The sequence below is a fragment of the Mobula hypostoma genome, chromosome 4 (genome assembly GCF_963921235.1).
Source record: "Mobula hypostoma chromosome 4, sMobHyp1.1, whole genome shotgun sequence".
Taxonomy (NCBI): domain Eukaryota; kingdom Metazoa; phylum Chordata; class Chondrichthyes; order Myliobatiformes; family Myliobatidae; genus Mobula; species Mobula hypostoma.
Genome location: NC_086100.1, coordinates 54991720 through 55244847, shown reverse-complemented (window position 1 = coordinate 55244847; position 253128 = coordinate 54991720). Strand labels below are relative to the sequence as shown.

General features: G+C 40.0%; 3 protein-coding genes across 7 annotated transcripts; all 3 read right to left on the bottom strand.

Annotated features, from left to right (window-relative positions):
• Positions 1 to 17785: 17785 nt before the first annotated feature.
• LOC134345941 (transient receptor potential cation channel subfamily V member 6-like) lies at positions 17786 to 52867 on the bottom strand. Its single transcript, XM_063047291.1, has 16 exons — positions 52851 to 52867; positions 52044 to 52138; positions 49618 to 49740; positions 48509 to 48649; positions 40957 to 41055; positions 39262 to 39434; positions 35161 to 35307; positions 34527 to 34733; positions 33776 to 33862; positions 29899 to 29975; positions 27315 to 27480; positions 21353 to 21370; positions 20549 to 20615; positions 19048 to 19316; positions 18035 to 18144; positions 17786 to 17942 (listed from the first exon to the last, which is right to left on the bottom strand). The coding sequence occupies exons 1-16, from the start codon at positions 52865 to 52867 to the stop codon at positions 17786 to 17788; spliced, it is 1953 nt and encodes a 650-aa protein (XP_062903361.1).
• A 52170-nt stretch (positions 52868 to 105037) lies between these two features.
• On the bottom strand, positions 105038 to 142366 carry LOC134344786 (transient receptor potential cation channel subfamily V member 6-like). 4 transcript variants are annotated; one of them, XM_063044877.1, is made up of 18 exons: positions 142097 to 142366; positions 141444 to 141531; positions 140572 to 140607; positions 139844 to 139938; positions 133674 to 133748; positions 133314 to 133436; positions 132484 to 132624; positions 131525 to 131623; positions 127750 to 127922; positions 127196 to 127342; positions 125276 to 125482; positions 123520 to 123606; positions 123329 to 123405; positions 119598 to 119763; positions 117077 to 117143; positions 116169 to 116437; positions 107226 to 107335; positions 105038 to 107136 (listed from the first exon to the last, which is right to left on the bottom strand). In XM_063044877.1, the coding sequence occupies exons 5-18, from the start codon at positions 133681 to 133683 to the stop codon at positions 106995 to 106997; spliced, it is 1818 nt and encodes a 605-aa protein (XP_062900947.1). In that variant the 5' UTR covers positions 133684 to 133748; positions 139844 to 139938; positions 140572 to 140607; positions 141444 to 141531; positions 142097 to 142366; the 3' UTR covers positions 105038 to 106994. The 4 variants fall into 4 exon arrangements, with proteins under 4 accessions (XP_062900947.1, XP_062900943.1, XP_062900945.1 ...); XM_063044873.1 differs by lacking the exon at positions 133674 to 133748 and having other exon boundaries at positions 140572 to 140610; XM_063044875.1 differs by lacking the exon at positions 133674 to 133748.
• Positions 142367 to 143934: 1568 nt separating this feature from the next.
• On the bottom strand, positions 143935 to 252699 carry golim4a (golgi integral membrane protein 4a). Of its 2 annotated transcripts, none has more exons than XM_063045825.1 (14): positions 252088 to 252699; positions 231816 to 231890; positions 216920 to 216969; positions 214709 to 214762; positions 210665 to 210815; positions 206210 to 206292; positions 203933 to 204016; positions 199395 to 199553; positions 191822 to 192166; positions 185805 to 186001; positions 181146 to 181222; positions 175550 to 175647; positions 155567 to 155635; positions 143935 to 147817 (listed from the first exon to the last, which is right to left on the bottom strand). In XM_063045825.1, exons 1-14 carry the CDS (start codon positions 252272 to 252274, stop codon positions 147653 to 147655), a joined length of 1794 nt encoding a protein of 597 aa, XP_062901895.1. In that variant the 5' UTR covers positions 252275 to 252699; the 3' UTR covers positions 143935 to 147652. The 2 variants fall into 2 exon arrangements, with proteins under 2 accessions (XP_062901895.1, XP_062901896.1); XM_063045826.1 differs by having other exon boundaries at positions 214709 to 214759.
• Between the last annotated feature and the right edge of the window lie 429 nt (positions 252700 to 253128).

Here is a 253128-nt window from a genome sequence, read left to right as displayed (position 1 = left end):
TCCCATTACACCACTGGTGTTTAGGGTAGCAATGAAGGTCCTCCACCTCTGGCGGTGTTTTGGGCTTCTTTCATTGTAGCAGGAGCTCGGTTTTCACTACTATTAGTCATATCAAGTCCAGGAGGGGATTCAAAAATGCCATTGCATTCTGATGTAGAAGGATTCCCTGATGCTGTTTCTGTAACAGTTTTGTTTTACCAGTCAGGGTTGTGAGCCCTGAGCTGAACCTCCAAACCTGGAGGCCTGGTGGACCCACTCAATCTGGCCTCTACCCTTTGACCTGTTGACTCAGATGACCCTACCAAGAGTCAAAGCATAAAGCCCTGCCTCCAGCCAGCATAACTCTCCAGGTCATTGAGGCACACAAGGCTCCAAATCATGACAAGGTTGTGGTTCTCTGGGAGATTAACCTCCGTATAGCTCTCGATTTTCCTTCCACCTGTGTGCCTAGGAGTCTCTTAACTGTCCCTAATGTATCTGCCTCTACCACCACCCCTAGCAGCACAATCCACATACCCACTCTCTTTGTAAAAAATCTACCTTTGACCCTCTCCCCATACTTTCCTCTAATCACCTTAAAGGTAGAGAAAACCACACCAGGAACACCGAATGCAGTGGCTGAGGTTGAAGGAGGTACATGTGAATCTTTACCTCATCTCAAAGGGTTGTTTAGCTTCCTAGGTGCTGGTGAGATAAAAGTGTAAAAAATATTCATGGCCCATTGATGCAAGTCAAAGTCTGGCATTCAGAGCCGAGTGGGTGCAGATAGGTGATCCTCCTTATGGATGTTTCCAAAAGGGGTAGAACCTTCAACATCCATGGCCCCAATGGCGCCCATGGTAACGGAGAGAGTTCAGGAGACACCAAAGTCTTTTGCATCGTTTGTGACACGAAATTTGACCCCTTTTGTGGTGGCTCACACATGAAGCTGCCAAGCAAGTTAAGAGCCCATGGTATTACAGGAAAAATAAAAGCATGGATAAAGCTTAGACTGATTGGCAGGAGGCAAAGAATGGGAATAAAAGCAGCCTTTTCTGATTGGCTGCCAGTGACCGGTAGTGTTCCAAACAAGTCAGTATTGGAAACTCTTCTTTTTATGTTATGAGTCAGTGACTTGGATGAGGGAATTGATGGCTCTATGGCAAAGTTTGTGAACATTACGAGGGTAGATGGAGGGGCAGATAGTTTTCAGGCCATTGAGAAGATACAGAAAGACAGTCAGATTGGGAGTTTGGGCAAAGAAGTGGCAGATGGAATACATTGGCGGGAAGTGTATGGTTATGCACCTTAGTAGAAAAAAAATAAAAGAGTAGACTCTGATGTGCATTAGGGACCTGGGAGTTCATGTGCAGGATTCCCTAAAGTTTAATTTGCAGGTTGAGTTGGTAGTGAGGTAGGCAAACGAGACTTGGTATGTCACCAAAAATGCTCACAAATTTCTACAGATGTACCGTTGAGTGCGTTCTATCTAGTTGCATCTAACTAGTATGGCGGGGGGGGGGGCACACTGCACAGGATCAAAATAAGCTTCAGAGAACTGTAAACTCAGCCAGCTCCGTTATGGACAATAGCCTGCCCAGCATCCACACCATCTTTAAGGAGTGATGCCTCAAAAATGCGACATCCATCGTCCAGGACTGTCATCACCCATGGTATGTCCTCCTTTCATTGCTGCCATCACGGAGGAGGTAAAGGAGCCTGAAGGCACACACTCAGCGATTTGGGAATGGCTTCTTCCCCTCTGCCATCCGATTTCTGAATGGACCTTGAACCCATGAACACTACCTCACAACTTTTTTTCCACATTTTTCCAGTTTTATTATTATGTATTGTAGTGTAAAGATGCTGCATAACAACAAATTTCACAACATATTCTGATTATATTAAACTGATTTGTTTAGATTAGATCTTTTTTTGCTACTCTCTCTTCCAGGTCTACTTTGTATTTCTTAAAGACAGCAAGCACAATAATGCAGAATTAACTGTAGTGTCAGTCCTGATTAAAGAGTTGCACTTCTGAAGCAAGCCTAGAATTCACTCTCCTCTCGTGAGGTCACTTTCCCCAAACAAAGCCAACATGGTAAAATAATCATGTTCTGTCTGAGGGTAGCAATGTCTGATGCACATTGGAGATAAACTCAATGGGAAGAAATATTGTTTCAGAACAAGGACGCATTTCAATGGCAAATCTGAAATGAGCTTGAGCACAAATTTTGGATTTAGAAGTGTAAGTTAACAGTTAAGGGTCAAACTGCCAATCCTCACCAAGTAGATTGTTTATCATGATCAAAAATTATTTCCAGGTGTTCAAAGAAATAATAAAATTCAAGGTCTTATTAAAATCTTAAAAATTCACAGTCTTTCTTTCATTTTATAAATTAGAGTTTATGGATATGTTAATGTTATATTTAATATATTTGTAAAGAAAATAGTCACAACATTACATTTGACAAAAGTTTAGATCAAGGATGAACTTTATTCACCACATACATTTACATTTATTAGGAATTTGATGTGGTGTGTTGATGCTACATGTAACAAAAATGAAACCATTCAACAATTACACATGATAAACAATTATATAAAAATAAAGTTAGAAGTACAGATAGGGAATAAAATATGCATAAATACATAAATAACATGTATTTACAAATTAAACAGCATTATAAAAAGTGGTTTTAAGTGTTTACAGTGCAGAGCAGTGATGCGGGTAATAGATAGAGGGAGGTGGGTACTGGCTAACTAGAATGGCTGATCAGATTAACTGCCTGGGGGAAGAAGCTTTTACGATGGTGTGAAGTTTTTGTTTTAATAGCCCTATAGTGCTTTTCAGAAGGAAGCTTTCGGGAAAGGCAGTTTGCTGGGTTGGTAGTGTCTGCAAGGGATTTTCCTGCCCGTTTCTTTGTCCTGGACATGTACAAATTGTGCAGAGATGGTAGACTGCAGCCAATGACCTTTCCTGCTGACCCAACAGTTCACTGTAGTTTTTGTACATTGTGAAAAGACGTTGCACCAAACCTGGAGGTAATGACTGTTGTAAGCTTGCTTTCTGTGATGGCAGTGTAGAATTGCATCAGTATGTTCCGCGGAAGATGGAATTTTACCAACTGCCACCAGAAGTAAATTCTCTACCAATCTCACTGTTACAGCAAATTTATATTGTTTTTCCTACCTGGTTCAGAAATTGAATAGTGTGTTAAATTGTCAATGCACTGTAAGACTATTGAAAGTTGTATTGAAGTACCTGTTTTCACAAATCCTTTCTCACAAACAAAGTCCAAGGTATTGGATGTTCCCAGAAGTGTTTTCCATCACTTAGCATGAGAAAGAAAATAGGTTAGTTCTGGAAAAGCATCTGGATTACAGACGGGGGTCCAGTCTTGGTGGGAGATAAAATCCCCTATATTGAGTTGGGTTTTTGGTTTTGTGGCAAGGGAGCTATGGGGATATGAATGACATCTATTGCAAAGGGAAAGCATTTGAGTTACAGAAGACATATCTGATGTCATGGCCTGGCAGTTGGTTAAGTTGTAGGGTAATGTAATTGGTGGAAATGTACATAATTGACAAACCATTGCCATTGAGTTGGAGTTTCATATTAAGAGGCTAACCTGACATGATGAAGTAATGATGTGAAGGGATTTTAGTGGGCTTTTGTGTTCAGGCTTTGGAGTTCAATAAAATGTGTTATGGTTTTCTAGCGATTCTCTTACTAGCTCTTCTTTCAGTTAGTCCTGACGAAGGGTCTCGGCCTGAAGCGTTGACTGTACCTCTTCCTAGAGATGCTGCCTGGCCTGTTGCGTTCACCAGCAACTTCTATGTGTGTTGTTTGAAATTCCAGCATCTGCAGGTTTCCTCGTGTTTGCGTCCTTACCATGGTGGCTCATATCACCAGGTGGCCAGAGGTCAACCCCCTGGCATCAACATCGGCCGCTGATGTGGATCAGGCATTCATCAGCACCTGGGTTGCTCGGTTTGGCACCCCATCTGATACTTTCTCTGATCGTATTCCCCAGATCATATCAGACCTGTAGGCTGCGATGGCCCAGATCCTCGACGTTGGGCTACGTCACACCATGGCATATCACCCGCAGTGCAATGGCCTATGCAAGTGCTTTCACCGCTCCTTAAAAGCCTCTTTGAGGGCTTCCCTGACCAATGAGAGTTGTCACGATCGTCTCCTGTGGGTCCAGCTGGGGCTTAGAACTGCTCTAAGAGAGGACCTGTAGTTGTCTGTGGCTGAGTTGGTATATGGACAGCTGTAACGTGTGCCAGGTGATTTCAGTTCTGACGTCATGACGGTCTGGTCAGCTTCTCAACGGCGTTTCACCATCCTCAGCAAATTCAATTCCTTTTCACCGATTCCTAACTCCCATCATGGCATATAACACCCTTGGGTTACTGTTGACCTGCATACCACCTCCTCTGTTTTTGTCCACCATGATGCACACCGTCATCCCCTTCGGGCCCCCCTTATGATGGCTCGTTCTGAGCAAACAAACGTATCTTGGTAGATCACCTTAAATTGACACATCAAGATTTAGAGCATTCCACTACCCTGCCCCTGCCATCACGACATGACCACGGGCATGTTAAGCCAGAGGCACCTGCTGTTCCTCCACCTGAACATAGCACCTGAGGCGGGCAGCTTGTCCAAGCTCTGGACAAGCTCACAACGCTAGTTTTAGTGAATTCTGGGGTGGGGGGTGTACCGTGTAGGTAATGTACCTAATTCACAACTACCGACATTGAGTTGGAGTTTCATTGTAAGAGGCTGGTCTGATGTGATGACGTAATGACATAAAGGGCATTTAGTGGGATTTTGTGTTCAGGTTTTGTGGTTCAATAAAATGTGTTATGGTTTTTCTTAAACATAAAACACCCTAGTACATTTTATTTGCAAAAACCTACAAATGAACAATGAGGTAGTAGGTCTCAGAAGAGGTGTAAAAATTTGCAACTGTACACAGGGCCAATAGCAAACATCATTCCTTCCAAATTCCAGAAGCAGCATCCAGGGATGTCTGGCAGGCCATCTGATGCCTGCATGCTTTTCTGGGCTGCCCTTATGAATATGTTGGGTAGATGCAGATCGAAGGGTCTCGGCCTGAAACGTCGACTGCACCTCTTCCTAGAGATGCTGCCTGGCCTGCTGCATTCACCAGCTACTTTTATGCGTGTTGCTTGTAAGTCATAATGTTGCTGATTTCCTTACATCGTTCATTTTTAAATTGTAATGTGCTGCCCAAGTTCTTGACATTATAGGTTCTGATTTCTAAGCCTAATTCTCTTGTAGTGGATCCTGTAAAGACCCATCTCTCACTACCTCCTTGTTTAAAATATACACTTAGTGACCACTTTATTAGGTACTTCCTGTACCCTTGCTCATTAATGGATATATCTAATCAACCAGTCATGTGGCAGCAACTCAATGCATAAAGGCATGTAGAAATGATTAAGAGGTTCAGTTGCTTTTCAGACCAAACATCAGAATGGGGAAGAAATGTGATCTAAGTGACTTTGACCATGGAATGATTGATGGTGCCAGACAGGGTGGTTTGACTATCTCAGAAACTGCTCATCTCCTGGGATTTCCACACACAACAGTCTCTCGACTTTACAGAGAATGGTGCGAGAAACAAAAAACATCCAGTGAGATGCTCTTCTGCCGTGGTGTGCAGAAGATTGAGAAGTTTCCAGAACCTGGGCCTCTGTACCTCCCTCTGCAATTGGATCCACGATTTCCTATCCAGAAGACCACAATCTGTGCAGATTGGTGATAACATTTCCTCCTCACTGACGATCAACACTGGTGCACCTCAGAGGTGTGCTTAGCCCACTGCTCTACTCTCTCTATACTCATGACTGTCTGGCTCGGCACAACTCAAATACCATCTATAAATTTGCTGATGATATAACTGTTGTTGGTAGAATCTCAGGTGGTGATGAGAGGGCGTACAGGAGTGAGATATGCCAACTAGTGGAGTGGTGTCACAGCAACAACCTGGCACTCAACGTCAGTAAGACGAAATGTCTGATTGTGGACTTCAGGAAGTGTAAGATGAAGGAACACATACCAATCCTCATAGAGGGATCAGAAGTGGAGAGAGTGAGCAGTTTCAAGTTCCTGGATGTCAAGATTTCTGAGGACCTAACCTGTTCCCAACATATTGATGCAGCTATAAAGAAGGCTAGATAGGAGTTCGAAGAGATTTGGCACGTCAACAAATACACTCAAAGACTTCTATGGATGTACCATGGAGAGCATTCTGACAGGGTGCATCACTGTCTGGTATGGGGCGGGGAGGCTACTGCACAGGACTGGAAAAAGCTGCAGTGGGTTGTAAAGTTGGATCCATCTTGGGTACTAGCCTACAAAGTACCCAGGATATCTTCAAGGAGCAGTGTCTCAGAAAGGCAGCATCCATTATTAAGGACCTCCAGCACCCAGGGCATGCCCTTTCGTCACTGTTACCATCAGGTAGGAGGTACAGAAGCCTGAAGGCACACACTCAGCGATTCAGAAACAGTTTCTTCCCCTCTGCCATCCGATTCCTAAATGGACGCTGAACCCTTGGACACTACCTCACTTTTTAAATATATAGTATTTCTGTTTTTTTGCACAATTTTTAATCTATTCAATATACATGTACTGTAATTGATTTACTTATTTATTTATGAATGTATTTTGTTTTTTTCTCTTCTTTATTATGTATTGCATTGAACTGCTGCTGCCAAGTTAACAAATTTCACATCACATGATGGTAATAATAAACCTGATTCTGATTCTGAAGAGCATCTCTGCACTCACAACACATTGAATCTTGAAGTAGATGATAAAGTGGCCATTGAGGGTATGGTGCAGAGCACTGAAACTAGGTATTCCTTTTAGATGTCTTACAAGTTGGCAATGTAAAAAAATGGGTTATTTTCTGATTGAGGATCTGGGTTTGTAATATTGATCCCTGTCTTAATATTCTCCATGCACTCCATCTATGTGCCTCCATAATACTCACAACCTATTTCTTGCCCTCTATATAGCTTCTGAAGGCCCCTTCATCATCATTTATGTAAATAAAATAATTATACTTATTTGAGGCCAAGATATTTTACTTACAAATTAGCATAAAAGAAGATAAAAATAGTAAGCCTCAATCAATGAAATATGAACCATATTAAGATCGGGCTATTATCTCAGCTCAGAATGGTTATTAGGGTAAGTGTAAAAGAAAAATAACAAAATAAATAACATTAAAAAATGTTCTAGATATAATACTCATAAAACAGCATTATTTAGTTCTTAAGTTTCCTATTTCCTTTAACTGCTTAGGTATTCCAGGGAAGCACAGTAACTTCTGTGAAGTCTCTGCATGCTTTCACCTGGTTTAAACTGCAGAAACCAATAAACGTAAGAATGAGGGACCGGAAGGTGCTGAAAAGCACCTTAAAATATAAGGTGAAAAATCTAATTTTAGAATTTTAACAAAAAAAATTAAAGAACAAATCTGTGATATTAGAGACACCCGTAACAATATTCAAGAAAAGGAAAATGTGGTATTGCTGTATTTTATATTGCAATTTATTTCTTACTTCTGGTTTCAAAGTTGGCCATGGACTGAAGAAATCCAATGGTGAGTGACTCTCTTTGGTGACCAGATCACCTACTGATTAGAAACTTCTCAAATTGAATGAATTTAGATAATTTCAAAATTATTTGTAGTAGGTATACCTTATTTGACATGAACTGCACTAAATATGCACATAATCAGATGTTTCTTCTGAAATATCAGTTACTTGGTGGTCATAAGAAGTACTCTGCTGAGATTACATGATGGAGCAAAATTACAGAAACTGAATTTAACATCATATAACAATAGCCTGGGATTGAAACCTTTGTGTTGAATCTGGGTTCTTAAAATGAACTTATTTATTAATGTATGATCTGTTAAGTTGAACAATGCTTCCAAATTACAACAATCTTAAAAAGTTTAGTATTTAAATGAGTTAATAACTGTTTTCTGGTAAACTGAAATAATAAACAAAAAGAACAACAAACATGCTAAAAGAACAACAAACACTTCTGACTTTATAATCTATTGTCTTTTGTACAACATCAAATTAACAAATCAATTGCTCATTATATACAATACCTTTAAACATGAACACAATTGAAACACATGACATAATTACCACAATAAACAGAAAATAAATCATCCAATGTTGGTTAAATAATATTAGGAAAATGTTACTTTGGGGATTGTCTGCCGACCAGCAGGAAAATTAATGCTTTCAGCCAATTTGAAAATTGTAAATTTAAGGGCTGCATTAATGCTCTCACATTGAGCCAGAAAATATCCCCATTGAGCTTGCAAAGGATCCTCTTCAATGATTCAGAATAGTGTGGCTTAAAGTAGGCAAGAACTTGGACCTGCAAAACAATGGACAACCAATGCCAACCCATTATTTCTGACTATGTGTAACTCTACTGATGAGAGAAGTAGGATAGTCATTTAAATATGTTAATCATACATTTAGAATGGCCCAAACTGCTGGTTTTGAATTTAACTCCTGGCTTGCATTTTTCCAGATTTCTGTGAAATTCAACAGTGAAGCTACATTGGAGCTTAGAAATAGACAGACTAATTTGACAATAAATATTGCAGCTTCACACCTTCTGTTTTGAAAGGCCTTCCTTAAAGAATCTTTGTTAATTACTTTTATAAAGCATCGGAGAATAGCTTAAGAAAGTTAATTTTAAACGTGTCAACCTTTTACAATTTCAACATGTATAAACATGAAAAGCAGATTGCTTTGGGCATTAAATGACTGCACACACTTCAAAATGGAGCTCCTTGTGCTGAAATACTGTGGAATCCAGAGGAAAGACATAGACAATATAGAAGGCCCAGACACAGCTGTTCCTGATGTGCCTACAGGTGCACTCAAGAGAGAGGCTCATAGTTGAGGTCCTGCTCGGCGAAGGACACACCCTGCAAACAGGAATAGGCTGTTTCCTGGATATGGTGGGATGTCAGTAACACAAAGGGTCAGACTATCCCACAAGTGCTGGCAGAACATCGCAACATCTTTGACAAAGAGCTGCTGCCCATTGGACCTGGTGGGAACGTTCTGATGATGATGATGGCATTGCAATCTCCTACATGCTGCAATCCTTCCAGAACTTTACCACAAACAAGTGCAGAAATTTCAAGTCAACCATTCATTAAATTTATTTGGCTGGCCTTTGAGGGCTGCCAGACAGGTGTAGGAGGTTATTAACAGCACCCATCAATATTCAAGGGTTCCACATCAGCCTGGACATACTAAATTTCAGCAACACAAGCAGAACTTTTCCCATGGTACTCAGATAGCTAGCATATTACATTCAAACTGTGGTGTGTTTTTGAAAACATGGCTGATGAGCCTAGGCAAGGGTTGCTCACTGAGCCACAACAGCACACAACCAAAGCCACCAGAAATATTTATAGCACCACAGAGCATAGAAGCAGGCTCATTTATTCTGATCATCAAATGCCTGTCTATATGCCACCAAACAGCCACTGGAGAGCTGAAAAGTACGTTGTAAGGAGTGTAAGCACTCCAGGAAAGCACTGCCACATGCACCGTCTTGGGTATCAAGAATATGTCAGTCAACATTCCTAAACGTTCTGCTAAGACACACAAACTGGGAAGGAGGAGAAGAAGGATTAGGATCAGAGTTAATGTGATTGCCTCAGCCTCCTATGACATGTTCAGAAAAGTGAGCCTACACTATCATATCCTCATGCGGAAACTTCCCTCAACAGTGTGAAGCTGGATGGAAAATAATGCATTCACAGGTTAGGGCCCAAGTTACCTCATCAGCTGAAATGTTATTAGACAAAATCTATGGGCATCTTTCCTTGCCTTACACATTGACACAAATCACTCACATCCTTCATCCAATTCCACTGCAAGGAGTCAATTTAGTCACCTCATTCCAAACACCTTTCAAATTGAGAACCAGAAAGGGCTGTTTTTTTAAAAAAAAGAATGTAAGCATTCTCATTTAACTGTTCCAAATAATCCGTATAGGGAGGAAGTTATTTTATTGGGAAATACATTATCTAAGATGCCTATAACATCATACCGTTATGCAAAATACTTACCAATATTTCTGCAGGAATGTGATGCGATTGGATGCCTGGCTGCACTTTACAGGTTCCAAGCTCCTGGTCCATATGCACCTTGTTGCTGAAAGGCCCATCAGGTGCAGCAACTGAGCAAAGCCTGGAAGCTCCGACACCCTTTGACGTTGACTTACTACTGAATCTCTGTGCATCATCTGCTTGTGGTCACAAGTCACAGGTGAGACTGTTTGCATACTTGCCCAGCTGTCAACTATCCCCAATGAAGTGCGAGATTCTTTGCTAGAGCAAGCTAGGCTGGAGTCCTATGACAATGTACTCTCAGAGTGATTAACCTCCTCTGAAATGGATCAATAGCTTCATTGAACATCTTGTTGAATGGGGGAAGACCCATTGGGAGATTAAGGGTATGATTAGAACTCAAAGGTAATCAAGTATTATGCTATTAGGGACAAAATCATCTTTCACTAATTGTTAACATTGAGTCTGAATGAATGAGTGTCATTTACAATTTGCTTAAATGAGTTAAAGTACCACCTCCAGGTAGCTGTGAGATTACCATCTCCTTGTATACAACCGTAATATGTTCAGGCATTCTGATACTTCCTGTGATGCCTTCACAGCAATTGTTAGCAATTGTTGGGGTGTATGGGGTGTCAGGGAGGGGTAGTACCTCTGGTGGGCGAACATGTCGCATCCTTTTCAGGGCGGTTAGTCCACTTTTGGACACCACCTGGCATTCAGCTCTCACCTGTGGCTCCTCATAGCTATTTACGTGCAACAGCAGCCACATCCCGGGCAACGGCTTCGACAAGCCGGCTAAACCAGGTGAGGGTAGCCGATGGGTATCAAACCAGCATGTGAAGACAGACTCCTGAGCATTGAGCAGATGAGACCAACGGAAGGTCCAACGGTCAAGAAGGCGGTCTCTGCAAGCGTCGTGGAATATGTAGAGCACGACAAGACACAGAAGGCGTCCTGGTCATCCACTGCGCCTAGTCCCATCTCTAGCCGTCTCAACTCTTGTCTTGCCACTGGATCCAGATGGGAATTGGGAAGAGAGAGTGAGGCTGATGCTGCGCAAATCTCTCTCACTTAAGTCCAAATCGAGCGCTAGTCTCAACACCATCAAAGCCAGCTGGTGGCGCAGTGACATTAGCGCTGAACTTCAGGGAGAGAGGTCCCGAGTTCAAATCCGGCTGACACCCGTGCACACTCTCCATCCTTGTTGGGTTGAGTGTCGAGCTAGCAACTCGACCTCATAAAAAGTACTAATGGTGTCGAGGTCTTCGTCGATGAGGATGGACGAACCTTAACTTGCTAATGTCTAGAAAGCCACTTACAATTCTTGCCAGAGTTCTCTTCTTTCATGAGAAGATACTTAGAGTAACAGTAATGGGAACTGTGAAGTGGACATATGGAGCACTTCGGACAATAGTAACATCAAGGAAGAGGCAAAACGGCAGAGTAAATTATTGCTGGTGCAAAGACAGGTGCAGGTAATTCTCAGAGAGAAATGGATGCTTCTGTAAGGTGAACAGGGTGTGATGAGTGATGGTGTTGCTTTAGCCTTAATTAGAGAGTGAAGTGATTACTACATCCGCCAAATATAGGTGAATATGTCTCTCTCTGTTCACTTTCTTTGGTTTAATGAGATCATTCAATGATTGCATCATGGAATTCAGGCTACAGAATACTGTTATTGATGTCTGGAATTACCTTCCACCATGCATTACTCAGGTCAGCATCAGTTTCTCACCCCATCATCAGGGAATGTCATCTCCCTGCACACAATTACTGAATGAATCTCAGGGCAGTCTGGTACTTTACTTTAGAAGGTTAAGGAGGTTCAGCATTTCTAATGAAATTCTATAGATGTACTGTTAAAAGTATCTTGACATGTTGCATCATGATCTGATATGGGAATTTCACTATGCAGGAATGTAAAACACTGCAAATAGTGGTGGACTCAATCCAATACATCATGGTTTCATCCTTCCCCTCCAATGAAAATATCTACATGAGGCACTGCCTCATATAGCCAACATCAATCAAATATTCCTGTTGTGCATTTAATATTTCAGTATTATTCGAGTAATATTGTAAATATATTGTTTGATGACCCATTCTTTGTTGTTTAAATAATTCATTACCTTATATGTAAAAGTATGTGAATGACATACATCATTACACCACTGCATCATATGTGCATGACTCACTAAAAGTAAAAACAAAGTTAACACAAATCATCTCTTGCTTTTCTTTTGATGTGTTTTATGTTTTAGATTTACAAAACATAACAGTGGTGATGAGGAACTGTTAAATGAACCCAAGACAACTACCTACCTGTTGCAGTGCTGCGAGCCATTTGAGTATATAAAAAGCATAGTGAGAAATGGTCAAGTAAAACAACAGAGCAGCTCGTCCTTCTTCAGTTAAAAAAAGGATAGAATATGCGTCAATTCATGGGTTCTGGACAGTGTGTGCCATGGGATAATAATCATAAATTGTTAAAAAAGCAGAAATTGCTGGCTATATAGAAAAGATAGATGTGTTTTTATTCTACAGGAGATAACTGGCTGATGTATACTGAGTGAATTGAGCAATATTTTTAAAGCAAATGGAACAGCTGATGAGAACCAAGTGGCAGTTTTGCTGAGTGCATTGGATGGAAAAGCATACAACTTGCTTAGAAGCTTGACTGCTCCAAACAAACTAGGGGAAATGAGCTTTGCTGATATCATGAAAGTAATGCAGGAACATTTAGAAATGAAGCCATTGTTATTTGCAGAATACGTTAGGATTCATAAGTAGAATCAAAAGGAAGGAGAGTTCATTTCAGCATACGTGGCTACATAGAAGAGATTGTCTGAGCATTATCAGTTCAGTGATGGGTTTAATGATGAACTGAGAGATTGATTAGTTTCTGGAATCTTATAAGAAAGCATTCAAAAACTGACCCTAACTGAAGCACAGTTCACATTTAAAAGAACCATTGAAATCACAACAAGACACAATTGAGTTACAGTTAGGGATGAATGTGAGTATGAACAAAGTTGCAACACCTAAGCACAAACATACCTGGCTGAACAAATTGTGTTATTGTTGCGGCAGAGGTTCACATACACCAGACCAATGCACATTTAAAGGCAAAAATTTCAGAAAATGCAACAACGTACAACACATAAAATGAGCACTTGGGCTGACAAAAATAAATAGGGTGCACAGGGTGAGAAAAAGTTAAAGTCAGGTTGCATTTTCAAAAAGAGCACTAATCTGCATGCTGTTGATGATAAATCTGATAATGATGAGAGTGACATAGAACTGAATAGCCTTGAGATTTACAATATGAAAACTAACAAAAGTCAAGCAATATGATTTACACTAGAAGTAAAATGCAAATTACTTAAAATGGAATTGGACACTGGCTTAGTTATTTCAGTCACTCCACAAAATGAGTTTGAACAGCATTTCAAAGATATTGATCTGAAGCTTGCAGATTCAGCCTGAAGCCCAAGAACTTCAATTGGAGAAAAAATAATTCCTGTGGGAATACAACAACCAACAAGCAACATTGGGCCTGTATGTGGTAAAAACAGGAGGACCAGCATTGTGGGGACCAGGATTGGCTGAGACAACTGCAACTTGATTGGAGATCCATCCGCCATTTACAATTTGTATGCACATTCCTTGCAATAGAGTCAACTGAAAGCAAATTAAGGAAGGTACTGGCTTATGTCACAGCAGTATTCAAGGATGGCATTAGAAAACTGAGACATATCAAGGATAAAGTAGTGTTAAATGAAAATGCCACACCCACATTTTACAAAGCTCATACGGTTCTTTACACCAACTTTAATAAAGTAGCCTGTGAGCTAGATCACATAGAGGCTGAAGGAGTTCTTTCCAAGGTCAAGTGGAGCCCATGAGTAATGCCAATGGTCTCAGTAGCCAAGAAGGATGGGTCTGTCAGGTTCTGTGGTGATTTTAAGGTCACCATCAACCCAGTACTGAAAGTAGATCAATACCCTCTGCCCAGGATAGAAGATATCCTTGCAAACCTTTCTGGAGAGAAACACTTCAGCAAAGTGGTCTTAGCTGAGGCCTACCTACAGATGGAGATGGAAGAGGGGTCCAAAGTGTTTCTCACCAAAAACACTCACACAGTGCTTTATTGCTATAATGGACTTAATTTTGGAGTTGCACGTGCATCTGCGCTCTGGCAAAAAGCTATGGACCAGGTGCTGAAAGTCTGCCCCGCATTCAATGGTACCTGAATGATGTCATTGTTATCAGTAAGGATGACAAGAAACATCTCCAAAAATCTCCAAAGTGTTAAAAAGATTAGAAGATTATGGGCTCAGAGCACAATATTACAAGTGTGAATTCTTTAAACCAAGCATCACTTACTGCGGTCACATCTTGATGTACAAGTATTACCCAAGTGTCCTGAGAAAATTTAGGCAGTGGTGAAAGCACCAAGGCCAAAATATATGTCACAGTTGTGGTTCTTTTTTATGATTTGTCAATTACTATAACAGGTTTCTGCCAAACCTGGCTATTGTACTCCACTCCTGGAACTCCTTACTGCAGATTGGGAAGAAATGGCAATGGACGAAGCAGTGTGAGGTGGCTTTCCAAAAGGCAAATAAAATGGTGCCATCAGACACTGTACTCACACATTATGATCTACAATGTCCATTGAAGCTTGCCTGAGATGACTTGCCTTATAGTATAGGTGTTGTCATGTCACATGTTATGAATGATGAAGCAAACATCCCCATAGCCTTTGCATCACGTTCCATTGCCACTCCAGAGAAAAATTACACACAGATTGACAGAGAGGGTTTCAGTCTGGTTTCAGGTGTAAAACGTTTCAACCAGTGCTTTTATGGGAGAGAGTTTACCCTCATTACTGATCATCCATCACCAGAGTCCATTTTCAGTCCTCAGAAGGGTGTTTCACCAACAGCAGCAGCAAAAATACGGAGATGGGCCCTGTTTCTTGGAAGACACAATTACAAGATTGAATTCAAGAGGAAAACTAATCATGGAAATGCTGATTGCCTGTTTACCCTTCGAAAAGGAAATACGTGGAACATTTGCAAAAGAGGACACTCCTCTTGATGTATTCTCCCTAATGCAAATCAAAGGTCTCCCTCTTACGGCACAGATGATCCAAAGGGAAAGCAGAAACGACCCCACACTGTCTCAGGTCTATATGGCCACCCAAAATGGCTGGCAAGTGCAGCAGAAATTCCAGTTCCCCTATATTTATTACTGTCGGGATGAACTTGTGCTTGACGTGCGTTGCCTTATATGGGGATTGAGAGTTACATCATTCAAGCTGAGAGCTAAAGTGTTGGAGGAGCTACATACTGGTCATCTAGGCATGTTCAAAATGAAGGCATAGGCTTGAAGCTTTGTATGGTGGCCTGGGTTAGATCAGCAGATCGAGCAAATTGCCAACACATCCGGAAGGAAGGAGTCCAGAGCTATTAGAAGCACTTCCTGCAGTCCCAGAGTTACCTCCTACATCCACAATGGAAGAAGCCCCAGAACCTGAGATTGTTTCACAGCCACAAGTCTCACCTGCCCCCTTTGTCAGGAAAGATGTTCTCCCACAAGAGTAAGAAATACTTCAGAGCAATTAAATCTCGAGGCCTGAATGGAACAATTTAAAATTTACTCTGGAGTGGATATCTATATAGTAGGTGTATTATATAGTATACTGTATATATGTGTGTGTGTGTGCGTGTGTGTGTGTGTGTGTGTGTGTGTGTGTGTGTGTGTGTGTGTGCATGTGTGTGTATAGTTGTGATGTTGTGATGCATTTATATTGAGCTGGAGTTCATAGCTAAGCAGGGAAGAGTGTTGTGTATTTAATATTTGAGTAATATTGTAAATGTTTTGTTTGATTAAGCATTCTTTGTTGTTTACATAATTCATTCCAGGTTATGTGTAAAAGTACATGAATGACATACAACATTACGCAATTGTGTCATAGGTGCTAAAATTAAAATTGAAGTTTACCTGCATCTCTCGGGCCCTTTTGTTTTTCTTTCAATTAGTTTTATGTTTTGAAGTCACAAAACATAACAATCCCACCATCTGGGCAATGCCATCTTCACAATTGCATTTCCATGTTATATTGACTGTCTTGTACATACTATTTATCACAAATTACTATAAATTGCACATTGCACATTTAGTTAGAGGCGTAACATAGATTTTTACTCCTCACGCATATGAAGGATTTGTAATAAAGTCAATTCAATACAACTACCATACAAAAGCCTGAAGTCCCACACCACCAGGTTCAAGAAGAGCTACTTTCCTTTAACCATTCAGTTCCTGAACCAACCTGCACAATCCTAATATCCACCTCAATAGAGCAACACTATGTCCACTTTGACCACTTTGCACTACACCGGACTTCATTTTTGTTCGAATTGTTTTCTTGCTTTTATAATTTTGTGTAAGTTATGCTTGAATTATGATTTTCTTAGGACTTTTTTTGACGAAGGGTCTCGGCCTGAAACGTCGACTGCGCCTCTTCCTATAGATGCTGCCTGGCCTGCTGCGTTCACCAGCAACTTTGATGTGTGTTGCTTTCTTAAGACTTCCTTTTTTTGGCTTAATTGTTCTAACTGGAATGCGTCTGATGGCACTGCGAAGTTTTCATTGAAGCTGTACATACCTGTACTTGTGCATAGGAAAGTAAACTCAAAACTTGTTTGTTTTCCTCTCCTTCTTCAGACAACTCCAAAACCTATTAAAGTGGCTGACAACATACCTTTAAAAACCCAAGCTGATGTTGGTCAGGAAACCCAGGTCTATTATGTTAAATAAACCAGCTCCAATAAATATGTCACTGAAACATTGTCAGGTCATCTCTTTGACTCTTTTTGCTACAAGAGCATCACAAATTGAAAATTCGGTTCGGTTCCTTGTCTCAGTTGGAATGTGGATGAAAAATCAGAAACAATTTGATCTTTGATTATCAACCACAGGTCATCGGCAAGAGAAATGGAACTTCTCTACAATACAATTGTCTATAATACTTCAATTCAAAGACAAACAATGAGTGATACGTTTAAGTGGATGTTCACAGCATTAATGTAACACAAGAACTTTAGTGTTTACAGCAAAAAACTAGAGTTAAAAGGGATTCCCCCCCCCCCCGCAGTTTAACCTTTCATCTCTATTACATTTAAAGGGAATTTTCATTCATCTAGGAGTGTTGTTTGGAATGCAAAATCTGGGTCTCCACAAACCTACTGCAGGAGCCAAAGGAACCTCTGCAGAAATATTGCTACTTGAGTAAAGAAGCAATTTCTGATACCGAAATCTATTAAACCATATTTTAAAAGAACATTTCAATTTGTAGTTTTTAAATAGGGATTACTGTCAGCAACTTTTAACACATTTGCAAAAATCTTTTCTTTCTTTCATTCTAAAACAGCTTTTTGAAGTATGTTATTGTCACTGTTGAATAAGTAAGATTAATTTGAAACAGCTATGGTGACTAACACTAAATTACAGATTTGTAGTAACAATACATTCTCATTTGAAATGTATTGAATAGTGCAGTTAAAAAATAAACTAAGGAGATATTTTGGGCTCATTTGTAGTGATCCATTTGAAGAAAATGCTCTCTAAAATGCCGTAGACTCAGATGAATCTCTCATGCTTATGATTTTTGCTAGATTTTTTCGAATTGCATCCCAGCCTAGATGGTGTGAATATTTCTGTGCATCCAGTGCTGGGACTTGTGCCTTTGTCCCTACTGCTTCACTAAGAATTTCTTCAACCCTGAAATAAAAAAATAAGTTTCAAATAAATAAAATTTGCATTTGAAATTCAAAGTGATTAAGCTAAATGCTGCAATGAGATTTTTGGATTACCCGATATACCACTTGTCATCATCAAAACCCAGTGATCTTCCAGGAACTCCTGAGCGGATTCTTAGAAATACTGGAACTCTTCGCTCCAGAAGCAGGATTGTAGCTGCAATCTGAAAGAGATGAATTAACAATTTAAAATCAAATTTATGCAATTGCCATTTTACATTTTAAAACAAATAAAATCAGATGATGGCATTGCACATCTGTCTGTGTTGATTTAATCCTGTTACTACACTACCACATCATCTCCCAAATACTGAGCATCAATGGAGCATATACTGTAGCACAATAACAGTCACTGCGAAGTATCTTAAAGGTTCATTTGTTTGGAAAGTGTGGCACTGAGAAGCAAAAGCCATAGAAAGTCAGAAAGGGCATTGGCTGTGTCTTGGTTCAGTAAAAGTCGCCTGGTTGTCTACTGGAGGAATGAATGTCTGCAAGGATACACTGTAGGAACGTGAGAAAGAAGTGAACAGGAAACACTGAGAAGTCAGGGTGAGACATAGTGACAAAAGTTCAGTAGCGCTAGGGTGCTTCCACTATTCTGCTTAACATTAACAAAGTGGTTCTACGGCCTAAGAAAGGTGGGAAAGGAGAGAGCTATGCCGCACACTGCTGCACCTTAGTGTATAATCACACCCAGAGCCTCGCGTGCTCTTCTCACTTCCTCCATTACAGAGGAGCTACAGGAGCCCGAAAACACACACTCAATGATTCAGAAATAGCTTCCTTGCCTTTGGCATCAGATCACTCAACAGTCCATGAACCTTGTGAGCACCATCTCAGTATTCCTTTTTTTCTTATAGTCTATGCTGATTTTATATAATTGAACATTACTGCTGACTAATTTCTAACCTTTTGTCAGTGATAATAAATCTGATTCTCTAAGAAGAATCTTAGAGTAGTGTTAGTAATCCTGTTGAATTATCTCACTTCCTGCGGAGCTCTCTTTTCCACTTCCTAATTAATTGATGTATACATTTCAGAATCAAATTTCAAAAAGCAAAGCTTACTTGTACTTTCCACAGTTCTTCTCTTTCATATGCAATTCTCCAGTATGTGTCGTCCATCATTGCAATCAACAGATTTAATAGCAGAAGGTACACAAAGATCATGTATAATACATAGCCAACATATATGATGCTGGGTGTTGGTTTGTTGTATGGGACTGGAAGGTCAATCAAGCCCATCATCAGCTCAACTGTGGTGTACATGGTCATTGAAAAGTCCCTGAAATATGGATAATTTCTCAAATCCAGAGTCTGAAACATAACATAGAATGCTGCAAAATGAAGGGAAAGAGAACCATAAGAGATTTGAATGTTAATTGTAAATAGTGCTACGTTTCCCATTGGTAGGGTAAATAGAGAAGATTACTGGTGTTGCAAGAAGATGGGTGCTCTCAGTATCTCAGTATCTTCAGTAAAAGAAACTTCTCATTAGTCATTCAATGTCAAGGATTCTCTTAAAATTATGAACAAAACAAAGACCTAGAATTTGATCTTGTTAAGAAAGCACAGCTGCTGGTGTTGTTCAGTGGAACTCCAGCAATTTCTGCCATCTGCACTTGCAAATTTAAATATAACATCTGGATATAGGTCCAACTCCACTTATAGCGGTGTTCCTTTGCTGGGAACTACTTTTAACCTGACTAGTTCACAAGTTAGATCTGTGGCCAGGAACCACGTTCCTATGTGGCAAAAGATGTTGGAGGTCCTGCAGCAGCTGGCAAATCTATACTGCCTGTCTCCCAGGTGCACGTTCATATGTGGGGGCTGTACATTCGTCGAGCATTGGTAAGATAGGGAGGACATGTAACATCATGTCCACTCTATCTTACCAGCAATACCTTGCTTTTCCACAATGTGCACTGCTAAATACATCCAAGACAGAATCAGAAGTTTGACCTGCACTTCAATATTTTAATACGGAAATAAGGTGGAAGTGAGTTTTTAACATGATGCTGAGGCACAATTACTGTGATTGTCCTCATGGCCTTGAAGACGAAAAATATAGAGCTTTGGTTTATTCCAGTTGGTTTATAAAATTTCAGATTTACTTATAGTTCCATATATAAGTCCAAATTTTTACTTTGGTTTCTGAAATACATTTACAATGTTGCTGTATATTACCATTGCCTGTGTTTAACTGATAAGCAATTTTGATAACATTCCTCCTGCTGGACATCAAAAACTGGTATCAAGTGACAGATCCAGCCCATTGGACTCTAACCATTCACTCACTGACATAATTCTGTGAACTGGCTTCCAATAAGAAAGGAATTGGTGTTTAGAGTATTGTTTTAGTTTTGCATTCTATGGCCCCAGATCGCTGTGGAAACTGCTAACTAAAACTATAAATGAAACAAAATTATAGAAGGTTGATATGGGGTAGGCCGTTGTCAGACTCTTTTTGCTACATCATATCTATGTTACTTTTCAAAAGATTCTAATTCATTTATAATCAATGTATCATAAACTTAATGTTTTAATTAATTATAAAACAAGCACATACCGGAGGTAAATCCAGTGATACAGATAAGCACCAGGCAGCACCATTGCATAAAATCACCAAAAATAATCTGCAAAAAAATAACAGAGCACCAGTGAAATAGTTGGAAATGGTCACATTGTATTACAAGTTAATCTGGTTGTAATTATTAAACAACTCATCTAACATGTTTAAGCACGACATTTGAAAAACATATTAATTGACTTTTAATAAATTTTAACCAATATTTTCTATAGTATGCATCCATAGATTAAATGCCTCAAATCCATATGCTACAAGGGCCTGGACAGGGCGCCATGGTGGTGTATCTGACAGCTCAATGTTATTACAGCTCAGGATATCGGAATTTGGAGTTCAGTTCCGGTGTCCTCCAAAAGCAAGGTTGCACGTTCCTTCCTTGGCGGCATGTGTTTCCTTCAGGTGCTCTGGATTCCTCTCACAGTCCAAAGATAGACTGATTAGTAGGTTAATTCAAAATTGCAAATTGTCCCGTAATTAGGTTAGGGTTAAATGGGGGGGGGGGGCAGTTGCTTGGTGGTGCAGTTCAAAGGGCCAGAAGGGCCTGCTGCATGCTGCAACTGTAAATAATAAAATAAAGCAAATAAATTCCATGCACAGGAGAATGGGAGCAAAGATGAAGGCTGAACTGAGGGCTTCATTTCATATGGTTCCATTCATCACATGAAATTTATGCTGGGGTTCCTGCTCTTGATAGTTTGGGTAAACATATCCTGAACTTGCTTATTCTACTTTAGAAAAGCACATATACAGGTGTCCCCCACTTATTGAATGTTCGCTTTACGAAACCTCACTCTTACGAAAGATCTACATTAGTACCCTGTCTTCGCTTTCAGAAGGTGTTTTCACTGTTACAAAGAAAGGCAGGGCGCGAAAAAATCAGCACGCGATAAAAGGCAGCGCGCACCCCGAGCAGCCGCTCTGCCCCGGATTCTCGCTGGCATTGCTTAAACACGTTGCATTGAGCAGCCGTTAGCAAGATGAGTTCTAAGGTGTCGGAAAAGCCTGAAAGAGTTCGTAAGGGTGTTACACTTAGCGTAAAACTAGACATAATTAAGCGTTTCGAACGTGGTGAACGAAGCAAGGACAAAGTGAGTTTGACTTGTGGAAGCTGACGAAGATGATGTTGAAGAGGTTTTGGCATCCCATGACCAAGAACTGATAGATGAAGAGCTGATGCAATTGGAAGAGGAAAGGATAACAATCGAAACTGAATGCAATAGTGAAAGTGAAGTCGTCCAGGAACTGAACATGAAGCAACTACGTGAGATTTTTGCTGCAATGATAAAGTACGACTTTAATTTTGAAAGGATATGTAGGTTTAGGGGATATTTGCAGCATGGTTTGAGTCCTTACAAAGAACTGTGTGATAGAAAAATGCGCGAGGCTCAGCAGTCAAGCAAGCCTTCCACATCAGCCACAACAGACATAGAAACATAGAAACATAGAAAATAGGTGCAGGAGTATGCCATTCAGCCCTTCGAGCCTGCACCGCCATTCAGTATGATCATAGCTGATCATCCAACTCAGAACCCTGCACCAGCCTTCCCTCCATACCCCCTGATCCCCGTAGCCACAAGGGCCATATCTAACTCCCTCTTAAATATAGCCAATGAACTGGCCTCAACTGTTTCCTGTGGCAGAGAATTCCACAGATTCACCACTCTCTGTGTGAAGAAGTTTTTCCTAATCTCGGTCCTAAAAGGCTTCCCCTTTATCCTCAAACTGTGACCCCTCGTTCTGGACTTCCCCAACATCGGGAACAATCTTCCTTCATCTAGCCTGTCCAATCCCTTTAGGATTTTATACGTTTCAATCAGATCCCCCCTCAATCTTCTAAATTCCAACGAGTACAAGCCCAGTTCATCCAGTCTTTCTTCATATGAAAGTCCTGCCATCCCAGGAATCAATCTGGTGAACCTTCTTTGTACTCCCTCTATGGCAAGGATGTCTTTCCTCAGATTAGGGGACCAAAACTGCACACAATACTCTAGGTGTGGTCTCACCAAGGCCTTGTACAACTGCAGTAGTACCTCCCTGCTCCTGTACTCGAATTCTCTCGCTATAAATGCCAGCATACCATTCGCCTTTTTCACCGCCTGCTGTACCTGCATGCCCACTTTCAATGACTGGTGTATAATGACACCCAGGTCTCGTTGCACCTCCCCTTTTCCTAATCGGCCACCATTCAGATAATAATCTGTTTTCCTATTTTTGCCACCAAAGTGGATAACTTCACACTTATCCACATTAAATTGCATCTGCCATAAATTTGCCCACTCACCCAACCTACCCAAGTTACTCTGCATCCTCTTAGCATCCTCCTCACAGCTAACACTGCCACCCAGCTTCGTGTCATCCGCAAACTTGGAGATGCTGCATTTAATTCCCTCATCCAAGTCATTAATATATATTGTAAACAACTGGGGTCCCAGCACTGAGCCTTGCGGTACCCCAATAGTCACTGCCTGCCATTCTGAAAAGGTCCCGTTTATTCCCACTCTTTGCTTCCTGTCTGCTAACCAACTCTCTATCCACATCAATACCTTACCCCCGATACCGTGTGCTTTAAGTTTGCACACTAATCTCCTGTGTGGGACCTTGTCAAAAGCCTTTTGAAAATCCAAATATACCACATCCACTAGTTCTCCCCTATCCACTCTACTAGTGGATAGACGACAAACCTCGACCTTCGACATCGAGGCGGGCAGTCATAGGAGAAGATGAGCTGCCTGCTCTAATGGAAATAGATGACGAGATGACATCCCGGTGTCCCACCACACCAACACCCAGGATGCGGACAGATACTGTACCGATTTGCGGAGAATGCAGCAGTAGCCGGGAGGCACACAGCATATCTTTAAGAAAAAAGCCGAAATAAACATGCTAATTAATTAGGTGCCGCCCCACACTTAAATGTGGGCCCAGATCAAAGGCGATGCAATCGGCAATCGGCACTGATCTGGGCCAACAATTACGTGCCAGGCAGTACCTAATTAATTAGCATGTTTATTTCGGCTTTTTTCTTAAAGATGTGCTGGATGCCTCCCAGCTACCGTTGGACCCCTGCATGCTTCGCGGTTCGGTATCTGTCGGTGGCCTGGAGGGTGGGGGCCACTGCACCAGCCAATCTGCGACGACTCAGTCTAACACACCAACATCAGTGTGCTCGGTGCTGTCCCGATTCCGGTAAGTGATACTACACTGTACATACATTATTTCTACTTTATATCGGCTGTGTATTTTTACGTGTTGTTTGGTATGATTTGACAACTTCATAGCTTAGAGGTTACTGGAGAGCGCTTGCGCCAGGTTTTTGCCAACAGCGCTTGCGTGAGATTTTCGCTACGGAGAACAGTTCAGTAATGATTGTAGAAAAGTATTTCTACTTTATATAGGCTGTGTATTTATCATATCATTCCTGCTTTTACTATATGTTACTGTTATTTTAGGTTTTATGTGTTATTTGGCATGATTTGGTAGGTTATTTCTGGGTCTGTGAATGCTCACAAAATTTTCCCATATAAATAAATGGTAATTGCTTCTTCGCTTTACGACATTTCGGCTTACGAACAGTTTCATAGGAACGCTCTACCTTCGGATGGCGGGGGAAACGTGTATCTAGAGGCGAGGCTATCAATGGCAAAATTCAAATCTACTTGTGTGCCCTTTCCGTCAAAGAAGAATTGGTCCTTGAGAGGGGCAATGTCCTGGCAAATGACAACACTAGAAAAGGCACTGTGCCAGGCTCCACCACATATTTTTCACTTCTAGTCTCTGTTCCAACTTACAGTGACAGTATTTCAAACGGTAAATGATGTCACGTTTTCATCCCTCTGTTTCACACAAAATGCTTGACACAACTTACTTCAGATGTTCCATGTGTAAAGCTAACACTGATGCTCAAGAGCAGATGGCCAAGGGGGATTCAACTGGAACAATCACTGAGTCTGCTTCCACATGTACCTGGGTGACTGTCAGGAGTTGGAATGGGGATGGGCGGCCATTGAAGAGGATCCCTGTGGCTCTTCCCCTCAACAGCAGATATACTGTTTTGGATACTGTTAGAGTCTGGCTCTGTGGCTCAGAAATTAAGGAGGTGAGCTAGCGTGTTAGTGGATTCATTGCTTAGGAGAACAGAAAGGAGGTTCTGTGGACGAGAAAGATTCCTGGATGGGATGCTGCCCCCCAGTTGCTGGGATCAGGGGCACCTTGGATTGAGTCCATAGCATTCTTAAGTGGGAGGGGGAGCAGCCAGAGGTTACAGTTCACATCAGTACCAATGACATGGGTAGGAGGGATGACGATGTCCTGCATTCAGGGAGTTAGGAGCTAACTGAAGGACAGGACCTCCAAGGTTGTGATCTCAGGATTGCTACTCATGCCAAGTGCTAGTAAGGCCAGAAATAGGAAGATTATAAAGTTTAACTGATGGCTAAGGAGCTGAGGCAGGAGGGAGGGCATCAGATTTTTTGGATCACTGGGCTTTTTTCCAGTGAAGGTGGGGCCTGATCAGAAAGTTTCCTAGTGCTGCACAGGGGAGAGGGGGAATAACTAGAAATGTAAGGGAACAGAAACCAGAACATTAGAACAGATAGTGAGTGGTTGTGGAGATAGATGTTGTCAAACCTGTGTACAAAGTCAGAAATCAAAAAGTGTACCATGGGGGATTAATGTTCTCAGCTGCAAGGAGTATGGTAGGAAAGGTGGATGAGCTTAGGCATGGGTCAACACGTGGAATTATGACATTGTAGACATCGGTTCGACGGTTGCAGGAGGGGCAGGACTGGCAGCTCAGTATTCTGGGGTTCTGCTGTTTTAGACATGATAGAGTGGGAAGGATTAAATGGGGAGAAGTGGCATTACTAGTCAAGGAAGATATTACGGCAGTGCTCAGACAGGGTAGACTGGAGAGCTTGTCTAGTGAGATTTTATGGGTAGAAATGAGGAATAAGAAAGATATGACCAGGTTGATGGGATTGTATTATAGACTACTCAACAGTCTGTGGGATTTAGAGGAGCAAGTTTGTAAAGATCGCAGACTTTTGCAAGAAACATAAGGTTGACAGTAGGTGATTATAACTTTCCACATGTTGACTGGGATTTCTGTACAGAGTTTGTTAAATGTGTTCAGGAAAGTTTCCTTTTATCAGTACATAGAAATCCCAACTACAGAGAGTTCGGTACTAGATCTCCTATTAGGGAATGAGACAGGGCAGATGACAGAAACTTGTGAAGAGGAACACTTCTAGTGATCATAATGCTATTAATTTCAAGGTAATCATCGAAAAAGATTCATCTAGCCCTCGGGTTGAGATTCTAAATTAGGGGTGTCAGGCCTCCAAAAGTGAAATTTCGAGAGTTTGTATGTTCCTGTCAAAATAAAAGGTAAAGATAACAGGTTTGGGGATCCTTGGTTTTCAAGAGATATTAAGAAAAAAGAAGAGATGCATTTCAGGTATGAGCAGCTGGAACAAGTGAGGTACTTGAGTAGAAGAAATGCAAGAAAACACTTCAGAAAGAAATCAGGAGGGCTAAAAGAAGGCATGAGGTTTCTCTAGCTGACAAGGTGAAACAGAATCCTAAAGGCTTCTTCAGATATATTAAGAGCAAAAGATAGCAAGGGACAAAATTGGTCCTCTGGAAGATCAGAGTGGCAATCTGTATGTAGAGGTGAAAGAAATGGGGAAGATCTTAAATGATTTTTTTGCATCTGTATTTGCTTGGGAGATGGACACAGAGACTATAGATGTGAGGCAAAGCAGTGGCAATTTCATGGACTCTATAACAGCTTACAGAGGAGGAGGCATTTGCTGTCTTGAAGCAAATTAGTGTGGTTAAATCCTCCAGGGCCTGACAAGATGTTCCTTCAGACCCTTTGGGAGGCTAGAGCAGAAATTGGAGGGGACCTAGCAGAGAAATTAAAATATCCTTAGCCACAGGTGAGGTGCCAGAGGGTTGGAGGATAGCCAATGTTGTTCCGTTGTTTAAGAAAGGCTTTAAGAATACACCAGGAAACTATAGTCTGGTGAGCCTAATATCAGTACTGGTAAAGTTATTGGAAGGTATTCTAAGGAACCCAATATCGAAGTATTTGGATAGACATGGACTAATTAGATATTGTCAACATGACTTTGTATGTGGTAGGTCATGTCTAACCAATCTTACAGAGTTTTGTAAGGAGGTTGAATGGACAAGGGAATCACTAACGAGTGATCCCTGCAGAAAGCAGAGACTGGAGATGGGGGTAGGGAGCTAAAAGTATGTTCGGTAGTAGGATCCCATTGAAGATGGTGAAAGTTGTAGAGAATAATGCACCTCTCAGCTTCTTACTTCAACCCCCTCCCCCATTCCCCCAATCACCTTCTACTCTTTCCCATCCTTCCATTTTCTTATGCTGGCTTCTTCCCCCTTCCTTTGCAGTCCTGATGAAGGGCCTCAGCCCGAAACATTGACAGTTTATTAATTTCCATAGATGCTGCCAGACCTGCTGAGTTCCTCCAGCATTTTGTGTGTGTAATCCTCTCTGCTAGCCTTCTCATTCTAATGGCATATCTGAACTTGATAATTAGGGATTTAAGAAAAGTTGGAAAACATGATTGAAAATGAATTGGGAAAGGAGTTTACAGAGAAGCCATGAATGGAAAATCACAAGTAAAATGACAATTCAGTAGAAACAAAGGAGACCAATTATTCTTAATATAATCCAATTTTTTCATCATTGCTAAATCATTTTATTTGATTTTCCTACCTTTTGGATCATAATAGAAAATTGCCCAAGCATTTTAAATCCTCGGGCAAAATAGATGGTATTGCACCAGCCAATGATCAGAGCCAAAGAAATGGGAACTGCTTCTTCAACATTACCAAGGATTCTCATGATTACTGCCACAGCAATCAAAAGGGAGTAACAGACCCTAGAACAAAAGAAACACTCATCATTGCCTATAAAAGAAAACAAGTCATGCAGCTGTTTTATAGAAACATTTATTTTACTCAATATAATAGTTGTCATGCAACATATGTTGTACTTTCAGGGTCGTTAATACCTAAGCCTTGATTTTGCCAAAATAATACCTCACATTTTTAGAGGAGGTATGTCCTTAAGAGGCTGTGCGAATATCTGAGCTGTGTAAGCCTCCTCCAAATATTCTTCCAATTCATTGTCCTGTGGCTTTAGCATTAAGGTTTTCTATCACCATGATTTTCTATAAAGATTTTTGGTTATTTGTAAGTTACTTTCTGTGTTGGAAAAGCCATGAAATATGTTTGACATGAAAATGAATGGCATGCTCTATTTTGATTAAAAAATATCCTTGTATGACCTGTTAGGAATAAGGACTTAATGTTCTGAAGATCACTTTCACCCTTTAAGAAAAGCTGCTTTTGTGTCCTGGTGACTGCTGTCAAAACAGTTCAGTTCTTAAAAAGATTGTTTATTTTTCAATTTTGTTACAGTTAAGTCTTTGTTTTGTTTGATCATTCTGATTAGTACCACTTAGAACTTGCATTAAACCACCTTTCAATTTGGTCTCTAAGCTTTTGTCAAGTAAGAGTAATCTGGAATATAAACTGAATTATGAGCAACAATTAGTCTGTGATCAAATAACATAAGGACAGACAGAGAGGTGAGAGAATTGCTAGTCTTGCTGAGGGTGGCATGTTTTAAAATTAACTACCTGCTCCATCCCTACAATTAAGTACAAACTTTGAATCTCAAGGTGAAAGATGGTAGTCAAAATACATCAAAAATGGATAGCGTAAGTTGTATTTCCCCAAAGCCTGCATCACAGAATAGAAAACTTGGTGACAACAGTGTGACATTGTCTCCTGTGTTTTGTTGACTGAGTTGCCTTATGAAACATGAGGACAGTTCTCACTCTGTGACTGGCAGTTGAGACAACCACCATGAAAAACTGTAACTTCTAACTGCAACTAATCATGCTCTGACCTATCTCTAGATTAGAATCCTGCTATGTACTCTGGGCAGAGCCCAAATACTCATTATTTATGATGGTGACTGAGGCCTATCACCATGCCAAAAATGGAGATGGAGAAGTTTAACAGGGTTCATTGCAAAGATGATAACCAATGATAAAGTGTTTGCTCAGTCCCACTGAAGACTGATTCTGCTCAAAGTTTAAGCTGAGCAAGAACAGCAGAGGCTGGATTAGAGGAGATGGATTCAGTCACTGGAGGGTAGATTGCTGAAGTCAGGCTTCCAGCAAGAGTGGATTTAATTAAACCAACGGTAAAGGACTGCATTGTAAAAGTTTACACACACAAAAAAAAGAGTTCAACATCCTAGCATGTTATGAGGAACCAAGGGTTATGCCATAAATGCCTAAAAAAAGCACGATATGTATTTGCTGAGAGTTAATTACCTGTTTCTTTCTGCCTAATTGTGGATTCATCCCCAAAAAACCATTGGAAATGCTAATACTCAGATCATTGCTGAATTGAAACCCATTTTAGCTCCTTAAGAGCCTACAAAAAGACAGAACTTCTCCAGAAATAACTTTGGCATGATTATGGGAAAAGTGCGCGCGCGCGTTTGTGTGTTTGTGCTTGTGTGAAGAAGGATGCACAGAATTATTCAATTCACTTTATAACATGCAGTGCAAATTAATTGTAGGTTGATGATTTTTGTCCTATGTGCAAAGTCAAATCTGAGGATATTGCAGACAAGAACTCTTAGCTCAAGTTGTCATTTTGTGTATTCAGTGCCAGGTGGTCCTGAAAGTCTATGGCTAATGTGCAGTGATATGAACTATAGCTTGGGGTGGAGAAGAAAAAGAAGTTGAGATGGGTGATAATGCCCATCTGATTATGGCATTGAAAAATCAGTTGTTCAGCTCTGAGGCACTGCAGGCAGAAAGGGATAACTAGAATGGTCACCGGAAGAGTGAGTTAACTTCATTACATGAGAGAGAGATGGTGTCAGAGGTTGAACTGTCAGCCATTATGTTGTTATTGTAATCTCTCAATTTAAATAAAAGTATGTTGAGGCAGAGTGAGAAATTCTGGTTTAATTTGTGATGATGTCTGTGATAGTTCAGTCCCTGTCTGTGTTAATTTGGGTTTTATTTGTGGAGATGCAAGTCCTACAATATGCAAAACATGCATCTAAAACTTGAATAACAACAGCAAAGCATGGGATAAATGTATACTGTAACTTATAATAGAGATGCCCAAATTATAATTGTGACATCGAGTGATAGCGTGATTGCTTTTTTACTTGTGATTTCTAAACTGCAACTTTAATCACTATCATTTAGAATTAGATTCCAATATGCTGCTGCATAGGTGCATTTAACATATAATTTTAGACTTACAAGAGTAATGGAAATGGCCCTCCTATGGAAGTATTCCCTAAATAATTTCTTGGACCAATCCTGTACAAATAAGGGATCTGCAAAGAAAAGAAGTTTTGAGGAACATTTGTTTCTGAAGGAAAGAAGATTCAGCAAAAGCTATTCAAACCATCAATGGGCCCTTCAGAGTACAATTATGCTACATTCCATCCATCGATTTAAAAAATCTAGAAATAACATGCATCTTTTTTAACCTTTTTTCTCTATAAGTAGAAGAATAGCAGCTCTACTAGTGGCATAGTGCATAGCAGGTAGAGCTGCTGTCTCAGATCACCAGAAATTCAGCTTCAGTGCCATGGACCATGCATGGAACTGCCCACTCCCTTTGTGACAGTTTCTTACCACATCCTGAGGATGTGCAGATTGGTAAGCTAATGACCCACTGTCAATGACTCTTAGTGCATAGGGAGTAGAACGTGGGGTGAGTTGATGGGAATACACACAGAACAAAATGTGATTTTGATGGTTGGCAAAGATTTGGAGGCTTAAGGTCCTGTTTCCATTATCTATGACTCTTTGGTTCTATTTATACCTAGAATAAGATTGGCACTATGAAAACCACATAAGAACCTGAATGTTGTAGACAATGACTGACCCTTTACATATAGACATAACGGAGGAACTCAGGTAGATTTCGGGGAGTACGTCAAGTGCTGAGTGTGAGGTAGAGTGGCAGCTGTGAAAAGGCCGGCTGGTGGCGCAATGGCATCAGTGCTGGACTCTAGAAGGCCCCCGAGTTCGAATCCAAGTTAGGCCACCCCCCGAGCATGCTTTCCATCCGTGCCGGGTTGAGCGTCGAGCTATCCACTCGGTCTCATAATAAAAAAAAAGGGTCGAGTCAGGAACGTTCATATTGTGACCCGGTTAATCTGAAAGGAGACCAATCCTGACACCACACGCCAGACAAGAACTGACTGTCTGGTGTGACACACTAAAAAAAAAGCTGTGAAAAATCCAGTGGGGGTGTTTCAGAGTGCTGGACCTTCTTTCAGTTGGGGCAGTGGAGAAATAAGGTTGTGTTGTGAATAGTAACTGTTTTAGAGTTGGGGAGGTGTGCTGAGCATTGCTGCTAAGGACTGAATGAGGGATAGGGGAGCTGATAAGTTACAATCTAGCTTAGGCCTGGGTTCTGACTCTATGAACAGTGCCTTGTAAATGTATTCAGCCCCCACCTCTTTGTTCACATAAATAAATATTACAACCAAGGGTTTTGATCAATTTAACTGAGTTTTTTTATTTGTGAATCACATGATCCTGTTTTATAAAACAGTGAAGTCCAGAAAACAGGGAAAATTGTAAAGCATGAAAAACTAAAAATTCAAAACCTGAAGTGTCAGTAGTTCAGAAGTATTCATCCTCTTTGCTCAGTACTCAGTTGAACCACTTCTGGCAGCGACTGCAGCCAGTAATCTTTTTTGGACAAGTCCCTATTAGCTTTGCACAATGTTATGGAGCAAAATTTGCCCATTCCTCCTTGCAAAACTGCTCAAGCTGTGCTAGGTTAATTGGGGAGCAGCAGTGGACAGTTATCTTGAGGTCTTGCCAGAGATGTTCGATCGGGTTAAGGTCTGGACTCTGAGTGGTCCAGTGAAGGACATCAATTTTCTTCATTTGAAGCCACTCCATGGCTGCTCTGGCAGTGTGCTCTGGGTAGTTGTTCTGCTGCAAAACAAACTCCCTCCCCAGTTTAAGCTTTCTGGCAGAGGCTAGCAGGTTTTAATCCAGGATCTCTCTGTATTTAACAGCATTCATCTTCTCATCAATCCTGACCTGATTTCCAATCACTGCTGCTGAAAAGCATCCCCACTTCATGATGCTACCCCGCCATTCTTTATAGTCAGAATGGTGTTATCTGTCTGAAGTGTAGTATTATACTTACGCCATAAGTACCATTCAATGTTGAGCCCTAAATGTTCTACAAGATCTTCTTGCACATCTCTACAATATCTCCTAAGTGAAACTTTGCAACATCTTTACGGGCAGGGCATGCTTTTTTTTCTCGCTATGGTTTCTTCCTTACCACTGTTTGATAAATACCCTTTATGCCAGAGCGGGGAATAGCAGAAGAGGGGAGGGGGAAGGGAAAATAGTTTCACCAGGAGAAATCAGTGTTCATGCCATCCTGTTGGAGGCTGCCCAGATGGAATATAAGGTGTTGCTCTTCCACCTTGAGAGTGGCCTTACCTTGGTACAAGAGGAGGCCATAGACTGACGTCTGAATGGCGTTACATAGCCTCTCTTACAAGTGCCATTCTTCTTGGGTGACTTTTTATTGACCTTTTTCTGATGAACTATACTGAACTCTGAGATATGTTCACTGCCTTTGAGATGGGCTTGTCCTTCTCCATTATCATTTCCTTGATTTGTCTTGAATGCTCTTTTATTTTCATTTTGGCTTGGTCTGTTGAAAATCTATCATACTGTTGGACCTTACAGTGAGAGGGGTATCTATTCTTATGAGTTCATTGAAAACAGATGATCCTCTATTTCTCTACATCAACAAAATAGGTGAGTTGGTCAGAAAGTACAAACAGTAAATTGCACCTAAGGAATTTTAGCATAGTAATTTCAAAGGGTATGAATACTTCTTTCTGCCTCACAATTTTGGTTTTAATTTTTCAGTGAATTATTTACAGGCCTTGGAATTTTTCTTTTAATTTGACGTGATGCACAATAGATTAGCTCAAAAATCCTATTTCAATATACCTTAAATTTAGAAAATGAGACAGTAAAATGTGAAAATAGTTGTGGGGGATGAATACTTTTTCAAAGCACAGTAAATGTACACAGTCATTGTGTGCAACAAAGCAGTCCGACTGACTAACAGCGCTTGAAAGGTCTTGGGTTTCTGTCAAAGAACACTAGGATGCTACATTGCCTTAAAATGAATATGACATGAAAACTCCCTGGAAAGTAATCAATCACTTGTATGAGGTGGAAGATCTTGTCAGATTTGTGCTGAATGAGCAGAATGTGAAACCTTTGGCTGTTAGCAGAACCAATAGGTCACAGCAGTGTGCATGTTAGCAATAATTATTAGTACTTTGGGGAATCTTGACTATTTATAAAATTACCACCCCAGACTTGCTATCAGCATATGACTTTGAGGACATAAATAAAACAGCTTGTTCTACTGACAATGCATATGATGCCTGTGCCTAGCTGAATTAGTTATTGTTACTGGTGAGATCATCTGGATTATTTTCGTGACTTTTGAAGGCACCGAGATTGAGACATTTGTACTGGGAATTGGCAAGAAGCAATAAGCAGCAAACTCCTTATTGGATTCTTTGATCAATCACAGTCATGGCAAGTTTTGCTCTTGGACTAACCAGGATTGAGAGTCTATGAGGCTGTACAGAGGATAGGTGCCAAACAATCGTGTCTGTGGTTGTGTTATATCTATCACAGACATACTTGCTGTTGGGAATGGATAACTCAAATTATTACTGGGCCAATATTCTTGTTAATAACCCATTGTAAATTTTATTATAACAGCACATCTGAAGAGGAGAAATGATCAATAACTAATTCACTGCTGTGCCCCTGCATCCTATCGTTCTACTGCATTGCATGCCAGAACTCTGAGGTAGTTCTTAACTTATGACAGAGAGATTCTGTCATTAAATAAAATTCTTTTTAAACTAATTGAATCTTAGTCCTTGTGCAGATTCTGTCACTCTCAATTACTGATCGTTTGCTGCTCTGCATTATCTGTATGTTCTCTTCCCAAGAGATGGGACAGCTGAGCAGTCAAAGAATGTTTCTCACCTGACTCAGCTTTCAGCAGACAACAAAGTTACTTTCAAATTTGGAGTAACAAAGGCCTGTGACATACCTCACTAATAAGTATCACCAATGCTCCAATGATGGTAATTAATTCACCAACAAGTCTCAGGTAGTCTTCTTTTGTTTGATAAGATTCCTGAAATAATTTTTAAAAGGATTACTGTTATTACAAAGGGAAGTGGTAATTGCATACTAAAGTAAAAACAGCTCTTGACTCTGTACAATGTTTAGTACTATACACATTGCTGAAATTAGATTTGCATCTGAAGTTCAAATGAAGAACAATGTAGTGTCAAAAAGCACATCTACTTGAACAGAAATCTGTTGTAAATTAATCATTTTAGCATTAAAAGCAACAATTTGAACCTTGTCTTTTCATGAGTTGATATAAGTTTTAAATGTATTCATTGTTATGAATGCTCCAGGAAAATCTTGTAGATCTTTATATCATTCACTGAAATGTTACAGAACTAGTTATCCCATTACCCTTTTTGTTTCACTTTAAGGTCTTCCTGTTAGAAATGCTTAATTAAACTGGAGTACATTATTTTAGTGCAAAATACTTGTTTCCAAGTGATAAAGTGTGAAGATTCCTTTGAAAATAATGATTTTAAGGTTACTAAAACCTTTGGTAAAAGGCTAACAAATGAGTAATGTCATCTGTCCTTTTATTCCAGAGATGATGCTCAACCCACTGAGTTTTTCCAGCAATTTGCTTTTTGCTTCAGATTCCAACATCTGTCGTCTCTTGTGTTTCCAGATATCAGGGTAAGTCTAAAGCACAAAATGTTTGCTCTTACCGCTAAAGTCTTCTGTGTTCTGATGGTGAGGTTGTCAGATAATCCCGGTGGGATTGGCTTCAGAGGCCGATAGAGGCTGGAGACTGTGAATATAATGATGTATATAATATAGGAGAACATCCATATGAGGAAATACTTATAGCCAAATGAATTCCATTTTTGATGTAATAGCTCTTTCACTGGCTTAGCATCAACAAGTTTGCGAACCTATGAAAATAAGGCTAATTAATGCCTGTTCATTTGTTTCTTTCTGTTTCACAACTTTAATCTGTTTTCCTACAGCTGAGATGAGGTGAATTTACACATTATTATTTCCATAATTTCAACTTTAACAATGTCTTTACTGGTTCTTGGGCACAAAAAGCATTAAAAATGCAGTAAAGTAAAATGCTAGAAAAAATCCATTAGCAAATCTAAAAATATTTGTGAATCCCCTCATTTTGCTGCCACTTTTGTGATTTGCTAAATATAGAATTCAACTGATGACAAACTTTACTAAATCCATATGCTTGAACTATTTAAGAATATATTTTAAAGTGGAAGATATGATGCAATATGAAAAACTCACCCAAAGAAATGAATTGCATCACTAACCAATGCCGCAAATTTCTGTCTGCTCAGGTCCCACACTTACTTCACTATTCCTGCTCGTTGTTATGATGTCCAGAACTGATTTTTGATCGCCCCATGTATCAATGTTAGTGAGGTCATAAACACAGTAAGAAATTGTTCCCATTGTCCAGTATATTTTCTTTTGCTTTTGAACCAAATAGTTGAACATCTGCAGAAGGAAAAGGAATTAAACTATTACACTAAATCTGCACAAAAAATTTCCTTAAATGAAGAAATGTTCTGCAGGGGTCGGTGTTGGGACTGATTCTTTTCACGTTTTACTTATGTCAATGATTTGGATGACGGAATTGATGGCTTTGTGGCCAAGTTTGTGAAGATGTGAATGAAGATAAGTGGAGGGACAGGTAGTGTTGAGGAAGGCAGGAGACTGCAGGACTTAGACAGAATAGGAAAATGGTCAAAGAAGTGACGGGTGGGATAGAGTATAGGACAGTGTATGGTCAAGCATTTTAGTAGAAAGAATAAAGGTGTAGACTAGTTTCTGAAAGGGGAGAAAATTCAAAAACCAGAAGTGCAAAGGGACTTGAAAGTCTTTTTGCAGGATTCCCTAAAGGTTAACTTGCAGGTTGAGGAGGCGGAAAGGAAGGCAAATGAAACGTTAACACTAATTTCAAGAGGACTAGGATATAAAAGCAAAGGTGTAATACTGAGGCTTTATAAGGCATTGGACAGACCACACTTGGAGTATTGTGAGCAGTTTTGGGCCCCTGGTCTAAGAAAAGATATGCTGGCATTGGAGAAGGTCCAGAGGAGGTTCACAAGAATCATTTGAGGAGCGTTTGATAGCTCTGGGCATTTGATGAACTCGCTAGAGTTTAGAAGATTGAAGGAGGATCTCAATGAAACTATTGGATATTGAAAGACCTACGTAGAGTGGATGTGGAAAAAAAATGTTTCCTACAGTGAGTGGGTTCAGACCCAGAAGGCACAGCCTCAGAACAGAAGGACATCCATTTTGAACAGAGATGAGGAGGAATTCCTTTAGTCAGAGAATGGTGAATATGCGGAATAAAATACCACATATGGTCATGAAGGCCAAGTGATTGGGTATATTTAAAGCAGAGATTAAGTTATTCATTGGGCATAGCACCAGAAATTATGGGGATAAAGCAGAATGGTGTTGAGAAGGATAATAAATCAGCCATTATGGAATGGCAAAGCAGACTTAAATGGCCTGATTCTGCTCCTATATCTTATGTCTTATAGTCTAAGATTTAGACTACTGACACATTCTACCTTACTGAAACATTTCATTGTTCTTAAAATTTGTGTTAAGTGATCCTTATGTTCCTCATGGTCTGAGTGAAAAGCTAATTATGCACTAATGCAGAACTTCTGTTTCATATTAACCTGAAACCAACCATGTGGGAAGAAAATCAAGGAAAGATTTGGTAATAACATTTGAAGATATTGAGCGTGTAATATTTTGAATGTGAATGGTGCAGCAAAGGAAATGTGTTTTACCAATCTTTGTATGCAACTAAACCCAAAGTTCAAACTAAAAGAAGAATATTTGTAGGAAATATCGAGTAATGGTGGGAGAATGAGGGAGAGAGAAAGAAGAAAGAGAAAATGATGCAGAGCCAAAGGGTCAGAAAACTTCCCTAGAAGAAAATTAAACAATGTGGAATTGGAAAAAACAGGTTATCAAGCAAAAATGATAAATGCAAAATTGGTAAGCAAAATTATTACTACTTAGTTATGAAATGCTGATAGATTCACATTTGCCCAGATAGATTGAGAACTACTGACTTCAATTATTTTGTTCAGTGTTATTTTCCAGGGAGGTAATTAGGTTACAAAAGCTTTACATTAAATGAAAGCTATATAGAAAAGCTGTTCTATTCCTATGATTATTCTATGGGTATTTATTTCTGTCTTTTGTTACAAATATTGTGCCACTGGGACCAAATCAACAACATCTCATGCAAGTGATCCAAATCAGGCCAGAAATTAGAAAATCTGAAAATGAATATGATGAAGATATCAATGAAGATGAAATATTACAGTTGCCATTTAATGATACTACATAAGAGACATTCAGCATAAATGGGGTGGGTGAAGTGTCTGTTTCTATGCTGTACAACTCTATGATTCTAATAATGCATTCTTTTCAATGCTTGGAAGTTGTCTACAAGGTTAGATAGAGATATATTTTGAAAGCAATGCATTAAACTAACTGATTTTCTGATTTGAAGTTACACCTTGTGTTGCATTTTCAATGGATATGCAGTGGCAATTTTTTTACACAGCAAGATCCAGTTGATTCTAAAAATTATTTGGGTAGGGAGAGACCGAGTTCCAGGCCTTTGGCGCAGCCACTCTGATGTTAGTGCACACCGTGCATTCTCCAAATTTCAGCCCTGGCGTAGTTGCAAATCGCATCCCAAAGCTGCCCAGTCACACAAGCGGGTGTTTTACTTCATAAAAGGATGGGAAAGAACCCCCAAAGTGTCTTTTAGATGGCGGGGAAGAGCTTAAATGGCAACCCAAGAGCCCTAGACCGCACTGGGCCTGCCTGTTAGCAGGGCTGGATTTTGGCAGGACTACGGGAGGAGGAAGAAAGGGGACTCAGGGTGGAATAAATTCCTGAGCATTGAATGGGCTTTAGAGCAGGAACAGGTTTCTCATCCTATGGTGTGGGCCCCAAATACAATCAAAACTGCAGTGTAGATATTTATTTTGTAAAATGATTTTGACTTCCAGGATCCATTCCTGTGGTTCCCAAACTGCTAAGTATTTCTATTCAAGATGGGTCCCAGGGCAGAGTTTTTAAACAGTCATGTATTTCAAGGTTTACAGAGTAATCACTAAACTGCTGTGCGTCAAAAATCAATAACAGATCGTGCAGATTGACATGGAATTGTAAGATTATTGAGATACGTGCATTGCATAACCAAGCAAGAGAAAAATCCCTCAACTTTGCGATGAATTTGCTTCTAGTTTGTTTATTGGGGTAGAGCTGTAGGTCTTGCCATTGTTCATTTTAAAAGTTTAAGTTTTGGTAAAACAAATTGTGCTTTTATGTAAGGTGGTTGGGGAGAATGACATTTTTTTTAATCCAAATACTCATACTAACCTATAGTTGAAAATCAACTGGGTGGCGAGACTTTGTTAAAAATAAGGGCCTCTGAGTCAGCCTAAGTGAATTGGGGTTTAAAAATCAGGTTTAATACTGAATGATTTGGGTAGGTGAAGAATCTTAGAAGAGAAGCTTGAGATTTTTATCATATGTAGTACCCTTCATCTAAATTTTGGAAATTAACTTCTGTCACATGCACAGTCAATTTCTGTGATAAACAAACTTTATAAGAGTGAAACAGAAAATAATTAGAAAAATATTAGGAGAGGAGCAATAAGTGAGATGGGGGAGTCCACTACTAATAGAAAAATTGTTTTTGGACCTACCAAGAATGTGATTTACTTTAAATGGGGAGTTAAGAGATTACAACAGTCCTTCATCTTTAAGTACTGTTTGAGCAAGAGTAAGATCACCAGACACGTATGGGAAGGTACTACTAATAAACCGAATAGTTTAAAAATTGTAATGGAAAGCATATAAAGTTTTTTAATAGACAATACTGAAAGCTTTTGGAAGTAACTATTTCAAGTTTTGCTAAGCACAGGATTGTAATTCAATGAACTTATTGTCAATAATAAAAAAAAATTTGGCTAGGTACTTGGTCAGGAAATGCATTGAAGCTTCTAGACCTAATGTGAGCAAACACGATTAGTGCAGAAAGGCATCACAGTTGGCATCGATGAAGTGAGCCAAAAGAATCTAATTCTGCACTGTATGGTTTTATGATCTAAGTCATTGAGAGATAAGTATTGGCGAGAATGAACTTTATCACTCCTCAAAATACTTGTATTTTGCATTGATCTGAAAGGGAAAACTTGGCCTTTGTACTTCGCCATTACTGCATTGATCCAAGAACTCAAGAACTTGGAAGGGGATGCAGCCAAGAGTATCTGACTCAGAGAAGGGAACGTTACCAATTGCACCAAGGTCAACAAGATCTGTGGTCCTCAAATATTTTTCCAATTAGTGTTTGATATACAGGTCAGTCTACTTTTTTTGGAAATGATGTAGTTTACCTACCACAAAGTCCCCCTCAGCTGCTGCAAGCTTCAGTGGTGTGTAGCCATCATTATTCACAATGTTCTCAACAAATTGATAATGCTTCTCAGATACGAGAGAGGTGATGAGATCATACATGGAATATGCCTGCTCTTTTTCTGGTTGTAGGACTAATACATGAAGCACTGTGTTACCTGTACAAAAGAATTCTCAGTTTTAACCATAATCAAAGATATTTACCTCAAGCACCCAGATAAATCGTGTAAAATAATATTGATATGGTTTCTAATGATCTAAAGCCTCCAGTATTCCTTCAGTAAGTACAAGTTGCTGGACGTTTTAATAATAACCTGAAGAAAGTGTGCATATGTGTATAGATTTACCATGAGGTCAATGGAAGAGGGTGAATTAATTGGTATTTTACAAATACAATGAAACAGCTATGTTCTTGAATTTTTTATGTTTGTATGTTTGCATTCAGAAAAGTGATGTAGGGATTGTGATGGTTTTCATCAAGTGGTTATGGTAAAGGGTCCAGTTCCAAAAGGTTATGTCACAAGGAGCTCTTACTTAAACCAAGAGAAAGCTGGGGCATATTTCTTGACATTTCCTATCTCCTTTGTGGGAAATTGTAATCAATGTGCACTCAACCATTCCTACAGAACTGCACTATGTATTATGAGGGTAGTCTGGAAATCTGAGGTCAGATTAGGGAAGGCAAATGGAGATAAAATGAAGTACGCACAAGCATGAAGGATGTTATTGATGCCTTATTCCTCAATTTCTTGCTCAAGCAAATCAATTGTCATAGTTTTAATGAATGGCATCCTAGTCTTAATGTATATTAAGTTACAGATGATTAGAGTAACATTATGCTGTGGTTCATTGTGTTTCTATTCTGATTTATTTGTTCCAACTTACAAAAGAATTTTTCTAATGACATGACACTATACATTTGAAACCTTTTAAAAATGTTAATTTTTCTCAATACAAATGGCAGCCGTGTTGCTACATCACAGCTCCAGAGACTTAAGTTTGATCCTGATCTTGGTTATTGGCTGTGTGGAGTTTGCAAGTTCTCTTAGTGACTCTGCATGTTTCATAGATCATAGAACAGTACAGCACTGAACAGGCCTTTTGGCTCACAATATTGTGACTGGCAGAGTGCAACATGCAGCCACCACTCTGTGTGTGACAAACCTGCTTTTGACATCCCCCTATACTCTCCCGCAATAGCCCTAAAATTATGCTCTCTTGTATTCGCCATTTCCGCACTAGGGAAAAAAAAAACACTGGCTTTCCACTCCATCTTATCATCTTATACCCTTTTATCAAGTCACGTCTCATCCTCCTTCGTTCCAAACAGAAAAGCTCCAGCTTGATCAGCCTACCCTCATTAGACACGCATCCTGGTTTCATTTCAGTTGACTGCTTTCCTTCTGCATCTCAAAGATGACTGTAAATTGCCTCTCACATAATTGGGTGACAGAAGAAATAGGGTAGGGGAGATGCAGTGATGGGGGGGGGGTTCATGGGGATACAAAATTAAAAAATGGGACTGGTTCGTTGGCATGGACACAATGGACTGAAAAGCCCGTTTCCAAGGTGTTTATGACAAAATACAACCAGTGCAGATACTAAAGGCTTTTTTATGTAAATTAGACATAATTTGGTGGTTGTATGAAAAAACTATTGGCATATTGATGAAATACTCACCTAAAGAGTCCTGGGCTTCCAGTGGAGCACAATGTTTAATAAGAGTTCGGACAATTTCTTCATTGCCAATGCATGCAGCAAATGACAGCAAGTATTCACCTACACGTAAAAATATGATGGAAAAGTGACTGAACATTTAGTGTGAAAATGAATCATAAGCTAATCTTAACCAAATAAAACAATTGCTTCAAACAGAATGTATACACAAATAAATCCTTCTGAAAGAGTTTCCATAATTCCTGCAGAAATTTCAGTATTATTGAAATAAATAAATAAAGGATTATTCCATATCATCTTTGATTGTTAAGTACCTTTACATCTGTAACTGTGCTTCTTTATGCCTTAAAACCTCTCAGGCCAGTCTGCAAGAATACCACTGATCAGTAGTATCACAATAAAGCTAATTCCATCTTTAATCTCGGAGTTAGACATAGAAACAGATTCCACAAATATTAAGAGACTAAATTTCTGTGTGGAATTTCCCTATTACCTGTCTTACCATGGTCATGGTCTGCATGATTGGTTTTGTCTTTATTTTTTCTCTTTCTCTGTGGGCGCTGGGAGTTGGTCTTATTTTTTTTTAATTAGGCTCTTTCAGGTTCCTTGCTTTGTGACTGTCTGTAAGCAAACAAGTCTCAAGGTTGTATAATTTATACATTCTTTGATAATAAATGCATTTTGAATCTTTGAATCTTACCTTTGGTGAGAAAGCAGCAGTTGGGAGATGCCAATATTCACTAATTACCTCTCATGTACTTTTCATGTAACTTACGACCTTGTGAGCTGTGGTTGCTATTATAATACAGTAGAATGCTGCCATGGTTGGTTGGATAAATTATGTTTTAGATAGGCTTCTGAGAGGAAGATTGGCCTGGGCATTGGGAGCATCTGCAATGTACTTCAAAAGGAAGTAGTGGTATACTTTGCCAGTCAGTTGTCAGTAAAGTCGTTAAAGAGTCAAGTGTAATATCACCAAAGGTTAGCAATTGTAACAAAGCAATATTCCTTCGGTTCTACACTGCAGTGTCCATCTTGAATTTTTGTATGCAGGAAGGATTCATGAATGCATAAGCTTTTAACTGAAAGCTAAAGATGCTTGAGTGTAAGCAATAGAGCCATCACAGTCAACATAACACTACATTAACACCACTGGCACTGTTCCTCTAAAGATATTACTGGTTATCAAAGGGAAGAACCTTTGTGAGAACGGACCTTCATCGTGAAAGCCATATACCTTCTGATTCTACAGCCTCTTGTATTTCTAGCACAATTCATCTGTCCATTCTGTGCACCATAGTTTCTGAGAAGACATTGGATTGCATAGAAGCAGAGAGTTTAAAAGAAGCAAATGGGGGAAGTCAGCACATTTTGTGTGCCATAGTTTCCAAGCAAGCTTTTCTCGGTGGTGCAGTCACAGTCAAATCAGTGGAGGAGTCCTCACATGGGTCTGGGACCCCAGGATTTTGTGCGTTTTTTTCAACGGCACAGTTGTGAATCATTAGCAAGGAGAAATAAAAAGACAAGTAGAGTGGCCATTTTCGGTGTGGTTATTGTGTGAGTGGACCAGGGCTAGAGTGTGGAGGCTTTGGCTCATCAGGTTTCAGTGAGAACAGGTTTGGGAGAGCTAAGTATCTGGTGAGTTTCTTCTTCTTCATCTTCATTCTTCCTTCTTCACCTGTTAGCGCATAATTAGAGCAATGAGAATGGCTCCAGGGGATGTGTTCTGTTTTTTTGTGTGAGATGTAGGGAGTCCGGGGGGGGGCGGGACCTCCAGCCTCCCAGATAACCACACCTGCATCAGGTGCACCGAGCTGCAGCTCCTCAGAGAACGTGTTAATGCACTGGAGCTGCAGATCAATGACCCTTGGCCCGTACAGGAAACTGAGGAGGAAATAGAGGGAAGCTGGAGGGAGGTAGTCACCCCTAAGCTGCAGGAGACATGTAAATGTTTGACTCTTTGGAGAGGGAAGTGAAATGGGCAGCCAATACAGACTACCCCTGTGGTCGTTCTCCTCAATTATAAGTATACCATTTTGGATACTGTTGAGGAGTTGAATTACTTGGGGGGGGGGTGCAGTGGAAAATGAAGCAACCAGATCTCTGACACCAAGTCTGGTGGTGTGGCTCAGAAGGGAAGGGGCGAGAAGAGGACTGCGGTAGTGATAAGGGATTCCATGGTTAGAGGAGTAGGCATGAGATTTTGTGGACGTGATAGAGACATCCAAATGGTATGTTGCCACCCAGGTGCCAGGTACAGGGATGTCCCAGATCAGGTCCACGACATTCTAAATGGGGAGGGAGAGCAGCCTGAGTCAGCACCAATGACATACAGTAGGTAGAAAAAGCGAGAAGGTCCTGAAGAGAGAGTTTAGCGAGCTAGGTAGAAAGCTGAAAAGCAGGACCTCCAGGGTAGTAGTCTCCGGATTTCTGCCTGTGCCACACACCAGAGAGGGTAATAATAGAATGATTTGGCAGATCAATGCATGACTGAAAAACTGGTGCAGGGAGCAGTGATTCAGATATCTTGATCATTGGGATCTCTTCTGGGGAAGATATGACCTGTACAAAAAAGACGTGTTACACCTGAACTTGAGGAGGACCAACAACCTTGCAGGCTAGTTTGCTAGAGCTGTTGGGGAGGGGGGATTAAACTAATTTGGCAGGGGGATGTGAACTGGAGTGATAGGATAGAGGAGAGGGCTCTTGGTTTACAAGCTGAGTCAGTGTGTAGTGAGATTGTCAAGAAGGACAGGCAGATGATAGGGCAAAATTTCAGTCAGTGGGTTGAAATGTAGAGTAACAGGGGGGACAAAATTGAAAACGATGATAGATACAGGACTGAAGGTGTTATACTTGAATGCATGCAGTAGAGCTTGGCAGGTATGACATTGTGGGCATCGCAGAGTTGTGGCTGAAAGAAGATTATAGTTGGGATTATAGTTATCCAAAGATACACATTGTATCAAAAGGACAGGCAGGTAGGCAGAAGGGTAAGCATGGCTCTGTGGATAAAAAAATGAAATCAAATCTTTAGAAAGAGGTGACATAGGATTGGAAAATATAGAATCCTTGTGGGCAGAGTTAAGACACTGCAAAGGTAAAATGACCCAATGGGAGTTATATACAGGCCTCTGAACAGTAGCCAGGATGTGGAAGTGCTTCTTTTGACATTGTATGTCAGAGATTTGGATGATGGAATTGATGGCTTTGTGGGAAAGTCTGCAGATGATACAAAGATAAGTGAAGGGGCAAGTAGTGTTGAGGAAGCAGGGAGACTGTAAAAGGATTGAGACAGGTTAGGAGAATGTGGAAGGAAGTGGCAAATGGAACATAGTGTAGGGAAGTGTATCGTCATGCATTTTGGTAGAAGGAATAAAACATAGGCTGTTTTCTAACTGGGGAGAAAATTCAAGAAACTGGGGTAAAAGGGGACTTGGGAGTCCTTGTGTAGTCCTTGTGTCCCAAAGGCTCATTACAGCTTGACTGAGTGGTGAGGAAAGCATTCATTATGAGAAGACTAGAATATAAAAGCAAGGATGTAATGCTGAGGGTTTAAAAGGCAATGGTGAAGCCTCACTTGGAGAATTGTGAGCAGTTTTAAGCCCCTTGTTTAAGAAAGGATTGCTGATACTGGAGAGGGTTCACAAGAACAATCCCCAGACTGAAAGGTTTTTTGTATTTTTTAAATTCGTTTTCGGGATGTGGGCATCGCCAGCTAAGCCAGCATTTATTGCCCATCCCTAGTTGCCCTTGAGAAGGTGGTGATGAGCTGCCTTCTTGAACCGCTTCAGTCCCTGAGGTATAGATACACCCACAGTGCTGTTAGGAAGGGAATTCCATGATTCTGACCCAGCGACAATGTAGGAATGGTGGTATGTTTCCAAGACAGGATGGTGAGTGACTTGGAGGAGAATTTCTAAGTGGTGGTGTTCCCAGGTATCTGCTGTTCTCGTCCTTCTAGATGATAGTGGTCGTGGGTCTGGAAGGGGCTGCCTTGGGATCTTTGGTGTGTTGTTGCAGTGCATCTTGTAGATAGTACACACTGCTGCAATGTCCATTGATGGTGGAGGGATTGGATGCTTGTGGAAGGGGTACCAATCAAGTGGGCTGCCTTGTACTGGATGGTGTCAAGTGTCTTGATCTATGATGGAGCTGCACTCATCCAAGCCAGTGGCGAGTATTCCATTACACTCCTGACCTGAGCCTTGTAGATGGTGGACAGGATATGGGGAGTCAGGAGGTGAGTTACATGCTGCAGGTTTCCTAGCCTTTGACCTGTTCTGGTAGCCATGGTGTTTATTTGGCTAGATCAGTTCAGTTTCTTGTCAATGGTAACCCCCAGGATGTTGATAGTAGGGGATTCAGTGACGGTGATGCCACCGAATTTCAAGGAACGATGGTTAGGGACTCTCTCGTTGGAGATGGTCACTTGCGAGGCTCGAATGCTACTTGCCACTTGTCAGCCCAAGCCTGGATATTGTCCAGGTCCTGCTGCATTTGGGTATGAACTGCTTCACTATCTGAGGAGTCATGAATGGTGTGAACATCCCCCTCTGATCTTATGATGGAAGGAAAGTTATTGATGAAGCAGCTGAAGGTGGTTGGTCCCAGGACACTCCCCTGAGTATCTCCTGCAGTGATGTCCTGAGGATGAGATGATTAACCTCCAATGACCCCAACCATCTTCCTTTGTGTTAGGTATGATTCCAACCAGCAGAGGGTTTCCCCTAATTCCCATTGATTCCATTTTAGCTAGGGCACCTTGATTCCATACTCGGTCAAATGCTGCCTTGATGTCGAGGGCTATCACTCCTCACCTCTGGTATTTATCTCTTTGGTCCATGTTTAGACCAAGGAAGTGATGAGGTCAGGGGCTGAGTGGCCTTGACGGAACCCAAACTCAGCGTCCGTAAGCAGGTAATTGCCGAGTAGGTGCTGCATGATAGCACTGTTGGTGATCCCTTCCATTACTTGGCTGATGTTTGAGAGTAGGCTTAAAAGGCGGTAATTGGCTGGGTTGGTCTTGTCCAGTTTCTTGTGTAAAGGACATACCTGGGCAATTTTCCACTTTACTGGGTAGATGCCAGTGTTGGAGATGTATTGAAACTGCTTGGCTAGTGATGTGGCAAGTTCTTCAGGACTGTTGGCGGGATTTTGTCTGGGTCCATAGCTTTTGCAGTATCCAGTGCTTTCAGCTGTTTCTTGATATCATGTGGACTGAATCGGATTGGCTACATACTGACATCTGGGTTGCTGGGGACTTCTGGAGAGAGCAAACTACATCATCTACTCGGCACTCCTGGCTGAAGTTTGTTGTAAATGCCTCAGCCTTATCTTTTGCACAGGTGTGCTGGGCTCCTCTGTCATTGAGGATGGGGATATTTGTGGAGCCTCCTCCTCCAGTGAGTTCTTTGATTGTCCACCACTATTCACGGCTGGATGTGGCAGGACTGCAGAGCTTAGATATGATTCATTAGTTACAGAACCGCTTAGCTCTGTCTATTTCTTGCAGCTTGTGGTGTTTATCATGCAGGTAGTCCTGTATTGTGATGTCTCATATTGAGATATGCCTGGTGTTCTTGGCATGCCCTCCTGCACTCTTCATTGAACCAGGGTTGATCGCCTTGCCTGGTGGTAATGTTAGAGTGGGGGGTATGCCGGGCCATGAGGTTACAGATTGTAGTTGAGTACAATTCTGCTGCTGATGGCCCACAGTGCCTCATAGATGCCCAGTCTTAGGTTGCTAGATCTGTTCGAAGTCTATCCCATTTAGCACGCTGGTAGTGCCACACAATGTGATGGAGGGTTTCTTCAATGTGGAGATGGGATTTAGTCTCCCAAATATGGTACGGTGGTCACTTCTACCAATGCTGTCATGGATAGATGCTTCTGTGGCAGGTATGTTGGTGAGAATGAGGTCAAGGGTGTTTTTCCCTCTCATTGGTTCCCTCACTGCCTGCTGTAGTCCCAGTCCCGAGGCCATGTCCAGTAGGACCTGACCAGCTTGGTCTGTGGTGGTACTACTGAGCCACTCTTGGTGATGGACATTGAAGTGTACATTCTGTGTCCTTGTCACCCTCAGTGCCTCCTTCCTCCAAGTGCGGCTCAACATGGAGAAGTACTAATTTATCAGCTGATGGAGAGCAGTACATGGTAATCAGCAGGAGGCTTCCTTGCCTATGTTTAATCTGGTGCCATGGAACTTCATGGGGTCCAGAGTCGATGTTGAGGGTTGCCAGGGCAACTCTCTCTATACTGTATACAACTGTACCACCACCTCTGATAGGTTTGTCCTGCCAGTGAGACAGTACATACCCAGGAATGGTGACAGTGGAGTCCGGAATGTTAACTGTAGCATATGATTCTGTCAATACAACTATGTCAGGCTGTTGCTTGACTAGTCTGTGAGACAGCTCTCCCAACTTTGGCACAAGTTCTCAGATGGTATTAAGGAGAACTTTGCAAGGTCGACAGTGCTGGTTTTGCAGTTGTCATTTCCAGTGCCTAGGTTGATGCCGGATTGTCCATCCAGGGTTCTTTTCCTATTATTTTCTTTTTAGCAGAAGGAGTGATGGCTCTAGGCCTTTACTCACTGGAGTTGAGAAGAATGAGGGGAGAATCTCATTGAAATGATGAAAGGCCTAGGTAGAGTGGATGTGGACAGAATGTTTTCTATCATAGGGCAGTCAAGGACCAGAGGGCAAAGCCTCAGAATAGAGGGAAGTCCATTTAGAATGGAGATGATGGGGAATTTCTTTAGCTAAAGGGTGGTGAATCTGTGGAATCCATTGCCAGAAGCGGCTGTGGAGGCCAGGTCATTGGGTGCATTTATGGTGGTGGCTGATAGGTTCTTGATTAGTCAGGATGTGGAAGGTTAAGGAAAGAAGTCAGGAGAATGGAGTTGAGAGGGAAATGGATTAGCCATGATGAAATGACAGAGCAGAGTCGATGGGCCAACTGGCCTAATTCTGCTCCTTTTTCTTATGGTCTTATGGACTATGTTGCTTCAGGCCATACTTCACCTTTTCCAAACTTGGTTATGCAGCCAAAATTTTTTTTTCTATCAATTAACTGTCCAGTAGAGTTTTATTAATGTATAAAAACAAGTGCACTACCTCCCAAAGAATAGCACAAAGTCTTGAGAAGATGAATAGTCTAATATTCTGCAAAACCCTCATAATGGATCTATTAGGCATATTCATTGGTTAATCCACCTACTCACTGCCTCATTCTCTGATTATTAATTGATATCAGAGTAGATTGTTCTGATGAAGGCTCCTTGACCTGAATCTCTAATCTGCATTTTGCACAATACACGCTGTCTCACTTCCAGTGTGATTCGAGCATTTTCTGGTTATGTTTTGGACTTCCAGCAGATCTTTGATCCAATTAAATTTTTCAACTAGTAATTGTGATATCACTAATGGATCAATGCAGCCCTTAAAATTAGCAGGATCATTCAACAAAATTACACCAGAGGTCCAGAGTGTTTAGTGCCTATTGGAGATCATGACAAAAATATCCACCTTCACTCACAAAAATTAGGTCCTACCGTAGTAACACTGACATTCCTCTCCTGGGACAAAGCAGGAACCAGTAGCACGTGCATTCATCACATCAGCTCCTCGTTTCAACAGTTCCTTAACCATTTCCACATCTTGTTTCAGAACAGCTATGTGCATCGGCGTTTCACCTGCAGATTGAGAAAATGACTGGAAACTACAGATATTTGCTTCATGTAAACAATGCAAGAAATGACCATGAAAGTGCTGCTCAGTTTAATTCAGTTTCTTGGTACTTTTTGACTTTGCTAGGTTTATTGAATCTTCCCCATATCTGATAATGATATTGTCTGCCTTGAAGGGAAAGTTCTTCATTCCAACAGAAAATAAACTGTTGGCTGACCGAGAGTGAAAATAAAAACACTTAAAAGAATGTTCTGGTTTTTTTTTTAACTGAACTTTTATGTGTCATGAGGACAGAAGTTGGTTGGAAAGAGTTCAGAAGGCCCAGCCATTCACTAACATCCGGACACTGGTTCTTTCAGCACTTTAAAAGCCATCTGCGGTTTGTGTCCCAAGGCCCACCCAACTGTGGGTCAGGAACATGGGCCATCTCATCAGGGATGGAGAGGGAATCATTGCCTGCTGGAAGGATGACCTCCATTAAACCTACGATACTAGAATGGAAATACAGTAAGTCAACCTCCTTCCAGAGAGACTGCTTCAGAAGCAGAGGCCATGAGGCTCAACCTAAGTTTAAAGAACCACATCTCAACTTCCACCTAGGCATGTTGAAGCCTTTAAGACTCAGTATCCAATTTAGCAATATCATTTAACTTACATTCTCTGTTTCTCCTCCCATACATGCTTCCTGACCTGATGAGTGTTTCTAGTAATTCTGTTACACATTGCAATTATATAGTTTGTTACCTGTTCTTTACAGGTTCAGGGTTATATCAATAAGGTACTTTTGAAATGTGGTCAATGAATATGTTAAAATGATCATTAAATATATCATTGTGTTTGCTTACATAAATACTGCACATATAAACTAAGATGTGAATTTCTAAATCTGAGAAACAATCTTGGAATAAAATCAATTATATTTGTGTAGAGGCCTTAATGAAGTCAAAGCTACCTGAACCATGAGAATTATTACCTCTATACATGTCAGACGTCATTGGCTCATTGATCAATGATGGCACCATATCCAGAATGAACTCTGCAATTTCCTTATTGCCATTTAACAATGCAGTATGTAGTATTGTTTCTTCTAAGTTCCCTTTAAATAACATTTTTAAAATTTCAATTTAAGCATTAGTGCACAACTCAGCACAAAATCTGTTACAATATTATTTGGAAATGTGAACATGTCAGTAGTTTAAGAAAATATATTATGATCTAACCAGCCATAAAAGGAATATGACTTAACATTTTTGTGACATAGACACTGGGATAGAGATCAATATTCATAATCTGGTAGATCATTAATGTCCAACATTACAAAGTTTATTTATTATCATGGATTAGAATTTCTTTCCTATATTCCTTACACTTCTTGAAACCTTGATTGTAACATGAATGGAATGATATGAAAAGGAAGACTGCTTTCTATCGTCATTCCATCGCAAAATATATTAGGCTCATGGGTGTATATTTGTCAAATTTGTAACTACAGAAATCAACAGGTTAAAATGTATAGCTTACTTTCACCAACAGTATCTTGCATTGTGCAGTGCCTGCTCACTACTGCTCTGGTATCCCACTTCAGATTTTAGGCTTGAGTGGGACAAAATCTCACATGCAGCCAATTGACCATGGCTCACCGAAGAGTAAAGTTCAGAGAATCAGGATTAATTGGGTGATTTTACCAAAAAGTAGTAGAAGATGAACTATCAGAAATCTTCCACTCTGCAATATTACTCTATGATCCTACAAAATGCTTCCAGCCAAGACTTTCAGCATTAGTGTGAATAATATTGCAGTTTATACTTTCTGGTCAGTGGGGATGTTTCTGTCACCTTGGAGCACTGAAGAAATTGAACCTTTTGTGTACCTTCTCCTGGAAACCTTCAATTAGACTTTGTTGTCAGTTCTTTATCAACAGCATTCTTCAACCAATGACCTCTTACCCAGAAAGTGAAGTGCAACTACAAGAATTGAGACCACAGGAGTCTGTTGATGTTTAATTTTAAAGCAACAAAGAATCTGCTGGAGGAACTCAATGAGTTGAGCAGCATCTGTGGGGGGGGGAAAGGAACTGTCACGATTTCAGGTTGAAATCCTGCGTTCGGATAGAGAGTGGAGAGGAGAGATAACCAGTATAAAGTGAGGGGGTCTGGTGAGAGGAATGGATTGCTCGACCTGCTGAGTTCCTCCAGCAGGTAATTTGTTGCTGTTGGACCATGGAAATGTCATCTCCTAATTTCCCTTCAGTCATTTAAAATGACAAAATGTTATCGAGTAAGGATATGGAAATGGAAATTGGAGCAGATTAAAGAAAACTAGTGACTCCAGGGTACAAATTCAATTATTTCTGATCATTGATTGAGAATGCTCCCACAGAGTTCAAATCTTCAGTGAAATCAACAGTACTTAATAGCACAATACCACTGATTTCGCAGTCTATCATTCAGGGGCATGCTGAGCAGTAGGTGCTTTGGGGGATGTTGGACAGAATGCAGCAAACAAGTAGGAATCTGCAGATGCTGGAAAAGGTATTACTCCATGCAGAGACGGGCAGTTACAATTTCTTAGGATTTGTAAAAGCAATTGCCTAATGCATTCATCAGCAAACATTTCTATATTTGATCATTTAATGAAGGGAAGGATATGTATGAAACATTCTGGCTGAGGGCATTGCTTCAAGCAACTGCTGTAGCATTTTTCTGGAGCTGTGTAATTAACTTCCAGCAACTACCATCAACTTCATTTATGCAAGTGATGTTTTCTACTATTGGAATGTCTTTTGCAATTAATTGTCCATCCTTTCAACTATAATTTATTAATTTAATAGTAATATGCAGTTTCCATGCAATATTTAATTGACGTTTTTTGCTCATGTAGCTGGATTTTCCACATCAATTGATGTACATCATTTACAATAAGCTCCTCATAGTTGAATTCAAACAACAACAAATTGTTTCCAAAGTAAGTTTTTTAAGAGAGAATATTGAAGTATAAACTTTCAGTTTTCAATTTCTATTAAGTGATGTCCTTGACATTCAAAGGAAAGCAGTTAAGGAGAAGATTATGGAAGAATTAACCTGAATTGCATTCTAGATGTTGCTAACTAGCAGCTATAAATTGCTCCTATTAAGTAAATTCTATTTCTGTGCTTCATTTATACAGTGTCAATTTTATAAATATTAATAGACATTTAAAAGTGAGGAGATGAAAAGTAAAATGCAGAAAATAATGGAAGACTTTAAATGAACACAAAAGGGACTGCAGATTCTGGAACCTGGAACAGAAAACAGACCACTGGAAGAACTCAATGTGTCAAATAGTATCTATAGAGGCTGAAGATGGAAGTTAAGGTTTTACGTCAAGGCACTGCAACTTATTCAGATATGATGCACCTACCTCGAATCGCAGGATCAAAATCTTTACTCGTCAATAAGGACTTCATACTGACAGTGTCATTTATGTGAGCTGCTTTAAAAAACTCACTTCCATGTCTGTAGAAGAAAATTATCCAGTAATTCAAATCATGAATCATTGGAATTCTACCAAATCTTTTTTGAAATGTATTTAAAATTAAATTATTTCCTGTAGATCCAAACAATTATTCTCCCATTTAAGTAAATGACTTACTCTGAGGATCAATTCCAAGCATTTGATGCTGGAAGATTAACCAAAAATAGAAATAAAATTCAATTAACTAGAGTGAGGATTGAAAAGACTGTTACAGTATTTTAAACTGTTCAAATTTAACTAAAAAAAAAATAAAATTCTGTTACCTTACCTATAAAGGGCATGAATAAGATGAATGGTCACCTTATCTATGGGTGGGGAGATCTAAGACGAGAGAGCTAGGTTTAACGTGAGAGAGGTGTGTTAAGAGAGATATGAGGGGCAACATTTTCCCACAAAGTGGGGTGAGTATAAGAAATAAGCTGCCAGAGGAAATGATAGACATGGGTACAATTACAATGGCTAAAAGATATTAAAACAGGGGGAATAGAATAGTAAAGGATTAGAGGGATATGGCCCAAATACAGGGAAATGGGATTAGCTCAGGTAGACAACTTGGTTGTCATCGATGAGTCAGGCCTAGGGGCCTGTTTCTATGTTATGTAAGTCTATGACTACATGACTTTAAATTTTAAGTGATTGGCCCTGGATATTGTTTTATTTTTGGTTTTAACGTTTTGCTTTTGAAATGGTTACCTTGCTGTATCATTCATGTTCACTGTGATATACATATGGATATTTTTTGAATACTTTGAGCACCTTCGGCTCTGCTTGATTCCTTTAAAAAAGAAAAGGCATCTTATAAGTATTGCTTTAAGAATGATAGCATAATACAGGTTTATTCTTCATATGCGCTCTGTGTATCAGACCAAAATTATTGGTAATAATTGCTGGAAAATCCAGATTCGCTCCTCTTAGTCCGTGAGCCAGGACCCCAAATTTGGGCCACTGGTACCATCTGAGGGGAATAATTATTATAGCAATTTTTGGCAAGGTATGCACCCCCAGTGCTAGAAAATATGTGATAGCATTGTGGTAGCTTTCAGTGTGCAGATGGCTGCCTACTTCTCCATGATGCCCATGCCACAAGAGAGGGATACCAATCTGTAGTGATCTGCTCAGAAGACACAGATGTCTTTATCATGTCTTTAGCATTTTGTGACAAGATTAAGGCCCCATTGTTCCAGAAGCGTGGCACTAGAACCTGCACAAGGCTTGTAGACATCAGGAAGGTTGCTGCCACTGTTGGCATAGAGGTTTGTAGGGCTCTCATCCGGTTGCACACATATACAGGATATGACACTGTAAGCGCTTTTGCAGGCAAAGGGAAGACAAGTGCCCTAAAACTTTTGACCAGCAACAGGAACATTCTTAGAGTTGGGTCAGGAACGAGACCTCTCCCCAGAACTGATGGACAAACTGTAGGCATTTACATGTCTCCTGTATGCCCCAAAAGCATCAACCACCAAGGTCAATGAACTCAAGTATCACCTTTTCTGTGCCAAAAAAGGTGAAATCGAAACTAATCAACTCCCACCATGCAAGGACTGCTTAACAAAACATGCACAGCGACCCAACTACCAGGCTGGTATATGGAGAAGGTGTTTGGAGAAGGACCCACAAGTGCCAAGCCCTGTTGGCAGAGGATGAAAGATGGAGAGAGAAGAGGAAGCTGAACAGTTGGTGGTGCACTGGATGGAAGGCCAGCCAGCACTCGATGCCATCCTGGATCTACTGGCCTGTAATTGTCCAAAAAAATGTTCACTCCCAAGATGTATGTGTGTTGCAAATGGCCTCAGGTGTACTGACATGTGTAGACTGGCAGACTGTGAGAACCAGGCATCCACCTCAGAGAGTGTGAAAAGTTCAGGTGAAGATGTGGAAGATGCGGAAGATTTGGAAAATTATTATGATTTATCACCAGGTTATGAAAGTATGGAAAACAAAGTATGGAAATCAATCTTTGATTAAATATATTCATTTTACAACCAAATGGGGCCCAGGTTAGGGCCGTGTGGAACCTTACATTTGAATTATTGTACTGTAATTCTATATGCTATGACAAAAGCTTAAGATGGTTTTGATTTGATACGACAATATGGAAAATATCATGACATTGATAAAACTCCAGAAATCTCTCCAAATGAGGTTTTTATCTTTTGGGGCGGGGTGGGGGGTAACATTTTCTGCTGTACTGATGTTAATATGGAATATATACAAAAAGTGATTACTTATTTGAATTCCTGAATAAATTCTCTACAAATCCATGTGATTATATGTGTCCCAGGGTTTTTATTGACTTTTCCAAAATAAACAGACAAATATTTTTCTAAAAATGAAATGATTCACTTTACTGAAATTGGGCACTGTACTGCGAGTGCCACCAATGACAGTTTTCAAAGTAGAATTTTATAATAAAATTTGATGAAAAGTGCTTGAACTCAGCTATCATTGTGACAAATTTCAATGTTGAATATATACGTTGTACTTTATATTGGCCACTTTTCAGAAATGCTTATTTTATGGTAGTATCATAAAATGCATGACAGCACACATAAAGCTACCACTGGTAAAATGCTATCACATATTTTCCAACTCTAGAGATGTATGCCTTGCCAAAAATCGCTATGAGCATTATTCCCCTGAGATGGTACTGACCAACCCTACTGGCTCACAGACTATCTCAAAATTAATGAACCAAACATCAAGGTGGGTGTATCCAGGAAAATCTATTTAAGCTGGCTATGGGTGTGACTATGTATTGGGAGCACGTATTATAATGATTCATCTTAAGAGAATAATCAATTAACTAAATTTACAGTGTAACAACTTTCTAAGAGTTAATATCAGTGAATATAGAGTGAAATTTTTACAGGATAATATCATACGATAGATTAATACAATAATATAATCTTTTAATCATGGAATATAACCAGAAAATTATAATCTTTTGATCATCTTCATTTTCAAAAACCTCGTGAATCTAGGGATATAATTTATTGGATAAATGAAAAAAAATTGAAATGTTCAACATTTTTAACGTCACGTCAGTATTTCATTAAAATGTAATAAGTCATACACTTTCAATCAATTGGATTTATTCAAACAAATGCTTTAAAATTATTCTTCACAATAATAATTCTATAGGTATTTTCTATGCAAATTCTCCGATAATACCATAATCCAGGGATATGAAGTTACAGCAGACATTGTTGATTAGTATATTAATTAAAATGAATACTGATGTTTTTTATTTCTCTTATAATCTGAAGGTACAAACTCAAAGCTATCACAGTTGCGCTGCTTTGCTACAATATAGAAACATAGAAAACCTACAGCACAATACAGGCCCTTCAGCCCACAATGCTGTGCCTGACATGTACTTCCTTTAGAAATTACCTAGGGTTACCCATAGCCCTCTATTTTTCTAAACTTCTATATTTTAACGTCACTTGCATATTCATTAAGCATTAAAATCTTGTTTTGTTATATTGCATGAATTTTCTACTGTGCCAAAGAGTGATAAAGGAAATGAGAAATAAGTATAATAAAGAGCATTAGTAGATAAATATGCATATCTGTTGGTATCACTGGATGATTCTATTTATTACAACTCAAAATTATGTATCGAATTATTGCAACGCCTATAAGTAATGCAAAAACAAATAAAGTTCAAAATAATTCTGCTTTACAATGGGCTTTTTTATTTCCCTATTCATTATGTATTTCATTATCTGAATTGAATTTCAAGGCAAACTGTTGCTGTTAAATCCAAGTGTTAATTTGATTTTAAAAATCCAAATAAAATTTTATCAACTTAACAAAAATAATTTTTTAACTTTTCACTTATATATATGTCCAGATGTTGTACATTATCTGCTTCTTTTTACAGAAATATAAATTAGAATTCATGTTTTGTTCACAAGACTTAATATACGATACCAAATTTAACAGTTTGGTTTCTGGATAATTTGTTTATTGAATTAAAGTACATTTTCTTGGTTTATAAAGTTAGGTTTAACATTCTTACCTTAGATAATATGCTTGATCATGCTTGTATAAAATCTTGCAATCCAAAGTGATATTGACTACAGAAACAATCCTTGAAGAAGGGATTTTATCTGCCTAATTGTTTTGGAAACAATCAGGTCAACTACCTGACACGCTTTAAATGTATTGAGAAAGCATATTTGTAGTTGCAGTAACTAACAATAAACAGGAGGACTGACCTGTAGAAAGGATATTTAAATAGACTTAACATTACTGCTCACATTAGCTTTGATGGAGTCAGAATCAGGTTTAATATCACTGACATAATGTATATCATGAAATTTGTTGCTTTGCAGTAGCAAAGGTAGTGCTCAGGGGTTGGCTTGTTGTCTGTTCAGGAACCTAATGGTGGAGTGGAAGAAACTGTTCCTAAAAAGTTGAGTGTGTGTCTTCAGACTCCTGTATCTTCTCTCTGATGGTGGTAATAAGAAGAGAGCATGTTCTGTGTGATGGGGGTCCTTAAAGATCAATGACACCTTTTTGAGGCATTGCCTTCTGAACATGCCCTTGATGCTAGGGCGGCTAGTGCCCATTATGGAGCAGGCTGTGGTCACAACATTCTGCAAATTTTTCCAATTCTCTGCAATTGCCCTTCTGTACCAGACATTGATGCAACCAGTTAGAAAGCTCTCCACGGTACATCTGTAAGAATTGGTTAGAGCTTTTGGTGACATACCAAATCTCCTTAAAATCCTAATAAAATATAGCTGATGATGTTCTTTTGTTGTAATTGCATCAATATATTGAGCCCAGGAACCTGAAACTGTTAAAGGGTGAACAGTTTCAGGTTCCTGGGCTCAATATATTGATGCAATATATTGGACCCTTTCCACCGCTGACCCCTCAATGAGGACTGATGTGTATTCCTTTGACTTTCCCTTTCTGAAGTCCACAATCAACTCCTCGGTCTTAGGTATGTTCAGTGCAAGGTTGTTGTTATGACACCACTTAACCAGCTGATCTATCTCACTTCCTGTACGGGTCCTCATCACCATCTGAGATTCTGCCAAGAACAGTTGTGTCATCGGCAGATTTTTAGATGGTGTTTGAGCCGTGCATAGCCACACAGTTGTGGGTGTAAAGAGGGTAGAGCAATAAACTAAGCACGCATTCTTGAGGTGCACTGCTGTTCATCTGCTTAATCATGATAATTTAAAACATACCTGTTTCAGGAAAATGCGGCAAAAATTGGAAACGACATTATGGAATCATGAGTTTCGTAAACAAGTGTCGAGAAATTGCATCAATTAGTGTCTGTTTTCCGTGCTCAAACTGATTTAGCCTGGAGTAGATCAGCTTCATGATCAATCCCAAGTGAAATCATGGCGTTGTGAAATTGGACCAGGCATTTTTGTGTGACATTCACATTAGCACATCTGACAATTTTCTGGCATCAGGTGTGTACCTAATCATTCCTTGCACAATACCATCTTGAATTAGAGTTTGAAGGAGCAATCTAAAAAAGAATAATTTGTCATCGTGCATCTAAGCTTCTCAGAAAAGGATATTCTACTGACATTGGAAACTTGACTAGACAATTTAAGACCTACTGCACTCTGCTCAAACTCTTCCCAAAGTCTACAATTTTCCTTGAATAACATGAGTGCTTTCTCTGGCAGAGTGCCTTATTCGTAAGACTGCTCAATCCAGCTTTTTGAGGATTTGATAAAGCAATAACTGCTCATTCAAGATAGTTAGAGCCACGGCGTTGGAGGCAGAGAAAATTGCATCTGCACTTGCAGACTCAGGTTTACGAAGCTGATGTCATCTTCTGAATCTGATTCTGCCTGGAATGTATCCCAGGGAACAAGGGTTAACCCTTTCTCTGCAGCTCCTCACACAACTGAACTCTCCAATCACAACAGCTGAGAACAAAAGCCTTGCATGTAGAAGGAGAGCAGTAGAGAACTTCCTTGGTTTCTAAATAATTAGATTCTAATGTCTTCATCAGTCCAGATGCATAGGGCATTCATTATATGTCAAGTTGGTACCGAGACTTCATACTGATGAACCACACATGCATATTCTACTGCAATTTGTGACTACAGAGGAGCCCCAAGGAGACATGTAGTCTGGAGGATCAGCTGTGCAGGCTGAAAATCAGCAGAAGCAAGAGGAGGGGGATGACAAATAACAAAACTAGGAGTGAACAGCATAAAACCCTGGCACCAGTCTTGTCTGTCAGCTGAGTGAAGAAAGAAAGCATTGACATGACAGGCTACAGAACATTCCACTTTGGCACCAATTTTCTTAAGGCATCTTCTGAATCACACTCAGCAATACATACCAAGACTCCCTCACCATGCCACATCCTCGAAGGAAGCACAGTTCACCCATAATCAGCCAAGGTAACACATGATGTTCCCTCGGACCCTGCGGGAAGCATGCAGAAATTGCCGGGGCCCAAGCAGAGATATTTAAATCAGAGGATTGGAGGATAGCCAATGTTGTTTTGCTGTTCAAGAAAGGTTCTAAAAATAAACCAGGAAACTACAAGCTGGTGAGCATTGAGCTTGGCATCAGTAGTGGGAAAGTTATTGGAAGGTATTCTGAGGGACCAGTTATATAAGTATTTGGATAGACATGGACTGATTACAGATAGTCAGCATGGCTTTGTGCATGGCAGGTCATGTCTAACCAATCTTAGAGATATTTTTGAGGAAATTACCAGGAAAGATGATGAAGACAAGGCAGTAGACGTTGTCTACATAGTCTTTAGTAAGGCATTTGACAAGGTCCCACATGGGAGTTTGATCAAGAAGGTTCAGTCACTCAGCATTCAAAATGAGGTAGTATATTGGATTACAGATTGGCTTTGTGGGAGAAGCCAGAAAGTGGTAGTAGACGGTTGCCTCTCTGATTGGAGGCCTGTGACTAGCAGAGTGGTGCAGAGATCAGCGCGAGTCTGGTGTTTATCATCTATATCAACAATCTGGATGATAATGGGGTTAACTGGATCAGCAAAATTGCAGATGACACCAAGATTAAGGGTGCAGTGGAGAGTGAGAAAGACTATCAAAGTTTGCAGCAGGATTTGGACCAGCTGGAAAAATGGGCAGATAAATGGCAGATGGAATTTAATATAGACAAGTACAAGATGTTGCACTTTGGTAGGACCATCCAGGGTAGGTCTTACCCAGTAAACAGTAGGGCACTGAGAGGTGCAGTAGAACAAGGGGATCTGGGAATACAAGAACATAATTTGTTGAATGTGGCTTCACAGGTGGATAGGGTAATTAAGAAAGCTTTCGGCACATTGGCCTTCATAAATCAAGTTCTGACTACTGGAGATGGGAAGTTTTGTTGAAGTTGTATAAGACGTTAGTGAGACCTAAACTGGAGTATTGTGTGTAGTTTTGGTCACTTACTTACAGGAAAGATGTAAATAAGTTTGAAAGAGTACAAGAAAAAAATTACAAGGATGTTGCCAGGTCTGGAGGACCTGAGTTATAAGGAAAGATTGAGTAGATTAAGACTTTATTCCTTGAAACGTAGAAGATTGAGAAGAAATTTGATGGAGTTATACAAAATTATGAGGGATATTGATAGGGTAAATGCAAGCAGGTTTTTCCACTGAGGTTGGGTGGAACTACAACTGGAGGTCATGGGTTAAGGGTGAAAAATGAAAAATTTAAGGGGAACATAAGGGGAGTCCTTTTTCAGTCACAGGTTATGAGAGTGTGAAGTGAACTGTAAGCACAAGTGGTGCATGCAGGCTTGATTTCAAAGTTTAAGAGAGGTTTGGATTGGGACATGGATATAGGTGTAAGGAGGGCTCTTGTCCCAGTGCAGGTCGATAGGTGTAGGCAGTTTAAATTGTTTGGCACAGACTGGATGGGCTGAAGGGCTTGTTTCAGAGCTGTACTTTTCTGTGACTCTAGATTCAATAATCGTCCTTCACATTCACCTTTGTAGGATCAGCTGAACTGACCATTAAACATGAACGAATGAATCTCTGATCTAATTATTGAAGTATCCACAACAGTTGCTTTAACTGGTATGCAGCTCACTCTAAAACCTCTTGTGAAGACGGGAAATTTAATTATGCACCCCTCAAATGAAAAGTAGTTATCATACCCAGAGAAGACACAATGACAGTTTATGACTTCAAAAAAAGAGGTGAAATCCAATCTTGAATAGTTCATTTTGTTGTTTAAATACTGCCAAGTAGTGGAGCACATAAATAAAAATCTTCCTTACATGGACAATATCTATCTTCTGCTTAAATCCATGGTCAGTTTGCAAATTGTTCAGCATCTCCAAACATTTTGAGGTGGCATCTGGGGCCAGAGTCAACCACAGAAAGAGCAAGGCTATACTCTTTGGTAACTGGACTGACTGGTGCCACAGCAACAACCTGGCACTCAACATCAGTAAAACGAAAGAGCTGATTGTGGATTTCAGAAAGGGTAAGATGAAGGAACACATACCAATCCTCATAGAGGGATCAGAAGTGGAGAGAGTAGGCAGGTTCAAGTTCCTGGGTGTCAAGATCTGTGAGGATCTAACCTTGTCCCAACATACCGATGCAGTTATAAGGAAGGCAAGACAGTGGCAATACTTCATTTTGAGTTTGAAGAGATTTGGCATGTCAACAATTACACTCAAAAACTTCTATAGTAGTACTGTGGAGAGCATGCTGGCAGGCTGCATCACTGTCTGGTACCGGGGCGGGGGGGGGGGGGGGGAGGACTACTGCACAGGACCGAAAGAAGCTGCAGAGGGCTGTAAATTTAGTCAGCTCCATCTTAGGTACTAGCCTACAAAGTACCCAGGACATCTTCGAGGAGTGGTGTCTCAGAAAGGTTGTGTCCATTATTAAGGACCTCCAGCACCCACGGCATGCCCTTTTCTCATTGTTACCGTCAGGAAGGAGGTACAGAAGTCTGAAGGCACACACTCAGCGATTCAGGAACAGCTTCTTCCCCTCTGCCATCCGATTCCTAAAGGGACATTGAACCCTTGGACATTACCTCATCTTTTTTTTTAATACATATATATATTTCTGTCTTTTGCAAGATCTTTAATCTATTCAATATACATGTACTGTATAAAGTATACTGAATAGAATTTACTTACTTATTTTTATTATTATGTATTGGATTGAACTGCTGCTGCTAAGTTAACAAATTTCACGTCACATGCCGGTGATAATAAGCCTGATTCTGATGCTAATTCTGACATATCCTCTTCTATCAGGCCTCACCAGTCAGAATCAGGTTCATTATCACCAGCATGTGTCATGAAATTTGTTGACTTAGCAGCAGCAGTTCAATACAATACATAATCTAGCAGAGAAAAAAGCAAAATAGAATAATAATAAATAAATAAATTACAGTATAAATATATTGAAAATCGTGCAAAAACCAGAGTTAATATATATTAAATAAAGTAGGTAGTGTACAAGGGTTCAGTGTCCATTTAGGAATCAGATGGCAGAGAAGAATGTTCCTGAATCACTGAGTGTGTGCCTTCAGGCTTCTGTACCTCCTACCTGATGGTAACAGTGAGAAAAGGGCATGCCCTGGATGCTGGAGGTCCTTAATAATGGACGCTGCCTTTCTGAGACACCACTCCTTGAAGATGTCCTGGGTACTCAATAGGCTAGTACCCAAGATGGAGTTTCTTTGGTCCTGTGAAGTAGTCCCTCCATATCAGACAGTGAAGCAGCCTGGCAGAATGCTCCCCAAGGTACATCTATAGAAATTTTTGAGTTTATTTGTTGACATACCAAATCTCTTCAAACTCCTAATAAAGTATAGCCACCGTCTTGCCTTCTTTATAACTGCATCGATATGTTGGGACCAGGTTAGATCCTCAGAGATCTTGACACCCAGGAACTTGAAACTGCTCACTCTCTCCACTTCTGATCTCTCTATGAGGATTGGGCACCCACTGAAGATGCTGGGGATTTGGTTCAGAGTGGCAGAGGTGTGCAAAGAGAATTCACTGGAACATATTGGGATGATCAAACAAAAACTGGTTTGGTGCAAATGGGGTTCTCTCTCAGTAACTGGGAAGCACCTGGTTACAGGTGCAATATGCTCTCAGGGATACTGTATTTTGTGCTGGTATGGCTTGTTCCCTTCTCTATCTTGGGATCACCGAGGACATCTTCCAGTTTATCTGGGGGTGCAAGAAGGAGTGAGTCTGATGGATCACAAAGGATTTTCCAATTCCAAATGAGGGGAAACTAAAGCAGCTGCTCAATCGGAATGTCTGGATGTCACAAAGAAATGTATTGGAACTGTTGTCACTCATGACTTGCTGCAAAATTGGATACCAGAAAGACAGGACTGACAGATCTTGGTGTAAGGGGGTTTTGTCTTTATGTTACTGCGTAGGCTAATTAAAATGGCTTCTTTGTTATGTTATACTTGGGAATACTTCTTTGCTATGTTAAACGCTGAGAAAGTTTTGTGCTAGCAGCTTGTTTTGGGTTAGGCGGCGATATGAAGATGTTATGAACCAATTAGGATAGTTGTTATGATTTTAGACCATAAGACCATAAGACAAAGGAGCAGAAGTAGGCCATTCGGCCCATCGAGTCTGCTCTGCCATTTTATCATGAGCTGATTTTGGTGTATTTGAAGATACTGTATGCACGGGGTTTTGGGACAGAAGGCTGGAGAGAGAGACAGAGGATGGACCAGGTGCTGTGAGTCCGCTAATGGGGTTGGACCCCGAGGAGGGCGTTCGGTGAGGCGAGGAGACGGACTCGTGTGGAGCGTCTGGTCGACCACCGTTGTTGGTCCCAGGTGGCTGGTCGAGGTGGTCCAAAGGATCGCAGGGCGAAGAAGAAGGGTCCTGAGCTCCAACTGTTTGTGCACGAAGAGATTGAACTTCGATAAGTGTGGCGCCTTTTATTTTCCTTTTATATTTTATTCTCTATTAATTATATAGTTCCAGTAATATCTATAAACTGTAAATCATCTAATCGTATCTGGTGTATGGTCTGTTATTTGGGCGGGGTGGGGTACATCACACAACATCCACACAAACTAATTACCCAGTTTGGCGGGGCCAAGGGCTGTTTCCCTAGACAACAGCGAGCCAAGCGACCCTGAGGCTGGCCGGAGGGCTACATTGGCAATACTTGCTACATGAACACTGTCATTCAGGTCCTTTTCATGGCTCCTGACTTCAGCCATGCTGTTATGCTACTCAAGGAGAGGGACTCACAGTAATGATGAAACTTCAGTGGTTAATTGCTTTCCTGGAACATAGCCAGAGACCTGCCATCTCTCCAAGTGGATTCTGAAAGCTTTATCTACTCTGTGGTTTAATCAAGGGGCACAATAAGATTTTGGAAAGAATGTTGAAGATATCTATTGTTCAGGCTACATGAAGAAGAGAAGACTAGTAAAGGAAATTCTCATGGACAGAGACATTCAAGCAGTGAACCTTGCATAGAAGCTCAAGATTAGGAGAAAACATTAATTGAAAGAATGTTTGGCGGGAAGATGAGGACCAGGATTCTGTGTCATTGCTGTTGCAATGTTTCCTTCTGAGAGGCATCTTCTATGGATCTTCTCCACTGCCTAACAAGATTCTACAAAGGCGTGATCATTCAAGAGACCCTAATATTTCAATGAGATCACTAGTGCAGATAATTTGGCATCACAAGAGGTGCAACAACACATGATTGTCAAGTCTTCAAATAAACACACACAACCAAAATATAAGGAGCATTCAGTGTGAGTGGTACCATTTGAAGTAATTGTTTCCCATGGAAAAGCAAAAGAGGAGAGTTCAACATCTAGAATTAGCTCCTTGCCACAGAATGATTTTGCAGTGGCCTCTGGGGAAGAAATGTGTAACTCAGCAAATTGTAGGTCAGTATCTGACCTCCTTAACTATTTTCTTTCACCAGAAATGCTGTCGTGTGATGACAGATGTTATTGCAATAAATGTACCTCATTAAAAGAAGCAGAAAAAGTAGAATTAATTGGATTTACGCATTATCTTATCTTGACTTTATTATGATTCTCTTTTTATCTTGCAACTATGAAGCACAGAAAGATTCTGGATAATGTATCTCTTCCTTTAGCCCTTAAACTACTGAACACCCTGGTTTCCTTGACTGCCTAAGTCTAGGGAAGACACTCTCCGAGGGTTTTTCCGTCCTTCACAATCCCGCCTAGGGTGTCCCTCTTCACCATAGTTATAACAGACAATACCGGTCACTCTCCTTTTCACGGGACTCCATTCACTTGCACCCCTCTTCTTAGTCTGTCCCTTCAGGGGGTTCGACTTCCTGTTGGCTTTATTATGTGGGGTGGTCACACCTGCCGATAACAACTGGGATATCTCAATCCTAAACTCTGCCTCAAGCCGATTCACCACACCCCGAGGTGAGCTATCAGTGGTCACCTCAGCCAGGGGGACCACTACCATCACATTCTCCTCCTCTCTTGAAGCATGTTCTGAAACCCCATTGTAAGCTCCACTGGGCTTCCTGTCGCACCAAATATGTTTTCTAGTGCTTGCGTGTAGCCCGCAGAAGTAGCAAAGGGGTTCCGTGTCTTTACGGATCTCACAGTGTCAGCAGCCGGCCCCTTCAGACTTTCAACTAATCACTGTCTTTTTATGGCATCAGAGCACTGCCACTCATCCAGCATCTGCTCTGCCCAAGTCTCGTCCTCTTCTTCCCCCTCAGAGGTGGGCTTCACCCCGAGAACATACTCGGTTTTCGATAGCTAGGATCCTCAGCCTGTGCACTGGGCCATCTCACACGCTGAGCCCTCGGTCAGCATGAAAGCACACTCCAGTTCCCAAATGTCGCTAACAATCCATCTCGAACAAACAGGATCATGTGCCACCACCAGTTCTCCCCAGCATCTTCTCTCTCCATCTCCTGTCGAACAAAATCCCAAGACCAACCTTTTTGCCCCTGACCAAGGAAAATTCCTGCTAATTGGATGGCACTGATACCACATCATCCCTTATCTTCAATAATAACCCAAACAGGCTGAAAGCAGAACAAACTGCTCTTACAGAGCTGCTGAATGAAATACCTGCAGTAAAGATGTGAACCAGGGCATTACACTACCCATTAGGATGGATTCAAAGACGAGCACAAAATTTGTGGCAAAAATGAACGATGCAAACTAGGAAAAGAAAAACCCTTTGTGGAGGAAAGGCATTGGGTTCCCTCTCAGGACGTTCTGGACCCTCAATCATGGACTTTCATACAGGCATTCTGATCTCCCTAGGCAGTCAGGTGCCGGCCGTAGGCAGGGGTGAGTGTGGGGGACCCCATCCAGCAAGGGCTGTCAGGCGGAAGCAGGTGTCAATGTACCTGAACATCATTTATTGAGCTTATTAGAGTTGCTTGATGACTACTTTTAGCATTAAACTGCCACTGTTTTTTCGTGATGTGAAGTCGGTTTCCTTACGCTCCTCGTTCTTAAGTGATTAGATTTTGATTCCAACCCGCACGGGTTTCCTGCGTTTTATGTTCTATTTAAGGTTAGTTGGACCAGAGTCTATCGCCGAGTTCTGGATTCGAGTTCTGTGTGAACTACCGTTCTGTATGCTCAGGTCCTGAGTAAGTGAGCTCTTGGTGTGATTATTCCCTGTATTCTCTGAATAAATCTTCATCATTAACTTCTACTATTGAGTCCTGCATTTACTCAGCACCTGGGTCCACTCGTCTGAAGATCGTTACACACTCTGATATACGGGCTGCTCCCAGGGGCACACATCAAGACAGAGATCGAGTGCCGCTGGAAGGACATTAACCAGATGATAAATGTCCTTTGGTTTTGTTGGTCTTCCAGCACAGCGAGATGATTATGAGGGAATGCTGCATACTGGTTGAGTCCAGGCTGCAGGAGTGGGTGCTGAGGGGCGCCCTGTGTAATCAATGTTAATGCTCTGTGGAGAAGGATCACAGGCTGAGCTCATTCTGCTACTGCACATGGGGAGGTGTTGTTGGGTAGGGAAGTCCCTCAAACAATGAAAGGATATCACCTCAGGGACCATAGGAATGGCAGTGGTGCTATTTTTTGTGTGTGTTTTTTATGCTTTTCTCTTTAAAGTTTACATACTGAATGTACCAACCATGCATGTAAAGGTTTATTGCACTGTTTCTTCCTTTTATATAATTTTTTATCAGTAATAAAGTCTATTTTTGAAATAAAACAGAACAAAAACTTTGGTAAACATTCAGGGACGATAATGCAGGATATATTGAAGCACTTTTGAGAATGCTCCTGGATTCGATGGTATGTCAGAAGACTGTTTCTGGATTTCATTTCATTACTCAACACTATTGTCCCACAGACCTTGATGAACAAACTCCTACTACTCGGGCTAAATGAACCACTGTACAATTGGGTGTTGGACTTCCTAACAAACAGATGTCAGATAGTCGGGACGCACAACTGCTCCTCCCTCCCCGTCACCCTCAACACACTGCTCTTCCATGACTGCACGGCCAAACACCCAAGTAGTCACATCATCAAGTTCCCTGATGATACGACAGTGGTTGGGCTCATCACCAGCAACACTGAAACAGCCTGCAGAGAGGAGGTGGAAGAGCTCAGAGCCTGGAGCTAGGCAAGTAACTTCTGCCTTAAAGTCAGCAAGACAAAGGCGATGGTTATCAACTTCAGGGGAACTCACACTACTCACAATCCTCTTTACGTCAGCAACACAGCCGTGGAAACCAAACCACAAGCAGCTTCAAACTCTAGGAAATGCACATCACACACAACCTCTTATTGTCCCAGAATGCATCCTACACAGTCAAAAAAGCTCAGCAACCCTTCCATTTTCTGAGGAGGTTGGACGTAACTTTGCACATCCACACTCACATCATTCTACAGATGTACAGTAGAGACCATCCTGATGAGCTGCATCGGTGCTTGGTATGCAAACCGCACTGCAGCGGAGAGCATGGCTCTGCAATGGGTTGACAAAGCTGCCCCATGCGTCACTGTCACCAGCCTACCCAAACTCAAGGACATATATATAGAAAGGTGCCAGGAAAGGGCAAATAACTTCATGAAGGATCTCACACACCCTGCTCATGAACTGATTGTCCCACTCCATTCAGGGAGAAGTCTAAGTAGCATTGATGCCAGGACCACCAGACTGACAAACAGTTACGTTCCCCAAGTGGTAAGACTGATCAGTAACACCTCCACCTACCAACCCTACCACCACTTTATTATTTCCCATCAGTCATCTCATGTGCAGCTTAGCATCGCTTTATGGAAGTACAATCAATATATGTATTTAAGCTATCTTATGTATTTATATTTATTGTGTGTTTTATATTATTATTATTGGGTTCTTTATCTTTTGTGGGGTCTTTCTACACTGTATTGGATCTGAAGCAACAATTATTTCGTTCTCCTGATACTTGCATGTTTTTGTTATTGATGAAAATGAGCCTTGCCCCACCACGTCCATGCCAATTCCCCGCCCCCATCTACAATAATCTTGTTTGCCCATACCAGGGTCATATTCTTACAAAAGAGTATCGCCTGCTATAGATGCTTCCCCAAGTTCAATAACAATAGATATTCGTCTGATCTTCTTTTTCTCCCAATGCTTGCAATCTGGTCCTACCTGCTTAAACCTGAATTCCATTATGTATGAAGGATACAATATTTGTACAAGTGTATTCATATACTCCTATTTGTTGCAAATAATACTGTCATTGAGATATTAAAATGTTTGATTAGCTATTGATTGGTTTGCCAGAGTTCCTCCAAAATTGGTGCATAAACAAAGTCCAGCCAATTTATTCAACAGACAGAGGGTCTGGAATGGACAAACACCCCAACACTGCCCATATCTGCAGATACTGGCATATGTACTTAGTAGTGTCTGCGGGCACCAGTATCAATAATTTATTTCTGAAAAAATGGCTGTAGATCTATAGTCTGCTGGAAGGATTATTATAGTAAACATGTAAGCTACTAGTGAAAAGAACTATCTTTTAGGATAGCAAATCTGGGAATACCTCTCTTTTCCAGGGAAGCAGAACAATAATATCCTCCTTGTAACCCAGAAACCTGAGTGCTGAAATGGGAAGAACTGGGTGCTAACATGAAGATGATTCAAAAGGCCTCAGTCATGTATATTTCTTCAAACAGCTTGGTTACATGGGATTGAACATTCTCGAGTGAGTTCACATCAATCATTGGTACAGTGATAATTGTTGTAATGTGAGCATTATTAAAAGTAAGTTAATACTAATTAGAATAATGGAGGGTTTTACTTCCGGTGGGCTTTGTATATAGTGTGCCTGCCATGCCGTACGGGTTGTGAAAGCCTTTGTATATACATAATGGTTTTGAAGTTCGGGGTAAAGTTGTTTCTTGGGCATGAAGTTGTCGAGTGTGCCTTTTTCAAAGTCGAAGTTACTACAATAATAGTCAGCATATTCCAGATTAATTCTTTGAGGCCTGACAGCACAGTTAATCTTAATTTTCATTTTGAATATTGGATGCTGTTAATTTATAAATAGAGAACTTTGAGCAACCAAGGAAAATAGCACAAAATACTTGCTTTGAGCATGAGTAGATTGTATTAATATCACTTGCTTGGATAGTAATCACTCTTCTAATGGTTTACCTTGCTAAATCTTGACCTTTGCAATACATTTTATAAGAAATACACTGCATTGAAATAGAACAGTAAATGAATTATATATTAGTGGGATGTAGATGCCCCTGCAGTAAGTAATGTCTTTCATATTGTCCCTTGTAGTACACGGCTTGTTCGGCCAAACCAAGTAAGGTTCCTTTGCTGATGGACTTCAGAGAATGAAATGTGTTTTTACAACCCTGTTTTGTGATGATCATTATCAATGCTACCTGTTGATTCTCATTTTATTTGGCTCTGCTGCAATTTAAATCCCTGTCTCAAGATCAACAGACCGAGTCGTTGGATACCAGTTCAGTAACTTAATACCATGATACTATATCCCTCCAAGTAAAAGAACATTTATCATAAATACTTGAATAACCCATTGCATTCTTGCTGAGTAGTATTTACTTATATTGGATATTAAATACTAATTCTCATTGAGATTTTTGTTTAAGTAGTACGCTGCAACAGAGCTTTTTCTTGGTTACAGAATTCTAAAGATTCGGTGGGTGAAGAAATTTCTCCTCAACTTATTCCTGAATAGCTAACTGAATGGCTGAATGACTAATCTCTTATTATTTTTACCTTGTACTGTCTCAATGCAATGTTGCAATGAATTGATCTGTACAGACTGTCTGTAATCTTTTCAATGTACTTCAGTACAGGTGGCAATAAATAAACTAATTACCAATTTAACTGCTTATTTTCAGACTATGATCTGTCCTTCTAGCTATGCCAACCTTCTCTCTGTGTTCTTGTCTGTCAGCCTATTCTCAATCCACACCAGTATATCGTGTGTGTGTGTGTGAGTGTGTGAGTGCGAGTGAGTGTGTGTGTGTGTGTGTGTGTGTGTGTGTGAGTGTGTGTGAGTGTGTGTGAGTGTGTGAGAGTGTGTGTGTGTGTATGTGTGTGTGTGTGTATGTGTGAGTGTGTGTGTGAGTGTGTGTGTGTATGTGTGAGTGTGTGTGTGTGTGTGTGTGTGTGTGTGTGTGAGTGTGTGTGTGTATGTGTGTGTGTGTGAGTGTGAGTGTGTGAGTGTGAGTGTGTGTGTGTGTGTGTGTGTGTGTGTGTGCGCACGCACGAGCCCTTAACTCCTGGTGGTGTCGTCGGGGTGCCGTCATGACAAGGTTTTTGCACCGATCTTTTTGGTATGCTCATCGTACGGCATGTCTTGGGCATCTGAAACCTGGCGGAGCTCATCCCTCCAGGTTTTTTTTTTACGAGGTCGAGTTGTTCGCTCGACACTCAACCCAGGCACGGATGGAGAGCGTGCAAGGGAGCCGGCTGGATTTGAACTCGGGACTTATCGCCCCGAAGTCTAGCGCTGATGCCACTACGCCACCAACCAGCACCAGTATATTATCCCTAATCCAAAGTGCTCAAATTTTGTTTTATATTCTGTTACGTGACAGTGAAATATCAAATACACCATATCCATTTATTAGCTGTTATCTATCCTGTTAATTACAACTCATAATGCGCTATTGCACAAAGCACCGGTCTTTAGCTCCACTACTCCATGTCAATTCAAGCCAGATTAAAACATTGAAGCCCAAGAGTGGAAAATGAATCAATGTTCTTCTCCACACCAAACAAATTCTCCCACCCGAGCCTGTCTTGTCTGCTGACATTTGACACATCTCCCACTCTTCTGGCTACTACTGTCAGGCAGGAGGTGCAAGGGTCTTGAGTCTCACTCCGCCAGGGTCAGGAGCAGTTATTGCCCTGCAACCATTAAGCTCCTGGACTGGCTTCACTTGGCTTTGCACAGAACTAACTCTGCAGCCTGTAGACTCCCTCACAGGGACTCTGCAGTTCACACTCTCTGCATTACTTATGTACCTTTTTTAAAAACTAGCACAATGTATTTTTTCTTTTTCTGCACATCTGATGTTTGTCGGTCTGTGTTGTGTGTAGTTTTTCATGGATACTATTATGTTTCTTTGTTTTGTGGTTGGCTGCAAGAAGATGAATCTCAAGACTGTTTTTGGTATGCTTAGTTCAATAATAAATGTACTTTGATTTATAAACTTTAATATTTAATAAATGCGTCCTTCCATTCATAAATCCATGAAGAACATTCTTAATTCCGTTCTTATTTTCTATGTACCCAGTTACCACTTCTCTAATAATAGTCAATCTCCCTCTCCCTCTCACTCTGTCATGTCATAGTAGGATTACAATGGTTCCTTACAATCGAGTGCCACTAGTTCTGAATCAGATAACACTTTTCAACCAGTTCTTGCTGGTTACCAATTTCCTGGCAAGCTATAACCAAGATTTTTGCCATGCTATGCAATCTGTTTCCTGCTGCATATGAAAACTACAAAGTTCTGGAGATCTAACAGTTAAATAAATTGATCAATTAATTATTTAAAATTAAAGTATCCTTTTCTCACCCACGTACAATATACACTTCATAGACAATGCGTTCACTGCACATTGCACTTTAACTCATTCTCAGGAGATGAAAGGTCAAAGTTGCTTTCCCCAACATTGGCAGAACACCAGATAATCTTATTAAGTCAAAGTTTGCAGTATTTGGTGATTTACATGTGCTCACCACCTCACATATTAGAATGATGAATTAATGCACAATTACTGATGTCATTTGCTGATAAATGTGACCAGGATCTAAAGTGGCTGGCCACTGCATAGTGTCAGGACCTAATGAAAAAATTTTTAATTACTATATAGTCACTCTTCTCGAATGCTGCTATTTCTTTACCTTGAAATAAATGTGCACGCTCTTCCTGCATCAGGCTGTTTCAAAGGCAGACTTTCCAATGTAACCTGAGGAAAAGCAGCAAGTTTGTGGACTTCATAACAAATCCAACATTGGGAGGCAGCTGGTAAATGACAGGCTGTGCCAGATCAGTTCCAGACTTCTATGATCACCAGAAAATCTATAGCCAGAATGCACAATACATCATCTTCTATACATGATTTAAGGTACAATAATTAGTTTTTTTAAAAATTTTTGTCCTTCTGGTAGAGGTATTCCCACAATTCTGCTGGGTAGGAAATTCCCTTGCTGGTGGATACTGTGGGTTTTGGAGGTGATGTCGGAATCACTAAGTGAGCTATTGCAGGGATGATGTTGTGTTCCTTGAGAGGTGTTGACACTGTGCTTCTCCTGGAAGTTGGAAATTATCCCATCATAGTCCTGATTTATACCTTCTGGACAGTGGCAAGGCTTTGAGGTGAGTCAATTAAGCACATAACAGTGAGCCTCTACCATGCGTTAGCACGTTATTTTATTTGTCAGGTCTAGATGAGCTCATGGTAATGGTGACCTTTAGGACTTTGACAGTGAAGGACATGGCAACGATAATATCATTGAATGTCAGGGGTAGGCTGTTTGCGTCTCCATTGAGTCCTGGCTTATCAGAGAAATGGGAAGCCCCATTTGGCCAAATACTGCCTTGATGTCAAGGGGTATCTTTCTCAGCACAGCTGTGGGATACAGCTCTTTACTCCATGTTTGGAGCAAGGCTGTGGTGGAAATGAGAGGTCACACTAGGCTGATTACTGATGAATAAGTGACTCTCAATAGTTGACAACAACTTTCATCAGCTTGCTAATCATTGCGAGTAGACTGCGCAGGAGCAAGTCAGACTGGATTTGTTCTGCTTTGTGCAAACAGACTATACCTGGGCAGGCTTCTACATTCTTAGGTAGTTGCTAATATTGTACAGGTAGTGGAACTGCTTGAACAGATGTGCAGTTAGTTCTGGAGTTCAGATCTTCATCCTCCAAATAGAACTTTGTCTGGTTCTGTAAGACCTTTAAGTTACCAGTGGATTTTTAATACCATGTGGAATGAATTGAATTGGCTGAGTACTGGCTTCTCAGATGGTTAGAATCTAAATTGGAAGTCAAAACAAATATCGATTAGTATTTTTGAATGGATGGAAGAAAATTGATTACTTATGTTTTCATAAAATACAATCACAATGATAATAAGCAATTAGTCCTTAAAGCAATATGTAGAGCAGTGATCCCAACCTTTTTTATGCCATGTACTGCAGGTTGGGGACTCCTGCTTAAGTGGGATTCTTCCTTGATATCTTGTCATTTTGTCTTTTGGCAAAACTTGTGACATCAATCCAGAGTCCTTCCCCTTCTTGTAAACACCTTTCAAAAGAAAATATTGTTATACATTTACCTGGACCACACTTTACATTGAATGTTAATTATTATTACTATAGAAAATAGAAAATCCTTTAGACGTGGCATGGAGTGACAGGAACATTTGTTTATCAGGAGTCATTTTCAAATGGGTTTTCTGCAGTCGTGTTCATTTGTTTGAACCAAAGTTCACATTTTATGCATACTGTTAAGTAATAATGTTTTCCCATATTAGTAACCACCTCCTACTGATGTGCAACCTAACCTGCATCCTAATGTTCATCTCATGTGTCTGTCACTTTAGCTTTGGGAAGTTACCAGGTAACAGAGCAGGTTGCTCTCATGCATCGCCTTCTCATGGATTTAGGACAATTAAAGTTGTTTACGCCAGATGTTGATGCTGAGGCAGCTGAGAAGCCAATCGTAACAGTGGCAGAACATGTCAGAAAGGTAGGAGCAGTAAAATGGAGTGTCAGAATGACAATCATGCATTCTATACAAGGTAGAGATATCTTGATGGGAAGCAGTCAAAGGTAATTTACTGCAACTTCTTTATTTATGATAAAATAAAGCAATGACCATTATGGTAGAAAGATTAACTGATGCAGAAAGAACAATTGTTAACTTGTTAGGCTGTATATATAGGTATTGTATTTCACAACTGCAAGTTTGGTTCTGGTTAAATAAACATGTTACCTTCATGATTCATTTACACCAGCTTATGTATCCAGTTACTATGGTTACTTCATATGGAAAATTGGGGACTAATTGTAACCTAAACCTCAGTAAGTACTCATAACTTCCACTAACATTAAAATTTAAAGGGGTCTGTATGAATTTAGATTTTCCCATTGTAATAATAAATAATAAATTCTTCCAATAGAACCCTTAATCAAAGGATTCATACTCATAATAGTATCTAACAGGTCAGCCTCCAATATGTAAGGGAAATTACTTAAATATTTTTGAAAAAAAGATCTAACGAAGGTATTGCAGAAAGTGTGAGTATGAAAGAGAATATTTATCAATTAATTGTTCAAAGGACATCAATCTATCTTCTTTAAATAAATCCAAAAAAGAATTAATACCTTTATTTTTCCAAAGTAAAAAAATTGGATCACTTAAAGAAAGCTTAAAAAAGTAATTTCGGTAAATTAAACTACAAAGTTTAAATTTTTTAAGATTAAAAAAATTGCGGAACTGGAGCCAAATTTGTAAAGAATACTTAATCACAGGATATAGGTTTAAATTAACAACTTTACCTAATTACATAGGTAAAGGAGCTCCCAATAACAAGGTTAAATAAAACTGTTTTACAACTTTCAGTTCCAGGTCTACCCAAATTGGCCGATCACTCTTATCAACCCAGTATAACCAAAAAGACATATACCGCAGATTAACAGCCCAATAATACATTATAAAATTAGGTAAAGCAAGACCTCCATCCTTTTTCAATTTTTGTAAATGACATTTACTAATTCTTGGTCTTTTATTATTCCAAATAAAAGACATTTTCACTTATTCGTCGTATTCATATAGTTAAAATGATGATTTTACCGAAATTTTTATATTTATTTCAGAATATTCCTGTTTTTTTGACTACGAAGTTTTTTGATCGGATTGATTCTATTATTTTATCTTTTATTTGGAATTTAGATTTTCTTTGTTTTCCCAGTTTTAGATGATGCATTAATTCTCATTTAAATATGGAAAGGAATAAATACTTCAATTAATTTATTTTAAGTAAAGTTCATAGTACCTTTGCATTACATCAACTGCTTTACACTAATGCTCACAGTTAACCCTTTCTGACAATTTCTTACTTTGACATAAGTTCCTTCAGTTTTGATACATAAATCTACTGTATGATGTGGTGAGCCTATCATAAATTCTCAATAATGTCTGGCAATGAGACAACCTGAAGGGTCAATACAAAATAGCAATAGATTGACTGGCTGTCAATTAGAGGATTGCAGAGTGCACGCCAAGAAATAAAATGTAAGAAATATGTTTAACGCTGAGGTAATCCCAAAAACCGACAATTCTTCTCTCACTCCAATCCAACATTACTTTTGAAAGATAAAGCTGAGAGTAAAATATAATATTCTTGACAACAGACTGGTTCCAGCTAGGTGACAAGAGAGTGGGCTGAATAGGTGGTGAGAAAGTGAATGCAATAGCTTGAATCTTCTGATATTTTGTTGGAAGATTTTAAAGCTTATTCAAAAGTGATCATTGTCCAATCAGTAAAACAACATGGAAACAATAGGTGAGAAAAAGATAGTGGCAAAAGGGAAAGCAAAATGTTTGTGGTACTCAGTGCTGTGCCTCCAGATTATGTCAAGGAAGCAGCATGATATTAGTATGGAATAAGAGAACAATGCGGTCAAGCCTGTCAAAAGCTACAGAGGTGTCAAAAGGACAAGGAGATAGTTCATCATTATCATACTCACAGAGGATGTCATATGAAAGAATGAGCATCAAAGTTTCACTGAAGGAAGTTTGATAGTTTGATAGGAGTAGTTTGACTATGAATTTGAAGGAAGTGTGGGCATAACACCTGGAAGTAACACGTTCAAGGAGCCTGGAGAAGAAACAGGGGTTGGAAACAGCTTTACAAGGACTGTAGGGGTGTGGGTGAGGATGCGAACAAAATAAAATAAATACAGAAATACTGAAAGAGCACAGCCAGTCAAGTAGCATGTACAGAAAGAGAACCTGGTCAAGGTTTTGGGTCAGTAACCCCTTCTGAGATCCTTAGTTTCTCTTTCCACAAATGTTGTTTGATTGGATTCGTTCTTTCCACATTTCTGTCTTGTCTTCGATTCCAGTACCTGCAGTTGTATTGGACTAAGGAAACGTTGTTCAGGAAGAGAGTGACAAAGGCAGTCAGGAATAGGTGGTTAGCAGTTATCTTGGAATTTCAGTTGAGAGAACAAGGCAAGAATCTAATGCATAAATGGTCTCAAAAAGAGATAGTGGCAGAAAGCAAGAGAAAGATGAAGTTCAAGTGTACAGAAGGAAGTAGAGAGGAAAATGCATAATAATCAGCAGAGGCGGCTGAGTAGATGGTCCCAATCTTACTGCCAAAATAGTACATGCACTTCTCAGACCTTTCGTAGAGCAGACCAGAGTGAAGATCAGGGAAGAGAAGAACTAAAATGTTTAGCAACTTGGGAATGTACAAGATGATTCAAGCAGAATGAGAGATTAAGAGATAAACAAAGTTAAGAAGGCAGGCCTGGCAAAATAATCCTGGTGGCAGAGGAAGCAGATGTCCATAAAATATTTATTATGACTGGTGTTGCTGTGTTTTGTCTTTGAGGATGTAAAGTCATGTTTGGACGGTGATAAAAAATTAATTCACTTTGAATACTATAATCCAGAAATTTCTTTGAAATTTGGAAGAAACCACTGTATGTCAAATCAAATATAACTCACTGTTCTGTTGTTTGATAGGTAAGTAAAGTTAATTCAAATCAATGCAAATTTTTAACACACCTAGAATGCTTTAACTTTCTGTTGTATTGTAGTTCTTCAGGGGTGAACACAAGCTGTGGTAGCTTCCCCAAGACTCAAACTTCGCCGTGGTCTAACCTCAGTGATAGCAGCTTTTCACAGCCAGTTCCCTGCAGACGGAAAGAGGTTCTGCAGCAGAGTTCTGATTCAGGAATATTGTCACCCGTAAGTACAACAAAATTGTCCTCTTTAATAAAGTAAGCAGTCAACTGGAACAATGAAAGATCATATCACCTAAAAAGCCAATATTTAGAATATATTTGCAGAGAAATATATGTCAATCTTTCTACATCGGGGAAAAGAATGTGCAACGTTGAATGTAAAAAGAAGCTGCTGTTCATATTTTGTGTAAGATTTTGTTGGGCCACAGCTGGAATAATGCATAATATAGAATAAATATAGGTATTCTACCACAGGAAAAGATAGGAAATGGGTTTTGATTTGGTGATTTACACAATTACACTTGATTTATTAATGCAAAAATCATTGAATGGTGAATATATTTCAGCACATTACTGTAAGAAGCAATGATAGAATATTTATTCATTTAATGAAATCAATGCCCCAAAACACAAGGAATGTGATCAAACCTGAACAATTTCAAAAGCTGTATCTTCTTTCATGTTTTCATAGATGAATTTTTCCTATTCATACACAGTAATATTTAAGTGCACTATTTGCATTTACAGTTAAGCTCAAAACATCCAGTAGTGAGTCCTCAACTGGGGCTGACAGTGGCCAAAATAAAATTTAGTCTGAGGTCAAGAATAATTACAAATGCTATAAAGGAACTTCTGAATACACAATTCAGGTAAACAGTGAGGCACAAAAATGAACATGTAAGTAACATAGATATTGATCTAGAAGAAAATTACTGATATTGGTACAGTATATGACTCTTCTGCTTTGGGCCCATTAAATTCTTTGGCAATGATACCATTAATCAATGCAGCAGCACCACAAAATGCAGAGAAAGAATCACAATGCACATTCAGCCATCCTAATAGAGACAATCCAAATCCAAGTTGCATAGTAACAAAATATATTTCTCCTGTACATTTTATTTTTACCTTTCTAACCGCACATTCTATACAGTTAGTGCATTTGCGGTAAAGCACACTCTTGTGATAAACGTAACTTGTCGGTATGTATTCTATCTAGTCTGTGATATGTAAACAGAGAAAATGTTGAAATTAGACATTGGATGACATGTGATTGGGGTTACGTGCACAGCAAAAGCTCTAATTCACAACTTGTTTTTATTCCTGATGAGAAATTAAGATAATTGGAAATAATAAAGCCATAAGCTGTGCAAAAAGTAAGCATAGGTGTTTACAAATTAATCTCAAGTAGTCAAATTAAGAGACTTTGTGTAGTCATTTCAATTCAGGAAAAATGGTGTATTCAAGAGTAAATACTGCAATGCTATGTAAATACTGCAGACATCCCATGGTGTTTTGATATGAAATTTATTGGAGCTCTGATGTTAGTTCCCCGACAAATATGTATCAAGGAACCTTTGCACCTTAGTCATTCATTAAGAAACCATAATTAGTTTAATTCCCATTTTAGGCCTCAGTCTGCTAACCGCTAGCTAATCTAAATGCATCTGAATCTTGACCATGAACCAGAATAAGAATTTGAAGGAAAAACTATTTTAAAAGCTCTGCTTCCAAATTATTGTTGAAAATTGGATTATTGGAGATTGTCTGAATAGCATTAATGAAGTATGAATACAGGTGTCCCCCGCTTTTCGAACGTTCACTTTACGGAACCTCACTGTTACGAAAGACCTACATTAGTACCCTGTTTTCACTTTCAGGTGTTTTCACTGTTACGAAGAAAGGCAGTGCGCGAAAAAATCAGCGCGTGATAAAAGGCAGCGCGCCCCCCGAGCAGCCGCTCTGCCCCGGATCCTCGCCGGCATTGCTTAAACATGTTGCATTGAGCAGCCGTTAGCAAGATGAGTTCTAAGGTGTCGGAAAAGCCTGAAAGAGTTTGTAAGGGTGTTACACTTAGCGTAAAACTAGACATAATTAAGCGTTTCGATCGTGGTGAACGAAGCAAGGACAAAGTGAGTTTGGCTTGTGGAAGCTGACGAAGATGATGTTGAAGAGGTCTTGGCATCCCGTGACCAAGAACTGATAGATGAAGAGCTGATGCAATTGGAAGAGGAAAGGATAACAATCGAAACCGAATGCAGTAGCAAAAGTGAAGTCATCCAGGAACTGAACGTGAAGCAACTACGTGAGATTTTTGGTGCAATGATAAAGTACGACTTTAATTTTGAAAGGGTACGTAGGTTTAGGGGATATTTGCAGGATGGTTTGAGTCCTTACAAAGAACTGTGTGATAGAAAAATGCTCGAGGCTCAGCAGTCAAGCAAGCCTTCCACATCAGCCACAACAGACGACGAACCTCGACCTTCGACATCAAGGTGGGCAGTCATAGGAGATGATGAGCTGCCTGTCCTGATCGACGATGAGATGACACCCCCGTGTCCCACCACCCCAACCCCCGGGCCCCGGACAGATACTGTACCGATTCGCGGAGAATGCAGCGGTAGCCGGGAGGCACACACAACATCTTTAAGAAAAAGCCGAAATAAACATGCTAATTAATTAGGTGCCACCTAGCATGTAATTGTCGGCCCAGATCAGTGCCGATGCAATCGGCAATCGCCTCTGATCTGCGCCGACATTTACGTGCCGGGCAGCACCTAATTAATTAGCATGTTTATTTCGGCTTTTTTCTTAAAGATGTGCTGGGTGCCTCCTGGCTACCCCTGCGTGCTTTGCGGCAATATATCAGTCGGTGACCTGGAAGGTGGGGGACACTGCACCACCCGAGCCTGTGACAACTCAGTCTAACACACCATCATCAGTGTGCTCGATGTCTTCCCAATTCCCGTAAGTGATACTACACTATACATACATTATTTCTACTTTATTTAGGCTGTGTATTTTTACGTGTATTTGGTAGATTTGGCAGCTTCATAGTTTACAGGTTACTGGAGAGTGCGTTTATGCCAACAGTGCTTGCGTGAGATTTTCTGCCGAGAGCGCTTGTGTGAGATTTTCGCTACGGAGATCTGTGCAGGCAATCGTTGTAGAGAAGTATTTCTACTTTATATAGGCTGGGTACTTATCATATCATTCCTGCTTTTACTATATGTTACTGTTATTTTAGGTTTTATGTGTTATTTGTCATGATTTGGTAGGTTATTTTTGGGTCTGCCAACGCTCACAAAATTTTTCCATATAAATAAATGGTAATTGCTTCTTCGCTTTACGACATTTCGGCTTACGAACCGTTTCACAGGAACGCTCTACCTTCGGACGGCGGGGGAAACCTGTAACACTAATGAAACTAAATTTTAGGGTCATAGACATTACCCTACAGAAACAGGCCTCTGGGTCATCTAGTCTGTATTAAACAATTTTTCTGCCTCGTTCCATAATCCTGCACCCAGACCACAGCCCTCCATACTCCTGCCACCCATGTACCTATCCAAATTTCTCTTAAATGTTGAAATCAAACCCGCATCCACAACTTGCACTGGCATCTCCTTTCACACTTCCACCACCTTCGGAGTGAAGACGTTCTCCCACATGTACCCCTTAAACATTTCACCTTTCTCCCTTAACCCATGACCTCTAGTTCTAGTCTCACCACATCAGTGGAAAAAGCCTACTTGCATTTACCTTATCTATACAGCACATAATTTTCTATACCTCTATCAAATCTCCCCTTGCTCTCCGACACTCTAGTAAATAAAGTCCTAACCTATTCAACCTTCCCCTCTAACTCAGAAATATCCTTATACATTTTATTTGTACTCTTTCAATCTTATTGATATCTTTCCTTTAGGTGGGTGACCAGAAGTGGTGGATTAAAAATTAACTTAATGATAGACTGATGCAATTTGCCATATTAAAAATGATCATACAGTACAGTTCTTCGAGCATTTCTCGCCTTAAGGTAGTTTTTGTCTTGATCTTGGATTTCTCAAAGCTGCATATTCTTTACAAATGAGGAGGCAGCTGGATCATGACTATTTCTAGAGCTAATCCTATATCACTCTGAGACTCACACCAAGGGAAGAGGTGACTAACCTTTCTCCTCAAATATCATGCCTCCATTTCTTTCCTTGCCTAGCTGTGTGGATAGGATGTACAAGAGATATATCCAACATTGAAAAGAAAATTATTTTAACTGATTGTTATTGTCCCTCTCTTGATGAATTTACCTAGCTTGTAGCTGCATTTCATTCACAAAATTGTTCAAATGTTTTAACAGTGGAAAGGTATTGCTGTACCTGGGCAGTTTCAACTGTACTTCCACAATGTTTAATGGCTACATCCAGGAGTGGTGAAACTTATTAAGAGCATGTGTCCAAATTGGCGACACTCTTCTAAAAAAAATTCTCGCTTTCTATGATACTTTCAAGCAGAGATTATCATTGATTAATAAATTAGTAATAATAACTATGGACTTTTTTAAGGAAGAAGGAATAAGGTTGCTTATTTACATGTACTCATTGTTTTCCTATTAATAAAAGTTTGACAAAACGTTTTGAAATAAATGATGCACTTTAGAAAACCTGTTCAAAAACTTAATATTAATCTTTTTTAAAAGATAATGGAAAAATAATATTATTTCTAAGTAATATTGTTCTTGCAATCATATCCGAATACTGAATTGTACACCAGGTCTGCAAGGATTTTGAAACAGATCATTCAAGGTCACATGTTCCTGCAACAGTCTAGCTGGTGCCAAGTTGTTGTGAAATGGTTCCTGTGAAAACATTTCACTGCCCTCGGGTTGTGAAAAACATTCACTCTTTCATTTGGCAGTAAAACTAATGATTAGGTATCATTTTTATTATGGGTGGGGTTTAAAGAATCAAGAGGTTACACTGCATGCCACGTACTAACAACATTTTTGTGTGTGCAGTCTTGAGCACATGCCATAGATTCACCACTTTATATACTAAGCTACAGAAAAATGTTCAAAGTGCAAAGCAAATTTTATTATCAAGGTACCTATATGTCACCATATACGACCCTGAGATTCATTTCTTGCAGGCATGCTCAACAAATCTATAGAATAATAACCATAACAGAATCAATGAAAGACCACTCAATTCGAGGATTCAAACGGAGTGCAGAAGACAACAAACTGTGAAAATGCAAAAAGAAGGGACAATAATATAAATAAATAAGCAATAAATATCAAGTACCTGGGATGAAGAGTTCTTGAAAGGTACTCCATTGGTTGTAGGAACATTTCAATAGGGCAAGTGAAGTTAAGTGAAGTTACCGCTTTGATTCAAGAGCCTGATGTTTGAGGGGTAATAACTGTTTCTCAACCTGATGGTCTGAGTCCTGGGGCTTTTCCATCTTCCTGATGGCAGCAGTGAGAAGACAGCATCCCCTGGACGATGGGGGTCCCTAGTGATGGAGGTTCTTTTCCTGTGAAAGCATTTCACATAGATGTGCTCAATGGCTGGGGAGGGCATTACCCGTGATAAACTCTGACATATCCACTTCTTTTTTAGGACTTTCTATTCAATGTCATTGGTGTTTCCATACCAAGCTGTGATGCAGCCAGCCAATATACTCTCCACTAGACGGCTATAGAAGTTATCAAAGTTTTGGATGTCACGCCGAATCTCCACAAACTCCTAAGGAAGTAGAAGCGCTGCTATACTTTCTTCATAATTGCACTTAAGTGCTGGGCCCGGGTCAGTCCTCCAAAATAATAACACTGAGGAATTTAAAGTTGCTAATGTAATATGTTGTGTGAGTATTTGTAAGGTCAGAGTGCGTATGATGTCAGGACGTGGAGAAGTAAAAATGGAAGTCTGGTGAATAAACGTGGTTGTCCAATCTACAGCGGTGTCCAAGTCACATCAATATTATATGATGTCAGAAGAAATTGTGAAAAAAAAGGAAGAGAAGACAGGTAAAAGATGTCACAGTTACAGACACCGTCAAGTTGAAGCCTACAAGGTAATCTTGCTGCGAACTGGAAAATAGGGATCCAGAAGTTTGACCTGTTTTGCACCGCTAACGGCGTAGCTGAAAAGACGGAGGAAGGGCAATGTGCTACATTTCTGCATGTGGCGGGAGCAGAGGCAATAAAGGTTTGCAACACGTTTGGCTTCCAAGATGATGAGCAAGATAAAATTGAAGTGCTGAAGAAAAAGTTTCAAGATTACTGCGAACCAAGAAAAAACCTACTGTACATCTGACACAGATTTTTCACGAGGGCTCAAGGACCAATAGAGACCATAGACGCCTATGTAACAGATTTGAAGAAAAAGGCAAAAGACTGTGAGTTCAGACAACTGCATGACTCTTTAATACGTGACAGGATTGTATGCAGCATACGGGATGATCAAGTGAGAGGCGGGCTATTGAGAGAGGCGGATCTTACATTAGAAAAGGCGATTGATGTTTGCCGTGCCAGCAAGATCACGTCAAGTCAGGATAAAATGCTCAATGAAGAGACTGATGTGTACAAAATAAAAACTGTGAAAACTGACAAGAATAGGACAAAGCCAGCTCCACAGGATGATCAAAAGGACGTTAACTGCAACAGATGTGGTTATAAACATGGATACAGAAAATGTCTAGCCTTTGGTCAGACATGCAAGTTATGCCAGAAAAGAAATCACTTTGCAAAGATGTGCAAATCAAAGGAGCATGCAAGGAAAATGCATGCTGTGGAAGAGAGTGAAGGCAACAGTGACATGTTCATTGGCACAGTTGAAGTGGAACAGGAGGTATGCATCTAGAATATTGACAATGCAGAGATGGAGGATGAAGATGATAGGACTCAAGATCTGATAACAAACAGGAGGAATGACACTGGGGCAAAGTGCAATGTAATGTCAGCAGAAACATTCAACTCACTGGGCATTAGAGGAAGACTGAGAAAATCCACCTGCAAGCTTGTTGCATATTTCGGCCACAAGACGGCGCCACTGGGCAAAAAGCACTCACCTGTGTGTACAAAGGTCAACAATACAAGATCGAGTTTGAAATAGTACAGCAACATGTTCCAGCAATACTGGGCAAAGCAACATGCACAAAACTAGGCCTGGTGAAGCGAATCTACAGTGTTGAAAAAGAAAATGACATTCTCAAAGACTTTGATGACTTGTTTTCTGGATTAGGATGTTTACCAGGGAAACACCATATCAAGATTGATCCAACTATTGCACCAGTCGTGCATGCCCCGAGAAAGATTCCAGTAGCTCTCAGGGATCAAGTAGTGGAGGAGATACACAGAATGGAACAGATGGGAGTCATAACAAGACAAACAGAACCGACCGACTGGGTGAATAGTATGGTGACAGTGGTCACAGAAAAAAAGACGAGGATTTGCATGGATCCACAAGATCTCAACCAAGCCATCAAAAGAGAGCACTATCCGCTGCTCACGGTTGAAGAGGTTGTCTCCCGCATGCCTAATGCGAAATACTTTTCAGTATTAGATGCAAATCAAGGCTTCTGGCAGATCAAGCTCGTTGAAGAAAGTTCCAAATTATGTACTTTCAACACGCCCATAGGGAGATATCGTTTCCTGCGTCTACCCTTTGGGATTTCTTCTGCATCAGAGGTATTCCAGAGATCCGTGGCACAAATGATTGAAGACCTGGACGGGGTGGTCAGCATCATTGAAGATTTGCTGATATGGGGTGCACAATTGAGGAACATGATCAGAGACCGAGGAAGCTCCTGGAGAGAGCACGTGAGTACAACCTAAAACTGAACAAGTAAATGTAAGATCAGAACTACAGAGATCAAATACATAGGTCATGTACTCAGTGCTGATGGGCTAAAACCAGATGATGAGAAGGTCAGAGCTGTGGTACAGCTACCACCACCGAAAGACAAGCAAGAACTATTGAGGTTCATGGGCATGATACAGTATCTTGCCAAATTCATTCCCAACCTCCACTCCAAAAGCTACTAGAGAGCAACACTAAATGGCATTGGGAAGACGAACAAAAGAAAAGTTTTGACACATTGAAGCAGTTGGTTACCAATGCACCAGTACTCAAGTTCTATGATGTCAATAAACCAGTGGCCATGTCTGTGGATGCCAGTTCGGAGGGAATAGGAGCTGTTATACTGCAGGATGGGAGGCCTGAGGCGTATGGATCACGAGCACTTACGGACTGTCAATGCTGATATGCTCGAGAAGGAATTACTTGCCATAGCTTATGGATGTGAGAAGTTCCACCAATATGTATATGGCAAAGAAATCCAGGTTGAGAGTGATCACAAACCACTTGAGAGCATCTTCAAAAAGCCACTCCACCAAGCTCCTATGAGGCTGCAAAGGATGCTTCTCAGGCTACAGAGGTACACTCTCACAGTCACCTATAAGCCAGGAAAAGAACTGTACATCGCTGATGCTTTGAGCCGTGCTTACCTCAAAGAGCAAAAGGAAGAGTTGCTAGGAAGAGAGCTGGAGGTCAACTGGGTTACACCTCAGCTACCCACCTCTGAGGAGAAGTTGAACATGTTCAGGAAAACGACTGCAGATGATCCTGAAATGCAAATGCTAAGAGACATTACAATGAATGTATAGCCAACAGAAAGAAAAGATGTTCCAAAGGAAATGCAGAAATACTGGACATTTAAAGAGGAAATCAGCTATGCACCAGGACTAATGTTCAAAATGGCAAAACTCATTGTACCAAACCAAATGAGACAGGAAATGCTCAACAGAATTCATGAGTCACACCTGGGGATAGTGAAATGTAACGAAAGAGCAAGGGACATTCTCTATTGGCCAGGCATGTCAACTCAGATAGAGGACATTGTGTCTCAGTCTGCTGTCTGTAATGAAAACAAAAACAGCAATCCAAGAGAGCCTCTGCTTCCCCACCCACTACCAGGAAGACCATGGGAGAAGATTGGCACAGATCTCTTTCACTACAATGGTGTAGAATATCTGCTTTGTGTGGACTACTATTCAAAATATCCGGAGATCACCAAGTTAAGTGACACGTCCAGTCAAGGTGTCATTACCGCAGTGAAGTCGACATTCACAAGACATGGGTTCCAGATATTGTCGTTAGTGACAACAGTCCACAAATGCCAGCGGTGAGTTCAGAGCGTTCTCAGAAAGCTGGGAATTTCAACATGTTACTTCCAGTCCAGGACACGCTCAGTCTAATGGACAAGCTGAGAGAACTGTACAAACTGTCAAGAACATGCTCAAGAAGGCACAAAGCAGCAACGGTGACCCTTACATTGCTCTGCTTGAATACCGCAACACACCGATTGAGGGTGTGGGGTTCTCTCCTGAGCAGCTGTTGATGGGACGTTGTCTGAAGTCCAAACTGCCAACATCCACAACTCTACTGACCCCTGAAGGTAATGCTCAGGTACATGACAAGCAAAAGTACAAGCAAATAAAGCAAAAGAGCTACTATGACAGACATACAAGACAGTTGCCAGATCTGCATACAGGTGAAAATGTCAGAATACAGAGAGGAGATACAGAGAGGAGACACTTGGCAACCAGCTGTGGTTGTGAACAGACATCAGCAACCACGATCCTTCATAGTTCGCACACCGGATGGAAGAGTCTACAGGAGGAACAGGAAGCATCTGCTGAAGACAGGCAAGAGGGAGTTTCCACGTACAGATGCACAGGACATTTCCACATACACAGACATGGAAACAAACGACACCAAGAGTGATGCAGATCCCAAAGACACAGAGGCCACTCAAGAGACTGACACGGATGAAGGACAAGCACAGTCACAGTTGTATCACACACGGTCTGGGAGACAAGTCAAACTTCCAGCTAGATACAGAGACTAGGCATACATACAGTCTCACACAGTTGAGGCAAAGTTACACATGTCATAAGTTCAAAGGTGTGAAATAAAAGGTTTGTTAGTCTATGTTAGTAAAAGAAGATACACTGCTGTTAGTATTGTAAGATACAATGGAGAATACAGTACAAGAAGGTAAGTTTTTTTTAGTTTATGTCATGGTTGTTGCACTGTAAGAAGGGCACACCCAGAGGCATTGTTTTGGTAATTCACAGTGTTGTAAAAAGAAGAAAAAAAGTCTTGAGAAGGGGGATGTAATGTATTGTCTGAGTATTCGTGGTGTCAGAGTGTGTATGACATCAGGACGTGGAGAAGTAAAAATGGAAGTCTGGTGAATAAACGTGGTTGTTCAATCTACAGCCGCGTCCGAGTCACATCAATATTACAGCTATCCCTCTCCACCTTTGATCCACTGATCCTCCGATGAGGACTGGCTCATGGACCTCTGGTTTCCTTCTCCTGAAGTCAATAGTCAGCTCCTTGGTCTTGCTGACAATGAATTGTTGTTATGACACCACTCAGCCAGATTTTCTTTTTTTTTTAATATAATTTTTATTGAGTTTTCAAAAAGAATACATGAAAAGATAAAATCTACCCTCCCCCCTCCCCTTAACTCTCCCCCCCCCATATATATAGTCCTACCTAAAAAGAAAGAAAGAGAGAAAAAAGAAAAGAACCGCCTGGTTATTGGAAGGTCACATGCTCCATGGGATTCAAAATAAATTTGGTATAATTATTTGTTACTTTCCCCGAGGGACCAAGGTCTTTATCGGAGCACTTAAATATGCCATCCTATCTTTTGTAAATAAGGGCGCCAAATATTCAAAAATGTTACATATTTATCTCTTAAATTATAAGTAATTTTTTTGAGTGGAATAGAACTAGCCATTTCATTATTCCAACGATCCATACTTAAATACGAATCAGATTTCCAAGTAACTGCTATAGTCTTCTTAGCTACTGCCAATGCAATTTTTATAAATTCTTTCTGATATTTATTCAATTTAAGTTTCAGTTTTATCCCTTCAATATCACCTAATAGAAATAATACAGGGTTATGTGGAAGTTGAGTTCCAGTAATTTGTTCCAATAAGACTCTTAAATTTATCCAAAAGGGTTGAATTTTAAAACAAGACCAAGTAGAATGTAAAAAAGTACCAATTTCTTGATTACACCGAAAGCATTTACCAGATTTTCAAACTCCATCCTATATCCTGATTCATCACCACCTCTGATTCGTCCTTCAACAGTGATGTCATCAGCAAACTTGAATATGGCATTGGAGCTGTGGCTAGTCACTCAGTCATAGGTGTAATATGAGTAGAGCAGAGGGTAAGTGCATAGCCTTGTGGTACATCTGTGCTGATGGAGATTATGAAGGAGATACTGTTGCCAATCTGAACTAACTGGGATCTTCAATTGAGGAAATCCAGGATCCAATTACATAAGGAGATATTGAGGCCAAGGACTTGGAGCATATTGATTAGTTTTGAGGGGACAATGGATTGAATGATGAGTTGTAGTCGATGAAGAACATACTGATGTATGCACTTTTGCTATCCGGATGTCCCAGGGCTGAGTAGGCAAAAAATGAAGCTGATTTAAGTTATTTTTCAGGCAAGAATTGATATATTTCATCACCTGCCTCTCCAAACACTTCATCACTGTGGATGTAACTGCTGCTGGTTGATAGTCATTGTGGTAGATCATCACACTCTTCTTGGGACCGGTATAATTGAAGCCTACCTGAAGCAGGTGGGTACCACACACTGCCAAAGAGAGAAATTAAAGATCTCGGAAAACACTCCAGCCAGTTGATCATCACAGGTCTTTAGTGTATGGCCAGGTCTGGGCTGGATGCTGTTCGTGGGTTCACTTCCTGAAGGCAGCTCACATGTAGGCTTCAGAGACTGAAATCATAGGATCAGCAGGGGACGTGGGGGTTTGTTATGGTTCCTTCATGTTTTGATGGTCAAAGCGAGCATAGAAGGCATTGAGCTAATCCAAAAGCTAAGCCCTACTGTCTCCCATGTTGCTTGATTTAACTATATAAGAGGTGATAGCATTCAAACACAGCCACAACTGTCTATTATCCTTCACTGATTCAAGCTTCATTCAGAATTTCCACTTTGTCCATGAGATGGCTTTCTGGAGATTGTACCTGGACCTCTTGTAACTTTCTTGGTCACCATACTTGAATGCCTCTGACCTGACTCTCAGCAGATTGTGGATCTCATGGCTCATACAGGGCTTCTGATTAGGAAAGACTCTGAATGATTTAATAGGGACACACTCATCCATAGCTGTTTTAAAAAAGTCCGTTACAACTATTGATTTTCTGTATGGCCTTTAGAAACGGCCTCTTCCATCCCATTAGTGGCCACTTTATTAGGTACACCCGTACAGCTGCTCGTTAAAGCAACTATCTAATCAGCCAATTATGTGACAACAATGTATAAAAGAATGCAGACATAGTCAAGAGGTTCAGTTGTTGTTCAGACCAAACATCAGAATGAGGAAGAAATGTGATTGAAGTGACTTTGATGGTGAAATAACTTTTGGTGGTTTGAGTATCCCCATAACTGCTACTCTCCTGCGATTTTCACACACCACAGTTTCTAAAATTTACAGAGAATAGTGCAAAAAACAAAAAGATCTGTGAGCATCAGCTCTGTGGGTGAAAACACCTCATTAATAGGAGAGGCCAGAGGTGAATGCCCAGACCGGCTCAAGCTGACAGGAAGGTGAGAGTAACTCAGATAACAACACATTACAACAGTGATGTGCAGAAGAACATCTCCGAGCACATAACACATCGAACCTTGAAGTGGATGAGCTGCAGCAGAAGATTACTCAAACGTACACAGTGCCCACTTTATTCGAGTACGATACCAAACTAAGTAAATGTAGAGAAATTGATTATGAACTAGGCTTATGGTCTAGAAAAATCCAGAAATAAAGGAAAAAGAGGGTTATAGGGAAATAATTGCAAAGATAAAATGAAAGAATTCTGCACAACTACTTTTATTTTTATAATTTGCTTCAGTTCTAACTTTAGGACCATAAAATATAATAAAATATGATTCTATATATTTATGTAAATCATATTTCATTTGTCAAGTTAATATCCAAAGAGTAACCACAAATAAATATGGCAAGGAATACATTTTGAAATGTTAATATATTTTCAACAAGGAATTTCTGGGTTACTTGATTAACCAAAATGAAACATTTAAGTTACAGTTCCGATTGTAGTTTGGTTTAAGAAACTATTTCAGATGTACTTTTGCTATTTTCAACAATGATCATGAATTCAATACTTAAACACAGTTGTGATTGTGATCTTATATACAGAGATGTAATTTTCCATTTCAGAGTTTGGTCTTTATTTTGGAAACAGACTGTATGCTTAGAGTTTAGAATCTGCTTGCGGAAACAAGGGTGTATTTGATAATAAAATATCACGTGAAGCTAACAACATACAAGAGAAGAATTATATAAAAAGGTCACATTGAATATTGCTTCAAGTAATGAGATCAAATGTAGGGATAAGTGCTGTGAATAAAAATGTTTTTGGATAAGCTTTCCTCAACAGCTCCAATGTTAGCTTGGAAAAGGAATGTCGGGTGGAGTTTGGTGCAGAGAGAAATTAGCCCTGGTGACTTGAGCAATTTTAATACTCAATGTATATTGACATGTGAGCCCAATGTAAATCTATGAATAGATAGTGGATGCCACTACCAGGGGGTCAGGCTCACCATCACAGGAAGGGTTGAAGGAGTAAAGAGGACGATGGTACATGGGTGGTAAGGTTTGTGGTCAGGGATGGGAGAGAGTTTTTAAAGTGCAAGAGGCCCAGGATTTATTTATGGGATGGAGGAGCTGGAATATTTCTCTCAAGCCACAACTGAAACTGTTAAATTTTCCAACATATCCAGTTCTGCGCATGTTGGTAACATTTCTTGTTGTCAATGGGATCTATTATGGTGCTGTACACGGGATAATTAGGTAAAAAAAAAGTATTGCTCAAAAGACCTCAAGCACATTTGACTTCTAATGAAGTCTGTATGGATATCTCAAAAAGCTACTAGAGGCTGAAGTATCAGAAGGCATTAAAATTGTGGTCTTTCTGTACTCAAGATCTGAACATTCACAGAAGATTCCATGAATTTATTTTGTTTTATTCATTGGGAAAAGATAAAAGAATCTGAACACGAGGAATTCTGCAGATGCTGGAAATTCAAGCAACACGCATCAAATTTGCTGGTGAACGCAGCAGGCCAGGCAGCATCTCTAGGAAGAGGTACAGTCGATGTTTCAGGCCGAGACCCTTCGTCAGGACTAACAAAAGAATCTGAGATGGGCAACAGTAATAGTTTGTGGAGATGAGAGCTAATGAGAAACACAAACGGAGAATTTTGGAGATACAAAGCAGATCAATCAACATCTCTGGATCAAGAACACGTTAAAATACCAAGTTAGTTATAATTGGGAACAGCTTTATCTAAAAAGTGGATTTCTTAATTTTATGTTTTTGAACACCATGAGATCCATTTTCACTGAAACATAAATTGTTACTGAGAATCAAAGACAACACTTAAATTGTGCAAAAACTTTTCACATCCTCCATCTAAAGTTTTTGTACAGGTAGGGCCCTGAATGTGCATAGTGGACAACCACATGCAGTGCACTCCTTAAAGACACTTCTTTCAATTTTTATTGGTGTTTGCTCCTTCCATGTGCCATGCATGAAGAAGCAGGTTTTCTCAACCTTATTAATACTTAAGGTAGAAATGGCCAAGCAGCTCACAATTTGGCTCTGGGATCCTGGTTCAATTAAAACACATTTAAGATAGACATTAATGTAGTAGTCCTTTGGAACGCTGCCCTCTATTCCTTCTCCCTATCCCTGAAGACTGGACCCTTTACCTCATCCCTCTAAACCCTTCGATCTGCCAACCTGATTTAGAAAGCCTACTGGGGAAACCACCTTTTATTCCTTCTTGGGATATGTGTGTTCCTAGCAAAGTTTGGATTTATTGCTCATCTTTGTTGGTAGTGATTGGGATCTGAGAAGCCCTAATGTAAAAAGATCGGAAAGAAATTATTGGAGCACTGGGGATAAATGTCTATGATAAGAAGGAATAATGATATAATTGTGTATTTATAAACATAAGAGATTCTGCAGACCTCCAGAGTAACACATGTGAAATGCTGGAGAAACTCAGCAGGGTCAGACAGTATCTATGGAAAGCAATAAGCAGTTGACATTTTGGCCTGGGACCCTTCATCAGGACTCTATGATGAAAGATATGGCCTGAAACAATGACTGTTTATTCCTTTCCATAGATGCTGCCCGACCTGCTGAGTTCCTTCAGCATTTTGTGTGTTTAATTGTGTTACATGTTTGCTACTGTTGTCATTCTGGAAGATGGTGATTATGAGTGTTACAATGAATTGTTGCTGCATTGAACGTCAGGACAGCCATGATCTTAAGGAGCCAAATATTTATGTTGGTGATGAAGTATTTATTCTGGGGGGTGTAGTCTTGGGGTATATTCATTCTCTCAAGTATTGTTGCAGTTGCAGCTATCCAGGCAGCAAAAGGTGGTGTTTTGGTCATGCTCTTGATGGTGTTTAATGGTAGTAGACAGGCATTGGGGAACCTGGAGTTACATCACTTATTTTTTGTATCGAGTTTCTAATCAGGGTTCTATTGAAGTCTTTCTGAAATCTGTGAACATGAACATGCCAACAACAATTGTATAACAGTCAATATATTTAGAAAAAACTGAGTCAATGAGTAGCTGGACAGTGAAATAACTTAACTTTCCAAATGATATGACCAAGAAAATGATTGTTAGCTTTCGGTATTGATTAAAGAAATTAGGATTTAATAATTTTATGACCTTTAAGCACATATTTTAATGTGAGATTACAGAAAACAGTAAAATATTGTACAATGGTAGTCTCTTAACTTCTCCATTTTTTCTAAGTTACCATCCGATAAATTCAAGTTTAAAATCTGGTATGAGATCGAAGGAAATGACATCAAAGGCACTCAGCTTCATTGTCCAAGAGTCAGAAAAGGTACATCAATATTAACAAAACAAAAAAGAATGCTGATTGTTAAGATGAGCATTGGTTTTGGCTGCATTTAAAAGACATTAAAGTTGTTTTATACCTTTTAATGTAAGATTAATTATTTCAGTTACAAATGTTGCATAGACAATGCATGTCTCTCAGGCATAATATGAAGGCATTAAGTCTTCAAGTAATATGTTAGAATTAGGTTAATGTCTGACAGTTGTTTAGTGGAACTTCCAGTATGCTGTCACATTAGTTTGACTCAAGAAGATTTACATTCAAGTGTTGTCTACAATCAACAAACATTTGGCAATTGCTGCTCTTCCTGCTCTCACCTTATTATCCATCCTGTCCAGTTCCAGTAACAAACGTACATATCCTTTCTGAGGCCATAAATCCTGCTCTCACGTCCTTCCCTACCCCTTCCAATTTTTCCAAATAGCACAGTTTTCTCCAACAAGTCTCCAAGACAATCCTGTGCCCTCTTCCTTTGTTTTAAGTTTTTTTTTCGTATACAGTGCTCAATCCACATTAAAGGCCTCAGTCACATTCTCTACACTAGGAAGAAGAATCATCATAGACTGCACTATTGCATAATTATAATGAACTTGGAGATTTTATATAAGGGGATCATTAGAATCATAGAGACGTAGAAAGGTACAGCGCAGAAACAGGCCATTCGGGCCATCTACTATGTACTGACCCATTTAAACTACCTGGTCCCATTGACCTGCACCTGGATCATAGCCATCCATAACCCTACTATCCATGTAGTTATCCAAACTTATCCTAAAGGCTGAAATTGAGCTTGAAGGCACTACTTGCACTGGCAGCTTCTTACACACTCTATGACCTTCTGAGTGAAGAAGTTTCCCTTCATGTTCCCCTTAAACTTTTCACCTTTCACCCTTAACCCAACCTCAGTGGAAAGAGCCTGCTTGCATTTACTCCATCTGTACCCCTTATAATTTTGTATACATTTATCAAATCTCCTCTCAATCTTATATGTTCCAAGGAATAATGTCCTATCCTATTTAATCTTCCTTATAACTCAGATCCTCCAGTCCCAGCAATGTCCTTCTAAATTTTCTCACTACTATTTCAAATTTACTGACATTTTTCCTGTAGGTAGCTAACCAAAACTGCTCACAATACTCCAAATAAGACCTCACCAACATCTTCAATAATCTCCTGTACTCAGTATTTTGATTGATGAAGGCCAATGTGCCAAAAGCTTTCTTTACAACCCTATCAACCTGTGATGCCACTTTCAGTGAATTATGTACATGTCTTCCCAGATCCGTATGTTCTACCAGCTCCTCAGTACCCTACCATTCACTGTGTAAGACCTACCCTGGCTGGTCCTACCAAAGTGTAACACCTCTCACTTGTCTGCATTAAATTCCATCTGCCATTTCTCAATCCATTTTTCTAGCTGGGGCAGATCCCACTGCAAAGTCTGACTATCTTCCTCACGGTCCATTACACCCCCAATCTAGGTGACATCTACAAATTTGCTGATCCTGTTAACCCGATCATTGATATGGATGACAAGCAACAATGGACCCAGCACTAATTCTTAACACATCTGAAGAAGCCATTAGGATTCTCCTTTACCTTGTCTGCTAGGGCAATCTCATGCCTTCTTTTAGATCTCCTGGTTTCCTTCTCAAGAGCCTCTTGCATTTCTTATACTCCATAAGCACCTCATTTGTGCCTACCTATACCGAGCTATGCACTTCCTTTTTTTCTTAACCAGGGCCTCAATATCTCTTGAAAACCAAGGTTCCCTAAAAATGCTTTCTTTACTTTTTATTCTGACAGATACATACAAGCTTTGTAATCTCAATATTTCACTTTTGAAGGCTTCCCTCTTCCCAAGTACATGTTTACTGGAAAACAGCCTGTCCCATCCACACTTCCAGATCCTTTCTGATACCATCAAATTGGCCTTTCTCCAATTTAGTATCTCAACCACAGATCAAACCTATTCTCTTCCATACTCGCTTTGAAACTAATAGCATTATAATCACCAGATGCAAAGTTTTCCCTTACACAAACTTTTGTCACTTCCCCTCTCTCATTTCCTAATAGCAGATCAAGTGTCACACAGTCTCTTGTTGGGATTTCTATTTACTGATTAAGGAAACTTTCTTGAACACTTTTGACAACTTTATTCCATCTAGTCTTTTACAGTATGGAAATCCCAGTCAATATGTGGAAAGTAATAATCACCTACTGTTTTTGGTTCTAAAGATAGGCAAATTCCTGGTCCTGATAGAAAGCATCCCAGGGTATTGAAATAAATGGTAGAGGTTATAGTTGAGGCCTTAGTGATAATTTACCAAAATTCTCTTGACTCTGGGCAGGTCCTGGCAGATTGGAAGAAGGCAAATGCCATAGCACTATCCAAGAAGGAATGTAGGCAAGGGGCAGGTAACAATAGGTCAGTTAGTTTAACATCTGTAGTTGGAAAAATGTTTGAAGCTATCAATAAAGAAGAAATAGTGAGGCATCTGGAAAGAAATGGATCCATCAGGCAGAGCAGCATGGATTCAGCAAAGGCAGGTTCTGTTTGACAAAACTGTTAGAGTTCTTTGAGGATATAACAAGCGCAGGGGATAGAGGGAAACAGATGGGTATTATTTACTTGGATTTCCAGAAGGCATTCAATAAGGTGCCATAAAAAAGGCTTGTCCATAAGATAAGGATGCATCGAGTTGGGGGTGATGTATGGATAACATGAGAGCATGGATAGAGATTGGTTGACAGTAGAAAGTAGAGAATTGAGATACATGGGTGTTTCTCTGGTTGGCAATCAGTGGTGAGCAGTGTGCCACAGGGGTCAGTGCTGGGTCTGCAACTGTTGACGATATACATTACTGATCTGGAGGAAGGGACCGAGTGTAGTGCATCTAAATTTGCTGATGACACTGAATTAAGTGGAAAAACAAATTGTGCAGAGGATACGGAGAGTCTGCAGAGATATAGATAGATTAAGTGAGTGGGCAAGGGTCTGGAAAATGGAATACAATGTTGGTAAATGCAAGGTCATCCACTTAGAAAGGGAAAATGGAAGATCAGATTAATATTTAAATGGTAAAAGATTGCAGCATGCTGCTGTGCAGAAGGGCTTGGGAGTGCTTGTGCATGAATCACAAAAGGTTGGTTTGCAGGTTCAGCAAGAAGGCAAATGGAATGTTGGCCTTCGTTGCGAGAGGGATTGAACTTAAAAGCGGGGAGGTTATGCTGTAACTGTATCAGGTGCTCGTGAGGTTGCTCCTTGAGTACTGCGTGTAGTTCTGGTCTCCTTACTTGAGGAAGGATATACTGGCTTTGGAGGCAGTGCGGAGGAGGTTCACCAGGTTGATTCCAGAGATGAGAGGATTAGACCATGAGGAGAGATTGAGTTGCCTGTACTCACTGGAATTCAGAAGGATGAGAGGAGATCTAATAGAAACATATAAACTTATGAAAGGGATAAATAAGATAGAGACAGGAAAGTTTTTTTCCACTGGTGGGTGAGACTAAAACTAGAGGATATAGCCTCAAGATTCAGGGGAGTAAATTTAGGATGGCGATGAGGAGGAACTGCTTTTTCCAAAGAATGGTGAATCTGTGGCATTCTCTGCTAAATGAAACAGTGGAGGCTACCTCAGTAAATATATTTAAGAAAAGGTTGGATAGATTTTTGCATGGTAGAGGAATTAAGGGTTATGAGGAAAAGGCAGGTAGGTGGAAATGGGTCCATGGTCAGATCAGCCATGATCTTATTGAATGCAGAGCAGGCTTGATGGGCCAGATAGCCTACTCCTGCTCCTATTTCTTATGTTCTTATGTTTCTTGCAACGGTCTGTGATAGCTTTAAAAATTTGTTCCTCTAAATCCCGTGAACTGTTGGGTTGTCTATAATATAGCCCCATTTATGTGTCCATCACTTTCTTATTCCTCAGTTCCACCCATAAAGGCTCACTAGATGAGCTTTCCATTTTGCCCTGATTGAGCACTGTCAGGACATTTTTCTGACTAGTTACACCACTCCTCCCCCTTTAATCCTTCACGCTCTAAAACTACGGAAACCTGGAATTTTGAGATGCCTATCCAGCCCCTCCTACAACCTAGTCTCACTAATGGCTACAATATCATAATTCCATGTGTTGATCCATGGCCTGAGTTCATCTGCCTTTCCTACAATACTTCTGGCATTGAAATATATGTAGCTTAGAACATTACTCATTTCATGCTCAGCCTTTTGGTTCTTGACTTTCCCTGAGGTCTTACCAATATCTGTCTCCACAACCTCTCCACTATCTGTTTTGGCATTCTGGTTTCCATCCCCTTGCAACACTAGTTTAAACTTCCCTGTGCAGTACCAGCAAACCTTCCTGCTGGGATATTACTCCCCTCCAGTTCAGTGCAAACCGTTTTTTCAGTACAGGTCTCACCTTCCCTGGAAGAGAGGTCAATAACCAGAATTCTGATGCCCTCTCTCTTACACCAACCCCTTAGTCACATGCTAGACTGTATAATCTTCATATGGTAGCAATCCAGAGATCACAATCCTGGAGGTCCTGTCCTTTAACTTAGCACCTGACTCCCTGAACTCACTTTGCAGAACCTCATCACTCATCCTACCTATGTCATTGGTACCTACAGGAACCATGACCTCTAGCTGCTCACCCACCCACTTAAGAATGCTGAGAACTCAATCTGAGATCTCCTGAACTCTGGCACCCGGGAGGCAATTTACCATCTGGGAATCTCATTCTCATCCATAGAACCACCTTCTGTTCCCCTAGCTATTGAATCCCCTTTCACCACAGCTCTCCTCTTCACACCCCTCCCCCTCTGAGTCATAGAGTCAGACTCAGTGTCAGAGTCTAGAGAAATAAAGCTCTGCTGAACTAGTACTCAGAGGTGTTTTTATAATAAACTGACAACAATAGAATGGATTAGATCCTGGTGATGTTGTCTTATTTTACAGATGAGATGTTCATTTATTAATAAACACTTTACTTCAATACAAATTTAGCTAGAATAATCAAATTAAACAGAAGGTGAAATTGGTTTTCATTGAGGCACAAAATGGGTAAAAAAAACTCTTGGCAACTTGTTTCATACCCTGTCCAATTCTCCTTCTTATTAAAATCAATGGGCAGAAATTGAACTGGCCACAAATTCATTACCATTTAGTATACTGTATCTCCAAATACCAACTGTATCTCCAGATGTTTCCCCTGTAATATGTTGTTCATGAACTTTCAAATAAGAACTTCAACAACCCCATTGTAATCTTCACCTTTTTCTTCAGTAAAATATATTTCATTATATTATTTTTAGAATCAAACTTTTGTGAGATAGCATATTAAAATTCTAAGGTGGAAGTTATTGCAATTGCCTTCAGAACGTTTCCAGATGAACTTATGAGCCCTGGAGACAAAATCTGCCAGTTATTATAAAACACATATGGTTAAAGACTTGAGAATCCAATGAACATTCTTCAAAATCACTTGTTATACATTTTAAATCAATAAAATCTCTATGTAATAGGTCCACCACCTGAGGATCTGCTTTTTAAAGATGGAGGAAGAGATTCACCAACGAATAAGGAAAGGCAGAATGAAAATGCATTGAAACGAAAAGCACTTGAAAACTGGGAGAACTGTCTGGTGAGACTTAGCAATAAAAGATCTTATTTGCATATTGAAGGAATCTGGTAAATGGTTTGATAGGTCCCACATTCAAAGGCCAACTGATGGCAAAGGTATCATAATGCTGGAGATTCCACTCAGAGATTTTCTTATCCATGATTGATCTCTGAGTTGGTAGCCCATATGCAGCCAGTGACCTGGGCTGCCTCTGCACCACTGCAGGTGGATCAGTATTTGATGGGGGCCTCTTGGGTCCAAAACACATCGGCCAAGAATATCACAGCAACCAAAGCAAGGACCTAGGCAGCCTGCTTCTGTTTCACCTGGAACATATTATCTGAAAACATGAAGAAGGACCTTGGTTTTGTAATTGCACGGGGGTAAATGGAAGGGTATTGAAGACAATGTTGTTTTTTTAAGCTTCAGTTAATTATTCAAATCATAATGCTGCTCTTTTCTTCCATCTTCTTGTTTTGTACATTCTTCATTGACTGGTGTTTGATGATTTGTGGGAGGAGATGAATTGATGGGAATGAGTGTAGAATGCTGACGGGCTGGTTGGTTGCAGCCCTGCTGTGTACTGGGTCATTGTGGGTGGAGGAGGAAAGGGTAGTTCTTTTGGAGTTTAATCCCAGAGTTGTACACCCAGGTGAACTTCTCATCAATATCATAATCACAGACAACAATGTGAGCATTGACCTGATTACCCTCCTTTTTGTTGGATTAATTTGGGTGAAGAGGAGAAGAAATTAGAAATCTAAGAGATTTTGAGGACTTTGTCTTGTTCCTCCTTCAGGCCCAAGCCTCAATGTTGTGTGGAGCACAACAAACTAGAACTATTCAGTTCACATTGGCCGGTGCCCATTCCTTTCTTCTTAATCCACGAGGTCTGGATCCTACACCAGGCCTTTTGTAGCTAAGCCTGATGAGGCAAATCTCCAATGTAAATGCTGTTGATTGGACTCTATATGGAATTCAGTGGTGGAGTAACCCAAAAGATTTAGGATTCTGAATCTATTATTTAGTTCTGACCTTTGATATTTAACAGCACATACTGGGTATCTCAGACCAGTCTTCATTTAAAAAAAGGTAAATACCAGTGGTCCTTTTGCATATAGAAAAACTACAGCTGAATTTAAAACCTTAAATGTTTAAACCTGATTGGTTGAATGTTATACATGAAATGTGGGAGTTGATGGGTCAGAGTGGTTTAAAATACAAAGACAATTTCAACTTTAATAATCTGATATGCAGCAAGAGTCACATAAACTTCCACATAAAGATTCAGGCAAGTCTGAGTTATTATCTGTTTAAAAGAAAATCATAGGCTAAGGAGTTGAAATGAATATCTTATTGCTGAATCAATGGCCTCCTGGAGGTCTTAACAGATATTATAATAAAAGTAGTCAAAATCACTTTACAACAGTGCAATTGGATGTTTCTTGCTCCAAGGAGCAAAGCAAATTGAAATAAAAATGTAGTGCTGCAATTGTTTTAAAACAATTCGCAAAATTACTTGAAGGAAAACCATTATATTTTACAAGTCTTTTTATAATCATTATAGGATCACATCTCATATGAACTTGTTTCATGTTAGCCAGGATCACATTGAAAATAGAAGTGTACATTTCAATGTTGAGCTTTTCTAACCTTAACTACCCGGCTGATAAACATAGTATGTTGGTAAAAAAAAAATTGCTCTCTGATGAATATTTAATTCTCATCATATAGGAAGTAAACTTGTCCTATCAAGGTCTTGGTGATCCTTATCAGCTGGAAAATTTTTATAAGATTCTTCGCAGGTTGATTCGGGTGGAAAAGCTTCAGCTGGTGGACAATTTTCTGACAGACCTGAGTTCTGTCAGGCTGCCAAGGTAAAGAGCAACATTCTTAATAACTAATATTCAATCCCATAGATGCAGATTTTATGTTCATTAATTCCGGCATTTATATAGAGCCATTTTAAAGTACTTGCTACATGTTTCACATATTCCTCAATCACGTATGGCTGTCCTTTAACTTATCCACTCTTTACGCTCCTGCTGCCCCGGCCAACATAATCATGTTCAAGCTCCCAGAGTTTCGATTCATGATGAAAAAGCAAAATCTTCCTTCGCAAACCCCACTCCCACTGTATCTTCTGGTCATAATGGTTGCCCAGATAGCTCGTGGAGTATGATCAACATGGTGATAACTAAACTGTTAATTTATCTTTTTATAATTTGTGCTTCTGACCTGACCTTTTCTTCATGTGAGGAGCATTTATGCTTATCCTAGTCTTTGGCCTGGATGAATTGGTGCATGTCTCCCATTTCATTCATTTTGATGCCTCTGATTTAATCCTATAAACTCTTTATTACTGCTGCCAAATGTGCAATTGTGCCTCACTTTTCGGAAAGGATATACAGATAGCTTATCGCTGTGTTACCTTCCAGTTGTTCAGTTCTCTCTCAGGACTACATTCTTCACAAATGTTTTGTTTCCTTTCTGAATTGTTGTACTTTGTTCCTTAAGTTTCTGACTGGGAAACCAGCCATTTTAGTTTTAGTAGAAAGAGCAAAATGAGTTCTGACTTTAGATCTTAAAATTTAATTCTCTTTCCCCAGGTACCTGATTTCTGTTTCTCATTATTGAGAATTTTATGTAATTACTGCTTTGATTTTGTGATTTTACATAAAGTTGGCTGTCTTGCAGATTCTAACATAATTTTTTTGCAGATGTAAAGAACTGAATCTTAACAAAAATTATTTAACATCTTTTAAACAACTGCCGAACATCCCCCAAATTCAGCACCTGTCACTATCTGAAAATAATATAAAGACTTTAAAAGGACTTCATGAACTTGGGCCATCTCCAATAGAATCACTTACATTAAGAAGGAATCCTTGTGAATTTCAGGATAAGTATCGATCCAGGTACATGCATATTAATTTGCTGAGAAAATCTTAATTATATGGGGAAAAGGGGTAATTTGATGAGGCCAAATTTAAGAGTATTGTGTGCACTTCTGGTCACCCCACCTACAAGAAAGATATTAATAAACTTGAAAGAGTGCAGAGAAAATTTACAGAGGTGTTGAGGACCTGAGATATAGGAAAAAGTTGAATAGTTTAGGACTTTACTCCCCTAAGCACAGGACAATACAGGGAGATCTTACAGAGACATACAAAACTTGAGGTGCATAGATAGGGTAAATGTATGCAGGTCTTTTCCCCTCAGGTTGGGTGTGACTAGAACTAGGAATCACAGGTTTATGGTGAAAGGTGAAATGAAGGAGATCACCTTCACCCAGAGGGCAGTATGATGTGAAACAAACTGCCAATAGAAGTGATAGACAATGTAAAATTTTTAAGAGAAGTATGAATAGATACATGGATTGGAGAGGTTTGGAGGGATATGGCCTGGGTGCAGATAGATGGGACTAGGCAGAAGATCAGGTCAACCTGGCCCAAATGGCCTATTTGTTTGGTATAGTACTCTATTTAACTGTTTAATGGTTATGACCATAACTACTTCATAATTGATAGTAGGGTGTCCATTAATGAGAATTGTTGAGAATTCTTACTACTGAAAATTGACTTATCTGCGTAAAGCAAATTAAAATACCCATTGACTGAAATTTTATTTACATAATACAATTTTTAAGAGCACAGAAAATTCATTTGCACGTTAACTGCAAATTTATAGAGCTCCCAAAGACAATAAAACATGTAGCTCTGAGATCTAGAAGCCCACAAGGTGGTCCAATCTCTGGAAGTACTATGATTTCATCCCTGGAATTTGCAGTATTTTGAGTAAGCGAAATGTATGGGAAAAGCAGGAAGGAGTTCAAGAGTCCAAAGGACTTTGGAGAAGGTCTGGTAACGTTGGGAATAATTCTGGATTCTCAGATCACAGGGAGATCAGTGAATATTACATACTCACTGTTAGGGATTACAGAAAATTGCTCTTTTAATGTGAATATGCTCCAATCACAGCCAAGCTGCAGGCTGTGCACAGTATAACACATGAAATAAATATCTTGCTAAATATACAATTGTCATTGGCTACAACATGATGGAAGCCAAATATAAGAAAGAAATCAAAACACTGTTTTGACATCATCACCGGGTGTGTGTGTGTTTGTATTCAGTTATTCATTCAATTTCAAAAGGGGTGCATTCCTGGAAAATGTCTCATTAAGTAAATTTTCATTAATTGAAAAGACTGGACAGAGTGTGTGATGGGCATTCCTATTCATGGAGAATAACATGGTATTTGTTACAACAAAAAGTCAGATATATTGTAAAACTGACAGTTTTAAAAAATAAGCATTGTGAATATTGATAAATCATAAAATACCTTATTGAAAGGAGGCAGAACAAGTGAGAAAGTGGTTACAAAAAACATACACAAGCTACAAAATCAACAATGATGACTAACCTTTATAAAATATTGGCTCTGCACAAGTAGAGTCTTGTGTCTATTCTGGATGCATAAAGAAATTTGTTGAATTTAATAAACTAGATTTGCAGATGGACAGGAACCAGAGCACTAGAACAGACAGCGGCATGATGGTGCACAGAGATATTATTAAGCCTACATATAAGGTCAGGGATCAAAAGGTTGAGCAAGTCGGGACTAGTGTTCTGAGCTGCGTGTATTTCAATGCAAGGAGTATTATTGGAGAGGTGAATGAGCTTGGGGCATGGATCAGCATGTGGAATTCTGACATCATACCCATTAGAGAGACTTGATTGCAGGAGAGGCAGGACTGGCAGCCTAATGTTCTGGGGTTCCCTTGTTTTAGACGTGATAGAACAGGAGGGATTAAAGTGGGTGGGGTGGCGTTTCTAGTTAGGGAAAATGTCATGTCAGTGCTCTGTCAAGATGGACTGGAGACTTCGTCTAGTGAGGCTTTATGGATAAAACTGAGGAATATGAAAGGCATGACCACATTAATGGGATTATAGATCACCCAACGGTACACGAATGTAGAGGAGCAAATTTGCAGAGAGATTGCAGACTGTTGCAAGAAACATAAGTTTGTTATAGAAGGTGATTTTAAATTTACACATATTGACTGGGACTCCCATACTGTAAAAAGGCTGAGTAGGAAAGAGTCTGTCAAATGTGTTCAGAAAAGTTTTCTTAATCGGAACACAGAAGTCCCAACTAGAGAGTGCAATACCATATCTGCTATTAGCGAATGAGAGAGGGCAGGTGACTGAAGTTTGTGTAGAGGAATACTTTGCATCTAGTGATTATAATGCCATTAGATTCAAGGTAATTATGAAATCCCCATGTCCTATCAAAGTGTTTCACTGGACCCTGCGGGAGGTTAACGCAGAAATTGCAGGGGCCTTAGCAGAGATATTTAAAACGTCCTTAGCCATGGATGAGGTGCTGGAGAATTGGAAGATAGCTAATGTTGTTCTGTCGTTTAAGAAAGGCTCTAAGAATAAGCCTAATGAACCTGATATCAATAGTGGGAAGGTTATTGGAAGGTGTTCTCAGGGACCGGATTGAGTTTTTTGAGTAAGTTAGCAGAAAAGTTGATTCACAGCCTTGCTTTAAATTCAACCTTTGAAAGCAACGCAATGAATGCTGTCTACATGGACTTCAGCAAGGCCTTTGACAGGGTCCTGCACGAAAGGTTGGTCAAGAATGTTCATTTGCTTAGCATTCACGAGGTAGTAAATTGGATTAAAAGTTGGCTTCACAGAAGAAGCCAGAAAGTGGTTGTAGATTGTTGCCTCTCCAACTGAAGGTCTGTGACTAGTGGAGTGTTGCAGAAATCAGTGCTAGGTCCATTTTTGTTTGTCGTCCATATCAATGATCTGGATGATAATGTGGTAAACTGAATCAGCAAATTTGCAGATGACACTAAGATTGGGGATGTATTCAACAGCAAGGAAGATTATCAAAGCTTGCAGCAGGATCTAGACCAGCTGAAAAAATAGACTGAAAAATGGTAGTTGGAATTTAATGCAAACAAGTGTGAGATAACATTCAAACTTGGGGCACAAACCATTTTCTGTTTTATACTCTTTCTATAAATGTTTCATATTGAATCCTACAAGATTGAAAGTTGGGAACATGCTGGCCATTAGCATTGGGTAGCTGGCCTATGAGTAGCTAGTCAAAATCCTTAAGTATTACAGTGAACCAAAAACAAACTGGTTATTTTTAATTGTGTGGTTCTTTATTTTTAGAGTTTTCTCTTCATTGCCAAAACTGAAGACTTTAGATGGTATTCCTAAATTGCCAGCTGATGATGGCCCTACAGAAACTCCTGTGAACTCCAAAATGTGCATAATTTTGTGACTACAAAAACATCAATCATTTAATTTTCTAATCGTAAGGCATTGTGACACTTTTAATACTAACACTGAGAAATAAGAGTTTTGAGTATTTTTGTATCACTTTATGTATTTTTAACAAGCTACTTTTAACTTCCATAAATATGCTATATCTGCAAAATTACTAATGCATTGTACAAGTGTTATTTGTGCATAAATTGTCTACAAAATAAATAATATTTATGTATAATGAAATTAAATTTGAAATACTTTGTTCAAAAGTGCTTTAAAGGAAATACTTGACACAACATTGTTAGGCAATATTGGTTGAGCAAAATCTTCTCATCCATCTTAGTTAATGCTCCTCTCCAATAAAGTCCTAAAGTCCCTTCATCTTTTAGTGCTCAACACCATCAAGATTGGGGCATAATGTAAAAAATACTATTTGATTATGTGCTTCCAAACCACAGTAATTTTAAAGACTACTTTGTTACATACTTTTAATGCAAGAAACCTAACATGTGAACCCCTATTTTACTGGCATTCAGATTACGGAAATACGGCTTCAACAGCATTCACAAATCACTACAAAAATCTGAGATAAGGAATAAAGTTCACTCTCACAGAATTTATGTGAAAAACGTAAATAAATAAACCATTTTATTTTCAATTCTTTCTTAATGTTTGTATAGATAATCCAGTTTCACATACAGAAAATTGCAAGGGGCCCCTTATAGTGATGGGAGCTCATGTACTATAGATACTGCTTGAGTCTATGCACCCAGTCACTATCATGGATTAAAAGCAGAAGAGATGGTAAATCTACATAGTCATATGTAGAGGCATAAGGGTGTTCATTTTGATATTTAAAATATGCATCAGTAAAACACAAGTCACGCTGACAAATGTGAGAGCATAAGAAGTAAAAGCGGGAGTAGGCCATACACACTTTGGAGCTTCCTCTCCTATAACAGGCTCATAGCTGATCTCAGTGTTGGCCTCAGCTTCATTTTTCTGTACACCCATTATAACACTGTAATCCAAAAAAATGATCCTACTTGAGTCTACTTGAAGATTCAGCAAACGGAGTAGAAAGTTCCAAAGATTTACAACCCACAGAGATGAGAAATTCCTTCTCATCTTAGTCTGGTCATTGATCCTTCATCTTGAGAAAGTGCCACATACTCCAGGCACATCCACTGGTGGAAACATCTTCAAAGCCTCCAGATGATCAAATATCTGGAGAATCTTATGTTTCAACTACATCAGTGCTTAGTTGCCTATACGCCAAACACCATGAATCCATCTTGCTCCATTTTTCCTGATAAAACAACTCCATCGTCACGAGAATCAGTCAAGAATGACTGACCAGACATTTTCATGAAAGCAAAGAACCTTGTGAATAAATTTATAGGATAGGATTGAAACTTCAATTTAAGCACTGTAAATATTAACAAATCATATACTGTATATATATTCTCAGAAACATTTTCCAATCTTTAGTTTGTGATCTCTTCTATACAAAATAGTGAAATACAACAAATTATCACAATAGCACAATGAGTATAGAAATTGCACAGATGAAGTGTTACATTAATCAAAACAAATGTGTTTTTCTGGATTTTTTTGATGCTTCCTACCACATAAAAAGAATGATCCCACAACTTACTGATGACAAGACTCTGAAATTGCTCAAAAACAAATATGGCATAAGGTTCAAAAAATTTACAACTTGTTTTATTTATGCTGTTCATTTTTAAATCCAATATGCTTGGAAATTTAGTTAAATAAACAACTATACCAAACATTAAACTGCAAAATTACTGGTACATTTCGTTTGTTGGGTGTAAGCAATGAAAAAAAAAGGATTTGTAATCGTTTCTCAAAAAGAAATGGATTAATTATGTATAAGGGTTACCATTAGCGTTAGGATATTGCATGGATAACTGGTGGCATTATTAGTAAATAGTAAACTGGCCAAAGATATTGACTATTATAGACTCTAAAGGAATCCCTTTTGGCCCATTGTAGTGAAATTTATTGTCTATTTCCTAATCTCAATTCTGCTACTTTTCTGCAAAGGTTCCTAATGACACAAGCAAAATAAATTGATGGCAAAGAACAGTAAATTGCTACTTTAAGCCTTGACGTCTGGTCACATAGAAACATTGAAACTAAAAGTTCCAAGATAAAGAGTTGGAGGAAGATTGATAATCCCAGTGATCCAAGCTTTATACATTAAATTTTAAGAAAAAATAAACTACTAGAGGAACTCAGCAGATCAAGCTGCATCTGCGGAGGCAAAGTAATGGCTGATGTTTTGGGCTGAGACTCTTCATCATGAGTGATGCAGGGTCTTGATTTGAAATGTTGACCATCCCTTTTCTCCACAGATGCCCTGTGGTCTGCTGAGTTCCTCCAGTTTATATTTTGCTCCAGATTCAAGCATCTGCAGTCTTGTGTCACTGCTAAATTTAAAAATGGTCCAACTGAGATTATTTATTGTTAAGTAATGATGCAATATTTTCAGGAAAAATAACCAGTATTGATTTTTAAAACTCTATATTCATTAAAAAAATTAACATAGATTTAGCAATTGTAAGGAAAGAACATAGTTCAAGAGATGCAACTGATTCAGCATTAACGTTTCTTACAGTCTGGTAGATTCAGCAGAATCTTTCAGTCTGATGATTCTGCTAAGGTTTTTTCTTACTCTATCCCATTTCATGTTTTTTGATATTTGGACATTCGCACTGGTCTGTTCTTCTGACTCCGGAAGTATCTCTTCAACCCTGCATTAGAAATGTTTAGATGTAAAACTTACTTGTAAAACTAATTTTGAATTGGAAAAAAAATTGTTGAAATATAATTTTCTATATACCCAATATACCACTTGTCATCATCAAAGCCTAGCAATGCTCCTGGAACTCCAGAACGAACCTTTAGAAATGCTGGCACTCGCTGCTCTAGAAGAAGTATGACAGCTGCAAACTAATAATGATAAATAATTAATGCATAAATCAGAAATTGATCTTGATATATAAAAAAATCTGTATCAATAGCTAAGAAAGTGATGCAATCTACAAACAAAGAATGCGAGATCGAAACACTTAAAATAATATGACTGAGGAAAGGCAATGTGAATTTACAAAGGGAAAAAGTGTTTGGCTAATCTATTGGATTCCTTAGAGCTCTAACCAGAAGAGTAGACATGAAGGGACCTCTGCATGGATTGCATTTTGATTTTTAGAAGGCCTTTGAAAAGATGCCACTCAAGAGGATGGTGAAAAATGTTGGAACCCATTGGCTTGGGGGAAATATATTAATGTTTGAAAGTTGGTTAATGAAAAGAAAATAGATCTGTCCTTCTCAGTGTTGGAACGTTGAGATTTAAGAGGGCTGTCACAGAGATACATACGTAGGTTACTTGATGAGATGGAGATAGAGGAGAATGCTCAAGGGCAAACCACTGAGAACTGAAATGTGGACAAAGTTCTTCACTCACTAGAGAATTCTCTATCCTGGTGGATTGGAGAGGTTCAGTCATTGATCGCATTCAAAACAGATATCCATAAGTTTATTGATTCTCAAGGAATCATCTGATATAGGGGTAATACAGGAAAATGGTTGGGCTCAACAAGATCTTGTTGAACAGCCACTCATGTTCAAGGGGCCTTTTGGCCCTATGATTTACATCTGTTCCTTACTTTTATGCTTTTTTGTACTCTGTGATACTCTCTGCTGACATGCACACAAACACTTAGAATTATTGGAAATGAATAAAAATCTGTTGTTCATTTTTCTATATTAGACATGGGAAAAATTAAATATTCTGATTAATTTTGTATTTTGCTCTACTTTCTGCATGGGATGTGGACGTTTCTGGCAACATATTGTTCATATCTGCCAGTATTTATTATCCATGCCTAAATGCAGATAAGGATCAACAACGGAACATAGAAGAGTGCAAACAGAAACAAGCCCTTATGCCCACAATGTTATGCCAGACTAATTAAATTAGTAATGAAATGGCTAACCAAAGTAATCCCCTCTACTCCCCAATGTCCATATCCTTTTATTTTCCTCACATTCTTGTGCCTATCTAAACATCTATAAAAGTCCCCAATATCTGTCTCTACCACCACCCCAGGCAGCACATTCCAGGCACCCTCCACTCTCTATGTAAAAAAACTTGCCCCTCACCTCCCCTTTGAAATTACCCCCTCTCACCTTTAATAAATCTCCCCCGGTACTAGATATTTCAACACTGGGAAAAAGATACTGGCTGTCTACTCTATCTATGCCCCTCATAATTTTATAAATCTCGATCAGATCTCTCCTCAGCCTTTGGCACTCCAGAGTAAACAACCTAAGTTTATCCAACCTCTCATTATAGCACATGGCCTCTAATCTAGGAAGCATCCTAGTAAACCTCTTCTGCACCCTCTTCAAAACCTCAACATCCTTCTTATAATGGGGCAACCAGAACCGTATGCAATACTTCAAATGCAGTCTAACTAGAGTGTAATAAAGCTGCAACATAACTTCCTGACTGTTGAACTCAATGCCTTCATTAACAAAGGAAAATGTACCATACGACTTCTATCAACCTGTGCATCCCCTTCAGGGAGCTATGAACTTGGACCCCAAGACCCCTCTGCTCATCTACAATGTTAAGGACTTTGCTCTTAACCGTGTACTGTCTCTTTGCATTTGATCTACCAAAATCACATTCGGCCGAGTTAAATTCGATCTGTCATTTCTCTATCCATCTATATCCCGTTGTATTCTTTACCAATCTTCTACATTATCCACAACACCACCAATCTTCTACGTTATCTACAACACCACCAATCTTCATATCATTTACAACCTTATTAACCTACCTATCTATATTTTCATCCAGGTCACTTACATACATCACAAACAGCAGAGGTCCCAGCATGGATCCCTGTGGAACATCACTGATGACAAACCTCCAGCTAGAATAAGAAGATCCCCTGTCTTCTATGGCAAGTCAGTTCTGAATCCAAATGCCAAATTCACCATGGATTCCATGCAATTTAATCATCTGATTGAGCCGCCCATGAGGGATTTTAGCCTTCACGTCCACAGCTCTACCTTCGTCAATCATCCTTGTCACCTCATCAAAAAAACTCAATCATTTTAGTAAGACAGACTTCACCACGACTGACTTGAGATGCAATGGCCTACAGTTTCCAGCATTATCCATGGTTCCATTTTTGAATAATGGAATAACATTAGCTATTCGCCAGTCTTCTGGGACCCTGCCTGTATCTAGAGAGGACTTAAAGATATTGATCAGAAATCACTTCTCTTGCCTCTTTCAATAATTTGTGGTTTATCTCATTAGGCCCTATGGATTTATCTACCTTAATGCTTTTTAAGAGACTCAACACTACTTTCTCCCTTACCTTGAAATGGCCTAGCATATTTATACTCTCAGCACTGATCTTCACGTGCTTCTCCTCCATAAACACTGACGTAAAGTACTCATTACCCACATCCACCATATCGAAGCAAGTATTCCTCCCTTTATCCTTGAATGGACCTACCCTCTCCATAGTTAACCATTTGCTCTCTATAGAATTCCTTGGTATTCTCTTTAGTACTACTGGCCAAAGGTTTTTCATGCACCCTCCTGGCTTTCCTAATTCCCTTCTTGAGTTCTTTTCTGGCTTCTTAATAATCTTCAAGTGTTCTGCTTGATTCAGGGTTCCTAAGCATTAAATACTTTTCCTTTTTCTTTAAAAACTAAATTCATTACCTCTCTGGACATCCATCATCAAGCTGCCTACCATGCTTTCTTCTCGCTGCTGCCACCAGGAGGGAGGTCAGGACCTTCAGGACCTCCTCCACAAGGTTCAGGAACAGTTACTACCTCTCAACCATCAGGTTGCTGAATCAGAGTGGATAACTTCACTCACCCAAACACAGAACTGATTTCACAACCTATGGACTCATTCTCAAGGCTTCTACAAATACTTTTGTCAACATTATTTATTTCCTATTTATCTAATATTATTATTATGATTTTTCTTTTGTACTTATACAACTTGCTGTCTTTTGCACATTGGTTGTTAATCTGTCCTTGTTTGTGTTCATCGTGAATGCCTGCAAGAAAATGAACATCAGTGACATATATGGTGACATATAGGTTTCTTATTGGCACTTCAGTGGACAAGTCCTCCAATATGTTCCCTTTGAGTGCAGCTGTGATATTGTCCCTGATTAGTAGTGCAGCTCTCCCACACCCCTTTTACCTCCCTCGCTATCTTGTTAAAACATCAACACCCCATTCTGGCCCACTCTCAACCAAGTCTCTGAAATGGCCACAACTCTCAGTTTCATGTACTGATCCATGCTCTAATTCATCACCTTTACCCATAATACTTCTAGCATTAAAATACACACAAACTATCCAAACTACAAAGTAAAAAATAAATTTAATATCAAAGTATATACAGTACCTATTAAAAGTATTCACCCCCTTTGGAAGTTTTCATGTTCTATTATTTTACAACATTGAATCACAATGAATTCAATTTGACTTTTATTTGATACTGATCAACAGAAAAAGACTCTTCTGTGTCAAAGTGAAAACAGATCTCTTTAAATACAAAAATAAACCACAAAATAATTGTTGCAGAAGTATTCACCACCTTAAATATGACACACCAAATCATCACTGGTACAGACAACTGGTTGTAGAAGTCATATAATTAGTTAAATGGAGCTCAGTTTTTGGAGACCTGTGTGCAGTCAAGGTGTTTCAATTAACTGTAGTAAAAACACACCTGTATCTGGAAGGTCCAATTGCTGGTGAGTCAGTATCCTGGTAAAAACTACACCATGAAGATAAAAGAACTCTCCAAGCAACTCCGCAAAAAGGTTATTGAAAAGTACAAGTCAGAAAAACATAGAAAAGAAACTTAGAAAACCTACAGCACAATACAGGCCCTTTGGCCCACAAAGTTGTGCCGAACATGTCTCTACCTTAGAAATTACTAGGGTGGCCCATAGCCCTCTATTTTTCTAAACTTCATGTACCTACCCAAAAGTCTCTTAAAAGACCCTATTGTATCCACCTCCACCACCATTGCCAGCAGCCCATTCCACGCACTCACCACTCTTTGCGTAAAAATCTTACCCCTGACATCTCCTCTGTACCTAAGGAGGTGGATATAAGAAAATTTCTAAGTCACTGAATATTGCTTGGAGTACAGTTAAGTCAATCATCAAGAAATGGAAAGAATATGGCACAGCTGTAAATCTTCCTAGAGCAGGCTGTCCTCAAAAACTGAGTGACTGTGCCAAGAAATGGACTAGTGCGGGAGGCCACCAAGGGATCTATGACAACTCTGGAGGAGTTACAAGCTTCAGTAACTGAGATGGGAAGGTCTGCACATACAACAACTGTTGCCTAGGTGTTTCACCAGTCACAGCTTTGTGGGAGAGTGGCAAAGAGAAAGCCACTGTCGAAAAAAACTTACATGAAACCTCAGCTAGAGTTTGCCAGAAGGCATGTGGGAGACTCGGAAGTCAGCTAAAAGAAGGTTCTACGGTCTGATGAAACCAAAATTGAGCTTTTTGCCATCAGACTAAATGCTATGTTTGGTGTAAGCCAAAAACCGCACATCATCAAAAACACACTATCCCTACTGTGAAGCATGGTGGTGGTTACATCATGCTGTGGGGATGCTTCACTGCAGCAGGCCCTGGAAGGCTTGTGAAGGTGGATGGTAAAATGAATATAGCAAATTACAGGGAAATCCTGAAGGAAAATCTGATGCAGTCTTCAAGAAAACTGTGACTTGGGAAAAGATTTGTTTTCCAGCAAGACAATGACCCCAAGAATAAAGTCAAAGTTACACAGGAATGGCTTAAAAACAACAAAGTTAATGTCCTGGAGTGGTCAAGTCAAGAGTCCAGACCTCAATTCAATTGAGAATTTGTGGCTGGACCTGAAAAGGGCTGTTCACTCATGATTCCCATGTAATCTGTCAGAGCTTGATCAATTTTGTAAAGAAGAATAGGGAAAAATTGCAGTGTCCAGATGTGCAAAGCTGATAGTGACCTATCCACACAGACTCAAGGGTATAATTGCTGCCAAAGGCATACCTACTAAATACTGACTTGAAGGGGGTGAGTAATTATCCAATTAATTATTTTGTGTTTAATAATTATAATAAATTTAGACCAATTTTCAAAATTTCACTTTAACGTGAAAGAGTCTTTTCTGTTGATCAGTGTCAAAAAAGCCAAATTAAATCCACTGTGATTCAATGTGGTACAACAGTATATCATGAAAACTTCCAAGGGGGATGAATACTTTTTGTAGGCACTGTATATGTCACCATATACAATCTTGAGTTTAGTTTACTTGTGGGCATACGCAGTAGTTACAAGAAATACAATAGAATCACCCAATAGGACGGACAAACAGCCAGTGGTCAAAAGACAATAAACTGCAAATACAAAAGAAAAACGAAATGATAATAATAAATAAATAAGCAATAAATATTGAGAATATGAGATGAAGAGTCCTTGAAAGTAAGTCCACAGGTTGTGGGTACAGTTTAGTGATGGATTGAGTGAAGCTAAGTAAGTTAGCCCTTTTGGTTCAAGAGCATAATGGCTCTTCCCATCCATCCCACTGTATCAATTACTTTGCTTACGCCTGTTTTTAATGGCCTGACATTTATCTGTCTCTCATCCCTCCACTTTTCGACCTGGTGCTCTGTCTCCCAATGATCCAGAAATCTGAAACCCATCTTCAGTCTCTTCCCTAACTCCCTATACTCACTGTGCAGGACCTCTTCCCCCTTTCTACCCATGTCAATGTGCACCATGACCTCTGGCTGCTAACCCTTCCTCTTGAGAATCTTCTGCAGCCACCCTGAGACATTCTGGATCCTATCATCTGGGAGGCAACACATCATCTTGGCATCTCTTCCACGGCCACAAAATCTCCTGTCTGGTCCCCTAACTATCGAGCCTCCTATCACTATCACTCTGCCTGATTTACCCTTCCCGGCCGAGCTTTAGAGCTGGCCGCAGTGCCATTGGCCTGACTGGTTCTGCTGTGCCCTGATAGGTCACCCCCTCAGCAACATCCAAAGCTATATACTTGTTGCCATGGGAACCCTGCACTGACTGTTTACTCCCTTTCTTTCTACTGATAGTCACCCATCTACTATTTGAATCCTGCACTCTGAGGGTGGCCACCTTGGTAAAGGTCTCATCTATGAGGTTTTCAGCCTCCCGGGTGACCCTGAGTATATCCAGCTCAGCTCAGTTCCTTGACCTTTTCAGTCAGGAGCTGCAGTTGGACGCACTTCCCACAGACGTAGTCATCAGGGAGACTGTCAGGTACCTCGAAATCCCACATCTCACAGGAGGAGCCTCACTACCTTCATGTGCAGCTGGATCCTCGACTTCCTCACTTCCAGACCCAGTCAGTTTGGATTGGCAACAACATCTTCTCCACAATCTCCATCAGCACAGGTGCACCTCAAGACTGTGCTTAACCTCTGCTCTACTCACTTTATACTTATGACTGGGAGGCTAAATACAGCTCCAATGCCATATTTAAAGTTTACTGATGAAACCACTGCTGTTGGCTGAATCAAAGGTGGTGACGAATCAGCATATAGGAGGAAGGCTGAAAATCTGGCTGAGTGGTGCCACAATAACCATCTCTCATTCAATGACTACAGCAGGAGGAACATGAGCCAGTCCTCACCAGGGGATCAGAGGTGGAGAGGATCAGCAACTTTAAATTCCTTAGCGTCATCATTTCAGAGGACCTGACCTGGGTTCAGCATGTAACTGCCATTACAAAGAAGGCAGAGCAGCACCTCTGCTTTCTTAGAAGTTTGCAAAGATTCAGCTTGTCCCCTAAAAGTTGAACAAATTTCTATAGATGCGCAGTGGAGAATATACTGACAGGTTGTATCATGGCCTGGTATGAAAATATCAATGCCCTTGAAGAGAAAATCCTGCATAAAGTTGTGATACAGTCCAGTACATTACAGGTACAGTACAGCCTACCACTGAGCACATCTGCAAAGAGCTCTGTGGCAGTAAAGCTGCATCCATGAACAAAGAACCCCACCATCCCGGACGATCTCTCTCCTCGCTGCTGCCATCAGGAAAGAGGTACAGGAGCCTGAGATCCCACGCCACCAGGTTCAGGAACAGTTATTATGCCCTCAGTCATCAGACTCTTGAACCAGAGTGGGGTAACTTCACTCAGCTACACTAACCCCAACACTGTACTGATTCTACAATCTATGGGCCCACTCTCAAAGACTTTACAACTCGTGTTCTCACTATTTGTTGCTTATTTATTTATTATTATTATTCTGGAGTTTTTACTCTCACTATTTGCACAGTTTGTTATCTTTTTCACATTGTTTGTTTGTCCATCTTTGTTGTGTGTGTTTTTTTCATTGATTTTCTTGTGTTTCTTGGCATTTACTGTGAATGCCCACATGAAAATAAATCTCAGGGTAGTGTATGATGACATATATGTATTTTGGTAATACATTCACTTTGAATTTTCAGCATTCCACTGCTCTAATCACCCTGCCTACACTGAACTAAAGACCAAGGACCTGTTCATACCTGTGCCTTCTCTCAGAAACCTTTGAGGTTTGCACTCATCTAGGTCACTTACTTAGCCTCTTCCTGCTGAGCTCTTTATCCCTTTGGTTCTAAGTTCTGAAGGCTAAGTTCTACAATTAAAATAAATGATTCCCAACAACTCAGAAGTATCCTTAGCCTCCGTCTGTTCTTGCCAAGACCTGTTGAGCCAAAGCCTTCCACTCCAACAATGACCATTCCTACAATGGCCACTCCGCTTACACCTCACTGCTTTTATTGGTTTAAATAAAGCTCACTCCCAATGGTCTTGTTGTTTTCCCACTCTGCAACAATCTTGTCTCTCACTCACTACTTCAAAGTTGTGCGTAGGGATTCATGTATGAGGTAAGGGTAGCAGGTTTCTTCCCATGAAGAACATTGTTAACCAAATAGGTTTTTACAACAATATATTTATTTCACTGTTACTATTATTGAGATATGTGTTTTTTTTAAATTCAGATTTACTTAAATTACTTGAACTTAAATTCCCTCATCACTATTCAAACTGGGTCAACAAATGATTTTTCTGAAACATTGGAGGAAACAAGTATTTAAAATTATGAAAAGTATAGATAGGGTAGACACCTAGGGTGAAACTGTTAAATACTAGAGGGCATAGGTTTAAGGGGAAAGATCTTAAGGGAGATTTGCAAGGAAAGTTTTTTTTTGAAACACATGGAGAGTGTTAGAAGGTTTGAGCATGCTGCCAGGGGAGGTGGTAGAAGAACGTACATTAACAATGCTTAAATGGTACTCAGACAGAACCATGCAGAGACAGGGAATCAGGGAATAAAGGGGTATGGACCATGTTTTGACAGATACAATTAGTTTAATTTGATATAATGGTCAACACAATATGTTGAGCCAAAGGGAATGTTCCTGTGCTGCATTTTTCTATGAGTTGTCATTATATTGAAACTTAAGTCAATGGTCCTGAACTGTGATTGCTAGCTCAGTAATCTTTACATTATCTTGATATCAAATACTTCCTACCTCATCCAAATGGTAGAAGTTAATCTTAAAGATAGTTCATTTCAAAATTCAGGTGGTGATAGATCTTAGTATGGACGACTTAACTGCTGACTAATGAATTAACTTCTTGGTGACTGTTTTATGTTATTTGTTATATCCCAGAGAATACACAAACATAGTTTACCTGCACTTTCCATAGTAAATCTGTTTCTGGAACTAATCTCCAGTATGTATCATCCATCATGGCAATCAACAAATTCAACAGCAGGAGATATACAAAGAGCATATACATGACATAGGCAATGTAGATATTGGTTGGTGTTGGTCTATTGTAAGAAAGAGGAATATCCAGCAATCCCATCATGAGTTCAAACGTGGTGCGTAATGTCATTGAAAAATCTCTAAAATAAGGATAATCCGTCAAATCCAAAGTATGAAAGAGAATGTAAAAAGCTGTAAGAAAGAATAAAAACATGCATGATTTGAGAAAATGTCAACATTTCAATGAAAACATAAATAATCTGCATGTTCTGTCATCTTATTTGATTTGATGTAAAAGAAAACAATTTAACATGTTAATATAAAAGAAGGTGTAAAGCAGATGAGCACAAATTAGATGCAAATTTTTATCATGTCCATGTTACACATTGCATTTAAAACAGAGCTGAGATCAGCAGAACTTGTTAATAATACTTTACAGGTAGATCAGAAAATATATGCTTCAGTCCCTTAAGTACTACTAATAATAATTAACATTAAATCACATATATTTTATGTGACTAAATTGAGTTTAGACATAAAAATAATACAATAAATCATAAAACAGAATATATAAAGAAGACAAAGCTGTGAAATACAGTAGATATAATACAAAGCATTCATATCACCTGTCACTTTGGACTTAATGGCTATACATGAGTACACCCAAGAATCCCTGTAACCAGAATTATTTTTTAAAGAACAGAAGATTAATATGGAAATAATTTCACATCTATTGTACTCTAAAGTGTTTTTTTTTCACTCTTTTCAGGGTATCATTTTTTTAACAATTATTTCAAGCTTGCTATTTGTTTATACAGATGAACTACATACCAAAGGTAAATCCCATGATGCAGATAAATACCAGACAGCACCAATGCATAAAATCTCCAAATATTAGCTGTGAGGAAATGAAAACCCATAAATGCAATGCTCGGGTATAAGTATACAACTAATATTCCATATTGAATATACTCAACAACTAAACAGCTACGGCCCACTACGGTAGATAATTCTAAAGAATTGTAGCACTCAATAGGAAAGTAATTTCCCTTAGTTGCAAATGACCAATCCCTTGTTCTAAGATCTAAAACCAGGCCTCATCCTCTCCTCCCCTCCCCCACCTTCTTACTCTGATTCCTCATCTTTTATTCCCAGTCCTGATGAAGAGTATCAGCCTGAAATGTCAACTGTACTCTTTTCCATAGATACTCCTTGGCCTGCTGAGCTCCTCTAGCATTTTGTGTGTGGTTCTTATTTCATTTACCCAAGTAACAATGAAAGAATTTCAATGAGACCACTTCCCCTTCCCTTAAACTCTGGGGAATATAGATCTATCCTATTTTAATCTCTCCTCATCATAGGACAACCTCCTTTTCCTCATAATCACACATTGCATTCCCTTTAAAGAAGGCTCATCCTTAGTCAAGATTAAAACTGTGTTTCTGCATACCTTGTAATAAAGGCTAACAGACTAATTACTTTCCGAATTGCTGTAATCCCATATGTTAGCTTTCAATTCATTATGAAATTCCATACATTCTGACCACTTCTCCAAAAGGCTACGGTACCAAAATCATTTTAGTTAAACCTACCTCATTGCATAGACTAGATCTAAAATTACCAGTCCACTACTTGTTTTTTCAGTTTACTAATCTGGAAAATTATCAACTACTGACTCAAATATTTAATTACCTTAAGGTCTTTTTGAAATGAAGCAGTTAATAAGTGGAAGTTCTTCTGTTTTTAGTACTCACTGGTCAAAGTGCTGTTCAGGATATCAAAAAGGAGGTCAGACTGGACCAGAATTTAAACTGCCAATGAAAGAATGGCTTGTACCTTTCCCAGATCTATCCTGACCATTTAATTCCATGTGGGTTGAGCTGCAGGTTGTTACCAAAGGGAATTGGAACGATCCCTTCTGCAGGGCACTTGACACCTGTGTTCGCAGAGTTTAACTTCTTACCCAGTCAAATTAAATACTGTATATCATTCACAGGATGAGCTAGTTATTATTAGTCAAAATAATAACACAAGGTCAAGTCAGTAAAAAAAAAAGAAAAATAAAAGAGAAATAAAAGGATTGGAGAATGATAACTTAAAATCTTCAAACAACTTTCCAAAAGGGAAGCACAGAAGTGCAACTGATAGAGCCACTGCCTCACACAATCCTGAGGCCTGGTCCAATCCCAGCCTTGGGTGCTGCTGTGTGGAGTTTGCATGTTCTTACTGCTCCAGTTTTGTCCCACAACCCAAAGACATCCAAGATGATAGGCTAATTAGCCAATGTAAATGGCCCCTTGTGTACAGGTGAGTGGTAGATTGGTCATTAGTTTATCATTGTCAAATGTACTGTGATGCATTGGGAAACTTGTACATTGAAAAAAGGGGAAGTGTTAATAGGATGCAGAATATAGTACTTCAGTTACAGTTACAGAGAAGTGCAGAGCAGGTAGGCAATGAGCTCCAAAGGCCATGGTAGGTTATGAGATCAAGAATTCATCTTTACTGTACAAGAGTTGATGAATATGACAATAAAAGGAGAACAAAAAATGGGATTAATATGGGATGAACATAAATGGTACTTGCTGAATGTTTCTGTGAGTTAAGTAAATCAGTGAAAGAGAATCCTCAGCAGCAAAGGTCAATTTTCAACAGTCAAGAAAAGAACAATGACTATGTACACTGTGCTTGTCCTGACCATCAACCATCTACTTATGCTAATCCCACTCTTATTCTGCCCACTTTCTCATAATGGGTCTCCACCACCACCCACTACCTGGGAAACATTAAACCAACCAACATATTAAATTCATATCCCAAGCAGAATCTTAGCTATATTGGAAATTCTATTAGAAGAGAAAATAGTGCACAAATTGGTAATTAGGAGTTATCATACTTTTTAAAGAAAGGTACTCTAGATGGAAATAGACACAGCTGAATAGTTTGTAATAAGTCTAGTCTGTCTGCTGGTTATTATGGTACTTAGTGCATACCATTACCAAGTCAGCAGAGAAGTGCAGCTTTTAGGAGCCAGTGAGAGACTGTTGTAATAATAAGCTCTTCATGTTCATACAAGCGTTTGCTCTCACCTAAAGTTGTATAGTTGGCAAATACTTAATGGTGAGATTCATTAATACTACATTGAGGGAATAATGGGATATGGGTTTAATATACATAAATAGCACTGAGATAAAAGATCAGCCATTTTCTTGTTGAATAGCAGAGCACGTATGAGGGGCTAAATGTCTTCTCATGCTTCTCTTTCTAATGTTCTTATATCTCTGCTGTTCTGATAGTACATTCTAACAAATATATTCTCAATCCTGTCAGTAATACCAAATCAGTTTCTTACCTTTTGAATCAAAATAGAAAATTTCCCAAATGTCTTAAACCCCCTGGCAAAATAGATGGTATTGCACCACCCAATAATCAGGGCAAAGGAGATTGGAACTGCCTCTCCATCATCAGCACAGAGCCTCATGATAACTGCTGTAAAAATCAAAAGCGAGTAACAGATCCTGAAACAATAAGAAAATAAATAAAGATCTGTTAAATATTAAATGTGTCCAGATAGTTTAATTACTAGTCATGCCACATACTTTAAATAAATATATGGAATCAGACAATACAGCAGAAGACATCATAAAATTCTTATAATATCAAGATGAAATTAATACTTGTATCCATTCTTCACTCATCATTTGCATTATTGAGCTGATCAAAGGATTGTGGATATAGTTTATTCCAATGCAGTCTTGAAAGAGTACTGCATGGTTGAAGATGTCTGCATTGCAATTCTTCTCAGAGCAGTAACACTGCTTGTGTGGTGGGTGTAGAAGGTGATGGAGAGGCAGGGTTGGGTGGGGAGGTGGTGACAGAGAATAAAGGATAAAAAGCAATCATGGAACTTGTGGTGTCCTTGTCCAACACCGGATCACAAATCTCTAGTTCTCAAGGGAGTATTCAATATTGACAGCTCCTACAGATTTCCGCTGCAGTACTCTCTAACCAATCTATCAACAAACATCCAATTTATGTTTGTTAAGTGACCTGAAATGATCTAGAAGTAGTCACTATCGCACTTCACTCCATGGTACATCATTTTTTGATTCTGTTGCTTTCAAATAAATAGTGCCTTTTGACTTAACTTCCAAACGTGCATTTTGTCATATTTTAAACAGCTCCTGCCTGCCTGCCTCACTTGTACTCTCTGGCAGGAAAAGGGCCTCTGGCTTATTCTCAATAATAATGCCAAGTGTCTCAGATGTCACCTGCATAATTCTGCAATCTGTTGACACCAGTACTTTTCCTGTCAGATGTTCAAGTCTACTGCCAAATTAAGCAGTAATCCTAAGTGAAAAGGAAAAATAATGGAGACTGAGTGGTAGAGGCCCTGTTACTCTTGTCAAGCATATTGGGTCCTCCTTACACCATACTGATAAAAGTTAAAATTCTAAATTTTCCTTTTCTGGAAAATTACCTGTACTCAGTACACCGAACATGCTAGCTAGTTGTACCAAGATTTATTTAAGCCAATGCGATGAATTTTAGGTGCTTTGTTCACTAAAATTATAGCTTACCACATTTAACACAACTAATTAGACAGCAACCTATTCTTTAGTAGACTCGACAGAACCACTGGTTCAACAGACACTGACCTGCCAAGTTTGGTATCAGGATCCTGAAGGATTTGTCTCCAAATAACGTATTAGAAGATAGAACATTACACCATAGTACAGGCCTTTCAGCCTACAATGCTGTGTTGACCTTTTAACCTACTTGAAGATCCCTCCTTCCCTCCTACATAGCCCTCTTTTCCTATCATTCACGTACCTATCTAAGCATTTCTTATATGTCGTTCATACAGCGTCCTCTTTCACCATCCCTGACACAGCACTCCATGCAACTTCAACCATCTGTGTAAAAAAAAACCTTAATTCTGACATCCCCCTATACTTTCCTCTAATCGCCTTAAAATTAGGCCCCCCACCCCACATATTAGCCATTTCCACCCTGGAAAAGCATCTCTGGCTGTCCACTCAATCTATACCTCTTATTATCTTGTACACCTCTATCAAGTCACCTCTCGTCCTTCTTCACTCTGAAGAGAAAAGCCCTAGCTCCTCATTAGACATACTCTCTATTCCAGACAGAATCCCGTTAAACCTCCTCTGCACCCTCTCTAAAGCCTCCACATGCTTTCTATAATGAGATCAGAACTGAACAAAGTATTCATAGTGTGGTCTAACCAGGATTTTATAGAGCTGCATCATTACCTCATGGCTCTTGAACTCAATCCGTTGACTAATTATGGTCAGCACACTATATACAACAACCTGAGCAACTTCCATGGCAACTTTGAGCAATCCATGGCCTTCAAATCCAACCTTCCAAAATAAATTATTTCACATTTTTCCAGGTTGAACTCCATCTGCCACTTCTCAGCTGAGCTCTGCATCCTGTCAATGTTCTGTTTTAACCTACAACAAGCTTTTCTACAACAGCCACAACTCCACCAACCTATGTGTTATCTGCATACATACTAACCCACCAGTGTCATTTATAAATTCACAAAGAGCAATGGTTCCAGAAGAGATCCCAGCAGAACACGACAGGTCATAACTTCTAGGCAGAATATGCCCCAACTACAACCACCCTCTGCCTTCTATGAGCTGAAACCGCACTCCCAAGTTTCCCTGGATCCTATATCTCCTGACTTCCTGCGTAATGCTACAATGGGGAACCTTATCAAACCCCTTACTAAAATCCATATAAACTACATCCACTGCTCTACCTTCATCAATGTGCTTTGTCACATCCTCAAGGAAATCAATCAGGCTTGTGAGGCATTACCTGTCTCTCAGGGCTGTGTCCTAAGCCTCCTCCTTTACTCTCTGTATACCCATGAATGTGTCACCACCACAGCTCCAATCTGCTAATTAAATTTGCTGACGATACCGCATTGATTGGCCTTATCTCAAATAATAACCAAGAAGCCTGCAGAGAAGTCATCACCCTGACACAGTGGTGTCAAGAAAACAACCTCTCCCTCAATGTCACAAAAACTAAGGAGCTGGTTGTGGACTACAGGAGGAATGGAGACAGACTAACCCCTATTGACATCAATGGATCTGGAGTTGAGAGAGTGAACAGCTTTAAGTTCCTCGGCATACACATCTCACGTGGTCTGTACATACTAGCTGTGTGGTGAAAAAAGCATAACAGCTCCTCTTTCACCTCAGAAGGTTGAAGAAGTTTGGCATGAGTCCCCAAATCCTAGAGGACTTTCTGTAGAGGCACAATTGAGAGCATCCTTACTAGCTGTATCACTGCCTGGTATGGGAACTGTACAGACAGTCCAGCGCATCTGTAGATGTGAACTTCCCACTATTTAGGATATTTGCAAAGTTAGGTGTGCAAAAAGGGCCTGAAGGATCATTGGGGACCCGAGTCACCCAACCACAAACTGTTCCAGCTGCTGCCATCCGGGAAATGGTACCACAGCGTTAAAGCCAGGACGAACAGGCTCTGGGACAGCTTCTTCCACCAGGCCATCAAACTGATTAACTCACGCTGATACTACTGCATTTCTATGCTATATTGCTTGTCCTGTTGTAGATACTATTTATTACAAATTACTATAAATTGCACATTCAGACAGAGATGTAACGTAAAGATTTTTAGCCCTCCTGTATGTGAAGCATGTAAGAAATAAAGTCAATTCAATTCAATTCAATAAATTCAAAGTCATGCTGATTATTCCCAATCAAGCTATGCTTCTCCACATGCTCATAAATATCCTCTAAGAATCCCCTCCAATAGTTTGCTCCACACTGATATAAACTCACTGGTCGATAATTTCCAGATTTACCACTACTACATTTCTTAACAAAGGAATAACATTTTCTACTCTTGAGTCATCTGGTACTACTCCTGTGGCAAGACAGCAGCTAATATTTGGTTTAGTCAAGCAGGGCCATGCAATTGAAAACTTGAATATTTCTAATCATTTATTGTTGACATTATTTTCCAATACAACCACATAAACAAGAATAGGGACTAAAAGAATGGGTATGTTCTTACATTAGTAATGGAAAAGGTCCTCCAATTGATGTATGTCCAAAGTAACTTTTTGGTCCTATCTTGCATAAATGTGTCATCTGAAAAAGAGTTGATAATAATAGCATAAATATGTTATTTGTATCTGCCAGAGCAAATGGATAGGTTCCTATTTTGGTTTTACAGTAGAGTTGTATAATGGCTTTTCAACTTACCTCACTGATGAGTATTATCACAGCTCCAATGACAGTTACAAGTTCACCCAGAAGTCTCAAGTAATCTTCCTTTGTTTGATAGGATTCCTAAAATGTTTACTTCTTTAATAAATGATTTTGGTTATGAAAATATTTTCCAATATAATATACAAATATAAAAGAACATGAATTAGAACCTGTGTAACAAATTCTGCGGCAATGGATAAGCACTGTAAGAACATTGTGGCAATGTCCATTTAAAATTAGGTGTATAAGATCATGAGGGGCATTGATCGTGTGGATAGTCAGAGGCTTCTTCCCAGGGCTGAAATAGCTTGCATGAGAGGGCACAGTTTTAAGGTGCTTGGAAGTAGGTACAGAGGAGATGTCAGGGGTAAGTTTTTTTAAGCAGAGAGTGGTGAGTGTCTGGAATGGGGCTGCCGGCGACGGTGGTGGAGGTGGATACGATAGGGTCTTTTAAGAGACTCCTGGACAGGTACATGGAGCTCAGAAAAATAGAGGGCTATGGGTAACCCTAGGTAATTTCTAAGGTAAGGACATGTTCAGCACAGTTTTGTGGGCCGAAGGGCCTGTATTATGCTGCAGGTTTTCTATGTTTCGAAAATGCTAACCCCTCCATACCAAATACAAATAATTGCTAACTACACATTATTGATGAATTGACAAGAATATTTAGGCAATTTTAGTTACAGTTTTGACCTGTTCACATAGACATGTTTGCATGCAAGATGCTTTTTATCTCTCTTTGTTTCATATGCATCCAATCAAGAGATCCTCCTAGTATGTTTAATGTTTTCAGTCTCTTAAAATTGTTTCCTGCAATTTCAATTATTCCCATTTTCATATTATCAGTAAGAAAAGTTTCAGTCTCTTTACCACATGAACCATACAGTACCTGCACTGTTTTGTTTATATAAAAAAAATGGAAAAGATTTAAGAAGTTTAACCAGTTGAAAAGAACTGCTGCTCAAATTGTGGACAAGGTGAATTGCAGGCTGTTAATGTCTAGTACCAGTAGCATGCATTGGTTGTTGAACTCAAAAATTAACTTGATTGTGAAACCCAATTAGGTCATTTAATTGGACAAATGGAGACAACTAAAATAATCATAATATTAGATATATCTCCAGTCAATAGAACATAAAATTAGTTGATAAGCCTGTTCATCACATCATTCTTAGTAAGATTACCTCTCACATAGACACTTATATTTTCACAATCATATTTTCACCTTTTCCTTATTGAAGAAAATCAACTGGTTTGACTTTAGAGCTGATCTATTTTCAGGTATGAGCAGCAATCATTTATTAAATTTGAAATGCTTTAGCACCATGATTGAGACCATTTTAAGAAGCAAGTACACATATCACCATTGTAATAAGTGAATATTTCTTATGATTAACACTCCCTGTCCCCATTCTGTTCTTTCATCTAGCTCTTTTTATTACAACTCTATGTGTAATCAAGTATGCCTGGATTTAAATCATTTGAGCTGTAATCCTCTTGGTCCTTTCATGCAAATTATATTAACAGTTAACCAGACATAAAGTTATCCATTTCACACAGGATGCTTCATTCTTATTTTCAACTACATGTGTAGGTCAATAATAGATGTTTCAATAACACAACACCTGCAAAAATTTGTTATATGATATTCAATATTTCCCCTGTACTGCACAGAAAAAGTATTTACCAATTCACACAGTTTTAAAATACTTTTACCACTAACACTTGATTTTGGAAAAATTATACTTACTGATAAAGTCTTCTGTACTTTAACAACATATTCACCAAACTGGCCAGGTGGAACTGGTTTCAATGGTCGGTATAGACTTGAGATAGTGAATACTGTGATATAAAGACTATAAGAAACCATCCACATGAGGAAATACTTGTATGCAAACGAAATCCATTTCTGCTGTACTAATTCTTTTACTGGTTTAGCATCAATGAATTTATGAACCTACAAAACAAAAGATACCTGATCATTTCTAAAGAAATTTAAATATCAAAATCTCAGAGGTTTCAAGTGCTTATAATGGCACACAAAGAAAAGATTTACATGTAATAAAAACAACTCAGGATAAAACTTGCATCTCTGCTACTTACTGATGGTTAAATCTGGTTTGCACACAAATTAAAAGTATATTCCATGGCTGGTAGCACAGTTTTGTAGAAAAATAGAAGTTCGATCCATTAATTTTATTGTCATTTGTTCCTAATGAAAAAAATTGATGCCCTATTTTCACGTCATTGTAGCAGTTGAGTTGTTCAAACAAGTAACTAGAAATTCTGATAATGCACAAGACTAAGATGATGAATACTCTTGATATTCTTGGTACTTCATTAAACTAAAACTGCAGACAATACAGACGTTACTGGAATTGTGAGTACTTAAGACAATTGTCAAAAGACACAGATGGATAAGTGGCAGATTGAGTTTAATTCAGGTGAGTGTGGGGTGTTGCACTTTGGAAGTCAAACATAAGGGGAATGGGCTCAACACATGGCAAGGCCCTTAACAGCACTGATGTAAAGAAAGATCTTGGGGTCCAAGTCCATAGTTCTCTGAAAGTGATAACTCAAGTCGTTAAGGTGGTAAAGAAAAAGAAAATACTTGCCTTAATCAGCTGTGGCATTGTAAGTAAGAATCAAGAAATAATATTGCAACTATATAAAACTATGGTTAAGCTGCATTTGAAGCACTATGTTCATATCTGGTAGCCCCATTATAGAAAGTATGTGGAGGATTTGGAGAGAGTGCAGAGGAATTTCACAGGAACCTACATGGATTAGAGAGCATTAGCTATAAAGGAGAGGTTGAAATGGATCATTTTCTCTGGAACATGAGTGGCTGAAAGGGGATCTGACAGAAGTTTAAAAACTTATGAGACATATACATAAGGTAGAGAATCCGAGTCACTTTCCTAGGGTAGAAATATCAAATACTAGAAGACGGAGAGGAATTGTTATAGTTTACAGGAGTTGTGTAGGGTTTTTAACATACAGTGATAAGTGCCTGAAATGTGCTGTCAGGGGTAGTGGTGGAAGCAGACATGATGGGCCACTTAAGAATCATTTAGACACATGAGAGAAAGGTAGGGTATAGATCCTGTGCAGGCAGGTGGGATGGCATCATGGTTGAAGAAGACATTGTGGGCCAAAGGGTCTGTTCCTTGTTCTGTTCTATGTACTATATTTAACATTTAAGTGATTATTCTTGGTGTATAAAAGCAATTAAGCAATGCTAACATGTGCAGAATATGAGTCATATTTCACAGCTGGTATTACAAGTGTCCAGACTAACTTTCTCAGAGTAGTTATTGCAAATTAAATGGTTGATAATCACCACCTAACTGTGTTAAATGCTCCTCAGCCAACTTTCCGGACGTTAAGTTTCCAATGCTGAGAACCAACCCAAAAACTTCTGAAAAATTTTACATTATGTTTTCTGAAACCATCTTAAAATTCTATTCTTTGGATTAGAAGCAAAAATATTTTAAAAAACTGAGGAATGCTAAATTGGTTAAACTGCTGATATAGGGAACCAATACCATTAAGGACTATATAGTACACATTAAGATTGTAACTGCTTGTTAAGAGAATATTACACATTGCCAGGGGATAATTTTCTATGCAATTAGATATTTTAGCAATGACATGGCCCAATAGTTACCTCACTACTCCTGCTGTTTGTAATAATGTCCAGAACTGATTTTTGATCTCCCCATGTATCAATGTTGGTGAGGTCATAAGTACAATAAGAAATTGTTCCCATGGTCCAGTACATCTTCTTCTGTTTTTGAACTAAATAGTTGAACATCTACGAAATATAGTTCAATTAATGCATTAAAACACATAATCATTAAAGAGAGATTTGATTTAAACATCCTCTAACAAATGTGCCTTAGAAATGTTCAAAACTATTAATCATGCTTACGAGTAGTGACTGAATATGAATGCATATTACATTCACCGTTAAAGAGTTGTAAGTGAGAAGTAAATACAATAGTAACAATAAAATTGCAGGCAGTTATTCTGAATGTTATTGGGAGATGGCACCAAATAGCGCAGTAATAGGCAGGTTAGACACTGAAAAGGCCACCTTTCATTTTTACAGTAGAGTCAGGTTAATTTTTAATTGGCAGATACTGAATATCATAGAACATAAACATATAAGAGAATGATTTTATTCACAAACAATGATGGTATATCAATGCAAATATTTACCTCTAAATGCCCCTCAGCTACTGCAAGCTTCAATGGCGTGTAACCATCATTGTTCGTTATCTCCTCAAGATTTGGCTGTTGTTTCTCAGTCATAAGAGATGTAATGAGATCATACATTGAATAAGTCTGGCTTTTCTCCTCTTGTAGAACCAATATATGAAGTACTGTATTGCCTGTTCAAAAGAATTTCAGACCTAATCAAACGGAAACAACATGCTTGAACAACAAACATTGATTATTGTTTTTTTTCCTTACATTTCCTTGCATCTTTTGACAATAATTTCAAATCTGTGAAAGTTGGTTCTTGAAGCCCCTCCTTCTAGCTTCACGAATGGAACTAATCTCTGTCTAACCTATCAGTACCCGAAAGATGGTGTACACCACCATCAAATGATGGTGTACATCATCATCAAACTCTCAACTAGAGAGAGCCGAATCACAAGTCCAAGGAAGGAAAATTCTGCAGAATCCAAAATTTGAAAATGAATAACATTAAATACTGTAAATAAACAGAGAATATTTCACCTCAGTCACTAGGTCTACATCGTTTATCCTTATGCTAAAGTGTATTAATTTGTATTACATTTTGTCACATGCCTGTCAATACCTGCCTACATCTTTTGAAATCCATTCTCCTCATCATTTACCACATTTCCAAGCCTTATATCAACAACACATTTAAAATTTTAAGTTATCCCATTCATGTTTCCTGGAGCATCCACTGTCTGCTGTCACCCAGTCTGGTCCTGTTTCTAATGTTATTCTGCATTCTATCCATAACATTACTCTTATCCATGCTACCAATAAACTTTTTAGTCCATGGGCTTCAAGTTTGCCTACCATTTATTTATGGTATCCTATAAATACCTTCAAGCATTCAGATGTCAATCTACTGCATTACCTTTATCAAACTGACGGGGAGAATACAGATAAATAGAGAGCACATTGTATATGCAAATTGATGAAATGGCTTTTAGGATAGACGGGGTGGTAATTCACAATTCACTTTTTATCTATTTAATACTTTCTCTTGAAGAGTGTAAAACAAATCTCAGTTGCATTCACTACAGAATCCTCAATGCATGGTTAGAAGCTAAAATAAAGCGCCTTCTTGGGAGTATTTGGAATGGTATTGTGTACAAACATTGGGGTGCACAGTAAACATCAGAAGGAACACACCAATACACAAGCCACCCGCTTGATGGGACAAGTGAGGGGGACTCACTTGTCCTGTCAAGCATCTTTTGTCACATCTGGAGAAAGAGTCTGTGCTTCCCACACTAGCTTCATCATCAATCTCTGAACCCACAGAACTGGAAGTAAATTATCCTAGAACCCAAGGAAATGCCAAAGAAGAAATACAGTCCTCTGCTTTAGAAGAGTGCAGTGTAGAGATGTTCCTTCTTTCAGTAAACCCGTTTCACTTCTACAAATGTCATATTCAGATTCAGGTTTATTATCACCAGCATGTAATATGAAAATTGTTAACTTAGCAGTAGCATACAATGCAGTACATAATATAGAAAAATTAATAATAACAATAATAATAATTAAATCTTAATCAGTATACTTTATACAGTATACATATATTGAATAGATTAAAAATCGTGCAAAAAAACAGAAATATTATATATTTTTTAATGTGAGGTAATGCCCAAGGGTTCAATGTCCATTTAGGAATCAGATGGCAGAGGGGAAGAAGCTGTTCCTGAATCGCTGAGTGTGTGCCTTCAGGCTTCTGTACTTCCTACCTGATGGTAACAGTGAGAAAAGAAACCAAAAGAAGCTGCAGAAGGTTGTAAATCTAGTCAGCTCCATCTTGGGTACCAGCTTACAAAGTACCCAGGAAATCTTCAAGGAGCGGTGTCTCAGAAAGGCAGCGTCCATTATTAAGGACCTCCAGCACCCAGGACATGCCCTTTACTCACTGTTACCATCAGGTAGGAGGTACAGAAGCCTGAAAGCACACACTCAGCAATTCAGGAACAGTTTCTTCCCCTCTGCCATTCGATTCCTAAATGGACATTGAATCTTTTGACACTACCTCACTTTTCTAATATATACAGTATTTCTGTTTTTGCATGTTTTTTTTAAATCTATTTGATATATGTATACTGTAATTGCTTTACTTGTTTATTTATTATTTTTTTTTCTCTGCTAGATTATGTATTGCATTGAACTGCTGCTGCTAAGTTAACAAATTTCATGTCACATGCCAGTGATAATAAACCTGATTCTGATTCTGAGAAGCTGGATTCTGATTCTGGGTGCTGAAGGTCCATAATAATGGACACTGCCATTCTGAGACACCACTCCTTGAAGATTTCCTGGGTACTTTGTAGGCTAGTATCCAAGATGAAACTGACTAAATTTACAACCCTCTGCAGCTTCTTTCGGCCCTGTGCAGTAGCCCCTCCATACCAGACAGTGATGCAGCCTGTCAGAATGCTCTCCACAGTACAACTATATTTAGCTAAAGTGCTGAAACACTGTAAATGTACAGGTATGTATGCCAATGCTTCCTCCTTCAGAAGGCTTTTCTTGTACATTATAAGCAGACAATTTTCTACCAAAGGATATGTGAGCAAATGTTAGAACTAAGATGCCCAGCATCCATTATGTTTTGTATTGGATAACAAAGATGGCCAAAATTAAGGATTATTCAATAAGGTTATAAAATGCATACACTCACTATAAATTCTAACCTCTTCTGAAAGATTGTGCTGTTGAACTGGGCGCAAAATAATATTGCTCTAAAAAGTGACAGAAACAGGATGCAATAAAATGCTCCATCTCCAACCATCAACAAAGTTTCCTGACAGATTTTGGCTAATTTCACTGAAACTAAATCAGAGTCTAATAATCATACAGGTCAACTTGTAAGAGTTAATCCGAGATTCCACATGGAAATAAATCTCATGCTTTCAGCATTCAGTAGTTTCTAAACCCAGCAGTGTTGTAAATTCCACTTTTATGTAATTGCTTTACTTTCTTCAGTGAATATTGAATATACCAGCACATGTGCCACTGCACCTATAATCCAGCTCGTTTCAGGTATAATGTGACTGCTGTGGTAGATGTCAATCCCATTTCTGGATTTGCACATTCAAAATTTTCGGGAAAGTAAGGAAATCTGCACTGTTTTAAAGCATTTCTATCTGGACATTCAAATGAGTGTTCAATGAATACAAAAATGAATGAATTTTTAAAAATAAAATTGACCATTTTAATTCTATTACACAGAAGTTATAAAGCTACCACAGTTGATCTTTTTACCAAAAAGCAAAAAATTGTAAAAATTTGATAATCCACTATCTATTCGGAAATCCCAATGATTCAACATTTGGATCTCCAGGTGATGTTTGCCACACTCCCCTTTCATTCACTGAGGCCCCAGTTCCTATGCTTTCTTTAAACTCATCTGGTTTTGATTTTCCCTTGAATTTTATCTGGTTCTGTTTTCCACACTCTCTTTAAACTCACTGAAAAATATATTATTCTACTGTGTAGTATTTGAAGAAAATGATGCATTAATAAATAACATCCAATCGTTGTGAAAATCTGCCAGTCTGGCATCAAAGTTATGGACACACCAGGTTAACTAAATTTTGCTGCAACTCTTTTAAAGCAAGTTAAACAGCTTAAGTCTTTTCTTAACTTCAGTCATAATTCACATCTGGATCCAGATACTTGGAGAGGAAAGATTCTGTCAATGATAATTGCACATCAATTTGAGAAGAATTACTTTGTGGTAGATGAACAATGGAGTATTTACCTAAGGAATCCTGTGCATCCAATGGAGCATTGTGCTGCATAAGAGTTCTAACAATCTCCTCGTTACCAATGCATGCAGCAAATGACAACACAAATTCACCTGTCAGTAGCAAAAATATGGTGTCAACTCTTACTATCAATTTTAAAAATAGGCAACAAAATCAATTCTGGTGTTGAGCCATTTTAATCTAGTAATATCAGATACAAAATTGCTATACTTTACCCAAGATGTACAATTTCAATCAACATTTCTGTACTATGAGCGAGACATTTAATACAGATAAGTCGCATATGGCAATTGGATAAACAGTTATGAATATCACAGAAAAGTATTATGTTAATAAATAACATACAACTCTGTTATCTCATATCACTATATTTATTCTGCAATTCACACTTGTCAAGCATCTGTTAATCAGCCATGCTCTGAATTCTATTTTAATGTACCAAAAATAAAACTCACAAAATTGGGGGAGATTTTTAGAGCACTTTAAAACACTTAGGAACTTTTAACCACTTTCCATTCATTTAAATATAATTCTACACATGGTTCAAAGCCAAAACAATGAATTCAAAACTTGATCATTCTCAATTATCAATCTAATTAATAAGCTACACAGTGACTTTATGAAAAAGCAACTGAGATCATTCTCTGACAGATTCACAGGGAAAAGTGAAGATGTAAGAGTAAATAGAGGAAGTCATGGAGTTAACCACCCTGGAATTCTAAGAAGGAAAGGAAGGGGAAGATGCATCTGCTAAAGAATCTTTTGGTGCTGGAATGCACCAATGACCCACGCAAGGTTCAGAACAGATTTAGTAACAATAACTTAATGAGAATATATTGAAACACCCATTTTGTCACAGGTGCAAAGACCCTTCATTTTACAGTGTTCCAGAATAATACCTCAATAATCCATGTCATTTGAATTCTCAGTATAAAATCTAAACCTCACTCACCATAGTAGCATTGACAATCGTCTCCCGGGACAAAGCAGGAACCAGTTGCACGTGAATTGAACAAATCAGCACCTCGATTCAGCAATTCCTTAACCATGTCCAAATCTTGTTTCAAAACAGCAACATGCATAGGTGTTTCCCCTGGATGTTGACAAAATGATATGAGAAGCTCTTAATGCATATAAGCAGATATGAAAGGTCACTGCATGAGTTAAACTTCGTACAGTGTAAAAAACACATTTGATTTTTAAGAACAACAATATCTTCTACTCCATTTTGTGTAGGATTACAAACCAGTTCTTATGATTTGGAAAGGTGGCTCAATCCTATTCAGTGGGCTGGTCAAGAGCTAGTATTGCTAGCTTTGGAAGCTATCGTATCTCAGTCTGAGAGAGCATCACCAAAGCTGGTGTTCAAATAGTATATTTAGAGCTGAGAATTTAATACTCTGGATTCTCACTACCAGACGACAATTTCCTGGTAGTTCCACTTTGTTATTAACCTTTAACCGATTGATAATGTCATTTTACAATTATTGTTCAGCCATTTAAATCTTCACATTCAGGCGGGATTTTTGAGGAGACAAGGATAAATTCCAGAAAGAAATATTATCAAGTCTGGCATTGGTCATAGACTCATGTGTAAACACGCCATCATGAAATCATGTTCACTGGCAGACGATTGCAAAATATGGTTTCTTTTATATCTGATGTTACCTTGGCTGAAGTATTTCCTATTTATAGTAATAATGTAAATATACACTTACAAAATTAGTTAGTCCTTCCTTAACGAACTGTATATTATAACCTTAATAAAGAGTGGACAATTACCTTTGTACATTTCAGATGTCATTGGTTCATTAATCAGTGATGGTATCCGATCCAGAATGAATTTTGCTATTCCGTTACTGCCACTGAACAGTGCTGAATGTAGGATTGTTTCTTCTAAGTCCCCTTTGAAGAATAGTTTTGAACATTAGTTTCAAGGCAAATAGATAGAACATCAAATAAAATTAAAGCCATAGATGCTTATAGACACCTTTAGAAACTCAGGTGGTGACGAGAGGGCGTACAAGAGTGAGATTTGCCAACCAGTGGAATGGTGCCACAGCAATAACCTGGCGCTCAAAGTCAGTAAGACGAAATATATCATTGTGGACGTCAGAAAGGGTAAGACAAAGGAGCACATACCTATCCTCATAGACGGATCAAAAGTGGAGTGAGCAGCTTCAAGTTCCTGGTTGTCCAGATCTCTGAGGATCTAACCTGGTCCCAACATATCAATGTAGTCATAAAGAAGGCAAGACAGTGGCTATACTTTATTAGGAGTTTGAAGAGATTTGGCATATCAACAAATACACTCAGAAACTTCCATAGTTGTACCACGGAGAGCATTCTGACAGGCTGCATCACTGTCTGGTATGGGGAGGGGCTACTGCACAGGACTGAAAGAAGCTGCAGAACATTGTAAATCTAGTTAGTTCCATCTTGGGCACTAGTCTACAAAGTACCCAGGACATCTTTAGGGAGCGGTGTCTCAGAAAGTCAGTGTCCATTATTGAGGACCTCCAGCACCTAGGGCATGCCCTTTTCAACTGTTACCATCAGGTAGGAGATACAGAAGCCTGAAGGCACACACTCAGCAATTCACGAACAGCTTCTTCCCCTCTGCCATCCGATTCCTAAATGGACATTGAAGCTTTGGACACTACCTCACTTTTTTTAATATACAGTACTTCTGTTTTTGCACATTTTATTAAATCTATTCAATATACATAACTGATTTACTTGTTTATTTATTATTATATTGTATTTTATTTATTTTTTTCCTCTCTCCGCTAGATTATGTATTGCATTGAACTGTTGCTGCTAAGTTAACAAATTTCACGTCACATGCCGGTGATAATAAACCTGATTCTGATTCTGACAGTTTCCCTTTTTTTGCAATCTAATCTATTTCATTCATTTGTTAAGTCCAGTCTATATCAAACATGGCAAAAATGTAAACACGAGGAATTCTGCAGATGCTGGAAATTCAAGCAACACACATCAAAGTTGCTGGTGAACGCAGCAGACCAGGCAGCATCTCTAGGATGAGGTACAGTTGACGTTTCGGGCTGAGACCCTTCGTCAGGACTGGGCCAGGCAGGGTCTCGGCCCGAAACATCGACTGTACCTCTTCCTAGAGATGCTGCCTGGCCTGCTGCGTTCACCCGCAACTTTGATGTGGCAAAAATGTACTTAACTTTAAAGGTTCAGCCATTTCTGTCAATGATGTGGGAAAGCTGACTGTGCTTTGACAATTGTCTGCCAAAATGATATGCTGCCAAATCTCCCTCCCTGATGAAAATTTCAGGTTCTTTGTTCCCTTGACATCGACTACAACATATTTTCCAATATTAAAGATTTATTAAGTCTGAAAGGACATATGTTAAGCACACTTGAATTTGTGGAAACCAGTAATTAAATCATAGAAGCATAGAAACGTAGAAAACCTACAGCCCTTCAGCCTACAATGCTGTGCTGAATATGTACTTACTTTAGAAATTACCTAGGGTTACCCATGGCCCTCTATTTTTCTAAGCTCCATGTACCTATCCAGGGGTCTCTTAAAAGACCCTATCGTATCCGCCTCCACCACTGTCGACAACAGCCCATTCTAGGCACTCACTACTCTCTGCATAAAGAACTTAGCCCTGACATCTCTGTACCTACTTCCAAGCACCTTCAAACTGTGCCCTCTCGTTCTAGCCATTTCAGCCCTAGGAAAAAGCCTCTGACTATTCAAACGATCAATGCCTGTCATCATCATATACACCTCTATCAGGTCACATCTCATCCTCTGTTGCTCTAAGGAGAAAAGGCTGAATTCACTCAACCTATTCTCATAAGGTATGCTTCCCAATCCAGACAACATTCTTGTAAATCTCCTCTGCACTCTTTCTATGGTTTTACATCCTTCCTGTAGTGAGGTGACCAGAACTGAGCACCATACGGCAAGTGAGGTCTGACCAAGATCCTATATAGCTGTAACATTACCTCTGGGCTCTTAAATTCAATCCCACAGTTGATGAAGGCCAATGCACTATATGCCTTCTTAACCGAAAATGCAAACTATGGACTCAGACCCCGAGATCCCTCTGATCCTCCACACTACAAAGAGTCTTACAATTAATATTATATTCTGTCATCATATTTGACCTACCAAAATGAACCACCTCACACTTATCTGGGTTGAACTCCATCTGCCTCTTCTCAGCCCAGTTTTGCATCCTATCAATGTCCCGCTGTACCCTCTGACAGCCCTCCACACTATCCACAACACCCCCAACCTTTGTGTCATCAGCAAATTTACTAACCCATCCCTCCACTTCCTCATCCAGGTCATTTATAAAAATCATGAAGAGTAGGGGTTCCAGAGCAGATCCCTGAGGCACACCACTGGTCGCCAACCTCCATGCAGAATATGACCTGTCTACAACCACTCTTTGCCTTCAGTGGGCAAGCTAATTCTGGATCCACAAAGCAATGTCCCCTTGGATCCCATGCCTCCTTACTTTCTCAATAAGCCGTGCATGGGGTACCTTATCAAATGCCTTGCTGAAATCCATATACACTACATCTGCTACTCTACCTCTATCAATGTGTTTAGTCACATCCTAAAAAAATTCAATCAGACTCGTAAGGCATGACCAACCTTTGACAAAGCCATGCTGGCTATTCCTAATCATATCATGCACCTCCAGATGTTCACAAATCCTGCCCCTCAGGATCATCTCCATCAACTTACCAACCACTGAGGTAAGACTCGCTAGTCTACAATTTCCTGGGCTATCTCTACTCCCTTTCTTGTAGAAGGGAACAACATCTGCAACCTGCTAATCCTCTGGAACCTATTGATAATGCAAAGATCATTGCCAGAGGCTCAGCAATCTCCTCCCTCACCTCCCACAGTGGCCTGGGGTACATCTCGTCCAGTCCCGGTGACCTATCCAACTTGATGCTTTCCAAAAGCTCCTGCACATCCTCTTTTTTAACGTCTATATGCTCAAGCTTTTCAGTCTGCTGTAAGTCATCCCTACAATCACCAAGGTCTTTTTCCGTAGTGAATACTGAAGCAAAGTACTCATTAAGTACCTCTGCTATCTCCTCCAGTTCCATACACACTTTTCCACTGTCATACTTGATTAGCCCTATTCTCTCACGTCTTATCCTCTTGCGCTTCACATACTTGTAGAATGCCTTGGGGTTTTCCTTAATCCTGCCCACCAGGGCCTTCTCATAGCCCCTTCTGGCTCTCCTAATTTCATTCTTAAGCTCCATCCTGCTAGCCTTATAATCTTCTAGATCTCTAACATTACCTAGTTTTTCGAACCTTTCGTAAGCTTTTCTTTTCTTCTTAACTAGATTTTCAACATCCTTTGTACACCACGGTTCCCGTACCCTACCATCCTTTCCCTGTCTCATTGGAACGTACCAATGCAGAATGCCATGCAAGTATCCCCTGAACCTTTGCCACATTTCTGCTATACATTTCCCTGAGAACATCTGTTTCCAATTTATGCTTCCAAGTTCCTGCCTGATAGCTTCATATTTCCCCTCCAATGCTATGGTAAAGGAGATAGAATTGTAATCACTATCTCCAAAATGTCTCCCACTGAGAGATCTGACACCTGACCAGTTTCATTTTCCAATACCAGATCAAGTACAGCCTCTCCTCTTGTAGGCTTATCTAGATACTGTGTCAGGAAACCTTCCTGAACACACCTAACAAACTCCACCTCATCTAAACCCCTTGCTCTCGGGAGGTGCCAATCAATATTTGAGAACTTAAAATCTCCCACCACGACAACCCTGTTACTATTACACCTTTCCAGAATCTGTCTCCCTATCTGTTCCTCGATGTCCCTGTTACTATTGGGTGGTCTATAAAAACACCCAGTAGAGTTATTGACCCCTTCCTGTTTCTAACTTCTACCCACAGAGACTCAGTAGACAATCCCTCCATGACTTTCCCCTTTTCTGCAGCCATCATATTATCTCTGATCAGCAGTGCCACACCCTCACCGCTTCTGCCTCCCTCCCTGTCCTTTCTGAAACATCTAAAGCCTGACACTCTAAGTAGCTATTCCTACCCCTGAACTATTCAAGTCTCTGTAATGGCCACAACATCATAGCTCCAAGTACTGATCCACGCTCTAAGCTCATCCACTTTGTTCATAATACTCCTTGCATTAAAATAGACACATCTCAAACCATCGGTCTGAGTGCGTCCCTTCTCTATCACCTGCTTATCCTCCCTCTCGCACTGTCTCCAAGCTTTCTCTATTTGTGAGCCAACCACCTCTTCCTCCGTCTCTTCAGTTCGGTTCCCACCCCCCAGCAATTCTAGCTTAAACTCTGCCCAACAGCCTTAGCAAACCTCCTTGTCAGGATATTGGTGATTCAAGTGCAACCCGTCCTTTTTGTACAGGTCACACCTGCCCCAAAAGAGGTCCCAATGATCCAGAAATCTGAATCCCTGCCCCCTGCCCCAACCCCTCAGCCACGTATTTTATCCTCCACCTCACTCTATTCTTATACTCACTGTTGCGTGACACAGGCAGTAATCCCAAGATTACTACCTTTGAGGTCCTGCTTCTCAATTTCCTTCCTAACTCCCTGTAGTCTGTTTTCAGGACCTCCTCCCTTTTCCTACCTATGTTGTTGGTACCAATATGTACCATGACCTTTGTCTGTTCACCTTCCCACTTCAGAATAGCATGGATGTGATCAGAAACATCCTGGACCCTGGCACCTGGGAAACAAACTACCAACCGTGTTTCTTTCCTGCGCCCACAGATTCACCTGTCTGACCTCCTAACTATAGAGTCCCCTATCACTGCTGCCATCCGCTTCCTTTCCCTACCCTTCTGAGCCAGAGGCGCGGCCACTGTTGCTTCCCCCAGGTAGGTTGTTCACCTCCAACAGTACTCAAGCAGCAGTACTTATTGTCAAGGGGTACAGCCACAGGGGTACTCTCTCGTATCTGATTCTTGCCCTTCCCTCTCCTGTTACCCACTTATCTGTCTCTCAAGGCCTATAGTTCCTCTCTATCAACTCCTCACTTTCCCTGACCAGACGAAGGTCATCGAACTGCATCTCCAGTTCCCTAACCCGGTCCCTAAGGACCTGCAGCTTGACACACCTGGCACAGATGTGGCCATCCGGGAGGCTGGGAGTCTCCCGGACATCCCACATCTGACACCCAGTGCAGGACACCGGCCTCACAGACATACTTCCTGTTTCTACCCTTCACAAGTAACTTACCTCACTTCGATCCATTATCGCTGAAGCCCCGTGAGCCAAAGCCCTCCTACTCTGTCTCCCACTACTCTGTTACCTGTTCTATAAAACTCTCTTCCTTTTAAATCCTTCCTGCCGGTCTAACTCACCGACGTCCACACGCTTGCGTAGTTGTGCCTCAATCAGACCACTGAAGAAAAAACTGTCTCCTTTAAACTCTTCCCGCCGGTCTCACTCACTGACGTCCATGTGCTTGTGCAGTTGTGCCTCAATCATTGCACAGTTATGCCAAATTATTACAATTGCTTTCAAAAACTTATTCTCAAAATGTGGACAGCACTAGCAGGGTTAGTATTCATTACTTCTCTCTTCATACCCTTAAAAAGGTGGAGAGATGCTTCCTTCTTGAACTGTAAAATACTGGTAAATATATATTTTGGTGACCTTTTTCACTCTCTGTGAAAGCAATGTGAATATAAACACCAGGGGAAGATTGTCTGAATTAATTTTTTGGAGCTTGGAGAGTTCATATTAAAGTAAATTTTACTGTCAATGGACTTTCATCATTTCCCCTTAAAATATTGCAACCTTGGAGACTGTCACCTTCACATATTAAAGATGTATCATTGGGACAATGTTTTCAACTTTCTCTTCTTCAGGGTACTAAAGGTAGAATTAGGAAGCAAAGTTGATTACAGCCCACCAGGCCTATTAAATATCTGAAAGAGTCTGTACTTGAAGCAAGTAAATGTAAGGAAGAAAGAGGAGACTGAACCTGCTAAACTTATGAGCTAATGTGATATGATTGACTTTTCTTTTACTTCTTTATCCGATGAAACTAATCTCAATTGAAACTAAGCTAAAGTATCAGAACTGAGGAATTTTGGGGTGCAGAAATAAACAGTTATTCAAGGCCATGTAACCTGCATATTCATGCATATTTATATGTGAGTTCTGAGGCACTACTGGAATGCTAGTGATAGATACCTTGATTAGTAAATGGTCGGAGAAACATATATAAAATTAATGTTAAAAGCAAAGTGAAGTGCAACTACTAATCTTTACAGCATAAATACCTCGAACGTAAGGGTCAAAATCTTCACTCATCAATAAGGCTTTCATGCTGCTGGTGTCACTTGAATGAGCTGCCTTGAAAAACTCACTCCCAGGTCTGTAAAAATCACAGTGCTTCACTTACTGTATTCAAAAGTTAAAACTATTTTAACACTTTTAAACTCTTTAAACTTTTGTGGTTTGGTGGCAATAATAATGCAAGAACATCCACGCCATTCCCCTTCCCAAGCTGCATTGAACTTATTGCTTTAGAGTTGGACCATCAAGTTGTGATCATGTCTAAAACTCAATCTATCTCCTGATCAAAATTCCACAGAGATTTTAGGTAGGGTTTATGATTTTTATGCTATTGGATTTGAATTGCACTGAATATCAAAAATTAATGATTTTGTTGGTAGGCAAACACCAACTGTTGTCCACATTCCCTCATATTATGAAGGGCTGTAGTGCTCATGAATACTGACCACATGCAATCTATTTTTTCTTATTAAAGGCCAATCAAAATGAAGGATGCAAATTTACACAGAGTTTATACATCTCCCTTTGTAAGACAATAGTGGGGCTGCAGCACATTTATATAACTCCCACCATTTGTGTTTCTGCTTTTCAATGTCTGGTAAGTCCAGAATCAAAAAATGATCTGGAAATGTCAAAGGCTGCTATGTTCCTTAGCATATTAAATAGTTCAGATCATTAAAAGCAGTGAGAGGTAATGGATAATGAATCTTACTGTATCCTTCCTTGGCACCTTCTTGAGGGTGTACATCTTCTGAAAATGAGTTGCATAAACAAATTCCCAATTTTAAACCAGCTTAACAAGAACATTACTTTTTGGATCAGTCATTATTTTACTCCTCACCCTAGTTTCTGCTCCAATTAAATCAACTGAGCTGCAAAAGAGCATCAGACTTGAAACCACACTACCATTGCTGGAGCAGTTAAAATCAAGGTTCAGATTAATGTGTTAGTTACTCAGACTTGCTTTACACTGTTTAATATATGCTTCAATCTTGATCTACACTTTTCCCATTTACTCACATTGTGCAAAGAAGATGTTCAAATGTCTGCTTCCATTCAATACATGAATTAAAATCTGGACATATTACAGCTACTCAGAAGTACTAACTATCTAACAGAGTATGTTTGTGCCCATAAAAGTGGCAATTTAGTAGTGTTGCTGTGAGTGTATTCTGATTCTCTGTTTGATTTATGCATTAAGAGGTAAATTGTTCACAATTCTCTCATCATAATAAATTGCTGGAAATTTCTGGGTTATGAGGATCTACATTCCTGGCAATACATATTATTTGCTAGGAAATAAGCTTGAAAATTACACCATTGAGTAAATATTGGATACTTGGGTGAGTTCTGGCAAAAAGAGAAATTTTAAGCTATGGATCTTATCCAAAAGTAAAACACCTGGATCTAAAACACTTTAAAACATTTTCAAATCCCACATTGTCAGTTATTACTACTCAACTCCTCACTTCTTCCCTCCCTTGGACTAACCAGTGCTGATTTTGCAGGCTGAAAAAAATCCTTTAAAAATATTATGTAATGAATGGTCTCAATAATTAATTTAATTGTAATTTACTAAGTTACCTGGTTTCATTCATATCCATTATGCAATGCATGTGGACTGAGTCAAATGGTTTAAGTGATTGGAATTCCAACGAAATCCTTTAAAAAACTGAAAATACAGATATAAATATGTTTGAAGGCTAAAACAATTGTTAAAGATTTGATGGTACTCGTACTGCATTTCATGCCAACATTTGATCTAGCATTACGGTAACATTAGCAGTAAGTTCATTTTTAATGCTTTAACTTTGTAATAGATTATCTCTACCACATAAACGTAGAAATTTTACTAGATACTTCTGTATTTTGAAATCTATTCCATGCACTTTAATCCATTAGGCTATGCACAACAGTGCTTCGTCTCTTTAATCATTTCACTAAACGAGCCCAGTTGTTAGGTTACTGCCACAAAAGAATTCACTACTTTGCACTAATATCGAGAAAAATGAATCTTGCATTTTCTCTGAGATAGTCAAAAATAATTGTAAGGGAAAAAAAACAAATTTCATGCTCTTACTTTCATCCTTTTCTTCGAACAATATTTGGGCTCTATTTTTCATCCCTTCTTTTAAACAAATACCGTCCAATTCAAAATATATCATAAAGAACAGAAAAATATTTTGGCCATTAGTTACTATTTGTTTAATTGGTACATAAGAATAAAAAACTCTTACCTTGCTCTCCCATTTATTATTTCTGTAAAAGCTCCTACAGCACTGGGCAGCAGCGAGTCATGCCTGTTCTGGATGGCAGATTATATGCAACAAATTGTTTTGGCAACATACCGGCCATTTCTTTACCATGGTTTCTGTGTTATGGGAAATGTGCAGATTGTTTCAGTAATTAACAGGAAATTGTTCTACCATGAGAAATCCCTGACATTTAAATTGAATCCATAAAATATTAATCAGCAGATCAAAACAGAACAGTTTACCTGCTCTAGTTTAAACTTTATGCTTGGTGATCACTTATTTTTGCATTATCCAATTAAAAACAGTGATGCTTAACTGATAACTTACAGCTAGTTAATGCTTAGCTAGTACAAAATTGACTAAACGTTTGGTCATATTTTTAATCTTTGCAACTATATTTAGCAATAGGTTAGGACGCAGCTGAAATCTGTGCTTTGTGTCTCAGATGAGCAACAAGAGTTGCAGTTTTTAAAGAATTCTGTGTATCTAAATGTTAAAACAAAAAATGTGCATATCATCATCATATGTTGTAAAGTTAACACAAACTGAAATCAAAGAGAAAACATTTTACCATAGTGGACTGAATTTGAACAGATAGTTTCCAATAACAGATAGAGCTGGGTTTGTTGTGGCTTTTTCATTCTGTTGTAATTGATGACTGAGGTCAAACTCTAATACCCCCAACAATTTACATGTATATATATCCATTCATTCTCGTGGTAGCATCCACAACAAAAGAAATAGAACTCGCTCTTCAAATGTATAAATAGGATGAAAAATTGAAGTAGACTGCATCTGTATTCAATTTATCCTCAGTTAAGTATTGTAAATCATGCTTTCCGTCTGCAGGATTAACTAGATCAAGGAAATGCAACAGGAAAATCTTGCAATCCATTGTGCCAGTGAAATAAATCTCAGAATTAGACTGGCGATGTTAATTGTTTACTCTGGAGTTTCAAAGAGTGAGAGGAGACTGCATTGAATTCTGTAAGATCTCTTCATGGAGTAGTAATGGATAGGACATTTCCTTTGGGAGAACCTAGTCTGAAAATAAGGAATCATCCATCTAAAACAGGTATTTTAGTTTGTTTTCACACAAGTAATGTGAAACTCCCTTTCATAAAGGATAATAGTTGCTGAGTCATTGAATAATGTCATAATATGCAAGGGACATCAGGGACTGATGAGAGTTGAAGTTACAATTAGATCCCCCATGATCTCATCAACTATCAAAGCAATCTGAAAGAAGTGGATGAGCTACTCCTGCACCTAAGGTGGTGGTTTTGCGCTGTAAATTGACTATTTACCTTTTCAACTCAATAGGAGAGCTGATCTTCGCATCTGTTTCCAGTAGTAAAGGACTGTCTCCCAACTTACCAGGTGAAAAATAGACTTCACCGGACAATCTTAGCACCCACAGTTAAATTACATAGGGACATTAAAAACAGAAATGGTGTAGACCATTCCACCCTTGTGTCTACTGTATATGGCATTTAGTGAAATCATGGCTGATCTTTTACCTCTGCGATGCTTCTCTGAACTAACCTCAAATCCTATAAATTTCTTCATATCTAGAAATCTTCACCTTGAATATACTCAGCACTGAGTTTCCACAACTTGCTTGAACAGCGATTTCCATACATTAATTGCCTTCAAGTGAAGAAACTTCTTCATATCTCAGTATTAAATAGCCAAATCCTCACTTTCACAATGATACGAAAAGTGGTACTGTAACATTAATTCTGCATATACCCTATCAAGTCCTGTAAAAATGTCACATGCAACTCATCAAATCAAACTAATCATTGATGATTGAAGAAAAAAATGCCATTTATAGGATTCCAGAACAATTTTGTCACACAGATATATTTGTCAAAATTTATACAGGAAAATGGACTGCACAAGGATAAATGAATCAAAGATTTATGCTTCAATTACAAAATATGCAGATAATACAGAGCATAGCTCACTCATCCAGTTTAATGATGACAAAAAAATTCACATCACCCCTTAATTTTTAGAAATCTTAGGATTTTACCATATACACTTACATTTTTGTTGATCAGCATAGGTATTTACATATTATACTGTACATTTTACACTGATATAAAATTCAGGAAGCATGTGCTCTTGCATGTACCTGGCTACAAGAAAATTGCTATCAATAACAATACAAATCCTAGCAAAAATCTATATGAAAAGTTCTTGGCATTAATGCCTGAAGCTGCACCCTAACCCCGATCCTCTATATCCCGAAGTACAAAATATAAAAAGCAATAAATGAACAAACATCTATGCCTCCATTTGGTTAGAAATGTTTGCATATATTTTTATAACAGCAATACAACTTTGGTATTATACTAAAATGGCAAATTATTATGTAGCACATGAGTATCAGGCTAGATCTATTGTTATTAATAAAAATTGGAGTGTTAATATTGAAATTAAAGAGCCAACCTACCAAAGCAAAAACTATAAAGGAAAATAATGATAAATATCATCTACAATAGAACAATAACTGTCCTATTGTGCACTTAATTCATATTTTAAATGAATGGTGTTTCATTTGGTTATTCCAACTTATCAAATGTATCTTACTATCAAACAGCTTGCCATTGGTGGTTGGAAGTTAATGACCCAAATGTAAGAAACATCATGCAATTTAATATGCAATGGAATAACCCACACACATTTCAAAAGGGTAGGTCATGCTTAAGAAAATTATTTTATTATTTGGAGATGATTAAATAGTAATATACATATTTGAAATTCCAAAAGGACCTTTGTTAAGGCATTACGCAATAGATTCATCACTAAGTCAAAAGACGTGGAGTTGAGGGGTATGTTACTGAAATGATGTCACAGTAGCCCCTGGACAGAAGCAGGGGTTAAATATGGTTATTACAGCCTGCTGAGTATTCTCAGCATTTCTTGCTTTAATAAAATGCAACACAACCCAGGGATGCAGGGCAGGGCAGCATGGTAGCGTAGTGGTGTGCACGCTTCAGGGTGCAGCTGCTCTGGGTTCAATTCCAGCACTGCCTGTAAAGAGTTTCTGCGTGGGTTTCCTCCAGGTGCTCTGGTTTCTTCCCACAGTCCACAGATGTACCAGTTGTTAGGTTAATTAATCATTATAAATTGTCCTGTGGTTAAGCCAGGATTTAATTGGGGATTGCTGGGCAGTGCAGCTCGAATGGCTAGAAATGCTTATTCTGTGCTGTATAGCAATAAAAAAAATAGGTTTCTAAAGAGAGGAGACTAATGACCTTTCCAATTATGAAAGACTTCGGAAGTAGAGGCAGAGAAGATGGACCAGATTTTTTCCCCACATCTGATGAGTTGATGTAAAAATCGAATTGTACATGTTGTATAGCAGAGACCGTTTACTTGCAAATAGGGGGCTTAACAGCCCTGCTGAATATGATTGTGATAGAACGGACATAAGCATAAAAAAGAGCATTGGGCCAAGGAATGTAGAGAGAGAGGGATGGAGTGGTTGAGGAATCAGGCTGCAGTCATTTCTGTTTGGGCTGGGTTTAGTGAATAGTCAAACAGGCAACCAGGTGTCAGTGGTCAATCAAAAAGGCATGGAGGGCAGAGATTTTTTCAGTGAAAATAGGGGAGGTCTGACCTGAAAGAACCTTTGTTTCCTCTTCAGTCAATTAAATAAAGTTGGGCCATCTTTAGAAAGCTGAATTCAATCTTCCAGTTAAGGCCTTCTTCAGGAAGGTCTCATATGTGCAAACTAATACTTAGTGATATCAAAACATTTCAGGTGACTAAGCCTATTAGGTGTCCTCCGTACAGGTATGCACTGTACATATGTAGAAACAGCCTCTAATTTAAAGACATTACCTAATGGTACATTTTGTATGAAGAGCTTGTAAAAAAAATATGCTGTAAAGAGCACATAGCTAGTGTGCTACAAGATAGCATCTGGGCTGATAGTTCCACAATGGGGTGAGCAGAGTCACAGGTCAAGGATAAAAGTTTATCACTGAATAAAATGAATATGGATATTAGAAGGAACCTTTACTATGGAAAGTAGTTAGAAAGTGGAATTTGCAAGGAGAAAAATTATTTGAGGTGGCTATCATTGATGCATTTCAGAGAAGAGGATTATATGAAATGGAACACAGGCACCGGCCTGCTCGTTCATCTGGCCATTTTCTATGTTGTAAATGTCATGTAACTGTGACCTTGTTCTTACAATACTCACAGCGAAAATATCCATTGTTTTGTTTCAATGACACAAACAAGTATTTGTTGATTCAATGCAAATTATGAATGCTTCCCAAAGCTTATTGAAAACCATAAGGAAAAGCAAACATTCTGCAGTTATTGACATTTCCGCCATCTAGATATTGAAAAGCATAATTTTGCAGCTTAATTTTAAAAGCTTCAAATTGCAACTTGGTACAATTCATGGTTTAGTTTTAAATATTTCTATTCTCCTATCTTACAAACTCCCTTGCTACCGTATTTGTAATGTTAAAGCTTCTTGATTGTCAAGTTAATATCATTAATTTTCAAAATACTTCTATAAAAGCAACATACTTCCTTTTAGACAATATGTGAAAGATATACAGGATAATTCATTGAATATAAGTCGTAATGAAGATTTTTGATCCAAAATGTTGACCGTTTACTCTCCTCTCTAGACATTGCGGAACTTGCTGAATTCCTCTAGTATTTAGTGTGTGTTCTTGAATTCTTTGTGCATGAGTTTCTTTGTACTTTGTTCAATCTTAATAAATATTTATTGATTGGAAAGTCACCTTCCAACGGAATAATATGGACAAACTAAGATTATGATTCATACAAAGAAAGGATCTGCATGAATATTTTTGTTTTGTGGCTTATAAAGAGTTAAATAGTCAATGTTAACTTTAACCAACCATTCTAAATACAGTGACATAGATTTTATTTTCTGTGAAAGGGTAAAATGGTTTATCATATATCTACTTCCCATTTAACACCTTTCTTGTTTACTGACTATTGGAATTAGGCATCAGAAGAAAATAATATCACCAATTTTATACTATTGCACAAAATCATCACCTACCCACTATGCACAGTGCAGAAGATGCCTCTTCATCTCCAATGTATAACAAATAACAACTACCGTAAGGTTGCTAAATATCATACCTGGTGAAAATAAGATGGGTTAACCAGAAGTTTTCAATCGTTGCTTAAGTTATAATTGGCTTTGCTTCAAAATAATTATCTCATGCAGAGCACACACAATAGAACACCTAACATATGATCCACATTTCAATATTTGAAAAAGCTTACCATGAACTTGTTATGGACCATCCATTCAACTTGAAGCTTTTATAAATTATATATAATCTGAATGCCATGTCTTTATTACATCAAAAGGCTTTAATACATCACCTTTAAATATCTCCAAATTTAAATTAACCTGAAAGAACACCATATTAAATATATTTGTGTGAAAATATATATAAAGGACTGGCTTGTTTGACTTAAATTGGCTAATGAAACAAAAACAATAAGAAATCAATTGTAACGAAGTCACATTTCTGCCCGCTGATTTGTCTTTGCTGCAAGTGCTTCTCCGTCCTCCTCTTCTTCCTCTTCTTCTTCATAATTTTCATCCTCTCTCTCCTCTCCATGATTGGTATCTTCAACGATTGACTCTTCTTCCTGTTCATTTGCCTCCCCTTCCTTCTCATCTGCCTGTATTAGAGTCAAAACAAGTAGTATATGGTATAACACAACTTGAAAAATGCTTAGTATAGATGACTATGACAGTCTTTTTACACGAGTGGTGATATTAATAAGTATGCATCTTAAAATCACCAATAATCCCACTGTTAGAATTTTGGATTCGTACTTTCTTAATTTTACAGGAAATTGATATTACAGGAAAGATTCTAGCATGGATAAAGCAGTGGGTGATTGGCAGGCGGCAAAGAGTGGGAATAAAGGGAGCCTTTTCTGCTTGGCTGCCGGTGACTAGTGGTGTTCCAAAGGGGTCTGTGTTGGGAATGATTCTTGTTACATTATATGTCACTGATTTGGATGATCGAATTGATGGCTTTGTTGCAAAGTTTGAAGATAGGTGGAGGGGCAGGTAGTCTTGAGGAAATAGAGAGGGCTACCGAAGGACTTAGACAGATTAGGAGGAAGGGCAAAGAAATGGCAGATGGAATACAGTGACAGGAACTGTATGGTCATGCACTTTGGTAGAAGAATTGAAAGGATTGACTATTTTCTAAATGGAGAGAAAATACAAAACAAAACTGATTTGCAAAGGAACTTGTGAGTCCTTGTGCAGGATTCCCTAAAGGTTAATTTGCAGATTGAGTCTGTGGTGACGAAGGCAAATGCAATGACAGCATACATTTCAACAGGACTAGAATATAGAGCATGGATGTAATGTAGAGACTTTATAAAGCACTGGTGAGGCCTCACTTGGGGTTTTGTGAGCACTTTTGGGACCTGTATCTTCGAAAGGCCGTGCTGAAACTGGAGAGGGTACAAGGGAGGTTCACAAAAATGATTCCAGGATTGAATGTCTTGTCATATCAAGAGCATCCGATGGCTCTTGGCCTGAGTTCAGTGGAATTCAGATGACTGAGGGGTGACCTCATTGGAATCTATCGCATGGTGAAAGGCCTTGATACTGCGGATGTGGAAAGGACGTTTCCTATGGTGGGACAGTCTAAGATCAAAGGACCCAGCCTCAGAAAAGAGAGGCACCCTTTTAGAACAGAGATTAGGGGAAATTTCTTTAGCTAGAGTGGTGAATCTGTGGAATTCATTGCCAAAGGCTCCTGTGGAGGCCAAGTCAGAGGTTGATAGATTCTTGATTGGTCAGGGCAAGAAGGGATACGGGGAGAAGGCAGGAGATTGGGGCTGAGAGAAAAATTGATCAGCCATGATAAAATGGCAGAGCAGACTCAATGGGCCAAATGACCTAATTCTGCTCCTATGTCTTGTGGACTCACAACCTGAATTTGTTTATAAGGTAGGGCTATATTCAAAGTTAATTAATTTATAATTTGATAATATTCGTCCCAATGTTTAAGTGTCCCGGATTCTTCCCCAAATAATCAAAATATTTCCTTCCTTGGTGTCCATCAAATTCAGTTTAATATTTTTTGAAAAGTTTTCAGATATTTCCTAACAACTGAGGAATATTGTTTAAACCCCATGCTGCTGCTGTTGTATAACATTTCTTAGTTTCTACAAAAATCACAGACTCAGAAATCAGATTGCAACAAATGAAAAATAACTATTCATGGAATGAATAAGTGAAGAAGCTGCAGAAGATTGTGAACACGGCACAGCACATCACACAAACCAATCTTCCGTCCTTGGACTCACTTTACACCACACGCTGTCAGAGCAGTGCCGCCAGGATAATCAAGGACACGACCCACCCAGCCAACACACTTTTCGACCCTCTTCCCTCCGGGAGAAGGTTCAGGAGCTTGAGGACTCGTATGGCCAGATTTGGGAACAGCTTCTTTCCAACTGTGATAAGACTGCTGAATGGATCCTGACCCAGATCTGGGGCGTACCCTCCAAATATCCGGACCTGCCTCTCAGTTTTTTTGCACTACCTTACTTTCCATTTTTATATTTTCTATTTATGATTTGTAATTTAAATTTTTAATATTTACTATCGATTTGTAATCCAGGGAGCGGGAAGTGCAGAATCAAATATCGCTATGATGATTGTACGTTCTAGTATCAATTGTTTGGCGACAATAAAGTATAAAGTACTTTTAAAACACCTTTTCAGCACTTCCAGATGTGAATCTAGCTTGTAAAACTAAAGCATCAAGTTATACTCTCTCTTGTGAAAGAACAAGTGAATCAGTTCACCTCATCCCAGATTGATCATTGAACACTCTCAGGAGAATATGGTCTTGGTACGGCAATGCTTCATGGGATGTAATTTAACTATGCTGCAGTTCCACCAATGATCTTGACATGCTCCTCAGCCTGAGCTCTCTCCACAAATTATCTGGTCAACTCAAGAACAATGGGTTATGAGGGACGATGCCTGAGTCCCTCCTAATTCACTCATATCCCTCTCTCTCCATCCAATCATCCTAAACCTCCAGCAGAGGTCCTGATCTCCATTCTACTGCACCGATCAATTACTCTCCATCACTGATTTCCTTATGTGGGTCCACTCACTTCCCTAGCACCTCACAAAATATAAATGAAGGTTAAAAAAAATTAAAAGCCAGAAATAAAATCAGAGAATGCTGCAAACACGCAGCAGGTCAAATTCTGACAAAGGTTATGCAACCTGAAATATAAACTCTTTCCCATTTCCACCTATGCTGCTTGATCCGGTGATTGTTTCCAGAACTTTCTGTCTTTTACACAAGTGAAGGGCTGAACGGTCTCTTTCTGTAATGTAACCAACCGTTCTATTAATCTATTTTAAATCCAACAGTTTTTGTTAATGCCTGCACTGAACGAGAAGCAGGGTGGACACAGAAGGGTTAATTTCAATGTTTCCCTTGCCACAAGATGATATTCTAGCTTGTGTTGATCAGCTTCAGGTCACCAACTGCAATTTCATCAGGGGAACTAATGGAATACCGCTGCTTCGTGACAGTGGGCCATGGCTTCAACTGATCAGGTTTTGTAAAGGATCGCTTGGTGCTTTGAAGTCTATTTACTCTGTCAGTTTTTTCAGGCAGATATCTCCTTTTGCATATATTAGCAGTGAGCATGGTTTCTCTCCCAATATTAATTCCATTTACACCAATGACTCTGAAAGGTCAGGCGAGGGCTGTATCCAGCAGCTGAAATAATACTACGGTAAAAAGTCAAATCATTTTTAGAGTCTGAGTATGACATGAACAATTTGGCAAGCTGAGAGATTCATATGCTGTCAGGAGTGTGGAAAGGAACTAACTGAAATAAATATCAAACATGATTTGGAGGAGCAAAATTTTATGCAAGGTTTTATTGATGAATAGTCTGAAGCCAGGAAAAATTATTTCATAATTGAAAAAAGCAACCAACACTTGGGGCAGGATACATGCATAATGTTTAGCTTCTGTCAGCTGACAATTTATTTTGCGAAAGTGATTGTGTGTGTGTGTGTGCGTGCGCGCGCTTAACTGCTGGTGGAGTCATTGGGGCACCGTCATGACGAGCTTTTGGTATGCTCATCATATGGCGTGTCTTGGGCATCTGAAACCTGGCGGAGCCCATCCCTCTCCAGGTTTTTTTTTACGAGGTCAAGTTGTTAGCTCGACGCTCAACCCAGGCACAGATGGAGAGCGTGCAAGGGAGCCGGCCAGATTCAAGCTCGGAACCTCTTACCCTGAAGTCCAGCGCTGATGCTACTACGCCACAGTAATAAATTACTCTCAAAGTCAACCCTCTCTGATGTCAGTTTTATCTAATAAGAATGGGCATTAATGATGCAGTTTTTAAAAGTACAATTGAACGCTTTAAAAATAGAAGTTGAACAGAACATTCAGCAGGGTAAAAAACCACATGAAACCAACATGATGGGAGTGAATGCATTCGATGTAAAATTTAAAGAGCACGAAGAGACTAAAATGGCAACATCTGGGGTGTTCACTTTCAGATATATGACTGAAATGTGGATAGATGAAAAGGTTGTATGTATTATATAGAAGCAGGTTTGAACACAAACAGATTTAAGACAGAGCCAGATGAATTAAAACCACAGGAAAGACTGGAAAACTAACAATGACGATGCAAGATGCTCAGAGCTTCAGTGGAATAAAGACAACAGCAATAATGTAGTTTACACTTTATCTCCAACAGAAAATCCAGGTCATATTTAAAAGGCTACCACAACATGCATAACATCTGCTGTACTAAAAATAAGAGTTACAATAAATGTCGAACCTATTCCAGAGAATTACTGATTAGGCCATGATCTTGGCATCAATAAATTCAGTTGTGCACTAGAGACAAGTGGCTAATCTCAAATGAAAAGTTTCAAACTGTCGCCCATAGGAAATTCCATAAAAGCAAGTCACATTGATTTTTTTTAAGTTGACATTGATTTTATAATAAAAACACAGGCAGTGCTTAATGTAAATTCATACAGGGATTTATAATAACAAAGATGGGTGCTGCAACAAAAACAGTTGTGTTTTTTTGAGAATATAAAAAAAAGGAAAGGTACGTTGCATCCAGAGTTTCTCTGGTTAGCAGACGATTTCCCTCCACACCTCTCTGACGTAGTGGGGAACCGCGTACAAGGCCAGTTACAGCAGTGGTTTGCCATTGCTTTCTGCTGGGTCAGTTTCCAAAGAGATCACCAGCTCGTAACCCAGCACGGATGGAAAGCATGCAGGGGAGCTGGCTGGAACTGGATTCCAACTCAGGACCTTTTGTCCCAAAGTCCGACGCTGATGCCACTATGCCACCAGCCGGGTCCTTTTGAGAATAAGAAACTAAAAAAAATGGAGAAATAAAACCTTTATACATCATATAGTATAAAATATCCCTTTTCTACCCTAAAAAATAGCTCTATCTTATTTCCAATGTTAATTGTGCATTTTGCCAGAAGATTTATCCTTCATCATCTCAGTTCCTCATAAGTGAATGAGGACGGACTGGCCGAGTCCCCAATCCCTGCCACTCCAGGTCATTTTGCTTTACATTCTGTTACCAAGTCTGGTTCCCAGTGGAATGCAGTGGAAGAAAACAGTTCAGTTATATCTTTAGAATATTCCCAACAGACATTTTCTCACATTCTTTGTTGAACTCAATTTATTCAACATTTAAAGCTCATCTTCTACCTTCCAAAAAATAACACTCCCAACCTTCCACTCAGGGAATCACTTATAATCCTAAAACCACCATGTCCAATTATGCCTCTGGAGAGACAAACAACCACATTTCAGGCCAGTGACCTTTCATCAGAACAAGGAAATTAACTACATTTTAGATTGAACGGGGAGGCTTCAATCATACCAGTGCACAAGAAGAACGTAGTAATCGGTCTCAATGATTATTGCCCAGTAGCACTTACAATCATTGTGATGAAGTGCTCTGAGACATTGGTCATGAAGCATATCAACTCCTGTCTGAAGAGTGACTTGGATCCACTCCAATGTGCCTGCTGGCACAAAAGGTCTGCAGTAGATACCAGTTCACTGGTTTTCCATTCAGTTCTGGAACATTTGGACAGTGAAGATGCATACATCAAGGTGTTCTTCATTGACTACAGCTCAACATTCAACACTTTCATCCCCTCAAAACTAATCAGTGAGCTATTTTCAAGACCTAGGTTCAGTACCTCCTTGAGCAACTGGATCCTTGATTTCCTCACTTGCAGACCCTGGTCAGTTTGGATTGGCAACAACATCTCCTCCATAATCACCATCAGCACAGATATAGCACAAGGCTTATGCATAGCCCCTGCTCTACTTGATGTATACTTCTTACTGTAAGGCGAAGTACAGCTCCAATAGCATTTCGAAGTTTGCTGACGACACCACTGTAGTTGGCCAAATGAAAAATGCTGACGAATTGGCATGTTGAAGGAAGACTGAAAATCTGGCTGAATGGTGCCACAAAAAGAAGCTCTCACTCACTGTCAGCAAAACCAGAGAGCAGATTATTGGCCAGTTCTCAAAAGGGGGTCAGAGGTGGAGAGGATCAGTAACTTTAAACTCCATGGTGTTATCATATCAGAGAATCTATCCTGGGGCCAGCATGTAAGCACCATTTCAAAGAAGGCATGGCAGATCCTCTACTTTTATATAAGATCGTGTAGATTCACTATGCTATTTAAAATTTTGACAAACTTCTACAGATGCACAGTGATGGTATGCTGACTGATTTCATCACAGCCTGGTATGGAAACATCAATGCCAAAGAACAGAAAAAGCCTACAAAAAGTGGGGATATAGCCCAGACCAACACAGGAAAAGTCCTTTGCACAACTGAGCACATCTATAAGGAGCGCTGCCACGGGAAAGTAGCATCCAACATCAACATCTAGGCCATGTTCTCTCTCACTGCTGCCATCGGGAGGAGATACAGGAACCCTAGGTCCCATGCCATAGGTTCAGGAACAGTTAGTAGCCTTCAATGATCAGGCTCCTGAACCAGTGTGGATAACTGCACTCACCTCAGCATTGAATTGATTACTGAACACAGCCTCTGGACTCACTTTCAATGACTCTACAACTGATATTCTTAGTATTATTTATTGATTTATTTACTTATTGTTCTTTTGTATTTAACACAGTTTGTCTACCTTTGTGCATTGGTAGCTTGTCAGTCTTTTTGCTTATGTGTACTTTTTCATTGATTCTATTGTATTTCTTTGTTTTCCTGTGAATGCCTACCAGAAAATGAATCTCAGTGTAGTATACCATGACATATATGTAGTTTGATCATAAATTTACTTTGAACTTTGAGGTTTTGACTGAGAGAAAAAAAGGAGTGTTTATGGTTAAGCAGAACCTAAGCAATGTAATCATAATAACCTTAAATTATCTGATATATTTCACAAGGTATAATTTTATCAAAGCACTTCACCTACCAGTGTACTTCACAACCTGTATTAGGTAAAATACAATTAGACTGAAATCATACTACAATGAAGTTGCATGAAACTTCTATGGCTACCAAGGTAACGGTAAGACTCTTATAAAGATAACTGCAGGTACTTATAAACTGAAATAAAAGGAGAAAGTGGGGGAAGCATCTTATTGGACAGCATTCATGGCTAGAGATAGTAGCACAGATGCTTCATGTAGATAATCTTTAACCAAAGGCAAAGGTGTTACATAAATGTCATGTAACATCAGCAACTTCACCAACATGTCTCGATCAACAGGTGGCACCTAACCAAAATACACTAAAACTCCGACAATTTGCTATCCAACTGGAAATCCTACCGATAACGCACCTGGTTTAGCAGGTAATGTTTACCACATTCCTCTTCCACAGCCAAAGACTCGGGTTCCTGTAATTTTAATCCACTGACTTGAGCCCTGACTCTGGCACTCCTGTACAACTCCCTTTCCAGTCATTGGGGCCCCCATTGCTCACGCTCCTTTTCTGCTAGCCTGGTTCTCTGCAAGGTTTATATTCACACTGTGTAACAGTTTAAAAAGGGAATGAAGGGTGTTGAGATTTTAATAAAATAATTTACAACAATCCAGAATATACGTCAATCTGGCAACTTCAAAGTCTGGAACATGCAGGATTATGGAAGTTTTACTGTATTTTAAATTAGCTCATTCTCTTGCAAAAATGTAGCCCATGTGGAAGCAGCACACAACAAAATGTATTATTAACTGATATTCTCAACGTAACTTTACAAGGGAGTAGTTTTTTATTCAAGCTTTTTGAAGAAAAATCAGCTGTCTTAACACAACAAAGCTGCTGAATTTCAATAAATGGTTAAAGCAATATTACCATGCCAGCCAACACTACCATGCATTTTCCTACCTCTTCCTCTCCCTCATCCTGGTACTGTTCATCCTGATTATCCTCCTGCTGATCAGGATTTCGATCAATCTGTAAACATCAAAATGTAGAGTTTATTCTAGCTGTTCCAAAAATAAATTGACAAAAACTAAAATGCTTCTGTTGAATGCAAAATCCTACAAAAAATTAGCTCATACAAACTACTGAAATTTTGTTATTTACACTTCAAGACAGGATCTTCCTTCCCTCTTAACCACACATACCCACTCTCTTAATAATATTTACCTTGCAGAGTGCAAGTTTAGTCTGTGACCTGCAGCATATTTGTGCAAGCTGGCAACAAATTCTGTAAATAAAAGTAACTTGGATTTAAGACAGATAGATCTCCTCACATCAGAAGGTGTTACCTCCATCATGAAAATCTCTTAGTAATTTACTGGTTTTAAAGACCGTCATAATGTGGTGATGATAAATCTGGATGAAACATGTCACTGAAGGAAATGAAGCATGCTAAAGATTAGAGCCCCAGTCATTCTATGCTGATCTCATTAACTTCTGAGTCGCTTACACAAAATCCAGCATTTCCAGGTGACAGAGAATAGGGTGTAAATCCACTCACTCAGCTAGGTCATTAGAAAGTGGAAGTAGGGATATGGAACTTTATTGGGGCAGATCAGCAGCTCCGGTGGGAGTTCCTGTTGCCTGAGCCCTTCTCTTCACAATTTTGCAAGTGCAGTCAAGAGCACAGCCCTCTGAAAGAAGACATCTTCCATTTCCAGAATCAGAATAGGAATCAGGTTTACTCTCACTGTCTGATGTAACATGAAAATTGTTGATTTGCAGCCATAGTACAGTGCAGAGACATAAAATTACTCTAAATTACAAAATATATGAATAGTGCAAAGAAAAGGAATCTGACGACAGGGTGAAGAAGCTATTCCTGAATCACTGAGTGTGGGTCCTCAAGCTCCTGTACCTTGTCCTCGATGATAATCAAGTGAAGAGAATATGCCCTGATCCTTAAAATCTGACAGCCCCTGGCAAAGCTGAGATCTCTGTCTCAGAGGATGATGTCAGAACATCCTTCAGAAGGGCGAACCTTCACAAATCATCAGGCCCCAACGGTGTACTGACCCACTGACTGAAGTGTTCATGGACATCTTCAACCTCTCACTGCTGTGGTCCGAGGTTCCTACCTGCTTTAAGCGGGTATTAATAATACTGATGCTCAAGAACAGCAAAGTGAGCTGCCTCAACAACTATCACCCAGTAGCACTCACATCTCTGTAATGAAGTGGTGGTAATGGCTAGAATTAACTCCTGCCCTACTAAGTACCTGGAACCATGGTATTGGAGCACCTAGACAACAGTAGAAACATACATCTGTCTGCTGTTTATTGAATGCAGCTGGGTGTTCAATACTATCATCCCTCAATAGGACATATGACTAGACACTGCTCAAACCTTACCTATACATTCACAGCTGACATAATTGTAGCTGTTAAAATTTCTAATGGCAGCAAGGAGACATACAGGAGTGAGATAGACTACCTGCTGAGTGGCACTGCAATAACCTTGCTCTCAGTGTTAGGCAGACCAAGCAATTGATTGTAGACTTCATGAATAGGCAGTCAGGAGAGCACATTGAGGGGTCAGCAGTGAAAAGCATAAGCAGTTCGAACACCTCAGAAGATCTGTCCTGGCCCAGCACATTGATGAAATCATGAAGAAAGCACACTAGCTGCTCTACTCTGTTAGGAGTTTGAAGAGATCTAGTAGGTCACCGAAGACTCTTGCCAATTTCTATAGATGTACAATGGAGAGCATTCTGACTGGTAGCATCAGAGCCTAGCACTGAGGTCCAATGCACAGGATTGCAAGAGGCTGAAGAGGGTTAAAATCTCAACCAGTTCCATCATGTGCACAGACCTCCCCACCATAAAGGACATTTTCAAGAGATAGTACCTCCCTCAGCATGTGGCAGGCTCCAGACACAGAATGGCATTGGCAGGCATCTACATCATGTATCCATTTTAATAAAATCAGACAAATTAAATGGAAACTGTAACCTTAGCTTTCTAATACTTCACAGATGATGCCTGATCTGCTGAGTGGATCCAGGATTTTCTGCTTTGAATTATACACTTCCCAAGTTTTGCCATCTATTATCTAAAGAAGATTTCTAAGGATCAAGGACTTTTGAAATCACAAACCAAGCAGAAGATAATCTGCAGAAATTGTATTTTCCCTCATTTTTAGGGGGCTTTCATGTTGCATTTTAGCATGAGGGTTAAAAAACTTTCTTGCTATTTTTAATACTTTTTTGATATTATCAAAGAGAGTTGGTAGGATGCACCCAAAAGCTCCAATTTATGTTGGTAATAGAAGAAATGTGTGGGATATCTTTAAATTTATGAATGATGCACTGAATATGTCAAACTTGTTGAAGTAAAGTACACAAGCCAAGCTCCGAATTTTTATCCAGTAATGATCACTGGGGCAATCTAAACTAAATGTAATTATTTTTACATGATATAAAGCATGAAAATAGGTATTGATTGATCCAATTTCTAGATCCAAAGATTCTTGTAATTCGTTCTTAACTTTAATTCAACACCCTATTTTTCCTGATCATTTCAAATAAATACATGTCAGATTTCCAAGATTTAGAAAATAATCTGAAGCATGTAAATATCCTAAATACCTCCCAGATAAGTCTAGCTTCTCCTCTTTATAAAGGGAAGCAAACTGCGAAGCAGAATGTTTAAGCTGCTGGGTATTTCATTTCGTCTAAAATGAGGAAATGTGAAGAAAGTCAGGTTAGAAAGCCAGGACTTCTTTCCACTGCAATATCAATATTGGAAAAACATTGCTAAGCACTAAGATAATAAGCAGAATAGAGCCATCAGGAAAAAAATTTTCCAACTTGTCTCCTGAATACACTAGGATGTAAAAATTATCAGGAATCAAAGAACATTTGTAAATAAATGGAGATTAGGAATTTAAGTTACAGTCAAGGTGTCATGCTATGTTAACATAACCCCCTAACTGGGATAAAGTAGACCAGGTCTACATATTGGTGCTATGTGCAACTACTTTTTAAATCGTATCCCTTCTCAGTAAATGTTTTTTTTCACCATAATGGGTAAAGTGCTGTCTAATGCCTTATTGTTTTATGGCATAAGTGTTTGTCATTTATATTTAAATTGATAAAATTGCTAAGATAGCAGAGATTTCATCTTGTTAAATCTTTAAACCAACTTTACCTTAAGTCTTACTTTGTTTTCTTTCTATAACTATACTGCTGCGCTTTTTCTCTCAATTGCTTTTTAATGTTTACTCTTTACCCTATTACTTCACTTCAATGAACTAATTTTATCGCAATATTGTAGATCAGTAATGTATTTTGCCTCCTTGGACTATCATGAGGCAGGAAAGAGGTGAGTTCTCTCAATTCTTACTTAACAGCCATTTATTATCATAATTACTGACCAGTTCTTCATCTTATGATTGCCTATCATTTTGCTGTGGATTATTACCGTCCTGTGTGTGTTCCTCTTAGCCCTCACAAACTCACCAGCACCTTGATTATCAGCATTAAGTTAGGTTCTCCTACTTGGGGGTCGAGTATGAATATTAATTTTCTTACAGATTTTTTTGCTATTTCTCTAAGTTATATCCACCATATGAGAAAAACAGAAAGAGAGGCATCAAAAGTAAAGTGTGACAACTCTGCTCCAGTCATACAAAACACGGCAGTTTCCACCCTTTCAGAGACAAATTTCAATATGACGAGACCATTTGAACCTTCAAGCAAATCATGACTGCTCTACCTCAATGCATATTCCTCATAGTGCATTTCATGTCTAGAAATCCATCTACTTTTGTTTTAAATATATTCAACAATCTGACCTTCAGCAATTTCTGTGGCAGAGAATTTCACAGCTTTCACACACTCAAGAATTTTTTCCTCACCTCAGGCGTAAATAACTTGCCCCATATCTAACACTGTGACTCTACATTTTAGGAACCTGGCAAAGAAAGATCCTCTCAACACCCAATCTGCCTGGCCCTATGAGAATGCTGTTCATTTCAGTCAGATGTCATCCTATACTTCTAAACTCCAGTGAAGACACCTCTAGTTGAACATGTTCTTTCCATTATCAAAAAGTGTTTAAAAATCCAAATACATCCCATCTAATTGTTCTTCCGTATTTATTTCTCCAGTAACATCCTCAATATACTCTAGTATATTTGATTTTCCTTTTGTAAATTCAAACTGAGTTTTTCTAATCAGGTTAAGATTTTCTGAGTGTGCAGCTTATCACATTGTTCATAATAATCTTCAACAATTTCCTTACAACTAATGACAGTTTGCAGTTGCATGTATTGTTTACTCTCTCCTTTAACAAAAGGGGTATATCCATTACCCTCCAAACTGCTGGATCTGTTGCATTACCTACAAAATTCTGAAAAATGACAACTAAGCATTCACTATTTCCAAGGCTACATCTTCCAGTATTTCGTGATGGAGATCTTCCGATTCAGGGGTTTATTGCCTTTTGGACCCTTTAATTTCTCTGGCAATAATTTTTGCTGAACACGTATAGGAAATTATCTGTGTCTTAGTCATGCCCCATGCATACAAGCCCTCTGACCCAACTGGTCGGTGCCAGCTAAGATGCCCCATCCAAGCTCATCCCATTTCCCTGCATTTGGCCATATCCTTCTCAACCTTTCCCATCTATTTACCTGTCCAAATGTCTTTTAAGAGTTATTATTGTACTCATCTTAACTACTTCCTCTGGCAGTTGAACCCAAAGAGATACCACACTTAGTGTGAACAGAAAGATGCCCCTCAAGCTCCTCTTCAATCTTTTCCTTCTTGCCCTAAATCTTAAAGGGCCCCGCCATTCATTGTGAAACTCCTACATGGATTTGACTTTCCAAAGTGCAATACCTCGCACTTATCCAAATTGAACTCCATTTCCCATTCTTCAGCCCAGTTACTCAGCTGATCAAGATCTCCCAGTAGTTTTTGATAACTTCTTAATTGTCCACCACACCACCTATGTTAGTATCATCTGCATACTTACTAGCCACGTCTTGTACATTATTATCCCAATTATTGAGGCATACCATTAGTCATGAGCCATTATTCTGATAAATGACTTTCTACCATAATCTTAATGTTTTCTATCACCAAGTCATTTATCTATCCAAATAGACAACTCTTCCTGGATTCCATGTGATCTATCCTTCAAGAGTAGACTACCATGCGGAACTTTATCTAAAGCCTAACTGAAGTCATATAAATCACATCTACCACTGTGCCTTCACCAACCATCTTCACCAAGAGACTGTCATCAGAGACTTGTTGTTTGCTGATGACTGCGCACACAACGCCAGCACAGAGCAGGAGATGCAGCGTGAAATGGACTGCTTCTCACAAGCCTGCGACAACTTCGGACTCACTATCAGCACCAAAAAGACCGAAGTTATGTACCAGCTTGCCCCAGGAAAGCCATACCAGGAGCCGCGCATCACGGTGAAGGGCCAGAACCTCCAGGCAGTCGACAACTTCACCTACCTGGGCAGCATACTCTCTCGCGCAGTGAACATAGACGCTGAGGTCAACAACAGGATTGCCAAAGCCAGCGCCGCTTTTGGGAGACTCCGTGAGAACATCTGGGAGTGGAGAGGACTCAGCCTTACCACCAAGCTGAAGGTCTACTGTGCAGTGGTCCTTACCACCCTCCTTTACGCCAGCGAGACCTGGACTGTCTACAGCAGACACGCCAAACAGCTCAACCACTTTCACCTGAGCTGTCTCCGCAGACTCCTCCACATCAGGTGGCAGGACAAAGTCCCCGACACGAAAATCCTGGAACGAGCTGGGCTCTGCAGCGTCTACACCCTCCTGCTGAAAGCCCAAGCCAGGTGGGCTGGACATGTGGTCAGAATGCCAGACAGCCGATTGCCTAAGCAGCTGCTGTACGGAGAACTGTGTCAGGGCAAGCGCTCAGTCGGGGGGGCAGAAAAAACATTATAAAGACTGCGTCAAAGCGTCCTTCAAAGGCCTGGGTGTCGACATCAACACGTGGGAGACACTTGCCCTCGACCGTCCAGCTTGGCGCAGCAAGATCACCACAGGAGCCCATGCAGCTGAAGTCAGGCGCATCATCGAGGCGCAACGAAAGCGTGCTGTGCGCAAGGCCCGAGCAGCATCCACTGCCACGACAGCACCCATCCACTTGTGTCCCACATGTGGGCGAGCCTTCAGGGCGCGGATTGGCCTCATCAGTCACCTCCGGACCCACAGCCACCAATCTCCCATTTGACTTTGAAGCCATGGTCATCTTCGACTACGAAGGACGAACAACAACAACAACAACCAACCATCTTGATCACCTCATCAAAAAAAAACAATTAAGTTTGTAAGACAAGATCTCCCATGCACAAAGCCATGCTGACTATTCCCAATCCAGATATATGTACTATATTTCCCTCCCTCAGAATCATCTCCAGGAACTTGCCTACTACAGATGGTAGACTTACTAGCCTAGAGTTCTCAGGTTTTCTATCACTGCCATCCTTAAATAAACATTCACTACCCTCCAGTCTACCACAGCTCAACAACGTTAACAATGATGCAAAGATATCAGCCTAGGCTCCTGCAATTTTGTTATTTCCACTACTATATATTCCCTTGTACCCAACAATGTGGGACCAATACTTGCCTTCGGTGTGAGATCAGAGAAGGTGGAATTAATATCACAAAGCAAGATACCTACATCAGGCTACTAGTGCTTATTGAATACAATGCAATCATACCCTCATTTTTATTCAACAAGCTCCAGAATCTGGGCTTCTGTACCCCACTCTACAACCAGATCCTTGACTTCCTCACCGGGAGACCACAGCCAGTGTGGATCAGAAATAATATCTCCCCACCACAGTCAACACTGATGTACCACAAAGATGTGTGCTTAGCCTTCTGTTCTACTCTCTCTACACCCCAGACTGTACGGCTAGGCACAGCTCAAACGCCATCTATAAATTTCCTGATGACACTACTATTGCTGGCAGAATTTCAGGTGGTGATCAGGGAGGCACACAAGAACGAGACAGATCGGCTAGTCGAGTGGTGTCACAACAACAACCTTGCACTCAACATCAGTAATACCATGGAACTGATTGTGGTCTTCAGAAAGGGGATGTTGAGGGAACACACAGCAGTCAGCCTCGAGAGATCAGCAGTGGAAAGGATGAGCAGTTTCAAATTCCTGAGGTTCAATGTCTCTGAAGATCAATCCTGGGTCCAACATGTTGATTTAATCACAAAGAAGGCATGATAGCGGCTTTGTTTTATTATAGTTTGAGGAGAATTGGTATAAGACAATAAGATCATAAGATACAGGATCAGAATAAGGGCTTTTGGCCCATTGAGTCTGCTCCACCATTTCACCATGGCTGATCCAATTTTCCTCTCAGCTTCAGTCTCCTGCCTTCTCCTTGTATCCCTACATGCCCTGACCAATCAAGAAACAGCCTCTGCCTTAAACATACATACAATTTGTCACCAAAGAGTCTAGCAAATTTCTATAAGTGTACAATGGAAAATGCTTCCATCACTGTCTGGTATGGAGGGGGTCACTGCACAGGATCAGAAAAAGATGCAGAAAGTTGTAAACTCAGCCAGCTCCATCATGGGCATGAGCAGCCCCAGTATCCAGGACACCTTCTAAAGGCAATGCCTGAAAAAGGCGACATCCATCATTAAGAACACTCACCACCCAGGACATTGCAAAGAGAATGTACAGCCTTTAGACCAGGGGTGGCCAAGAGTGGTGCATTGGATGATTAGAAGTGGCTCATTGCACCCCAGTGGCAATAATAAAAAAGTAAGCCTATTCACGCAAAAAGTATCAACCAAAAACCGATTTGTAGAAAAAAAATCTATAACAGGAGTTCAAGTAGCTTAAAGCTACAAATGGGTTTTACTGAGAATAAAACTAAAATTTAGCAATTATTTTTAGCAATTTTATTATTTCGCACACATCTTTTAGTGAAAGTTATCTTCTTTCACATTAATCTGTTTTCAATTAAAAAATGTTCAATGAGTCAAACTGGGAAAGAAGGACTTTTGTTCTGCAGTCATTCCATAACTGTTCAATACACGTTTGATACTTGTTTGATCCTGAGGCGCCAGGCGTCTGCACCAATGGTGCGTCGCAGGTTTTTGCCAGTCAGTTTACAATTGACACTCGTGCACTACAGAGTTGTGCTTTTTTCATCCTTTGAGAACATTTGAGAACATTTGCAGTTTTGTACTTTTTTGAAAATTAAGCCTTGTTTTTACATTCAGTTACCCATCACAGTGCAAAAGAAAATGAGCAAAAGAAGTTGTGGAAGTTTGGCAATGACAGAAGTGTCCTACAACATTGCTTTAGCATTGGCCGAAAAATGGAAGCCTTTCTCTGATGGAGAAGAAATTGTTAAGCCTTGTCTCCAAATATTTGCAAGATGTCTTGGTGATAAAAATATCGAAAGGAAAGTAGACAAAATTGTTCTGTCAAGCACACAGTTACGAGACACACCGAAGAACTCTGTCAGGATGTATCTGAGCAACTGAAAGGCCTTGTCCATGCTTGTACTTTCTTTTCTTTAGCTTTGGACGAATCTGCTGACATATGTGATGTAGCCCAGTTAAACATTTTTATAAGAGGAACTGATGATAATTTTAGTGCCTTTGAAGAACTTATCGGTCTTGAGTCGCTTCATGGAAAAACAAGAGGATCAGATATATTTGACAAAGTAAAATCACGCCTAGAAAATCTACAGCTAGATTCTAGTAAACTCATTGGTGTTTGTACTGACGGAGCGCCGTCAATGATAGGTAAAGTCGCTGGGACTACAACTTTGCTTGAAAACTTTTTAGGTCGTACTCTACTAAAATACCACTGCATTATACACCAAGATTCACTGTGTGGAAAAACTTTAAATTTGCAGCATGTTATGTTACTGGTTGTGAAATGCGTGAATAAAATTAGAGCAAGAGGATTAAGCATACGAGAATTCAAAGAATATTGATATTGTGAAATGTTAGATTTGGAATAAGGCGATCTCGTCCTTCACTGTGAGGTGAGCTGGCTTTCTAGAGGACAGGTTCTGAGTAGATTTTGGAAATTGAAAAATGCTGTTCATAATTTTCTAGAAGAGAAAAATGAACTGCCTGAGGAAAGAGCCCTTTTATGTGATAACAATTAGATATTTGACCTAGCATTTTCAGTTGACATTACCAGCCATCTCAATGATCTAAATCTGAAAGTCCAGGGCAAGAACAAATTGTTTCCTAGCTTAGTAAATGATATCAATGTATTCAAGATGAAGTTAAAACTGTTTACCTCTCAGTTAGAAAATGAGGATTTGAGCCAGTTTCCGCACTTAAAAGAGCAGAGTGAATGTGCTGAAGATAATGGCAATTTTACAAAATACACTGAAAAAAATCAGGTTATTCCAAGAGTCATTTGAAAGTCGTTTTCGTGATTTTGCTCAAGAAGAAGGCGGCATACTTGCATTTATAAGCTCATTTTCACCTAGTGAACAAAAAATCATGAAGATGCCTAGTAACATACACATGGAAGTTATTAACTTGAAAACAAATTCATTATTGAACATGAAATTTGATGAGCTTCCCTCAGTCCCAAATGCTTCTGACATGATTAATTTCTGGTGATCATTACCCTGTGAACATTTTCCAGAACTAAGAAAATTTGCTTAGAGTTATATCTGTCGTTTCAGAATGACGTACAGATGTGAAGAAGCATTTTCAGCCATGAAATTGATTAAAAACAAAACAAGGTCGCGACTGACTGATTCAAATTTGAAGAATTCTCTGCTGCTCTCAGTAACTAATTTAACTCCAAAGATTAAAAGCTTGGCAAAATCAAAACAGACTCAAAAGTCTCATTAAGGTAAGTAATGTTTATCTTGTTTTTATATTAAATCAATATATCATGTAAAAATGCTAAATATGTCCATATTAACAACTTGAGCAAAACAAGCCCCTTTTCCACCCACACAGTCAGGCCTCCAACCAGAGGCCAGGCCACCTCTAGCCTCCAGTCTTTGGCCCTGGACTCTCAGACTTGTAGACATCGGGCCAATTTTTACAAGAATTGACTGAGGGTACAATAGTTGTATGGCTCATCTGAACTCGTGCGTGAAAAAATTGACACATGGAATGTAAAAGGTTGGCCACCCCTGTTTTAGACCCTCTGCCTTCAGATTTCTGAATGAACTATGAACCGATCTACCTCACAACGTTTTTTGCTCTCCTTTTGCACTACTTACTTAACTTAATTTATATATATATTTCGTATTGTAGTTCACAGTCTTTTTAATTAGGTCATACAATATACTGCTGCAGAAAGGCAACAAATTTCATGACATATGTCATTAATATTAAACCTGATTCTGATACTCCTTTTCCACACCAATGTCATGCATGACCTGCATGTGACCATGATGATCCAACGACTCCCCCGCCAAGCTTTGTTACACTACACTTATGCATTTAGAACATTTATTACTGCACAGAGTATAAATATCTCACAGCAACTGTCAGAAACAGAAACTATTCCTCACTTCCTGCAACAGATGGTTCAGATGAACACTGCCCACTTCTGAACTGTCAAACATTTGGTCAGTTCAGATATTAGTTCCATTGTTCTGTTTCAAATTACAGCATTGACAATGATCTGCATCTTGACTTAACAATTTTTCCTGGGAAGGGTGTATCACAGAGGACTACTTAAAGAACAAGAGCCCTCCATCCTCCAATTATTATTGCAAGATCAGAACATGTGTGCAGAGCTTACATCTTTAACTTCTTGCTGCTTCAGGCTGTGGTTCTCTCCTGCTTTAAAAGGACAACATCATTCTGATACCCAAGAAAAACAAGGTAACATGCCTTAATAACTACCACCCAGTTGCTTGAATATCCACTATTCTGAAGTGCTTCAAGAGGCTGGTCATAGCAACATCATCTCCTTCTTTCCAAACAAGCATGACCCACTGCAATTTGTTTACTGCAGAAACAGGTCTGACTACAGTGGATGCTCTCTCCCTGGTCCTACACTCATCTCTGGAGCATCTGGACAATAAAGGTACCTACTTCATTATCTACAGTTTTTCCTTCAATACTATTGTTCCGATGAAACTCACCATCAAACTCCAGACCCTGGGAGTCAATGCTTCTCTGCAACCGCTTTGGATCAGATGGTGCTGAACTGCAATGTCCGTCAATATCTTGGCTCAGTCTTACTTGATTTTAGGTTCATAGGGATGGTTTAGGGGACTGCAGGGGGAGCTGTGGATCAGCTTACAGTTTAGGGACAGGGATGAGGGAAATGAAGCGTCAGCCGCAAGAGCCTGTGTTCAGAGGCCAGTTGGGAACGCTCTGCAGCGCAAGGTCACCGATCCGGAGGTCGGGTTGGGTTGAAAGGCACAGAGGACATCAGTAATTGCCAAGTTGGTGAATCCATCAATCGGATGTCTGTACAGGTGGGAGACACAAGGGCTGATGACCACCAACCCACCTCCCTGTATCATGCCAGTCTGGAATTCAAGGCCTGAAACCCTCCATGGTTAAAGATCAATAATCCTGGATGCTGGGTAGGTCAAGGCCTGAATGTCAAACCCATAAGCCCTGTAGAGTCAATTCCAAGAGGCTGGCAAAGTTCAGAGGGGAAATCTTAAGGTCAAGGTCCAGAGCTTGGCAAGTCTGAAAGTAAAGATCTGAAAGATCAAAGGCTAAAGTTGGTGAATCCGGCAGTACAGGCCCAAAGGTCAAGTCTCTGAGTCCAGGCCAGAGACAGTAGGCTGAAGGCCCGATGTCTACAAGTCTGAGTGTCCAGGGCCAAAGACTGGAGGCCAGAGGTGGCCTGGCCTCTGGTTGGAGGCCTGACTGTGTGGGTGGTTTTGCTGAAGTTGTCTGGTATTTTTCTGTTGCTGCTGCTGCTGCTGCTGCTTGTGTAGTTCTGTGTTGTGACTTGTGTTGCTGCTGTGCTGAAAATTGTAGGCATGATTTGTTGTCGCCGGAGCATGTGACAGCACTTGAGGGCTGCTCCTGGTCATTAACACAAATGACACATTTTACAGCATATTTCAATGTACACGTGATAAATAAATCTGAATCCTCGACTTTCTGACCAACAGACTGCAATCAGTAAGGACAGGGAGCAACAGCTCCACCATGATTATTCTGAACACTGATGTTCTTCAGGGTTGTGTGCCCAGCCCCCTGCTCTACTCTCTGTACACTCACAACTGTGTGGCCAGATTCTGCTTTAACTCCATCTACAGTTTTACAGATGATACCTCCACATGATGGGTCGGAATAGAGGAAGACAGAAAGTGTGCATGGGGTGGGAGGGAGGTGTTGTAATGCATATGTTCCTGATTGTTGCATCACTGTCTGGTATGGAGGGGCCACAGCACAGAATCAGAAAAAGCGGCAGAAAGTTGAAAACTCAGCCAGCTCCATCATGGGCACTGGCATCTTCAAAAGGTGAAACCTCAAAAAAAAGGCAGCATCTATCATTAAGGAGGCCCATTACCCAGGACATGCCCCCATCTCATTGCTACAGGGGTACAGGAGCCTGAAAGCACACACTCAAAGTTTCATGAACAGCTTCTTCCCCTCTGCCATCAGATTTCTGAATGGACAATGAATACACAAGGAAGTCCTGAAGAAGGGTCTCAGCCTGAAATGTTGACTGTTTACTGTTTTTCATAGATCCTGCCTACCCTGCTGAGTGCCTCCAGCATTTTTGTGTGTCGCTGTTGAAAGAGTGGATTTGTCAGCGTCACAGTGAACATATGCTGATCATGAAACAAGCAAACATCTATTACTGAAAATTGAAGGTAGTTGTGAATATTCATCAGGCTGGTTGCAGAAATTTAAGAAAAGGTATGGCATTAAATGTTTAAAGATTTGCAGTGATAAAGCATCTGATGATCACAAAGTAGCAGAGAAATTCATTGACAAATTTGCCAAGATCATCACTGATGAAAATCTAACATGCTGAATGGTTGCATCAGTAATATGTATGATGAACAAGTGTAAGACAAAGACTACTTACCAGTTGCACCCATATACAGAGTCGGGAATGATGGTGATGCCAAACAGCCATGAACTGTCCAACTGGGTGGCCGAGGGTGGTGATAGCTTATCTTTCTGATGGTTCTATGCACACATTATTGTTTCATGCACAAAATTATTAAAACTATTATATGAAACTACCTTCAGGGTATATGTATAAGCTGTATATGTAATGTAAATGGATTTCCTGATTAGACTTGGGTCCCATCACCGAGGTACTGCATTATATAGATGCAAATATTCCAAAATACCAAAAAATCTGACATCTGAAATACTTCTGGCCCAAGCATTTCAAATAAGTTAGTCCTCAAGTGTATTATGAATTGCAATGTACTGCTGCCACAGATCAACAAATTTCATGGCATATGCCAGTGAGATTACATCTGATTCTGATTGTGACTACACCAACATTGTTGAGGTTGAGGTGGTTCAGAGCTTCAAGTTCCAAGGTGTGGACATCACCAGTAGCTTGTCCTAGCCTCTACTTCCTCAAGAAGCTAAAGGAAATTGGCAAGTTCCTGTCAACTTTCACCAATTTTTACTGATTCATCATTAAAATCATTTTGGCTGGATGTGTAACAGCTTGGTACGGCAACTGCTCTGCACGTAACCACAGGAAACTGCAGAGATTGATGGACATGGCTCAGCACATCAGAGGAACTAATCTCCCCTCCTTGGACCCTGTCTACACTTCTCAGTAACTCGGTAAAGCACCCAGTACAATCAAACAGCCCCACCACCCTGGACATACCCTTTTCTCTCCCCTCCTATCAGGCAGAAGGTACAAAAGCCTGAAAGCACATACCACCTGGCTCGAGGGCAGCTTCTGTCCCACTGCTTTCAGACTATTGAACAGAACTCTTATATGATAAAATGAACTCTTGGCCTCACAATCTACCTCGTTATGATCTTGCACTTCATCATTTACCTGCACTGTCCTTTTTCCAGTAGCTTTTACACTTTATTCTGCATTGTTATTCTTTGACCCTATTCCAGCTCAATGCACTGTGTGATGATTTGATCTGAATAAACAGTATGCAAGACAAGCTTCTCATGATATCTTGGTACATTTGACAATAATAAACCAATCTGGATATTGAAGTAGTTTCAGTTGATTTTCTTAAATTAATAAATTTTAACACACTGTATGTAATTGTTTTCTTTTTCCTCTTCCTTTGAATGCCTATTGCTTTCATTGACATTTCTCAGGCATCAAAAGATCTTGGAATGACCACGGCAGACAGCCATGTTGGAGTTGAAACTTTCCAGCTGTCCAGGATTCTGAAGTTTAATGAACTAAGCACAACTTCGGTCCACACAGGTTACTCAGGATAGAAAGCTCTTGCCACAGCTTAGTCCTGGGTTTCTGAATTTGGCGCAGTTCATATATATAGCAGTTGGCACCAAGTATCAAAACAAGAATGGCCACTCTACTCCAGTCACCCAATCCATTTTGGGCCACAGCTATAACAAAACCAAACCCTGTAACATGGCTGCAATGGGAGTAAACCTTCCTGACCGACATCGAACACGCACCAATTTTAACATCAGTGGCAAAGCAAGAGGAAGCAATAAAACAAAGAAAGCACTTGCGAGAACTTGGGCAGAAGTACTTTGATGCTCTGCACCTACAGAATGAATCTGAACTGACAGATCCAGCGGAAAATCTTTATATGTTTGCAATTAGACCATTGTGACAGGAAATGTAGAGAAGTCTTGACACAAAACCAGAGCAGTGGAACGATTTGGCAGTAAACAACATTTTACTAATAAACTACAAAATAATATGCCACAAGGGACTACCAAACAAGATAGAACAGACACTTAACATGACAAGGCAACAAGGACTGTGGATGAGAGCTGGGTTTAAATAGGCTGCAGGTGATGAGTTGGAAATGAGTGACAGGTGACTCCTATTAGCTGGGTGGAGACAGAGAAGTGCCTACCTGTGCAGACCAGGCACATTGGGCATGATTTTCACCACAGTGATGGCATCTCTACGGAGGCTGATGTGATTCTGTGGAGACTGTAGGCTGTGGATTGTTATCTGATGGTAAACATTGAGATTTTCAGGAGGGGTCTCCAGTTCCAGTACTGCCTGAATCAGTGGAGATGGGGATGGCAGAATCAGTGCAAGATCTCTCTTGACTTCCCCCGGTGGCGAGCTGTGGAGCATGCATTGACCCAGTACAAATCGGATGGCAGATTCTTCTGTGTCCTTCCAGCTATCTTGGACTCCAACAATCAATGCTTGGATAAGCATTGCTTCTTTGAATTTTCTCAGAGGAACGCCTTTTGTACCTGCATTCCTGTACCACCAGGGTCAATCTTGCAACTAACTCCTCTACGTTCTCATAGGGGGTCTGCCAGACGTGAGAACTGTATGTGTGTCGTAAAGACGCTGTCCTGCGTCCCCCCAATACGTTGTCCAAAGCCTGGAAAGCTGTCTCTGCTGATAACGTTGTGTCCTAGCAGTTGAATAAATGGACGCTTCATCAAGAGCTGAGGAGATTCACAGCCTACTAACATCAACATCAGCTAACCAGGAAGGCACAGAGAAAAAGGTTGCCCCCCCCACCCCCCCACCACGCGGTAGTTCATGAAGGTGCACTGGCATGTTAACTGGTACCAAGCAGGATATACATTTCGTCATTTTACCTCACATATTCCCTTCCTCTGTGGTTCCCATTTACAGGGGGAGAGATGAACCATATCGGGTTGATTGCAAGAATGTGGCAAGTGCACAAGCTGCTGAATGATCATACGGTGAAATGACTGGGCCTCGGACACGCAGAAGGAACTCTCTTTTGGACACCAGCTTTCAAGTGCGGATGCTTTTCATTTTGGCGGGCTCACTTCGTAGCTCCCGCACTGTAAGTCGTCCAGCAAGTACAATGGCTAAGGTGACTCAGTAAAAACACTTAACCCTGCTACTCCATTGTTGTTCTTGCTCCACACACACATAACAGACCCCCCCTAAGCAGTTGCCGTAATCAACCATACCATCCTCCCCCCCACCCACCCCCACCCCCACCTGGACATTCGCTCTTCTCCCCTCTCCCATCGGGTAGAAGATACAAAAGCCTGAAAGTACATACCACCTGGCTCCAGGACAGCTTCTATCCCACTGTTATCAGACTCTTGAATCGACTTCTTATACGACAAGATGGACTCCTGACCTCACAATCTACCTTGGTATGATCTTGCACTGTATTGTTTACCTGCACTGCAATTGAAATATAAGTAAAATATAAAGGGAACTGCCAAAATCTATGAGATAAAGATATCCAAAGTTTAAGGCTCAAAAGGAATTTAGTGAATTACCAGTTTTTGCCAAGGCTGAAGAGAGGTGGGTCTATGACATATTAGACAGAGGGTAAACATGGGGTTTGTAAGTTCAGCACATAATCTTTTCACCCATGCCGCTGAACCATACCAGGTGGGTGTTCTCTTCAAAACTACTCAGACAGGACCACAGAGTGGTATTGCAGCAGAACTCATAGGGAGGTTGAAACAAATGGATGCAGCTCGATGCATGGGCATCACTATTCCATTCCGTTTCCTGCAACCGGTGCAAATATGAATGCAATTTTGTCCATGGGATCTTGGTGACTGCTGCCAATTCTACTCTGCTATTGCCCAGCTATACTTTTTTTTTCCCAAGGAAAACCATTAATTGCACGTTTTAAAAATTTATATTGATCTTTAAGCTCTACATGTAACTGTGCACTTCATCCCACCCAACTTTATCTGGTCAGCATATCATTCTATCTCTACCCTAATCATGCACTTTTCAAACTTTCTCCTAAATGTATCTCCATAAGTATTCTCTACATTTACTCATCTTTCTGAGTTACTGGAAATTGAAAACAACTGATGACATTTGCCACCCCTGTCCCGATGTTTTGGAGGAAAATATAGCAATGGTTAATGAATTATAGAGTCACAGAATAGAAACAGGCCCCTTGGCCCATCTAGTCCATGCTGAACTATTATTAATTTGCCACGTCCCATAAACCTGCACCAAGACCATAGGCTTCCATACCCCTCACATCCAAGTACCTGTCCAAATTTCTCTTAAATGTTGAAATCGAATCCACATCTATTACATATGCTGGCAGCTTATTCCACACTCTCACTACCATCTGAGTGAAGAAGTTCCCCCCATCATGTTCCCCTTAAACATTTCACCGACATATGCAAAAGCACAAGTAGTTAAACAAAATTAAACACTTGTTTCACTTATTAGAACAATCCTGAAATTAATTGATGTAGCAAGTGCTCGTGGACCTTTGTCCTTTTTCAAAGATAATTAAACAGCAGTTCACCTGCGCATCTTCAATCTGTAAAATATCAACATAAATATTGAGGTTCCAACACTCATTAACCTCATGTTATGCCTCATTTAGATAGGAGTGACTGGCACAGGGAAAGTGGCCCTGGTTACAAAGCATCAAGAGATCACAGTAACATTGCCTGATTACAAAGCTTCCAGTCATCTATTAAAATCGATATAACATCAAAGTAAGTAACACAGATAATGGGAATGAACTAAAAATAAAAATAGATAGACAACGATGGACAATCTTAGACTGAAAGACACAGAGAGTCAGAATGAAAGATTTACATTTTTAGTGCTTCTCCCAGCTTCAGTTAGTCTCAAAGCTTTAAGTACATATGAAATGTAATAGTTACTGGACTAACAATGGAGCAGTCAGTTTGTGAATAGGAAGCTTGCACAAAAGCAGTATGACAATAACTAAATATTTTGTTAATATGACCATGATTGAGGGGTAAATATTGGAGAGTACGCCAGGAAAAATACACTTGCTCTTCTTTGAAGTTGTGCCAAAAAGCATTTTAAAAGGCAGATAGTGCATTGGTTTAATGCCTCATCCAAAAGGTGGCACTCCTAACCAAGTAGCACTTCCTCTGTACTTCACCAAAGTGTCACTGCAGATTTCTCTGCTTGCATGTGTGGAGACAGACTTAAATATGCAGGCTCAGTAGCTGAGTCTTACCCACAGGCACACAAGACAAAGCCCATCAGAACGAAAGAGAAAAATAAACAGCAGACACAGTAAACAAGCATGAAAGACAAACTAAGTGTGCCACCATGAGCAATTAGCTTTATTTTAATTGATGACGGAACAAGCAGCAGAAGCATGAAGCTTGTGGTAATGGCTGAAATAGCTGCTAAAGGCAAGCTTTGTAGGCTAGGCACCAGCTTGGAGAACTCAAGGTAACATAAATATTCGTGCTTCATCTCAGTGGAAAATACAATGTTGCAGCTTAGGATGTTAAAAAAAATCATAACACAAAATTGATGGCATAGTATTTTAACATACAATCAGAAACAGGAGAGGAGCCTAAATTAAAACGATAAAGACTGATACTGCCCATTAATCATGAAGGATCAATTGTTACCTCCTTAATAAATAATCAACAACTCTTGTCTCCGAACTCATTGAGGTCCTCCATGTTACCTTAAGCTCTGTCAATGATCCATATCCCAAAAAATCCAGCTCCACACTGACCTAAGCTCCAAACCTCACATCCAAACAATCTCAAAACACTTAGTTCTACATTCCTTCTGCCCCAACTTTACCTGCACGAGCACATCATAGGAACCAGCCTCCTGTCTATGGACTGTCTACATTTCTCTGTCTTAGTAAAGCAGCTAGCATAATCAAAACTCAAACCCCCCCCCCCCCAGACATCTCTCTTCTCCCCTTCTCAATTGGGCAGAAGATACAAAAGCCTGGAAGCACATTCCACCAGACTCAAGGGCAGATTTATCCCCACTGTTATCAGACTCTTGAATGGACTTCTTGTACAACAAGATGGATTCTTGACCTCACAATCTACCTTGTTATGATCTTGCACTTTATCATTTATTTTCACTGTACCCTTTATTCTGCATTGTTATTGTTTTACCTTATTTCTAGCTCAATATACTGTGTAATGACTTGATCAAGACAAGCTTTTCACTGTATCCTCATTCACGTGACGATAATAAACCAGTAAGCCATAACTGGCACTCAAATTATTGCTAACTCCATTTTTAGTTTCTCCAACATGTTTTTTTTTGCCAGTGCTAGTCTCTAACTCCAGTAGTATGACCAAGGCTGCAGCTGCCTTAGTCGCACTTACTAGAGCACTCTCACTAAATTCTTCCATCTTGTCACTTTCACTCCATGAATTGCTTCTTCTCCTGATCAGTTTACTATATGGCACTCATTTCTCCTCTGTGAATGCATTGGATGACTAAAGGAGCTATGCAAAAGAAAGGTCCTATTAGTAACATGGGTGCACAGGAGCGGAAACACCCACTTGGCAAAATGTGACAATTGAGTAATGAGCTGTCATGAGTACCTTGTACTCCTCCTAGCTTTTAGTTTGGATCTTGAGCGCTGAGTGCAAGGAAGAAATGCAAAAACTTTGCTCACTTAGCCTATGCCACAGAGCGTGAATGACTACAACGGCCCATTTTAGGCAGCACAAAGAATAAATTCTACTTGATGCAGAAACTTAAAAAAATCAAATTATGTACAATCACAGTAAATGTCTATAGTCTTCTGACAATGATCATATACAGCAGTAAACTAACATTACAGCAAATCTGTCACTCTTTACAATCTGAGCCATTTGGCATTTGCTGCACTCAGCTATTGCTTATTAATTAGACTTTTGTATTGGCCATGTACAGTATATAGTTCTGTCACCCATGCAGCAGAAATGCAAACCATTAAACCTGCTGGTGAATAAATCAGCATTGAATATATGGAATCAAGCTTCTTGAAACAAATCATAAATCACTTTGTAGATGTCTTCACCTGCTGATTGATAGCTTTGTGTTCTGCTTGATGTTGGTCATTTACAATTTCTGGGTCCCGATCTTCAGTTTCCTCGCGTGGATTGTTCTCATCATCAGCTAACATGCAAATGATGGAAAACTTTGTTACTTAATTCATTAAATGCACAACAGTGACAATCCAAACTATCTTTTAGTATTTTTGCAATCAACACTGTTTATGAACTCAGTTTGGAAATATGCCCAAGTTTGAATTTACCAGCTATGATGCCAAATTTCAGTAACACACTCGAACAATGCATAACTTGAAGGTATACCAACAATATTAAAAGACAATTTTAACTTTCTACTTTATTCATGTGCGTGCGTACATAGAGAATATCTTTATATGGACAGAAAATTTGGATGTGTGGCAATTAACTACACTTCCACATGAAAATTCCATGCATTGAGTACAAAAACTTTCATGAAGTGAGATGTTGCAAAGGCACATGATAACCAAATAAGTAGATATGCCTGCTGGAGATATGAGGAGCAGCCAAAACATCATTTGATTAACTTGTAACTATTGTTGCCATTTTGGAGATCAACTCTCAGCAGCTGATACAGGAGGAATCTGCCCACACTCTTCCACCATTGCCAGTGCTATTTAATGAGAACAACAATTCAAGTGTAGCTGCTGATTGATTTCCAGGTAGGCCCATTGTTTCTGGTTGCTCCTGCCCCACTGAACTCCTGTCCTCATACCTCAACTCCATTTTAACCGCTTGGTTCAATCCTTTCCCATCTATATCTGCGACACTTCACATGCTCTTGATCTCCTCAACAACTTTCAATTCCATGGCCCTGACCACCTCAATTTCTCCATGGATGTCCAGTCCCTACACACTTCTATCCCTCATCAAGAAGGCCTTAAAGCTCTCCACTTCTTTCTCGACAACAGACCCAACCGGTTCCCCTCCACCACCACCCCCCTCCATCTAATAGAACTGGTCCACACCCTCAACAATTTTTCTTTCAGCTCCTCCCACTTTCTCCAAACTCAACAAGTTGCAATAGACACCCTGCATGGGCTCAGCTATGCCTGCCTTTTCATTGGGTATGTGAAACAGTCCATGTTTTAAGTCAATAGACAATAGACAATAGGTGCAGGAGTAGGCCATTCGGCCCTTCGAGTCAGCACCGCCATTCACTGTGATCATGGCTGATCATCCACTATCAGTATCCAGTTCCTGCCTTATCCCCATAACCTTTGATTCCACTATCTTTAAGAGCTCTATCCATCTCTTTCTTGAAAGCATCCAGTGACTTGGCCTCCACAACCTTCTGGGGCAGAGCATTCCATATATCCACCACTCTCTGGGTGAAAAAGTTTTTCCTCAACTCCGTTCTAAATGGCCTACCCCTAATTCTTAAACTGTGGCCTCTGGTTCTGGATTCACCCATCAGCGGGAACATGCTTCCTGCCTGCAGTATGTCCAATCCCTTAATAATCTTACATATTTCATTAAGATCCCCTCTCAGCCTTCTAAATTCCGGAGTATACAAGCCCAGTCGCTCCAATCTTTCGACATATGACAGTCCGCCATCCCGGGAATTAACCTTGTGAACCTACGCTGCACTCCCACAATAGCAAGAATGTCCTTCCTCAAATTTAGAGACCAAAACTGCACACAGTACTCCAGCTGTGGTCTCACCAGGACCCTGTACAGCTGCAGAAGGACCTCTTTGCTCTTATACTCAATTCCCCTTGTTATGAAGGCCAGCATGCCATTAGCTTTCTTCACTGCCTGCTGTACTTGCACGCTTACTTTCAGTGACTGATGTACAAGAACACCTAGATCTCGTTGTGCTTCCCCTTTTCCAAACTTGACTCCATTTAGATAATAATCTGCCTTCCCGTTCTTACCACCAAAGTGGATAACCTCACATTTATCCACATTAAACTGCATCTGCCATGCATCTGCCCACTCACCCAGCCTGTCCAAGTCACCCTGCATTCTCATAACATCCTTCTCACATTTCACACTGCCACCCAGCTTTGTGTCATCGGCAAATTTGTTAATGTTACTTTTAATTCCCTCATCTAAATCATTAATATTTATTGTAAACAGCTGCGGTCCCAGCACTGAACCCTGTGGTACCCCACTGGTCACCGCCTGCCATTCCGAAAGGGATCCGTTAATCGCTACTCTATGTTTTCTGTCAGCCAGCCAATTCGCAATCCATGTCAGTACTCTGCCCCCAATACCATGTGCCCTAATTTTGCCCACTAATCTCCTATTTGGGACTTTATCAAAGGCTTTCTGAAAGTCCAGGTACACTACATCCACCGGCTCTCCCTTGTCCATTTTCATAGTTAAATCCTCAAAAAATTCCAGAAGATTAGTCAAGCATGATTTCCCCTTCATAAATCCATGCTGACTCAGACCGATCCTGTTACTACTATCCAGATGTGTCGTAATTTCATCTTTTATAATTGACTCCAGCATCTTTCCCACCACCGACGTCAGGCTAACCGGTCTATAATTCCGTTTTCTCTCTTCCTCCCTTCTTGAAGAGAGGGACAACATTAGCCACCCTCCAATCCACAGGAGCTGATCCTGAATCTATAGAACATTGGAAAATGATTACCAATGCGTCCACAATTTCTAAAGCCACCTCCATAAGTACCCTGGGATGCAGACCATCAGGTCCCGGGGACTTATCAGCCTTCAGACCCAACAGGCTATCCAACACCATTTCCTGCCTAATATAAATTTCCTTCAGTTCATCCATTACCCTAGGTCCTTTGGCCACTATTACACTATCACCTCCCCGGTAATGCTCCCCAACTTTTTCTATGCTAAACTGACAGCTGCATTGGTGCAACTTCATGCATCCACGCTGAGCTCGTCAATTTCATCAACTTTGACACCAACTTCCACCCTGCCCTTAAATTCATTTGGTTCATTTCCGACACCACACTCCCCTTTCTTAATCTCTCTGTCTCCATCACTGGAGACAAACTGTCTACTGATATCTTTTATAAACTCACTGATTCCCACGACTATCTTGACTATACCTCTTTCCTCCCTGACTCCTGTAAAAGTGCCACTTCCCTTTTCACAGTTCCTTCCTCTCTGCTGCATTTGTTCCCAGGATGCAGCTTTCCTTCCCAGGCCATCAGAGATGTCCTCCTTCTTCAAAGAATGAGATTTCTCTTCCTTCACCATTGATGCTGCCTTCGCCCACATCTACTCTATATCCCAACATCCACGCTCATCACATCTTCCCGTTATCTCAAGAGGGACAGAGTTCCTCTTGCACTCGTCTACCACTCCATAAGCTTTTGCATCCAAAACATCATTTTCTACAAATTCTGCCATCTTCAACAGCACCCTACCACAAAGCCCATTTTTACCTCCCTTTCCCACTCTCCTTCCACAAGGATCACTCCCTCAATAATTCCCTTGTCCATTTGTCCCTCTCCACTCACCTCCCTCCTGGCACTTACCCTTGCAAGTGGCAGAAGTGCTACACCTGCCCATTCACCACTTCCATTCAAGGCCCCACACTGTCCTTCACATGCCAATCTGTTGGGGTCATGTATTGCATTCAGTGCTCTTGGTGAGCCCTCCTTACGTTGGTGAGATCTGATGTCGATTGGGGAGAACCGCTTTGTCGAGCACTTTAGCTCCACCCACAAAAAGCAGTATTTCCTGGTGACCAATCATTTCAATTCCTATCCCCATTCCCATTCTGACATGTCCGTCAATGACCTCCTCTTCTGTCAGGATGAGTCTACTCTCAGGATAGAGGAGCAACAGCTCATATTCCGTCTAGATAACCTCCAGCCTGATGGCATGAACACTGACTGTTCCAACTTCTGTTTGTTTTTTCCCTCTCCCTTTTTTATTTCTCCACTCTGACCTCTCATCCTCAGCTGCCTATCACCTCCCTCTGGTGCCCCTCCTCCTCCCCATTCTCCCATCATCCACCTTCCTCTCCTATCAAATTCCTCCTTCTCCAGCCCTTTGCCTTTTCCAATGCTTCCAGCAGTTTACTTCATCCCCCACCCCCAACCCACATGGCTTCACCAATCACCTCCATCTGTCCTCCTATCCCTCCTTCCACCTTCTTCCCTTCCTTTCCAGACCTAATGAAGGGTCTCAACCTGAAATGTCAACTGCTTATTCATTTCCATTGATGCTGCCTGACCTGTGATTTCTGCTGCTTGCTGTTATGCTTGTGAAGGGTTTGCTGCCTTCTATGAAGCAATTAACATCTGTTCTGAACAACAGGGAAGGTTCCAAAGGGGTTTCAGCGAACTTCAAGCAAGCTTCTACATAAGCTCAAGGTTGCCCTCAGACATGAGTGCACCAGTAGAACCGCCCTTTGGTGCTCAGCCCTGACTGGGAGAATAAGCTGACAGCACAGAGAGTTTGGCAAGCTGCTGGATGGGAGGAAGCCCCTAACTTGTGTGTGCTCACACTGGTGCCTCCCTCCAAACTTGAGAAAGTCACAGAGTGAGATATTTTAACAACGACATCTTCAATGAAATCAGCATTCAAAGGACATCTTCAAAGAACCACATTGTCCCTCTGGGAGGGTCTTCCACCTCTACTGATATCCACCTACTGCACCTTCCCATAGTGCTTTACCATACAACATAGGAGATGCCACACCCGGCTCTTTACCGTTACCCTTCATGCAGTCCAGGACCCCAAACACTCCATCAATTTACCTGTACTTTTTCATATTTAGTCCACTGCACACAGAGTTCACAGTGTGGCCTGTTCTACATTGTTGATGCAAAATATAAATCAAGTGACTGCATTACAGATCACCTCCATTCAGTCCACATTCAGGCATTCAGGATATCGAGCTTGTAGTTGCTTGTTACTTCATCTTTTATCTCTTTCCCGGTCTGACCTCTCAGCCCCATATACCCATTTTTGTCAATTTAGAGATTTATCTAAACTACTGTGGTCTGCACTTCCAAGAATATTTCACCACTACAGATCTAAATTGTTCTACTCTCCACCAGAGGAGGATCCTGACTGATGCACAGGAACCAGGAGAACAGGAACTGATTTCCAAATTTAAAAATATTAAAACTTATAAGTGACTCAGGTAAAATACAAGAGACTATGGCAATTGTGTAGACTGGCATGGTAGCTTAGTGGCTAGTGTAATGTAATCAAAGTTAAATTTATGCGCTGTCAGTCAGTAATTTATACATTCTCCCTCTGACCGTGTGCATTTCCTTCCACATTCTAAAGCATACTGGTTAGTAAGATATGAGCATGCTATATTGGTGCCAGTAGCACGATGGCCCTTGTGGCCTATCCCAGCACATCCCCAGACTGTAAGAGTCATTCACGCAAATGACACATTTCACTGTATGATTCGATGTTGTGATGCACATTTGGCAAATAAAGATTATCTACTCTTGAATTAAAGCTTTAAGCACTGTTTTCTACTTTGCTCTAGACATGCAGTTTTGAGACATTCTTTAGCCACTTAAATTAACACCTGCAAATGAAATATTTTTCAGTTCTAATCAGTCATGCACAGTCAAATCTGCACTTCATCCAACTGGTAACATATATGGCCATTATTAGACTCAACCTCACCCTCTTCCTCTTCTTGCATATCCTGCTCATCTTCAGCTTCAGTAACAGCATTATCGTCACGGAAATCCGACTGCCGCCTGTTATATCAAATATTCACAGTTAATAACAATCAGAAGGTATCCTGAGGGATAAGATCTAAGATGTCACAGGCAGAAAAACAGAGGAGATTCTGAAGATGAATTTTAACAATTTAGTAAAGCGATTGAAAAGCCAAGGTGAAATTCTCTGGATTACTATCTGTACCAGGTACCTGTGAATACTGCAAGGAACCCAGCACAGATAAAGATGGCGCAGGATGGAGGACCCTAGGTAGATGGGATTCTGCGACTGGTTCCAGGGTAGGTGGAACAGTACCGGCCAGATTCCTGGGACTGATCCTAGAAATCCTTCCTGCAATCCTCACTAAAGCAGGATTTATCCTCTGCCCTGACAGCCATAGTGGTGACGTAATGCTACAGAATGCGATGGTGGTGTACATTTACGCAGGTGATGATAGTTCACAGAGACTTACAGATGCCAACTTTTGATTTAGTCTATCTGCAATGAAAGGATCCCATTTATCAGGTAGGTTGTACCACACAACATGCTGAGTGATATCCTCAGTGTGAAGACAGAAATCTGTCTCCGCAAGGTGTGTGTGGTGGTCACTTAAACCAAAGTTATCAAGAACAGATGCATCTGCTTCTGTACATTGACAGGGTTGTCAAGTATGTTCACTCACTATCTTCAAACAAGAGAAAATCTGCAGATGCTGGAAATCAAAGTAATACACACAGAATGCTGTGAGTCAGCAGGCCAGGCAGCATCTATGGAAAAGAGTAAACACTCCACGTTTTGGGACGTGACCCTTCATCAAGTCTGGACAAAAGAGATGAGAAGTCAGAGCAAGAATGTGGGAGATGGAGAGGAAAAAGTACAAGGTAGTAGGTGATAGGTGAAACTGGGAGAGGGGGAGGGATGAAGTAAAGAGCTGGGAAGTCGATTGGTGAAAGAGGTACAGGGCTGGAGAAGCAGGTATCTGATAGGAGAGGACAGAGCCATGGAAGAAAGGGAAGTGAGAGGAGCACCGGAGGGAGGTGATGGGTAGGCAAGGAGATAAGTTGAGAGAGAGAAATGAGAATGGGGAATGGTGAAGGAGAGGTGGGGAGTCAATTACTGGAAGTTCGAGAAATCAATGATCGAGCCATTAGGTTGGAGGCTACCCAGACAGAACATAAGGTGTTGCTCCTCCAGCCTGAGTGTGGCCTCATCACAGCAGTAGAGGAGGTCATAGACTGACAAGTTGGGATGGGAATGGGAAGCAGAATTGAAATGGGTGAGAGCCCACTTTGCCGGGATCTCCCAGTGGACATCCATTTAAATTCTACTTCCCATTCCCATTCTAACATGTCAGTCTATGGCCTCCTCTATTGCTACAATGAGGCCACACTCAGGTTGGAGGAGCATCACCTTATATTCTGTCTGGGTAGCCTCCAACCTGATGGCTTGAACATTGATTTCTTGAACTTCCAGTAATTGTCCCCCCCCCCCCCACTTCTTCTTCACCATTCTCCATTTCCATTTCCCTCTCTCACATTATCTCCTTACCTGCCCATCACCTCCCTCCAGTGCTCCTCTCACTTCCCTTTCTTTCATGGCCTTCTGTCCTCTCCCGTCAGATTCCCGCTTCTCCAGCCCTGTAACTCTTCCACCAATTGACTTTCCAGCTCTGTACTTCATCCCTCCCCCTCCTGATTTCCCCAACTTTTTCCTCCCCTCCTCCCACATTTTCATCTCTCTTTTCCAATGCCGATGAAGGCCCTTGGCCAGAAACGTCAACTGTTTACTCTTTTCCACAGATGCTGCCTGGCCTGCAAAGTTCCTCCAGCATTTTGTGTGTATCACTCACTAATTTCCTCAGTCCTGGCCTGAAAGGTGTGGTTCTCGGGACTCAGACAGGAGTGTGTCACTATTGCTGACTGACTGTGAAGACCACGCTTGGGATACATTTAGTGTCTTTGCTACTTTCAGTTCTTCTTCTCAGGATTGTTCAATATGGGGAGGCATTGATTCATCAGCCGAGTGATAGATTTTCTAATAATGATAGGCTATTGGAATGAGTACATGGGTGGTAGATGAGATTTACTGTTGAGAAATGTGAAGTATTATATTTGGGTGCTAGGTGCCACACTTCAGTAAATATGTGAAGTCTTTGAAAACAGTAGAAAAAGAGTTACTGAAGTGAGTCCAGAGATGACAGACTTTAGATACCAGGACAAAATGGAGAAGATGGCATTGTTCTCTCAGAATAGCAGAAATTGTGAGGAAATAAATTGTAGAGCTAAGGGAAGAGAGCATGGAATAAGAACTAACGATTGCCCTAAGATGGAGTCAGTATAAATTTCACAGACCAAGTAATACCTTCCATGCTGCTGTCTTTCTGGGACTGTCATTCCAACTGCAGGAAGAGTTTTCCTTGAGAATTACATTACTACAAACTATAGAATGTTTGAACATGCTGTATTTTCATTAATAGTACCTGATCAATTGGAAATATTCACTACACATCACAGATAGCATGTTAATTTTACACTACTTAAGACATAAGTTTAGTATAAATTAAAAATTCTTTAATCTAAGTAATTTCCTCTGTGACTCTTCAATGTCAGAGAGAAATCTTTATTTCATCTTTCACATTATGTCATTCAGGGCACATTTGCTACTTCCTTTCCCTCACTCTTTTCTTTATTTAAAGCTCTCTACAAAATCTTTGATCATGGTTCTTGTCCGTCACTCACCTTTTCCCTCTCCTAATCAACATCCTACTTTCTAAAAGTCAACCAGTCACACAGCCAGTTTGACTCTTTAAACCCCAGTCCCTGTTCAAGGCCTAAATAAATGTTCTCAGCTGACAATGCAGAGCAGTCCTGGGGAGTATTGTGTTAAGTTAATGACGTTTTTTAGATATAAAATGAAAGCCCGTCTTCTTCTGCAGTAATTCATGCTCCAGATGAAGAGCACAAGGAATATTTGGAAGTCGTGAGTTCTCACAGAGTCCTGACTAACACTTCCTTCTCAAAAGCAGGCAGTTTATTCAGCTCAGTGTGGTTTGTGAAACCATGCTCATTAGAAAATGACAAATACATTTGAAAATGCAGCAAAAATGTCTCCATTATAAACCAATGTTTGTGTAACACTTCCAACAGGCCTGCTGAAAACCTATATAAATAGAACATTTTTCTTCCTCCCTGCAAGTCCAAATTGCTTTTGTTGCTGTTTCACAACTTGACCCAGTTGCTACCAGAGCACTTCCCCATTTCTGAGCTTTGTGAAGGTCTGGAAGAGGGGTGGTGAACATTTTCTTGAGAGTGTGTGCCCAAATTGGTAATAATCTTCTAAAAACACTAACCCTAATGTGTATCATGGTAATTTTGAGCAGAACTTTTCAATGATTAATGAACTCGTGTCAATAATAATTGACCTTTTAAGGAAAAAGGATGAGCCCTGTTGCTTATTTACATGTATTTACTGTTTAACAAATAATAAAAGTATGATAAGAGAGATTGAAATAACATGCATTTTACAAAACCTGCTCAAAAATTAAATACTAATCTCTTAAAAAGACAATTGAACATCATTGCTAAATAGCATTGTTTTGTAAACATTTACTATTCAAATACTGATGTTTTCACCAGGTCTGCAAGGATTTCAAACTGTATCATCCAATGTGACACGTCATGAGAACTGTTTAAGAGGTACCAAACCAACATGAGATATTTCCTGTGAAAACATCTCACTGCTCGAGTTGGAAAAAATCATGTGCTACTTCATTTGGCAGTAGAGATAATCATTATGTATCCTTTTATTATGGGTGAAGTTTAATGCTACATGCCAACAAAATTTTAGCATGTGCCATCTTGGCTGTGCATACCAACAGTCCATCACCCCAGTCTGGAATATTAGTGCGTAGCATTTTCAAGCTGGTAAATGGCACGCACAACAATAAGATTTAATGAGTCTTCTGTATTATTTCTCCAACTTCCATTATGTGTCATTTGAGCTCTAAAATTAATGGGTTTGGAAGCCTCACGGCACTTGATTTGTAGGTAAGAGGAATGCATTAGTCTCCTAGGGTTGGCCTGAAGGTATTCAAGTAAAACTGAAGTTTGGCCAGCATCTGTTTTGAACTACCCTTGCCCGAAATGGATAGGTAGGAACTGATCTGCTTTGCTGCAAATTCTTTGGATGGCTATTATAGCCTAAGCAGTAGTTGCCAGCAAACAATCCAGTCTTTTTAAAGTAAAAGTTAAATATATTTCACTGAGGAGCTAAGAGAATCAAAAGGAGTACTCTGTTAGATTGACCATATTCCACACATCTTTTTCTGTTACCATGGCACCTCTGGTCCCACAGGATCTACTCTCAGTTGTTGGCAGCAAGAAGCCGAAAATCTGGCTTCATGAAAGGGGAGGCTTCCTCTAAAGAAGCCACACATTTGGTACTGAACGAGTACTTCCAGTCAACTCATCGCTAAGGATGAGTGAGAACTCTTAGTCAGATCTATGTTACAGAGCTAAGAGCTGCGGTCATTAAAACTAAATGGGATATATGTCCCTTTACTTTTAAGCACATGTACACAAGGGAAAATTAAAGGGAGGGTAGTGCCAATTGATATTTCACCTTAAGTGTTCTTGCCGCAACAATTCTTCCTTGTGCTCTGCTTCCTGCTGGAGCCGTTGCTGCCGATGCATGTACTCCCGCAGTCTCTGCTGGTGCAACGCATCCTGCCTCTCCTTCAGTCTACGTGCTTCTTCTTCCCGCAGCTCTGCAAGACGTTGCTGTTCCAACTGTTCCTCATACAAGGATCTGTATTTCTTCTATTCCAAACAAAACCCAAAGCAATTTAACATGACTAGAGGCTATTAACTGAATATCTTTAAATTGTGCATGAATTTTATACAAAACATATTGGTATTAGGAAGGTAAACATTATCCTCAAAGCACTTTTAACAAACTATATCTATGATACAGTCTAAGTATATAGAAGAGATGTAAAAAGGACAATGGTCATGTGGGATTTCAATATGCAGGTAAATTTGGAAAGTCAGGTTGGTAGTAGATCCCGAGAGACAGAATCTGTAGAACAGGATGGCTATTTAGTTGAGCTCTCTGGTGAGCTTTGACTGAGCTCACCAGAGAAAGGACAATTATGGATTGGGTTCTTTGTAATGAACTAGATTTGATTAGGGAGCATAAGATAAAGGAACACTTAAGAGTAAATGATTATAATATAATAGAATTCACCCTGCAGGTGGAGAGGGAAAGGCTAAAGTCAGATGTATAGATGCTACAGTGGACTACAGGGAATTACAGAGGCATGAGAGAGGATCTGGGGGACACTAGCAGGGATCATGGTACAATAGCAATGGCTGAAGATTCTGGCAACAATTCAGAAGGCACAAGATAGATGTATTCAGAAGGCACAAGATAGATATATCCAAAGAGGAAGTATTCTAAAGGATAGATGAGGCAACGGTGGCTGACAAGGGAAATCAAAGATAGTATTGAAGCAAAAGAGAAGGTACATTATGTAGCAAAATTAGTAGGAAGTTAGAGATTTGGGAAGCATTGAAAAACCAACAGAAGGCAACTAATAAAACTCTAAGAAGCAAAAAAGTGAAATATGAAGGTAAGCCAGACAATAATAGCAAAGAGCTACCAAAAGTTTATTTCAGATATATGATGTGTGAAAGAGAGGTAAGAGTGGACATTGGACCACTGGAAAATGATGCTGGAGCAGTAATTATGGTGGACAAAGAAACAGTGGATGAACCTAATACACCGTAGTCAACATGATTTCCTTAACGGAAAATCTTGCCTGACAAATCTTTTGAAATTCTTTGAAGAAGTAACAAGCAGGATAGACAAAGGAGAATCAGTTCATGTTGTGTACTTGGATTTTCAGAAGGCCTTTGACAAAGTGCCACACTTAAGGCTGCTCAACAAGCTACAAGCGCAGAGTATTGCAGGAAATATTCCAGCATGGATAAAGCAGTGGCTGATTGGCAGGAGACAAAGAGTGGGAATAAAGGGAGCCTTTTCTAACCGGCTGCTGATGACCACCTGTTTGGACCGATTCTTTTTACGTCATATGTCAATGATTTGGATGATGGAACTGACGGCTTTGTTGCAAAGTTTGCAGACAATATGAGGAGTTGTGGGTAGTTTTGAGAAAGTAGAGAGGCGACAGAAGGACTTAGACAGATTAGGAGAATGGGCAAAGAAATGGTAAATGGAATACAGTGTCAGGAAGTGTATGGTCATGCACTTCGGTGGAAGAAATAAAAGGGTTTACTATGTTCTAAATGGAGAGAAAATGCAAAACAACTGAGATGCTTAGGGACTTGGGTGTCCTTGTGCAGGATTCCCTAAAGGTTAATTTGCAGCTTTGAGTTTGTATTCCCTAGAATTAAGAAGAATGAGGGGTGGCCTCATTGAAACCTATTGAATGATGAAAGACCTTGATAAAGTGTCTCCAATGGTGGGAGAGTGTAGGGCCAGAGGACACAGCCTCCGAATAGTGGGGCATCTTTTAGAAGTGAGATGAGGAGGAATGTCTTTAGCCAGAGGGAGCTGACTCTATGGAATTCTTTGCCACAAGCAGCTGTGGAAGCCAAGTATTTATGTTTATTTAAGGTAGAGGTTAATGGATTTTTGATTGGTCAGGGCATGAAGGGATAGAGGGGAAAGGCTGGAGATTGGACTAAGAGGAAAACTGGATCAGCTTGATGAAATGGCGGAGCAGACCCGATAGGCCAAGTGACATAATGCTGCTCTATATCTCTAGATCTTATGATCTTAAGTATTTTGTGTTAGACTTTAATGTGGATGACACTAGCAATATGCCAGAAATTTGACAGTATCAGTAAGCAGAAATGAGAGTTGCTAAGGAGAAGGTGCTTAGGAAGCTGAAAGGTCTGAAGGTAGATAAGTCACCTGCACCAGATGGTCTACACCCCAGGGTTCTGAAAGGGACAACTGAAGAGATTGTAGAAGCATTAGTAGTGATTTTTCAAGAATCACTAGTTCTTGAATATTTCCGGAGGACAGGAAAATTGCAAACGTCACACCACTCTTTAAAAGTGGAGGGAGGCAGAAGAAAGGAAATTATAGGCCAGTTAGCCTGACTTCAGTGTTTGGGAAGATGTTGGAATTCAATATTAAGGGTGAGATTTAATTTTACTTGGAGGAACATGGTAAAATATGCCAAGGTTAGCATGGTTTCCTTAAAGGCAAATCCTGCTTGAAAAGCCGTTGGAATATTTTGATGAAGTAACAGGTAGGATGGACAAAGGAAAATCATTTACTTGAAATAAGTAGGCCTTTGATAAGGTGTTGCATATGAGGCTGCTTAACAAGACAGAGCCCATAGCACTACAGGAAAGTTACGAGCATGGATTGGTTGACTGGCCTTTTCTGGCTGGATGCTGGTGACTAGTGATTTTCAATATGGGTTGGTGTTGGGACCACTTTTTTTCAAGTTATATGTCAATGTTTTGAATGACAGAATTGATGGCTTTGTGGCCAAGTTTGCAGATGATATGAAGATAAATGGAGGGGCATTTAGTGTTGAGGAAGCAGGGAAACAGCAGAAGTACTTAGACAGATTAGAAGAATGGGCAAAGAAATGGCAGATGCAATAGACTGTTGGGAAATGTATGGTCATGCACTATGGTAGAAGGAATAAAGACATAGGCTATTTTCTAGACAGGGAGGAAATTCAAAACTCTGAGTTGCAAAGGGACTTAGAAGATTCCCCAAAGGTTACCTTGTCAGTTGGCCCAGTGGCAAGGAAGCCAAAGGCAATATTAGCATTCCTTCTGAGAAGACTATAACATAAAACCAAGGATGTAATGCTGAGGCTTGATAAGACATCGGTCGGACTGCAATTGGAGTACTATGAGCAGATTTGAGCCCCTTATCTAAGAAAAGATGTGTTGGCATTGGAGAATGTCCATAGCAGGCTCAGAAGAATGATTCCAGGAATGAAAGGTTAACATATGAGGAGCGTTTGATGGCTCTGGGTTGTACTCATTGGAGTTTAGAAGAATAAGGGGAGATCTCATTGAAACCTATCAAATATTGAAAGACCAAGACGGGGGAAAAAATAGAAAGGATGTTTCCTATAGTGGGGGAGTCCAGGACCTGAGGGCACAGCCTCAGAATTGAGGGACATCCTTTTGGAACAGAGATGAGCAGGGATTTATTTAGCTAGAGGGCGGTAAATCTGTGGAATTCATTGCCACAGATGCTGTGGAGACCAAGTCATTGGGCATATTTAAAGCAGAGGTTTATAAGTTCTTGATTATTCAGGGCATCTAAGGTTATGGGGATATGGCAAGAGAATAGCATTGAGATAGATAATAAATCAGCCATGAGTCAGCAGAACAGACCAGATGGACCGAATGGCTTAATTCTGCTCCTATGTCTTAGGGCCTTATGGTCTTTGTCTTAAGAGATCCAGATTTATTTGTGAACATCTTTCTCTTTTAGCATGGTTGTAGATATTCTCAGATTCTTTTCCCATATTAATGCTAATATACTCTTCTGAATTAACTTCTCCCTCTATCATACTTTTTGCTCATTCTTAAGTGTTTTCCTGTCTTATTCCTCATAAACTTATTCCTCACAATAAGGAAAATGTAAGCATCAACTTTTGATCTATTAGTATTCCCGGCTTCCTTATTTAACCACTGATTGATCACTATTTATGTACAATTTCTGAACTATTTATTGAAATGCTTGCCATTGTTTATCTTTTGGCAAAATTTTAATTTAATTTCCCATCTTTTTGTAAACAGTGCACTTGCCATATTAAAAACAACTGAATTATGTTCAAGATTCTAGTTGCTTGGTGAACTCTCTTTTAATTTAAATATAAAACTCATTTTGTTATCACTTTTATCTGCGACTCTCTAAAGATGTAATTAAACCTGCCTTATCAAACAAGAAGAGATTTAAAACAGTTTGTTCTTTAGTTGATTTCAAAATGTATTGTTCCAGGAAACTGTCCTAAATACATTCCATAGGCTCATCCACGACCTTGCATTTGCGTTGGCTGTTCGACCTGAAACATTAACTCTTTTCCACTTTCCACAGATAATGCTGGCCTGCTATTTAGAGTGATTTTTGCTCTTTATCTTATATTTTCAAAACCCACAGAGATTTTTATTTTCTTATTACATATATGATAAAGAGTTAAGTATTTGTGAAATTGATGATTATGCCCACGTAGGGGAATGTACATTTAACTCTGCTCTCATCCAAATTGTTTTAGCCAATCCTGAATAGCTTAGTATAGGGCTGAGGTTATTTGGTTTGATCAAAATCACAATACTCATAAAAATCAGGAAGGAAACAGGAATAAGACATTCAAACATATGAAAAAACTACACAATTCCATTAATTACTGGATTCCTGAGAGCCTACTTTTGAAACAAGGTAACTATTATAATCAAAAGGACATAATTATTTCTAAATTTTCTTTCAGAGTATGTAGAAGATCAGGTTTGAGTGATTTATTGGAGCCCTTTGAGGTAGTATCCCTTGGATAAAGGGTAAACAGTGGATATATTATATATGGATTCCCCGAAGAAATACAATCAAAAGTTACTGCAGAAAATAGTGTTGATGGAAGATTCGCTGGCTATTGGGAGGCACAGAGTATAAAATGAGTCATTTTCTGGTTTAAGAGCTGCAGTGAATGGTGTGCCACAGGAATTAGTGCCAGGTCCCCAATTTTTTACAATTGTAGTTTGTTCAGGGTTTGGTGAGGGTGAGGTAGGGGGTGGGTAGACAGTTAAACCCTCCTCATGTTATTTGCAAGCAAAACAGAAATAATGCCATATTTTCTGATCTTCCAACTGAACTTTTTTTTTTTAAGAAGAACAAATCTAAACCTCACCTTGACCTGGTCTCCATTGCGTTTCCTTTATTAGAATTTTCACACATATGTCTATCGCTGATTAGAACATCAATCCAGCTAAAAATTTGGATGGCGTAGTCAACAACGACAAAAGGTTACAGAAAGGTTGAGAAGTTTAAGAAGAGAGATTACCTGTTCCGGTCACATTGGAGTTCATTACTGACACAAAACTACGGCAAGAGCAGAAAATCATTTGGACAAAGTTGAGCAAGAAATGCTTGAAAAGATGGATATGAATTTGATATCCATCATGAACTTTAGAGACAATAGGAAAGTCGGAGATTGAGTGGTCATTTGTGAGGACATAAGATCAAAGGGTCTGTGTCTTTGAGCACAGGAGACATGGTATTTGATTGCTAACTCAGGCGCCAGGAAGGGAAGCTATATGGTCAGCAGTTTAGTGGAGACAGGGCCAATGGAGCTGAAGGTGGAACTAAAGGAGAAACAGAGTTTGGGAAAGTTAGGGACAGGCAGAGGTGAACCAGAAACAAAATGGGAGTATGCCTCCACACAGGAATGAAGTAGCCATGGGACAAAACAGAAGAAAGACAGGTAAGAAGTACTATCAGACTCAGAGAAATTCATGATTCTTCATATTTACTACTGGAGATGGGAGCGTGGAAACAAAGAGCAGGTCAAGAAGATAAGAAAAATAGGGTTACTTTTGCATTCATGTTCTTGAAACAATAAATAAAATAAAGTTAAATATTACCTTATTAGGACTGTTTGTGGAGAGATTTTGTTCTCCTCCATGGTCATTCCCATTTTCGTGATCTTCATTCAGATGATTTTCAGTTTCCTCTTCCTCTTGATGTTGTCCATTTGCTCTTGCCTGATCCACTATATGACCTTCTCTCTCTTCCTCACCCCACTCACGATGATGCTCCTGTCCTTCATTTTCATCCTGGTCCACATCTAAATGCCCTGGCAGTGGATTCCTGTGCCAGTTTTCATGTTGAGGATATCGCTTCTCTGGTTCTTCTTCATTATCTTCTCTTGTTTTAGAGATCTCATTCTCTTCTATCATTGGCTTAACATGTGACAGGCCACCTTCTCTCTGAAAGACATACATGTGTAACTTTATTTATTCATTGCACTGGCTCTAGTCTACTGCCCCTGTTTACAAACCTAGCATAATCTGTTGAAGTTCACAATCACAGAAGCATAGATCACCAAATCAAATTCCCCATTTGCCCATTAAATCTGCACTGACTATCCGTTTACAGCAAAGTTCTCTCCGTCACCGGGAGAGTGTGAAAACTCCACACAGAAAGTACCCAATGTCAGAACTAAACACCAGTCTCCAGTGCTGCAAGGCAGCAACCTCACTGACTGCGTCACCCCGCTTCTCTTCATTGTAAGCAGCTTTCATACTACTAAACTCCAGGGAATACAGATCTAATTTCCGAAGTTGATTAGGATAACGCTCTCATCTCCAAATTAGACTGCTAAACCTCTTTTTGACTACTACTATTGCAGTATATTCTTTCCTAAATAAGAACTCAAAACTATGCCCAGTAATCCAGGCCTCCAATATGAAGTACAACAGTCACAGTACTTCCCTACTTTCAAACCTCAACTGTCTTGCAATAAAGACAAATATGCTATCTGCCTTCCTGCCAGATAACTTCATGTAACTCATGCACAAGAAACCCAAGATGTCTCTATGATTAGGTCAACTGAATTTTTTAAAAATCATTTTTATAGTAGTTTGCCTTTTGATTCCTCTTACAGAAGTGTATCATCTTACACTTTTCCACTTTAAACTCCATGTGCCAAGTTTACACCCACTTAAACATCCTAATTATCCTGTTACAGAGTCCAAACATTCTGACTGCTGCAGCCCTCCCTTGGTGTTATTGCCAAATGTGGATCCCATATCCTCTGTCCTTCCTCCATGTCAATATTTAGAATAGTAAATAATTGGGGGTCAAGAACTAACCCTTAGGACTCTTCAGAAGTTATATCCTCCCAGCCAAAAAAGTGACTGGTTTAATCTAATTCCGTCTGATGCCAAGAAAAATTCCTCAAATATTGGAGAACCCTTGACCTTGAATTTCTAACATGCATGCAATATTTTTGTGTATGATGTGATTGATATTCTTTGTTAGACCGTTTGTTAAATGAAATCAAATTATAACAGCTATAAGAACAATATATGCTGAGAATGGTCTTCAGAACAAACAGCATCAATGACAGAGAAATTGTTTCTCTCTGTCTCGGTACAGTTTGATTTGCTAAATATTGCCAGCATTTCCTATTTTATTTCAGGTTTATCTCATCTGCAGTATTTTGCTTTTGAAGATCAAGACTTTATTCCCTGGAGCGTAGAAGAATGAGGGGAGATTTGATAGAGGTATATAAAATTATGATGGGTATTGATAGAGTGAATGCAAGCAGGCTTTTTCCACTGAGGCTAGGGGAGAAAAAAACCAGAGGACATGGGTGAAGAGTGAAGGGAGAAAAGTTTAAAGGGAACATTGTGGGGGGGCTTCTTCACACAGAGAGTGGTGAGAGTGTGGAATGAGCTGCCAGATGAAGTGGTAAATGTGGGCTCACTTTTAACATTTAAGAAAAACTTGGACAGGTACATGGATGAGAGGTGTATGGAGGGATATGGTCCAGGTGCAGGTCAGTGGGACTCGGCAGAAAAATGGTTCGGCACAGCCAAGAAGGGCCAAAAGGCCTGTTCCTGTGCTGTAATGTTCTATGGTTCTAAGAACTTCATATTTTCAGAATCAGAATCAGGTTTAATATCACTGGTATATGAAGTTTGCTGTTTTGTGGCAGCAGTACGTTGCTATACATAATAATAATAATGGGAAAGAAGGAGGGAAGGAGGGAGGGAGGAAGGAAGGAAGGAAGAGAAAGAAAGAAAGAAATAGAAGTAGGGATCTATCACACCAGACAAGACCCAAGATGCACACTGTGCAAAGAATCTGCTGAAACCATCCCAGCACATAGTAGCAGGGTGCAAGATGCAGACAGGGACAACATACAGTGAACAGCACAACTAAGTTGCAGGACTTGTGTATGGGAACATATGTGCTGCATATGGATTGTTAACATCTGCGTATGCTAAGCCCAAATGGAGACAGTAGTAGAGAATGACAGAGCTAAGATCCTATGGGACTTCCAAATACAGGCTGATAAGCAGGTGCTGGCCAACCAAACAGACATAGTAATAATGGACAAGGAATAGAGAGAAGAAAGCAATAGTAATAGATGTGGCAATCCCAAATGGCAGTAACATCAGGAAGAAAGAACATGAGAAGCTGGAGAAATACCAGGGCTTGAAAGAGCAGCAAGAATGAATGTGGAAGGTTAAAGCCAGGGTAAATTGGCAGTGATAGGAGCACTTGCAGCTGTGACAGGTGGACTGGGAGAGTGGCTCCAACAAATCCCGGGAACAACACCTGAGATCTCAGTCCAGAAGTCTCATGGCATAGGGGAAAAAGCTGCTCGAGAAAAATTTAGTGTGCGTCTTCGGTCTCCCATACCTCTTCCTTAATGGTAGCAGTGAGAAGCGGGCATGTCATGGTTGATGGTGCTCCATCATGATGGATGCCAGCTTGTCGAGGCAACACCTTTTGAAGGTGTCCTCAGTGCTGGGGCTGCTGATACCATGATAGTGCAGACAACCTCCTGCAGCTTATTCTGATCCAGTGCAGAGGCCCCTCCTTACCAGATGGCGATGCAACTAATTAGAATGCTCTCCACGGTACATCTGTAAAAATTTGTGAGTGTCTACGGTGACATTCCAATCCTCCTCAAACTCCTAATGAAATATAGTCGATATTGTGCCTTCATTGTAATTGCAACAATATGTTGGGCCCAGGATGGATCTTCACAGATGTTGGCACCCAGGAACTTGAAACTGCTCATCCTTTCCACTGCTGATTCCTTGATGAGGACTGGTGCATTTTCCCTTGATTTCACCTTCCTGAAGTCCACAGTCAATTTCCTGGTCTTACTGACACTGAATGCAAGGTTGTTTCTGTAACACCATTCAATCAGCTAATCTATCTTGTTCCTGTATACCTTCTCGTCACTGTCTGAAATTCTGCCAACTGTGTTGTAAGCAAATTTATAGATGGCATTTGAGCTATGCCCAGCCATACAATGGTGGCTGTAGAAAGAGCAGAACAGTGGGCTAAGATCGCAACTTTGAGGTGTGCTAGTGTTGATTGTCAGAGAGGAGATATTATTTCTGATCTGCGCAGACTGTGGTGTCCCAGTGAGGAAGCCAAGGATTCAGTTGCAGAGGAAGGTACAGAGGCCCAGGTTTTGGTGCTTGTTGATTAGTACTGAGGGTATAATGGTGTTGAACGTTGAGCTGTAATCAAATAACAGTAGACTGAAATAGGTATTGCTATTGTCCGAGTTATTCAAAGCCAAGTGGAGAACCAGTGAGATTGCATCCACTGTAGACCGACTGTGGCAATAGTCAAATCGTAGTGGGTCCATGTCCTTGCTTAGGTAGGAGTTGATTCTGGCCATGACCAGTCTCTCAAAGCACTTCATTACAGTGGATGTGAGTCCCACTGGGACGCAGTCATTGAGGCAGCTCTCCCTGATCTTCTTGGGCATTGGTATGGTTGTCACCCTTATGAAGCAGATGGAAACTCTGACTGCAGCAGTGAGAGAACACTCCCACCAGTTGGTTGGCACAGGTTTTCAATATCCTACCAGGTACACCATCAGGGCCTGATGCTTTGTGAGGGTTCACCCTCTTAAAAGATGCTCTCGTCAGCCTCCGAGACAGAGGTCACAGGGTCACCAGATGCTGCAGGTGTAGCTTTATCCTCTGTTTCAAAGTGAGCATAAAAGGCGTTGAGCTCATCTGGGAGTCAAGCATCACAGCCATTCATGATGTTAACTTTCACCCTGCCGGTGCTGATGAGTATTTTTTTCGCACTTAAAATAGCCTTCTGTAGGTTGTACCTGGATTTCTTATATAGTTCTGGATCACCGATCTTGATTGCCACGATCTAGCCCTCAGCAGACTATGAATGAATCTCCTGGTTTATCCACAGCTTTTCGTTTGGATATGTCCACTATGTTCTCGAAGGCACACACTGATCGAGAGAAGTCTTCATGAAGTTGGTGACAACTACAGCATATTCATTCAGACTCGAAAATGAATTGCTGAATATTGTCCAGTGCACTGACTCAAAGCTGTCCTGTAGGCACTGCTTCGCCTCCCTTGATTATACCTTCTTGGTCCTCACCGACAGCGCTGCGGTCCTTATCTCTGCCTATACGCTGGGAGGAGAAGTACAACCAGGTGATCAGACTTTCCAAAGTACTGTCTAGGCATGGGATGGCACAGTGTGCATTCTTGATGGTGGTATAACAATGCAGCTCACCCAAAATGTTGGAAGAACTCAGTAGATCAGGCAGTATCTATGGAAAAAAATAAAGTCGACATTTCGGGCCAAGACCCTTCTTCAGGACCGGAAAGAGATGGAGGGAAGGAGGATAGCAAGAAGCTAGCAGGATAGGAAATATAAAGGGTTGGAGATGAAGGAATCTAATAGAAGAGGAGCATGGACAAGAGGAAACGGGAAGAGGGGACCCTGTGGGAGGTGATAGGCAGGTTCAAAATTCAAAGTAATTGTTTTTATCGAAGTACATATATGTCACCGTATACAACTCTTGAGATTTTCCTGTGAGCATACTCAACAGGTCTATAGAATAATAACTTTAATAGAATCAATGAAAGAGTGCCCAACTAAGAGTGTAGAAATCAACAAACTGTGTTAATGTAAAAAGAAGAAACAACAATAATAAATACATAAGAAATAAATATTGAGAACATGAGACGACGAGCCCTTGAAAGTGAGTCCATTGATTGTGGGAACATTTCAATGATGGGGCAAGTGAGGCTGGGTGAAGTTATCTGCCTTGGTCAACAGCCTGATGGTTGAGGGGTAGGTAATAATTCTTCCTGAACCTGGTGGTGTGGGTCCTGAGGCTCATGTACCCTCTTATTGATGGCAGCAGTGAGAAGAGAGCATGTCCTGGGTGGTGGGTGTCCCAGATGATGGTGAGAAGAGGTCAGAGACCAGAGTGGGAAATAGGAAAAGAGCGGAGGAAGGAGGGAATTTTTTTTTTTTTTTTTTTTTTTACAAGGGAGAAATTGATATCCATGTCATCCTCCACCCTGAGGGTGTCCTCATCTTGGCACAACAGAAGGTCATGGACGACAAGTCAGAATGGGAATCGGAATTAAACTGTTTGGCCACCAAAAAGTTCTGCTTGTGGTGGATGAAGCAGAGGTGCTTGACAAAGCAGTCCCCCAATTTATGACAGGTCTCACAAATGTAAAGGAAATTGCATCGGGATCACCGGATACAATAGACAACCCCAGTAGATTCACAGGTGAAGTGTTGCCTCAGCGGGAAGGACTGTTTAGGGCCCTGAATGGAGGTGAGGGATGAGGTGAATAGGCAGGTGTGGCACTTTGGCTACTAGTATGGATAACTGCCGGGAGGGAGATTAGTGGGGAGGGATGAATGGATAAGGGAATCACAGATGGCAAGATCCCTGTGTAAACCAAAGGGTGGGGAAGGTGGTAAGATCCCTCTGCAGGTGACAGAGGTAGCTCAGACCTTATAAAGGCTCACTGAAGAACGTTTGTATAACACAACTCTTCAGGTACCTAAGAATTTCTTTTCCCTGACATCTTAATCTGATCTTAATAAATTTATAACACCTTACTGCATAATGACTAAAGAACACGCAGCAGTTTCTTAGCTTAGCTTAGGTTATAAAAGATGAACATGGAACATTGTTCTTGGTCTGTCTGTCTGTCTAGGTACCATATCAGATGCGGACGTTGGTGACCATGGTTTTCCTATAAATCTATCCCTCGTTCCTTGGATGACTTCCATTTCCTCGATGTGTAGCCACCTGGATAGGCTTTTGATGTATATAAGCCAAGGTCTTCCTCTAGGTTTGCTCCTCACGATCTTTTCAGAGAGTATGAGTTTTTCTAGTTCATCTTTCCGCATGATGTGTCCTAGGAATCTGAGTTGTCTTTCTCTTATTGTTGGTATGAGTGATTGAACTGCTTGGGCTCTTCTGAGAACTTCTTCATTTGATATGTGTGTGGTCCATGATATTTTTAACATTCTCCTGTAGAAGCATAATTCAGCCACTTCTAGTCTTTTTTCCATTGCTGGGGAAACGGTCCAGCATTCACTTCCATAAGTCAGGATAGAATAAATGTAGCACTGCAGTATTCTGTTTTTAGTGTACATGCTCATCTTTCTGACTGTTAATAGGGTCTTCATTTTTTGGGAAGCTTCTTTCGCCATTGCTATTCTGTATTTGATATCTGTGTCGCACCTGCCATCACTTGTTATTAGGCTGCCAAGATATCTGAATTTGTTGACTTGTTTGATGTTGTATTTCCGATCTTGATCACACATTGTGGGACGTTTGTCTTTCTGGAGATGACCATGCTTTCTGTCTTCTTGCTGTTGATTGAGAGGCCTCTGCGATTACTTTCTGCTGCCACTGTTGAGTAGTTCTTGAAGTTTTGTTTCTGAGTCAGCTATTAGTACGATGTCATCAGCATATCTGATGTTATTTATATTATGGCCTTGGTATTTTTGACAAATAGAATTTCTACATAATGTGCCTGATCAACGTATTCAAAACATTCAAAAGACTCTTAGATAGGCACATGGATGTAAGATAGATAGAAGGTTATAAGGAAAGGATTAGACTGATGGTGAAGTATGCTTGATACCGTAGGTCGGCACAGGAGCCCAGGAGTCAGTGCAACACTCTACAGTACTAGTGACCGGATTCAATTCCCACCGCTCTCCATAATGAGTTTGGACATTCTCTCCAAGTCCGCATGGGTTTCCCTCCACATTCCAAAGGCATACATGCTTGTGGATTGATTGAACACATGGATGTGACTGGGCAGCATGGGCTCATCAGACCAGAAGGGTTACCGTGCTGCATCTCTAAAACCAGAGAAAGACCCATACTCTGCTGTACCATTCTATGTTCTACGTTCCAATGCTTCTGAGACATAATTCTGGTACAGGCTCACAAAATAAATGAGAACTGAAATACAGAAAATCTCCATCACCCCATGAAAGAGAATCACAGAAAAGTTTCTATTTAAAATATCACTGGACTGTCTTTCGACCTTCTGTTGCTTGTTTAATATACTTTAACAGATTTTCTTCCTCAGCATCAGGATTTAACATATAACAGTAATCACAGACAAATGTACTCACCGCCTTGGTTACACTTTGACATACCTCAACATGTCTTTCCTCTTCAGCCCTATATGGACCCTGGTCCTGGTCTCCCTGTTGTGATTTCTCTGCATTGAGAGAAGGTGGCCTTTCTTCAGTTTGCCTCAGGCTGGGCATTTTGTTTAGTGTTTCTCGTAGTTGCTTGTATTCTTCTACTTGAGCCTATAATACAAAAAAGCAAATTGTAATGTGGCAATTGCTTATAGAAGCAGTACATTAACAAATCAATGGGATTTCCTCCATTCCTGCAGCCTATAGCTGCAAAAAAAGAGCAATTTTCTCTGAAACTTCAATTCAATTCAGTAAACTGCATTTACTGCTCCCAAAATGGCCTCTTCCGTACTGGACTGGGAAAGACCAAACACAAAGTCGGTGTTGGCATTATGGCCCAACTCCATTTGGCTTTGAAGAATCAGCAGAAGGTCTGGCCACGCACAATTTTATTCAGCATCTCACTTTCACTCTGATTTCCATTGGTTTCCTACACTGTTCCAATGATGCCCGACATTAGTTTGAAAAACAGTTCCCCGCCATTCTGCTGCACGGATTAAAGACTTTCACACTGAATACTATTTCTATTACAAACAAATATTCTACTAAAGATTAGAATTTATGCAGCTTTGTCACACATACATTGAAGCATACAGTCAAGTGTGTCCTTTATGTCAAAGCAGCTCAACCAGGATTGTATTGGGCAGCCCACAAGTGAGGCCACTCAGCCGTGGGTGCCAACGTAGCATGCTCACTGCTCACTAATCCTAGCGGTGCATCTTTGGAACGTAGGATGAAACCTGAGCACTTGGAGGAAAGCCTACAGCAGCCGGAACTGAACCCCCATTCACTATTGCCACTTGTACCTCAGTTTTACTTTTCTTCTTGTTTCATTATTGTCCCATACTTGCACTTTTCATTCTATATCGTTGTACATATTCTCTTACCACTCACTCCTCTTTTTCTTTTGCTCATGCCTCCACACATCTAATGCATCCTTAATCCATTTATGTATTACTTCTCCCTTGGCAGCCCATGCATTCTTCAACTAAAATGCTAAGCAGAATGCTTATAAGAATTTGTTGAGAGGCCCTGAGGGTAGAATATGCTGCAGACTGCTTAATGTATCCATTCTTGTAAATCCTGGCCTTGTAAGTACATTCTTGCACCAAAGTCTTTACTCTGTAGCCTCTAATCATGACAGAGTGCAGACTGCCAAAAGCATGATGGCCAGCTCTTTGAGAGACCGAGGGGAAATGATAGCGTAGCGCCTACTCCAACAAATCAATGCTGCTGCTGGAGACCAAGCACTTGGAGTTACCCTGTATGGCTTGCCCTCTGATCAATCCGAAATGGTCAAAAAAAAAGTATTCGATCCTTTATTAGCAACGAGCAAAACATACAATCTTGAAGCGATGAAACATACGAAACTAAAACTAGCAATATCAAACGTGCTTAAGTGGACTTAAATGAAGTTAAGTAGAGTTAAGTGAATTCAAATGTAATTAACCGAATAACAAAAGATATGACAGTCGACAGTCCCTAGATTCAAACTGCCCAGAACAAAGCATGAATATGCAACTTAACCCTTCAGTTTATCTTGCTCCACCCACATAACTAGCTAGCATAATAAACACGCAGATAGAAAACAGATGCTTCGCTTCGCTCCTACAGGTAGCTTCACTATTGGACTCTTCAACAAGTTAACGAAGGACGTAACCTTTGAATGTCATATGAAGAGCGTTTGATGGCTTTGGGCCTGTATCCACCGGAATTCAGAAGGATGAAGGGTGACCTCATTGAAACCTGTCGACTGGTGAAAGGCTCTGATAGAGTGGATGTGGAGAGGATGTTTTCTTTTGTGGGAGAGTCTAGGACCAGAGGATGCCCCCTCAGAATAGAGGGGCATCCCCTTAGAATGGAGAGGAGGAGGAATTTCTTTAGTCAGAGAGTGATAAATCTGTGGAATTCATTGCCACGGGCAGCTGTGGAGGCCAAGACTGTATGTGCAGTATATTTAAGGCAGAGTTTGATAAGATTCTTGATTGGTCAGGGCATGAGAGGATACAGGGAGAAGGCAGGAGTTTGGGGCTGAGAGGAAAAGTCAGCCAGTTTGAAATGGTGGAGCAGACTCAATGAGCCAAATGGCCTAATTCTGCTCCTATATCTGATAAATGAGGTTAAATAAGATCATGACAGTCGTGCGCTGCAGAGCAAGTGGTAACTGCGCATGCCCAGTTAACTCTATGGATACTCGTGCCTGTGGTACCAGTTTGAACTTGATGATCAAGTAGCAGATAATATATTTTTAAGTAACAATAAAAGTACTGCTCTTTGATATAGAATTTCTCTCTTAATTATTTTTAAATTAAAGATTAACTATTGACATGAAGTATTAACTGACACTGACCATAAATACTGTCTGATTTATTAAGCATTTTATGTTTATATTTGACATGTTCAAAGTATGTTCACAGAACCATACTGTGCAGATAACCATTCAAAGTAGCACTGCTTTTCTCATTAAACCCAACATGAATAGTACGACTTGGTCAGTCCAGCATCAGGGGGCTTTTGAACGTCTTTGTTATGTACCTGGGAACATAGATAACAGGAGTTGTCAGGGAATGGGAGAGGCAAGAGAAGCAGAGTAGGATAATTCCTAGGCAAACTTTAGCCTTGACTGCTTCTGCTAGCAAACCAGTGAAGGAACTGAACAGTGATGGGTAGGGCACAGAGGAGTGCAGTAGAACAGCAGGAAATGGGAGTACAGATCCATAACTCCTTGAAAGTGGCATCACAGGCAAAAAGATCTTTTGACACATTGGCCGACATAAATCAAAGTACGAAGTACAGGAGTTGCTATGTTGAAATTGTATAAGATGTTGGTGAGAAGAAATTTGAAGTATTGTGTGCAGTTCTGGTCAGCTACCTACAGGAAAAATATCAATAAGATTGAGAAAGCACAGAAAAAATTTACAAGGATGTTGTCACGACTTTACCTGAGTTTTTGGGAAAGTTTGAATACGTTAGGACTTTATTTCCTGGAGCGTGGGAGAATGAGCGGAGATTTGATAGAGGTAAACATAATTATGCCAGGTATAGATAGAGTCATAGGGAAGTACAGCACAGAAACAGGCCCTTCAGCCCATCCTCCATGCCAAAACCATTTAAACTGCCTAATCCTATCGATCTGCACCAGAACCATAGCCCTCCATATCCCTATCCAAACTTTTCTTAAACTTTGAAATCGAGCTCACATGCACTTCTGCTGGCAGCTCATTCCACACTCTCATGACCCTCTGAGTGAAGAAGTTTCCCCTCACGTTCCCCTTAAACTTCTCACCTTTCACCCTTAACCCATGACCTCTGGCTGTAGTTCCACCTAACCTCAGTGGAAAAAGCCTGCTTACATTTACTCTATCTATACCCCTCATAATTTTGTAGATCTCTATCAAATCTCCTCTACATTCTAAAGAGTACAGTCCTAACGTGTTCAATCTTTCCTTATAACTTGGGTCGTCCAAACCCGGCAACATCCTTGTATATTTTCTCTGCACTCTTTCAACCTTGCTTACATCTTCTCTGTAGGTAGGTGACCAAAACTGTACATAGTACTCCAACATGGGTAATGCAAACAGATTTTTTCCACTGAGTTAGGATGAAACTAGAACTAGAGGTCACAGGTTAAGACTGAAAGAAATATTTAAGGGGAGCCTGAGGGGAAGTTCTTCACTCAGAGGGTGATGTGGTGTAGAACAAGCTGTCAGGGGAAATGGTGGATGCAGGTTCGATATCAACATTAAGAAAAATTTGGAAAAGTACATGGATGGGAGGGGTATGATGGCTACAGTGCAGGTGCATGTCGATGAGACTAGGCAGAATAGTAGTTTAGCATAGACCAAATGGGCCAAAGGGCCTGTTTCTCTGCTGTGGTACTCTATGACCCAATGTGTGGCTTACAGAAAGATCTTAGAGTGGGATCCAGGAGAGGAATGTGGATCATCAAGCCCTTTCAAAGCTCCAACTAACTGAACATCAGCTCCATGGAGCAACTCTCCCTGTACGTGTTAGGCATAAACTTTAGATAGTTGGCGCACTCAATGTAGGATTTCTGAATCATCTCTCTGCACTATCAGGTGTACTTGTTGGGAGCTCAAGAACAATAATAAATCAAATTCAGCAATGTTTTCAAAAGGAACTAGTGCAAATAAAATGAAGTGACATAATATTATAATATTAACTGAAATTCTGGCAGCAATTCCCTATAAAGCACAAAAAGATTTCACTAATTTCCAATCAGCAAGCAGGCAACTGCAAAAGCAATAACTTCATTACCAGAACAGAGAACATACTGTCGTCTGTCTAGATGTACGGATCTTCAAATAGTTTCTCCAAGTGATTTCATCTGGCTACATATAGGTAATTTGCAAATTACATTTTACATTTTGTAGCCAGTAAAATATACAGAACTGAATGGAATCTAATTTTCCATCTGCAAAAATTATGTTTTCATGTCATTGAAATGGTAATATTTAATGAATTCACACCTGGGCAACTGAGAGGGAATTCTTGTGGTCTTCTAAAGTCACCTGGAGCTGATCATGTTGCAACAATAAGTTCTTGTGTAATTGCTGCAATAACAACAATAGTTGAAAGTTATCAAGAAGAATAACTGTAAGAATTTGTCTTATCTTTTTCATATATTTTTGACTATATTTAGTATAAGGCAAAGGGTAACTCAGAGCTAGAAACTTTCTACTTCTTATCTAAGCAACAGATAGGAGTCCCTTCCAATGGCTTCACAATGCTAGTTCTAAATTTAAAATAAGAAACTGAAGTTTCCATTTTTTTGCACACAGTTGTTAATTTTGCAGTTAAATTGTCTGTCAGGTAGAAGACATATAGTTTAATCTCACTGCTTAACCAAGGATAACCTTCAGATGCCGAAGTATTTTCTCCGTAAAATATTTTCAATTTTATAAGAATGTTTTCCATTTATAGAAGATAGGAGTGAGGCCAGGTGATCCTCTTTAAAGGAAGAGGCATGGAGTGGGTACTTTGTTGAAAAAGAAATCAACCTAACATTGATATCAAATCCCCCACACCTTTTAACAACCAAAATTACATCCAAAAGCCTAGACTTGTTACTATTGCTACTTGTAATAATTTTTTCATGTTATAGTTTGCCAATTAAATATAATGCAGACAATATGAAGAGTTTAGTTTTGCAGTGAAGGCTGACGTGCACACTAAAGGGCACAACGGGTACAAGAACAGAGAGATTGAAGGCGATATTGGGATAGCTCACAGAAAATGACAGGGCAGGCAGAAAAAGTGATTTAAAATGTATTTGGGGTTCTTGACTTAATAAGACGAATAACATGAATATTAAAATCATTATGAACCTTTATAAATTACTACTTTGGCAACAGGTGGGGTGTCTAGACCAGTACTGGGTACTGTGCTTACAAAAACTGTAAAGGAACAGATAGAATTTGGAAGTGATTTACTGAAAAACATACAACAGAGAATACTACAGCACAGTATAGGCCCTTTGGACCACAATGTTGTGCCAACTTTTTAACCTATTTGAAGATCAATCTAACTCTTCCCACCTACATAGCCCGGCAGTTTTTGATAGTCCATGTGCCTATCTAATATAGATCATAGAACAAGATTCCAGCAATGAGCCTTGTGCTCTATATAAATACACACACACACACACACACACACACACATATGGGGTGATTGATAAGTCCGTGGCCTAAGGTAGAAGGAGTCCATTTTAGAAAACCTAGCCATTATTTTTCAACATAGCCCCCTCCTACATTTACACACTTAGTCCAGCGGTCGTGGAGCATACGGATCCCTTCTTTATGGAAGTCAGTGTCTTGGACCTCCAGAAAGTGGTCCACAGCAGAGGTGATTGATAAGTTTGTGGCCTATGGTAGAAGGAGATATACAGCTCTCGTTACATGCAGGTGCAGTTCAACTCTTTGAGTGATTATGCAGAAAGTTTGAAGTTAATAACTCATCTCCTTTTACTTTAGGCCATGAATTTATCAACCACCCCTGCTGTGGGCCACTTTCTGGAGGGTCAAGACACTGACTTCTACAAAGAAGGGATCCATATGCTCCACGACCGCTGGACTAAGTGTGTAAATGTAGGAGGGGACTATGTTGAAAAATAAATGTGCTAGATTTCTAAAATTGACTCCTTATACCTTAGGCCACAAACTTATCAATCACCCCTTGTATGGACTCTATAATCAAACTGCAGTTGCTCCCCTTGGAATAGACAGGGTTGGGAGGGAACTTGATGGAAGTGTTTAAAATCATGAATAGTACAGATAAATTTGAAAGGAAGTGATGGCTCTCATTGGGAGAAAATAAACTTGATGAGCAATAGAAAGAAATGTGACTTGGTTACATGATGAAATGGCAGAGCAGGCTCGTTGGGCCAAATGGCCTAATTCTGCTCCTCCATCTTATGGTCTTAAGCAGTAGGTGGTTTGGTTCTGGGTGTGCTGCCTGAACACTGGTGGAGACAGATTCAACTACAACTTTCAAAATGAAGCTGGATAAATACCTCAATGGAAAGAATTTGCAGGGCTACAGCGAGAGGGCAGGGAAGCAGGGCTAGACAGAATGTCTTACATAGACCAAGTATATACTCAATGGGCCATAAGGCCTCTTCTGTGCTGTAATCATTCTGTGATTCTGTTGACCACTTTATAAATCCACTTGGCTTGTTATTGCTCAAACTATATCAAAAGAAGCATGTATGTAATTAGAAAAACTATGTAACTAAAGCTTGATCTTACCCTCACATCCTGAAGCTGAACATGAACGTCTTGATGGGCCTTCCGCAACTTTTTGTTCTCATCGAGTAGGTTGTAAATATTTTCTGTGAACAAAAGTACTGTAAATTCCACTTTACTAATCCAACCAAATAAACATAATAAAGCTGAATGTAGCTTTCAATTTTTCTGGAAATTTGTTTATTTCAAACCTTGCTCTCCAAACTAAGTAACAAAGAACATAATGAGTTGAACAATACTTGATCCTGCTTTTATTTATTCAAAAGGGCTTTAGCAAGATGCCTTGGCAAGTACCTGTGGGATTATTCAAGCCATCCATTTGGTGAATTTCAACCTGATATTTCAATGAAACCACACTTTGAAAAATATCCAAGTCAAGTATCTTGGATTATTGAGCATAATTCCAAAGATTGTGGGCATTTTGTGACCTGCAGCCATTGGGCTTCTGGACCACTGCAGCACTGAACAGGTTCCGTGGCTGTGGACTCACTTTTGGGACTGTGGTTCATGTTCTGTATGTCGTTTTTCACTTGTTTATGATTTGTTCTTATTTTTTAGCACATTGGGTGTTTGTTGTGTGGGTTTTTCTGTGAGTTCTGCTGTGTTTCTTTGTTTTCTGGCTGCCTGCAAGAAGACAAATCTCAAGGTTGTAGACAGCATACATAATTCGATAATAAATGTACTTTGAACTTTGGATGAGCAATTTACCCTACCCACACATGATACAGCAAAATGCTCTTCCTCAATGGGTACTTCATCAAAAAATCACAGGAAGCAGAGTAAAGCATCATATTCGCAAGACTAAACAATAATTTGTAATTATAAAATATATATATATGAATTCAGGCAGTGTCTAGAGAGAAGAGGCTAGGCTGATATTTAAGATACCATTGGCTAGAAGTGGGACGGCACTGAGTAGATGATTGATGGTCGGTGTCGGCCAAAGCTACAGAGCAGCTGCAATTAGGCAGAGAGGCCAAAGTTCAAAGCAAATTTATTATTAAAGTACATACATGTAACAATATACTAACCTAAGATTAATTTTCTTGTGGGCATTAACAGTAATTATATAAAAACACAACATAGTCAGTGAAAAACCACTAAGACAAACAACCAATGTACAAAAGACAACAAACTGTGCAAATATGAAACGAAAGAATAAACAAAATGATAACAATAAATAAGCAAGAAATATCAAGAACATATGTTGTAAAATCCCTGAAAGTGAGTCCAATGATTGCAGAACGATTTCAGTTTTGGGATGAGTGAAGTTATCCCCTCTGCTTCAACAGTCTTATGGTCGAGTGGAAATAAATGTTTCTGAACCTTGAGGTGTATGGTCTGAGGCTCCTCTACCTCCTTCCTGATGGCAGAAGTGAGAAGTGAGCATGGCCTAGATGATGGGAGCCCTTGATAATGGATGCTACTTTCCTGCAACATTGCTCCTTGAAGAGGTGCTCAATGGTGGGGAAGGCTTTACTCGTGATGGACTTGGTTATATCCACTATTTTTTGTAGCTTTTCCATTCAAGGACATTGGTGTTTCAATACCAGGCCGTGATGCAACCAACCAGTATGCTCTCCACCATGCATCTATAGAAGTTTGTCTGAGTTTTAGATGACATGCCGAACCTTCGCAGACTTCTAAGAAAGTAGAAGTACTGTTGTGCATTCTTTGTAATGGCACCAAAGTGCTGGACCCAGGACAGGTCTCCAAAGTTGCTAACCCTCTCCAACTCTGACCACTGTTGAGGACTGGCTCATGAACCTCCCATTTCCTCCTCCTGCAGTCAATAATCATCTCTTTTGTTTTGCTGACAGTGAGTGAGAGGTTGTTGCTTTAGCACCATTCAGTCAGACTTTCAATCATCCTCCTCTATGCTGATTCGTCACTGTCTTTAATTTGGCCAACAACAGTGATGTCATCACCAAACGTAAATGTGGCACTGGAGCTGTACTTAGCCTCATAGTCATAAACATAAAGAAAGAGAAGGGGGCAAAGGACATTCTTGTGGCACGCCTGGGCTGATAGTGATTGTGGAGGAGATGTCGCCCATCCAAACAGACTAGGATCTGCAAGTGAGGAAATCGAGGATCCACACAAAATGCCGGAGGAACTCAGCAGGTCAGGCAGCACCTATGGAAAAAAGTACAGTCGACATTTCGGGCCGAAACCCTTTGGCAGATTTTGAGGCCAAGGACTAATTGAGTAGTTTCGAGGGGGATGATAGTGTTGCATGAAGAGCTGTAATCAATGAAGAGCATCCTGATGAATGCATCTTCACTCTCCAGGTGCTCCAGGGTTGAGTGAAGAGCCAATGAAATGACATCTGCTGTTGACCTGTTGTGATGATAGACAAATAGGAGTGGATCTAATCATGCCACATTTAAGGCAGATGGGCTAAACAAGAGCTCAGGGCCTTGATCCAACCCCATGCCACAAGTAGCCAATGTTTTTATTAAATTAAACTCAGCTGAGGATGCTTTAAATTACACAAGTTTCTGAATTTTAGCATGAAGTTAAACTGTTTACAATATAGGTAATAAATATTAATTATTGGTCCAATTTCTATTGTTAGGCAAACATAACACAATGGACTCACTATCATTAAGTGTGCAAAGTACAAGGCATATACAGTCAGAGGCCACTTTATTATAAGTACCCAATAAGATGGCCGCTGAATGTACATTCACGGTCTTCTGCTGCTGTAGGCCATCCACTTTAAATTTTGACATGTGCTCTTCTGCATGCCACTTTTGTAATGTGTGGTTGAGTTACCGTCGCCTTCCTGTCACCTTGAACCTGTCTGGTCATTCTCCTCTGACCTCTCACATTTACAAGGCACATGCAGATTTTTTTTTGTTTTTATGCACCATTCTCTGTAAACTCTAGAGACTGTTGTGCATGAAAATACCAGGAGATCAGCTGTCTCTGAGATCCTCAAACCATTCCATCTGCACCAACAATCATTCCACAGTCAGTCACTGATATCGCATTTCCTCCCCATTCTCTTGTTTAGTCTGAAAAACAAATGAACCTTTTGACTATGTCTGCATGCTTTTATGCATTGAGTTGCCGCCATATGATTGGCTAATTGGATATTTGCATTAATGAGCAGGTGTACAATTAAACCTGAAATCGTGGCCACTGAATATAGGTAATAAGTATTGGTTATTTGGTCCAATTCCTTTCATTAGGCAAATAAGCTGCACTGGACACATTATCATTAAGTGTGCAAAGCGTTAGTAACTTCTAAAAATCAGGCACAAATTGAGTAACAGCGGAGCAACAGGTTAAGCAACATCTGTGTGGGGAAAGGAATTATATCTTTCCGGTTTGAAACACTGTTTCAGAATTCTGATGCAAGGTTGTGACCCAAATCGTTGGCTGCACCTTTAACCACAAGGGCTGCTCAATCTATTGAGTAGCTCCAGTAATTAATTTTTGCTTCAGAATCCAATAAATGCAGATTCTTGAATCTCCATGCACAGATGTTTTTTTTCTAATCCAATTTCTAAACACATCATTGTTTCAAAATTAAGTCTTGGATATTAATAATCACCGGTAAAGGCAGGAGATAGGCGAGTTGGCAACTGGAATGAAGGAAAAATAAGCAAATAACTCAAACTGAAAAAGCTTAGATTAAAAACATTGGGATTCAAATTAAACTATAATGGGCTCAGCCTAAGAGTTTCAGTCGCCTTCGGAGGGCCGAGATTTTGTTGCTCTGGAGACAGGCAGATCAAAGGTCGGTGTCACGGCAGGAGATCGGTGTGTCGTCAGGGGAGTCGGAAGATCTCAATGTCCAGAGTCCCGAGATCATTGGGCACAGAGCTCGGAAAAAAACGACACAACGGACTTTTAACATCGTAAACCAGTGAGTTGTTTGTTATGTCTCCCCTCTTGCTGTGAAACGGGGACACCTCTTTCTCCCTTATTAGGGAGAGAGAAAGCCTGTGGTATATCAAATACAAGGTGAACAAGTAGTCTTTGGGGTAACTGCAAGTCTGTGTCTTTCTTGTTGCTTTGCTCACACTTGAGTGCTTGGTGGTGGGTGCCAAAACTTCTTCTTTGCCAGTGGGGAGAGGGGGGATTGTTGCTTGCTGCTGGTTATGCACGAGAGGAAGGGGAGCTGGGAGGGGGACTTTGGGGTTCTAACATTAAGCTGTCATTCATTCTTTGGGGGCACTCCTCTGTTTTTGTGGATGGTGGAAAGAAAAAGAATTTCAGGATGTATATTGTATATATTTCTCTGGCATTAAATGTACCTTTGAAACCTTTGAATGGCACTACTAGTGTAATATTTTTGCCATGACATTGTTGGAGCTAGGTACCCCCACGTCATAATAGAAGTGAACTTTGATGGCATCTACAATGAATTAAAAATCTTTCTATCACATGACTTCCCATGTGATGAAGGCAAAGTTTACTCCACAGACACTAAACTCCCATTATTACCTTTCAGTTTAGCAACTTCCTGTTCCTTTGATTGCTGCAGATTCAGATATCGCCGATTGTGCTCGTTCATTGCTCGACCATGGTCCTCTCCAAGCCTTATATGTTCCCCATGTAGTTCAGCAAACTGTTTCCTCAGATCTTCATGCTGACTCTGTACATGCAAATTTAGCAAGTAGTTTAGAAAGACACCCACAGAAGCTCAGCAGACCTGGTAGAATTCTGCGAAGGTCCAGCTGGAAAATGGCAGTGACTCATTTGAGCCTAGAGCACTCTGGAAAATAAGACCATCCAGAATGCCTATAAATGAGACAGACTCCTCTCAGCTTTACTTATGCAAAGAATACTCCCTTACCTTAAAATCCTCACTTCACTAGACCTTTGGGGCCTGCGAGTACTGGAACCCAGTGTATGATATGCAAAGTGGGATTAGGGGATCTGAAAGAGCTATTGCCTTATGCCTTCCTAATTACTGTCAATAAAACTGAATTTCAGAAATTTATTTTAAATAATATCGCCAACATTATTGTTATCAGTGTAAAAAGCATTGTATTCTGTACCTCCACATTAAAATAAGTGACAGGCCTGCTGGGAAAATCTTGATGACCCAAGTTCAAACCACCTAGCTTTACCTCAGAATCTTCAATTTTTATATTTGTCAAGTCTATCACTTGACAGATTCTGACCTTCATGGTTAATTACAACAAGGAAATTCAACTGCAATTGTACCTTTTTCTCAACAGAGCTTGGAAAGTTTAATTCCCTTAAAACTCAGTTAAATGCAACATTTTATTTGTTGTGTACAGTTCAAGAATAGTTCTACAATCTAGACTATGACAGCACTTTCCTCTATTACACTTCTATATCACAGGATGCTTGCAAAACTATTATAAACTTCTGAAATCACGGATATAAATTCTTATCTAGGAATGTGCAGTCTACAGAAATATTTCTAACTTCATCCATGCAACTACAGTAACAGCTGTACTATCCAGCATCTGTGGGAAATGGGTGAGTGCCAGTTATTCAAGAGTAAAATATCTTGTAATGTACTCTATAATATTAAAGGTCATATAATAATAATGACATACAGTTTTCTTCAGCGCTCTCTAGATTTGTAAACCTTTATTGCAGTGTAGCTGTGAGGTGCAATACAAAAAAACAGCAATTTAAATTTAAATTTTCACTTATCATGATTGTAGAATATAAAATTTGAAGCATGACAATCTATCACCCAAAAATTTGTAGGGTTCTGAAAGTTCCATCTTCCTGTAAAACTCCTTAGCCCTTCCAATCATCATGGGTCCAGAAGTCAGCTTCCAAGCATTTCAAAGCACACCACCTGCACAAAACCTTGTCTAACTGGGCTAGTCTCCATTTTGTATAGCAGGTTTTGATAGTCTGGCTCCAGTGAAGCTACAAAACTCAGTGACTGAGCCGTTGTTATTTTCATCCTTGCCCTATCATTTTATTATCTCCAACAACTACTTGTGTTTCTGTCAGCATCCTCTTGTGCATCCATATTGTCAAATGGGCGATTCGTGCTGCATAGCAGTGGTAATTTTCCTCATATAATGAAGAATACATTGATGAAGAACGACTAATGGGGGAAAATGCATTTACAGTAGCATACTGGCTAGTTGGATGATGGATGGTAAGGCTTTTACTGTAGTTTTATTTCACTCAGATTATATATTGTGCAGAGATATTTTAGAAATATGGACATAGAAATTCTTTGGCACCTATGAAGACACATAGATTCAGCAATGCCTTAATAGACAGTGTCCTTTCAAGGCCCTGCTGAAAATGGAAGATCAACTCATTTTGCCTAGTGATTCTCATATTTTGACACAAGTATGAAAAGCAGGTATTTTTTAATGTTTGGATTAAAACATATTGTGTAGAATAAGACCATTAATGAAAACTGAAGGATTAAATAAATACCATACACAAATTATTCATACACTTCCTAACTGTCCATTAATCTGATTGATGGGAGTCAAAGCTTTTAGGTGGGGTCAGTTATTTAGAGATCCAGCTATACATTTGGTCTACACTTAGTGCATCAGGAATTCAGTCTAGGATGTGCTGCGATTATTTCAGACACCTCTGTCACTGTGAGCCAGGCCAAAATTTTGAGTTTGTTATTTTATCAGTCCAGAATTGTAGCTAAGGTATCTGCCAATTTCCACTGGCAAAACTTTAAAAGCTAATAATCAGGATACCATTGAATGGTTTGCTAAAAATTTCTTACTGAACACATGGTACATTTTGAGAGTACAAGTGCAGAGCACCAATTGCCTTTCCTTCAGTTGTGCATTTTGGCTACAACCTCAGACATCTCCTCTCTGTACTCCTTACTAAAATGCAGTTTATAGCTGTGCAAAAAATACAGCCTCCTCATCTACTGTATCACTTTGACAAATTAATACTCCCTCTTTGCAGTCAGTTAGGAGAGTTATAGAAAGTTTAAGGAAACACTAAGGAGTCTACCAAGCAGAAATAATGGTAAGTGAAAAATATACAAAAACACTGCCAGTGCTGGAAGCTGAAACGAAAACAGAAAATGCTGGGAAATTCCACAGATCCAACAACATCTGCGGAAAGAGAAACAGTAAATGTTTCAGTTCTGGGACCCTTCAACAGGAAGATTGGAAAAATTAGCACAACATCAGTTAATGCTAAGTTGATAATTGGATCCATTAACTAACTTGACATGCTAAGAATAACTGGAAAATCATCACTGGATCTTTAGATGGTACTTGATTCGGTTTTACAGGATTTGATAATAATTACAAAAGTGCACAAGAAGAGACACTACTAGTTTAGAATGCACAAAAATATTTTATTACATGTCCCAACTTATCAATGAAATTCCCTGTTTTAATTCATTTCCTCCATCTGTAACATTCATAATTTCATTGATCCATATCTATATTAAACTGGTATTTTAAGATCAAATGTGGTGAACAAAATTGACATTTTGCTTGTCAATGTTTTTGTCATATGACTGTACATGAACTATTTTTAAACACTTATCCTGTTACTCCATGGTGGTACAGATCAAATGTATTTCTTGAATGGAAAGCATTCTCAGTATCAGATGAGCTGCATATATTTAAATAAAATTCAATGGGGATTGCTGACATTCGTTGTGGCTCAACTGCAGTAGCCTTGCCTATATGTGAGGCCAAAGGTTCAAGTCCCTAGACAGAAATGCATTCAAATTGATCATTCCAACTGGAGGCTGCTTTTCACTTAGAAAATATGGTAGTACCCAATGATCTTAATGGAACTGCTATCATCTTTGATTTATTTTCTCCCCCAGGTTAAGTTTAAAGTCTTTTCTTTCATCTTTAATTCTGCAGGGGGCTTCATCATACTCTACCCATGGAAAAGCTAGCATGATAGTTATGCTCCTCAGCTAGTAACCCTAAGCTGGGATTAATTATTCTCCATTCATTGTGTAGGAATGTCATTCATAAGATCAGTATATACTTCCCGTAACACAAACTGATGGAGGAACTCAGCAGGCCAGGCAGCGTCCATGGAAAAGAGTACAATCGACGTTTCAGGCTGAGACCCTTCAGCAGGATTTCCGGCATCTGCAGATTTTCTCTTGCTTGTGATTGGATATACTTCCCATCCCTATTTGTCCTTGAGAAGCGGCAGTGAGCCAGTTTGTTGAGCCAAGGCAGTTCTTAGCTTCCTAACCCTTGACTTCACAGAGTACTCCTTAATAGAGATTCTATTCATTATTGATTACTGAGAGCACAAATCTGGAATATTCCGATTTGTACTGTCGAATAATAAGTTCAAGTCCACAAAGAGCCTATAAACATAAAAGGTCCTCTTCAATGCTCTATACAGGAAGTGCAACAGAGTATTCACAGTGGCAATTTACTGCAAATCAGAAATTATGCTTATACTATCTGCTATAACTTATTGGGACTTCAGTGGCAATAGGGAAACAGAGAGATTGTTGCAACCTCTGCAAAGGCTTATTTTCCTGCATGGCCAATTGATATAAAAAGGCATAACACCTACCTTCAGCATTTTGTGCTGTACACTGAGTGCACTGTACCGATTATTGGAATCCTGCTGCAAAACAGAAACTGGTAAGAAGCAGCTTGGATTGTCATGAAGATTTCAGTACACATTCTTAATTTCATTACAACAAGAAACACACACACGCGCACACACACACACACACAAAGAGAGGGACAAAATCAAAGCAAAGCAACAGGAAAAGGTTTCTTATATATTAACAAGTTGTCGGATTCAGATATTAATGGTTGCTGGGGCAGCCTTTGGCCCTGAACAATGACAAGAATGATGGGAATTTTTCGACTGCTGATCATTGGGATGCAGGGAAGATAATCTGACAGGAAACTGAATCCTAGCAGTGACATATAAAGACCAGCTGTAACTAGATAAAAAGGCGAGTTGAAAATTAAATACAGATTAGCACAAGAAACAAAGGTTCTAGAAATTTACAAAGGCTACCCCAAGGCATGCCTGTTATTTTGATAAATGCCATAGTTCTGGATTAAATCCCCACACAAAGAACACAACACTTCCACTCACTGCTGAACAGCAGCCCCGGCTGGTTAGCCAGCAACTTACAGAACACAACCCACGTCTTAGAAAATACACTCAGTGGCCACTTTATTAGGTACCTCCAGTATATATTAAAGTCCCCACTGAGTGTATGTTGGGGTCTTCCGCTGCTGTAGCCCATCCACTTCAAAGTTTGACATGTTGTGCATTCAGAGATGCTCTACTGCACACTGCTGTTGTAAAATGTGGTTACTTGAGTTACTGTCACCTTCCTGTCAGCTATAACCAGTCTGGCCATTCTCATCTGACCTCTCTCATTAACAAGGCATTTTCACCCACAGAACTGTTGCTCACTGGATTTTTTTTTTGTTTTTCACACCATTCTCTAAAAACTTCAGAGACCGTTGTGCGTGAAAATTACAGGAATTCAGCCGTTGCTGATATACTCAAACCAGCTCATCTGGCACCAACGGTCAAAGTCACTGAAATCACATTTCTTCCCCATTCTGATGTTTGGTTTAAACAACATCTGAACCTCTTGATCACATTTGCAAGCTTTATGCATTGAATTGCTGCCACGTGATTGGCTGAGTAGAGATTTGCATTAACGAGCAGGTGGACCTAATAAAGGTGCCATTGAGTACAGGCCAAAGATGTGAAAGACCTGTGGAAGTTGGACTGCATTATGGAACTGATGGCTTTAAGATGAGTTTAAACCACATTAGTTACCGATGCAGGCTCAACAGAACTTATATTACAGGAAGTACCTCGAAGAAGCAAGGACTTAAGATGAAATTTGATTCAAATGTTTAAAAGAACAGTTTTTTTTAATCTTAGAAATAGAATAAAGGCCTTCAGCTCATTGTGTCCACTCAGCCTGTCAAGCACCCATCTACATTAATCTGACTTTACTCTCACATTCCACTAACTTCCCTGAACCTACAGAGCGACTATGTACAGTAGCCAGTTCCCAACCCCCAGCAAGTCTGTGGGATGCAAGCGAAAACTGGAATATCTGGAGGAAACCCGCACAGTCACCCACAGAACTTGCAGACTCCACCCTAACAGCATCCAAGATCAAGGTCAAACCTAGGTGCAGCAGCAGGACTAACCTGAATCAGAATCAGGTTTACTATCACCGGAAATGTGTCATGTAATTTGTTAATTTCACAACACATGTGCCCTTGTACCATTGGGCCAAGGGCGATGGAGAGGAGTGTTCCAATCACACAACACAAAAACAAACCCCCTCTCCACAATCACTGCTAGCTTATCCATTTTTTTCTTCTCCTCCAGGAAACTATCTGGCTTGAGTAAGTGGTGTCTCTGTAATGCATTAGGCCTCACAATTGCATAAAAAAACTATCATATTTATATATGCTCTGAAATACTGTAATTTTGCACCAATACCATTTTTTCTAAACTTGTAAAGATAAACAAAATGTGGTGCTGATAACTTAAGTATAGCCAGACTAGTATGCCTCCTCGTGATGTGGCAAGAAAGCCTGTATCGGGTTTGACAAGCTAAATGTAAGTTCGTATTTAAATTGTACATGAAAAACCTATTTAAATTAGTAATCACTAATGGTTATATATGGAAAAGTTTCTTTTACTGTACAAAACAGATGGGTTTTGCATTCATGAGCAAATAACTTGGGCAATATTATATCTCCCATTCTTCAGCGACACACTCCTCACCTTTTCTTTGTTCAAGGCTTCTTGTGCTTCTAACTTATAAACCAAATAATCTAAAAGGAGAAATTAAAAAAAAGTTAATGCTCAGACTGATTGAATTGGGAAATTTCTAATCAACAGTCAGAATAATGATAGATCAACAACACTGGAGAGCATAGAACCATGAGTGTTAAATGTAGGCCTTTATGAAGGTCCTGACTCAATAACAAAGGTATGTGGAGGCCAGAAATCTCTAAGCAACAAGGAGGAAATAAAAGCAGTTTCATGTGTATTCATACAAAGCCCTTCCTAAGCATCATGTAGCAATAGCATTGGAACTGGTCAAACTAGGCAGTCTCTGAAGTTTGAGATACTGTACTCTTGTGAAATGCTCAATAACAGAAAATAAAAGGTTGCAAATTTTATAAGGACAAACCAGCAATACTTCGTAAGCTCAGTGAATTATCCACCAAAAGCCCATACCTGGGAGAACAGTAGCATATTTAATTGCAGCCAAGCTGGTCAAACACCATCTCAGAGGACTAGAGGAGAGTTTTGTCAAGCTCAATTCCAGCATTCCTTTCATTTCATTATTAGAGCAACTCTTAGATAATATATCTCCCTCTCTCCCAGCAAGTCAGCTGTAATTACTCTTCACAAGACTTTCTATGAAATTGTAACATCATGTTTCTGATGGTCTCATTCTTATCACATGTTCTCAGACATCCCACCCTGCAAAACTCACTTCAGGGAGGTAACATCATCAATTTGTGGGAGACTTCTGGGAGAGGTGGGATGTCTGCAATAGAGTAGCTCCTTAGCAGCCAGCCAGCTAGTTTAAATAACGTTAGCTACGCTAATGAGTGAATGACACCTGTTAAACTCACCTCAACATGTCTTTTACAGTCTTAACCCACCATGGGCAATAGAAAAGTCACTGTTGCAAACAGTGCAGTGAGCAACACTGTCATTATTTTTGACCCCTATTAGGCAGGGGTACACTTTAGTGTAGTCTGGGGTGACGTACATTTTATATTTTCTTTTTTTGAACACTCTGCCACTCTGACTTTTTTTGGAACTCTCTCGCTCTTGCTCTTGCTCTCGCTCTCACTCTCGCACTCTCTCTCTTGTGGTTGCTCTCACTTGCTTTCTCGCTCTCACTCTCTCACTCTCGCACTCTCTCTCTTGTGGTTGCTCTCACTTGCTTTCTCGCTCTCACTCTCTCACTCTCGCACTCTCTCTCTTGTGGTTGCTCTCACTTGCTTTCTCGCTCTCACTCTCTCACTCTCGCACTCTCTCTCTTGTGGTTGCTCTCACTTGCTTTCTTGCTCTTGCTCTCTCGCACTTGCTTTCTCGCTCTCTCTCTCTCTCACTCTCTCTCGCTTGTGGTTGCTCTCACTTGCGCTCGCTTTCTCGTTCTTGTGCTCGCTCTCAAAAAAAAACAATTTCCGGGACATTGTATATGATTTGCGGGCATCAGGGAGCCACTATTAATTTGCGGGAGACTCCCGGACCTTCCGGGAGAGGTGGGATATCTGTGTTCTGTCACTGAGCAGCAGTGAACCATCTGATTGACTTATCAGAGTTCTCCTTGCGAACTCGTTGACTTGATCAGTATTTCTGATCTGGCTATTGTTCACGATTGCACTTAATAAAAAACCAGACAAATCTCCGTGGTTCTCTCTAGTCATCTACTTCTCCGCAGGTTAAACCCTGTATGTTTACTAACCATTTTTTTAAAATTCTGATGAAAGACCTTCAACCTAAAGCCTTAGTTCTGTTTTCTCTACAGAGATACTGCTTGATTAGCAAAGTAATCACGGCATTTTTGGTTTGGTTTTGTAAGTTAAGTTTTCTGCTGCTGTGTCAGTGAAGAAAGGAATGTCAGCTTTTGGAAACCAAGTGCAGGAGGCACGATAATGAAAGAAAAGTCTGTTCTGGAGTTCAGCAGCAACCAGATAGACAGTGTTAATCAGCAATTTATCCAACTAACGAGCAGTGTAAAGTACTTCACTATTTACCATGTTAAAAAAAATTCACTGTAAAGATCAATGTTCATTTATATATATTCAGAAAGGGGAGAATTTATACTGGGAAACAGAAACAACAGAACAATTTTTAAAAATGATTCCCACTTCATGGAAGAGAGCATGAATAATTCCCAGAAATACCAGAGGTTAGTGACGAGGAGGAATTAAAGAAAATTTAATGCTGGAAATAAAAAAAGTGCTGGAGGAATTACTGGCAGTGAAAGTGGATAAAGCATCCTCAGGCTTGATAATCTGCCTCTAGAATACTAAAAGAGGTGGTGGATGCACATTCTGCGATCTTCTGAAACTCCATTGGTGGAAGAACCATCCCTGAAGATTGGAGGGTGGCAAGTGTAATTCTGCCACTTACTAAGGGAGCGCGAGGGAAAACATTGACCTACAGAATGGTCTGCCTCATCTTGGTTCCAGGGAAAATGCTCAATCCAATGTAATGAAAACTTCGAAAGTACCAAAGGAATTTGACACTGTTAACCTGGATGTTTATGTTTGACAAAGATACTAGATAGAACCTTTTAGGATGTTGCTTGTAAGGTAACAGCAGGTGTTTTTTTTGGGGGCTTTCTGAAAGGACTTTCAGCAAGAACGGTATGGTAGTGTAGCGATCAATGTAACGCTATTACAGAGCCAGTAAAAGATCAGAGCTCAATTCTTGCTGCTGCCTATAAGCAGTTGGTACATTAACTCCATTAGTGTATGGGTTAGGGGTTAGTGAGTTGTGAGAATGCTATGTTGGTGCCGGAAGTATGGCAACATTTCTGGGCTGACCATCGCAGTCCTCACTGACTTGATTTGATGCAAACTGGGCCTTTCTCTATATGTTTCAATGTACGTGTGACAAATAAAGCTAATCTCTATAATCTCTTGTTCGATAAAGCTCCCCTTGGAGGTTAGTGCACAGATTAAAGCATGGGACTCTGTGGTCCACAGGCCTGGACTTATAGGGAGCAGAAATAGGACCAAATAAAGAGCTTTCTCAGGTTCGTAGGAGTGGCTAGTAGAGGTCAATTTGGATGAGGGAACCAAATGCAATATTTCTAAGTTTACCAACAACGCAAGACTGGATGAGGTTGTAAGGAGGATATGGAGGCTTCAAGGCAGGGTTGACAAGTTGAACGAGTGGGTGAAACCACGGCAGATGCATGTAATGTAAAATTATCCACTTTAATCAAACAAGCAGTAAGGACCAGAGTAATTTAGCTGGATAGAGACTGTGAAACATTGGTGTACAAAGGAATCAGAGTGTACACCAGTCACTGAAGTAAACATATAAAACACCAAACACTTATCAAAGCCAATGATATGTAGGCTTTCATTGTAAGAGTTTGAGAGGACAGGATTCCTTACTGCAGTTATACAGAGACCAGACTGGAGTACTGTGGACAGCTGTTGTCTCCTTACACAAGAACGATAAAGGCAGTACAGCAGAGGTTCCTGGCCTGATCCCTGCCATGACAGGACTGCCGGATAAGAGGGTCCAATAGGCCAGTACTCACCTGGGGAGGAGAGCTCACCGAGAGTCTTAAAATCCTGAGAGGACCCGCCTAGCTGATGGTGTGTATGGGTGTAGCACTTGAATAAATGGTGCAGACTATGAATGTTTGAGATTGAGCAGGAAACTTTCTTCATTCAGAGGATGGCAAATCTGTGGAACTCTTGACCACAACAGGCTAGGAAGGCTGATATATTTAAGGAGTAGATAGATGTCTGGACTCGGAAGGTATGGGGAGAGGGGAGAGTGGGAATCTGGTACTGTGATAGTGTCACCATGGTTTTATTAACTACGAGACAAGTCTGGCAGGGCTGACCGGCCTCCTGGTCTGATTCCTTGAAGACTCCTTAGATGCAAGACCCTATTGTTAAATATGTGCCTTGGTCCCTGGAATAAAGGTTCCTATGTAATCGCTGGTATGAGTTGTAAAAAATGTTGTGGGAGAAATGGATATGAATTTGTGGGACATAGGCACCATTATTGGGGAAGCAGAGAGCTGTTCCAATGGGACTAGCTCCACTGAACCAGAGCCATAGCGAATTGCATAACCAGAGTTGTGGATAGAGCTTTAAACTAAAGTGGAGAGGTGTGGGTTTAACAGCTTGGAAAAGTAAGGATGAGGTAAAAGGGAAGGAGAGTGCAGGAGAGGTCGTGGAAGTATCTATAATAAAGAATAAGACAATAAATTTAGAAAAGGATAAGAATTTAATTTCCAGTAACATAGAAGGAAAATTGAAAAGAATGATAAACATGGGACTGAAAGTGTTATACTTAAATCCACACAGTACACGGAATTATGTCGATGATCTTGCAGCACTGTTAGAAATTAGCATGTCTGATGGCGTGGGCATCTCTGAGTCATAGCTGAAAGAAGATCATAGCTGGGAGCTTAAAATCCAAGGATACATATTATACCTATCCTTTTGATATAATATGTATCCTTGGATTTTAAGCTTTTATTACTCTTTCATCTTCTTAACTTTACCCACAAGGGTTCTATGTCATCTGATCCCTTGTGGGTAAAGTTAAGAAGATGAAAGAGTAATAAGATCCTAATGGGAGTTATATTCAGGCCTCCAAACTGCAGCCAGGATGTTGAGTGCAAATTATAACAGGAGATAACAAAACTTAGTGGGAAGCTAGAAGATTGGGAATCTTTTAAAAAACAACAGAAGGCAACTAAAACACAATAAGGAGAGAAGAGACGAAATATGAAGGTAAGCAAGATAATAATACAGAATAAAAGAGGATACCAAAACCTTTTTCAGATATATAAAGCATAAAATAGGTGAGAGTGGGTATCAGACTGCGGGAAAATGATGCTGGAGAGGTAGTAATGGAGGGCAAAGAAATGGCAGACAAACCTATCAAGTATTTTCCATCAGTCTTCATTGTGGAAGACACCAACAACATGCCAGAAATACGAGAGTGTTAGGGGGCAGAAGTGAGTACAGTCACTATACTAAGAAGAAGGTGTATTGGAAGCTGAAAGGTCTGAAGATAGATAAGTCAAAGGTCCAGATGGACTACAGCCCAGTGTTCTGAAAAAGGTGACTGAAGAGACTGTGGAGGCATTAGTAATGATCTTTCAAGAATCACTAGATTCTGGAATGGTTCTAAGGAAGAGAAAATTGCAAATGTCACTCCACTCATTAAGAAGGGAGGAAGGCAAAACAGAAGAAATTATAGTCCAATTAGCTTGACTTCAGTGGTTGGCAGGAGTCCCTTATTAAGTTTGACGTTTCGGGGTGCTTGACAAAATAAGCTGAAGGTTTTCTTAATGGAAAATCTCCTGACGTACCTGTTGGAATAGGCATGATAGACAAAGAAGAGTCAGTGGATGCTGTTTGCATGTATTTTGAAAAGGCCTTTGACAAGGTCCAATAGGTCAATATTCACTTGGGGTTAGAATAAAGTGAAATTTCACTGAAAGTTTTAAAATCCTGAGGCTGCTAAACAAGATAAGAGCCAAAAGTATTACATGACAAGCAATATCCCAGTGTAACCCCCGGGTTCTGCCGGCTGTGTAAGTCTCAGGAAGACAATCTCTGGCCCTGCCAAATGTGTGAGATCGAGATGCGAATCCACCCCAAACCCTCCCCCCCGTGTTTGTGTGGATGCTGCGAGATTTGTTACCCTGCTACAAATCAGTACCCTGAAATAACAGACGGTACACCGCACACAATTAAACAATCTAGTTTTATAATTCTTCATTTGACTACAGGGTTAGTGAAGAAAAAGCAAAAAGGGCCCATTTTAACGTGCACAATTTGGAGTTCACAGTTTCTCCTTTGCCGATCTTCCTTCGGTCCTCCGGCCTTCATCTGGTCATGGCCCCACCCCAGCGTCTTCTCTCTTCATCTCCCACCAAACAAAAGACCCAGATCACCCTGGTGTCAGGCACACGGCACGAATACACCCTCTTGTCATTGGATCGCTCACATTCTAATGCACCCGATATCTCTAACCATAACCCAAACACTGCTTCAACAGAAAAACCATTACATTAGCAGTGAAACCTTTCCTACACTAGCATGGACAGAGGATTGGCAGTCTGACAAAGAATGGACATAAAGGGGGCATTTATTGTTTGGCTGCCAGTATCTAATGGTGTTCCACACACATCAGTGTTGGGTCTGCTACTTTTCATGTTATACGCCAATGATTTGGATGATGGATTGATGGCTTTCGGGCCAAATTTACAGACAATACAGAGATACATGGAGAATCAGGTAGTGTTGAGGAAGTAGGGAGTCTACAGAAACACTTGGAAGGATTAGGAGAATGGACAAAGAGTGGCAGATGGAATACAGTGTGGGAATGTATATGGTCATGCACTTTGGTAGAAGAAATAAGGACGTAGACTGTTTTCTAAATGGGGCATGAAATTAGAAATTTGAGGTTCAAAGGGACTTGGGAGTTCTCAGGCAGGATTCCCAAAAGGTTAACTTGTAAGTTGATTCGGTAGTAAGAAAGGGAAAGGCAATGTTAGCATTGTTTTTGAGAAAACGAGAACAGGATACAATGGTGAGGTTTTATAAGGCTTAGTCAGACAACATTTGGAATATCATGAGCAATTCTGGGCTCCATATCTAAGAAAGGATGTGCCGGCACTGGAGAAGGTCCAGAGAGGATTCATAAGATTGATCCCAGGAATGAAAGGGTTAACATATGAGGAACGTTTGATAACTCTGGGTCTGTACTTACTGGAGTTCAAAAGAACGAAGCAGCATCTCATCAAAACCTACTGAATATTGAAAAGCCTCGACACAATGGATGTGGATAAGATATTTCCATTCACCACCCTCTGGCTACAGAAATTCCTCGTCGTCTCAATTCTAAAGGGACATCCTTATGAGGCTGTGCCCTCTGATCCTAAAGGAGGAATTTCTTTATCCGAAGAATGATCAATCTGTAGAATTCATTTCCACAGACAGCTGTGTAGCTAAGTCATTGGTATATTTAAAGCAGAGGTTGATAGTTTCTTGATTAGTAAGGGTGTCAAAGGTTATGGGAAGAAGGCAGGAAAATGGGGTTGAGAGGGATAATAAATCAGCCATGATTGAATAGCAGAGCAGACTCGAAGGGGCATATGGCCTAATTCTGCTACTAAGTTTGGTGGTTTCATTATCTATATCAATTGTCTTGCACCTCGTTAAGAATCTCTAACATCCAGGCCATTGTTTAGTAAACGGTTAATGTTTGTGATATCGAACGTCTCACCACCACTGTGGCCTTGAATGCAACAGAACTGACTGCAGGAACTTTGATTACTACTATGGGCAGAGACCCAAGGGTGGTGCTGACATGTGATGAAGGGCAGTGAATTGTCCAACACCCAGCAGATGAAGCCAAGGAGAAGGCTGGTGGATCTCTGGTGGTGAATCCAAACAGGTATGGGAAGGGGTTGGGGGGACGGGGGCAGGCCAGATTTGGCAAGTGGACAACAACTTAAACTCCAGACCTGCAGGTCAGAGAGAGGAACCCCAATATCCTGACATTTGGCAGCATTTGACCCCTCAAGAGTAGAGGAGATGGAAATCGAAGCGGAGTTGGGGAAGATATGGGTTCAGCAACTATCCAGGCTGCCAGAGAGAGGCGAGATTGTGTTATGGCAGTCAGGCAATACACGGTGGGTGGAGCTTCCAGAAGAACAGGGAATAGTGTGTCTGAATGCTCAAAGAATAACGAAAAGGGAGTGGAAGTGATCTTTCCTATATTGCAGAAATGGCCATAACATTGCTGCTGCTCCTCACGACAGCGACAGTGGTTTCGACTAATACCCTTCTCAGAAAGTCATATTAATATCCTTATCGTCCGAACATACTGAAGTGCTGGGTGTGCTGCCAAATTCTGATGACTTCAGGCATGGGAGCACCGATCCTCTGAATGACACCGAATACTAGGCACAGAATCAGCTAAGACCGTTGATGGGACTGTAAAATGGAGTCTGTTTAACAGATGGTATGTACCAACGTTGAATGTAATACCGTCATCCGGGAATAACTGCTGTTGCCGTAGTGATGGGAAGATTCCATTGGGGATTACTCATGTACCTCTATTCACCTTAATGGAACAGAGCAGTGCTGTACTACTGCGGTGGGAATATACTGTTTGGAGGCACCCTTGTCCCCACATTGAAAGGCATACAATGGGTGTGTGAATCCCAGGCTTATTTTTGGTTCCCAACAGGCTGGTCTGGCTGCCATGATCAGAGTATATTGTACTGTATGTATCTTGCATTGATGATCTGGCCAGTCACCCAATCCACAAGGTGAACTGTCAGAGAAGGGGTATCAGGGATGCCGATCGGCTTTGGGAGATAGCTTTTCTCCCACATGGTACAGCCTACTTACGAAGGGAGATCGTCCTGACAGACTCAGCCATTGGAGGTGTTAGCCAAATCTGACTGGCTTCGACAAGGTGCCGCACATGAGGCTGCTTAGCAAGATAAGAGCCCATGGAATTACAGGGAAGTTACTAGCACGGGTGGAGCACTGGCTGATTGGCAGAAAACAGAGAGTGGGAATAAACGGATCCTATTCTGGCTGGCTGCCGGTTACCAGTGGAGTTCCACAGGGGTCGGTGTTGGGACTACTGCTTTTTACAATGTATGTCAATGATTTGGACTATGGGATTAAAGGATCTGTGGCTAAATTTGCCATTGATACAAAGATAGGTTGAGGAGCAGATAGTGTTGAGGAACACAGAGACTTAGATAGTTTAGGGGAATAGGCAAAGAAGTGGCAAATGAAATACAATGTTGGAAAGTGTATGGTCCTGCACTTTGATGGAAGAAATAAATGGGCAGACTATTATTTAGATGGGGAGAGAATTCAAAATGCAGAGATGCAAAGGGACTTGGGAGTCCTTGTGTAGGATACCCTAAAGGTTAACCTCCAGGTTGAGTCGGTGGCAAAGAAGGCAAATGCAATGTTGGCATTCATTTCTCGAGTTATAGAAAATAAGAGCAGGGATGTGATGTTGAGGCTCTATAAGGCACGTGAGACCACACTTGGAGTATTGTGTGCAGTTTTGGGCTCCTTATTTTAGAAAGGATATATTGACATTGGAGAGGGTTCAGAGAAGATTCACAAGAATGATTCCAGGAATGACAGGGGTACCGTATGAGGAACGTCTGGCAGCTCTTGGGCTGTATTCCCTGGAGTTCAGGAGAATGAGGGGGGATCTCATAGAAACATTCCAAATGTTAAAAGGCCTGAACAGATTAGATATGGTAAAGGTATTTCCCATGATAGGGGAGTCTAGGACAAGAGGGTACAACTTCAGGATTGAAGGACGTCCATTTAGAGTGGAGAAATTACTTTAGTCAGAGGGTGGTAAATCTGTGGAAATTGTTGCCACGAGCGGCTGTGGAGGCCAAGTCATTGGTTGCATTTAAGGTAGAGATAGATAGGTTCTTGATTAACCAGGGCATCAAAGGGTATGGGGAGAAGGCAGGGGAGTGGAGATGACTGGGAGAATTGGATCAGCCTATGATTAACTGATGGAGCAGACTCAAAGGGCTGAATGGCCTACTTCTGCTCCTATATCTTATGGTCTTATGGCTTTGGAACAAACAAAGTAGGCGCTGACGTGGCTTTCAACCAAGATGGCAGCCATGAGGACAGTGACCCTATAGAATGGAATGGCATTGGATGACATCCTGGCAAAGGAGGAACTTGTGCCATAACATGCCAGGAGTGTTGTACCTACTGTACATCTCGGATGAACATATCAATGGTCAGTAGGTAAGAGACAGAATGTAGGGTATCAATCCCATTACAATTATACCCCTTGCTGCGCCAGGAGGCTACAGCAGTGCTCTGGGATGCTGCTATAATCATTTTGCTTTTATGCTTAGCAGTTTTGTGATTCGCTTGTAATATGGTGGCGGTTGAAGGGGTCATCTTTGTGCTTGTTGAATGTCTCACCACCATCGTGGCCCTGAATGCAACAGAAGCGGATGTAGAAGCTTTGATTATGACGATGGGAATGCACTATGAGAATGTGAGAACATCTATGGGAACATGGAAGTCAGCTGAACACAGGTGGAATTCATGAAGAGTTGCGACAAGTAATGACTGTTTCTCATTCAGTGGTTTGAGATGATGCTGTGTATTCATCCACTTACTGTAGCATTTCACATCAGCATAAAGGTTATTAGAGTAGAGTGGTAGGGGGGAGGGGGGTTCTGGCAGTAATTCCTCAGAGCTTCACCGACAGGCTGCTCATGAACAGTGCTGCGGATTAATTGGGAGCTGTGCTGCAGTGAGAAGGGTCTGTGCATGCTTACTTAAGTACTTTAATGCTTGCTCTGCTCTGTCTTAACAGACGGACAGTAGTTTTGTAATTCTAAGTAATTGTAATTTGTGTCTTTCTGTTTCATTGAGTTGGATCCGAGAAACTATTGTTTTAACGAAACAGCCATTGCTGGCATCAGGCAGGAGGTACAGCACCCCGGATAGCCACTCCCCACAGTTCAACAACAGTTTCTTCCCTCCTTCCCTACTGCCATCAGGTCCTGAAACTAACCTGAAAGTCCTCATTCTATCTCAGAGTATACTATCCTCAACTTGAACTGATGTTGTTATGACTATTTTGGTTTTTGTCATGTAAGTTATGTATAGTTTATGTTAATTTAAGCTTATCTGATTTATATTTGTAATGTACGTAATGTACCACAAATTTTCATGGTCTTTATTTGTAATGTACGTAATGTACCGCAAATTTTCATGGTCTTTATACCCTAGGTATGTATGCTCATGACAATAAACTTGAACTTGAATCTAAATAAACTGTGATTTTGCTACCAGCCATTCCTCCTTGTAAGTTTATCTACTGCCTTCCTATATTATTTAATAAATATAGGCATAATACATACCAATTTCCACTTTGATCTTCATGTACTGCTCCAATAAATCTTGCTGTAAAACAACAATGAATTTGGAATATCCCTATTTCTGTATTGTTTGCTTATAAAATGCTGCATATTTTCTATGTCCAAATATAACAGGCAAATACTACCTGCTACAGAAATCACTGAGAACTGAAAGTGTAGCAAATCTACTGATTTTGTTTTCTCAGACCTAAAGATACCTCTTACAGTTGTCAAATGTAGATAGTTTATAAGCTGCAGTTCGCAGAATCCTAACTGCATCTGTGAAAAGTAAGGTGATTTGCAGGGTTTAAAAAAAGTGAAACTGCTGGTTTGGTAAGTTTGTGTAAGCATGTGTGGTTAAATAGTTGTGGCGACAGCTGTGCAGGGACGGGGTTCGTATTCTGGAGATGGAAAGAGCAGCCAGAAGACAGCAGAAGAGAGCCAGGAGAAATGCAGCCATGATCGCCACCACTACCACATATACATGTCCCACCTGCAATAGAGCTTGTGGGCCCAGGATAGGACTGTATAGTCATCAAAGGTCTCACTGTTAAAGGAGTGGATGAGGTAATCCGATTTCAATGGACAACCAAGGAAGAGGAAGGTTAAATAGCTGCTGGTGACTAGAAATTCCACAGGTTTGAACCATTGTTAATTTACTTGTAAAAGCAAAATATGGTATCATAAGGCAAAAATATGTCCACAATACCACAGCACTCACATGAAACTTCTACTTACCCGTGTTGTGCTTTCTCTGCTTAAAATATCCAAAAAACAGTCAAAGTTGATATTTTGACCTACATGACATTGTTTTATTTGAAGGTAACTGGTTCAAAGTTCAAAGTAAATTTATTATCTAAGTACATATATGTCACCATATACAACCCTATGATTCTTTTTTTTGTGGGCATGCTCAGTAAATCTAAGAAACATAATATAATCAATGAAAGACTGCACCCAACAGGACAGACTAACAACCAATTTGCAAAAGTCAACAAACTGTGCAAGTATTAAAGAAAATAAGAAATAAAAATAATAGATAAGAAAACAATAAATATTGAGAACATGAGATGGAGAGTCCTTGAAAGTGAGTCCATAGGCTGTAAAGACAGTTTAGTTATGGGGTAAGTGGAGTTGAGTAAAGTTATCCCCACTAGTTCAAAAGCCTAATGGTTGAGGGGTCATAACTGTTCCTGAACATGGTGGTGTGGGTTCTGAGGCTCCTCCACCTTCTTACTGATGGCAGAAATGAGAAGAGAGCCTGGCCTGGATGGTGGGAGCCCTTGATGATGGTTGCCGTTTCCCTGAAACAGCACTCTGTGTAGGTGTGCTCCATGGTGGGGATGATTTTACCCGTGACAGACTGGGCCATATCCACTACTTTTTGTAGGATTCTCCATTCCAGGTACATTGGTGTTTCCATACCAGACCGTGATGCTGCCTGTTAGTATACTCCCTATCACACATCTGTAGAAGTTTGTCAAAGTTTTAGATGTCATGTCCAATCTTTGTGAACTTCTAAGGAAGTAGAGGTGCAGCCATGCTTTCTTCATAATTGCATTTACGTGCTTGGTGTACTTGAAATTGGCACGGAGAAGTTCCTTTGATGGGCAGGTGACAGTTCACATTACCCATCATGGAAGGCACTGAGAGCACAATCAATTGATGGTGGTTTTCAACATAGCAAGATGAGCCCAATGCCCCATGCACTAAGCAGCCAATGCAGCAGATTAGTTTTCTGCTGAATCTGCTAAGATGTCTAAATTCAGTGCCAGGATAAATAAGGATCAGTCAACATTCAGATTGTCAATAGACTTGGGAATGATTTTATTTATTTATTTATTGAGATACAGTGTGGAACTGGCCCTTCCTGCCCTTCAAGCCGTGAAGCCCAGTAAACCCCGATTTAACCCTAGCCTAATCACAGGACAATTTACTATGACCAGTTAACCTACTAATCAGTAGAATGTGTGAGGAAACCGGAGCACCCAGAGAAAACCTACACATTCCACAGGGAGGACATACAGAATCCTTATTGATCCATGCGGGAGAAATGGGCCCAAATGTGAGACAACGTCATCAACCACTTTTAGTATGCTAACATTAAAATTGGTTGAGGAATCATCCCCCAGCTCAGTCATGGCAAATAATATTAAATGACTGTTTCCGCACAGAGCTATAGAGATTCAATGCAACAAGTCCCTTCAGTCAACAAAACTACGAATGTCACGAATGAATGTAATGCCTGCAGAAGGCAAGTTATAACCATACAGTATTTTCAAACAGCTTTACAGTGCTCATGTCCTGATCAGATGGATCATGATCGTCATTGCTGCTTTGCTATATTCCATCGTGTAACCACATACTTAGCTGTTACACTACTGTCACAACTCAAGAAAGATATGCAAAAAGAAGTGAAGATAGAAAGGAACCACACATTAAACAGCCTTGCTGATTAATCAAGTTTTAAATTTGCATGAATATAACTACTGAGTGTAACTCAATAGTTTCGTGAATTTGCTTCAAGTTGGGACGTGCAAAACAAAATTAGAACTTACCAGGACAGCTATTAAGGAGGCAGTGATTAAAATGAATGAATATTTGAAAATATTTCCAGTTTTGATATACACCATAATTTCAGTAATGCCATTGTAATTCCAAAAACGAGCACCTTAATCAACACTCAAACCAATTTGTTGATTGTCGATAATGAGTGGATTTACTATTTCTTACTCAGCGGCTAGTCAAATAGACTGGAGGGAGATCAAAGTGAGCTACTGAAGAAGTGTTTTTTTCATAGAACTTCAGAACCTAAAACAATAATTTTCCATCAGACAGCAGATTACTGGGTGAATAACTTGCATATATTGCAGGTACCTAGGCAGTTCCTTCAATACTCACTGAAATTTTGTGTAATAATAGGGTACATTCATAATAAGTACAGAGATAGCTAAGGCACTCAAGAAGCAAATTCAGCCTCCGTACACATTAAATGTATACAGTGTAAGTAGGCAAATAATCCAAAAATGAATTTACTTGCTATTGGTTGCTCATTTTTTTCCACCAAAATAGATGGGATTTTAGAGGCCAAGTAAAATATAGACAGTAAACTGCAAAACCTATGCCTGGAAAAAAGAGTTTGTCAATAGAAAATGTATCCAAAAACAAAGAGTTTCAATGTTCATTTACAGAGAGGAATGCAAAACTAGACATTGAGATTTTTTTCTTTCATTTTCCTAATGATGTGGCTTAGTTTGTTTTAACTATCACATGGAATTTGAGAAATAGATTTCATGTCTTCGGTTATCTCCCTGCAAAATAGTTTAGGCCAATTCAGTTCTTTACAGAATTATACTGCTGGTGTCCATGGGAAAGCCAAAGACATTGGTGATCTTGCTGTTTTTTGTCCACTGTCAACAGATGGAAGGCCACAATTGCAGAATAGGTAAAGTTATAAAATCTCTGACCAGCCCAAGTCTTCCCAACCTGGCAGAGCCAAAGAGCAAGCTTCCATTTTCCTTCTTCTACACCTCCTGGATCTCACTACCCTCTTCCAGTTCCTATATTCTTTTGGTCAGAACATTCTGGCATTACTTGCTATTCTCCTACCACTGAATTATGTATATATAATCACAAAGACACAGAACTAATTTCTCCAAATGTTCATCGTTCCTGTACTTTGCTAGCTCAAAAACCCTTTGCCCTTGACAATAGTACTGATGTAATAATAATGAAGACAACAATGTTTTACATTTATTTGGAGCCTTTAAGGTAAAAATATACTGAAACAATTCATAATTACACCCACAAATTATGAAATTAGGAGACAAGGGTTATAGAAAAATCCAAGATCAGAAGAGCAGAGTGGAAACACCAAAGGAAAGATCCCTGCTTTCAGTGATGGCCTGTGCTACAAGCATGTTGGGAGAATACATGAACAAGTAAGAAGTACTTCATGTAATTTTTAAAATAGACAAAATTACTGTATGTTAATTTTACCTTCTTTAGCCTTTTTGTGTTCATTTCTCTCTTTCTGTAATGATTTTTCTAATCTTGATCTATGTTCATAAACAACTGTAATAAATAACAAACAGTTGGTCAGCTAATATCATTAAGTATTCATTTTGCATTTCTATTTCACATTTTCATCTATTCAGACATCATTCAGAACAAAATGTACATTTCTATATCAACAGAAACGTCCAAATGGGGCATCTGTTTGACTTAACCAAAATTCAAAAATCACATTGTTAGATTCATTACAATTATAAAATATCAAATGTGTTATTAAGTAAAATCAGAATGCGAGAAATATTCTGTAGGATAGGCAGCATTTGTGAAAAAAAAAATTTCAAGTTTCATGTTTTAATCACTTATTGAAAGAAGAACTAGGAAAAAAAATAAGAGACAAAACATACAGGTGGCATTGCTGTTGCTCCGCAAACCAACCCTTGCCCTTAACACAGGCCGAAGCTTTGACAGCTATTCCTAATTTTACCAGACTGGGAGCATTTTATTAAACTCCATTACTGTTTCCCAGACCTGCTGATGTCACTCTTCGCACCATGGTCTGCGAACTCAGTCCCCAAATCACACACAGCCTAATTCTATCCCCTCCTTGACATCCACAAGCTGGACACTCCCGCTGTTCCCATCATTTCAGCCTGTGCTTGCCTTATGGGAATTAATTCTTACCCTGTCATTGTTTTGCATCCCTTGTCCAGATTCTTCCCATGAAATCTAAAATTCTTCCTTTGCCCTCCATTTCTCTCACTTTCATCATTGATTACTTTCAGCATTTCCTCAGTGCCTCCTTCCCATCCCAGGACGTCAGGAAGCCCAGAGCCTCCCTCCCCATCATTGAACTTCTCGTTACATTGAAATAATTCTCCTTTGGTTCAACACTTCTCCTTTCATTTTGTCATGGGAAAATCTATGGGTAGCAGCAATGCCCGACTTTTTTTAGATATTAGATATATCAAACATTTCTTTTCAATTCCTGATTTTGTTCCTTCCTCCCTTTACTTCTAAAACACACTTAGCTGCTTCAGTGCTGTTTCAGCTTTCACTAATCTTTCATTCAACCCCTAACCTTCTCTCACATCCTCAAGTGAAAGCAAAGCAGTGGATGTGGTGTATATGGATTTTAGTAAGGCGTTTGACAAGAACCCCCACGATAGTCTCATTCAGAAAGTCGGGAGGCATGGGATTCATGAAAACTTGGCTGGATAGATTCAGAATTGGCTTGCCTGCAGAAGGCAGAGGGTGGTACTAGATGGAATGTATTCTGCCTAGAAGTCCATGACTAGTGGGGTTCTGCTGGGATCAATTCTGTGACCTCTACTCTTTGTGGAGCTGGGCGCAGAAATGGAGTTCAATTCAAAAAAGTGTGAAGTGATACACTTTGGAAGATCAAACTTGATGGCAGAGTACAAGGTGAACGGCACAATTCTTAGCAATGTGAAGGGACAGAGGGATCTGGTGTGTAACGCCGCAGATCCCTCAAAGTTCTCAGGCAAGTTGATAAGATGATTAATAAAACCTATGATGTATTGTCCTTCATTCATCAGCAGATTGCAATCAAGAGCCAATAGTTTATGTTACAGTTTATATACCTCAGGATGCCTCATTATAGAAAGGATGTGCAAGTTTTAGAAAGGGTGCAGAGGAGATTTTCCAGCATACTGGCCAGATTAGAGATCATGTCTTATGAGAAAGGTTGAGTGAAAAGGGACTTTTCTATTTGAAGTGAAGGGGGATGAGGAGCAATATAACAGAGGTGTATAAGATTATGAGAGGTATAGTTAGAATGGACACCTAGCACCTTTTTCCCAGGGCAGCAATGGCCAATACCAGAGACATCTGTTCAAGGGAATGAAGTAATGCACAGAGGAGATGTAAAAGCTAGGTCTTTAAATAGAGTGTGGTAGGTGCCTGGAAAACAGTGTCAGAGGGGGTGGTAGCAGCTGATACAACAAGGTCATTTAAGAGACTCGTATATAGGGAGTCACATGACGCAATGACGGAGACAGCTGCTTGGAACAGTGCTCCGCACCGGCGGTATATAATTATCCTTTAAAAATTCGCTTTCGCGGTCTATTTTATCACTGTTACAGCTCTAAAGTGTTACTGTCCGTGTAAGATGCCAAAACAACATAAAACGAAGGCTTCCGGAGATATAAAGAAGCACTTAAGGTCGCAGTGCTCAGGGCAGACAGCCTCTGATCAAAATGGCGGAGGACCATCGCCTGAGGGAGACCAACATGAGGCGAGTCAGGATTTGGCTGATATATATGTGGCTTTGGAAAAAATCTCGGACGACCTGGTAGGCCTTGAAGATGTACACCGATCTATATCATTAGTGGAGTTAAAGCTGTCAAAGCTGTCATCACTGATAACCAGGCTTCCAGATGTCGAGAGGCGGGTTGACTATCTAGAAGCAGCGGTTAGGGAATGAAAAGTCAACCCATTGGCTACCAAAGCTGATACTGACCAGCTACCAGATAAACTGGAGGACATGGAGAACCGTAATCGGCACAACAATCTCTGATTCATCGGCATTCCAGAGGGAAAAGAGGGGCAGGATATCATCGTGTTCATGGATAAACTGGTCTCGGAGCTTGTCAGCGATCGGGTGGAAAAGCTTGAAATAGAACGCACACACAGAGCTCTGGGGCCCTAGACCCAGTACCGGAGATAGGCCTTGGCCTATCCTCGTAAGGGTCCTCAGGTCAAAGGGTCGAGATTTTGTGCTGTGAGCGGCTAGGGTCAAGGGCAAGTTTTCCTGGGACAACAATTTGTTATGATCGTCCCGGACTTCTCCAGACCCACGCAAGTAAAATGAGGAAAGTTTAAAGAATGTAAGAAGATGCTTCGGCGGCAGAATGTGAGCTTTGCGCTGCTTTACCCAGCCAAGCTAAGAATAGAGACTAAGGACGGTTTCAAGTTTTTTGAGTGCCCACGTAAAGCAAGAAAATTCATTGAGGAGATGGGGGAGTTTAACTACACTAGTTAAATTGAGCAAGATGTGAGTCGGGTTGTGTTTGTTATTTTTTTAAATCTTGCCAGATTGTATTGTACTGAAGCTACCTTAATCTCACTAGGGCTGACATACTGTTAGTGTGCTATGCTGACTGTGAAATTGCACTAGCATTGTTTCTGAGCAGTTAAAACTGGTCTGGGCATTTCATGGACCATAATCCTTTGTGGAAGGGACGTGTGGCCGTGTTCTGTGGCCACGGTTATGCGCGGGAAAGTTTTACGTGCCATTTTGTTACTTTTCAGTTTAAACGGGGGTTTATGAGTCAGCGTCAAAATATTGTAGTGTATTTGTTTGTTTGTCCTAACTATGACTTCTCTTAATTTACATAAAGTATGTTTCACCACATGGAATGTTAGCCGTCTGGAAAATCCAATAAAACGGAGAAAAGTAATGAATAAGCTTAACAGACAAAAATAGGATGTGGTATTTCTACAGGAAACACATTTATCAGCAGAGGAATCAGTAAAGCTACTGGGGGGTTTTACAGATCAAGTTTTTTACAGTGCAGGGTCAACTAAGAGCGGGGGTGTTATAACACTTATCAACAGGCGACTGCAGTTTAGATGTGAGAAGCAGATCAAAGATGAAGTAGGGAGAATTCTTATTATCTTGGCAGAAGTACAGAAGCAACATATTATTTAGACAAACATATATGCACCTAATATAGAAGATGCAGGATTTTTTGTTGATCTTGAAGGAAAGTTACATTCTATTGGAGCTTATGATATCATACTTGGGGGAAATTTTAATTTGGTAATGGATCCAATCATCCACCATAGTAAGATGTTATCATATAGGACCTCAAAACTCACTGTGATGGTGCAAAAAATGTGTAAAGCCCTCGGGCTTGTAGATGTTCGGCACCTTATGAATCCCAGTGGGAGGGATTACACATTTTTTTCTGCAGTTCATAAAATATATACAAGGATTGATCTCCTCCTTATATCCAAGTCACTCATTCAGTCTGTGTCTCAATGTGCAATTGGTAATATTATAATATCAGATCATGCTTGGGTTTGTCTAGAGACAATAGCTCAGTATAAGAGAATGCAGTCACATAGATGGAGATTTAATTCGTCCACGTTACAAGATTCAATGTTTAGGCAAGCTAAGAGACAACAAATCAAGGAGTATTTAGAGATAAATTCGCCTACGGTCTCCTCGGCAGGGACTAACTGGGAAGCCCTGAAAGCAGTTTTGAGGGGATGTACTATTCACATACTTCTTATATATAAAAAAACTCAGAAAATTACAAACATAGAAACTAAAATCAAAGAGATTGAGACAAAATTGAAGCAGCGGGTGTCATCCAAAGATTTGAGAGAACTAACATGGCTGAAATATCAATACAATCTAATATTATCCCAGAAAGTAGAATTTTGGCTTTTCAGGGCAAGACAAAGGCAATTTGAATTGGGGGAGAAAGCTGGCAAGCTTCTGGCAAGGTGTATAAAACAGAGAGAATTAATATCTATTATCCCAGCTATTACATCAGAAACAGGTGATACTTTGATGACACTTGAAGATATTAATGATGCATTCCAAGAGTTTTATAAGGACCTATATACATCAAACTCCAACTCTAGTGAGGAAGAAATTGATAGCATTCTGAGGCCATTGGGGTTACCTAAGTTGATGAAAGAACAACAACGATACCTTGATTCAGCTGTAACGTTGGAAGAAACGATATCAGTGATTAAGACTGGGAAAGCTCCTGGCCCAGATGGATTTACAGCGGAATTTTTTAAATGCTATGCGGAGGTGCTAGCTCCACTACAGCTGAATATGTACAATGAATCTATAGAGCAGGATAATTTACCCCCTACTTTATCACAAGTGCTAATTACATTGATTCTGAAAGAGGGTAAACGCCCATGTGAATGTAAGAATTATAGACCAATTTCCCTAATCCCAATAGATGTGAAAATTTTATCAAAGATGGTTGCAAACCGTTTAGACACAGTAATAACATGGTTGATACATAGTGATCAGGTGGGATTTATCAGGGGCCGTAGCTCATGTGATAACATAAGGCATCTTGTGAATATTATGTGGCCGGTGGCTGATAATCAGTCACCTATAGCAGCTATCTCACTCGATGCTAAAAAAGCATTTGATTGGGTGGAATGGGGCTATCTGTTTAAGATTCTTCAATTTTTTCGATTTGGACCCATCTTTTTAAAATAGATTATACCGCTATCCATTCGAAGTAGGCTGCCGTGGGTTTATTGCGTTCACTCTCCAGAAGTGGCTGTGTGACCTTGGCTTCACTAGAAGAGTGATCAAGTCAACCAGCAGGGCTGTAGCTGAGGCAGCAGAGAAAGGATCAGCATGGGTGTGGACCAAATATGTCCAGAGGGGCAGATAGTCAGACAGTGTATACATATCTTGCAAACCCTTCAGTAGTTGCATAGACACCTGAAGAGTAGACTATCTGTTGGATGGAAGTGACCAACAACTCTGATAGAGGCAGATGCCAAGTTTTTAAGCTCACCAGTGGGAGGTGGTGCTTTAGCACTGCTGGCCCACCACCTCGAGGGAATCTTGATCATAAGCGGGCCGAAACTCCTGAAGACAGGTGGCAGATCAACTGATGATCCCACTGGTGATAGCACAGGACAGTTAACATCTTAGTCCATGTGTATTTTGTAACTCTAATAACCCTGAAGCAGCGGTTCAAACTAGTGATTACATTTCACCTTACTTCTCTCTCAGAAGGGGTACCCAACAGGGTTCCCCACTTTCTCCAATGTTGTTCTGTCTAGCTTTGGAGCCCCTGGCAGCAGCTATCAGAGAGAATGAGAACTTTATAGGGATATCTATGGCAGGACAGGTTCATAAACTGATGCTTTATCCGGATGATATTTTATTATTTGTGTCGGACCCTAGTGGATCGGTGCCATGTCTTTTTCAGGTTATAAGGTTAATTGAACAAAATCAGACGTTGATGGCATATTGCCCTGCGTCTGCTTTTTACCCAGGCTAAAGAAGGGTATACGATATTTAGGTATTAATTTTCCCCCTCAGCTGAAGGATTTAGTAAAGGTAAATTTTGATCCATTATTGCAGAGAATTTTATGTGATGTAGACAGATGGTTATCATTGCATTTGTCAATGTCGGGAAAAGTAAATGCCTTGAAGATGAATAGCATTCCAAAGGTTAATTATCTGTTCCAATTGTTACCAGCCATTAACATATTTTAAGCAATTTGATAAAATAATTAAGGCTTTTATTTGGAATGGTAAACGCCCATGCTTTAACTTTAACAAATTACAATTGCCAGTTGAAGTGGGGGGGGGGGGGGTCAGGTTGCCAAAGTTAATATACTATTACCATGCCTTTGCTCTGAAACATTTAGCACATTGGTCTCTCCCTCCGGAGAGAGCGCCTCCTTCGTACTGCGCTTCCTCCCATCCCTCCATTACAATGTTTGTCTATCAAGTTACCAACGGAGGCAAGGTCTCACCCAATTATATCGCATATGCATTTTTTTTGGAATAAACTAGCCAGATTATTTAAATTTAATCCATATTTGTATGAAGCCTCGAGTACCCGGATGAATCCGAAGTTGTGTATTGATAAGTCCCCTTTCTTCCAGAAGGAATGGCAGGGGAAAGGTATAATTAAATTGGGAGAACTTTATAATGGTGACAGCTTAAGATTTTTTAATCAATTAACCCAACATTACGATATCTCTAGCTCACAATTTTGGAGATATCTTCAACTGCATCATTTGCAACATACAACTTTTGGCTCTACACAGCAACACCCACAAGTTGTTACGATACTGTCTACTATACTGGCTGCATATGGTAAAGGTCACAAAGCCTCAACTTATTATTCAGCTTTAACACAAATCTCCGGGGACAAAATTCTGTTGGGTCTTAAAAGTGCATGGGAAAAGGATCTGAGTGTGACTTTTGAGACAAAGGAGTGGGACAAAATGAAATAAATGTCAGAACAATGTCAAGAGACCTGAGGGTGCGCCTTATTCAGTATAAGATTCTACACCGTTGCTATTGGACAGCAGCAAGGTTACATAGATTAGGGTTGAAAAACACCCCTGAATGCTGGCGCTGTCAGGCGGATAAAGGGAACTTAGTACACGCGCTCTGGTCCTGTCCCAGAATTCAAGAATTTTGGATTATGATACTTAAGTATATTGGTGAAGTTTCAGGTATTCAACTCCCTTTCTGCCCCAGACTTTTTGTCTTGGGAGATACACTTGAATTACTTGGGGATAAACACTCTCAAAATTGGATCCAGACAATTATAATGGTGGGAAGACAAATTATACTTAGAGGTTGGAGGAACTTGGGGGGACCATCATTTCAGGAGTGGGCCACAGAAATAGCCAAAGTGGCAGCTTTTGAACACGTCTTACAAACAGTTTGATAGATTGGACATCTATACACATAAATGGGGCAAATATTTAGGTTTCCTGGGGGGGGGCGGGAATAGTGGTGAAGCATATTGCTGAATAGCAGTCTTTTATGTTATTAGAGGTCTAAATAGACACTAATGGTTATTATATTGATATTTATTTCTGCCATGTCTGTTTTTTTATTTTATGGATAATTTTATGTTTTGTAAGCTATGATTTTCATAATTTCAACACTGACTCAAGGGTTCGGAGAAAAATTTGTAAAAGAATTCGATAAAATTTAAATCATTAAAAAGGAGACTCTTATATAGATGGCATATAGATGGATGTAGAATAGGGAGCTGCGGGTGGTATAGGAAGGAAGGTTTATACAGGTCAGCACAAAATCAGAAGCTGAAGGGCCCATGCTATGCTGCATGTTCTATGTTCCCTACCCTTTCTCAACTATCTTATTTCCATCCCTGTTTACAAACCATCAGTCAACAACTTCTGGAAGCTTAATGACTGCCAAGGCTATACCTATTGTGTTTCATTTATTCCATTCCCATTTCAAAGTAATCATTCCCATTCTCCCAACTTCACCTGTTCTAACCAATGCCAACTTGCCCACTTAATCTCTTAATTCACTACAGATTCCCTTTTGCCACAGTGTACAGAATCCTTGACCTTATCTATTCCAGTTCTCACAAATCTGTTACCATGTTCTAAGGTGTCATGGAAAGGCCAGGATGTGCTGGTAATGATTCTGGAATGGATGAGGGTGTCACAGATAAAACAGTCACAAAAGAATTCTGATCGAGGAAGGGAGGACATGTTTGGTTCTGACATGTTACTGTCAGAAATGGTAGAGGATGAAATTTTGAACATTGAGTTTAGTCAAAAGGAAGATGAAGATAAGGAGACCCCCACAAGAGTTCTAGGAGGGATATAAAGTGATGAAATTGGCAGTGTAGGAAATGGAATAGATGTGATCACTGACTACAAAATAAGGAAATCCTCAATTGAGATAAAAGGTTGGTTTCTCAATAACACTGGTAGAGTAGATGGTATTGAACATGTCCGTTAAAATTTCTTTGATCATGAGTTTCATTATTTGTCCAATTATCAATGTCATTTTTTGGTTAATATTTCAACAAACCCTCTTGGGATATATTACTATGTTAATATCCTTAATTTAATGCAAATTACTGTTATCATTCATAGGTGTCATGGAAAGGCCAGGATGGCTTGCTTTCTTACAAGGAACAATTACGACCTTGAGTTATACATTAATCTACACCAAGTTGATTCTAAGGATAATAAGAATAATTTTCTTACAAGGAACAATTACGACCTTGAGTTATACATTAATCTACACCAAGTTGATTCTAAGGATAATAAGAATAATTTTGGACATTGCTCACCTGAGTGCCTCCACACATGCGTGTGTGTGTGTGTGTGTGTGTGTGTGTGTGTGTGTGTGTACGTGTGCGTGTTTGTGATAGTGTGTGTGTGTGATATATATCCCTTTGCATTTACCTAGTTTTCTGCATTAATTACTCATAAAATGTGGTCTGATCCTCATCTAAGACACAATCATAGACAAACACAATTTGCCTAAACAAGTAACACACAAACAATTGGACTTTTCATGTCTTTATTGAACACATTGTTTAATCATTCACAGTCCAGGTTGGAAAAAGTATGTGTAGCCTTGTAACTGGGAGAATCTCCTTTAGCAGCAATAACCTCCACCAAAGGTTTTCTGCAGGCGCTGATCAGACCCACACAATGGCAAGGAGGAATTTTAGACCATTCCTTCATACAAAACTATTTCAGTTCATCAATATTTCTGGAATACCTTGCACGAACAGCCCTCTTCAGGTGACCTGTAAAATGTCTTGATACAATTTTGATTTCATTATTCCCTCAACAACTGCAAGCTGTCCAGGCCCTGAGGTAGCAAAGCAGTCCCAAACCATGATCCTCTTCCGCCGTGCTTCACAGTTGGGATAAAGCTTTAGTGTTAGTGTGCAGTGCCCTTTTTCCTCCAAACATAGCGGTGTACATTTGTGCCAAAAAAATTTACTTTTGTCTTCTCTGTCCACAGAACATTGTCCCAGCAGCATTGCAGAACATCCAGGTGGTCATTTGCAAACTTGAGGTGTACAGCAATGTTCTTTTGTCTGGAGAGCAGTGGTTTCCTCAGTGGTGTCTTTTCATGAACATCATCCTTGTTCAGTGTTTTTCTTACAGAGGACACATGAACAGAGACTTTAGCAAGTTCTAGAGATTTCTGCAGGTCTTTTTGTTGCAACCCTTGGCTTCTTTATCACCTGCAGCATTGCACGTTGTGCTCTTGGTGTGATCTTTGTAGGACACCCACTCCTAAGGACAGTAGCAACTACTGAATATCCTCCATTTGTAGACAATTTCTCTTCCTGTGACTGTGACCTGACTACTAGCATCCTGACTTTGTGCATCTTTTTTATAGGGCAGGGCACCTCTACAACGCACACCTCTAGTCTCATCTCATTGATTGGAATACCTGACTCCAAATAGCTTTCCTTTAAGGCATTGCCCTGGAGGTTCACATACTTCTTTGAACCTATACTGTTCTTGTTTAAATGGTGTACTCAGTATTGTTGAGAAGAAATACTTCTTTTCTTTTTGTGTTATTAGGTCAGGCAGATTGTATTTGTCTATTATTGTGACAGATGAAGATCAGACCACATTTTATGAGTAATTAATCCAGAAAACCAGGTAACTGCAAAGGGTTGACAATTTTTTTCTTGCAACAGTATATAGCTATTGCAATCATATGCACAGATTACAGGAATCAGGTTTACAATTTCTTTCAAACCTGTAAACAATAGCCTGGGTCTGAATGCTGGGGACTGTTCACAAGGTTTCTCTGAGGGAAATAGTTAATAAACAAGTCTACAGACAGACATCTTTCCCATCTTGACAATCCTTCCTGTTCCAATGTCATACTCTTGTTTTAGCTCGTGTATCCAAAGCCTTACTGTATACAGACTCAGAACCAACTTCAGAACAATTACAGCAATTAGTGAAGAATCACATTTCACTACCTTTCAGGGAAATGATAACATAATCTGGAATATAATGCACTAACAATTTTGCTATTTAATGTATATTTTCCTTATTGTAGATGCAAATTGTAAATTAGGATCTACATTTTATAGGACACTGGAGTTACATTTGTCCATTAATTGAACAGTAAGAATGCCTTGAGAAGGTTTATGACACTTCCAGCAAATTACCATCACAATTACTCTCATTGACTGCCACAATAAGAGTTATTGTCATCACTCCTATGCATGGTTAGTCAATGAAAACTCTTGCAGACGTGTGCAATATTCAGAGCACAGTAATTTCTTTCAGAGACAATCAGCAACTCTTAAGTTGCTTCTAATTTTAAATGCCAATAAATATATAAATGGTCCTTATGAATGTCAGCAAGGCATCATTTCACTATGATACTGAATCTTGACTTTAACACAAGTCCACAATTCCAGGATAAATAACATTCATGAAAAATCATTACAATGATTACACTTAATCTACCTATTTTGAGGTTTAATGCCACTGGATGTACAATTCTTTGTGGATCCACACCTGCAGTCCCCCCCAAAACATGATTTGACTCAAGCTGCCACATTATCCTGAGGCAGAATTCCTAATCAATCCCTTACCATCAATCTTTGCACTTAATAACTGTAAAAAAATCTTAAAGACGTCAGTCTTCATAAAACTATCATTCCAGTGCCTCCACAGTAAAAATAACCAAGACTGTAATACCTATTCATTAAGCTAACATCCAAAATCTATACATCTATACAGTTGACAATCTTTCACAGCAAATTTTTGATGGCATGGTAATAGTTTATAGAACTTGTGCTAATAGGACTGTACTGCCACACAAGTGTTAGCTGATGGGTTATCAGACAAAAAAGACCTTTCTGAATCATCCTTATGTGAAAGTGTGGCTTTTTCTGACAAATACCTAAGCTAAAGATTAATAGCCATTTAATTATTTACTGTAATGGTGCTTTACCAACATTTTAAAAAATAAATCAGCAAATGAATAGTCTACTAGCTGATAAAAGTCCTAACAAACTTTTGATCATTAAGTTTAAAACAGAAAAATATTAAAATCAAGGATGATTTGCTAAATCTGGTAGTCTTCGGTGATGTTTGATATAACAAAATAATGACAATCTGAAGCAATTTTTAAACAAAAAAGGCATTTCAGTAGTTACTAAAATCTCTGTTAATAAGATCACAAACAAATATTGTATTGTAAATAAGCAGAGAGGCTACAGAAGGACTAAAACAGATTAGGAGAATAGGCAAAAATGCGGCAGATGGAATATAGTGGTCAGGAAGTGTACGGCCACGAACTTTGGTAGAAGAAATAAAGGCTCAGACTACTTTCTAACTGGAGAGAAAATTCAAAATCTGAGGTGCAAAGGGACTTGGGAGTCCTCATGCAGGATTCTCTAAAGGTTAATTTGCAGGTTGAGTCAGTGGTGAGGAAGGCAAATGCAATATAAGCATTCATTTCAAAAGGACTAGAATATAAAAGCAAGGATGTAATGTTGTGGCTTTATAAGGCACTGGTGAGGCTTCACTTGGGAGTATTCTGAGCAGTTTTGGGCCCACTATCTAAGAAAGTATGTGCTGACATTGGAGTGGGTTCAAAGGAGGTTCATGAAAATGATTCTGGGATTGAAAGGCATATCATATGAGGAGCATTTGATGGTTCTGTGCCTGTACTTACTGGAATTCAGAAGAATGAGGGGGAGATCTCATTGAAACCTATCATAAGTTGAAAGGCCTCAACAGAGTGGATATGGAGAGGATGCTTCCCATTGTGAGGGTGTCTAAGACCAGGGGACACAGCCTCAGAATAGAGGGACATCCATTTAGAATGGAGGTGAGGAGGAATTTCATTAACCAGAGAGTGATGAATCCGTGGAATCCGTTGCCACAGGCAGTATAATCCAACATCCACATTGTTTTTGCATTGATGTTGTTTTTAAAGGCAGGCCTCAAAATATGCTGACATAATGAGAACAGCTCAGGGTGTGATAAGATTTATGTCCTTATTTTGAGTCAGAATGATGGCAGTGAAAAATAAAACAACATTACCCTGTAGGCAGCACACACACACACAATGCTGGAGGAACTCAGCAGGCCAGGCAGCTTCTACGGAAAAGAGTACAGTCAACAGCTTGGGGCGAGACCCTTCATCAGAACGCATTCTGTTATGTTCCGAAACGTCGATTGTGTTGCTTGAATTTCCAGCATCTGCAGATATTCTCTTGTTCATGATTATTCTGTAGGCCTAAGGTAACCTCAAGTATTGGGTGGTGAGATAGACAGTCCATGTGCAGATCTGGATGGATATTGTTGATATGAACTGACAGTCTACTTCAATGACAGAAATCTCACACACACACACACACACACACACACACACACACACCTTTTATCAGAACCAGTCAATCATCAACCAGAGATGTTGACTGTTTTTTCCTTCATGGAATCTGCTTCACCTGCTGAGTATCTTTTCTTTTTAATTTCAGATATACAATGTCTGCAGTGCTTTGTTTTCAGACATGTTCTCAGACCAAGATGTACAGATTTGCATTGCCAGAGCAGAATCCAAAAGGTAGTATGGCATTTACAAACTTTAATAAATATTACTTTTTCATTGCTTAGGAAATGAAGGCACTAAACTAGGCGTAACAAAATTATGATATCCACTCCCCCCGCCCCCCCACCAACCAAAGGGAAATGGAGATTGCTTTTCTATACTGCAATTGGTCAGATTGTTAAACCACCTGGGTTAACATAATGCTTTGGAACAGAAGTGTTCATTCATAAACCAGACAGGTTGCGCAAAGCCCATCCCAAATTAAAAATAAAAAACTGAAAATCTGAAATAAAAGCATAAAGTACTGGAAAGACTTAGCAGGTCAAGCAAGATTTGTGGAAAGAGAAGCAGCTAATGCCTCAGAACTTTCATCAGGTTCCTTGGCTCATCTGAAAGCCACTCTGTTACTTACAGCCAAACAGCACAACAGCACAGAAACAGACTCTAGCCCAACAAGTTAATGCCAAAATGTTATTCTGCTTCATCCCATTGACTGGTACCTGGACCATTGCCCTCCTAACCATTCCCATCCATGTACCCATCCAATCATCTCTTAAATTTTCAATCAAACTCATATCCACCACTTCTGCTGGCAGCTCGTTCCACACTCTCACCATCTCTGAGTGAAGATGCTCCTCCTCAGATTCCCCTTGAGAATCTCACTTTTAAACTTAAACGTAGATCCCGAGTTCTAGTTTCACCCAACCTCAGTGGAAACATCCTGTTTCCATTTCCCCTATTGATATTCCACCTAATTCTGTATGCCTCTATCAAATTCCCCATCATTCTCCCAAGCTCTGGGGCAATAAAGCTGTGACCTATTCATATACACTATACACACAGTACTGTGCAAAAATCTTAGGCACACGTAAAAAAACATTTCTGTAAAGTGAAGATGCTTTCAAAAATAATGGAAAGTTTCTACGTTTGTAAATATCAAAAAGATTACCATAAAGAATAATAAACAGTAAAAAAAACTAAATCAAATCAATATCAACACCATTTGCCTTTAAAACTAAGTTCTCACAGGTACACCATCATGCAGCTAGTAAGTTGTTCCAAGCATCTTGAAGATCTTGGTTCTGCAGACCTCCACAGTTCTTGGCTGTGTCGCTTGCTTCTGTCCCTCCAGGCTAATCCCACACAGACTGGATGATGTTGAAATCAGGGCTCTGTGGAGGCCATACCATCTGTTGCAGAATATCTTGTTCTTCTTTTCGCTGAAGGTAGTTCTTTATGACCTCGGCCGTATGTTTGGGGTCATTGTCCTGTTGAAATTGGGACCGATCAGATGCCTCACTGATGGTATTGCATGATGGATGAAAACCTGCTTGTACTTCTTAACATTGTGGATTTGATTAATTCCGATCAGATCACCAAATCCATTTGTAGAAGTGCAGCCCCAAACCTGAAGGGAACCTCTGCCGTGATTCACTGCTGGCTGAGGTCACTCATCCATGTAGTATTTTCCAGCTCTTCTACAAATGAGCTGCCTCCTGTTTGAGCAAAACTTCAAATTTTGACATCAGTCCAGAGACCTTGCTGCCATTGTTCTGCACCCTAATCCTTGTGTTTCTGTGCATAGGTGATTCTCTTGTCTTTGTTTCCACTTCGGAGGAATGGCTTTTGAGCAGCAATGAAGACCAGTTCTCATTTCTCCAGACTGTAGAGGGGCGTTCTTGGGTTGCAGTGGTTTCTGTGAGTTCAGAGCTGATAACAGCGCTGGACTTCTGATTTAGAAGGAGTGTCAATTTGATGCATCTCTTGTCTGCTGCACTGTTTCCATTGCTGACCACTGCATTTCTGGTCCTCAAGCTTGGACAGCAAATCTCAAAACTCCTGACTGCTGTGAAATTCCTGCTTGCGAGAAACCTTGCTGATGAAAGATAACCACTCTGTGTCTTGTTGCTATGCTCACTCTTGCCATGGTGCAGTAACTGATGATTTAAAGGTAAAACTCCTCACCTTTTAGTTTGGCTGTCCTATGCCAGTTTGATTCCTTCTACACCAGTTTCTGCTTCAGTTAATATGTTTACTTCATTAACTCATTATGTTATTAATCATTAGCATCTTGTTTGATAGCTTTCTTTCATCATGCTCTGGGCTATATACCTACAAAGTAATCAAGTTTTTATTTGAAAAGTGGTCTATTACTTAATATGGTACTTTTTAATGAAATACAAAAAATTCTCTGTAACATTTAATTTTTTTGGAAAAAGAATGTTTGGAAATCTAACCTTTGTTCCTTTTTACTAACGCTCTGTGCGCAATACCCTGATTTATGAAGGTTACTGTTCCAAAAGTTCTCTTTACCAACCCTATCTAGCTGTGACACCACTTTCAAGAAATTTGGATCTGTATTCCCAGATGCTTTTGTTCTACCACATTCCTCAGTGTCCTACTATTCACTGTGTAAGTCTTACCCTGGTCTGTCCTCCCAAGTGCAATACCTCCCACTTGTCTGAATTAAATTCCATCTGCATTTTTCTGCATATTTTTCCAGCTGGTCCAGATCCCACCGCAAGCTTTAATAGCCACCAATCTTGATATCATCCGCAAATTTTCAAACAAGTTTACCATTTATCATCCAAATCATTAATATAAATGACAAACAACAACTGACTCAGCACTAATCCCTTGGCATATCATCAGTCACAGGGCTTGACAAGTCTGGATTGGGATACTGTATATTATTTTCTGGTAAGTGGATACTTGGTAAGTGGGAAGCCTTCAAATAGTGAGAGTACAGCGTTTGTATGTTCTTATTAGAATAAAAGCCAAGGCTAACAGGTTTAGAGAACCTTGGTTTTCAAGGGATATGAGACGCTGGTTAAAAGGAAGAAGAAAGGGGGGCGTAGCAGGTATAGGAAGCAAGAAGCAAATGAGGACGAAGTATAATAAGAAAAAGGTTAACAAAGAGCTATAAAAAGTTAAATAGGATACCTAGAAATAATTTAAGTAAAAGGAGACAAATGCGTTCTAGAAGGGCTAGTGATGCATTGTCATTATAGTATGTAATAGTTTGTAGATACCAAAGAAACTCAAGCAATTCAATCTGCTGTGCGCTTAGAGGACGACAAAGTGGCACATCTAGCAGAGCTGCTGCCTTGCACCTCTGGTGATCCAGGTAGAATCCTGATCTCCAGTGTTGTCGGTATAGAACTTGCACATTCTTCCTATGACCACATAGGTTTTGCCCAGCGGTTCCAGTTTCCTCACACGCTCAAAAGATGCTGGGTTAATTCACCACTGTGAATTACTGTATTTTTGTGCAGTGAGTGGCTAACTCTGGGGAAGATTCACAGGAATGTGGCGCAATAAAACGGGGTTAGAGTGGGATTGGGATAAATTGGTGCTTGATGGTTGGCACTGACTCAGTGTGCTGAAGGGCCTGTTTCCATACAGTATGAGTATGACTCTATCAGCAGGAACTTCAACTCAAGAGTCGATAAGCTGAAGTCCACTTTTCACACTGCAACACCTTAATATTTATTTTGGAAGGCAATCATGCTCCTGAGAGTTAAAAGTTGCCAAGGACAAGAAAGACAAGTTTACAGAAATGGGGACTCTGAAGGTGGCGTTGAAAGAACATCAGGTCAAGAGACTTCCAACATACAAGGCTGTAGGGTGAGGTAAAACAAACTGATCACTGCACAGGGGAACAGGGGGTATTTAAGGGACCACATTAGAAGAATATATTAGTGGGAGAAGACAATGTGGGCAAGGAGGAAGAGGGGTGTGTCACAGAGTGGACAGATGTTGTTCTCTGTGGTCCCTAAGGCCATATTGGCAATTTTGTATCAAACTTAAGGTTGTATCTATAGGATTAGAGCAAAACAGAGTGGGAAGACAAAGATCCAATTCCCGTGATCCATGTAGGAACTAATGAAAAGGTAGAACTGAGAAAGAGGTGCTCAGAACAATTTCCCCCAAGTACTTCCTTGAAGTCCATTCTCTCTCATATTTACACATCCCACCTCAAAAAAAATTCTCCCTTCAGCATGAGGGCTTATTTACAGCACCTAACTGAATTGACTTTATTATTTACATCCTTCAAATACATGAGTAAAATTATTTTTGTTACATCTCCATCTAAATGTGCAACGTGCAATTTAGAGTAAATTATAATAAATATTATGTACTATAGGACAGTCAATATAACATAGAAATACAATTGTATCGTCATGAATTAACCAATCTGATGGCCTGGTGGAAGAAGCTGTCCCAGAGTCCGTTAGTCCTGGCTTTTATGCTGCGGTACCATTTCCCGGATGGTAGCAGCTGGAACAGTTTGTGGTCAGGGTTACTCGGGTCCCCAATGATCCTTCAAGCCCTTTTTACACACCTGTCTTTGTAAATGTCACGAATAGCGGGAAGTTCACATCCTCAGCTACGCTGGGCGGTCCGCACACTCTCTGCAGAGTCCTGCGAATGAGGGAAGTACAGTTCCCATACCAGGCAGTGATGCAGCCAGACAGGATGCTCTCAATTGTGCTCCTGTAGAAACTGACCAACTAACACATCTTTGGTATGTGGAAGAAAGCCAGAGCATGGAGGTGGGTGGGATGGGGGTGGTGGTGGGGGAAGTATATGTAAACTCCACACAGGTAGCACTGGAGATCAGAAGGAACAACGTCACTAGAGTTGCTTGACAGCTGTTTTACCAGAATTACAATACACTCCAATAAGTTCCTACAGAAGGTCATCTTTCTCTTAAATTGTCTGAGGGATATACTTACTGTCCATTGCCTAGGACAGTGACAAACCCCACTGAAGTTGGTGGTCAAGATCCTAATTGACTGGTACTTCCAGTAGTTAGACCAAGCAGCGATAAAGGAACCAGGAGTAGAATATGTAAGTCATGCTAATCTGCGCAGTATACAGATGACTTAGAACAGCTAGCTTCCATCCATAAAATACTGAACCAGTTGGGATGTTTGGCTGATCCTCTAAGTTCACTGTCAGCTTTTTACTACCACAATAATTCCACTGTTTAAAAACTAAATTCAGGTTTGAAACTAACATAATATGATTTCAAGTTAGATCTCAGAAGGACTAGGAAAGAAACATACCCATTACGCTGGTGCACAGTCACCTAGTGCACCCTGCTTTTCAGAAAAAAAATAAGGCAATTGATTGATGATTTCTACTTAATGTGGCTATTTTTAGAGTGTTAAATACCTGTTAAGACTTTGAACATATCAATACAGATGACAGAATGGAATTGATCTGTGCCTTGCGTGCTTTGGCAAAATATCAATGGAAACTGGACAATTTGGCCAACATGCATATTAGAGTTTTAACTTGGTTTTGAGATGGCCTGTCCCCCTTCCCCTTGGTTTTCCCTAATTCTTGTGGCCCTCTCATCCTTTCTTTTCCCCACCCCCAAACCTTATGACCTGCCCGTTATTTTGCTCTGGTTTCCAGCTCCTTCCCTTTATTCTGTGGTCTACTGTCCTCTCCTGTCAGATTTGTTCTTCATCAGCCCTATGTCTCTTACATCTATCATCTCCCAGTTTCTCACATCATTCCCTTTTCCCACCCCCATCCACCTACCTTCGCACCCTCACCTATCTCCCCACAGATTGTGCTCCTCCCCCCATCTTTTTTTTATTCTGGCTTCTGCCTCCCCCCTTTCTCCCCAGTACTGAGGAAAGGTCTCAGCCTGAAGCACCAACGCTGCCTGACCTGCTGAGTTCTTCCAGCATTATGACTGTGTAGCTCAAGATTTCCACCATCTGTGGAATTTTCTGTGTCTCCAAAATTTTCTGTTGGATTTCAGATTTCCAGCTTCTGCAGCAAGTTGGCGGGATAGCGAATTGTTTTAAGGAGTGTTAACAGACTTCAAGAGGTTGGTGAAATGCACAAGTAGTTTACAGTGAAGATAACTGGTGCCCCTAAATGTGAAGTGTACAGTTCGATGACAAGAAGCAAGATACAGTAAAGGGCTACAAGAACAGGGAGATCACCCTATATGAGTGAGCTTCATTCTAAGTGGTAGGACAGGTCAACGAACAAATGGGATCCTGGGCTTTATAAATGGACGCATGGAGTACAAGAGCAAGGAAGTCGAAATGAAACTTTATAAAACACTGACTTAGGCAACAGCAAGCAAATACGGCGCAGACTAGGCCAGCAGGCTCTTCAAGCCTGCCCAGCACTCAGTATGATCATATCTGAACAATTGGTCTCATGTCACTGGACTCAACTCAATTCCTCAGTCCATATCTGTGTGCCACAATTTAGCATTGAAATTAAGACTATCCAGAAGATGCACAGTGTTTTCCTAAAACGATTTCATGGATGAGAGAGAGCCTTTAAGTGTGCAGATAGATTGGAGAAGCTGGGATTGATGTCTTGTGATCCAGAGGAGGATTAACAGAGGACATAAAAAAGTTATTAAAATCATAAAGTGTAAAGAAGACTTTGATAACGAGTTATTTCCATCTGTGGAGTAGTTAGGAATTAGTGGATATTGAAATGAAATGATTGGCAAAATAAAACTAACATGCAGAAAAACTTGCTTCAGAACAAGCAACTAGGATCGAGAGCTGCACTGGTGACAGGCTCAAACCTCAATCCCCAAACACAACTCTCGTCCACATCTGTACAACAGTGTCCAACTGCGCGTTTCTATTCTCTGGGTACTACTGAGAAGAGAAAAATTGTGTGAATAGGTGGTGGTGGTGTGGTGGTGAATAGTGTGCTCCAACAACTGCGGGTGCTGTTCCTGACTTCGGTCACATTTTCCTGCACAGCCAATGTTTACTCTGGAAATTCAGCCTCGGCAAACTGCGTCCGGGCTTTTGCTGTTACTGCTCATTCAGACTTGAATCCGTACAAAGCAGGGGCTGTGGGGTCAATAGGTATACAATACGAATGAGGCGCTCGGAAAGGAAACGGCTCCGCTCTACTGGACTGTTTAGTGAAGTGTTGGGAAGCCGAGGAACGCTCGCCGCAGTCAGGCAGACCTTCCCAGCTCCCGGGGCGAAGAGTGGCTGCGCCAATCGTGTTTTTCATAGATAAAAAACAGACTTTCCTGGAATTTACCAGCGCCATATCTTTTTACTTACTAACCTGAAATAAAATCGACATGATTAAGAAATAAGGGACTACAGTGCAAGTCTGGGAATCTGGAGAATCAAAACAGACGCGAAAGACGCTGGAGCTGGAAGAGTTTACCTTGCAATTGTGCAGATAAAGCCTCCTGGTGCTGCTGGTACTTTAACGCCAGATTTTCCGCCTTCTTTAACTGATTGTGCATTTCATAATATAGTAACAGACCATAGAGAAACCCAAAAACTATTGTAAGGAAGAACAAAGTTTGAAAAATCTTTTTCTGTCTCCTGGAACACATGCTATTCCCCATTTTTCCTTTCTCGTTTTTCTCCAAAACGAGCACTTTTGGAAGAGTTCCGGGGGGGCTTCCCCGCAAATACACACGCACACAATCCAGTTCACAGTTTATTTTCAATGACAGAAAATGTTAGGGCTCAGTAATCAGATGTTGAGAGGCATTCCTGTAACTTTAGCTCTTTTCTGACGCTGAGAATCCGTCCCAGTTTACAAGTGGCAAAGCCCAACAAAAAGAGTCTCTGATCCAATTTTGGAAATGAAGAGGTTGTTGGAAATCGTGCACGGCTTGGTATTTCTTCGGGTTCCAGCAAAACGCTGCTTTCATAACCAAAACTATCAATTCGCGTTTTATTCTGCACGGCAGAAAAAGTTCCAGGGCCTTTCCCAATCTCCCCTCTTACGTGTCACTTCAACTCCGCTACAGCTGCACATCGGACAGGAAATCCCACCCCATCCCCCGCCGATTGGTCGCATTCCCACTCTTCCACTTATTATTGGTGGATTCCTGACCCCAGCTCTTTTTCCGAGTAGATGGTGAGTAACTGAGAGTGTCTCGGAATGTAACTGTTACATTACATTTGGAGACGCTCGATTCACAGTAGGGAGAGGATGATCAAACAGGATCCCCTGAAGGTAAAAGCCTTCACTGGCAGCTTCCATTTGGCCCCGATGATTCTTTAGTTAAGGGTTGCCAAGTATCGGAGCAAAAGCTCAGTTTACATTATAAAATCGAAGGGTGACTTGATGATGAGTCGTCTTTCTAAAACGTGTTAAAGATTGCCAAACGGGACTGTTGCAAGCAATGCCGGAGGGTGGAATGAGTACTTGCCGCATAGATTTTGGAAGTGTTTCTTTAATGCCGAAGAA

Coding starts and splice junctions, on each gene's coding strand:
- golim4a (XM_063045825.1), bottom strand. CDS start 252,274: ATGGGGAATAGCATGTGTTCCAGGAGACAGAAAAAGATTTTTCAAACT. Junction 210,816..214,708: donor TACAGCACAAAATGCTGAAG/GTAGGTGTTATG, acceptor TTGCATGTACAG/AGTCAGCATGAAGATCTGAG. Junction 181,223..185,804: donor TTGCGGCAAGAACACTTAAG/GTGAAATATCAA, acceptor TTGATATAACAG/GCGGCAGTCGGATTTCCGTG.
- LOC134345941 (XM_063047291.1), bottom strand. Junction 35,308..39,261: donor CAGCTGAGGGGGACTTTGTG/GTAGGTAAACTA, acceptor TTCCTTCTGCAG/ATGTTCAACTATTTGGTTCA. Junction 18,145..19,047: donor AAGAACTGTGGAAAGTACAA/GTAAGCTTTGCT, acceptor CATCTCTTTCAG/ATTGCAGCTACAATCCTGCT.
- LOC134344786 (XM_063044873.1), bottom strand. CDS start 141,475: ATGCATTGCATAATGGATATGAATGAAACCAG. Junction 132,625..133,313: donor GACATCTGAAATGTACAAAG/GTAATTGTCCAC, acceptor GTCAACATCCAG/GGGAAACACCTATGCATGTT. Junction 107,137..107,225: donor GATGACAAGTGGTATATTGG/GTATATAGAAAA, acceptor TTTCTAATGCAG/GGTTGAAGAGATACTTCCGG.